This window comes from Neodiprion lecontei, chromosome 4, assembly GCF_021901455.1.
Source record: "Neodiprion lecontei isolate iyNeoLeco1 chromosome 4, iyNeoLeco1.1, whole genome shotgun sequence".
Lineage (NCBI taxonomy): Eukaryota > Metazoa > Arthropoda > Insecta > Hymenoptera > Diprionidae > Neodiprion > Neodiprion lecontei.
The window spans coordinates 20,906,662-21,135,757 of NC_060263.1; the positions used below are offsets into that span (position 1 = coordinate 20,906,662).

The 229,096-nt window shown below is 38.3% G+C and overlaps 16 protein-coding genes and 2 long non-coding RNA genes across 35 annotated transcripts; 9 read left to right on the forward strand and 9 right to left on the reverse strand.

Annotated features, from left to right (window-relative positions):
• Window positions 1-13,294: 13,294 nt before the first annotated feature.
• Window positions 13,295-31,018, reverse strand: LOC107216855 (tetratricopeptide repeat protein 17). 6 transcript variants are annotated; one of them, XM_046737082.1, is made up of 17 exons: window positions 23,896-24,386; window positions 23,252-23,523; window positions 23,003-23,114; window positions 21,666-21,892; window positions 21,288-21,575; window positions 20,517-20,869; window positions 20,108-20,351; window positions 19,785-20,028; window positions 19,476-19,700; window positions 19,208-19,379; window positions 18,942-19,112; window positions 18,711-18,844; window positions 18,404-18,633; window positions 17,579-17,801; window positions 16,827-17,090; window positions 16,426-16,623; window positions 13,300-14,567 (listed from the first exon to the last, which is right to left on the reverse strand). In XM_046737082.1, the coding sequence occupies exons 1-16, from the start codon at window positions 24,001-24,003 to the stop codon at window positions 16,471-16,473; spliced, it is 3,420 nt and encodes a 1,139-aa protein (XP_046593038.1). In that variant the 5' UTR covers window positions 24,004-24,386; the 3' UTR covers window positions 13,300-14,567; window positions 16,426-16,470. The 6 variants fall into 6 exon arrangements, with proteins under 6 accessions (XP_046593039.1, XP_046593041.1, XP_046593040.1 ...); XM_046737083.1 differs by having other exon boundaries at window positions 13,295-16,727; XM_046737084.1 differs by lacking the exon at window positions 23,896-24,386 and adding an exon at window positions 30,968-31,018 and having other exon boundaries at window positions 13,297-16,623.
• Window positions 24,556-29,413, forward strand: LOC107216841. The gene is made up of 11 exons (XM_015654140.2): window positions 24,556-24,784; window positions 25,076-25,197; window positions 25,286-27,137; window positions 27,222-27,292; window positions 27,371-27,563; window positions 27,638-27,804; window positions 27,894-28,111; window positions 28,222-28,350; window positions 28,432-28,544; window positions 28,649-28,756; window positions 28,835-29,413. Exons 2-11 carry the CDS (start codon window positions 25,137-25,139, stop codon window positions 29,127-29,129), a joined length of 3,207 nt encoding a protein of 1,068 aa, XP_015509626.1. The 5' UTR covers window positions 24,556-24,784; window positions 25,076-25,136; the 3' UTR covers window positions 29,130-29,413.
• LOC107216857 (ubinuclein-1) lies at window positions 29,659-41,605 on the forward strand. 2 transcript variants are annotated; one of them, XM_046737087.1, is made up of 12 exons: window positions 29,659-29,911; window positions 32,546-32,671; window positions 32,813-32,884; window positions 32,984-33,247; window positions 33,600-33,759; window positions 33,831-34,245; window positions 34,357-34,518; window positions 34,625-34,705; window positions 35,046-35,081; window positions 35,675-35,791; window positions 35,875-36,051; window positions 36,889-41,605. In XM_046737087.1, exons 1-12 carry the CDS (start codon window positions 29,747-29,749, stop codon window positions 38,198-38,200), a joined length of 3,087 nt encoding a protein of 1,028 aa, XP_046593043.1. In that variant the 5' UTR covers window positions 29,659-29,746; the 3' UTR covers window positions 38,201-41,605. The 2 variants fall into 2 exon arrangements, with proteins under 2 accessions (XP_046593043.1, XP_015509660.1); XM_015654174.2 differs by lacking the exon at window positions 35,046-35,081.
• A 187-nt stretch (window positions 41,606-41,792) lies between these two features.
• LOC107216858 (POC1 centriolar protein homolog A) lies at window positions 41,793-44,544 on the forward strand. Of its 2 annotated transcripts, none has more exons than XM_015654175.2 (6): window positions 41,793-41,930; window positions 42,075-42,440; window positions 42,525-42,735; window positions 42,932-43,131; window positions 43,241-43,561; window positions 43,662-44,544. In XM_015654175.2, the coding sequence occupies exons 1-6, from the start codon at window positions 41,808-41,810 to the stop codon at window positions 43,977-43,979; spliced, it is 1,539 nt and encodes a 512-aa protein (XP_015509661.2). In that variant the 5' UTR covers window positions 41,793-41,807; the 3' UTR covers window positions 43,980-44,544. The 2 variants fall into 2 exon arrangements, with proteins under 2 accessions (XP_015509661.2, XP_015509662.1); XM_015654176.2 differs by having other exon boundaries at window positions 41,866-41,930; window positions 42,080-42,440.
• LOC107216860 (copper transport protein ATOX1) lies at window positions 44,434-45,263 on the reverse strand. Its single transcript, XM_015654177.2, has 3 exons — window positions 45,003-45,263; window positions 44,833-44,908; window positions 44,434-44,737 (listed from the first exon to the last, which is right to left on the reverse strand). Exons 1-3 carry the CDS (start codon window positions 45,012-45,014, stop codon window positions 44,607-44,609), a joined length of 219 nt encoding a protein of 72 aa, XP_015509663.1. The 5' UTR covers window positions 45,015-45,263; the 3' UTR covers window positions 44,434-44,606.
• A 111-nt stretch (window positions 45,264-45,374) lies between these two features.
• LOC107216850 (platelet-derived growth factor subunit A) lies at window positions 45,375-57,580 on the forward strand. Of its 2 annotated transcripts, XM_015654165.2 has the most exons (6): window positions 45,375-45,449; window positions 45,749-46,300; window positions 49,848-49,959; window positions 55,111-55,430; window positions 55,515-55,699; window positions 56,800-57,580. In XM_015654165.2, the coding sequence occupies exons 2-6, from the start codon at window positions 46,124-46,126 to the stop codon at window positions 56,966-56,968; spliced, it is 963 nt and encodes a 320-aa protein (XP_015509651.1). In that variant the 5' UTR covers window positions 45,375-45,449; window positions 45,749-46,123; the 3' UTR covers window positions 56,969-57,580. The 2 variants fall into 2 exon arrangements, with proteins under 2 accessions (XP_015509651.1, XP_046593044.1); XM_046737088.1 differs by lacking the exon at window positions 56,800-57,580 and adding an exon at window positions 55,884-56,783 and having other exon boundaries at window positions 45,417-46,300.
• Window positions 50,016-58,573, reverse strand: LOC107216848. 2 transcript variants are annotated; one of them, XM_015654163.2, is made up of 6 exons: window positions 58,347-58,573; window positions 58,200-58,278; window positions 57,846-57,986; window positions 54,210-54,489; window positions 52,399-52,872; window positions 50,016-51,496 (listed from the first exon to the last, which is right to left on the reverse strand). In XM_015654163.2, the coding sequence occupies exons 4-6, from the start codon at window positions 54,449-54,451 to the stop codon at window positions 51,028-51,030; spliced, it is 1,185 nt and encodes a 394-aa protein (XP_015509649.1). In that variant the 5' UTR covers window positions 54,452-54,489; window positions 57,846-57,986; window positions 58,200-58,278; window positions 58,347-58,573; the 3' UTR covers window positions 50,016-51,027. The 2 variants fall into 2 exon arrangements, with proteins under 2 accessions (XP_015509649.1, XP_015509650.1); XM_015654164.2 differs by lacking the exon at window positions 58,200-58,278 and having other exon boundaries at window positions 58,347-58,559.
• A 1,927-nt stretch (window positions 58,574-60,500) lies between these two features.
• Window positions 60,501-66,741, reverse strand: LOC124293964. 2 transcript variants are annotated; one of them, XR_006903828.1, is made up of 4 exons: window positions 66,669-66,741; window positions 63,418-63,666; window positions 63,004-63,196; window positions 60,501-62,475 (listed from the first exon to the last, which is right to left on the reverse strand). It is a non-coding gene; the product is annotated as an uncharacterized LOC124293964 (long non-coding RNA). The 2 variants fall into 2 exon arrangements; XR_006903827.1 differs by having other exon boundaries at window positions 60,501-63,196.
• A 13,784-nt stretch (window positions 66,742-80,525) lies between these two features.
• Window positions 80,526-91,364, reverse strand: LOC107216851. The gene is made up of 2 exons (XM_015654166.2): window positions 88,544-91,364; window positions 80,526-80,777 (listed from the first exon to the last, which is right to left on the reverse strand). Exons 1-2 carry the CDS (start codon window positions 89,175-89,177, stop codon window positions 80,665-80,667), a joined length of 747 nt encoding a protein of 248 aa, XP_015509652.1. The 5' UTR covers window positions 89,178-91,364; the 3' UTR covers window positions 80,526-80,664.
• Window positions 91,365-96,958: 5,594 nt separating this feature from the next.
• LOC107216840 lies at window positions 96,959-106,558 on the reverse strand. The gene is made up of 3 exons (XM_015654139.2): window positions 106,409-106,558; window positions 97,665-97,848; window positions 96,959-97,547 (listed from the first exon to the last, which is right to left on the reverse strand). The coding sequence occupies exons 1-3, from the start codon at window positions 106,426-106,428 to the stop codon at window positions 97,362-97,364; spliced, it is 390 nt and encodes a 129-aa protein (XP_015509625.1). The 5' UTR covers window positions 106,429-106,558; the 3' UTR covers window positions 96,959-97,361.
• Window positions 106,559-119,202: 12,644 nt separating this feature from the next.
• On the reverse strand, window positions 119,203-124,709 carry LOC107216856. Its single transcript, XM_015654173.2, has 2 exons — window positions 124,098-124,709; window positions 119,203-119,354 (listed from the first exon to the last, which is right to left on the reverse strand). Exons 1-2 carry the CDS (start codon window positions 124,387-124,389, stop codon window positions 119,203-119,205), a joined length of 444 nt encoding a protein of 147 aa, XP_015509659.1. The 5' UTR covers window positions 124,390-124,709.
• Window positions 119,278-190,691, forward strand: LOC107216847 (homeodomain-interacting protein kinase 2). 6 transcript variants are annotated; one of them, XM_046737076.1, is made up of 20 exons: window positions 119,278-119,398; window positions 144,167-144,394; window positions 148,070-148,235; window positions 162,102-162,443; window positions 163,196-163,516; window positions 163,687-163,779; window positions 164,231-164,449; window positions 164,550-164,922; window positions 165,030-165,247; window positions 165,385-165,708; window positions 166,464-166,658; window positions 166,774-166,920; window positions 167,611-167,775; window positions 168,326-168,771; window positions 168,946-169,035; window positions 169,595-169,861; window positions 169,985-170,144; window positions 170,443-170,666; window positions 171,012-171,329; window positions 174,571-190,691. In XM_046737076.1, coding segments are annotated over exons 2-20 (4,269 nt in total). In that variant the 5' UTR covers window positions 119,278-119,398; window positions 144,167-144,392; the 3' UTR covers window positions 174,770-190,691. The 6 variants fall into 6 exon arrangements, with proteins under 6 accessions (XP_046593032.1, XP_046593033.1, XP_046593035.1 ...); XM_046737077.1 differs by having other exon boundaries at window positions 166,464-166,643; XM_046737079.1 differs by lacking the exons at window positions 119,278-119,398; window positions 144,167-144,394; window positions 148,070-148,235 and adding an exon at window positions 157,855-160,520 and having other exon boundaries at window positions 167,554-167,775.
• Window positions 133,400-143,594, reverse strand: LOC107216839 (mucin-2). Of its 2 annotated transcripts, none has more exons than XM_015654138.2 (5): window positions 143,322-143,594; window positions 134,724-138,754; window positions 134,372-134,576; window positions 134,106-134,285; window positions 133,400-134,030 (listed from the first exon to the last, which is right to left on the reverse strand). In XM_015654138.2, exons 1-5 carry the CDS (start codon window positions 143,368-143,370, stop codon window positions 133,888-133,890), a joined length of 4,608 nt encoding a protein of 1,535 aa, XP_015509624.2. In that variant the 5' UTR covers window positions 143,371-143,594; the 3' UTR covers window positions 133,400-133,887. The 2 variants fall into 2 exon arrangements, with proteins under 2 accessions (XP_015509624.2, XP_046593031.1); XM_046737075.1 differs by lacking the exon at window positions 143,322-143,594 and adding an exon at window positions 140,251-140,497.
• Window positions 190,692-191,067: 376 nt separating the features above from the next.
• LOC124293963 lies at window positions 191,068-192,829 on the forward strand. The gene is made up of 3 exons (XR_006903826.1): window positions 191,068-191,870; window positions 192,022-192,195; window positions 192,683-192,829. It is a non-coding gene; the product is annotated as an uncharacterized LOC124293963 (long non-coding RNA).
• Window positions 192,830-206,169: 13,340 nt separating this feature from the next.
• On the forward strand, window positions 206,170-211,655 carry LOC107221662 (F-box/LRR-repeat protein fbxl-1). 2 transcript variants are annotated; one of them, XM_015660730.2, is made up of 7 exons: window positions 206,170-206,527; window positions 206,609-206,703; window positions 207,197-207,324; window positions 207,842-208,131; window positions 209,047-209,564; window positions 209,935-210,211; window positions 210,307-211,655. In XM_015660730.2, exons 1-7 carry the CDS (start codon window positions 206,458-206,460, stop codon window positions 210,840-210,842), a joined length of 1,914 nt encoding a protein of 637 aa, XP_015516216.1. In that variant the 5' UTR covers window positions 206,170-206,457; the 3' UTR covers window positions 210,843-211,655. The 2 variants fall into 2 exon arrangements, with proteins under 2 accessions (XP_015516216.1, XP_046593964.1); XM_046738008.1 differs by lacking the exons at window positions 206,170-206,527; window positions 206,609-206,703 and adding an exon at window positions 206,748-206,919.
• Window positions 211,656-212,564: 909 nt separating this feature from the next.
• LOC107221664 (dual specificity mitogen-activated protein kinase kinase dSOR1) lies at window positions 212,565-225,504 on the reverse strand. Its single transcript, XM_015660734.2, has 8 exons — window positions 224,848-225,504; window positions 222,869-223,094; window positions 222,670-222,782; window positions 222,482-222,593; window positions 218,216-218,392; window positions 217,748-217,961; window positions 217,201-217,367; window positions 212,565-217,065 (listed from the first exon to the last, which is right to left on the reverse strand). The coding sequence occupies exons 1-8, from the start codon at window positions 224,970-224,972 to the stop codon at window positions 216,949-216,951; spliced, it is 1,251 nt and encodes a 416-aa protein (XP_015516220.1). The 5' UTR covers window positions 224,973-225,504; the 3' UTR covers window positions 212,565-216,948.
• LOC107221651 (sodium/potassium-transporting ATPase subunit alpha-like) lies at window positions 218,809-221,894 on the forward strand. Its single transcript, XM_015660719.2, has one exon. It carries the CDS (start codon window positions 218,809-218,811, stop codon window positions 221,884-221,886), a length of 3,078 nt encoding a protein of 1,025 aa, XP_015516205.1. The 3' UTR covers window positions 221,887-221,894.
• Window positions 225,505-225,651: 147 nt separating the features above from the next.
• On the forward strand, window positions 225,652-228,623 carry LOC107221665 (60S ribosomal protein L17). Its single transcript, XM_015660735.2, has 5 exons — window positions 225,652-225,721; window positions 225,964-226,050; window positions 226,514-226,673; window positions 227,925-228,095; window positions 228,398-228,623. Exons 2-5 carry the CDS (start codon window positions 225,970-225,972, stop codon window positions 228,541-228,543), a joined length of 558 nt encoding a protein of 185 aa, XP_015516221.1. The 5' UTR covers window positions 225,652-225,721; window positions 225,964-225,969; the 3' UTR covers window positions 228,544-228,623.
• Window positions 228,624-229,096: the final 473 nt, after the last annotated feature.

A 229,096-nucleotide genomic window follows, 5' to 3' on the forward strand; every position in this document is an offset into this window, starting at 1 on the left:
ATAGTTAAATATAACATTACGGCAGGCTGATTGCATTTCTAATTGATTCAACGGTGTAAATGATCCCCCCCCCCCCCCCCCTCTAATGATTGTGTTCAATAAGAAATATATATGTACTTTCGAAAAATAAGTTCTCTAGCTCAGCTGCAACAGGTCGCTTTGTTGTATTTCAAATTCCCATTCGTTTAACATGGGAAAATTTTACTTTTCGTCAAAAATTGACAGACTGATAAACTATTTAATATTTTTTAAACGAGTGATTTCGTTTTCGTTTTCGGTAAAATCCGTAGTTTTCAGATGACTGTAATACAAGTTCTAATTATGATAATTATACTTTGTTATAGAGGTTCGGAAAGCTTGAATAATCAGCTACAAGAATCTGTGCATGAATTTGAAAAATATGGAACAAATCACGAGTATTTCAACTTTCAAACGTAAAGTAAAAAGTTTCCCATGATACGCGAATGGGAAAGAATAATTACAAAAAGCGAACTCGCAGACTTGAGCAAAAGAGTCTATCTTTCGAGAGGATCTTCCTCTTTCTATCAAACACTAATGTTTGAGGGGGTGAGAGCGAAGAAAAAACTTTTTCCTTTGAACGAACCTCTTATAAATATCAACTTGAAAATCGTGTAAAAATATGGTACTCGCGTTGACTTGTAACTTTTGTTTAGTTGGCAGGCTCCTTCGTTTTTCTGTTATTTTTTTTTTTTTGGGGGGGGGGAGGCGGGAATAATCGAGACAAGGGGTGGGGGTGAGGGTGTTTTACTGAATGCAACCCTGGAGGAAGCTTCTATGGATGGCGCCCCATTGAGAAAGATGGCGACGAGGGTTCAAGCCGACTAACCCGGTGACCCAGTTCGCCGTTTGCGTCATTCACATTCTATCCCCACCCCGGCACACGTCAACCAACCAAGAATCGACACCACCATTACATCAAAATCACGGGTATATTATATTCCTGCCTAGTGCAATTAATTGTCATAATCACACCGTAATGTCATGAAACTGCATGCAGTATTGAAGAGAAATCGTATACGTACCCGACTCGAAAATTTAAATAAAAATATGACAAATTATTGCAACAAACGCAGTGTAATGTTTAAAGATGAATCATTTGATCAACTTATATATATATATATATATATAAGACAAATAATTAGATTTTCGAATACAAGTCGGTAAAAAAAAAACAAAAAAAAAATATATACATATGTATGTATATATCGATCGATGAAGATCGAGGATTTTACAAATATATTTTCACACTTTTCACCGATTTAGACTGTTATCCCCGCTACTCGTTCTATCATTACTGTATCGTATACTTTCTTGAAAATCGTTCTCGGAATAAGAAAGAAAAATAAGATTAAATACCAAAAGACACACGGAGGAATAAAAACATCCGTTCGTTCCTCAGTCTCGTTTCTCTCGTCCTCCTCCTTGACGTTCCTTCAACATTTTTCGAAAGATTAAGAGTCGTCATCGGATGTAGGCATTATCGATATATAAACATCATGTACCTGGAGTAGTTTAGTTTTCCGTGAAACTAATCGCCGAATGCCAAGAGCCAGGCAACCAAAACTGTCTTTTAAATCGGTTGCCTGTCTGCCGGAACCGAGCGGTGAGTTTCACGGTAAACCAAACTTCCGTTACAAGGGACACGTACCTACATGTATTACATGTGTTTTGTACGCGCGCGTGCATACGTAAATATATTTGGCACTGATTCGGTAAATCGGAATGAAAATCCCCCTCCCACCCTCCCTCTTTTTTCGCGAACGAAACACGGGCAGCAGCCTCGCTCCATTCTGTTCCACTCGAAAATGCAAGCAAGAAGGGGGGAGGATGATTTTATGGCGTCGACGACGACGACGACGTCGCTTAGCAACCCGCCCTGGGTCAATGGGGTACTGTGATATATCTCGCTACCATGTTCATGGGGGAAACTGGGTCAACCAACGTATACCTATACATATAAATACACATACACACACACACGCGTATATAAACCTACACCTTCTCCGTACAGCCCATCTATGCCCTCTCAGCCATCCCCCCTCAATTTTCCTCCCTAAACACCACCACCCCCCTTCCCACCTTTCGTTCTTCCTTCCTTCCTTCCTTCCTTTTGACGCGGATTCAGATCAATGAAAATTCCGGCACAACTTTTACTCAATTACATATATATATTGCAGGAATATACATGGTATACGCCTTATACACTGTATGCATTTTATACATACCTAACCGACATTTTTACATACGAGATAGTCGCGTATAATTTCACTAGGTACGTGTCGAACGGTGTACAATGATTAAACAAAAGTTTTGCCGATTTCGACAGATTTTTGTCGTAGATCGGAAACTCGTTCGTTCCCTTTCATTTTTTGTACCGTTTCTTTCTTCTCTCTTCCTTTTTCAAATTCGACTCGCTTGAACGGCAATTTTGCAATTTTTCATTTTTTTCTGCTTTGTTATTCACACATATTAACTTTTTATTTCTCTTCGTTGGTAGTGTTTTGCATACTTTGATTCTGCGAGAAAAAGAGTGAGTGTGAAAAAGAGACGAAGAAGCAGAAGGTGAATGAGGAGGAGAGAGAAAATTGTCGAGGGAAATTTTGAAAAATCGAATAATAACAGACGGAAAAGATATGGCGTGCGATGGAAATACGAGAAGGAAAAAAAACAAACAATTAAAGAACAAAAACCAGAGAATTTTACTGCGAACATATTATATATATGTATATATATGAGCGTCCTTGGGCCGGTCCTGAGTTTCTCTCCCTCTCTCTGTCTCTCTCTCTCTACTGACCTGAATATTCTATATATAGAGGCAGGGTTCTATTTATAGAACCACCCCCGTCAAACGAAACCTGCATCCGCCGTTCCGCGACCCCCTCGGTGAACTACCCCAATCGAAAACATCGGTGCGGGATTCGGAATAAAGGTTCATTTGTTACGAGCTTGAATCTCCGTGAGCTTGAATTTGGTTTAAATGAGAGTGAATTTTTTTTGTTTGTTTTTTTGTTATTTGTTATTTTTTTCTTTCAAACTTGTATGTGTATTTCAATATCTGTCAACCACACTGAAGAGAGAAAAGGAAAAAATTTAAGATAATTATTTCAAATGGTTATCTAGTTTAACCAAAATAAATTTTTTTTTTTTTTAAATAGCATGATTTTTATCGAAACAATCGAACAATTTTTTGATTATATAAATCATCTGTTCAGGAGAATTGAATTATATGTGCAAGTGGATCCAATTTTTTTTTTTTATTGTTTTTTCGTCATTTCTTAAAAATTATTTTTATTTTAGCGTTATTTTTCACGAATAGCGACACGAAGAATGGGGGGATAGTCGAGAGCTGGATATGGGGGTAAAATGATGACAGCGGAACAAAAAAAAAAAAAAAACCACATTACTGGCAAAATAAAGTAGGTACTCAACACTTATTGAAAACCTTTTATGCGATAAAATCCAATTGGTGAATAATTCGCACGCAGTTGGTTACTATTTATTAGTGAACAGGTGTTTGATTTTGATCAATGAAAAACTGAAAAATTGTATACATCGATCAATCACACTGATACAGAAATTGGAAACTTCCGCAATGCCGAATAATATCAAAAATTTATGTTATGAAAGGTTGGAAAAAAAAAAAAAACGATGTATATTTCAATTGTTCGTAGATGCAACAAGTTGGATTAATTTCAAAGGTGGGATGCCTCGAATTCAAGGGTTAAACTACAGTGAAGAGTCTTTTTGAACAATTAAGGACGTTTCCACAATGTGTATGAATTTACAAAATTTTAGAATAAATTCCACACCAATTGAAAAAAAAAATTTCGTATCTTTTCAATTTTGATTTTGTTTTCTTTTTGAATATTTTATATCGAAGGGCAAAAACCGTTCGGGGATGTTTCTGAGGCGGTTAGTAAAAGGATCGGCGAGGCTGCGAGAGTTCACTGTCCTCGCGCAAGCTTGGCCAACGGGCTCTGACGTCATTGCTACGTCATCGAGCCACCTTCCTCCCTCTTTCTCGCTCTCTCTTCTCTCTCCTTCACACCTGCGGAACGTGCACGACGCGATGTAGATATAAGAAGAAATTCATTTTGTCACGCATTTAGTAGAGAATAAAAGAACGATCGTTGGTTTCTCAGTGCCCAATTATATTGTCAATAATTTAATGATGATCGCCTGCGGCGGGTGGAAAACGAGATTTTTCAAAATTTACATAAAGTTACATCGAAAAATCGACGCGTCAGTTTACTCGGGAATTCTGCATTCATTCGAATCCTAATCATGGTTGTATTTTGAATGACTGACTGGACTAAAAATGTCAAGTCTAAATTAAAAAGTTGACCACGTCAAACTGTTTCGGTCGTTTTTTTTCTTTTTAGTTTGAAGATTACGTGCAACATTTCGGAAAATTTTACGGATCTGCGGAATGTCGAATCGCAAATGGCAATTACAGCACGATGAGAAAAAGCCATCCGATATGGCAACAAGTAAATTTGCCAAAACTATAAGTCGCATTTGCAAAGATTCGATACAGACAATGAGAGGTGATTTGAACTAGGAATTGCAAGCCCACAGGTAAAGACGTTAAATTTCTACAATGACGCGATAAATCTACTTCGCACGTGATTTTAAAATGTATAAAATCTAGATACAGAAGAGCCAAAATTTAGAGAGGCAAAAATATTACTGAAATAGCACGTAGAATCGTCGGAATTCTAAATTTACCTTCCCGCAATTTGGCTTTTCTATGCTTCAGCTGTCGATGTTTCAAAAATGTTTTAAAAAAATAAATAAGTAAATAATTTTCCGCATTTTTTAAATATGGACTTTGTCGCACCCGATTATTTTGCATTTTCACACCCCTAGCAAAGACATAATTGACTCCTGGACGGTAACTAGCGATCCAAAAAATCTTCAAGTATCAATTTTCACTCGAGTCCGTTTATCCATTGCAGATTTTATTATTTATAACTTTGTTATTTTAATAATTCGAAAAATGCTGAATCGATCAAAGCCAAAATCTAAGCAGTTTTAGGGTTGGAAAAGCCGCATCGATTGAGAGCAAAATCATTAAATTCCGGTAGCTCGTTCTCGAGATATCGTCGTGCAAAAAAATTGACCACATCGAATTTCTTTCTCGGGATGATTAGAATAACTTTCTTTTTTTTCTCTAAAAACAGGGAAACGGCGAGTTGAGGTATTCCTTGCACGAACCTGAATATTTTATAATTTACTGATTTTTTTATACAATAAAGTACAAACATATACCACTGAACTGGAAAAATTTCAAGCCAAGTCACCGAACAAGTATCCGAGTATTACGTCTTTAAATATCGTTTATACGGCACTTTACGGAGATGATATGCTGGCCACATTTCTATCTAATAATATATATACTGAATAATTCTAGATGTCTGACATAAGTAACCCTAGGCATCTGAGAAATTCTAAATCCAAAATGACGGATGTAAAATCGAAAAAAGTATCAAAATTCGATGATTCTGGCCGAAACTTGTTACTCGAGGTACTTTGGGGTTACACGAAGTAACAAGGATCGTACGAAATTGTAAATAAACTGTGATAAGTGACGAGGGTGGGACACGGAAATTTTTGAGGCGGGACGCTGAGCATCCCACTGCGACTGAAAGGGTCGAAAAGCTGCAAAGAAGCGAAAAAGCCGCGTTCAAAGTTGCAACGACAGGGTGGGACAGAGGACTGTCGTATCAAGGCAGGTCGATAAGGGTAAAGTTGCAGGTAAGGTGAAAATTTTCTAGGCGCGCCTAGGTATCCCTAGTGCAGCGTAGGTAAGAGTATGCACATGTCGGAGGGGAAATGGCGGAGGATGCATTATTGAGGGAGGCTTTTCAGCCTCGACGTCGCCGCCACTCGCCGTTGGCCACGCGATCCATCCAATTCGCGCAACTCGTCCGCTTGCATATTCATCATCGCACCCCACATGCGTGAATACGATGCACAACTGCGTACGGAGAAGATTCACGTAGGCATAGATACGGGTGTGTAAGTATGATTGCACAACTCGCAGTCGCATGCATTATTTTACGTCTACCATTTTTAAAAGCGACACATCCGTTTCAATTTTAATAATAACAATTATTGTTGCCGCACATCGTCACTATATTGATACTTCTCACCGTGCGGGAAATCGAATTCTAAACAACAAGATAACCATTGTCGTGTAATATCTGTACGTAATATTCTAAGAGAGAAGAAAAAAGAAAAACTTCATCTGAAAAGGAAATTTCTTATATTTAATTATGTGTACGTACAGGGATGATAGAAAAAAATATCAATTGTAAAAATATTTTACTCGTATTCGCTACGGATGAACAAAATATTTCTTGATCGTAATTTTTTTTTTTTTTCACACTCCGCGAAAGCAAATACAATAGAATATTTGAATAGAGCTAAGAAATAAATTGAATTTTTCAAACCTGACGTGATAAAAATTAACAACGAAACAAAAATAACTACGGTAATGAATTATTATGAATAATGTTGCAAATCGATGATTTGAACAGTAATAATGGAAATTGATGTATGTTCGATTAAAAAGATCGAAATATTGTACGGAAAAATAAATTCTTATGTTTGTTTTCTGTATTGCATTGTATGTTACATGAAAAAATGTCTGTGTGAAATAATGCAAAACGTTGATTCGTTTTTTTTTTTTTTTTTTTTTGTCATTTTATTTTTTAATGATGCAGTTTTTTGACAGAGCAGTACAAGTCCGATATTGAGAATGAAATTTTGAAAAAAAAAGAAAAAATTAAGAAACACGAAAAATTGTGTACAAAAATGAAATGTATGTGAGATATTGACGCCATTGTGGGACTAAAAGGGCTTCGCAGGGGTGGTTAGGATTAATCCAGTTTGTTGAGAGCACGGTTGAGGCTTCCCTAGGCAAGACTGTACAGGCCTAAGTGTGTGTGGAGAACGAGAGAGAGAGAGAGAGAGAGAGAGAGAGAGAGAGGAGAGAGAGAGAGAGAGAGAGAGAGAGAGAGAGAGAGAGAGAGGAGAGAGAGAGAGAGGAGAGAGAGAGAGAGAGAGAGAGAGAGAGAGAGAGAGAGAGAGAGAGAGAGAGAGAGAGAGAGAGAGAGAGAGAGAGAGAGAGAGAGAGAGAGAGAGAGAGAGAGAGAGAGAGAGAGAGAGAGAGAGAGAGAGAGAGAGAGAAATAAGCGACACGTCCCTGCAGCCGCGAGATGAGCGATTTGAACAGGTGTAAGATTCCTCGATTTGCGCAAAATCGTCACGATGCTGCCGGCACAGTTATAAAAAAATCGTTTTTCTTGCACAGTAATATTATGTTTAATACAATTATTTAATTCATCTGTATTTAATTATAACGTTGAGAAATTATTTTAAGGAGAAAAAACTAAATTACAAATTGATAAATAATTATCGTTGAAGGTTAATGTAGAAAAAATTTGAATTCTTAGTGCAAAAAGTAAGCGATGTGAGATGAAAAATCCCTGGTATAAATGTAAAAATCAATTTCTACCACTTGTTTTATCGCTCCTGGAGTATGACGGGAAAAAAAAAAAAAACTCACGAAATTCGGAGAGAATGACAGAGAGAGAATTTTTTTCGTTCTGTTCCCTCCTTTACCAGGATGCATTCTCGTTATTCAACACCAATCTGAGACGGTATTAGTCCCGATGTTGCTGTCGCGTGCATCGTATACATAGTTATATGTGTATAATACATATATAATTATATGTGTGTGTGTGTAAATACATGTATACACGAGCAGACTGTATCGGGTGACATTTCCATCGAGAATTACGGTCATTGGCGTACGTTATAGGTCGCAGAGTAAAAGGAAAGAGAATGATAGAAAATGGAATAAGAAAAATATATAGGTATATGTATAATAGAACAAAACTAAAGACAGAGTTTCGCTTATTCCGTCTAATTATACCCACTTACTTATAATTATAGAGTCATTTCGTTCATCGATTTAACGAACCATCATCCGGACTGTTAATTGTATGTGAATTAAGATTTTAATACAGGTGTATTAGTTGGTTATATTGACACGAACCATTGTCGTCTTCATCTTCGTCGTCGTCATCGTCGAGGATTCAATTCAACGTTCAAAATAAGATAGTCTAGCCGTCTTATGTTTCTGTCTTATTTCATTGTACATTTACTATATGAAATATGACATAAACTTAAGGTGGTTATCTATATAATCATCTATCAAGACTCAGGATCGGAATTCGTTGGGGACGCTCAACCGAACCGGAGGGAAAATAATCAAGAACAAAAAGAAAAGGAACAAGACGAGGAAGAAAAAGAAGAAGAAGAAGAAGAAGAAGGAGAATAACAACTGTTTTACTAAACCTGGTTGATAGATTAATTAATCGACTATCACGTTTTTTTGTCTACACACGAATTTTTAATATAATATTGTAATACTCACAGTTGAATTATTATTGTCATTACTCGCGATGAATGAATAAAAATTCTGTAACTAAAGACTAACCAATGATTTATTACGTAATAACGTTACTTTTTAGGTTCAGTATTGAAAAAATAATTTGATGCAACGCAAAATTGATGATTCAATTTTTCTATTTTTATGTTCCGTTGTTTCTTTAATCCATAAACGATTTATACTTGTATCTAATTATTCGTTCTCTCTGTTCCCCCAGACGCAAGCAATCGGTTGTTTCAATTTGAACAAACGAAATGTGACTAAAATATAATAGTATACAGTACACGATGAGGTGATGAAAAAAAAAATTTTCCCGAAGGTGAGAAATAAGGCGAACAATGATAATATAATAACATGTAATAATAAAGTAAAAGGAAGTAGTGACGGCAGGTATTGAGTCAGCCTGTGGAGCGGTGAGAGAGGAAAGAAGAAGGCCGATCGGATCAACGGCACTCTTTCCTCCGTTTCGCTTGTTAAATACACACCTTATAGTATATATACCAGATACCGAAGAGAAAGAAGCCCAATGCTCGGGGGGTGCTAAGCTGAAGACCTTCAAATACACGGAGAAAGCTTACTCGGCTAGAGTTACTCGCCCCTCCGACGATATAACTATATAACTATATAACTATGTGCCATAATAATACGTGTGCTATTCCCGCCTATCTATTTTCCAATTTTCCATTACACCCCCCCCCCCCCCCCCGCCCTCCACCTCGCATTTTCTTCCCGACTGTCGAATCCCGTTCAATGTACCAACCGCTTTTCGTGTTCTTTTTTTTTTTCGACTCACACCCCGCCGTATACAAATTTTCCCGTATTTCACAACGCAATTATTTTCAGTGTTTAGTATTAATATTATAACGTATCTGGTTTTTTTTTTTTCTTTTTCTTTTCAGCTGCACTTTCGTCATTTTTCGCTCTGATTGAAATCTTGTACGAAAATTGAAACTTCCGATGAGAAATATTATTCGTAATTTGTATATTTATTATATGAATTATAGCTGAAATTGCTGTAAGCTGATTGGAAAATTTTTTTAAACAATACCAATCGTTACAGCGGTGGAAAGTTGTAGAAAATGAATAAGCTTTGTACCGTACTTTCCACTTTAGCTGCGCAAAGATCAAGAAAAATAAAATGGGAGAAGAAATTTACTCTTAATTTGTTTTTTTTTTTTTTTTACTTGGCTTGAATAATGCTCAAAAAAAATGTTGAAAATATTATATATAATATTTTATATCATGCGATACGTACAAGGAAACGAACAAGTGAGAACGATGGTTCGTTATTTTTTTCACGAATTCATCGTCTAATATACGAAAGAAAAAACAGAGAAGAAAAACAAATACGAAACATCGATAACTTGTAAGAATTTCAGAACGAATCGAGAACAAACTGCTACGATACGTCGAAAAAGAAAATTTATTAAAACGTTGGAAATTCATGGCAGACCTAGATTATGTGTAGATAAATAGTGCACAATATATATGATTGCGGACATACGTATGTGGCGTGAAACATGATATCGAAGTGTGTGTACGTACATATAATTTATACACGTGCATGGATACATGTGTAGAAAGCTAGAAGTTTTGCCCTTATTTCCAACGTAATCACACGTGTCTTGGATCTTTAACCCCAATCCCTTATTGGCTCGTCCGTGACAAAGAAGCCGTCCTATTGGCCAATGGATTAGGTGACCCACGTGGGGGTTGAGTATATAAACAAGGGTAGTGTGATACGGGCACTTCAGTTGGTGCAGACGGAACGGTGCAGAGGATCAACGATAGTTTATATTTCCACACGTAATGATGATAATAATTATGATAATAATAACAACAATAACGAAAAATTACTTATAAAACGTCGCGATTTAAATTTGCGTAATAATTATAATGATGATAATAATAATAATAATAATAATAATAATACCGATAATGATGATTACCGGGAATGAAAAAAAGTAAAATAATTATATATCGCTAATCATTGATTTTGAGAATGAAAAAACGAAGAAGAAGACAGATCTGCGTTATTATACATTATATGTGATGTTTTGCGATATTTGTATTGTAGGTATGTTCTTATTGTTGTAAATAACAATTAGAATTATATGCGATTTCTAGTCAAGTGGAGTGTCGATGTTTATTCCTTGGCGTTTATTTCTGTTTTCTTTAAATATTTTTTTTCTTATTGAACAACGAAAAAAGGTAAAAAAAAATAAGCGAAAAAAGAAATAATTTAACTGCGAAAGATCGATTGATCTGAAAAATAGTCACCGAATTTATTGCAAATTAAATTCGCGTATTGCCAACGTTTGAAAAAACAAAGAACGAAGATAAAGAAGAATAACAAAAAGAACCAAAAGCAAATCGCGGTAAGTTTTATTTTTTCTCTTGAGTTTCATTCATTGCGTGTCTACATTGTTGAAAATCTACGGATAATATGGGATGTATTTTGTGAAGAAAAAGGAAGAAGAAAAAGAATGCAGGGGAGAAAGAAAAAACGAAAGTATACAGAATTGCAAATAAGCAATATATGGAATGGAATAAAACGAAATAAGAGGGTAGGATATGAATGACCGCATGATATATATGATAAGTATAAAAAAAGTAAAAACAGATAAATATTTGAAAGAGAAAGAAATAGATAAATAAATATACAAGAGGCAAGTAAAGGGATATGTTTTTAAGATAGGAAACGTGTGGATCTAATAAACGCACCGTTAGACGAGCGACGAGTCGCAAGGATCGAACGTTATAAATTTTGCATATAAAAGTGGGCAACTCAACTTGCGAGTTCTCTTCTACCGCGTAAATATGTATGCTACACGTCGTCGGTACACGTATAGATTATACTATTGCAGACGTAAAGCACCGTCCTCAAACTTGCAGAGAACTACGAGTAAGACGGAGTTTACAGGTATTATACTACGTATGTAGAACGTATCGCGTATCGTGGCTTCATTATTCATCGCGACCGAACGACGATTCCGTCGACTGGTAAGACACGTGATGCGAGTTTTGAATGTTTGAGAAGGAAGAAAGGAAATTATTAATAATAATAATAATGAAATGAAATGAAAGAAATAGCAAAAATTAACGATCCTAATTAAACACCTCCAACGTAGCTACATTTAATTACAATCGAGAATCGATTCTATTTCATTTCGTGATGTAAAACAGCAAAAAGAGTCGTAATTCGATTATTACAAATTCAATTCGTCAACGATCTAGTGCAATTATAAAACACATAACATGTATTATGTGTATATGCATTACGTACATGCGCAGTATTTTACGCCTACTTACGGATAAATAATGGATCGGAATGAATCGTTTTCTCGGAGATTTGAACGAGCAATGATCCGGTCAATTTATATTATTACTGATTACTTGGTCTTGTTTTTTCTTTCTTCTTCTTTTTCATGAAACCCCGAAATACGGATGCAACGATCAAACATGTACTAAGCACACATCGTACTGTAATGCATATGCATATAGGAATATATACCTTCGAATAAAAGCGGAATCTTATGCATAATTCGGAATTTCGGCAAACCATTAGCAGATATATGTATATAATATTCAGTCTGCATTGAATTGAAGCAGGCGTATAATTCTAGTATTTATATACCGCTATGTATGACTCGCCGTGTGGGTATAACTCAAATGATTAATCCGTCACGCACAAGAATATACATTCATACATACGCATGTCATTTTACTGTTACATACCAATGTATGTATATACATATTAACAGTGTGATTTTGATTGTTATTATACACTGGTTAATCATGGTGTATTGTTTCTTCTTCTTCTCCTTCTTCTTCTTCTTCTTCTTCTTCTTCTTCTTCTTCTTCTGCTTCTTCTTCTTCTTCCTCTTCTTCTTTCATTTCTTGATACATCTTGTTAGTTACTCACGAGTGAGAGAACTGAATTGAAAATTCGGTTCTAACACAAAAATACACTTTGTTACTGGTTCCCAGTGCAGCTGCTGGCCACTGCACAAGATTAGAGATGAGACTCTTGTGCGTGTGACAGCGGCTATAACGGGTTTCCACATATCGTCCCATCAATGATAACAACAATCTACAATAAATAAAACAGTTTTTTACACAAAATCCAGTGATTATACATATAATAAAAAGAATCATTTATATTTACAAAAAATCATGCTTCCCTTCTTTTTCTCCTCCAGTTCTTCCCTCTTTTTAATTCGTCTCTTTTCCTTTTCGTTGATAATAATTTGTTCCGTCATCATCGATTTGTTTCAACTTATATTGTATTATCATTATCATTATTACTATTATTGTAAACTTTTACCCAATGTTTTCAGACTTATTGTCAAATGAATAAAATTCAAATCGAAATTCCCGAAGTATTGCACGCGGTGACTTCGACGACCGCATGGGATGAATTATGTACGTATTGTACACACGTTCGTGCGTAAGGAAAGGTGGAAGGCAACTTTTGCTGGACGGATACATGTGATGTATACCTAAATATGTACATAATATACACTATGTACAGATATCACACATACACACACACACGCGCGCATATTCACAAGGGCACGCGGATACCGGATGTGAGTGGGACGAACGGTCATGTTCACCACCTGCCGATAATGAAGACCCACGTATGTATGCAATAGTATGTATATTCTCTTATGCACGCGGGTACCGAATTGTAAGTATCAATTACCTGCACCTATAGTGTATACATACATAAGTAACAAGATACGAGGAACGAATGAGTGAATTAAAAGGAGCAGGATTATATTGTGGTATACACGGGATTATCTACGTAGATTGAATCGGATTGCTCCAAGAAATGGTAGGAAGAAAAAAGTTTATCAATTTCGGCAAATGAATAAGCAAAAGAATTAAAATTCACTCCGACGATATTAAAAGAAAAAATAAGCAAACAAACTGAAACAACTGGAAAACAACGATATACGTAACTTATGATATACCATGTATTATATCACCAGGCATTACATCGTCGTAGTGAAATTTTATTCGTTCTATGACTTATTTTTATATTTCATATATATGTACATACAATGCACCCGCACATACATGTGTCTATATAGCATATAACGGAGATTCGTTGGGGCAATTTTTTTTTTTTTGGTACAGAGCAAACACAAGTATATAATAATAATATATTTAATAAACATACCGCTGACTCATTGTTATTGTATATTAATATTATATGTATAATAATATTGAATTAAATCACCAGCGTACTTCGTCATTCTTTCGACTTACGTGACAGGTACATAGGTGTATAATTGCATATATATATATATATAGAGTGATTATCTAACGGCCGAATGGTCCATCATCTGCTACAATGTAATGCGCATGCGCTATAATCCAAGAACAGTTGTTTGCCAGGGCGACCAACCGTCATGAACGTAAACTCAGAAATTTTAACAGTTGTCGCTGGCAGTTGTGCTCAACACAGACAGCTGGCAACATTCTTAAGGCTGTCATCTGAATTTGTGACGATTGGCCACCCTGGCAAAGAACTACTCTTGAATCTTATCGCATGCGTATTTCATTATAGCAGATAACAGACCATCCGGCCGTCACATAATCACTTGAGTATACATTGTATATTCATTAATGGGATCTCAGTGATTCGCTATATTTTTTGGAATCGAAACTGAAACGAGTTGTCTTTGTGTAGAAATTTTACGGGTTGTGATCAACGTATCATTAGTATCTGTTATCACTTACGTCTCTAGTCATTAGCACATGAAATTTGATTAGGAAGAAAACTCGTTCCCGCTTTGATGCAAGAAAGATATCACTGTGAGCCACTGGGAACATATTAATGAACATTACTCTACATACAGGTTATAATTTAATCATGATACGTTATTTGCACAGCCTTGATTCGCTTAGTCATGGTAACGAATCTCAAATAAGATTAAATTTCCGTTTCTATAACCACTGTCATCCCATTCCATTTTTTTAAAAACTTTTCTCCATTTCATTTGTTACTATCCTTATTGATTCCTTTTCTTCTTGCTTCCTAGTTTCAATCTTCACCCCCATTACCTATTTTTTCCTGTAGAGTAATTAAACTTGTAATGCGTGTCAAATTTTATCATGTTACCTGTGAGATGTGAGATGATTAGAAATGTGTTTTGCAAAAAAAATAAGAAATTTATAACCGTGCTTCATGCAGTGATATTTCTTTACTTTTTCTTCCAATTATTCATGGCTTTATTATTTATTCTTCTTCTTCTTCTTCTTCTTCTTCTTCTTCTTCTTCTTCTTCTTCTTCTTCTTCTTCTTCTTCTTCTTCTTCTTCTTCTTCTACTTTACATTCAAAAAACGTACTTTCACATTTAAACCCAAAGATTTGAAGCGATTTTTTTATATTCACGAAAATCGCTAATTTCTTTCAATTCAAGCATGCGGCCGCGTCTTTCTTTGTTTTTTTATATAATATAATAGAATTATTATGTACAGTGTGTATATATTCATACATATACATGTATATGTAAACCATAATATGACAGCCTCTAAATTGCTACGCGATGCCACACGACATCTACCCTGTTAAGTTCTGTTCCTCTCTTTTTTCATCCGCCATCTTTCTCAATAAAAAAAAACCTCATTCCAAACGAAAGAATAAAAACGGAAAACGGATATCACAACGTTTTACCTACCTATGCATATCGTATATGTAAAACTGTTTAGATTATGGTCTTAAAAAATTAAAACTATGTATAATTGAGTCCAAAACCTAGAAGTATAGGTGTAGTCAAAAATTAATTCGCAAGCAAAAAAGTTATGAAAAATGATAAATAACAAACTAATAAAAGAATCTAAAAACAAGCTGTTGAATTAGATTTTTTTCGGCTATCCCTAAACTCTGTCTTCCTTTTCATTACTCTTAATTCTGTCTATACCTATATGTATCTAGATTCGAATATACACTATGTAATGGATAATCATACACGTATATACTAGGTGTATTATACTTATATTTATTTTAATGTTGAATTCAGTTGATCGGTTGATTAATCAACATTATAATATAAATACTATTATTTTCGTTGAAAAAATATCATTCAAAAGTATTATTTCTCCCACTTATTGATCGAAACGAACATCGGAATCGTTAAGATTATTTACATTATGTGTGTATGCAAATATTCTAGTTGAATCCACCTGCGATTGCATTTGAAGTAACGATACCAAGAATGAAATAATCTAACTAAAAAAACCTGACAAGCTAGAATAACGAAAAACGAGGAAAAATCTAGTCCAATCATTGGAGACAAATTGCACATCATCTATTTTCTTCTACAACTCTATCGCCTGTCACCCATTGAAAGGAAATAAACGAAAAGAACCTAATGATATCTTCTTACGTAGTGAAATAAATAATTAGTTAAATGACTTCGAGAAATAGCTATGCATATTGACAAAAAAAAATTTCCTCTTACGTCCCATAAAGATCACATGGATTTTGGAATTATCATGCACACTGTGTTAGGTGTAATACCCGAAATAGAGGTACCGGTCTCATACCTTTCTATACCTACTATACTTTAGGTATTAGAATATCATGAAATAAATAGACTTTGTTTTCATAACGACAAAAATTTCAACGATTATAGAATGAAACTGAGTGAGTCTGATCGGAGAAAAAGCGACCTCAGAATCTATGTATTTCAATTATTTCAACATGGCACGCCTCACGTATAATATATATTGGTATATATGTGATATAAATATATGCATATATTTATAAATCCCTCTCTTTTCTAAGATTAAAAGTCAGTTCGTTACTTTCCGATCAAAGATTTGTTTACCGCATCTTATGAGTACTGTTCAAATATTGAAAAAATCAAGCGACGAATAAAAATGACATCCCACAAGTCACGGCAAATTATCATCAATGAACTATGTACTTTAAGATTTCGCGTAGTATATATAGGCATGTATAAAGTTTTTTCTCAGTTGTTGCCAGTCATCTCACGTAGAGTTTGCGTTGACTCATCAAACAAAAGGAGGCAAAGTATAGCCTGAAGTTTGCTGCGAGCCGGCTCAAAGTTTGGATCGAGAGCTAGCGACGATCGATAAAAACTTATAGCCTTTTCAAAATCACCCTGTTGAGAAGAAAATCAAAGTAGAAGTAACGCTGAGGGGAAACAAAATTGATCTTCACGTGAAAATCAATTTTTTTCGTTATTTTCTCATCTATTTCCTCTTGCTTCATTTGCATAAAAAAGAAACAAATGTTTCAAAACGTCTCGATAATGAGAAAACCTTATGAATAAATTGGTAATAATTTTGCAATCCTCTCACTCACCACGGCCGTGTGAAGATTCGCCATGGAGAAGTGATTTATCACAAATTCCGGTCCTTTCATCAGCGCCAGGTCAGCTATCCGCAAAGCGTCTTGATGAAAACCGCGTTTGCTTAGCAAAGATGCGAGCGTTATCAGTGGAACGTCCTGCATTCCGTCTGGCGCATTGACCAACGCTTGTCTGATGCAATCGACCGCTCTTCGACTGTGACCGTCGACTCGCCAGTACAAGGCAGCGGCCGTCGCTAAAGTCCATGATCGAGAATTCTGGAGGTTGATTGTGCACATTGGGTAATTGAAAATTTTTTAGATCCATATATGAGTTGTTCTGCGCCAACTCAGCCACGTTTTGTTTATCCTCTCAGATCTGTTCCATAATTAGTTATGTAGGCGTACTACTTAAAGGTACTCTCTGTGAATTTTTTCAGAGTTTTAGATTACTCATTTCGGAAATGGTGTTTTTTTTAAAACCCGTATATCATGAAAGATTGAAGCCGAACAAAAAGATTTTGATGCCATCAAAATATAACATAAATCGCATTAGTTCATTTAAACAAAGCAGACCATTTCCGAAACGAGTAAATTAAAAAATCTTAAAAAATGTCTATAAAGTACCTTTAACGAGTACTATTATAGATAAGATCCGAGAGGTTGAAAAAAAAAATTGCTGAGTTGGTGGACAACGCCTAATATACAAAGAGAAAAAAAAACAGATGGGTATTTGACACTAATTCTTCTCAAGTGATGAAACTAACTTTTCGCAAAGCAACGGCTATTCCGGCTCCCAGTTGCTCGACGGTGCTTTTTTGATCATTAGCCATGAGAGCGAGCCATTCAGCATTGTCCAATTCCGTCATATTCGGCAAGACTTCTGATAACGCGTCCAGATTCGCGACGTCATTGATGTCGGGATTTCCTCCTTCGCATATCGGCTGCTGATAAGGACCGTCTTTTAAGGGTTTTAGGTCGTGACTGATGCTGTCGAATAAGAAATTTATGAAGTAAAGATCCAATAATCGATAGAGCATGCGTTCGATCGTTTGTTTAAAATTCGTTAGCAAAAACTTCACTCAATTTGTTATCAATTATTTCCTGCAGTCGATGTAGACTCTGTAAATATCGCGAAAATGAAGTGTTTGACTGAATGTATTGCTCAAATTTTTTGCGATCAATGGATAGCTGCTAGCCCCAAGTCGATCCTACAACCGATCACAAAGTTTATGCAAAGAAGTCGAATTCTGTCTCCAGTGATCGATAATCACTTTGTTAGAATCGCGAAATCGTATGCATTCTGTGACATACTGTACAACTCAATTTTTTTATGATTGATGCACAACTCCTAATAAATTTTAGACTTTTAATCAAATTGATCACTAATTTTTGCAAAATAAATTCCGTTACATTTTCAGGCTGTTCAGGACCTAAAATTGGAGTTCTTCCATAACCGTTTTACCTGAATCTAGTATCTTAATTACTTCAGATACGTTTTTACAGCTATATCCGATTTGAATTTTTAGATAGTTCTCTTCGTTCCTTAGACTTTTTGAAAAGGAATCAATTCGTTAGATCACAGCACTCACTCAATATTTCTGGCAGTGATATGATGCCACATAGATTGGAAAGAGCGAGAAGGCGGATGCCGCATGTCCCTGCACCCCTTGGGACTGAGTGAAAACATTCCAGTTATATCGTGAATTTGTAAACCAGCGTCGTTAGAGCCGTCCTCAGTCATGGATACGTAAAAATCATCGAGTACATTGACCCCGGGCTCTTTGACATCGTCGCCGCAAGATATCCGCATGTGAAACGACTGTGCAGAAAATTTTCAAAAACTTTAATAGTCGCGATGCAATTCCTAAGCTCACGTTACCGGTTTAATATTCTTACGTTTTGCTCCATATTCACCATATTTTCCAGCTCAGATTCGTCTGCGCCGCCTTCGTTCCCAGTTGTCATCAGTGTGTCAATTAAACTCTGATGCTTGATAACTTTTTCCACTTTTCTTGTACACCTTGCACTGCCTGTTTTCGTAATATCAAATATCAGTGAGCAAAATCGAGCCAGAGAGAAAAAATATTTGTTGTGAGTTGGAAAAGAAAAATTTGTAGAAATGCCAACCGGTCGTATCTCCAGTCGTCCTCACTGCATCGCATTGCACGTGTTTGCAGTTTTTCCCATCGCTGTCGCACACCACCGCTTCACCTACACAAAGCTTGTGCCTAGTTATCATCTCTGGCGGCAGATGAGGCGCTCCGCAAGTTTCCGTGCCACTGGGGCTTCCTGCAGAATCTTAGTTTCCACGATAACACAATTTGAATGATAATAGATTGAGCCACGTATCAAAATCACCGACGCCAAAAAAAATCAGGAATTTACAAACTCACCGGGTCCTCCATTGTTCAACCATTCCTGACATGCCAATGTTCTGAGCATCGTTAAGGCCCGTCCATTTATGGCGTGTACGTCGACTCGCAGAGTTTGTTTCAGATGGTGTATAGCTCCTGAATTGTTACCTTTGACATGCAGGAGAGAGCCATATAGGAAATTGGTGATGGGCTGAAAGTGAGACAAAGAACAGAATTTGGGTTGTCAAAAATCCGAACTTTGTATTCATTTCTTGACAACTTTATATCTTACAATTAATCAAATTACCTCGACTGGGTTCACTTCTATTGCTTCCCTAGCCACTCTCAGCGCGTCCTCAATGAGACCAACTTTTTGACTTATGGAGGCTATACTAACTAGGGGAACGTCTCGGAATTTGTTTGGAACCGTCGACAGTGCCAACTGAAGACAGTCCAGAGCGTTTCTCGGCTTTCCGACGACTCGCCAGTGTAGTGAAGCCAGCATTGACAAAACCCAAGGTGCAGCGACTTTCTGAATTCACCATTAAAATCCGTAATTTTGACGAAGCAAAGAAATGTCTACACGATTTAATAGGCAAAATAATCATGTACTCACGCTTCTGGTAGCAGTAAGAATCCGCTGTCCGATTTCGGCGAGCTCAGAGTCTTTCACTAGACTTTTCAAAACCTGGGACAACGACGAGTCTGGCAAGTTGTTTCCTATTGTTGCTTTTAACAGCGTCGTAGAAATATACTTGGCATCGAAAGTTTTTGGTGCTTCACAGGCTGGTGGATACCACGGAAGCGAATGTTCCTTGCCAGGATCAATGCCTATCAGTTCGCTCACGAACAAATGAGTTCTGTAATTTGAAACAAAACATCGCTCAGACAAAACAATAGGGAAAAGACTTGAAACAAGCTGAAAAATGTCACACCTACGCGTAGCCTTTGTTTTCCGGCGGTAAGTATGCTGGAACGTATTGTTTCGAATCGGTCAACAGTGGCAACCGACCCTCGCAGTCTGAAGCTCTGGGCCATTTCTCGTTCTCAAATTCCTCGGTTCCCTCTTTGATCTTAAAATTGTGATACTTCGGTCTGCCCGTCGGTTCCATGAACACGGTGAAAAACTCGGGTCCCCTTTCCTTGGGAAACTCGGTCGACTTAATCGTGCGATCCTTACTTGCTGGAAAAATAGACTAAAATTTGAAGCAAGAAACTAATTTAATCAATTTGGTATATGAAATTCAGATAAAAGGTGTAGAAGGAAAGTAGGAACAAAGCACGAACAGATTTACAACGGTTTTCACAGAACGAAAGTATGAAAAAAAATATAGCAAAAACACGCTACCATGCCAACTTCTCGATTTAGCCATCTGTTCCTCGATCTTAGTGAGCTGATTCTCAACGTTTTTCAATAGCTGGAAACTGACGCTCAGATCTATCTGCAAGTTGTGTGCCAACATTTGACTCTCGCTTGTTACGTCGCAGGTCAGGATGGCATCGTTGCCACCTCGCTGCATGCAGGACTGACCCCTGGTCGTCAAAATGGTGCCTAGAGTCTCCTCCTGAATATTACCATTCTGCAATCTGATGAAGGCCGCTTTGGGCGCCTGCTCCCACAATACGCGTTCCTGGAGCTTAAGCCATTCTTCCTGCTGTCCATGATAGGCGTGAAGTTCAGCCAGGATATCTTGCAGTTGCCTACAAAATAAAACCATATAATTCTCGCTTTACAAGGAGAAATTCGACTATACCTCGCACCAGCTTTCCAATTAGAGAGAATATAATTTATAACAGCCACTAAAAATACTCAAACGGGCAAATAGTCTCGTCCTAAATTTTTCCTGACCAAATTATAACTTCTTTTCCCTCACTCAAATTCTATTGAATAGTAGCAAGTCGAGTACCTAATAAATAATGCTCGGAAAATACGGGTATGATCTATTCAATAGTCCCAGAACCAATTACAAGGGAAAAAATTGTTCTTAAAATTTTGCTTTTTGATGGGCAAAAAGCTCGATACTTTCTCTTTGCATGCCGCCACAAAATTTTCCAACTATATGAATAATTTCCCTGATCAATGGCTCCGTGTAATATCTGTTTAAAAAATTCTACGCACTGGAGAAGCGAGGTTAGAGCTATTTCCAGCTTTTGATGACACAGTATCGCATGCTTGGCATGTCTTGCTTGATCCATCGTCGGCGCTAGCCGGAGACAATTGTCGTAACAAGCCACCGATCGATTATAGTCGCCGAGGGCAGCGTAGACATGACCCAGTGCCAAGTGTTGGTGACTCTGAGTAGGGGCATAGCTTATCGCTGTGTGTAAGATTATTGCTGCTTCACCTGAGTGCTTTGCAGCGTGTAATATTCCTCCTGTCGTGAGCAGAGCAATGTCACGATACCTCCTGAACAGTTTTCAACGTCGTTTTATCAACTCTTCAAAAATTTTGTGCAAGAATAATTGATAATTGTTAACAACAAACTGTGTTTCGTACCGAGGAGCTGTGACGATGGCCCGGCGACCGCACTCGAGCGCGTTGTACGAGTCTCCTCTGACCCGCCAGTATATAGCAGCGAGGTTAAAGTGGAGCCAAGAGCTGCTGTTTCTTATGAGACCGTAAGCAACTTGGTGTCCAAACTTATTGAGATCCGTTCCAGGCGGCAGGTACTTTATCAGACCCTTTTCCTGCTGCTGGGTCAAGTTTTTCCTGTTCCGCATTGCCTAAAGAATAAAATTGCTTGTTGAAAATTAATGGTTGCACAGGGTGGCCACTCAATTCCGCTCACGGAATTCCCTGACATTTCCCGGTTTTCCTTGACTAAAATCATTATTTTTCCCTAACATTTTGATGCACAAATTGTGCAGAAATCAGTAAAAACTATAGTAACCTAGGTAAAGTATGGCCAAATATATTAAAGTTATAAAAGTTTTTATAAGTTGTTCATTCCGTTTATTATGATTTTTGAAAGTTGACAAAAAATGAAAATTTCCATTTGCTTGGTCTTGTTAAGTATATATTTAAGAAGGGGCTCCAACAAGCGAAATATTTTTAGAGCTATTATTTGAACATTTATGCTGTTTGCAATGAAAATCGAGGTTCGAAGAATTATGACTAATTAACGAATGTGTAACTTTTTGAAAAATAAACTTAAAAATTCTTTTCAATGGGACATTTTTCTTTTAAACGTTAAGAATACACCACAATTTATCCAAATTTTTAAATTGATATTTAATACAGCAAAACAATTATTTTATGCGGTGTACTGTCTAGACACGGCGCGTCTATGCCGTAACATTTGCGCAGAGCCCTATGTTCAGCGTTAAATTAAAATTACTAATACTGAAGATAGAATTCCGGGTGCTTGTGCTTTTTTATTGGAAATTCCCTCCTCTTTAAGAATCTTTCTAAAATTTTCGCTAGCGCTCTTACTTTTCGAGTTACTGCCAAAAACCTGAGGCTTCGTTTTTTCTAGACTATTAGGCGTCGGTGAACTTGCGTCCCCACACGCAGTGACGACCATAGATAAATCAAACCGATGTCTGCTCATACTACTGAATTCATATGACAATCAACAACTAAGCTTATAATCATCAATAAGAAGAGAAGAAAAATTGTGACGATGCGGTGATAGCATCTCAATTTTATGGACAAAGCTTTTGAAATCCGTGAGTTCTATAAAAAGTCCCTGACCAACCAAAAAATTCCCTGACATTTCCCTGACTTTTCCCTGACATTTCCCGGTTTTCCCGGTTTTCCAGACGGGTGGCCACCCTGTTGCACTGTCGAAATAGATGATAAAACACTCTCTCATATTCAAATCTTTGTCTTACACTCAAATGTTCGAAAGTGAACATGCTGAAATCCAAAGGAAATGTTTTTTTGCAGTCAGGAACTTTTTTCTTCCCGTCCTTAGGAACACCGTCTAGCAGATAATCCTTTTGTCTGAAAACAGTTAAGAACTAGACAACTCATTGTCAAGAGTAGAGACCAGTATGAATGATTTTGAGGATATTGGACAGAATTGAAGCAACAAATATTAAATAATTGTAAAATGAATAAAAAATGTAGTTCTATCTTACGTAACGCCATTTCTGTAGCTTCCATCAGTCGCGACGCTGGCATAGAGATCTACATCGGCGAGGGGTTTACCTGCCAACAGGCAATCAGGGTCTGTAGAGTACAATCGAGTTTCGACATCCATTGCAGAGTCCAGGCTAGCGCAGCGACTGTGAATAGCAGCCTTTCTGGCCACAAGTTGTCTGTACAAGGCGTCAACAGCATTCCGACGATCTTCTTGCTCGAGGAAGGCAACAAGGTCGTAAGGACGGCGCATTTGAAACACGGAATCCGGCTAAAAAGAAATGAAGGCTAATGAGGTGAAATTGGAAAAGAAAATCGCAGGCTGAGAAGTGGGTCAAATCGATGATAGGTTATCCTCAACATGGTCCAGCAAAAGCAGCGTTTTATCCCTGAGGAAAACATGGTTTCGAGGTTGTCATTGGCTCAGCAGTCGGAATTGGTGGTCGAATAGTTTCACACCAAGATAGAGATTCCTTGCAAGTGAAAACCGGGAAAGATAAGTCTGAGTCGAAGTTGGACGCGCAGATAACCGCGACCTCGTGGAAAATACTCTTGTGTGAGGTAGAACGCGAAATTAGCAAAGGATGAAAGGGAGAGTATCGCGATTCTTGCGTGTCGCAACTAAAATGATAACGAAACTTACCTGCGACTGAATTCTCCCATTTTCGGTAACGACCCAGTGAGTGGTAGCAGAGATGCCTAGAATTATTTCAAAGAAGGCTAGAAAGACTTTGGTCGATTTGAGCATCATCGTGCGTAGCACTACCGGTTCCGTCGATGTCGATAATCACAAACAATCACATCGCCAACAAAGACAAACAACATTTATTTGCACGTTGAGTATAATTGCGTGAGCGCGATCAGCAGCAGCGTAACGTCGAACACAAACAACGGCGAATCACTGTGCTGCTGTTCTCTGTCTCCAGCCTTGTCGTCGTCTGCTGTTTTCCCCCCCTTCGAAGCTACCGCGATGCCCATAGGATTAGAGTAGGAGAGGTATGACACGCTCGTACAAGTGAAATTATCTTGCTATTGAAAAGAGAAAGAGAATGTAAGACACTAGTTCCATGGTAAGGTATTACATTGCTTTCTTTAACAACGCATGCGCATTGCAATAACCGCCTGCAGCCATCGCAGCTGACTTACAGACTGGCGTATGTAAGACCGTGGGCTTGACGACATATGGGTTGGATTACTGCGCATGCGTCAGTAGAAATAGAAGGCTTGGTCTTACGTTCTCTCTCTCCTTCTACAAGCCGGACGCTTTCGATGCTCTTTCTTTCCCACTCTATCCCTCTGCCTCCATGGTGCTTCATGGCGCCGCAGCGTCTGGCAAGAACTCGCCTCTGATTGGCCGAGAGTCTATAGCCTCCTACCAGTTTCAACCAATCGGAAGGCGCAATCGCATCTCAACGGATTGCAGGAACGTTCAAAACAAGTTGACGATTGTTCCTGCATGATTATCGCTCCGCTTAACCGCAACCCGGGATATTTTTTCACCGCAAAGATATTTATACAACCATAATTGAAAGGTAAGATTGGCTGATTATCCTCGGTTGTAACGCACCACTCATCATTCAAAATTTAACCCGGTTAAGAATGCTCTCGGATCTTTCTACGAATCGATGACACTCTTTGTTTACTTGTATTTGACCTTTTTTCTGTATTAACTCTGTACTTGTAAACCCTGATCTACGACTCTTTTCACCTCACGGTCTTTACCATCATAAAAAAACCTTAGGTTTCTCTGTCTGTTTGTTCGCCTATTTTCATTTGAGCGTATAACCTTACAGTCCCGTTTATCCTTGTTTCTGTGCCTGCAGCTCTTAACGTATAATAGAGAAAAAGAGACGTCCTGCGAAACAGAGCGTCGACAAATGCAGCATGAATTTTTCCAGACAGCAGTTTAGTGCTCGCAATCAACAAAACAACCTGGCTCCAAAAAGTAAGCAAAAGTCTATTTTTTTTCACTAAAAAGAAGTAAGAGTAACTCTATTTCAATTTGACTTCGATTTATTCTTTTTATTTTTTAGCATTCCACCTCTCATTAAAGAAAAAACGAAATCTAAAGCAAGAGCAAGAATTTGCTAAAGAGAACAATCCAAGTGCAGCTAACACAAATGTGGGAATGTGCAACTATCGCAATGCAGAGATTTGCAGATCCGAAAGCTCAAGTTCACCGGATTCTCAGAACTACAATTTGCGACTTTCTGACAGCTTTACTGACACTATTGGCAAGAAAAAACCCTCGTATCCGAAAAGCAATGATTTGAGACATGCTACTTGTGAGAATCGTAGTATAGTATTAGTCAGTAACTCTAGCGCCAGCAGTATCAACAGCAATGAAAGTTCACCCTGTGCGGACAAAAGTAAAAAATCTACAGTTTATACCCCGTTGTATCGGAGCAAAGAAAAAAGTCGTGATAATCCTACAGACACAATTGTGCTAGACTCTTCGGACAGCGAAGAAAATTGTGGTACGAACAAAGACTGCAAAGGTGTAATTACCCTGGACAGCGACGACGATAGCGTCCTTAATACTCTGAGAATCGAAAAAGATGTCTTTAAAAAATCTAAGAAAAGCAATTCTAGGTACCTCGAAACTGACAACTTGTTGCTGGGCAGTACAGAAAGCGTGAGTAAAATACTGACTGGCTCTGATGAACGGGGTGATAAAAACTCTGGAAAAATTGGTAGAGCCGAATTTGCACAGTTCTTAAACCGTCGCAATAACTCTCACAACTGCACCAGTGGTTCGAGCAGCACAAATTTCACCCCAGATTCAAATATTGCACAAAACAATGGCTTACTGGTTGAGTATAAAGTGATTAGCGAGTCTTCTTCTTCGAATGATGAATCTAGCAGAGGATTGAGTGCAGATTTAAAACATAACGATAATTTCCGCACAGGTAAGAGAAGATCTAAACTGAACAAGTTGACCAGCAGTGAGAATCAGAAAGGAAATAAATCCCTTGCAAATATTAGTTCAAAATCTAATTCCAAGTCGCTGTTAGTGACAAAACCATACGATTCTGTGAAGCTGACAAAGAAGGATGCGCAGAGAATATTCAAAGGAGGGAATAACAGCACCAATTCTCACTGGACCCCGAATATAGATTCTCCTTATTTCAAAGAAACACGCAAATCTCTGTCCTGTTCTTCACTAGATGGGCCAGACGAGGTCAAAAGAGGAAATGTGATAAACGAAACAGAGTCTGATCTCCTGATGACAGAATCAAGTTCGGACAAGGAAATAATAGACAAATCGCCACAAAATTTGCGGCTGAGTAAAACTCACATCAGCAGATTCGTAGATCCGCCTAATCAGGAGCAGCAGTACGCCGGTTTGTCGGATAGAAAAAAAAATGAAATTTCGGAATGGCTGAGTAACAATTCACCGGGTTCGACCAACTCGTCCAGCATCATTTCAGAGAGCAACAGAAACAGCAGCTTTGGCAACAGTAGTCTTGAGCGATTTGAACTCAAACACGAGACTCCCAATAATCGAGGGAAATTATTGAAGCCTGATACGTCTGAAAAGGTAATGAGCATTCCGGGTCCCTTAGATCGTTTCATATACAAAGGCAAGACTAGCGTTTTGAAAAATCAAACTCCCCTCGGAGTTGGCAGTACAGAAAAGACGAACACCAGTCCGGATCAGCTCAAAATGCCAACGCCTCGCCCAAAACCAGCCGTAGATGAGAAGAAGAAAAATCAGCCTATAGTAACTGCTACTCAAGGCCTTCACATTGATGATTGTGCCAATATTTTAGACAAGCTTTATGGGGATTTATGGAGGAAAAAGGCTGACGCTGTGCTTACGCCACAAACCGATCTCCGAACACAGAAAAAGGTGATAAACAGGAAAGTGAGTCAGACTGAAAGGTACGTGATGGTTTCTAGTTGGATATAAAATCGTATGTTATTATCTGTTGTTTTCATAAATAATAACGACCGATTACTCTGCAGGAAACAGACCTCAAAGGCTGCTATAGAAAATGGAATATTATCTAGCTCTGAAGACGACGAGTTTGAAATTTGTAAGTTGTGACTGAATCTAAACAACATTTTAAATACAATTTGGAACTTTTTTGTGAAAAATTGCGATCGTGTTTCAGTCACCAAGGATATAAGGCCAAATTTTAATTCGACAAAGAAGAAACTTTCCAGAGACAGCTTTATTAATGATAAATCACCATCTGAAAACAGCAGCGAAAGTTTCTATTACACAGCTCTGACGAACCCTAGAGTATCAAAGGAGAATTTCCCACCAAAACCACAACCAACGTTAATTTCAGCCTCCACCAAAAAGTATGTCCGCAATAGGCAAACGACACATTTTTTTCTCTCCAAGTTTGATTGCATACATTTTTACCCTGTTGCAGAGCCATTGCAATTTGCGATTCAGATTCTGACGACGATAATTGCCACCTAAGATCAGACAAGGATTTGAACAGAAGAAGACTGTCGTTTAGCGAGGATGCGAGCAATTCTAGCACAAGTGAATTTGATCCAGGGGAAATCGTTCTTCCAAAACCAAATGCAAAAAAAGGTGAGACCTGTCTGAGGATGTAGGTTGAAAATTAGCAACGTTTTTTACTTACAATCAATAAAACAAACTGAGTAAATCTTGTATTTCAGTTCCAGCAAAAAAAATGCCACTAGCATCGAAGTTCAACGATATTATAAGTACTCAACAACAGATGACGAAAAGTTTTTTGGCTTCTTTATCTGCAACCATACCGATCCAATATTGTCATCCTGAAGCAAGGGCTTTCAGAGAGAATTACAAAAACAAAAAAGAGGAGCTGTGTAAATATCTGTTCAAATTATACAACAAAGAGATATTTGACGGAAAAGTAAGTCTGTTTTTGCAGTCTGGGCAGAGATGAAATTATTAGTAATGAATCGACTGTCAGTAAAAAAAATTAATCATCAAATAACGTCAATCTTCGTCGTGTATGTATAGCTGCCAGATGACATGGCTTTAGAATGGAATGTGAGAATGCGTGGAACAGCAGGTTTCTGTTACAACAAAAAGTCAATAAAGAGTATTGGCGGGATCGTCAGATCGTCACGAATAGTTTTGGCCACCAAAGTATGTGAGAAAATATCATTGCTGGCGTTTCTATGCTTCTAACACTTTTTATGAAGATTCTCTAAATTATTTTCGACACAGATTTTGGACACCCCGGATCGACTGCGGGACACTTTGGTCCACGAGATGTGCCACGCTGCTGCCTGGTTGATAAACCAAGTTTCCGACGGACACGGACCATACTGGAAAGGATGGTGAGTTGCCAACATCTCTCACTATTCTTTCTTTGCCCGACTAAAACGATTGATAATCTTTTCCATATCACCGTTTACTTCATTCTGTAAATTTCTATCCCAAGGGCAAGCAAAGCAGTGAAAAAATTCCCGGAACTACCACCGATAAAGCGTTGCCACGATTATAAAATCAAGACGAAGTATACGTACAGATGCACGAAATGTGGTTACAGGTAAGAGAAATGATCTCTGAATAAGTGGACATATTTTTTATCTGAAATCGCGGTTTTAACTTATTTTTATCTTCACAGCATAGGAAGGCATTCGAAATCGCTCAATGTGGAGAACAAGCGGTGTGGTCATTGCTATGGAAAGTTTGAACTTTTGATCAACCGAACAACAAGATCGGGAACAATGCAGACGGCGACTCCAGCACAAACCAGAACACCATCAAGCTTTGCTCTCTACGTTAAGGAGAATTATCACTCGGTTAAAAAAGACCGCAGGAGTATAAAGCATGCAGATGTAATGAAAATTCTTGGGCAACAGTTTTCCGCTGTTAAAATTGGAAGAAAACAAGGCGAGGACAACAAAACTTGTCGATGAAATATTGATTTTTTTTTGCCTAAGAATGTACGTATGTATAGTGGATGTAATACTTTGAGGACCATCAATGGTTTCCATTGCCGGCATTGGATTATTGCGTATATTATAACAATTATGACGAACGCCGACTCTGAAAGACTGACGACGGTAAATCTCCTGAGATTTATGAAATTTTTCTACAGCTTTAAACCAGATTTAAGTAGCGTTATTTACATTTAATATGTAGCTGATAAGCAAGCGATTTGTAATAATGTAATAATGCAATGTAAAAAGAGAATATATTTTATCTTCCTAATGAATACGAACATTATTTTCATCACGATAAGAACCCAAGTATGCAATTTTGAAATTTGATACATACATACGCATTGAATTAGGAAGAAGCAGCGCAACCTGTGGCGGTGTACGTGTAATATAGGTAGTTTTGAAAATATGTGGCCAATCCCGTGATGCACCGGGTGTTTATGATTGTTGGACTGCGCAGTCGCGGTGGACGGCAGCGCTCTCTAAAAACAGTAAAATGAAAGATGGCGACGTGCGAGTGGTGTATTTAAACATGTTGTTGCCAGTAGGTAAGAGTTTCGACGACCAGTGTTAATTTGTGCCTCAAATGTAGAATGTCAGAACAAAAACGTGTTCCTTTTCAATCCCTGGGCACAACGAAAAAGGAGAAAAAGGGCGAGGATTTCGTACAGTCGTACCGTTTTACGCTCACCTTACCAGAGTCGAACGAGCAGGCATGTCCCGAGTTCAACTACTGCGAGCTCCTCAGATCGGCGGAGGTAAGTTTATAACAGAAAATGGTTACGGCGAGCGTTGAGGCTGTTTACCAATTTTCGTTACCCATCAATCGACGCGAATATTTCTAAAACTAGCCAATAACGGACAATAAATAGTGGCGGTATCGCGCCGCTGACACGTTACTTCCCCATTGGGTGCCGGTCCAGATAGAATTTCGCCGTATTTCATTCCCAGCGGTAGATCGGGTACCAGGGTAGAGATAGTCTCCCTCGTTCGTAATTACGTGCCAGAAGGATTCAAGAGCCTGTCGCCATGTTTGAGAGGAAATTCCGATCACCTCGTCGGGTTAATCGGGGCGCTGTCAGGTTGGGGTAGGTTGACCCTCTAGGTACCCCCCAGACTCGACGGATTTTTCCATTTTCTACAAGCTTTCCTTGTTTTACTTGAAATACAATATTTTTTATCCTTCTAATTTTTTTTCCTTTTCTTTTTAATGCACGCACCGCGACCGTCGTCGGAAGTAGATTTAGGTGGCTTTTGTCATTGAGTGACAATGTTCGATTAGATGGGCAAACGCGTGTGTTTTGCCCAACAACGCGATTATCATCACGCGTCCTGCATCGTATGGTGCATGCTTACGTGTCGCGTTGTTCATACATTTCTTCTAGATCGATGTTCAAGAAAGTCACCTATACCCACCGCTCATCACGCTAGGTGCACACATACATATGCGCCGCATATTCGCGCTCGCCATAACACCATGTGCATACGCAGGCACACAGGCACGCGTACCCAACACATCGCGACGTGATATTATACCGAAGTATTCGTACATACATCTATATCCGCTGTTTGCAGCACTGCTAGCCTGCGTAAGGTTTTAACGCGTTGAGCAAAAATCTCCGAGTGAGCCGATCCTAGGCGGTTATAACGCGTGAACTGCGCTATATGTCATATCTCGAATCGTAGCGTAGGCAAAACATCTCTCAACTCTCATCTGTCAACCTGATGTGCTGCGCGCAAATACTTCCTCCTCCCTTCGGTCCCTCCGCCTATAACTCACACGTTATTATATTCTTTCAGATCCCATCCTGTACCTGTCTCTGCCTGCCTCGCTACCATCAGCGTCGCATCTCGCTCCTCTCCTCTCCTCTTCTCTCTTCCTCTCCTCCTCTCTCCACAACTCACCTTACTTCACGAAAAAAGAGATTGTCATATTCACCGCTGAGGTGACGTTGAGGAGATGGGAAGCGGTCCAGCGATCGAAATAAACTGTATGCAGCTGGCTTTGTGACCATTATAAAGACGCTTGTCAATTCTTCTCACTCACTATCGGGATAATCCGTCGCGCCGGTTCAGCCTGATCGATCATCACTCGTACTGTAGATCACGTATCCATCCCTGTTCCTCACCTCACACTTTTAATTCGATGCGTGCAAACGAAACGCGTAGCCTAGTAGCTCGTCTTTTTTTTTTGGTATCCCTACTTCATTATTCTAATCGGCTTTTGTTCTAAGATATTGCGAACAAAAGATAGGTGTAAGATTATTTTCTTTTTTCTGGTCTTTCATTTCTTTTTCTTATTTTTTATTTTTTATCTTTTTCATGAACTCGTCTACGACTATTATCGCAAATACGTAAACGCGTAACGGAAAATCCCTACTAGTTAATTTCCCTCGCACGATTTTCCTGTCTGCTTATACAACGAAATTGTGTCCTATTTAATCGCCTCTTTTATTATTTTTTCACCTATTGTCTAGTTGGCATACAAAATCGGCCCTCGCGCTGATTGGGAGATATGAGATCGCGACGGGTTCTCCCGTGATAGTGCAACACACTATATGCATACAAAATATACATACCTAATGCCCTCCCGCCACGCGCTCGAACATACTGAGAAATGGATGTGATTTTCCATTTTTTTCTTTCTGTATTGCATTCGAAAGGTCGCGTAAATCCACGTCCTTCTTTCGTTATGCCTCCTTGCAGTTCTCGCCATTAATGTTATCTTTCCCGTATTGTTTTATCCACGGAATTGGTCAGCGTTTTGCTTCTTCGTGTATCAGGAGAGTAGAATCAAATGTGAGAGAAGTGAACCGTCCTGAAATTTTGGCCAATCGTTCGACTGTGTTGCCACCGCAGCGGTTGCCCATTGCAATTATACTTAGGCGATCACGACAATACGGCACTCTACCTTGTCTCCAGTCGATAATGTTTCACCACACGCTGACCCCTGATACAAAAAATTGCTTTAAACAAAGCGTTCCGTGTCGAATTGAAGAACGAGCTTCATCACTGAAGTATACACCATGTGTATGTGAATATGAGAGTGAATGAATGAGGCTTGTCATTCCATACGACGAATTAAACGCTCTTTATTCTGCTTTCATACCGACGGTCAGTCTGTAAAAAAAGTATTATGGATTGTAGAGATAAAGCAGATTTCTGCACTGCGGCCAATAATACGTTGAAACTGTAGCTTGCTTTCTCAGCATGGTATCCTGATAGATTTCAACATTTTGCGCACCCTTTGCGTTCTCTTCCGCCTTTATTCTTCCTCTATTCTACGTGTTCACATTACTCTACGTAACGTATGTAGCGTCGTCTGCATATACGCAATAACTTTAACGCTGAACCTAACAGTCGGTTATTATCATGATTATAAATTTGTGCAGAAAAAACGGAAAAAAGAAAATACTAAAAAGGGCGATGAGAACAACACTGTCAATGGCCTGGACCCACACGATGACGATGACGATGAGAAACTTCAGGAGATGGCGAAGAGATTTGAAGCTAAATATGTAAGTTTTGATTTCGTATTTTTTCAACAGCCGTCGTTAATTCACTAATCTGCTATTCAGTATTTTATTTTCCTCTCTTTTTCCATCGAGGAAAAAAACGTTCATTATTAATCCCCAATTGACTTAAATTTTATGTATCAGGGAATCAACGATTATGTCGACCTTGGGGCAGGATATGACGAGTCAGATTCATTTATTGATAATACAGATGCGGTGAGTTTGACACTTTGCAGCTTGAGTAAATTGTAGCTGTAGAATGTGTATGCGCATATCTTTTTTGTTCTGAATCTACTAATTTTCTTTTTGTTATAGTATGATGAAATTGTACCCAAAGAGGTGACGACGGTGAGAGGAGGTTTCTACATAAATTCTGGTCTCCTCGAGTTCAAAACTTCGGAGAGAAACTCACTAATTGGTAATATTAATAACAACAACAACAACATCGAGGATGAGAGTAGTGCAAGTAGCGAAGAAGAAACTGAGGAACCGAGCAGCCCTAAACAGTCCAAGAAACGTGTCATAAGCAGCTCGGAAGAGGATGAAATTGAGGATGCTGGTAGCGACCATCAACCCAAGGTACAGGAAAAATCGTAAATTTCTTTGGGGATTGACTAAAGAATACATATCCTAATAAAATGAGCCAACGATTATTATCAATGTTGTTTATCGTGTAACTATTATTCTTGGATATGAAGGATAATTTTGTGATAACTAACTGTTGGACATTATAAAAAAAAAAAAAAATTTCTGCTAATGACAGATGTTCTGAAATAAATTGTTCTGAGGAGGGCCCCCATCCGGGCTGAAACGTTAACACAAAAAAAGTGTTTTTTGTTTATGACCTTCATATCCAAGAATAATATTTACACAACAAATCACCAAGGTCAAGAAAATCGTTTTCATCAATGTTGTTTATCGTTTGTTCCAGAAAGCCAAGCTCGATGATAATGTAGAAAAAAATTCTAGCAACGATGTAATATTGAAGAAAAAAAAGAAACAAGAACAATCGATATTAAATAGGCAAAAAAATCCAGTCGTCAGAGACCTACTTAAAGTTAAACGGGAAATTCGTGACGGCGAGCTGGCAGGTATGAATGAATTCTGATGAGACATAAAAGTTTTTTTCCGAATTATTTTGATCAATTTCCCCAATTTTTAGACGATCAAGATGGGGGTGACAAAAAAAGAGTCAATAAAATTGAACCTAGTAAAACGAAAAGTATATCGGAAAAAAAATTTGATATTAAAAGATTTGAAAAAAAAGCATCTAGCAATGGGTTGGATGTAAAAAAGCCTGAGATGAAAAAAATCGACGACACTATAGAAAGTGTTGTTAATGCAGCACGAGTCGAGGATCAGTCAAGCTCCGATACTATGGATTCCGGTAAATCTAGAAGTATTATTTGCTCGAACTCCGACTGCGACGAAGCGATGGACAAGGAAGAATCTCCCCTGCCAGATATGCTCACTGAAGACATGAAGGAAATAATAAACAGATTGAAACTTCATGCCGAGAACAGTAAAGAAGGAAAAACCAAATTCTTCAATAGTCTGATTAATGCTGATCTTTTTAGGTAACACGCAATCATTTATCTTTGTTTGAGAGTGCACGTGTCTTGTTTTTACCTGCTTTACCATGGAAAGCTGAATTATCTCTTCACTGCACATTTCGATTTTACTTTCAGCTTAGAAAGAAAGCTGCGTTTGAGGTACTCAGCTGGTGTAAGACTCCTAACTTATGCACATCTAGCCCATTTTTTACCGTGCAGTAAACCCACCCTCGTTAATCGAGCAAAAAAACTATATCTCCAAAACGTCGAAGACAAAGTAAAAGCTCCAATTGAGAGGTATGTGCTTTCATTTTAATGTACGTGAAAACGAAGTGTTTTAGCTTTGCATTGTTAAAAAATAGAGAGTATACTGTGTATAAAAATCATAACATTTTTTCCTTAGGTTAAAGGCAGCTATCGATAGAATAATGCCATCTGTGCTGGTCAAGTACACGAGGGACTGCCAGAGAGTTAGTGACGAAAAGTAAGCTCTCAAACTATACGTGTTATTAAGTCGATCCTTATGTTTGGGCTCATCCAGAAACTCTGATCTGATTAGTGATAATGGATAAAAAGAAAGTACTGTCTTTTCAAAAATTTGTATCAACCATCAGAATCAGTCTATTTTTCTGTTTTCAACTTCAAAAGATGATTTGATTTTTTTAAATATTATACATTGCGCCATTGTCATACGGATACTTAACCCAATCTGTTGATTGGTTTAATAGTCGAGCTATTAACTGTAATTAGTACATAGAAACAAATGATGAAATTTAAGTGAAAGAAGAAAGAAACAAACGATATTTTGTTTTTTCATTTCTTAGCCCACAATTGTACTGGGAGATATATCGGTACTGTTGGTAAGGCGCCCCTACAAGCTGCAACTTTCTTTTTTTGCCTTATACATTCTTCCTGCTGCTCACTAATCACGCTTGCTAGCGATCACATATATTTGTACAAGTGTCTTCATTTCATTCAAAGACATAAATGTTTTTCCAAAGTGATGAGAGTTTAGAATCACGAATCTACAATCTCGATAGTTTCTACATAAAACAATACATGCAGTCTCTCTTTTTTACCAATAAATTTCTTCTCACCAACATTGAGATGGTGTAAAGATTTTCCCAAGATTTTATCAGTGATATCAACACTTTGTGCCAATCATCATCAAACTTATGGTCGCATTAATATTATCGCACACACAGACCCAGTTTGCTGTTTTACCCTGGATAAAAATTAGTCGATATTCTACAAGTCTGAACAAAATCGTTACCTGATTACACATAGCATTGGGTACTTTAGGTAGATTCATTAGTCCCAGCAGCAAATGATGCGAGTCACTGTTTATTACAGAATACACATATTTTTCTCATATTCTATCATCTTAGTGTTTCAACAAGGCCTCAAAATTGAGTTCATACTTGTTCATGACAACAAAAATTTCACGTTACAGGGGCGTCGAAGGTTCTCCGTCAGATGTTGAAAGCAGCGACGGAGAAGACAGCGGTAATAAGTCTTCAGAGAAATCAAAAGTTCCTCAAAGAAGGTTTCCATGGAGTGATGAAACAAAGTAAAATCGTTTATGCATTTCGTTTTGAATCCAACCGTTTCGAATTCTAACTGATAACGTCAATCTATGTGTAATTTTTGCAGAAGATTAGTAGCCGAGATTGCTGCCGCACGAAAAGAGTATTTTGAAATATTAAGACCGAGGAAAGAAACCGTTGAAACTTTCGTCTCGTCGTTTATGGATGCCAGAGTACGATCGCTCTGGCCTCCGGGATGGGTTCGACTGCAAACCTTGCTCAAGTATTCCAATCCTCAACTACAGTGAGTATAAAAATACTTCTTTTCATTCCAATAGTGAAGAAATGGCATAAATGATACAAAAAAACATGATTTATGCAATATTGTTTGGCACTCGCTGCACGGCAACTGTACAACAGAAAATATCATTGACCGTCAATTGGAATTATGTCTTTGGAAAAACTCAATCAATCACCCAATAAAATTCAAAATTTACTTCCAACTCTGAACAATATTCTCTTGTGTACGCTATTCTTTATCGAAATACACGCGTCTAGAGCATTACCATTTGGCCGTTCTGTGTTTTCAGGGTGGTGATTGAGTTGGATTAGTGTTGGGATAGCCCTACTCCGGATTTTCCCCGCTAATCAATGGATTCTATCATAGTTATTACAATTGAATATTTAATTTTGTACATTCGAAAATGAAAAACGAAAGAAAGCAAAAAAAAACAAAGAAATGCTTATGTTTTACTGTTAAAAAGCAGAATCGAGGTGAACTTTCCTTATCTTCGTACATATTACTTTGCTACATGTTATATTTCTTGAACGCCTCATTCTCTATTGTAAATATGTAATGGCCTGAGATACACAGATGTATCATTAGACGCATAAACTGATGATCCTGGTACTCTGATATATTTATTAAAAAACGATTTTTTCGACAATTCAAATTTCTGATTACTGTTCTTCCTACTCTCTTCTCGTTTCCCCTCCCATAAACTAATATACTGAAATACGGTCAGCATGCCACAGTTCAGGAAACAAATCAACAAACAACTCACCAAGAAAATAAAGTGTTTCCTTCCTGCCTCAAAAAGTAACTAGCAAATTAGACATGCGGTAATTTTTCTGATTATAGGATAAAGAGGAAAGCAAAAAAGCTTAAAGACGGTTCTGCGCAGCCCGGCACAAATCCAGGACTTTTAACGTCTGTCTCAATTGGTATGACGTCGACCATGATGAAAGGAGATCGTTTAACAGCAAATAACGAAGTGGCAGTGATAAATCAAGTGGAAAGAGACAACAAAACGCCGACGAATTATTTGAAATCAGTCTCCATGAATTCATTGGACATCCAGATGAACTGCTTATCGTCTAATCAAGGTACGAAATTGAATGACACCACAAACGTTGCTCAAAGTTCACAGTCGGATAAAAAATCGTGTTCGAAATCGTCCAAGGATGCAAAACGCGAAACCCCAGCAACAAGTCAATACAGCTCGACTTCTTGCACAACAACGAATGTGGCGAACGTTGCGAAAATATCCGTAGTACCAACCGCGCAACTAATGCCGCCCAAATCTAAGTTGGACAAATTCAACCCGATGGATCTGACGAGCAGTTCGCTGTCAATAACGCCGGTAAACGACTATCACAAGTCAGGAAAAACCAGCGAGACGAAGGAGTTAAAAAAGGAACGTCAGCTCGACACCATTTCTATAACTCCCTGCCCTGATAGCGCAACAGATGATGGAGCGGCCACGGTTCCTCTTTCCGTCTCTTACCACTCGAGTGCCTCGACTCAAGCAGCTCCTCAGTCAAAGCCGTTGCCGTTAAAGCATCGGATATTGCATGAGAGTTTGGACACAAAGGAAGAGAAGGCGAGCGGAGATAAGGAAACAACAGATACGCTCAAGACTGAGAGGAAGGAGAAAAGGGAGAAACGGGGCTCAGAGAACAGGCATAGATCCCATGAGAGTAAAAAGGCCAAGAAGGAGCAGAAGGCGTACGAGGTTTCGGAAGCGCTGAAGCTTGATCCTGTGCCGCTGATGTCGCTGCTGTCGAAAGAGGAGCAGGAGCAAAGGCAGATCGAGGAAACTGTTGCAGCGACGAATTTCTTGAGCCAAATATACAACAATGACGATGCTCCCAGGACTGTGACGGAAAAGCGAAAACAGGCAACGAACTTGTTGGACGAGGCAACCGGCAATGTAATCGCGCCGCCCAGTGAGCAGGAGAACGACGTTCAGATGGTTATGCAGTCCCTGAAAGAACTCGAAGAGCTACAACAAATCCATTCGCCAGTAAGCGTCATTCAAAAGCCTAGTAAATCTTCAGCGAATGTACAATACGGTAACTACCCAGATGACTATCAAGAGGATCATCAGCATCTTTTTATCAAGAAGGAAGAAAAGGTGAGAACTCCAAAGAAAGAGGATACTCACTGGTAGGATAAAAGAAACTTAAATTCTGAATGTATATGTTTTATATGTATATATTTATATATATACATACAGACTTATCAACGCTGTGCTTTGATGCACCAGATGAATATAATGTAAACTGCAATGCAACAAGTTTAAGACGTTATTCATCGCACCAATCCCTTCGTTGTAACAAAAAAATAAAAATAAAGAAAACACTTAACATAATACTATTTGAAATAATACTGAACTTCCAAGGAATTGAAATACGTCCTGATTTTCCGTTGTGAAATTTTTTTTAAAAATGGGGAAAAAAAATATAAATAAACAAAGTGGATAAAACACGAGTAAATTCTATCGTTAAACAATTATAATAGGACACTGTTTTTATCACCATATAATAATAAAATTGTAATGTATGGTAAATTTTCGTAATATGACAATTATTGAATGGTTTTGTGCGGTAAAGGAAAATATGTTTGTACGCTAAAGTGCTGACAAAACGCAGGATTACATTTTTCCACTTCTCTGCAGCAAACTTTTACCCTATGATAATAATAACAATAGTTTCTCACAATAGAAGCAGCGTTATAATAATAGTACATAGAAGTAATTGTTGTTTCTACTGGAGAATGGACAAATCAGTTATTGAAGTAATAATAGTAACATTAATAATAAGAATATTAATAACAATAATAATAACATTAATTAAAACAACGTGATGCCACAATATCATTTCAGAAGAGGAAGAAAACAGTTGAAATCAAACTCTACTGAGTATTTGTTATTCAATATCGAGTATAATATTACTATGCATATGAAAATATGAAATACCAAATAAAATGGAGGACGTTGATGTATTATAAATAATAATAGATGAATGAGATAAAGTGTAAAACCAATGTGATTCAAAAGCATATTTATTGTGCTTACTTTCGTGATTGATCAATGGAATATTTTGTTATTACATACATGATTTGCAATATATATTCCAGATCTCAGGCTTCCCATGATCCACTGAGTTCTATGACTTTTTTTCGATACGTGTGTATATCTAATGAATCATCGTCTATCGTTTATTATGTGTCGTTGGTCCTTCAAATCTGAACATATTTCTCACAATGTTCTGCGATATGTTAATTCTGGTCAAAATATTCACCAATTGAGTGATACATTGGTAATTCTAGTTCACATCGTAAATTTTCTTTCTTTTTATTTTAAACACAGAGGTTGCGAAACTCGCCTATTCTAAGATTTTTAGGATTGATTTATTCCATGCTCCCTGCCCTTATTCTCTGCTGTATTATTAGCTTGTAATAGACGCGTTCCATGATTAAAAATTTAATCAGAAAAAAATTGTCAGTGCGGTTGCTGTTATTCCAAGTGCTAGGAGTACAGCGATAAATTTTTGTGATCTCTGCACTTGAATGTGCGAAAATGAGACTATTATTATTCGTGTATGACAGCGAGTCGTTGCGGTGTACAAGACAAATGAATATCATTCATTGTATCGTACATACAGTAATATGTACATGATTGCAAATGCATAAGCGTTGACTACATATGTGCAAGGAAAAATGATGAATCCTTATAGTTTACGAAAATTGAAAACTAATCTCGATTTATCTACCGTCAGTAGGTATTGAAAAGAAATAATCTTAAATTATATTGGCAAAAGGGAGGAAAAGAAAACAGAAAGTTTTGTTTCAGTGGTCAATATAAGCCACTGGTGCCTGATAATATTGTTGTTATTATTGTTATTATTATTATTATTGTGTTGTTGTTGTTTTTGAATTTTTAACGAGCCTCTGCTGTACTAATAATTTATTATTATCGTTATTATTATTACTATTATTGTCCTGCTGCTAAATATTATATTTTGTCTTGGGGAATTCTTCGTAATTTCTGAAGCATTTTAAAAATAACCAAAATTTATAATTTACACAATTTGATTATCAACCTGTAGAAGGCTGGCATTCTTACCTTGAAATTCAATATTTTTTAGAGGTACGAATTATGCATATAAATAATCTACACGTTCGATGGAGCTTCCTAGTTATCTACTGACTCCTAAAAGAGGCAGGCTGGTCTGCTAAAGGTTAAACCGTAATGATAGTAATGATGATGATGATGATGATGATGATGATGATGATGATGATGATTGATAATGACAATGATAATGATAATAATAACAATAGCATTACTAGTAATCTTAGTAGTTTTAATGATCGAGTGTGTACAGTGAAATTAAATTATAAACGATAACGATGATACAATTACGATATCTGAAGTAAACAACATGAAAGGTGAGAATGAAACTAATAGGCAAACAACATTTGTACATAAATTATGGTGACGTAATGTGCGATGGGGTGGCTCGAGTCATGAAATAGTCAGTATCTGAACTATGACATTGTCTATTTTTACTCTTATAAATATCTACAACAGACATTGCTAAACTGTCGATTTTATTTTTTTCATTGTAAAGCGTAAACATATTTTAACTGTAATGCTTCTTTTACTGTGCCCTAATATATGTTGGATGCAAACGGTTTCATTTTTAGATCGCAGGCACACCGAAGTATATCTTGTTTATTTATTTATTTTATATACGTTTCTGCTTTTAAAGTATAGTATCGATAAATCTTATGATTGACAGTTCTTTTTTGGGTCACCTCAACGCTGCGATGGGTCTCCTCAACGACCCAGTTTAATGAAAATATATCGACGATTGTTCCTAGCGATGTGTATAAGCCAAATTCATTTTTTTCTTCTTCTTTTAAATTATGTTATTAAACTAGAGAAAGAAATTTCTGTCATTATCAATTCTCTTTTTAATCTCACCTGTTCGTCTTACCACTGATTTGTTTTTCTACTATGCTGTATACTGTAATTAGCTGAAAAATATTGAAGCAAAAAAGAATATAACAGAAGTACTACCTTGGTAAAATAACTGAAAGGTAATTTAAGAGCAAAATTAAGGAAATAAAATAATATTAGGTAAAACACTCAAACTGTGCGATAAAAACATTTTGAGTATCTTGTAATTATGTACAATATGCTGAAATTATTTCAATAGACATACGTTGAACAATGTTTCCAAACTTTGCGTCCTGTTCGAATGGTTTGTATGCGTCTAAATAATCGCGCACATCTCGACTGTGAGGTAGAAAGAAAAAGAGAGAGAGAAAGAAAAGAAAGAAAAGAGAAACAAATTTAGCATATTTTTGGAATGCATAAAGCTGAATAATATTAGCAATTATTATTGATATAATGTAGAGTAAATATGTATCATATATAGAAGAACAATCTCAACAAATAACATTATAAATAATAGTAATGATAAAGACATATTGCGACGTTATAAAAATTGCCTAAAAGTATGGAAAATTTTAAAAGAAAATAACAAAAAAAAAAAAAAAAACCAAACAACTGTGTACTGTATCAAGAATATTTCGCTAAGATGACTTTTAAAATATAAGTTTTGAATATTTTTTACAATATCCCGAATATTATACCTCATCCATCCCCCCTAGACACGACATATTAAAAAATCAACACAGTTCGAAATCGATAAAATTTTGTACTCTCGCGCCGTTTTCAGCGCCGGTAGGTGCGCGACTAGTCAAACCGGATGCCTGCGACTCGCCTAGTCAGTCATTTAATCAGCGTAGTCCAAATTATTCGGTTTCAATTTTCAAATTGTGACAACCACAGGCGGGAATACGGACACACCGTACAACATTGCACAAGACAGGTATGCGAGTACTTTACCGGTAATCAACGGCCATCCATTTTGCCTGAAGCCATTGAGATTCCTACCGTCAAATGCCGATAAATATTTCCCGCATCTGTTCAGTGACATTATCGTAAACCGACTTTTAAACTCGCATAATTCAAGGTTAGGCCGAGCAACGCGATGGCGCAAAAAGCCTGCGACCCGACGGTGGAGCGGCATTTCAAAGGACACAAGAACGGAATCACTGGTCTTTGCTTCCATCCTGGTACTCACCAGATCGCGTCCAGCAGTTTGGACCACACGCTGATGGTTTGGAACTTCAACGAGAGGGTGCGAGCTTTCAGATTCCTGGCTCACAAAGACATCGTCCTGGACACGGCATACGCTCCTTCGGGAGAAATCGTTGTCAGTGCTTCCAGGGATCGCTCGGTCAGACTCTGGATACCAACTATCAGAGGCGAGTCTCTGGACTTCAGAGGGCACATGGGCGCCGTCAGATCAGCCAGATTTAGTCCAGATGGTGAGAAGGTGAGGGAAAGTAGACAAAAATTGCTTGATCTTTATAATTCTACTTTGAATTTGAATGTTTGGTATTTTATTCCGTTTCCATAGCTGGTCACTGCGTCAGACGATAAAAGTGTCAAACTGTGGATGGTCTGTAGAAGAAGGTTCCTGATGTCCTTTACAGAACATAAGAACTGGGTGAGATCTGCAAAATTTTCACCCGATGGAAGGCTTGTCGTTTCATGCAGCGATGATAAAACAATTAAGCTGTGGGATGTGGTCAGTGGAAAATGTGTAAAAACGTTTAATGAAGTAAAAGGTATGTGTACGTCTGTGTACTTGATATTTATTTTTAACCCTTCACGGTCGCACTGAGTCATTTTTATCCCCAGAAATCATAGATTTATTACGGAACAACAAATAAGTGCGACCGCGAAGGGTTAAGAAGTCTGATTAAGAATGGACAGTTGTGTATTCATAACGCTATTGCCTAAGAATACAATTCATCTTTCTAGGGCCAGCGCTTGATGTTGAATTTCATCCCAGTGGAGCTGCTTTAGGATCAGCAAACATTGGCGGCTGTGTTAAACTCTACGACTTACGAACAGCTTGTTTGCAGCAGCATTACGTAGCACACAGTGGCCAAGTGAACAAGGCAACATTTCATCCAAATGGAAATTTTATCCTCACAGCGTCAGATGACTCCACAATGAAGGTACAGTGATTTTGAAGCTAAGGATTAAAGATATTATACATTATCAATGGAGTTTCCCTTAGAACATGAACTTTCATTTCTCTTGGGTAATCGAGTTTTCATATTCCAGGTTCTAGACTTACTTGAGGGTCGGCCGATTTACACCCTCAAAGCACATAGCGGTGGCGTGACAACTGCAGCCTTTTCGCTGAATGGTGATTTCTTCGCATCAGGCGGATCTGACCGCCAACTTCTGGTATGGAAATCGAATTTCGACAGGGATGACAATGCCCGAAAAACTCCTCGACAACTGATATCGCCAGGGGCTAAATTGAAGCTGAATATGAAACAGGGCGAGAGCGATGTATCGAAGATAGAGGAGGACAAGAACAGAACGATAACAGACGATGAAAAGGAAAAATTAGAAGTAGATGAAGACAGGGATGAAGAGGTTTAATGTCTTGAGTCCAAAATTAGTCATCTGTCAGCAGCTTCCAAGGGACCAGCATCGTGATATAGACGTTAAAATCGAATTATCCGTAATTTTTCAGTATGGAACCGAATCTATGGCGGAATTTGACTCCGGGGATTCAGATGGCTGCTGCAAAGGACCCCTTCGCGATATTCCCGGGGGACGAGTCGACGTCGAAGTGATAAATATGCGAAATCAAAGACCGATGGAAAGAGGACACATCGCTAAATTTCCACCTTATCAGCATAGTACTTGTTCTGCAAGTGAATTGCCAAACCAGAGTCACACGGTTGTAGAAGCACTTAGCGGACAAGTTGAATCGCTGAGGAGTACGATTGTCCTAATGGAAGAGAGGCTTGGCATGGTCGAGAGAGAGCTTGAAAACTTGATTGTATGAATTTTTTAATATTAACGAGTAGTATTAAGTACCGATGAGTCTCATCTTCCTGAATTTCGAATTTGGAATGAATTCCGTATATGTTTAGTTTGACAGGCAGAACGCGACTTAAACGGGGTGTTGGGGCTTTAACAATTTGATTGAAATTTACTTATTTTATGTTTTGCTACCTTTTCACTCACAATACTAAATCTATTTTTATATCCAACTTTATTAATTATGATATGATAATGCTTAGGCGAACTTGGAGGCTTTTCTTTCAATCGTACCTTAAGGTTTTTATGAGGTGATAGGTGAGATTGTAGCGAGTGAATCCCAAATTGAAGTTATGCCATATAATGAAAACGCTAGTCTTCCGCTATTTATTTTTTGTGTTTACACACATGTGATGATATTTATTTTATTACCATTATTCTTAACATTAGAATATACACAATAAAAATATGCGCAAAAATGGAGAGAAAATCTTGTATTGTTAGTAAAAGGTACATGTATACGATTACAAAGTTACAAAACTGTTAGTTAATTGAAAGTGGCTATTCAAAAAGAACCAAAAAAGCATAAAGAAGAAAGAAAATTACGAACAAATATCAGGGATATCTGTTAAATGATCGATTTGTTTAACGCTCATTTTTTAGTACCGAGATAAGTACAGGATTTTCCGGTTTTCTTCAGGTAGCCCAATATCTCGTCTGATGAGAGCGGTGTCGTGACGAAAACCTTCTTCCCTGGCAGATCAATCTTCACGTTTTCGATGCCTGGAAAATTATATTTCCAGAGAACTTACCCAATGATAGTTATGTACGACGTCTATGCCGTTAAGGTACAAAAAGGTTATGTTTCACCAACGTACCAGCTTTGTTGCCAAGAACTCGTTCGACGGCACCAGAACAACCGGAACAGGTCATCTCGACGTTGAATTCGTGTACCTGACGAAAGGGGGGAAAAATGATTAACGTGGAAAGCAATGATGGAGCGAAACAGGGCTAACTTTAGGTAAATTTGACGTTTCTTGTGCCTCACCTGCGACCCCATTGCCACGTTCACGAATTTACAAATTTAAATACTGCGGGGAAAGATAGAGAGGTACTGAATAGAGGCGGGTATGCAGTGTTCGATAATTACATGCGCGAGATATTTTACACTGACTGGTGTCGATTATTGGAAAAAAGAATATCTAATTAGCCTCTTATCATCTCTTTTCTAAAGATGAGGGAGATTATTATAATATCCTTATCGTGCTGGTGTACAAAGTCAAATGTTACGCTGTTTCATTTTTATTCTATTTTTTTGTCACGTGTCAATCTGACGTTTGTGTACTAACCTTTATATTGTAGTTCAGTCATTTTTCGTACGGTGTCACTAGTAGTTTGCCAAAAAGCGTCACTTGACAACGATTTTGTGAACTATATTTGCCGTCAATCCCGTCCAGTCACGTCCAGCATTGATATTATTGATACACATTACACCGTAAAATACGTTCATTCGCCAATTCAAATTTATCGTAAAGTAATTCATAAAACGATCGTTGAATCGAAGCAAAAGCTGCCGCAGCTGTTCGATTTATTTTGAGAAACCGTTGCTTCCTTATCACGAATTCCGAAAATCCGTGTACATGTTTTAAAACAGCGAGACATAGATTTAACAATTTTTGAAAGGATATAATCACAATCATCAAATTCTTTCCAATCTATTGTATTGGTTAATTGTTTATTTTCGCCTTGTTCCAAGCCGAAACCCACTCTAATTACCCTAATTTATTTTTTAAGGGATACCTGCACGCGGCTTTCCGGCACTTCGTCATCAGCTTCAGAAATGGTCAGAATTGGATCGATGCCTCCGTGTTGCCGTAACGATTACGGAAAATCCGGGAGTCGGACACGGATTTGTGCGACAAAACACAAGTAAAAGAACGCGTGTAACGACTTACTCACTCATGGATCGTGAGTCGATCCTCCACTCTGTACCTGATTGCGAGTTAGTCGGGTCCGAGACTCGAACAAGTCGCAGACCCGTTTCGCGAGCTCTGGAAGAAGCTTCGGTTCCGCGAGGCGCAGCCTTATTTGAACAAGTTATTCGTCAACTGTCAATCGCCTTGCGAAAGAGTCAAGAGACGATAGAATTAGCGAAGAAAGTGGAACGCAATGTCGCGCCGACAAAATTTCATCGATAACTGGACGCTTCTGACGTTGGCAATGACTTTGGCCCTGAGCGGGAGAATTGCCGACGGCCAGGTAGACGATGCTAGGATTGTCTACCCCGACGGCTACAGGGATTCAACCGGGCTGGGATCCACCATCGGTGGAAACACTACTCTTGAGGTAATTATCACGCTGTTTGTCGACGTTATTATTTTAGTTCGACAGATGCGTTATTTTTCACTCTTATGGACATGGCAATGCGTTTGAAACTTATAGCTTCCACCGATGCCAATAATGCATTCATTTAATGTATTTACATGCACTTATCTGCACTGACGTATTCGAGAGCAAGGTAATATAAGCACGTCGCGCAGAATATTCAATATCCAGTAGTAGGTTCATGTATACATCCCTGCATCACAATTTTTGCAAAGATTATTATTATCGAGGCAATGTTATTGCGTAAAGATCGTCGCGAGACGATCAGGTTAAAAGATTTCAAACCGACTTACAATTAGTTTCATTGTCAGATTCTATAGAACTGTGTTCCAGTTCTGAACCAATTAATCTAAATTCATTCAATCTCATACTGTATCCAGATCAGCTTTTTCCACCTATATTTTTTCTAAGCAAACTTACGAATTCTTTCCCGCGTTTTAATCACCTGTTGCGCAAATATAAATAATCGCTGCAAAACCGAGGGGATATTCACTCTTGAAATCAGCTGTACACCCTAGTTTGAAATCAGTCAGAAGTCGCTTGAAACGAGAAAGAAATCACAGAATAGCGCTGAAATCAGATGAAATCGACTAAAAACTGGTGGAATGGGTATCAAAATCGCCTTAAAATCATAACGAAATCACTCAAGATCATCTGAAGTTATCCGGAATCATTTGAAATCGTTATGAGTCATGAAATCACTTACACACTAAAAGTCTGAGTAAACAGTTCCTCGGGGAAAACGAGCAGCACAGCCGAACAAGTGTGATATATTTCATTGGGAATTGGCAATAAAAAAATTGAAGACATATGTTGAACAAAGAGCAGGTGTTTTTCAATATTACAATTGACAGAAACTTATATGAACTTGAGATGAAGAATCTAACGAGACCTCGAGGTATCAGGTGGTTTGAATAATTCATGACTATATTGCTCGGCGGGTTACCCTGTAACAGTTTTCTTAAACTTTTATTTCTATTTTTATTTTCGTTCGTCGGAATCGATTTTGTAATCGTCACCTTCTGCCGCCTCCGTGTTCCGTACCTTTGATAGACCGTTGTTTATCGCTACTTATACGTACAGACAAGGTCGTGAAAGTTCGTATCGACTCAGAGAATCGATCATAATTCAGCTCTCCGAGTAGCTATAGAAACGTTTCTAAGATAGTCAACCTGACTTGCTAACGTGGCTCGAAAGTAACGTGAATTTTTGTACCGTCATAGGAAATAATCTATGATTCAAGAATTAATTAATAACATTCAAGAAAACTGTACGGGCAGTCCCGATCTGTAATTGATTGTTGCTTCAACTTGTTGTTACTCAACTTGGGTCCCTTATGCGGCGATAGAAAATTACGGCGGAATAACTTGACCTCAAATAATCTTACAAAAATTCTTATTCGTTTTCTGCTGATCCCAACTAACGTAGTTATTTGCACGCATACCGTATAAAATAGGTCAAGAAATCCTCCGACGTGTTTCTCTTTCCTTCGTGATTCACCAAGAGAATTTCCCGTTTCGTAAAGTGTGTGATGTGTGCATCATCATATGCACAAACGGTTGAGGGAATCTTGCGACCTCATAATATCGTCATCGTTATCGTCACCGTGAATACGTCAAGCTTGAATGCCAGATTTCTATAGGGTATGTAAAAGGTGTAATCTGCAATTTTGCGAATACCAATAAACAAGGCGATAATTTTTTTAACGAGGAAAACAAACCTGCTGCCAATATGCGAGTCACGACGGAATGCGGTCTTCGATCGTGCCGGACATTCCCTAATTGTTTTTTCCCCTTCTAGTGGCTTAGTTTTTGTTTAGAAATTTTTTGCCGTCTTTTTCAAATTACTTTCATTGTGCACGCTTATTTATAATGATTACAGATTCACACCGAGTGCAAAGAACGCAACGAATTCGTTTCGGCCTCGAGAATCCTAAAGCGGCTAATCATTCTCGTTTACATTCAATTTATATACACAATGCAGCACAATTGCTTTATTATACATTCCGTGCATTGCTTTTGTAATCGTTAATTCACGTCTCGCGGTTACCGATTTATTAAACTTATACGTCATATATACGCTGGGGAAACGTAACTTGAAGATTACAATCTACTTGGGATTTCCTCGAGCCAGACATTTCGTAATCATTTTTCGAGGCTCAAATCTGAGGATTGCCAGTTTTGTTTACAAGTTTTTGAAATCCTCTGCGTTTCATGCTTTTGATCGAATTCGCAGAATATTTTCTCTTCGTGCCAGAAACGATATATTAAAAATAATTATATTATAAGATGTAGTAAAATCATTGTCAGTACTATATAGGTATATGAAATTTTTTAATTAGTTACATAGCTAAATTTAAATATCGAGACAAACTGTGCAGAGCAAGTAAAAATAAAAGATACATTATTTATGGGATACTTTTCGAGAGTGCTTATAAAACTATTTCACGGAACCCAGAATTTGTCGATCGTTATGTAGCGGTATATAGTATTATATTTTGTCGAATCATCGATGAAACTAATAAAAAAATCGATGTCACATACTTCTGTAATATGAATAACGACAATAAACGGTGAAAGGAAACGAGTTTTCAAGAATATCACGCGGTATTTACAGCACGTTCAAAGGACGTAAATTTTTGCGGTTTACAAGTAGCGAACAAACACGCAGATATCTATACCCTCGATGATTCACACACCTCAGGTAAACGATGGCGAGAAAAGAATCATCTCACGCAAGTTCTCTACCAACAAGTGCAGTCGGCCGACGATGAATTTCAATTAAAGTTCAAGTTGCCGATTTACAGAATTTTTGTTGATTTTTCTCAACACTGACGAAAAAACATATCAATTGGTGACACAACGAGGTGGAAAAACTGGGTGCTTAAAAATTCATTGATGCAAATCGGAGAGGCGCTTCGTCGTGGTTTGACGACCTTTTCGTTTCACCCGCTCTTACTCATGCGAATGTAAAAAATTTATTCACGCACACGTCCTGCTGCATGCTGCAGGTAGAATTTCGTCCTCATCCATGATTCAGAATCAGAATGTCCGCTGCTGGGTTGTAATAAATATCGTTGAGTTTGCTTCTAACATACGTCGAAACCGGTGCGGAGCTATAAATATACCGTTTAGTAGCGCGATTTCCAGTTATTTACCGTTTTTTCTTCGTTTTTATCTCCCCCTATTCTAGTTTAATCTGTACAATTTATCTGAGATATCACGCAATCAATTTCCAGGTCTGAATCATTCCTCGGAATTTTTTACCTTCGATTTTTTCTTTCCTGTGACTCATTGGTTCAATTAATGTTCGGAAATTCTTGAGTAATTTACGAATATTGAATCACTTCGTAATTTGATTTTCACAAATAATATGGTAGAAATTTAAAATCGCCTCAAACACTCTTCTACCCCGCCTATAATGCACTTTTTTGTCATAGAATAATAACTAATGAATTAAAAAATATCAACAAATCTAATTTAACTTTCCTTATCTACTAATTTTTCAGACGGAGCTCAGACTGGCCCGAGAATTCAACGAGATTCAAACTTTAGAGGACTTTCTCAATAAAATTCAAGGCGTACCGGAAGGAGAGAATCTTGGCGTCCCATCGCTGTCAAGTGAGTATATTAACACGAATATCAATAATAATAATAACAACACACGTATAATATTGCATAAATCTTTATTTGAATATTTGTAAATTGCTTCGCGTTACAGCACATATCACAGAAACTTTATTCTCGTTATATAAGAATCATCGTAGGTATACTGTATAAGTAAATAATAATAAGTAATATAGATATTTAACATGGATATTAAGATAATAATAATAATAAACAAGATTATTGCAGGGTGTATATAGATATATTTATATTTATATGTATTTATGTATGTTGTATGCGTATACTTTGATATATTTCATTAGGATATATATTGGGTATATTAAAAATAATAATAGTTTATTGCCTCGCGGTAAAAAAATAAAATAGAAATTCATCCTAACAACTGTAACGAGATCATTTCACAGTATTGCATGGTATAAAACAAATACAGGGTATAAGTATAATTGCTGAATCGAACGGACAGCTAACTGATAAATAAAAATCCAACAGAAAATAAAGTATATTATTAAAAAAAAAATCGCTGACCCAGTCCGCGCATAGAATGAAACTCAATCAAGGGAACGTCGGACAAATATATTGTGAAATAGAAGCTCAATGTTTGTAACAAATAATAGAAAAGAAAGAGAACGCTCCCAGCGTTATTATATTGCTCCCAGCTCCATATAAATATTGCGATGTATTGCTCAAATTTAGCAACTTCCATATTGTGATTGTGATGAAAGCAGAATATAGATAAAGAACCGAAGATGAAATTCGCGCGATGATTAAATTATCTCCTTCATGATATGAACAAGAGAACACAAACATCGAGTATAAAATGTTCTAATTATTCTGCACCGATATTTCATATCGATAATCACCTCAGAGGTTTTGAATCTGCGAACGAACATTGACCGCATTTCGAGCAAACAATCGTAACAAAAGAAGAAAAAACAATAATAGCACAAAATATCTTTCAATCACGTTTTGACAAAGTATATGTGAAAAAGCGAAAGAAGATGAAGTAAAATCCATCCGCCGACGAACAGAATCGAAAATAGATCCCAGGATCGGGTTCGCCGTTCACACGAATTCCGAGCCGGTGTCGACGAATCCACAGGGCGCATTGAACTCCTGATTCAAGCTGCGCCTGCACCTCGAGCTGCCCTGATAAATGATTAGGTGAATGAGATAGTTGAATACGAATCGAGCGCCGCAGTTATGGGGAAGTTGTTCTTCGCGGAGCGGGCGGTCGTATAAATCGGCAAATACGAGTCTACCCTCGCGGTTGTACTGAGGAGTGCGAAGCGCGGCCTCCGCCCTCCGAACGGAAATCTCGGCGTTGAAATTCTCCAAGAAACGGTCGCGCTGCGCAACGAAGTCGTCCTCCTCGTTCTCCGCCGGAAAATAGCCGCCGAAGTTGCAGTTTATGTTCGGGACGAGCTTGCTGCTGATCTCTGTGATCTCGACGAGCGTTGGCAGCAGCGTTCGATCCTGGCCATCGGTCTCTATCGAATGAACAGCCTCTTGGTGCGCCAGATCACCGACCTCCCTGGTGAAAAAAGGCGAATTATTATCTGCGATTTTCTTTAAGTGTTTGTTAAGTGAGAAAACAGTTGCGGTTTTTTAAAAAAATTTTTTTTTCCCTCAGATTTCACGGTCTTTAATTGGATGACATTAGAATTGATTGCTTTTTGCGTACGTCAATCGTTGAGGAAATGGGTATCAGTTTTTGTAGAATATCTTAGATTTTATATCGTTTAGAGAAACAATTGACTAATATTTGTTTATTCTCTTTAAAAGGATCAATTATCGAGACAAGGCGAGTTCAAAAATATTTGACAGATTATTTAAATTCACAAAAATCGTACGGAAAAGATTAAGAAAAATCTTTGAACACAGACCTATTATCTGTTAGGTCAATTAAGGTAGATTCCAGAATAGTATTTCATACTTTCCCTCCAGACATTCGGAATCTTATACAGAGAATAATTCCAAAAACCTGATATTCATCTGCGTAATTCTATGAAAAAGAATTTCTCTGTCTTCGTAACTGTAGATTTTCATAAAAGTTGTAAGAAGTTGCAATGTGTTAGTCTACAATCGTCTATACGTGAAACTATAACTGTTCCTATTTCTCCATATATTTTCTTACAATAATACAAGATTTCACGGACTGTCATTGTCATTTATACGGCCTGCAGATTTGTTACTTTCTCTCAATATCTGTTGCAGAAAACTGTCGATTATCCTAATTTATTACTCTCCGTATATAAGGAGGAACTCATATTATACTCTTTTGCAAAAATTTACTGAGTTCGATTTCACTTTCTTTTTTTTTCTTTAAGTAGTTGATTTTATCTACATTCTGTTGTAGATGATTGGTAAATATTGTAATTCTTCGTAAATATTTCATCGAATTGTCAATTACTTCTGTATACGAATTATTTTTACCACGGTTCCTCCTCGTCTAGGATTTCATTGCTGACGAGTGAATATGCGATCTGCAGCTGGCTCTGCCTCCGCCACTTCTGGAGCCCGGCTCCCCGCTTAGCTGACTTCTTCGAGAACTCGATCTGACCACTGGCCTCGACGTACTTGACCCCGGATCGCGACTCGAGAACGTCGAAGGCCCATTCGTCGGCCGTTATCCTGCGCGACGAGGGTCGCTCTTCGGTCCGCATCCTCCGGATGCTCGCCTCGATTTCCTCCACTCTGGTTGGCGCCACATCCAAGGCGAAGAGCCTCGTCAGATCGTTTTCATTTAGCTCCCACGGCCCGTCACTCTCTTCGACTTTCTTCACCACGTTGTTGTTTTCCGGGTCCAAAACCAGCGGCTCACCATCGCTAATCGAAAGGCCCTCGAAATTCAGACGACAGTTCGATGTTATCGCGTAATTGTCCGCCGCGTTGTCACGGTGAAGTTTCCTGCAACAGTGAAAAACAGAATCGATCAACTTGTAAGCTTGCAACCTGAATTTCGTTAAATTCAGTCCCAAAATGGGTATTGCACACTGAGAAATCGCATATGGTACAGTGACGAATTTGCAGGATTTGCAAATGCTAACTACAACCATAGTACAGTACAATTTTCTGTATATCATACGGTACTTTATGAAAAATTGTGGTGTCAAAATTGACCAAAATTACCCACCGCGGACTATTACGAGAGTACAATTTTCATTGCAATAAATCCAAAAATTCCGTATCAGATGATGTTAGATTGACATCGAATTACAGTCTCTAAAAGTCCGTACAGCACTTTTCATACAGTGTACAAGACTGATCTTTATGCCATATGGCATTATACAAGACGTGAATTTTTAGTATATATACTATTATGTACCTTTTTCCCCGCGCCTGACTTTTCAGCATTACTGCAAAATGCTTTTTTTTTCAATTTTCAAACCCTCGTCCGAGGCGCTAGGTTCAATTTAAACCCGTCAAGAAGGTTTTCGCTGGTGTTAGTCAGTCATGGATGTGTGGATTTGTCCCCCGTTTGGTCATCTGCATATGCAGATTGGCACTTGGGCTCGGCCACAGAGAGAGAGAGAGAAAGAGAGAGAGCAAGATAGGAGGGGTCGGTGTTCTCAGTATAGCGTAAGATTGTACAACCAGACGTAGTAAAATAAAACTCGACAAACGGTATATCAAGACGGCGTATAATATGCCCGTCCATAGTATTAAGGTACAGTACGAGCGTTAGTTCGTAGTACGGGGATCCTTGGACCCGGAGTTTAAAGTCAAGGTCAAAAAAATCTAGCAAACTACCCAACGCTAATGTATACGTGTTATACATCACTATGCCATGGTGGAAAACACATTACAGACCAAGCCGATGGCCGGTGACCCCCTAGCTAGTTTAGCCTCCAGCTTCCTCTCCTGATTCTCCTTCTCCTCCCCCTCCTTGTTTAATCGAATGCCAAACTTGTCCGTGCAAGTAAACGCGAAATCGATCGAACCCGCGAGCGTCCAAATTGATCGTGACCACATTTTCAAATTGTACAGACAATATTTGCGCCCAGGAAATGGGTTTTATCACCAAAAATTCCCTCGGCATGATACTTGATTACAGGTAATCTAAATGCAAGCACAGTTCGAACTTGAGAAGAATATACCGTTCGGACTGCGCAGTCGTCGACGAAAACAACGTTTGGTTTCAACTACCGGGTTGCTACAAATATTCAAACACCAAACGATGTTGTATCGTTGACAGGCCGCGGAACACGGGCGAGAAAAATCGACCGTCACCACCATGAACTGACCTTGCGACCTGGGATTTCCTATAGCTGATGCCGGACGCCGATTCGATGGAGCTGAATATGTGTCTGGACGTGATTTTGTGGGCCTTCATGAAAGCCGCGACGTTTTCGCGGCCGCTAATCGTACGTCCGAACCAGTCGAGGACGACGTTGTGGGCTAGATGGTCCTCGAGGCCGGGGGCAAGTCCGTCAACCAGGGAGAAGTAGCTGTTGGCGAAGGAAATCGCCTGAGCTTGATCCTCCATCCTGACAATATCGGTCTATTGACCCCTCCTGGCCAGCTCTGCGGCGCGATTTAGACGAATGATTAGAATAACGGACTAGACTGCGACTCGATTTATTTGCTCCCAGAAACCGGCGACGATCACAAGACGGACAACGACGGTCAGCGTGCAGGGAAATTTTACAAGGGATGCGGAAAATCGAGGACCCGTTAACCACAAACCATCCCTCATCCACTTATCGTATAAGGGCGCTCTTCTCCTCCTCGTTTTTATATCGCGAACCAGTCCCAAATCCCTGCAACTATTGACTCCTACAGGATGAGGTAGAGTTCTCGTTAGGTAACAATCGCCGGTTGATATCCCTCCGTCTCTTCTCCTCCTCACGCACCGTACAAACCGACTACTCCACTCTCGGACGTACTATGACCACGGTTTTACTCCAGCTCCTCTCCCCCTCTCTACCTCCTCATCGCGGTTTCTTCTCCCTCTTCCTCCTTCCTCTCCGTGTCGTATATTATACTCGCAGCTTTTTGTACCACTCCGCAACGCGAAGCGGACCACGGTATATTTGCCCGTGAATGAAGAAGCGTCTGTCCTGCGAAATGAATGAGAGAGAGAGAGAGAGAAAGAAACAGAAATGATTACCCCAAATCACGTCTAATTCACAAACTTCTTCGCAGACCGGTTCAACGTCGGGGACGAACGAGCGAACGTCGAGATACCGAAGCAGGCGACTTGCACCCCGAAGGAGCAGCCCATACTCCTGAAGAGGTCCACCATAAACACCAAGTACTTTCCCTCCTGCACGTGGGTACCGAGGTGCTCCGGGTGCTGCGGACATCCCGAGTTCTCTTGCCAACCGACCGAAACTGTCGCGAGGAACTTTCAGGTAATTGCCGTCGAGTACGACATACAGAAACACATGAGGTACAAGAGCAAGGAGACCGTCGTCATCGAGGAGCACACGAAGTGCAGGTGTGGTTGCACCCGGAAGGCCAAGGTAAGGCAGTAGGTTTTCGAACACCCTTGTTGTTTTCCATCCCGGTAAGTTCATTGGTTAATCCATTCGATCCGCTTCTTGCAGGACTGCAACGAGAAGCAATCTTACATTGCTGCCGAGTGTCGCTGCGAGTGTACGAACACTGACGAGGAGTCCAAGTGCCTGAAGGAGAGCGCGATCAGGCGCTGGAACCCTGAAACGTGCACTTGCGCCTGCCTCGGAATCTACGAATGCACAAACGGAATGTACTACGATCACAATATATGCAGGTGCGTCAGAAGCCGCTGATGATTGTTCTCAGGGAAATTTCGGCACGCTGCTGCAACACAGAACTTTATTTTTCTGGCTATCCGTAACTCTTTCTATGCAGTATTTTTTTTTCTCATTTTTATGTTGCTCGTGGTGTGAATAAATCCGTTTCCTTATACGAACTGTGTGCTTGTGGACTTGTAGTGGCTTTGGCTAACGCGTTATGTGGTGAAGGAAAGTGCGGCAGTAAAGAATTGCTAACACATCTTGGGAAAAGGTTCTTTCTTCTAAACGTTATGCACCTTCTTCATCTACTTCTTGTCCCGATTGGTAATAAAAACTCCTTCTGACTCCACCTCCTTCTGAAGTAAGTATAATCTCTTCCTCTCATTATTACCATCACCATTAGCGTTGTTGTTATTATTATTATTATGAGGAGAGTAATAACTTCGGCGAAGCTTTTAGCGGCGATGTTGCGTCGCTGCGTTGTTTTGGTAATTGATTTTCTTCCCTTGTAAGTTGTTCCCATTAACACGGTCTGCGGATGACCTGCATTGTAGACGCTCCTCTGCAAGTTCGTAATACCGAGATTACCGCTCTACCTGCTCGCCTGCATCTGAGCACCGTAGTTAATGCTGAATGCACATTCATTGTCCAAAGAACGAGTAAAGCAAACTCGATTCCGAAGAGATTGCGCGACGACGGCCCGTGCGCGATTTACAACATGGATGGAGGCACCCTGGTATTCTCAGTGTTTTGCAACGTAGAAGGACTCGAGTTTGAACGTTCTCGCGGATTCCCCTCGGGTGCAACGTGCCCTTGATGACGGCGAAATCGTGACTCGTCACAATTGGCTGAGGATTAGAGGAGAAAAACCCGACGTTTTTACTCTTCGCGAAGAAAGGCAGTAAAAATGAACGGGAATAACATTGGCAATTAGTTGTTGGGGTTTGGGAATGGTATTATACGGAGTTGTGGCTAACAATAAGGTGCGAGTCCATCGGTCCGACGAGTGTCCTCATTTCCAATCGATGAAAATTCTTCCTTCACTAAGCAGAAAGAAGAATTGCAATCCATTCACGAAGAACATCATTACGTTTTTACCCTGACGTGATTTCAGCTGTAGAAGATTTCTCCTGAGGAATCACAATGACGACAACGGTCAGCAGAACAGGCGAACCTATCCTAGGTACGATTTACCAGATTCATCGGCTGTTGGACAGTCTCCTGTTATCTACACCATTGACGCTAATGATCCAAGACGCAGGCATAAAGAGGATCCTGAATAATGTTATACACCTGCTCACTTGGGAAGATGATCTGGCTTCCTCAGCACGACAGAGATGGAAAAGAAGAAATGACGAATAAAGACTGTTCTATTATCCCATGATCGTACTCTTCCCCTCACCAATGATGACCAACCTCAATAATTAGAGAAGGCGAGAAAAGCTGAGATAACCATTCCTGTCGATAATAAGTATCGTATTTATTATTATTAGTTGAAATGAATTGATATTTCTAGACCAAAATTTGTTCACATTTTAGTAGAAGAGACATATTTTTGCCTTATTTATGAAAAGTTTCTTTTTAAATCTGATAGTTTAGAACCAAACTTAATTGTAAGACCTAAACCTTCTTAAGGCACAAATTTCATGGTACTTTTTCGTCTATTCTTCTTTCGGGTCATATGATCCTGAATTTCATTACTAGACTCTAAGGGAGAAATGATAGGGTTTTGAGCAGCTGTAGTAAGGGAGTATCATTCCCTATGTGATAAAGATCGGATAAGAGATTTTGTTTTAAACAAATTGACAAAGAGATATGATATTTTTCTATACGCTTCTGAACGTAATATACATGTATTTAATAAACATATGTCCAGAATAGGGTACAAATCTCTATTTTACAGATAAAATTCATGTGGTCAATGCTACAATTCGTAAATTATTGCGCACAACATTGAGTTTGCTACTCATGAAACACCGAATACACATATTGGTCTATACGGATTATAAAACATTTGTAACGAATCATTAGTCAACAATAACATTTTACTACGCGAAATCGACATTTCTTGTTAGGACAAGAAATGACTAAACAAACACAAAGTATCTATAGAACAGGGTCCGACACCAATGCTAAGTGCCCAAGTATTTATCTAGTTACCCTCCGGGATACTAATCGATGTCTGTAGCTCCTCCTTCTGCTTCTCTTGCAGTTGCAAGTTCAGTTTTACGATCGACTTGTTTAGCCTCAAGAGTAGACTATGTGAATTGTTCACAGATTCGATTGTACTCGCTATAGATTCTGGAACAAAGAACAGGTTTTGCTGAAAAATTCAGGGTGGTTCAGTAGATTTTTTTTTGTTTCTTATATCATGAAGAAAGTAAAAATGCATGTTGAGGTTATGTCTGAAGAATTCACGATCGAATTTATGACAGTTGCATGCATGTCAGAGAGAATTAGTGATTAGATAAATTGGAGCCATTCGTGAATTTGATACAAGCGATATGCCCTCACCGATCGACGTCGCGATATCTTTGATCACAGACTCCGTAGATATCCTACTCTTTTTTGTTTCACTCATTTTTTGCACCGCCTAGATTGATACCTCTGACAATTACACATTGGCTAATTCGACAGTGACTAGATTCGAGAGGAACTTACAGGGAGCTGAGAAACAATTTTCACTCCGTTTTTCCGTTGACATCCATTAACACACGCAAGTTGCCATACGTATTCAAGTTTGAGGTTCTTTGAAATGGCGGGAAAATCTTCAGCGGCGGCCATTACCTGACTCTCTTGGTCATACTGCGTTCAGTTGCTACAATAATCAGTCGATCGAATCGACTTTTTTACGGGTAAAAAAAAATACTATCAAGTTTCAAGCTTCTTTTATTACCGCAAGATTTCATTCTATATCGATCTCTGTTTTGTACAAACGTATTAGATTAAATTCGCTTGGAATTCGACCTTCGTTTGACTAGCGACGTTACGTGAAAAAAAGTGAAGATCCAAAGACGAAGCTCCGAAGGCTACCGTAGTGTAGTCGAACTCCGATCAGATGGCGCCTTTTCCATCTATCCCGTTCTCATCAAGGCGTCGAGGCGTTCACATATATCAAGATTTTTTTTCTAAAAATAAATTATGAACGCTCAAGTTTACGTCTGGTGTGTAAATACGTAGAGGCAGAGCATCCTACTTCGTGTCTGCGATTTTTCAGTAGCGAATGACCTTCCAGAATAAGTTTTTCAACGCAAATCGTCGTACATCAGGCTGCGTGGAGATACTACAGATTAGTTGGTTTCCGAGTACTATAAATAAATGTTGAAGAATTGGGAGAATTCAAGCGATATTGAACATCGAAGGTATAAAATTAGCACTACTATGGATAGTTTGTACAGATATTGGTGCCAGGCTTGCACACCTAACCCGACAAGTGTTTATTATTCGTCTGTTGTTGACGTTCGGGAAGTTTACAGGCGTTCGAAGGCATTCGCGGGAGGAACGACGTGCGAGTACTTGGACCCAAGTTGAACAGAGACAGCGTTAGCATTCTATTAGCTGGTCAGTCTAATTCGGAACTTCAACACGAGTAGAAATCACGCAGTCTTTCGTCCCTGTTCCCGCAGTGTGGTGAAAATTATAAATCATAATTCGAGATAACTAAAAACGTTCTAAAATCCGTATTAGCTGCGGTCGAAAAGAGAGACAGAAGGGCATGTATCGTCCTGACGTCATTACAGAGGCCTGGGGAGTTACTAGGGAGTTTGACGAGAGCGCCACTAGCGATTAAAATGAGAACCGAAAGTCAAAGCGGTGATAAACAAAAGAGTGACAAATAAATTTATCCCGCCTAAAAGTGATCGATCGTCGATTGTTTTCTACGCGTTCTTCAATTTTTTCGTTGCTATTTTTCAGTCGGGATGCAGAGTTCGAATCGGAAGAATCAATCGTTAGCGCCGGTAAGTGCACGTTGACGATTATCAACGTTGTTATTGTTTTCGCGTTATTTCCAAGGGTCGATTATTCCATGCTTCCGAGTTTGTTTACAAAATAACCGTCGGATCTTAGTTTAGCTTCGAGAATTCATCAGGAACAAAGCGTTCCGATACTTCTAATCCGCGTCTTTTCTCCTTGCCTTCGTGCGTACTGTGTTTGTTTGTGCATTGGGTGTTGTGCGTGATTTTCACCGTAAAAAATAGCCGATTTGTATCTCAAAGCCTATTTCATGTGCGACGAGAAAAACGGTCGCCGGATCTCCAAATGTAAGTAATTCAATTAATTACACTAACATTGATTTGATTTGTATTTTCTTATGATCTTATATCATTACTGTTATACTTCTCTTAACCTTTTAACATCGGGACTGCTCGATATATCGACCAGCAGTCAGGTTGGGGACTTCGAATAAGAAATTCATTGAATTTATTTATAAATTTCCTGTCTAATACCAGGTCGATTTTAATGTAAAATTTCCCTTAAAATCACTTGAAACCGCTGATAATTGCTTGAAGTCTACGACTGTTGAAATTAGTATCGTTATAAACGCAACGAAGGAATGCGAAGAAAATTACTGTTTTGCAATGTGAGAATATCTTTGAAAGAGTTAAGTTTGGAAAATATGAATATATTTCGCTTCATTACGGTTAACCGAAAATATATACAATATTCCTAGACATCCATCGTCGTTATGATAACATTACCAACTTCATCCTTCATCTATCAAAACCCAATCATGAATTACTTAGAATTCGACTAGAAATCGTAGAAATTGCTCGAAATTACTGACAACATCGTGAGAATTAAAATCGTCTAAAAGGAGTATTGAAATTGTTTCCTAAAATTGCGTGAAATCATAAAAATCTTTTGTATTCGCGAGTCACTAAATCTGTAAGTGCAAATAGCACCTCGACTTTCGCGCAGTTTCGATTCTCCGCTTTTACTACGGGATTGAAGTTAAATAACGTTAAAGTAACGAAATATTGCAAAAAAATCATTAATTAGAAATTTGACAATGGCTTTTAAGATGTTAAGTTTATAGATTCCGAGATTTCTTTTGTTTAATTACGGTTTATTACAACAACTATTTTTCCTGAAAATACATTGTGTCACGTTATCGTGACCAACTTCAATCTCATTTTTTAGCCTAGGTATACGTATATCGTACGAAGCTTACGTGCGTCTTCTTCCCCCGAATATGATTTTTGTCCGCGGCTGTACCGCAGCTCGCGTAGCCCGGTAGTCGTTCCGCATCCACCCTGCAGCAGCTCAGAAGCAGAAGCAGAGCCGTTGTGCCGACACGAGAAACACGGTTATTGCCCAGGCAGTAAATAAGATCCCCGGCGAGTCAAGGATCAGCTCCTCCTTGCCTTCGGCGCGGTCCAGTTTTCCTCTCCTCTCTTCTCCTCGTCTCCTCGTCTTCTTGACCGTAAGGTGTAATCTTCTAAGACGGCCATCGCCTGCCTTATATTACTATACGTAATATGTACACATATACATAGGTATACCATCGTTAATCTTCTATTGTATAAATTACCGACGAAACTAGTTTCGGATATTTATCCTCCTTCTACAGCTTCTTCTTCTTATTCGAGTCCCTCGCGCTCCTTTCTCGTCCCGATTCTGATCCTGTGTTACAGAAATTATTAAACGCACTCGTGTCCAGTAGCTTCCGTCTTTCAATGCTTGATGTATATATTGTATGAGAGGCTCGAGCTTCGTTTTTTAGTATTTATATAATATAAATAAAAAGTTATATAATACCAGGAGACGGGAAGCAGAGATTAGAATTTGATTAATTATTCGGAGAAATCGATTAGGAATTATTACATATGTACATATGGTTTCTGTACGATCCACATGTAAGGAGAAATTCTATCAATTTATCGTTACAAGTATAAGTGTATACGATACACGCCTGAAACTTGACAACCTAACAATCACCGCTGTAACTTAACTATAGCAATGCGATTAGCATCAATCGAATGAAAGAACAAAAACGTCTATTACAAATAAAAATCAGGCGTAAATTTTATAGGCCTAGAAAATAAAATTCGCCCGAAAATTTTACATACGTTATTTTTACATCTCATCGTGTCGTATAATATAGGAGTAAGAAAAGAGAAAAAAAAGAAATAGCTAGCTTGAAGAAGCCGAAATTTATTCTTTTTCTATTTTGTGAATATAAACCGCTGCAAATTACGAAACGAGCAAATAACGACGAACCTGAAATCCTGATCTAATCTTTCACCACGTGATATGCAGCTAGTCACGCGTTCCTCGTTTCTTCTCTCGATTTCCTCTTTGCCTCGATTCAAGTACGCTACTCGGTAGCCTAAACTCCTGATCGTGGCGCCGCTTCTTCGTCTTCTTTAAATCGTTGTCGTCGCGGTTCGGGATATTTGCCCCGGATGTTGTTCTACTTATTTTCTTCGCCTTGTTTTCTCTCTTCATTTTCAGTTTGCTCGTTTCTTTATTTCATTTTTTCCCTTTCGTTGCGCCGTTTGTTGACAATCTATTATTTCTATCACCTTCGAGCTGCACGATCATCCGCACTTCCATTATTCCATATTGCGCCGGATCTTATCCGATCATTAATCTCGATTGGCGTCATCGGGTTCGCTTTTTTCTTTTCTCTTTTCTCTTGTTGCAGTTCTTCTCCTACAGCAGTGAAGCACGTTTCTGAATTTTACAATCCCGAACTCGTTTCGCAAGCTTCCTGATTACTCATTGAGCGTTCCTCCTTCATCTTATTCTTCTTCTTTTTCTTCTCCTTCTTCTTCTGCTTCCTTTTCTTCGTCGGAAATCCCCATTTTCATGAATGACCGCGTATGTCAACATACTTATATCAGCACAATAATTTTGCAGTTTTTTGTTTTTTTTTTTTGCACTAGCGTAATAAACGTAGAAAGTTTAATAATTTCTTATCCTCTTTTTCGTTTTCTACACTTGATCCTGGTGTCAAAAATTTCCATCGCACACGAAAAATGCACCAGATAGAGAGGTGAAAAATTATACAGAGAATACAAAATGACTCGCAGTATAAGCCTAGTCCTTTAGTTTAAAAAAAAAAAATTGTTTTGCCTTTTTTTTTTTGGTTTTTCTTCCTTGTTACGAAAACTCTAAAATCAACCAATAACTATATTATTACCTACAATATCTGGAAGATAAAAATTCGCGACGAATAATATGTACAAGAATAGATTATAAAACAAAAAAGTGAACAGAACTCCTCCCCAAAGTAACGAGAGAAATATGATGATGGCTTTTTGGTTTCTCAGCAATGGGCGCGGGCTCTATATACTTTAAGTATAGGGCTTACCTCCTCGAAGAATTCTGTAATAGCTCTCAGCCTGCTCCGTGTGCGTGTGTATATGTAGGCATCGGCATTATAGGGTACAAGTTTTCTTCAATGGTGACGTCATCGTTCGAACATGGCCAACATGGACCATCTCTCTCTCTCTCTCTCCAATATTGTACTTACACATGTGATAACTTACGGATACTTCGGGTTCCTATACACATCGTATACAATTCTATACATCTATATACGTATATATATACATATATATGTGGTGTGTAAATGACGCTCCGCTGCAACTGCAGCGTAGCATCGTATTACGCACATCCTATACATGTTTTCTATGGGCTGATGACCTTTACCTATTTAACTAGGCCAATGATATAAGCTTCGGGTGCGTGTATATATATAAAAATATACTAAAATATACTATACCTATTTATTTATATATTCATGAATTCACGCATCGTGCTGAATTGGATTAGAGAGGATGCGCAGGATGCGATGCTCTCTCTCTCTCCTCTTTCCTTCTTATTCATAGATGTAAGGTCGGTGTGATATTGTTTTTTGAGGCTTTTTTTGCTCTTTTCGTTGTCTTTATTCTCTCCATCTCTCCCTATTACTCTTTATGGGAATGCGCGTTTTCTCAACAGAGAAAACGAAATTTATCGCATCTTACTGATTCTGAAAAGGAGAAAAAGAATTCTTGAAAACCATTTTGAATGTATAATTCTTTTTATAAATTGTAGAATTAAAAATTCCACAGTACTTAAAGTATAAGGCTGTCTGCAGTGAATTTTCTTCTTTATCTTAATTTCTATCTCCGATCGCACCTTGAAACTTTCTAATTTGATATGAGAAGGAAAAAAAATTGGTAATTTTTTTTCTTTTCATCCCAGGCAGGTATATTACGACTGATTATCCCGGGACTTAAACTCGACAGATTCTCGGTCTGGTGGTATTACCAAAGGATTAACAACAAACATCGATGGTTGATGTAACGCGTATATATGTACCTACATGTATTGGAATGATACACGTATTCGGCGCAGGAGGCGAGTGGTGATTTGTGATTGTATTCGTATAGCTGTAGTGGAGAAGTGGATGATGGTATAAGCCGATTACGCCGCCTGCCTGCAGGTTATTTTATTCAAGCCAAACTTATAATAAAACGGCTGAACGCCGCCGCTCCGCGTCGTCTCCGTAATCTAATCGTTGCCTGCTTTGCTTCTTTCCAGGTATGCACAAGTTTCCAACCCGCGCGTACTAATGCGTGTGTGTGTGTGTGTATGTGTGTGTTACACTACCCGAGTCGCGAGGTTCGACTTATTTTTCCCTGAATTTATACCGGGTATAGTGTGTATACATAACATACTCGCAGCTTTTTATATTATACTCATATCGATCATACACCTATACACGGATACGGTTGAAATAGGAATTGTTGTCGATTTACGTAAACAGAAAATTAGAATCATCTAGTATAGCAAATTCATTGCTTATTTTCACTTCCTTTGGTTTAAATTATATTTAAACAAAAAAAAAAACAAAAAAAAAATCAAACAACAACAACAACAACAATAATAATAATAACAACAACATTGTTGTGTGATCGTACAACATCTGCAGAGAATATAATGAAATTCGAATTGTTCTAATATATTCTTATTTTATTTGTTTATTTTTTGCTTCTGATCCGCATATGAAGTGAGGGTATTTCTCCGGATAAAAAATTTGTGTAAAATTTATAACATCGAGGGTATTATTTTTCGTACGTATAAATCGTACACCCGCAGCTATATACGGCATACATTATATTTCCCACTGATCCCGAGTTACGTGCTGTGCAACAGCAGCTACATGTATTTCATATCCAAGCATACCGCGAACCCGGGTGTCGAACAGACAATGCACTACTAGACCTCAGCTCCCATTCTCTCTCCCTCTCTCTCTTTTCTATTTGCCCGCGGCTGCAGCGACGCGGCAATATGGCGGATGGATGCTGCTTGCTTGCCGCCGCCGCCGCTGCTGTAAAAATAATAAACGAACGACTCGAAGAGCGAGTCACTAGACCCATGCTGTTCTCCTGTATACCGAGAGAAGAACCGCCTCCAGCCAGACCCACGCAAGTTTTAGAAAATTGACAACGAGACAAAGAAAATTCCCCGTACAACTACACAATCCAAACAATAATTCATATCAATTGTGTTCTCGATTCTCTCTTCGTTTCTCTAATTCTCTGAATACGCAATAATATACCGCAGGTATAATAAATAAAATTGTGATAGAATTTTCAATATTATATACCTCGAGATGGCAGATTCAAAATTCTTTTTATAAATTTCGCAAATAATAATAATGATAATAATAATAATAATAATAATAATAATAATACGTATTGATGTGTGAAGAAGAAAAGTTGCATAGGATATTGTATTCATCGGAGAGGATCTAGTAGTTGGCCGCGAGTGGAAAGGGGGTTGGCGCGAGGGGGAGGAGGGGGAAAAATAACCTAGCGTTTCAATCGAAAGTTGAACGACCTCTATAGCATCATCGCAGCGCGCATCCCGCGGTATATACAGTAACACACACGACGCAGGGCTCGCTGTTGCTGTTGCTGTTGCTGTTCCTTTGCGATCTCTTCCTCTCTCGCTCACGAAGTAGCGGTAGGAGAAGAATTTTACGGGAGGAGGCTCTGCTTGCTCCTCTCCGAGAAATAGAGAGAGAGAGAGAGAGAGAGAGAGAGAGAGAGAGAGGAGAGTCGCATCGTCTCCTCGAACGACCGACCGTCCGAGTGTACGTCACTCACGCGATGCATGCGATACTGATGCTGATGCTCTCGACGCTCGTGGAATACTTCTTTCCGCTGTCGCCGAGTGCTTCCAATAAACAATGGATTCCGTGAAACCGCTCTTTCTCGCGGGTGAGAAGATAAGAGAATAGAAAAGTGAGATTGATGGATAGATGAACAGACGGATAATGATTTATTATGCCCCTGGCAATATCTTGGCCAACATGGACTGTAAACAAAAGCGCAGGCGAAGAGTAAAATGAATAAGTATGTAAGTGAAATGAAGAGTGGATCAACAGATGATAACTAAATAGGTAGATAATTAGACGAAATAACGAAGGGGGTGAGTAACAAATTAGGAGTAGAAAATTAATGAAGGAATATTTTTTTTTAATATTTATCTTGCGCAGTTGTTCGTGAAATAGTCAGGGAATGGTCGGGATAGTTTTTTCTTCTGAAGGGAAAAAATTAAGGGACCGTATGTTTGTTTGGAGTATCGAAATTTAATAGTTGTTTTCATTGTTCAAGAACGAATTAAGTCGGAAAATTTTTAGGGCAAAGCCGGCATTTTCCTTTTTATTTTTCTTTTGTCATCTTACAATTAGTTAGGGAATTGTTGGGGAACGGTCAGGGAAGTCGGAGAAAATTAGTTGTACGATAAATAATGAATCATACATGTATCATTAATTATAGCTTACTGAGAAAATGATTGAACATGGTATTTATACGTGTCGTTCATTGCTATGCGCTTGTTTTGGTGTGTCGTTTGGCTCTTTTTGATATTTCGAAAAAGTTAAAAGTACTGGACGAACCTTACGGACTATTCTCCATCGACCGTGATTATAGCCAACTGTTCGTCTTCTCGAAAATAGTATGACGAATATTGTAAGCTTACCCTGGTTCTTGAATCCCGTTTCCTCCTCCGTGCGGCATTATTCCCAGGTACACAAAACCAAGTCCGAATCATGACTCGACTGGACTGGACGTTACATACATTCGTAACCTGTAGGCCTGACGTTGAGAAAATAAAAATAAAAGGAAATAAAAACAATAATAATGTACATACGTACAACAGGTTGTCTGCAAGTCGTGTATAATTTATTTAATAAAACATGGCGGTACATAGGCGAGAAATTTATTTCTTCGCATGATCGGTATGTATACATATATAATGTGTACATATACGTAAATGCGTAGTGTTATTATAACGAATTATCTAATTATATACCCGTTGCCGTAGTAATTTTGTATTCGCTATTCTCCGCGGAGCTTCAGGCTGCTGCAGGCTGTAATGTTAAAACGTTACAAATTATAATTCTCAACGCAGAACTGGTCAACGGTCTTTCATTCCTTTTTCATTTTTTCTTCGTTCAGCAATGCGTACGGTATAATGTACCCATATTCTCATGGTATGTTGTACATGTTCTCTGGCCTGTATGAGCTATTATAATTATTTTTTTTTTCCTCTGATCCTTCTCTCGATTGTTGACATCTCTTCTTCGCCATTTTTGTGACGAAAGAAGACACGAAAATAAAGAATAGATGAGAAGAGGAGGAGGCCGTAGGAAAAAGTCACCGTTGCGAAAAATCACGCGAAAAGTTACCTTAAACGTAACCCGGCTGTTTCTCCTTTCATCTCCCTCTTCTTTGTGAGATGACGTTACTGCTGCTGCTGCTGCTGCACTGAGACGGCACTCAGTCACCAAGTTTTTCCTCCTCGTACGTACGCGACGCTTTCTTTTTGCCCGAGTTCCGGCTCAATGTTGTACATTATACACGTAGGTATAATACGCGCCCTTCTCTTCTTCTGATAGGCTTATAAGCTGTGGATAAACCGGGTTTCATCTTCTCCATACTATACCGTATGCACACGATAATTCTCCCAGTTTTATTATATCTACTAGGGGGATGCTCTGGTCGATTTCGACGTTGTCGTATATATCTGAATATATACAAGTCCACGTATCTCAAACGTGAAAAAGAGATCAACAGTTCCATTCTGTACGCAATTCTGAATAAATACATTCCAATACAATTTCATTTGACGTGAAAATAAAGAAATGGCATGAATTCTACTAATTTATTATTGCAATTTCGTAGAATCCCTGCCATTTCTTTATTTCTGCGTCAAATGAAAATGTGTTGGAGTGTGTTTGTTCAGAATTGAGTATAGAATGGGGCTGCTAAGGCGGCGGGTGAAAGTGAAAACACTTGGAGCAATTTGAGTTTTAGAACTTTATTATTTATAGTTCCAAGGAGATATTAGAATTTTTTCATTGAATTTAGTAATAAAATGAAGACATTTTTTCGAGCTTGACCAGTTTTACAGATTGTGTCGAAATTTCAAGTCGGTCGGATAAAAATTGACCGAGGAATCTACGCCACCAGATTGAAAACATAGTCGTTCGCTACTTATATGCGCTATACCGCCATTTCGTTATTAATTTTAATGAAAAAATTCTAGCATGTTCTTGAAACTGTAAATAACAATGCCCTCAAACTGAAATTGCTCTAAGTGGTTTTATTTTCTTTAAAAGAAATTCCAAAAAATAGGTATGTTTTTAGATCAGCCAAGCTGTACCCCCTAAGCTTCGATATTCGGGACATATACGTCGACATCGAAATCCACCAGGGCAACCCCTCAAATTGGGCAAGATAGCGTGTAGGTGAATACTTTCGAATTCATTCATTACACCGTTGCAGTGTTGTGGACGTGAAGTGTGCGAGGCGCTAACTCGGTGCTCCAAAGTCAGGGACAGAGGAAGAGAAAGACAAAGAGTGGAAAGATTTCTACCTTTCAAACTCGACTCGACTTGACTTGACTTGACTGGACTGGACTGGACTTGACTTTACTCGACCGATGACCGGACTTTGACCCTTGTACAGCCAAGTAGTACAACTGCGCCTCTTCCCATTCTCTTCTTCTTCTTCTTCTTCTTCTTCTTCTTCGACCATAGGTGCTTACTATTCTGCTGGGCAACTCTCGTTGGAAAGATATAGACGTATACATATGTATACACATATGTTTTATATATATATAACATATCACTTAAATACACAATATTATTGATTTTAAAATTAAAAATATAGATTTCCAATGAAATGTTAATTAATAAATTTCATTAATCAACGATATGAGTCAGTTTTGTAGCACTTATAAATTAATAACATCATTATTTCAAACGGTTCGATGTTTGAGGCCTGATACTCCGAAACGACTTACCTTACGCAAATCTTTATTCAGATCTTTTTTGTAGAGCGTAAAATTTCCTACAAGAATATGTTTTTTTTATATCTTCACACTGATTCGTCTTCGAGCAATAAAATTCTAAATTTTTAAAAAATTTTATTCCCATGTTATTTAAATGGGAAATAGAAAATTGAGAATCGCCACCTCTAAATATCAATATTAAGAGCTCATATTTTACCGAGGTCATTTTTGAGGGACACTCGGAAGATTTTTCAATGTTCTTCGAAAAAAAAAAAATAGTCGGTTTTTTTAAAACACTCTAATATATATATATAATATATATATATGTATTACACACTCTATGCAGCAACGTGGAAGTGTGCAATGCGTAGCATCATACACTCTATAATATATGATCCTTGCCTGGGCTATTCTTCAGTTCCTGAGAGTTGTTGAATCCTTCTACCGTTTTCAATTCTGTATTGGAATATATTACACATATACGCATCCTAACCGCGTATTCACCTTTTACCGACTACCGCGACTCGGCCAAGTCAGGCAACTTTTATACTCGGTTACGTTGGGTTAGGTCAGTTCGACAGAGACTGCGTTAGGTTTCGACCAGGTCCGTTTTCAAATTTCTCGGAAGTTACGAATTTCGCGATAAATATTACGGAAAAGAGGAGATTGTAATTTTCTTATTACCAAAATTTGACGAAAAAATTTACGAATTTATCATTACTGTGAAACTTGATAGTCATGCAGAGTGTTGATCGAAAAGCATCTCATCCTTTGTAGTGAGGAATCGAAGAAAATAATGCAAAACACTGTCCGAGACAGTGTGAATTATATACATACATATATAGATAGCAAAATTTATTGCTACACGAATCCAATAATTTATAACTGTACATACATATGTGTATGTATAATAGTCGTGTGTAAATGGCAAAGTTACCGTACGATCCGCTGAGAGTGGCTCCGTCACATGTTGCTTGCCAAAACGTGATGAAAAAAACCATGTAAATATACAACGAAGAAATAACGAAGAAACTCCTTTTTTGTACAGCAAAAACGAGAAACGAGAGAAGAAAAATTCTGAATAAAATAACCCGCAGCATAATGATACGTTATAAATAAAATACGTATTATTGCAATATCTTATCGTTCCTCTTACAACATGCACATAATACGTTACAGAGACATGTGTATCCCATGTACAAAATACATCACATGCGGTGATCTCATTGTCAGAACGAGAGAGAAAAAGAGATTTTTATCAAATATTATACATGTTACACACACACTGCGTGTGCGCTTTAACTGCACCACAAGACCCTCGGATCCAAACCGCGTATAACGCGATTATATGACATACGTATTCCTATAGATACGTGTATGAATGTATATCTCTGTGGTTCTCGGTTAAACTAAAATATCTTGGGCTATCGTCCGGCCCGTCACCGTGACCTATATGCATGTACGCAGGTGTACAGGGTGGGCCAAAAAAAAAAAAACGGGTCTAAATTAAAACGTGAATAAAATCCGAACGCGTCTACTGATTAAAAAAAAAAATTCTGCGCTAAATTAGAAGAACGAACATTTCGTTTCGTGCTTGAAAGTCTGGAAAATCTTTATTTCTTTCTGAGATGTATACATGCTATGGAATAACAGGTTCTAAAAAAGTCGCTGTGTGGACAAAAAAAAATCAATATTAAAGAATGTTCAACCTAATTGCCATGTTAAATTACGATTTGAAGACTGATTTATTTTGGTTCAACTCAATTAACAATGAGTTTCATCCTCTTTTCTTGTTATTTTTTATTATTTCAAATTTTCGAATAATTTTTGCGATCAAACGCTGTCGAAGAAAAGCAAATGCAAAGGGAAATTTATTGTTAGTGATAAAGTTTGGTATGTCCAGCATCTGCGGCTACTACTGCCGCAGAACTCTCCTTCGCTAGGATAAGAACAGGATATGCGACTTCAACTTCCACGGATCAATGAATAATTATTCTTCGCGACTGCAATTTTCATGCTCTAGGTAATTTGCGAATATTAAAAAAGTCAGCCTTAACGCCGTTTCAAAAAATTTCGAAAATGTTCGATTTATCTGCCTGGTTAGTCGTTCCTGATCGGATCGGATCGACATTGAACTCTGCTTAACAGTTAGCTAAATTAATTTTGGTTAAGTTCTCGGCATCATTTACAGCTGACTTTTTTGACAGTGATCTCTCTTCATAATGTCCTTAACGTCCAGAATTTCAATCACAAAGCGTGCGTTTTGACCCTAATATAAGGAGAAACGTTTTGCGTCACGTGGAAAGAGACAAAGGAGAATTGTTAAAATGCCAGGATGAAACATCGAATCACAATTTAAGATAAAAATTAAGTTAACCATTATGTAATATTAATTTTTTTCATCCTTCCAGCAACTTTTTGAAAACCCAATATTCAACGGCGTGTATCTGAGCAACGAATGAAGATGTTACGGTTTTTCAAACGCGAAACGAAAGATTTGTTCATCTAATTTCGAGCAAAAAACAGTTTCTGCAAATCGGTTGACGCGTTCGGTTCTTGTTCACGTTTTAATTCGATCCGTTTTTTTCTTTCTCGGTCCACCCTGTATATACATATATATACATACCTCCACGTGTACGGATGTATGTGTATGCGGACTGTACGCCGAGTCTAATCCGACTCAACTAAAACCCGGTTAGGCTAGGTCCGCGCATTCGCATGATTTTTGCCAATGGAAATCACCACCAATCGACAGTCGTCGTCGCCGTAGCCAGCCAGTCAGCATCGGCATCTCTTCTTGATCTCCGGTGATTCCGTGCTTGCGTAAGCAATTCATACGGATCTTCATACTCTATTCTTCCAGGGTCGTTATAAGTAAAACAAGTTAGCCGGAAGCCCAAAGCATTAATGAACATCGCTGCACATACTATTTTCTTAGAATATCGATCGTCTATTGTGAATTATCATTGGAAACCATTCCAATGGGGGGGGGGGGTTAAACTCGTGGTATGCATATTTGTTTGTTTTTTGATCGAACAATTAACATTATCCGTGACATTATTAACATATTTTCGATTATATAAGTGAATCACATCACGTTGGGAGGGGGGTAAAAAACTGCGCGATGTTGGGGGTGGGGGGAAAATGTCCGAAAACGATGTGAGACAATATTGGAATACCATAGCTTCTTACTTTCTTTGTACTGAGAAATATCGCCACCACGATCAATATTGTTGTATCGTCATCGTTTATCGTCGTGATGATCATTGCGACTGGCTATATTTCCGCTGGTAAAAAATGAAGAGAGTGTCGGAGGTGGAGCCGGAGGTTGTGTCGCCCAACGCGAGGGCCGTTGCAATGACCGGACTTTGAACCCGAGGCGTATCGTAAACAACAGCAGACCGTACGATGCACTCGCTTTTGCACTGTGCTGCGACCGTCGCGCCTCGCCTTGCCATTCGTGAATGCGGTACTGGTTACACATTATACCCATCCGGTACTCGTTCAGCTCCTGCTGCACTTCCTCTCCTGATGCGCCACCGGCTACTTTTTCTTTACTAGCTACCGCTCTATTTCACTGCGTAACAACATCAGTGCCAGGCCAAGAATTTCAAGTACGACACACCCTCCAAGTCGTAGGAAAAGTTTTGTGCTTGCTTTTGTGTGATTATGCAGCGTGGATCAAAGTTGTGTTGCACTCGCGGATGAAAGTAAAATATGATCTGTAATACCTAAATAAAGGGAAATTGAAGGCGTGCGGTTTGTGCGTTTGTTTTGGTTGTAAAGAACTACGAAAGGAGAGGGACGAGAGGAAATCGCAAAGCTCGGCTCCAATTTGTATTCACGACCCGTCGGCCTCCGATGCTCTACAGTTACTCGATCACCTCCGATGCCTCATTAAAACCTCGGGCACTGCTTCTCTGCTGCACATCTTTCGGGCCGTGACTACCGTTTTCAATCGCTCTGCTCCTCCTTCTTCTTTTCATCTATCTTTCTTTCGCCCCCTTTGGGTCGTAACGTAACAGGTTCGACCGACCCGTCATCGCCATGTGGATCAAGTCGGAGTGACATTGAATCCGGGTGATCGGGGATTTGTTGACAAACAAAGCATCTCGTGTACCTGCGCGTCTCTGTATAACGCAATTTCGTTCTTTGTCCGCTGTTCCACTCAGTGTCATGTACTTTACGTGAAACGCTTACACACAGCATCCGCAAAATCTCCGATGATTGGACTGTCCATGATTTTTTTTCTCTTTTCACCATTCTCTATCAGCAGCTAGTATATACGCTCTATAATTCGACGATGATGACAGTGGTGATGACGACGAAGATTCGATGTTGGAATCGGTTTTCTTCGACGATTCGATTATATTTTATGCCTGTGCGGTTTCACACCATCACCGTGCGTGATGGATCAACTTCAATCTCGTCGCTATAGGTGAATTGAAATTACATTCCGATCGAATTGTTGAGTTCGCGATGCCGATCGAAAACCCATAGGCAATTGTTTTCTGCCGTATTTCAATGTCTGCGGGTTAACGTTTTATCGGATGAGTTGATAAAGAGAGACGGAAAAAAGACTTTGAACTTTTGCGTCGTGATGCAGCGATAACAGTACAATCGTAGACCGGAAGCTAGCAAGTCACGAGCCGTCGGAACACCGACCTCAGAAGGAGGAAGAAAACCCGTTATCGTGGCTGTTGCGGTGTGTCGAAGTAAAAGAAGAGGAAGAAGAAGAAGAAGAAGGTAGTGGTTCACAAGCGCGGTCGCTCCTTCTTCTTCTCTCGGTTTGTTATTATCTTTTACCCACACGCGCAAGTGTCTGTTTCTAGGTACGTGCACAATGCACACGTACACATATAGAATAAACGGGCAGAAGCAAGCAAAAATACGGAGTACCGTTTCGCGGACACGCCATAACTCAAGCGGAAACGCGTTTAGGATTAAAAAAAGCGCGAACGCTTCTTCATCATATAACACACCATCGACCACACGTATACGATCCATGTTTTGCTTGTATTCGTGTCATGTCATGATACACACCGCGGAATCGTGATGTGAGTTCGAATTATCATCTTACAGTCTTCAGTTTTATTCACTTTTGGTTATTTATTACATAACTGAGAGTGTTTCGAATCGAAACGAATTACGTCTCGACCCCGATTCGAAAGACATGCGGGCCAATTTCTCAGCGAAATATTTCTGGGGAATATTTTTCCTAACGCGATAGACGAGGCGATCGGCACTTACCGTTTGCCGTTCGGAGGCTATGCGAACGAACGAGTGAATTGGCGCATGTTGGAGTACAGTTTCGACTTTCCAACACGACCTGCATCCATCGCGGTGAACAAACCCGACGGCAGAAATCAGATTCCTCGTTCTTCGTCGGTCGGTAAACGCGGGTCGTGCAGCAGGGTGATACGGTGCGATCAGAGGAGAAGAAAACCCACTCGGCCAAACGATGATCGTTGCTTCTGGCGGTGGCGCCTTTTATTATCTATCGAGCAAAACAGCACGGCGAGTGTCGTTCGATCCTTTTCGAATCACCTTAACGTCCTGCCCCAAATCGTCGGATACGTTTTACCATTTCTACGTCGAGGATGTGTTGCGTTTCACCGAAAACAAACACACCGCGTGAATGATTTCAGCGTAGATCAATGATCGGAAATCTTTCATCGTTCTCGTAATCCTACACTTATGTTATGTTGGTGTACGAGCTCTCCAACAGCTGTATCACGGATATGAATTCAGTTAGTAATAAACTTGTTCCGAAGTGAAAGCCGCCGTTGTTGTTGATTGCCGCTTTTGCTGTTCGCTTGCTGCGTCGGTTATAGCGGTTTAATAACGGCGCAGCCCGCCGGCGCTGTTCGCCAACCTCTATATACGAAAATACGCGTTCAAACGCGCGGTTTACTTTCAAAATAGTGATAGTTATACGATAATGAAACATACGGTGATACCGATATCACACCGGTGTCAGCCGCTGTACGCGATACGTCATAGATTTTCATTCGTCAAGTTGAAAACTATGCGTTAGTTTGTAAACCGAGGAACAAGATTGATAAACTAATCTCAGTTTCTCTCATAGAGGAAAAACTAGGTAGATGAAACGTAGATTAGAATTGAGGGAAAATATTAAAGCTTCGTTATTTTACCGATTCTCTTTACAATGTATAATCGTATAATTGCTGGCTTTTGGTCTCGAGAATCGTCGCAACAGGCTTCTCGGCATTTCCGTTTAAAGGGTTATTGTTGTTGTATTATGTAACTGAGAGGTGCAGCGGATTGAATTCAATGGGACAACGAAAAACGCGAGAGCATAGATGTTGCAGATGGAAAAATAGTCGTTGAAGAAAAACGCGTGAAATTTGAGAACGAGTCAAATAGTCTTTCTTCCGATAAACGTTCACGTCGTCGTTCGATAATATATTGCGACGACGTTTGCCACGCATAGTTCTTCGTATTCTTTGAAGACTCGGTTATATTACAACAATATTCACGACGTTTTCAGGCACCGGAAGTCGCGATTCACTTCAAGGCGAAAACAAGGCCAGGCTTTTAGACCGTTAACATCGGAGATTTTGCCCGCAGCTTGCCTCATTCCACGACCAGTTTTTGCGTAATGCATATAATAGGTACGATGGAATTGGATGTGAGAAATTATCCCACGCACCTGCGCTCGTTTCGAGAACAAGGAAAAAACAAAGAAAAAATAGGAGAACGTGCGAATAACGTTGAAAATTGATTTGCCAGAGATTTGACTTTGTTTCCTCTATTTTCCTTGTGCGTTACCTTGCCGAATTTCGAACGCGAATTATAATCGTGATATCAGTTTGTGTACGATTATTGTGACAGTTTATATTCGCGTTTCGATGATGGGAGGATGAGAAGAGAAAGAAATGGCACATTCCAAATCAAATATCCTCAATTCCTTTATCACTCCGTTAAAATTTTTTAACGCAAGATTCAGAGGTGAAGTGTATTTTTAACACCGCCAGCGTACAACAACAAGAGTATCGGCTTGGGCCGCCATGAGATGGATCGAAAATAGATCATCAATGTTGGAAGCGTATAAACTTCAGATCCATCATTGGATTATACGCCTGCGTGAATGACCTATCACGAGATTCGATTTTATTGCTTAAACGGCGTGTTTTTTTGCGCGGTCGTTGTCATTTTTATACTCGGTGATACGAATTCATCGGTCGATCTAGATCGCGTGCGAATAAAATTAGGAGATTTAATACGGAAGAATAAGAAGGCGAAGAATCGATCGATATATTGAGAATTCTCAAGAGTTCAGGGAGAAGGAGGAGGTGAAAAAAATTCATCGAAATAGATTTCACGATTTTTTTTTTTTTAAATAAACAATAGCACTGTATTTTGGGTATGTATAGGTTAGTGATTTCTTTCTTTATTTTTTTTGTTTTATCTTATTCCTCTTCTTCTTCTCTCAATAATAGTAATGTTATCGTTATTGATTATTCTTATTATTATTGATGTTGTTGTTACTATTATTGTTATTATCATTACTACCATTACTACTACTACTGCTATTACTACCGTTACTTTCTCCTTTAAATCTTTTTCAATTTGTAATTTTCATCATTGTAGGTACATGTATATACTATGTGATATGTATATGATAGGTGTAATGCTTGAGTATACATTAGAATGTTTCAAAAAAACCGTCTATTTTCTTTTTTTTCGAAGAACATTGAAAAATCTTCCGAGTGTCCCTCAAAAATGACCTCGGCAAAATATGAGCTCTTAATATTGATATTTAGAGGTGGCGATTCTCAATTTTCTATTTCCCATTTAAATAACATGGGAATAAAATTTTTTAAAAATTTAGAATTTTATTGCTCGAAGACGAATCAGTGTGAAGATATAAAAAAAACATATTCTTGTAGGAAATTTTACGCTCTACAAAAAAGATTTGAATAAAGATTTGCGTAAGGTAAGTCGTTTCGGAGTATCAGGCCTCAAACATCGAACCGTTTGAAATAATGATGTTATTAATTTATAAATGCTACAAAACTGACTCATATCGTTGATTAATGAAATTTATTAATTAACATTTCATTGGAAGTCTATATTTTTAATTTTAAAATCAATAATATTGTGTATTTAAGTGATTTAAGATTTTTCAATGTTCTTCGGAAAAAAAATAGTCGGGTTTTTTGAAACACTCTAGTATACATATACATACCTACATACCGCACATGCACGCGCATATATATATATATATATATATATATATATATATATATATATATATATATATATATATATATATATATCTACTGTTGTAATTATTATTATAATTATGTTACTCGAATTTATCTTCATTATGTATAATGTGTATGGTATATTCACCATAATACACATAGCGTGTACTTTTTAATCTGTGTACAATTATGACAGTGACAATGATGATGATGATGATGATGATAATAATCAACTTGTGTTTGAATTAGTCGACAATAATAATCACAACAGCAACAATAACGACATACATGTGTGTGCGCGTGCATGCGGGCGTGTGTATTAAATACTGTATCGAGGAGGAAAAGAAAGAAAAATGTTCACCTCTTCTTTCTCTTCTGTCCGTCTTGTTTTCTGTCTTGCTCGCTTCTTGACGCAAAATAAATTCATTACTTGCGAATTAATAGATTTTTCTTTACTTTATCTTTTTTCGTTTTCTTACGAGATTGTTATTATATTCATCATCATTATTATTGTTATTACCGATGCTTCATGTGTCTGTAATATTTGATGTAAAAAAAAAAAGACCCACCTTATTTTTCAACTTATGCGTATATAAATATGGATATTCTGAATCTGTTATTCGTAAATCTTTTCTTTCGCTATCTGTGTTATAAAAGCAGTAACGATGAAAACGATAATAATGATAATAACAACAATCGTCGCACAGTGTCATCTCTTCTTGCAGTCCGATCTTATAGTGCTTTTATTATTATTATTATTATTAATAACAATAGTAATGATAATAGTAGTAATAATCATTATACACACATGTATAAATATAGACACGATAAAATCTATAACATAATATTACATTTTACCACATAATTAAAAAGTACGCGCTAATTAGTTATGTTTACTGAGATCATACTAATACATCACAGGGTTACATCAATATATAATAATAATTATTATAAGTTTATGCATTTTGCTTATTTTTATTTAGGGGATTTTTTTTTTTTTTTTGCTGAATTTTGAACAACTTTGTTTCACTTGTAAAACTTTTTCAGTTTACTCAAATTTTCCCTGACCAACTCTGTTAATCGAAGTCTTTATAGGTCGGGAAGAAACTTTTGTAGGTATATACGAATCCATTTCACGAGGGATAGAGAAAAAAAAATAATTTCTTTTACTTTATTCTAGCAAGAGAAAGAAAGTTCTCTCGTTTTTTTACACTTCTCTCTTGGATGCTTGTGTCTTGTGTGTGTTGAACATATCATTATGTTGTTTGGGTAAAGGATTCGAAGTTCTGGTCTCTGTTTTTCCATGTTTCTCGTGTATTTTCAGAACTTGAAATGATTCTAATTCGTGTAATATATTCATTGTATTTACGTGTGTTTTTAGATTTTTTTGAAGAAGGAAGGAAGGATGAGGAGAGTGGAAATTCACAACTCGTTGAAACTTTCGGGGTATGTATTGTATAATTCACATACTTACAATTGTATTATTTGAATTAGAGAAGAATATGGGGAACCGAAGAAGAAGAAGAAGAGAGAGTTAGCAAAAATCTTGGTTTATGATATGTGACACAATTTTATAAATTTTCTTTTGAATTTTCATAGAATAACCATTTTACTCGTGTATATATCTTTCATCAAACAACTCAACAGTTGGGCATTGCGTTCATCTGTTTTTATTTTGCACCAGTTAAAAGACTGAAAAACTACTCTCGTTACACTTTGAACGATTCGAACAGAAACTACAATAATTTCTCTGTGAATATCAAAATTTGAATAAAAAATTCTCCTCACATTCCGGTATTTATAAAATAACATTCAAATCACACACAAATTCGAGATATGTTCTGATCTGTAAAATTTTTACTCTCGTTAAAATTTCGTTCCTCTAGTTTTCTGTACTTCAGTTAAATAAGTTAACTTTCGTTTCGTGGTAACGATGTTTGAGAACAGATCGAGATATTTCGGTTTCACGTCGATCCCGTCTCAAAATCGAATTTCAATTTACCGTGTCGTGAATAAATTTTCTGCACCGTTCGACTCTGACTTCTCTGAAATAATCTCTTTGTTAATTATCAACTAACCAAACAAAGAAAAAAAAATTACACAACGAATTTGAGAAGTTTTTGCCACCGATATTTTTCTTCTTCCTCTTCTTCTCTATTTTCCACTTTACGTATTTCTGTGAGTACGTGTGTATAAATATACATGAGTGGCATTGGAGTATAACAAACAAACGATTAATATATTACATTATATAAATTTTATCACTAGATCATTATTTTTATCTTTACTATTTTTTTTTTTTTTTCGTTTTCATTTTTCCCATCTTTCTTTTCTTGGCAATTACACAAATTGCCAATAATATTTGCCTATACCCTAGTCATATTATTGTTGTTTTTATTATTTATTGTTATTTCTTTTACATGTATATTTGTTTCGCAATTCCATCCAAGAAAAAAAAAAAACATAACCTACTACATGTAGTAGCGAGAAAAAAAAAATTTGAAAAAAAAAAAATGGAAAGCAAAACGACGACGTTAAACGGAAGAAGAAAATTTATACTGACAGTAACGGCAACAACGACAAGAACAATAGTAAAAGTAATAATAATAATAACAATGACGGTAATAATGATTAACGCATCGATTAACCGCAATAAATTTATTCATGTCACTCGTTTTATCCTCCATCTCTCAATTCTGGATTAATTATTCAGCTTGCGTCGATTTAAAAACAAAACGACCATTAATTAAATAGGTGTGGCATAACTTCACAAAGCTTTTAAGAAAATGAAAAACCAACGGAACTAATTTTAAATAAATAAATAAAAAGATACAGCTGCGGTAAAATGTTCGATATTTTTTTCCCGATTGTTACGATTGTTTTTACCCTCATTATTGTCATCATTATTATTCTCGTTATCGTGTTGCTGTTGTCGTTATTACTATTAATTATCATCACTACAGTTATAACTAGTACTTGTTACTAATGTTACATCATATTTCACCTACACGTATAATATACCATACGAAAAATATTGTTAACAACAAAAATTGTACGAACGAGACTCGTAATAATATAATATTTGTATAATTGTAATTAATGTTTAACGAATGAATCGTTCTCGGAGGTATGCGTATAATGGCCTTTTGCGTTTATTGTATTTTGGTAAATTTATACTTATCAATTATAATTTCATTATATATATATATACACATATATATATTTCCATCATTATCATCATCATCATCATCATCATCAAAATAATTTTTAAACGAAAAGGACCGCAGAAAAAAAGAACATTATTATTATAGACATATTATAAGAATAATAATCGGATTTAAATTCTGCATATGTATATATATACATATATACATATATATATATACACACATACATATATCGTATATAATATATATGTATATATACACGCGCGTAACTGCATTTCTCTCTTAGCTGCGTATTTGTCCCGCGTTACGGGATATTTTTTCCGGTGGTTCGATCACGATGCTGCCGCTCTTCGACGACGTGCCTTTCAACGAACGCTTGCGACTCTTCATAAAGTCTGAAACACACAATGAAAATAATAATTAATAACGAGCGAATTGTTTTTGGTTAGTTTTTATTTTCCATATACATATCAACGATGCGTCGTATTGTATAAAGATGAATTATCGAAACCGGTTATTCGCTTTTCGTTAATTCTGGTTTGCGTATTTTTTTATACATGTATGTATGTGTTTTAACATTATGGTTTACTAAATCCGTCGTTATACACAAGAATATGAAGTAATATATATATGTGTGTATATATATATATAATGTAATGTTAAGACACATGCATATGTTAAAAAAATATACGTGATCAGTGCAACGTAATGTTAATTCTTATATCAGATAGATAATTATCATTTGAACTTCTCTCCCGTTTCAAGGACACGGGTAAAAGGAGGGATCGCAATCCGGCCGTGTAATTAAAATGGGCAGACAGTGAAAACGACAAGAGTAAAGAAATTGCAAATTGCGAACGTATTGGTTTCTTATCACACGGTATAAAAAATATGTATGTACGAATTTTAGGGTAAAAAAGGAAGCCCGCAATCAAGATCAACGCGCCGTAACATGTCGAAAGAGAGGGCATCTCGCAATATATTACGTACATCGTATCGTATGACTCACAATCTGCGTAGCAGGGTAAACGTGAGCTTTCCTCTTTTTCGCCCCTGGATAATCTTCTCTCTTAATTACGCTGTATATCATACATGTCTAAAATACTAATCATGCGTGTATGTGGTGTTTTATTTTTGAACGTGTTTGTTTATTTATTGTAATCTTATCGGTCCAACGCGCTTATAATAACGTATCGAGAGTATACATGGATAAGTAACAACATAAAAGAGAGAATTATGGAGAGTATTTAATCGGTATCAAGTATGGATATGCATTATTACATATATGAGCATAATTATACGTCGAAGTGCCAGAGTCGATTTTTTTTCTATCCTTTTTCTTTGTTAGTTTTTTTTTTCCATTCATCTTAATTATACTTATTCAACTACCTTATCGTAAACGTAATTATCGCATATATTTAACGGCTAAACGCGACTCCCACGAACATTATAATACATGTGTGTGTGTATGTCTGTATGTTTGTATATCTACATATATATGTATTAGGTTTATATCGCACATTTTTTTCTTCATGTAATCGCAATCCGCGAGTTTGTACCTCGCGGTCAAACAGTGAAAACACATGTTTTGTACACTCAATTTAATTCGGGTAGCAAAATATAAATTTGAGATAAGGTGAGAGATAAGAAGAGAGAAAAAAAATTAATAAAATAAATCAAACCGAATGTACGTAAATAAAAGAAATAAAAAAATACCTATATGAGAGAAAATGAAACACACGCACACGCAGACAAGAGAGAAAACATTGCAAAGTGCAGAGCTAATTAGTCTAATCTGCCGATGCATTTTATGTATAAGTATATCATTATGATCGTACATTTATAATAATATTTTTTATTGGAACGGTACGTAATAAGTATAATGATATAGGTATAATAATCACGCTTTTTATGCAAATTGAGTAAATAACTTGCGAGAATAACTTTTATACAACGCGAGCATGTCTTTTGCGTTTTTTTATTCATGTTTTCCGTGCACAAAGTACCCGTTTCTACGACGGTCCATGAAAAGACCACTTTCAACACCTATGAGTCAAAAGTCGACTTTTCTGTACTGTGCGCATGCGCCGTCGCGAACAAATCCAACATCACGCGACCTTAGCCTCAATTTCGTGCTTTGTGAAAAAACGCGTAACATATTCTCGTTATATAAAGAATCGTGTGCAACAAGGAGGCAACGCTCTTTTCGCCTCGCTTATTTGCAATATTCGTCTTCGGCTCGGACGCGTGCTCACTTACGACTCGTATTGCAAACTTACGCTCGGCCCGACAAAAGACAGAGTTTGCCTCCTCGTTACACGATATTCTGTTCCACTCTGTAAGTTTTAACATTTCGTCTAATTTCTGATAATTTTACGGTTATAGATGTTTCCTTTCATTTTTGACCCTATCTATTATTCTTATTACAACTATCAAAGTCGCGGGGGAAATTTATTTGTCCAACCCGCGAGGAGGGTGAGCTTCACTCATCGCCACCCCTCTTCTTCAATGCATCGCAGTCGTCATTCAACGGTCGCGTGTCAGTCACACGGTTATAGTAGTGCGTCCGATTCTCTCTGCGTGCGTCCCATCATTCAGACACACGTTCATTCGAAATACACAAAGGGTCGAGCTCTTCTACATATATATTATACCGACGAATCACAGATGCGTGGTGTATATAAGCGAGGGTGAATCACGTGCAGAGAAATTTACCCCCTCGACATATGTGCAGCTTACGTATATTATACATACATACATACATACATACATATATATATACATATGTTACGGTGATTCAACAAAATCAACTATTTTTTCTTTTTCACAGTCACACGTTCAATAGTTAGGGTATTGTGAAATAACGTGTCTTTCCGTTAAAGTATGAGCCATCAACATTTAAAGGTTCCGCTTTCCAGTTTTTCATTTCCCTGCATTCATTTAACACGAGAAAAATTTTGTTCGTTACTTCTGAATTTTATAACTTGCCAACGGGTGAAAATACAGAAATACTCAAATCATATGTTTGTTGAGAATTGAAAGCTCTGTAGACAAAAAAACTAATGTCTCATTCGTTATATGATAAAGCTATAGTCGCCCAAAAGTTATTCAATGTCAAAATTGAATTTTGACACTTTTATTCTCATTTTACCACTATATCTTTTATCACGTGTAAAACAAAACACAACAGCTGATCTTTCGCGCGTAAATAATTGACAACGTTAAAGTTTATACTACAACCGTTCATATAATTTTTTTTTTTTTTTGTAAATCGTGGAACTTGGGGTGTTGAATGGTAGTTCTTCGACCTGAAATAAGTCGCTCGGTTTTAACACCAATGAATTCATTCGTGAGAAAAATTCTTTTACACAACAATATATACAACGACCAAAACTTTTCTGAAAATCGACTTTACAGTATCGTTTACGAGCCCATTAATGAATGCGCGCCATCTCTTCAGGTTTCGACCTTGTTTCAATTCGGGAAGAATGATGATTGTAGGCCGAACGGATTATTCCGGTTTTGCTCCAATGTAAAAACAGGCATCATCATTTTTGCAGACTATTCAACTATCCACTGCACGATTATTTCGGAGAAAAAACCCACGAAAAGAAATTGGAGAATAAGCGTATCTTTTTCTTTAAACGTTGAACGAGAAAAATCATATACACGCTGTAAGACTGTCGCACATTTTCGACTTGAGCTATGAAAACCCACCACTTCGGGAAGACTTTTTAATTACGGCAGTAAACTAATGTTTCAGCGTTTCGACCATGTTCCAGTAAAAAAATTGTACACATATATTTATATCCGTTGTCCCGTACATTTAAATTTGGTTATAGCCGGTATTCGATTCAATATTAATTCATACGACGTATAAAATACCATGTCTCATTTACAGACGGTAAAAGGGTGTGTGTACTTTTCCGTATACCTGTGTACGAATTGACGTGCGTACAGAATAAGAGAATGTTCAGAGTTAACCCCCCCGATCTCTAGTTCCATATTCGACACGCGATACCGGCAAGCAAGTAACAGCTGACCGCTTTCTAGCCCTCCTCCTCGCCCCATGCACACACCATCATCACCACCTCCGTTAACTGCCTCGGACACGCAGCAAAGAGAGAAAACCGTTACGCGAGTGAAAAATTCGAATTTCGAACGGTCGCTCACTGGGAGAACGGCGAACCAGCGAATCCGAGACGCGTTGTTCATGGCTTGTTATAAACTGACGCTGTAGTTTACGGCCTGCACACAACGTAACGTGTAACGTGACGTATTTAACCGAGCATCGTGTTTATTGTCTTTATAAACCGTCTGCACCCGCGGCATCGTCGCTCTCTTTTGCATTTGTTTATTATTTATGCCGTACGTCTGTGAAAATGGATCGGGATTGAAATTCCGAATGTGAAAAGTTCCGAAACCACCAAATTCCGAAAGGGCATAAATCCGAGAAGTCGAAGCTCCGCAAGTGCGAAAGTGAGAAAATTTAAGAATATGAAACATCGAAATTCCGAATGGTCATATATTTTGAGTTCTATGAATTTCTGGCTTGGAGAAATTTCACCACTTTGATTTTTCTTTCTTTTGGATTTTCGATATTTTTACGTTCGGAATTCTGGTAATTCTTCTGATTTTCGGGTTTTCCAATTCTTTACACCCGCTCGTTGAATAAACTAAGCTCTGTGAGTAATTTTACTTTTCGGAACTTTTCTCTATCCTAACTTGCAATTTTCGGAATATTGAGCCGTCGGCTTTCCGACCATTCGGAAGTTTGTTGTTTCGTAAAAGTTTGATTTCTTTACTTCAAGTTTCGCCACCAAATAATTCGGAATTAGGCCCTTTCGCATCCCCCTCCCGCAAGTATGCACTTTTGCGAATACAAGTTGCTGGTGACCCCTCCCCCCCTCTTTCATTGTCGTTAAATTCGTCGGGATACGACCAACAAATATTTTATACCGGATAGGTATAATTTACGTTTCGGAAATTACGTTGGTAGTATACGTAATCATGTAATTATAATTATTATCATCATCTTATAACGCGGGCCGAGGGAATAAAATAGATGTATGAAGATGAAAGCTCATCAGTATAAATTCGGTGTGAAAATGTTTCGTGTGATTATATACGTATGCAGTATTAAAAATCATGTGAATAGCAGGCGGTGTTTGTGTACAAGTAGCGTCATATGTAAACGTAAACAACGATTGAGAGAGAACAGGGGACTCTATTTTTCTCCATTATTTGTTTGTTTATTTATTTTTTACACGCCGGGAACAAACTACGTTGCTTTTTATCGTTAAAACCGCGTGTATGCATGCAAATCTCGTTTCTGTTATCTACAATCACCGTTTCTTTGCACCTATGTGTAAAATTGAGTGTACAGTGCACGGTACAACCACGGAATCAACATCAGCGTTATACACATACGAGTGAGTATACACAACGAATATTTCGTGTGCCAGAAGTTGTCCTCTCTCTTTCTTACTCCCTGTTCCCTCGTGTATTTTGCATCGGTACAACACTGTTTTACGTACACACATGGAACGTGCGCACAACACGATTCGGCATCATCCTAGAGACCGCAGCAAGCGAAGAGCAGCGGCAAACGCACGCGACAACGACGCGTCACAGGACAGAAATAGTTGCGACGTGTGGGATGGAATGGAGTATAGATATAATATACATAGGTATACGTACGCGGGTATGAATATAATGGGTGCAGCATTGTGTACATACGGTGGGATGTTTTACCGTTTCAATATTACGATTACAAGTTGGGGATGAGGGAGAGAAATTTTGATGGGAAAAGAAACTAAACTCATCAGAGACGGAAAGAAATAACCAGATGAAAGTACTCAAATGTAAAAAATAATTATGTATACATATAGTGAGAAGAAACGGAGAAACGCTCGCGGGAAACGTGTGAAAAAAATAATATCGGGCCATTGAAATTCACCCGATGGTACGAGTTGCTCAAACTTTTTACTTTATGAAACAAGGATATATGTATAATGTAAATATTGGAGGATATTTGACGAAACGATAAGATGATGAACGTTGGTTTACATCACATATTATATACAGTAAACATGAAAATGTATTCTAAAGTTTTGATCAAAAGATTGCTAATCGAATCGGAGTGAAGTACTTTTTTTCTTCAGAAATTCGATTGATTGTAATACAACTCGAAGTGGTCACAAGCTTGCTTTATTGATTGGCTGAAGATTTGATTAGTTTGCATATCTATAATAACTTGAAATTCACTTCCGGTATGAATTAATTATTATTGCGTATTACAGTATTACGTACAACAGTATATATAATAATAATAATAATAATTTAAAGAGCGAACAATGACGACGATGCGATACGAAACGGCGACAACGACAACGGAGCAACAGTGAGAGTTGGTCAGTACCTACGGAAACACGTATTATAGTTATCGTGTTGTTACTGTATACGTGCTGCATGTACAAAAATGTGTCTGTGTGTGTGTGTGTGTGTGTAAAATTGAGTTTATGATAGGTATTATCATATAAACACAAATATGTGTGTATTTGAGCGGCCGACGACAAGGTCGTTCCAATTTTGTTTGCCGATTGTTAAGATCAGACAGTGCAGTAGCTGCTTGCTGTTGTTATTCCGAAGGTGCTCGTAAATCGTCATATACACATACGTATTGCAGTGTCGCAGATAACACGATAATTTATGCGCAAATCGCGTTCTCGTTTATGTATGTGTGTTTAACCCTCAGATGCATTTATATAATACATATTGTCATTGCAATATATTAATTTAAGAGGCTGGAATTTATAACGTTAGAACGTAACGATGCATTTTTGGGAAAACTTGTTATTTCGCAACTTTGGGACTGCATCTATGAATAAAATTCAGTCAACTTTCACACGGTATTACGGAGCTGATATTTTTGCAAAGAGAACTTCTTTCAAGTCACTCTCAAGCTGCGAAATAGTGATTTTTCGTTAAGCGTTCAGTTTTGATACCGTTACAGTCGTTACTAACTTCAACCTTGTATTAATTTGACACTCTCGTTGGTTTGTGTTGCAGAAAACTACGTCGCAGACAAAAAAACTTTGTGTCACCACGGCGATGACGATGATGATCTTTGCACGAGGCATTCGGGAGAATGGTAGGTAAATTATTTTAAACCGGATGAAACGAGTATAAAAAACACATTACTACAGTTGTCTTCTTAAATATGTACATAAGGATTTTTCGGTTCACTACGTTTTTCAGGTAGTACAGCATATATTGTGTATGACATACATGTTATTCACGTGCAGGTTACAGAGGATTGTCAAGAGTGAGGAGGAACTTCTTTTTGTATGAATGAAGCACGGCACGTGCACGTCTTTTTTATATTATTTTTTTTATCCACGGGTATTAAAATTTACGACACAGGACAGTAGAGGTACATATAGGCTTTCGTTTGGTACATTATACACAAAATTGTAGAGGATAGAGTGAAAGAACAAATTAAGGGGGCAGAAGAAGAGACCGGATGAAAGATTCCATAACTGGAATTTTATAGATGAAAAATGTTACTATTCGTACAATTACTTGATATAAACAATTTTGCTTCAAGTATTAAAAAGAAGTTTTACTCTATCATCGGTATTCACTCATATGTACCTACTACTGATCGATGTGATAAAAACGATCGAGTCGTTGCTTGTTTCGAACACGAACTAAACATGCAAACCTGATATTCTCTACAACCATAAAGAATTTAGTAAAAAGTGATCATAATATATGACCCCGAAAAACTTCATGCAAATACCTCTACATGCGTATAATTATATGCTTTTTTTCGACGAATTTTTTGGCTCTAGTGCTGTCTGAGATATGCTGTACTAGATTGATGTACCGTTGGATTCGTCGTCTCAGTGCAAAAATTTGATATGATTTTTCCCCAAAACTTCTTTTCATTCATTTACACACATTATCACGATGAGTATCGTTCAAGCATATCATCTTTCTCATTCATGAACGATGAAGGAAATGCAATGTTCATTGGCCACAACCAGTTTCTGCGAGGAGTTCTAAATGTCCGAAGAACGAAAAGAGCAGTATGAGGGGGAGGATATCGTCTTCGGTCACGAATCGTGCAGTATTTAATAAAAAAAGAAGGGCTCACCGGTGATCGTTGACTGTTTCCTCGCGGCGTGTGGCAGAACGGGAGTGGTCGGATCGTCGGGGGACTGTTTGAGCCTGACCTCGTCGAGTTCGCGTTCTTCATCGTGAGGACGAGTGGCGTCGGGAGTGGTTTCGTCGTCCGACCGATCGTCGATGTCTGGAACGCGGTGTTCCTGGGGCGGCGTCATCTCGGCGTTTCTCGCGATTAGGGGGGTGGTCGTGACGGTGGAAGGCTTGGCCTCGCTGTTGGCGAGGGTGGCCGCCTTGACCTTAGCCGGTTTTCGGGGTGTGCTGGGAGCGTGTTTCCGCAAGTAGGGCATGCCCCGGAGGGCGTAGGGCTCGGGGACGACCTCCGTCGGCGCGATGACCTCCCAGGTGTACCTCGTCGAGGACCGCGGCACCCCGGACTGGAAGTCGAAGCCCCATCGCTCCGCGTCCAGACGCGATTGGGCCTGCAATTCACGCTCGGCAAGGGCGCGGGCTGCCGCGTGATCGATGGGCCCGAAAAGGTCCCGTCGGATCGGAGCCAGCTCAGCCTTCGTCGGCACGACACGGCCGCGGCCCTGCTGCAAGCCGCCCGCCGAACTCCGGCCCATTTCCGTCATTAGCATCGGGTTCAAAACTCGCGCGCTCATATCTCTCGCCCCTTGGATGCCTCTTGTCGCCGCGGCGCGGCGCTCCGCGAGTCTCTTGGTCAGCACACGCGAGTCGCCCGTCTCGGTCCACCGCCTAGTCTCGTCTCGATTCCTAGCCGCGCTGGGCACCGACAGGCAAACACACAGGAACTTGCGACTCACCGACACACAGGCGCGATTCTCGCCCCGCGCGCGCAGTTACGACGACACACAACGATTATTACACGCCTCCTCTATTGCCGGACTCGGCCAGAAGGTGGGAGAGAGACGGACGAACTATCGTCGTTCAAAATGTCCGCCTCTTTTATCGCTGCACCGACCTCTTCTTATTCACTCAAATATCCATTTCCCAAGAGTTTCAACCCCGATTTAGACCGTTTTCGCAACGATTATAGTAGACGATGTTGTACGGGAACGTTTAGAATACTTTGGAGGCCGGTATCGGGATACTTTCTCTCACGTACTTAAGGATATCTGTTTCTCGTGTGGATTTTCACAGGCGCTGAATCGCGTTGCTGTGGGGCGCACGCCGAATCGAATCGGTATTCGGTACTAACCGCACGGTCAAAAGTCGAGACTCTGTGCTTTTGAAACACCACTTTCCACTACTTTGAACACAAATTCCACCACTTGAATGCTAGCGTGAAATCACACGGGACTATTTATCACACGGCCCGCGTAAACACGTACGCACTTGACACCGATGCGCAAATACACTCGAAGTTTCCAAACGAGCTCCGTACACACGTACGCATATACACACGCACACAGTGCGAACCGAGTTGGAATGGACGAAAAAGAAAAATGCGCGGGCTTCCTCGACTTCGTTCACTTTTTGATCGGTTTGTGGAAAGATTACTGAACAGTACTCCGACGATTATTCCTAGGCTTATATCGCGCACTTCTCTTCTGTTACACTTTATCTCGGCACGTAAGAAAATTCCGATTCACGAAACGACGTCGACCACGGTGATGATGATCAAACTCTCTTCGATGCTTCTCTTTCTCGCGTGGTAGGAACCTCGAGGACTTGACGCGCCCGCGCAGTTAAGTGACCAGCTCACGGTTTAACTTCCGCTTCTGTATGCGTGCTCGTATATACACAGGCGGGTTTTTGTGTGTCTCTGGAAGCAGCGAGCGAGCGAGCAAGTCAACGCTGTCGACGACGAGAGAGAGCGCGGGTTGTGGAGAATATTGAAAATCTGGCAACGTTGCGGTCGGTGCGCGAGGCCTGAGGAACTTCTGAGCGCGGAGCTCGCAACAAACCTTAAACTACACCAACACAACCAACCAGCGACTTGAGGACTGTGGTGGAGAGACGGGCATCCGTGGAAGTTGTCGAGAAATAAGGACGGCGAGATATGCCAGAATGAGATTTTTATACTTTTTTTTTTTTTGCAACGCGTGTGACGTTTTTTTCTTTGACTTTATTCTTCTCGTGTTTTCTTACTTCACGACGTTATACTCAGGTTGTAATTATCAATGGTTGAATTATCATTACTGTTATTAATATTCTTCCGACGACAAAACTACTCCGTTATCATCGGCACCTTGGTGGTTGTGTTTTAAGTAGTATTTTAAAAAAGAGATTTCATTCAATAATCTCCTCCACTTTTTTGAGACAAGAAAATAATCTTAGCAGCAATAAAAAAAAAATTCTTTTCTCAAATCTACACGTGTAACAGACACTGTATACAGGTAATCATTGAACATCTCCTCGTGGGTGTTGCATGTATTCACTTAAGCCACACGATGTGGCAATACGTATAAGTCTGCATGGATATGCGTACACCACCCGTGTGCATATCACACTTCCCGCCAATAACAAAAATGACAGTTGCAGCAGTGGCAAGGCAGAACTCCACTACCACTGCGCGTTATCGCGTTCTATGTATAGATGTACAGGAATTCTTGCGTGTACGAGAAAATCGCGTTATTTTAATTTTTTTTCCTTATATCGTGAAATCTGGGATTAAAATCGCGCCGAGGTTGGTTTCCTGGTCGAGAATCAACGAAATGATCGACAACCGAACGCGGGACTTTCAACTAAAACTCTCCTTCTTTCTTCCTTTCTATTTCTCTCTTTCTCTCGAAGCTTTGTTTGCTTTTTTTTTTCTTTTTTTATTTCAAAACACTGCGCGCGCGCCTCCGTCGCGATCCTGACCGGGCGGTTGTGGAACGCCGTTTGAACGCGTAGAGTTTTTGATTCAGCGTCACACGGCAACTCCACACTCTCCCGATCCCGTCGGGGAGGGGCAAACCGGGTGTCACAGGGAAGGGGAGAGCCAATTGCGCCTCCGTCCCGCCCTCTCCACCCCAATTCTCGCCACGCACCCTCAATCTCTCTTTATCTTTCTCTCTCTCTCTCTGCTCTCTCTTTGTCTCCTGCTCGAACTCCCAATTTATCTGTCTCTCTTATTTCTTGGCCGTCGGTGGCGCCATCAGCCGGGTTTTTCTGCGCCAAAAATTCAACCGCACATTTTCTCGTCTAGGTTAACGTACGCGTCCCTTGGCCTGGCAACGCGTTGGCAGAGGTCGATCATTATCCATGTGATGCACGAAGTCGTCGACGGCGGTTTTTCCTAATTCCTCAATCGTCTGAAGGACTGCGGGCGGGACTCGCGGCCCCTCCATCGTTCTGCCGCATCTTTTCCACCCCCACCATCGCGCTTTTTGGTCAGACGTGGTGGGGCTTCGCGATATTAACCTGTAACCGTTGACCATGCGCACGCAGATCGAATGGGCATGATACGAGTTTCGTATGCGTGTATGCGTGTACGCATTTGTTACACACGCGTTTTCGTATATCACAACGCGACGCTGTACGGCGTGCACGTATCTCATCCTGTACATATAGGTATGTATAAATGTACGTACGCAGAAGCGTATATACGTGCGTGTACACTTTGCACTGCGAGAGTGCAGCTTGATAGCGGTAATTGAGGCGGAGAGATCGCGAACAGAAGAGCGGGATATTTGAATCAGGCTCGATAATTGCGGAAAGGATTGAAATTCTTCTATTTCTTATGTACAGCTTTTTGAGAATATTGTGTACGATTCAAGTCCCGATACAAAATTAAGGAAAAAATATCGTGAAAATAAGACAGAGTTGAATCGTTCATTTCACTCCAAGATTCCGATTCATTATGTATACAAGATTCACATATGTTCATATTGTAATACGTAAACCAAGATTGATGAGACATTTACGACGATCGGAATTCCCGTACCTCCTTTCGAATGTTGTAAACTGTATTAACCGTATTACATGTATGTAAAATAGATACAAGTTCTATCCGATAGATATAATTTTGATCGTTCGATGTGTAAAGCTTGAGTCCAAGATTTTCGGCGAAGAATAAAAAACAAATACGTATCGACGTGTATAGGGTTTTAAGGAGAAAAAATAGACGATTTTTTAACGGTTTTGGAGACCTCTTTAACCTATGCGACGCTCGGCAGAAAATCTCGCGATTCCAATCGCTGATTATATAGGTAACTTTGTTTGTGTATAATTTTATTAGGCAGCTGCTGCGACCCGCGATGTTAGAGAAATAGAAAAACAGATTATAAGGAAAGATCGCTGCCGTCAAACACCGGGTGTGTGCGTTAAATTCGAGATGAAATCGCAATCTGAGAATTGCGGGGGCTAAGTTTTGTTTTATTCATGCCTACCCGTCTATGTACAATCATATACCTATGTATAATATACATACTCAAAGTTTTCGGTTCGTTGATACTTGGTACATAAATAATATTACATAACATGGCTTCCAGTTTGCTGTATTTACATAACATGCAAGAATTTTGCCGCACATTTTGTTTGGTTTATAATTTTTTACATATGAGTAATTCAGCGTTAATTTGCTGTATTGAATTTTGCAGATACCTAATGTACATGCCGAAATGTAAATATGCGAAGACATTTCTCTTTTTGGAAAAGTCATTACAGAAATTTGCGAATCAAAGAAAAAATACCAATATCATTACGAAAATTGTTGTGAAAGTTTTTACTCCGCCAATGTCTTCACATCTTGCATTATATTTTGGTTCCTTCACTATCCACCTTTTTCAAAACCGCGTGTGCCGTGAATATAATTTTATTAACTGTGCGTAACCTCGTGACGATTCGGCGTAACACGGTATGTGTACACCCATATTTATACAATCACGCACAGGTTACATACGTGTAATATTTATCGTTTTGAAGAGGTACAAATATATATTTAAAAAAAATCGTGACTGAAATAACGCTCGCGTAATTTTCAATAATATCGGAACATTCCCCGGCAAGAATTTACGGTCTAACGTGTTCTGCGAATACTCCCTTTTCATTCATCAGCCTCGATTCGCGTTCGTTTCAAGGTCGCCTCGTTTCATTCCTAACGCGACTCTCGACGTAAACAAGTATCAGTGACGGAACGAGTGCCTTCTGCCGCGCAGCGCTGTCGTGTCGTCGTCTTTAACCTCGCGAGAGTCCAACGTAAGTTCTCTAATTATCTATTGCCAGCTCCAACAGCTCCAATCGACGATTCCCGCCTCGCCTTGCCCGCCTCGCTGCTACGCAACGAGATCCGATGGCGATGGCTGCGCTGCGATCGATGCGCCACCGCGCGGCATCGACGTTTAGTTCGAGTCGCGGCCGCCGTCGGCGCCTCTGTCGCCTCGCTTTTTGAGGCGCGAAGCGTTCGAACACCGTTATCGATACTGCGCCACGAGGCGAGGGAGAAGGAGAGAGAGAAAGATGGAGAATGGAAACTGATGAGCGCAATTATGACGGAATTAATGTGTTGTAAAACTTGTTTAATACTGAAACATGCCTGTCACAAATTGCACGAAACATTCAAACTACTATAATTAACGATATCTATCGGCTAATGAAAGACGGTAGAATACAAATTTTAATTTAGAATAACTTGGCGGTAAGAAAAGTCGTATAATTTACAAGTTGAACATGCGGGGGTTTGTTTTCTATTTTTTTACATTACCTACAACGTGATTTTCGTGGGAAACTTTGTAAAACTGCGGTAGATGGGGATACAATTATGCGTTATATTATGTCTTTTCTTCTCTTCCTCTGCACTGCTCTTCCTCATCAGGAATAAAAACTGATTATTTCCCTTACAATTGAATTGATCGATGAAGACGTATATACCTGTAATATTCTATTATTAAAGGTATGTACAATAAGCAATACATTAACGCCTGTGATACGTACGATATTGATTCGATGTCGTGTCACAATGAATTGATGCATCGATCGGTCGCACAGGTATCCAGTATACCTATTAAATTGCATTCTAGAGAGAGATAAAGCGAGAAAGAGAGAGAATGAGTTGAGAAGCGACTATATATATATGGGTCATTCCACCAATTATTGAGTGAAGTTGTGCCGGGGGGTCGGAACTTTACATAACAAAAAATTTTATTGAAAAGTACATAACAAAGAGAGCTTTCATGATACTTCGATACTTCGAAAGGGAAAAAAAATCACGAAAGCTCTCTTTGTTATGTACTTTTCAATAAAATTTTTTGTTATGTAAAGTTCAGACCCCCCGGCACAATTTCACTCAATAATTGGTGGAATGACCCATATATATACATACACACACACACACATACATGTATTGCTGCAAAACACTCACCGGACTGCATTATTCATTCATTTATATACATACGAACGGCAGACGCGTGTACAAGCATGTGTTCTGTAACGATCATTATTATCATCATCATCACCATTATCATTATCATCAGCTGCACGTGAGAACTGGGCCGCGCCTTTCGCATAACTCGCGTTTAGTCAACTGAATCGACGAACGAACAAATCGACGAACTACTACCAAAATTGAAAGATGTTAATAATAACCAGGAGATTGGTAAACAATAAAAAATAGTAATCATATAATAGTGATAATAATAATAATAATAGTAATAGTAATAACAATAATAATAATCGCAGGGTGAACGGAAGAAAGTGAACAGAAAATAGGAAATGAACGAAATTAATCGAGATGAACAAAAAATGTGATATTTTTTCTTGAAATATTCAAATTTGAAGATTGTTGTTCCTGATACATTTATTATACTTTTGTTTGAAATATCCTGTTATAATTTGAGACACTTCGTATACGTAACAGGATATTGGAGAATCTTTTCGTAATATCTATTTTAAATAACTATAATCGTACGTGTTAATACCTAGATTCGGAATAAGGGAAGGAAAGAAAGGGAAAGAGAAAACGAAAGGGGGAAAATGAGAAGAAAAAGAATAGAGAGGGTATCGAATCTCTTGGATCAACACTCTATCGCCGTGCGATGTTATCTGAAAGTGAGAACTTACGACCTTTATAGCCGCATGGTGTATGGTCGGCGCTCTCTCTCTCTCTCTCTGCATCGCTGAAGCCAGACAGCGTGTCGCCTGTACCTAGTATAACAGGGATAAATACACGTTTATAAACATATAATATTCATGATGCGCACGAATTTGTTGACTGGAATGAAATAACAATAATAACAATAGTTATACGTGCTTTGCAGGCCAAGTTTTTTTCATCGTTTTTCTATACAGAAAAACTCATTCTCGATAATCGGGTACCAAATTTTATATTTATACTTAACGTATTCCGACAAGTTTATTTATAGGGTGATAATAATAATAATAATATAATAATTATAACTGCGTGATTGAAAAATTGAGAACAAAAGCGGAAGGAGTTAAAAGTGTATCTAATTATTCTAAACAGTTTGAACGATTTATCGAATTACGGAATTTGCGAGGATCTGTCGTTCATTATTCGTATATTGAAAAAACCGCGTATAATTAATCGATGCAATTACACTTGCACGAATCGCAAATCCTGGTGAAAGTTGTTCGTGCACTTCAGCTCGATTACCAGCGTTTCTATATAACCTATAAAACAAGTTGATTGCACGTACATGATAATCTTGTAATAGTTGTCAGAGAAAAGTGTTAGGTTCCATGGTTATTTAGGAATGGAAATGTATAGCTTCGGTTTGGTTCGTTGAGTTTCGCAGGCTTAGAATAGGCGGTGAACGGAGGTGCGAAATTTAAATTTAAAAACCCGTACTTCGAGGATCTCTGTAAAGCCTCAGGTATACGTACCTGTCAGTAAATTTTTTGTGTCCGAGCATTAGAGGAAAGACACAGCTACCTGTTCACCGATGTGTACATAAGAAATTATTTATATACCCAGCCTGGTTTACTTTGGGTAATAAAAGGCGACCCTTGTTGTATGGCCAAACAGCTAACTTTGCACGAACCTTCGTTATGCGGGTATACGAGAGATTTTAAACAGCAGGATGCATTTGAGAAGGTAATAGAGATAACGCAGGATTAGGAGAATATTTGTGGGACAGTGTGTAAGAATCGTTGAGAGAGTAAATGATAGAGGCTAGATTTTTTTCCCTTAATGAGAATATCGTTAACACGGGAGGGGGGATTGGGGTGTAGAAAAAGCATTTAATAAATAATATGACAACAAGAATAACATATGTGTACTGAAATCTTTCAAAATGAAAAGATACGTGTATTATCACATTATTATTGTTATTGTTGCTGTACATATTTCGAGGCAATATCATTATCATCACAAATGCTATTTATAAAATCTTATCAAGTATGGTATATATTATGACAATAATTAAAATTTTTATACTATATGTATATATAAAATTATCAAAAGTCTCCTTATGCCGATCATGTATGACGTTATGCAATTTTTATTGGCGAACGACTGGAGGTTTCTTTTTTGTTTTTCATTATTTAAACAAGAAATAAATAAATATATAAATGACTAAAAAATCGTATCAATCAGATGAAAAAAAATAATAATAAAAATTAATAATATTACACGTATGATATAATGAATCGTGACTAATATCTCTACTGGCGTGAATTTTGCTTCGTAATTGCACGTTATGCGTAGTAGATTTTTGGTATAGAATGCATTTACAATTTTCTTCAACAAGCAGAATTTCCTCTGCATTTTCTCTTCTTCCCGTTTTATTCGAATTAATATTCGACCTGTCATACCCACAGGTATAAAATATTATCTAATAATTACTTATAACATAGCATTGCCTTTTCTCTCTCTTCTCTTCTTTTCTCCGTATAAGATTTAAATATATTTATGCACTTGGTAATGTACCTGAAGACTATAGCTAATTATCATCATTATCAACTCCCTCATTCCGCTCAGTCTCTGAATTATCTTTTAATTCTTCGGTCCCTTTCTCCGCCAGTGATTCAAAGTCCTTGTCCCCCTCACCCTCCCCGACCTTCACCCATGCGTATTTACCCTCCAACGGTCTTTCGTTGGTGAAATCAAAGTTCCACCTCTTCTCAGCCTGCGGCAGTCAATTTCAAATTATCGTTACTATACCTATCCTACACTCGAAATAACTGAACGAATTATAACGACGTAAAATAACGAAGATTAAACAGTGAATATATATGCAGCGCACCTCCGCCAAACTCTTTCGCCCTTCCTCGGACAGACGGTTCGTCAGGTTATCGTCGACGCCTGTCTTCCGACGATCCTGCGCATCCTGCCCCGAGCTTCCCTCGTCCTGAAAAAGTCGTCTCGCCACTCTTTTCGCTTCCGTTCGCCTGACTGCGAGATCTCCCTCCTGCATCGCAAGGCGGGCTCTGAAAAAAGTTCAAGTTTCCCTTCTCTTGTACTGTAAATTTTGATCACTTTTCTTGCAATTTTTTATTCATTTATTTATTTATTTATTGTTTTTTCCTTTTCTTTTTCTCTTTCCGTTCGTCAGAAACCGAAACTTGAAAATTATTACACAGTTTTCGGAAGAAGATTTATCGTAAGAGGATTCTTCCATCTTTTTATGCTTGTGCTGTCGTATTTTAATACAATTTGTACAGTTTGCCCTCTGGAATTATAGAAGCCAATACGATGCGCGCAGCGGATCCGTTTCAAAGCAAAGGTCCGACGTAATTTGAGCCATCGCGCTTTTCGGACGCGAGCTTGGCGTCTAAAATTATTAATCGACGAATCGAACAGCGCGTCTCGACGATTTTTGTAGAGGTGGAAGAAATTTTTTTTTTTTCCTGAAAACCAGATTTTCATGTTCAGGGATTTTTGTATACGTACAAGAAGTGTTTTTTCTTTCATTTTGTTTTGCAATTAATTTCCGCTTATTCGTTATACTCAAGCGGTAACAAATATCAAATTTACACAGACGCGTGTTTTTCTTGTGCTCATGCGCACATTTGTACAGACGCTGGGGAGAAAATGAGAGCAAAGAGAGAAAAAGAAAGGCATCCGCACCTGCTTCCGCAGAAAATACATTACAAAGCGTTTTGACGCGATCAATGCGGTTAGTTATTATTCGTACACATCCATGCACCATCAAAATTTTTGTATCTTTGCACACTCGTTATTTTTTTTTTTTATTTCACTGTCAGACAATAAAATTATAACAGTAATAAAGATTATGGCAATTTCTTTATCATAGTATAATACAGGCTTCGCTTTGTATAAATGAATTATATATATATAATGCTGTTTATAATATGGCAGATGCGTCTATTCGTCTTATCGTCCCGCTCTGCAGAGTTGCAGGTTTTCGTGTTTGTTCCGCATTTTCGAAAATTCTTATCTGCGGAAACTGAGACCCTCGTTGTGTATCAAACACACGTGTAACGGCTTTGTTTTCTTTCTACTTCACTACTTTTATCAGCGAAAAAAACTGCAGCTGTAACTAGTTTTGTACAAAAACTGTTAAATGTTTAGAAAAAGTTTTCCTTCGTGCTAAAAATTTTTGTTCACGATAAAATAAGTTAATTTAGAAAGAAAAAAATATCACCTCTTTGTACTGACTAACAATTGAGGGTTATCGGCCAGGTTAAATCATACCAGCTGCATCTTACCTCAATGGCCTGTGCTTGTGTGTAAATTTATCCAGAAATTGTAATAATTATTGCACAGCAATCGCGTTTACTTATTCATAAACTTTTTATTTCGATTTATTTTATCTTCAGCCTCCTTGTTCAACCGAAGAGGAATGTTTATTATTTATTCACTTCATCTCTTTCTCTCTCTCTTTCTCTCTCGCTCCTTCTCTTTTAAAAGTTCACCATCTCTTTCTCTCGATTATTTCTTTTTTTATTTTGTTCCCGAACACCGATTATCTTCGTTTCAAAAATTCTCGTCCATCGTGATTATTGATGAAAATCGCGTGCGAGGGCTGCGAATTCCCGACAAAACTCTCCGCTCTCTGCTTTTGATAATAGAAAGCAACTCTTTATTGCTACGCGATATTCGCGAGAAACGGACTGATTCGCCCTGTCGACTCTCCTCGAACATGGTTGCGAGCCTCTGTTACACCCCTGAAATCGATACAAACCATTTGTTTCCAAGGGTGCGCTACACGTACACGGGGGTGGATCATCCTGCGCGCGCACTGTCATTTTTCTTATACCTGTATTCATACTCATTCAGGTTATCACAGTACGGATGCGTGTAATAATGATACGAATCACGAATTGACGCATGTTTTAGGGACCACAGGTTGAGCTAGGTTGATTAAAAAAAAAAAAAAAAAAAAAAAAAAAAAAAAAGAAAGGCACCACAATGTCACAAATATCGGGATAAATAAGGATTGCTGTATATCGTAGGTATAACACAGCTGGAAGTCTCATATTAATACCTATCGTAAATAGCGTTGTAATCTGGAAAGAATTATTCTACGTACAGGTTTTTGTAAAAATCGTGCAAAAAACATCTTTGTCGTGCACTGCTGCATTTTGTTTTTTTTGTTCTTTCATTTTATCGGTAGGGTACATAAAAATACATCAAATTTCGAAATATTGTTGTAAGCTGACGTTCGTAATACAAGGTTGAGGATATTAAAATTGCAGTATAAGTGTTTTGCAGCAAGTTGAGTATAATTATGACTAAATTTATTCTGTATCCAATATAACGAAGTTTCAATTTACCCCAACACACTTTGCTCACCCATGCACTTACGGATCTCGTTAAAGTCCCCATATTTCTGTCGGAATTCTCGCAATGACATTGGCTGAGTTGTCATATTCTATGTCCTGTGTTTTACCGCAGGATTTCGAACGAGTCAAACACTTAAAAAAAATCTTGTTCCGATTTTCGTACAGGGAACAGTTTACGATTAAATTTAACTTACTTCCGGTACATCAAATTTTGACGCAACAACGCAATCAAGAGGGAAAAAAATGACCGAGGGGACGATTCTGCACGTTTCAATAATTGATCGGGGTCACTTTATTACTTACTTATTAGCTGTCCTGGAATCGAGAAACGGTTGTGCGGGTGTGCAGCTTATAAAGCTCAAATCCGTCAGGTGCACAGCGTCGCGGGGAATGAAATTCACGACTGGAGTTGTTTAACGGCTTACGCTTATCTACGGACTGCCTCTGCTGCACGCCGAACGTTCTCCTCATGCATGTATGGACATACATATAATTAACGCCGTGCACCGATATTACATAGGTATGACACACCGGAGCTCTGCGATTAATCGATTAATCGCAAAATCGCTTTTATCTATTACGCGAAACGCGAAGAAACGGCGGCTTGAAAAGCGTTTGTACCGAGACTTATACCAAAGTTTAATACCGTTTAACGATACGAATTGTGTCGTTGTAAATATACAGCACTGAAGGTCGGATGATTTATTTTCGTTTAGTTTCATCGAACGTTTTATAAAGTTAGAAGAAATTTGCTAATCTCGTCGTATTTTTACCATTGGAAAATAAATAAACTTAGAGAAATAATTTTTACAGTGGAAAATTGGCCGAAGCTTTTGCTCTATGCTTGCACATCGTTTTCAGGACGCTTGCTGGAGTAGCTTTTGTTTTTATTTTTCTGCTCCACTGTATCAATGAGTCAGATCCTCTTTTCTCCGCAATCACATGGACAGGATGAAACTCGCCACATCTTATCGCGAACTGATTATGCTGCTTAGGCGATTATGTAATGGTAAACTTATTTGCAAATATTTGTATTCGAATAACTCCTGACTGTGCGAGGAGTATAAAAATCGAAAAATACGAAACACGTATGGTATAAGAGAAAGAAACAAAGTCAACATGAAAATGTCTGTAATTTTTATTTTCTCAGTATTTTATCTGCAATTTTACGTTTATATTGTACGATACTTTGAAATTATTCTCCTTAACGAGAATTAATGCTCTAGATAGCGAATAAATAAACAAGTTGTAAACCATTATTTTATACATATGTATATTCGAGTCTGCTTATACCTTGTTTCGATTTTTCCGTTTAAAGTCATGTAGTACTCCCACTCTTACATACGGAGTAAATTCACCCTTTTTCTTCCTCTGTGAAATAAACAAACGAACAGAAAGGGTGTCAAATTTCGGCGGTTCATCGTTCGTTTGCAGCGGAATTCAGGAAAGTTACCGATATCCCGAAAATCGTAAAAAATTGTGTGATCTTCTGACACGTGTTGCTATTACAAATTTCCCGTATTTCAGGGGCCAAAAAGTGCGCAGCTGAGATACTTTGCGCAATTCCGGATAGAATGAGAAGTAGAATGAGGTCCCTAGACGAGAACTCACGCTCAGCTGGGCGCACGGCCATGCAAGGAACGCTCGGCTACATGACCTTAACGAGACAATATAATCGACGACGGTAATTAATTCGAGTAAATTAATTATAATAGGCGAATGGAGCGCACGTTTCGATCAATGCCCGTGATTGGTTTCTTTTTATTCTTTTTCACGGACGTAAATAGCGTTGTTAATCATATGTATAGTTACGTGCAACTGAACGTATCGACCATATGCTGAAAATCTTTCACCAACTGTTGCTTCCTGCAGCTCGTGCACTGTGTTCTCACCGTACCTTGAAATCACATTCAAAGACAAATCCGTCGCATGCTCGCTTCGGTGAATCGTTGCTGGTTATTCGGTGGGGATCGCCCCTATACTTATGGTAAAAAGAGAAGTAACGAAAAGATGGAGAAAAGGAGGAGGAGGAGGAGGAGGGAACGATGAAATACACTGAAATCTACACACGAGACGGTTATTTAACGGATATTCTTTGTACGATGTAAAAAACTGATTGGTAGGTGAATCCTTTTTTTTTGAACACGAGAAAACTCTTTGCTTTCCCCGATCGCTTACAACTGTATTCGTAATATTCCTTTCGAAATATTTTTCAACTATACTATATAGGTATATACCGCGGAATTTCATTTTGTTCGTTTCATTGTTCATTCTCAGAAAATTTTTCCTCTTCTTTTTCATCTTCTTCTTTTTCATCGCCGCACTTTGATCAATATCGATATAGAATCAGATAAAACCGCTTCAAGAATAGATCCTCGTATGTATACACAAGGCAGAAATAAATTATACCCTCCATAGAAATTTTATCTTCGCCGTGGAATTTTCATCGTTTGTCTTGGCCTCTCTTTTATTTTTTCAAATCGACAGTGGATTGTGAGAAATAGTTTTTCGAATACAGAGAACATAAAAAAAGATGCCAACGTTAATCGTGTATGTACGATGATTCTAATCTTGTCAACTGTGGAATTACCTTATAGTTTTCCATCGATTGCGGAAGAGGGTTGAAAGAGGAATAAAGATCGCAGAAGATAATCATTGATTGGAAAATGTTTTTTTTTTTTTTTTTTTTTGCAATGCAATCGATTCGTCATCAATTATAACTGCTATTCAATTCTCGGCAGGGATGAAATAAAGGAAGAAAGCCAGAGCCTCGATCTTATCTCTCCCCACTTTCTTTCTCTCTCTCACTCTCTGATTTTCTTTTTCTCTTTTTCTTCCCCTGCGGTTCCTCTATTTATATCTTATGCCGCACCCTTTATAATCCATCCATCTGTGAACACACCGCGCCACCCGATTTTGTACCCCTTTATGCATGTAGGAAGGAAGGTTAATAAACATGTTACTTTTTTTTCCTCTTTGTACTTCTAATACCACGCAGATGCGGTATTATTTCACTGAACTGATTTAAAAACTCAGTTCATATGATGATATTTTACGATTTCGTTATAAGTCTGCAGCAACGTCCTGTCGTATGCTGTTCTTCAAATTACTATACGCAAGGGGAAATCTGCAAGCAGCGAGGAGAAAATAACTCACTGAAATGATCTGTCAATAGGCTTGTGAATTAATTATAATTCACCCGAATTAACGAGAATCAACTGAATTAATGCAAAATAACTAAATCAATGAAAATTAACTGACAATGAGAAATATCTGAATTATGATAAATTAAGTCAAGTTGATTTGAATTAGTTTGGGCTTCGTGTCGGAATCATCTGTTAACGGAGAAAAAAAAACAATTGAATTGAAATGAAAAAGAATTGAGTTGAATTGAAAAAAAGCAATTTAAATGAACAAAAAATACAAAAGAATAAATTGAAATTTTTCGAACACACACTTGAATTAGAATCAATTACCAAGAAATGTCGAGTAAAAGATTGGTATTCATGAATTGACATGAATCGAATTGGATAAAAAAAATTAATTTGAACGAAAAAAATTAAGCTGAATGACATGAATTAATTAAAATTAATTGACCTTAAAAAATTATAGTGTCATTCAAATCTCGACTTATTTCCCCGTCGGAATGCAGCGCGGTCGGAAAAGACACGGCTGTTTTTCTCTCGTTCATCAATTTTCCGTATTCTTTTGTCGTCCAGATTTTAATTCTGGATGACGGGAATACGTAATTCGTCGTTAAAATTTATGTATACGTTTGAATATTAAACTCGTGTATAATTATCACGTGCCAAAAAGATATACAAATTTAGAGTCGATGATTCACTCGGGAATTTTTTTTCCTTGTACCTTGTTTACTTTCTTTCTTTTTGCCATACGTGTGCATGCAATTATAATTGTGAAGAATTTTTCATCAAGAGTGTCGAGTTTTTTCTCCCGTGAATTCTTGCACTGGTAATGACGAATTCAAATTGAAGATAAAAATATAGAGGAGGACGAGAACGATTCGCTGGACGTCATGCATCAGGGTACAAACCGCGATAACAATGGGACAATGCAAGCTGAGCTTGACTTCTGTGCCGCGGCTCTAATAATTCTTTGTTGTACAAATATACTCACGTACACAACTCGCGTGCCTCAGCGACAATAAGTGTAAACACAAAACATATACACGCACACGCACTCCGCGGGCTGTTTTAACAACTATAATATTATAATTTAATGCGTTTTGCGCCGACGCGCGAAAACAATGGCAATGCCTAGACGGTTGTATTATAATAGCACCCTACGAGGGGAAAATATATGTCAGGAGAGAAAATTCTTCAACTCAACGTCGAACTGCTTTTGTCGGTTATATTTACGCACATTTACTGAAATTTCTCGAACTTTTGCTTACGCCACTTGGCACGCTTCGATAATTAAAAAAAACGGAGCTATTATATTCTCGCGTGTTGACATACACGCGCAAGGCAAGGCAATTGACGCACGAGGACTTGGCGGATAAAAAAAAGAAAAAGAAAAAGTAAAGAAATTTCCTTTTTTCACCTGCGGAATCATATGTCCGGCCGTATAAGATTTGTCGCCCGTTTAGTTAGTTTCGCCGCCGCCGCCAGGCGTAGTTTTCTCGCAGTAGAAGAGACTTGAATATTCCGCGGCTTCCGAGGTTATTTCTATCTTCGCAGTAAGTTCATCGTACCACTACGATTTAGAATATTTGACGAATCAATCTTCGGAGGATAAAAAATGCATCTACAAAATGAGCGCAAGCATAATTGGCCGAGCCGATCATCGGCCAAGGAAGGTCTCGAAGAGAAAGAAAGGAGCGAAAGAGGGGTCAACGACTTTTCATCTTCTGCAGTCCACCAGAGTGGCGAGAAAGCAGTTGCAGGCTGCATGTGATGCAGAAGGAGGTAAAGAGAGAGGAAGAGTGAGAAAGACAGAGAGAGGGAGAGAGAGAGAGAGAGAGGTAACGAGGGATGGAGGGAAGTGGCGATGCAGAGAAGGGAACCAGGCAGCCGAATGAACCGGCGCCACCGAGATTAAGAGTGGATATTTTTAGACCTCTTCATGTTTTCTACCTATACGGTGTATTCGGTCTGCTTCGATATTTGCGATCCCGGGCCGATGAGCCGATAGAACCTCCGTTCACCATTCTTTGTTAGTTTGTTGTTTGTTTTTTGTTTTCCACTTTTTTTTCAAAAGCTGTAACGAAACATTGAAGAGGGTAAAAAAGAGATGTCATTATCTTGGAATTCGTTAGAACGACTTTGAAGTTGAGTATGATAAATGCAACGAGTTAGGGTTTATACATGTATACTAGATCTCATGACAAACCTGAAATTGTGAAACAACCCAAGATTTCTTCTATCACAGTTACAAATTCCCGTGATAAAATATCGGCCTGGGTATTTGTGTTAAAACGTCATCGCGAGGAACGAAAAATCGGTCACTGAGAAACTATTTGAGTCAGGTTAGGATCTCTGCCCACGCGAACAACTGACGGTTCTGTTATGCGTTCAAGTTCTGCTTCTCGAGCCAAGTAGGTATCGTCGCGGTGCGACGACAATTCGTTGTTTAGATGTTGACTCGAGCTTCTCGCACATTCGAATACCACGTACCGGTGTCAAAAGATGACGGTATTTTTATTTACCAATTCTACAATGAAACCTGCAACACCGAATCGTGCATCGAGATCCCGGGTGAATATTTCTTTTTCCTTTTTCTCATCACGGTAGATTCATGGGGCACCATAATAAAGGGTGCTGCAGGAAGGACCTGTCCGCGTAATTCAATCCGTTTAAATCCCGCATGAAACGCTAGTAGATGTGGAAAAGATATTCACGTAGGTATATTCTGGCAGGGCACTCTACTTCAAGTGGTCGGTTTAAAGTGGGTGCGGGTTTAGGTTGACACCGGATGAGGTAACCGTACCTCGACATGTTCTCCGTCCCAACCCAACGTAATGTAACATCGTGCACAACGTGCGGTATACATTGTTCCCATTTTCTATACAACACACACACTCACTCTCTCTCTCTCTCTCTCTCTCGGCGCGAGTATGAAATCTGCGCCTTTTGGCAATGTTCGAACCTCCGTGACCAGAGCACAAAAAGTCCTCGGAAGTTCTTCTACGTGATGAAACTGGTTCCACTGTCGAGTTTTCGTCGATGCATGAACGCGTAGTGCACGTTTATGAATGTAGTCAAGTCAGACCATCACTCACCTGTGTCTTGCCGCCAGCATTACTAGGTTGATGAAGTTTTTGGGGTGATCGGTATGATTCCGGAGCCGGGGACGAGGGGCGAGTTCAGACCTCTGAGGAAGGACTTCGCGGAGAGTCTTCGATGTGAGAACGCGATCTTCAAGAGCGTTGAGCGCACTGTTCGTCAAATGTAGGAATGGGTAGATAGTTTAAATGTGCAACCGGCTGCGTTTTGTTTTAACCTTTAACGGGGTCTATTCCTTCAAGTCAAGTCAAAGCGGCGCTTGCGCGTTTTCGAATTAGGAACGAGTGAATACAAGGGGCGCTGCAGCCGGGTTTTCTATACTTAGGTGTCGTCCTCTTCCTCCTCTTCATCTTCACCTCTGCATTTCACTTTGTTGTATAGGTATATAGTTACTCGCGCGTCGTGTACGCTATCAGCGTTACGTTGCACGTGTGTTTTCGGTGCCTCGTTCGTCTTCTCCGTCATGCGGTACCTAAACCCATGCATCGTATGATCGTCGATGTTTGAGCCCTTCTGTGTATACATACACACGTGTTGCAGGACTTACTAATAATAGTTTCTCGCCCGCGAGTCTCCCTCGGGAGAGAACCGGGTGAAACCAAGACAGAATTAGAACTCCGCTGTATTATAACGAACTGCAGTCAAAACTCCACCTCAAGGGCGACGACGTTAACCACGCTTCCGACTATCTTGCGTACCTACTATCCCTCCCCTAAGCCACAGCAGGGTGGATTCTAAACATAACTTACATCTACACGTCGAAATTATAAGACGAAATATTTCAACGCTGTAAGTCAGGAGCGACGAGAAACAAATTTTCTTTTTTTTATCAATGTGTATTATTTATGTGCTCAATGTGTGCAAGTCAATGATTCAATGGGTTTGTGCAAATCCTCAATCATAGATACCGGCATTTCTAAAACTCAGGTGTTTATTTTGTAGAAAGTGGTGGCGGCGGAAATCTTGAATCCAGAAGGCGATAGCTCGCGTCGAAAATAAACAAGCTGATGGAAAAATTCGAGAATCAATGAAGTTGGGTCACCCGTCAACTTTTACTGCGTCAATTTTTTAAAACTATTCGTGACTTTGTGCAAACGACAGAATTACTAAATTATACAAAATCGTGCGTTAAAAACATTCAATACTTTGAAAAATATAACACAATCATGTACTTGTAATTAGAAAGTTCAGGGAGGGGTTGTTGTGTCCTCAATTATTGTACAGTTGAGTAAAAGTATATAATGATGCAAAATTTATTGCATACTGTATAAAAGTCTCAGTTGCTTTAAATCACGATTAAAATAATGAGACGGGAAATTTGCGGAAAAAAGGATCTATCTCTCTACGTATCCATCTATCTATCTATCCGTCTATCTGTATGTCTATTCTGTTCCATTCACCAGCTGTAAAATCCACCTCGCATGCAATAACAAGATCGAATATGTAACACACGTTACGTACGGATCAAGTACCTCTTACCCTATATAGTGTACAGATAAGCTCTGTAGAGACGTCCTTGAAACACATGCGTCGTATAAAGCGACATTCGCAGTTTAACAAGATTCGTTCGATGTACGCGCGGGCTTCGTCATACGGCACGTACTCGTATTTATGTGCATACGAATCCATCTACATAACTACAGGTGTGAAACATGTTCGATACGTGTCCTAGGTCAAGATTACAGTAGCTTTCTCTGGGTGTTGCAAATTTTTAACGGTTGTTCGTTTTTTTTTTTTTTTTTTTAGATTTTACGCTTCTTGAAAACTGTCATAGAAAATAGACTTGTCACCAATTTGAACTATGAGCTTTAATTATGGAAGAGTGTATTAACGAAAGAGTTTAGTTAGGAGAAATATTATTCAAGCGCGACCATCTGTACCATAAATTGAACGGATGAAAAAAAATATACGAAAGAATTAAAAAATATCGTGGATAGAATTACAAGAAACGATGCATAATTAAGAAGTAGGTAGAGTAATATTCATTAATGGGACAGTGACTCCCGTTCTCTCCACGTCGGCTGCACCGCCAGTCATTAATTGTCACACAATTCGTGTAGAATTGAGACTCGCACTTTGTTTCCGATCGCAAATAAATTAACCGGCAGTCCATGGCACTAACGAACATTACTGTACGTACAGTTTTACATACTCCTTCTTCGTTCATTCTTCGTATTTTTCTTTCAAAGACCAAGGAACATGAGATCCGACCAAGCTCATTTCCCAGAGAGTTGCACTTGTGGTGCAGACTACATGCAGGCCACGGAGCGTGGGACACAAGGAGTTACAAATACGGTTACTCGCCTCGACTTGTTCGGTTGTGTGTAATGTTGTACGGATACCTATCCTATATACTTGCAGCGTTTCGCCCAACAACGGTCACTCCATCCCTCTACCAACACTGCATGATCCACGATCGATATTACGGTCAGTTCTGCGGTGTCTTGGTCCGCTGACCAGTGACCAGCGTCCAGGATGTTGCATTAAATCCCCCGTGGGACTTTTGCGATTCGATTTAACAAACTTGACACCTGCCGCTCTCTTGTTTCGTACTGCCAACTCTTTGTAATTTCAAAGCTGATAGTGGATAGGTATACCTATATTTTTCCTCTGAAACACTAATTTTTTCATACATTAGTGCCTTGAGTTGTTCACATTCAAATATTTTCGTACTTCCAAGGTTTCTCTTCCAAAATTCTCGACACATTTACAGGTAAAAAGAATTTTTCTCGCGATCCTTTCGAGGATTGGTTTTATTTTACGACATGGAACGATTTTTTCTTCCAATCGTATTCTACTTCTTGTTTTCTTATACGCATTTTGAAAACTTTTCATTTACGCTAAGTTTTGAAGTTTATCATCATTGTTATTCAATTTTCAATTATAACTGCGATAACGATGATACATCTGCAGTAAACGGAAATATATCCGTGAAAAATTTGATTAAATTTTTATATACATAAATCAGGGAATTGAGAGGATTCAAAAGTAAGTCTTTTCCGTGGAGCGGAAGTCACTGCCGTAGGGGATGAAAATTGGGGACGCGTGACGCGTACCAGACATGGCAGTGTAACAGACACGTGCGACTTGGACCACGTGTCGCGTAGGGAGGCGGGATGCTGCGGCAGCTGGGCACGTCAAAATATATATGTATAATACGAGAATCGAGAGGCAGTCTATGTAAGCTTCATCAGGAAGTTGAACATGCGGTTCGGTGAGGGTGATTTTTTATTTTTCCCCTTTTTACTTCACTGGAAGAAGATCATTTCTTCTAATTCAGCTCTTCACTTGTTTCGCGGTAAATTTTGATTATTTCTCGTACCGAGTTCTTGGTAATGACAAGACGGGGCATTTGTCACACATGGATTCGTGTATACTTATCAGCTTGTTATACGTATTGAACGAAAATTGCAAACTGATTCGCTCGTACTTTAATTACTGGAAATTAATTTATAGAGATTGTATACGCATAGGTACAGTTATAAACTATATCTATAACAAGATGGTCATAACTGTTTTCCTGACAGGTGGATCGAGCCTGAGATCATTACTCGGTATCAATTGAAATAGCGTATTAATTCCCAACATTGTGAGAATTTTTCATTTCACAACAAAGACGGCGATTAGCTTTACGTCCTCAATTTTCTGCCCTTCTGGAAATAGATACTCGACGTTTTTGTTTATTTTTTTCTTCACAATGTTTTTGTCGAATGTGTACTAAGTACAGTTTGCTAAATGCACGCCTATTAAGCTGACACCGTGGAACGAGAAGAACCACAAAAAAACAACTACAGTAATTTAGTACTCTTTTATTGCTAATTAGTTGCGTTATTGTCGATTTTGTTACTGTAAATATTTGTTAAAAATGGTGTTTATGCTGACTTAATATTCAAGCCAGCACAACCACTAAAATTTTTCTTTCATCAACGAACGAGCATTAAATTTTCCCACCCCTGAGTATGAAGTCAGCACCATTTTCCCAATCCATTTTCAAGAAAATGTATGCAGCAAGAAAATTAGCGATACCGTAACTACTTAGCAACAAAAGCACACTAAATTACCGCATACTGGTTTTCTGCGATTATGCTTATGCGGCTGTGTGATCTTAATAACCGTGCTAAATGCCTACAATATACATGTATGTATGTACAAATGTACGTGAAACGTGTTCGAAAATGTGCAACTAATATATATATATATTTATACACGGTCTATATTTGCATAATAATATTGAATGCCGTTGTAACCGACAATTCGCTTGACCGCTGCGGAGTTTTTCGGTTTCAAATGCGGACGAGAAAAGAGAGCGATTGGTCATCGTGAAAAAAAAAAAAAAAAAGGAAAAGAAGAGTGACACTAATGAAGGTTATAACGTAGCATTCACAAAACTCGTGCAGTCTTCTCTCCTCTCCAACCCTTTTTCGCCAGACCGTTTGAATTTCACCTAGCAGCCGTATGTGTAATATAATCAATGTATCGCATCGCGTTGGTATAAAAAAAAAAAAAGAAGAGGAAAGAGCAAACAAACAGTATCATTTGACGAGGAGCGGCGGGGAGGGGGATGGGAGGGGGGGCAAACGAAGTAAAAGAAGGAGAAAAAGGAGAAAAATAAGGGTTGGGGAGGTGGAGAGAGGGGAGACACGCACACACGCATAAATAAAATAACAACAAATGCGGTTTAACCGGGGCGACGACTTCTTCGTGCAGTTTCAAAGCGTCCCGTGATGCACGCGCCTCTCGGACCTTTTCAACATTATGTTACGATGGATCCGACAATAGGCGTCATAGAGCACCTTAATGAACTCGTCGAGCGACATTTACCGCGTTGGTAAAGAGCGAGGGAAAGAGAGATGGAAATAAACGCGGTTAAGGATACCCATGCAGCTCTCTGCACTCCGCAGGTATAATAAACGTAACGTTCATCAAGTACTTGTATCGGGCGAATGCCGAAAAAATTGAATACGGGCTGCTTGTCTTTTTTACAGATTTACGAAGCGCATCGACGTGGTCTTGAATTTTTGTGTTATTTTTATTACATCGGGGCTTAATGATTCGGCGAGTGTTTTTTACGCCGTATCATAGGTAAATAAATGGGTAAAATTCACTCGAACGCGCGTTGAAAGATCCCAAGCAATAGCGAGAATTCAAAACTTCGTATTACTTTATGGAATTAAAGTAAAAAACTCTTACTTCTCTTTTAGTTACGATTTAATATTGCAACAGGGGCGGAACGCCCAATGCAATTATTTTCTGACAACGATGATAATGTTATGTAAATCGCTGTGACTCTCTCGTTTCTTTCTCCCTCCCTCTCTCTTTCGAGTCTCGGTGTGATGCGCATAAAAATTTGAAATGTGTGTAGAGAGAGAGAGAGAGAGAAAGAAAGCGCCAGAGGGTGAGCAGGGCGAAGGGTGTAACCGACGCTTCAATTAGTCCTATTCATGCCGTTCATTTATTTATCCCTCTCTTCTTCTCTTTCTTTCTTCTCTTCCACTGCCATCGTCATATATATATATGTAGATATAAGGTACCGTTTACGTAGTTCAGCAGAAGCCATACGTTACTTTTAACATTATACATTACACGCGCGTGCAGTGGACATATATTATGTATCATTTATACCTATGTGTATTATTGTATACAATTATACATATATGTAGGTATAATCTACGATAACGAGTCGAATTATATAACTCACAATCAGCCATGGCACGGTGACATTATGTATAATTTATACAGCTACCGGAATTTTTTCGTAACATAAATTATTATCGCTTTCCTGACTGTTTTTACGATTATAGTAACATACCGTTGTCATTATTTATTACGAACGAACTTCTGTAACGTGCGTCATGCTTACTTTATTTTCATTTCATTGAATCTTCTTCGTTTTTTTTTTCTTTCTTCTTTCCTTCTTCTTTCTTTCCCTTTCTTCGTCGTCTCGAGAAAGGTTCGTCCTTTTTTTCTCTTCGCGAACTTTTAATCGGAATTTTTCTATAGGACGCTCCAAATGATTTCACGGTTTATTTTCACTCGATTCAAATCACCGCGAGTGCATGGATCATGCAACGGTCTTTCGAAGATTGATCGATTTCGGTTTGTACGATATTGGCAGTGTAGAAATGGAAGCGATAATATTAAAAGTTTCTTCTTTCCCCTTCATTCACCACATTTAACTTCACGCTCGATCGATCTTTTTTTTTTGCTTTTTATTTCCTTATTTGTCGTTTTTGTTTTCTTTTCATACAATTTTCAACATTTTTTTTAACAGTTGTTCAATTTTTAATTATGTAATACATCAATCGATTGTAGCGAGATCAATATTGAAACGCCTTTAGGGGATTATACTTTCGCACGTGTTTTTGCCGTGTGAAAAGTTCCGGATTTGCGGATGTGAATTATTTGCGATCGGATTTTCATGTGTACGCATAATGTAACATCGGATTCCAAATACAAATTCGATGTATAAAAATCAAGGAGCTCCACGTGTCAACAAATTCTTAACGTATGCGTACATTTATATGCATATATATATATATATGTATATATATATGTATATACATGCACGCACATACTTATATACACACGGTATTTTAGTATGTATCTACAGCTTATACATCATGCGTGCAGGTATATGTTTTGTTGGAATACGCGAAACAAGGTGTAATTTTATACACCGAGCTGTTATTCAGATCTGGTATATAGCTTTGCGGGAGCAAAAAACGAATAGGTACCTATAATATAAGAAAAATAAGAATTTACATAAGCTGAGGAGTGAGGAGGCCGACGAACGTGGAAACGGAGAAGATAAAAAAAAAAACACAACTACGCAGAGTTTGAAAAAATTATATACCCTGCATACGATCTCTAAAAATAATCTCTCGCGATACGAAATTTACAATTCTGAATTGTAAATATATATATATTTATATGAGTAAATATATATATATATATCAGAGTAGCAAAATTCCGCGCGATTTTGCCGCTTGTTTTTCATTATGATAAACTTTTGGCTATGTAGGTACGGGGCTAGATACAAACGTGATACATATATTACATATCTCGTTCGTTTCTCTTTTTCATTGCCAGTTATACATATATATTTATAGAGGTGAAAATAATATGCGAAAGCTGATGAAATCAATGACGACGACGATTTGTGGATTTCGTCGTTTCGAACGGTTATGCATTATATATTTATCGATTCACTGATATACACCTATACCCATTATATACGTACACCTCAAGTATCTCATTTCAATGTTAAATCAACATCGATTTGGATCACGTACAAAGTAACAAACTGACAACGAGCGATTTTTCACCATCTATCGGGGGGGGGGGGGAATAAGAAAGGAAAAACAGAGTACAAACGAAATTTCAACACGTCGATAAACATTCAACAAAGATTCGGAACTTGACACGAGATTTTATTTTTTTTCAAAAATATCAATAACAATTATAAAAAGAAAAGGAAACGAGAAAACGACACTGATATTATTTACGTTGTGTAGAAATTCTCTGGCGTAAATTTTGACCCGATAATGTTAGGCATTTTATTTCATTTTGATACGATGACGGGGTGAAAATGTTGACACGACCGAACGGACGAACTTAATTACATACCTGGCATACAAGTATACAGATACGCCTAATGCCGCACGTCATGTATGGAAGGTAATTCAACTTTCGAGGGTTGAACGACTCTAACCAACCCCCGTTTCCAGTACCTACGTATACGATATATACATCGAGGTACGTTTTAAACTGTCATCAGGCTAATCGTGAACCGGAGGCGCGTGACTCGTGTCGCGCGTGTTTAGCCAACGACAAACATCCGACTTCTGCCCTCTGCAATTGATGGTTGTTCGGCGTTTCCAAAAAACATAATAATAAGAAAAAGAAAAATCGAGAAAGTTATGTGCAAGTCGAATTTTCAATTTCGATTGGATTATTACTGCGAACATTTTCTACATTGAATAAAATTATTGAGCTTGAACTGACAGGTGATGAAAAAAAAATTATAGTATATAATAATAATAATTACAAAGGTATTCTAATAAAGTCTTGTGTAAATCCTATGAAAATTTTCCGAATATAATCCATATACCAGCTACATTATAAAAATAAAAATCTTCAAAAATGTCGTGAATTTTTGGAGAAACTTTTCCTTTTTCTTTCTTTTCTCTTATAACATGTTAATATTATTACTATATTCTACCACATATTTCTTACGCAGATAAATTTTATAATACATTTTTCATATCGATAGACGTATATATAAATGTTAACTTTCTCTTTATTTACGTATTTATTAACGACTTGCGTTTTCTTCTGTGTTGGGGGGGTGGGGGAGGTAGTATTGGTTACCCACGATCGATCAATAACACTGCCTGTCGTCAAAAATTTGCATCGATTCGTTTTATTCGTCGAACGGACGGAAGTGACATTCCGTAAGGAGAAAAAGAGGATGCTAAGCGATGAATGAATGAAGGGCGGAGGCGGGGGGCTGATTTTGACTTGAAGCGAATTAGGCAGCTGCACATCACTGCGTGCGGCAAACAACCCGCGGGGAAAAGAGTTTATCGTCCTGCTGCACGCCGCAGTTTTGCGCAGGGGACATGACGAATTTCCGCGGTCAGGTCCGCATGCGGGAAAAATTACGTCCCCCTGCACACATGTACGTACGTAAAGTCCTCCTCGTCGTCGTCGTCGTCGTCCTGGACAGTTTTCGTAACGTACCGATCCACCTGGAGGGGCTCGCGCGTGCCATGGGGGTCCTTCCTGGCCCCCATGGGGCCCGCTACCCCCTCCCCCCCACGATCCTTGGCGGGGGAGGAGAGGAGACCGCGTGCACTACACGGCTAATTATACACCCGGCCTCACACAGAAAGCAGCGCCGATGCGCCCCGACGGAACTTAAGCTATAATGTAACTATATATATGTATGTGCGGTAAGGTGCGCCATGGGTTTTACTTCAACGAATCCCATAATAACTCGACGTTGTTTCCGTGTATGGGACATTCCGTGCCAGTTCGGTCCGGTTTTTTACTCGCATCAATGATTTTCGTAGGCACACACATACGTGGTATAATAATCGTTGATGTCGAAATTTTTGGAAATGCGCATATTTTTTTTCCAATACAACCGTTTTTCAGTTTCTTAATTATTTGAACGTGTTTGCATCGAGTATCCCGATAAACATTATTCAGAATTCTTAAAAATTTCATTCAATTTCATTCAATTTCAGACTTCGTTTAGATGTACTTGGTTTTTTTTATTTTTTTTATTTTGAGACTGTATTTTAAAAGTTTTTACAAAAAATTATGTTTTAATACCAATCACTCTGTAACGAGCAGTTTGAAATTGTGTATGTACAGTGTAATGAAGGTCGATTTGACTTTCAAAACAATTGATGATGAACAAACCTGTGGGTAATGAAACAAAAATTCTCAATCAAACTGTAATCCGTGAGATGAAAGCCTGCCTGCAGTTGAGTTGGCACGGAATGCCCGTTACATATAACGCAGATCCTCCTCCTCCACGCCGCAGACACCCGGTGCAGCTGGGCTTTCCGAAGCTGCTTCTCGGTCGCCCTGACACAACCGGGGGGTTGATGATTAGGGGTTGGGGGTCGCATCGCGGCGGGTTAACGTTTGTTTGTCATCCTAGCTGGCTATTTTCATAATGGAAATCATTTTCATTCGCTTACACATGCCGTATAGTCGAGACATCTCGTATCCTTGTTCATCCGCTGACGCTCGTTGCAAATAATACTGTCAACAACGACAACTTCTAATATTATTACGACCATCGAGTTTTATATTCGTTTAATTCGTGTTCCCCCACCGTTTACGAAATAGTTTCTTTTTTCTAAATAATTAATCGTTATTTTTCCTCAGAATACTTCGCCGCATTGCATAACAATATTGTACAAGACAGGGTCGGTATATGACGTATAATACACGGTGTACTGTGGATGTTACATGTAATGAAATAAAATTGATAGTTTGACCGTTGCAGGGGTTGCCTAATGAGTTTGATTTTCTATTTAACGAAGTTTAACGCCCGAACGACGACGATCCGCTAGCATGTCATAACGTCGAACTCAATTTCGTATAATTCATACGTTATTAAATACATACCGATACCCGTACAGACTACAGTGGTACACATAAACGAATTCACTACAGGTACATACGTTTAAGCACCGGAAAATATCTTAACCGAATAGAGCGGCGCTGTACCGATGCGCACATATGGGTCTATATAAATTATAATTGAACTGCGAGACTTTCTCCCCTATCGATACTTTATACCGAAAGTTAATTGATTTCCGACCGTTGCAAAGCGCACACGTATGTATACATATATCCACAGTATATGTACGATACTTTTCGTGCACATGCCGGAAACTATCCAAGCCTGACGTTATTTCTCCGATTTTTGACTTTCAAACTTTATTTTCTAGTCAATAAAACCCATTCGAAGTTACAATATACTTTCTATTTCTCTATAATTCTTGTATATTTTTCATCCAAGTGAAAAAAAATGATTAAACGGAGCTTCGAAACATTTTTTTTTTTTTCGTTTTCTCGGTTTTGCTCATCGGGATTAACTCAATACGGTATTTCACGATTGACAATTTTGTCATACCCTGTACATAAAGACGAGGCGTTATATACCGCAATTATAGACGGTGTAGAATATAATATTGTTTACGTATTATAATCCATATCGGATTGAAATTTCATGATTCTTATCCCTCTCGACACCGTCTCGAGTTGACGTGATCGATCGACGAAGAATTTAATTACTGCAATAATGATAATAATGATGATGTATGATAAAAGTAATAATCATAATGATAAAGATTATACTGCAACGGATGCATTCGAATAATTTATGCACGTCAATTTATCAGTGACTATGTCACTCGCGATTTTATTGTTATCAATGAAAATATGTTTATCTTATTATAGGTATAGAAATCGTGCATATATCTGTCGTATGTAGGATATTCATTACCCTCGCCGATAATTCTTGTACAAGATATAATATATTTATTTTTAAGGAGAGGTTGATTCGATATGATTTTTTTCAGACAATGTCACTTTTATTTTTTTTAATTATTATAATTTACGCGATTATCGCTAACACCCTATTGTACATATTTCTATTTATTACATTTTTACGCCTTTAATGACTAGAGATTCGATTTTATTTATAGTATAGTTCGTATAGTGTATAAATCTAAACAGATATACATTAGACTGGGCCAAAAAAATGGAGAATTTATTTTTAATGGTACTGTAAAAACATTGTTCATGACGACAAATAAAAATTATCCTGAAAGTTTGAGCCCTTAATATTAATATTAAGGGGTGTATCGTTACAGCTATTGATTTTTTAACGGTTACCGCATTTTTTTACCCAAAATCCGTCAATTATCAATGCGAAAAATTTTATCAATCCATATTTTTGAAGGAAATTAAATTTCCTACAAAAAAGCTCTGTTACTAAATTGACGTAGATCGAGCCATTTCCTTGTAATCGTGCTTTAAACATTGACTTGTTTTTTCAAATTTTTGTGTGAATTTTTGATATTTGTAATCACCAAAAAAATCAATATTTTCATAGATCAAACCATTATTTTTGTGGGAAATTTGATGCTCTACAAAAAAGGTCTCTTAACATTTTTCATGAAATTCACTCCTTCAAAAGTTATTTGACATTGAAATTACTTTTGAATACAATTTCAATGTTAAGGGCTCAAATTTTCAGGATAATTTTTATTTGTCGTCATGAACAATGTTTTTACAGTACCATTAAAAAAAAAAATTCTTCGTTTTTTTGGCCCAGTCTAATACACATAGGAAAAAATGTTGTCATTTTGTTAAATCACTTTCACTCTCCTTCTCTCTCTCTCTCTTATTATCTCTCGCTCTTTCAGTCTCGCTAACATGAGTGTAAAATTAGCATTACGGACTCAAATATTCGCCCGTACATTATTTCTCACCGTTATTAAAATCCGATTGAAATCATTTTTTTTTTTTCTCTGTTTTTTCTTACAAAATTTTCTTCAAGAATAAATATTTATAGTCTTTGGAGGCGCTGCATATGTTGCCCAACGTACAAATATGTATATACATATCAAGGAACAACCGTTTCAGGCTTGTGGTGGATTTTCTCTCCGTTTTTTTTTTTTTTTTTTTTTCCTTTTCTGTGCAATTTCAATACGTCTGACACGATTATCGTAAAAATCTAAACGGATTGTGATAATTCACGACGATTTATCGTTAACATATCAATTGAACCTATTGTATTAGCGGGGAAAAAACAGAAACGAAAATGAATTGATTAATAAATAAAAAAAAAACTGCATTCAAATTAAAAATCCATCTAAACCTCCGTATTATGTTCTCTCGCGAATTATATTATAATGCGCATACACGCGGTTTTATATGTATACTGTATAGTATGATATTTACAATTGGAAGGTGAAAAAGAAGGAAGAACAAACATTTGTTGCCTGAAATAAAAAGAAATACTACAATCCAAGAGAAAACGAATTGTATGAAAAAAGTAAAAAATTCGAAAGTAAGCAGGATGAAAGAAAAATAAAAAAAAAAAGAGGAGAAAATAATAATATTAATAATACTAATAATAGTAATAAATATACAAGCTAATAATACAAGAATGTCGCAAGTGTGTTTAACCTCTAACTAAAATTTTCAATTTTTGTTTCTGCATATTTGCAGAACGGAATTGATGTATGGTACGTTCGGTTTACGAAGATGACGTCGAGGTGCATCCTGATATTTCTGCGTTGTTGCTGGTCTGTTTGGCGACTTCATCAGACGACGACGAGGAGGATGACGATGAAGTGGAGACAATTTTCTTGCTGCTAGAATCGTAAGCCTTTCGCGAACGCCAGAAGTCTGCAATAAAGAAGTCGGGACACGATTAAAGGGGTTAAACATTGGTGAGTCAGTAATTGGAATAAGTAAAACGGATCGCTAATTGATACGTAAGCGCGCACGATGCGCATAATGCGTTACGAAAGGAGTTCGCGTTTTTTTTTTTTTTTGAAAATAGACCAGAAGTGCAGTTACGTCGGGTGGTGATGGTAGAGCACAAGTGTTCAAACGGCGCGTAATCCGGGTGCACTGTAGCAAACATAACGCGACATGCGGGTCGTATCGCTACTCAGCACCCAGCATCTGTGTTATTCGGTTGGGCATTATGCATGCGGTATACCCGCCCATAATGGACACATGGAAAGCTTGAATGGATAGGTGCTCGAAGGCCCGTGAAATCCCTTCGAGGAATTCACTCGCGCGCGTATCGCACGTTCCTCTTTTAATCACGCCCAACGCGAATACGCAACTCGATACGTCCTGCATCCATCGATTCTCGCTATCGAGAGACCAGATCTGTTATTGGAGTGGTCATCAGAAAAAGAGGTATAAAAGAAGAGATACAAGGAGAAAACCTGGATGGATTAACCAATTTTTTTCCAAAATCTAATCAGTTTTAAGTCGGACCATGTCGAAGCACTTTAACAAGTTTCTTCTAAATCGGTCGATCTCTTTTCGAGTTATTATCGGACAAAGAAATTCAATTTTCCCGAATAGCTCAGAAATTGCTCTTCGCGTTTTGCTCAAAATCTGATCGCAGCTCTAACAAGTCAGGAAGAACCTTACCGATTGATTGTATTAAATTAGATTAGATAGTTTTTTATTCTTTAGCGAAGCTTTGGAACAGTAACGACATTAGCGTCGATGGTTATACATTTGAGTTAAGCATGTACCGATATTTGGTAAATACAAGTTTCGTAGGAAATTGAGAAAATAAACCGCCGATTCGCCGACGTGATATTTTCGGATAAAATATTGACGAGAGACTGAAAATGATCAGATGTGATTTCCTAGATCCTAATTGACAACTGATCTTCTCCCTTTCAGTAGTAATTATAAGAACCTAACTAGCCGAACGAAAATATGAAAAGAGACTCTCGTAGTCTGGTGTCCATCGCTGGTTTTGAAACGACCAAAGGCCAGCTTTGCACGCGGTGCGCAATAGCCCGAGGAAATCGTTCAGCCCTCTCTTTTACGTATAACTATGGTGGGTCCATCACTACCCTATTTTGGTCAGGTAGCACCTGAGGAGGATAAGGATGAGGTTGAAGAGTAGGGAGAAGAGGAGAGAAGGGGAGGGAAGAAAGAGAGTCCCGCCTCTGGGTCCGAGGCGAGTTTAAGGTACACGTGACAGCAGGTGCGCCCTTGTCCCAACTTGAAATAACCGGATTCGAGGTGCAGAGCTGCCTGGTGACCGAAAATTTGGCGGGAAATTTCCTCTCGACCAGCTATCTTGCGAGATAGCCTTGATTGCTGATTCGGTTATTTAAGGTTTAGCAGCATTGATCGTCGGCTCGAAGCGAGAAGCAAATACTTGACCGACGCGGCGTGGTCTAGGTTGTAGGTACAGGTATAGGTGCCCACTTCTGTTTGCGGAAACAAAGTGCATTCCTTTAAAATCTTTAATAGGCCGAGTGCCGTGGCTAACCTGGTTTTGGTTGCGTTTATAAAGAGAAAGAGAGTGTTTTTAGAGCAGCTCTCTCGATAGCGAAGGGAAGAAAGGAACGTTGAAAGTATGGGCTGCCCGACGTTCTTAGATAACTAATGCATACGAACTGACCTGAGCTGGATAGAAAAAGCAACCGCGAACTCAGTGACAGTAAAAACAAAAACACTCTAAACCAAGAACTTCTCTGAACTTGCCCAAAGATTATAGGTCCTTGATGCATTATACAACACATTTGCCGCTCGATTCTTCTCGAGTGAAATCGTACACTTCATTACACTCCGGATGATTGGATCAAAGAATAACAACGTCTTCTTGGATCGCCGGAGCGATTCAAGTGTTTAGGTTGATAATTGAAAAACCAATCCGTCGGAATCTTTTGTGCGCTACTTTTAACGATCGCGATGTCGGGCCATACGGCGGGGCATTTCGCGAGCGCGTTTATAAACTGACAGAATTTGGTGGATTCTTTAGATTTTTGGCGGGAGTCTAGCCGTAGTCTGGTTCTTCTGACCGCCACCGCCGTCACATCTGTTTCCTTACAACAACCAACGTCTCGAGGTTCTTTTAAGAAATATTGTGAAAAAGGTGGAAGCAGAGGGTAACCCCTGGCGGCCCACCTCCTTTTCTTTTCTTTTCTCTTCTCTTCTTTTCTCTTCTCGTCTTTTTTTCCTTTCCCTTACTTCTCTTTTCTATTCTTTCCTCGTCGCGTGGTTCTGCTCACTACCTTTTTCGTGACCGTGGAAGGAAATCGTGGGAGTCTTTCAACCGTTGTGTCTTTCACCGTAGCTCGGTGAAGTGACATTTTTACCCGCCAAAATTTCCCCTCTTCTTTGATCAGCGTGCAGTACTTCTTGTTCTTGAAATTCTCAAAACTTGTGCTCGACGACCAGTTTCTGGAGAAGTTTGCAACAGCCGTCATCGTTATCGTCGCCTTTCTCTTACCGTGTCAACCAATCGTATCGGTGGATTCTATCCCCGATTAACAAAGACCTTAAAACGCAGGCAGGCGTTTACCTAGGTATTCGAGTGTGAAGAGGGACCCATCGCGTTGCGACGCACGCCGCGCACGTTTTTCTATATTATGAAAATTCCATGCGCGTATGGTTAGTTGTAGGTTGAGGCAGATGGCGCACGACCTCTCCAAGGTCTTTCCTTATGGTGTTAGATCGCGTGTTTCCTTTTTCTTCTTCCCTTCCTTGCGCTCTCTACTCTTCTGCCTTTTTCTATCTTAGTCTCTCCTTTCTCTTCCTTCTTTCCTTCCTTCCTTCTTTTAAAGGCTGATTTTAATCGTGGGAAAAGACGTTTGAAACGTATACCGACCACAGCACAGTCTGCATCAGAGTGTCGTAGGTAAAGAGGAAAAAAATGGAAAAAGAAGTAGTAGTAGGAGGAGAGAGCAGGTGGTGCATTTAAAGCCACTGCACAATCCATCGGCGGTAGAGTATTTAATTTGTTTACAATACGATCTATACGCTTTTCCGGATCGAGAAGATGATTTTCCAGAGTACGGAAAGTTTTCCTGTTCGAGTTTTCACTTTCTTTATTCTCTACGCACTCTCAAAAAGTGTTCTCTTCCCGATTGAGAACGGTGTAGGAAACAAATAGGAAAAAGATAACGAAACCACTTGAATGACGTCCGTATAATTATAATACGCGGGTAAAAAAGAAAAGAATGATCTCCTATCTGTAACAAGCAGTAAAATTCTTGCTCTTTCTTCTGTACAGATATTGGTCTCTTTTTTGGTATACGTATCTATACATGTATCTATACGTATACAAGCCTAGGAACGAGTCGACCTATCAGGGCGAAAGAAACGGTGATACGAAGTAAAAAAGAATGGAAACTGTTTAGAAGAAAGAGAATTGTTTCGAGAAAAGAAAGGGGGGAGGGGAGTAGAAAAATACCACAGGAAATATCTTTCGATGCCGCGCATTCTTCTCGGGAAAGAATTAGGCCTGTATATAAAGGGCATTCCACCTTCACCGTTTTCGGTTACCAGAGATGAATCACGAAAATCGTTCGGCGTTGTTGGCTCATGACTCACCGAGCAATTCACTCCGAGAAGAGATATTTTTTTCTCTTATACCTTTTCTTCTTTTCTCTTCTTCCCTTTCGTCTTCCTCTCTTTACTTTTCCAATATCCGAGACCATATGGCGCTGGATCATGCAAACAGAGACGAGACTCTCTCGATAGCTGAACGTGTACTCCGGATAGTGATAATAACGAACGAACCGCCGCGTAGCTGCGTAGGTGTGAAAAAAGTGACGAAGATGCGAGGCGGTTGTGCTTCGTTGCTCGAATCGAGTCGAAACGGTAGCCCGAAACGCGCAGCATCACCTCAGCCGGAGGATCGTAGGTACATACCGATGTGTAAAACAAGGAGCTGAAACCGGGAAGAATCAAGTCCGATTCTACACACTTGGGGTATAGGTAGGAGGGCGAAACCTGTTTCGGCCTGAAAGAGCCACGCGACCATGGCTATACCGGCGACTACCAATACATGCCGGCTCTACCCCTGACCCGACGCAACCCGCGTCTCTCCTACGACCGTTGCACCGCGACTCGTTATTTCCCGCCAAAATCGAAGAGGCCGAGTACTCGATCGGCGATCGGCCTTGTTTTCGGGGTGCAGGACCACGTAAGCACGAATTGGTTGATTCGCGAATCGACGAGCCGATGGTCGGGATCATTGCTCAAATCTTCGACGCTGACTCGACACGTTACGCTGCATCGCAGTAACGAGAGTATAACCTAAATTAAGTCGTACGGTTTGATTGAGTTACGACTTTAACAATTACCGTGACCGAGGGAGAGAGCTGGTGATCTGTTTAAAACTGTGTCTGATCTGATTCTTTACGACACCGGGCCGTTTGTTGCCTCTTCACCACGATGAACAGTCACGTAATAATCGAGTCGTAAAATCAGTCGACATCGTCGAACAACGAGAGGAAACGAATGAGGGGAATATTCAGGACCCGTGCAGCAGCGTGAGAAAATCAGTGCATGCGTACAATCAGCTGAATATACGATAAATAATTCGAGTCGTTTCGTACGTGTCCGTAAGCTTGTGTGATTTTTTTTATTCAAACATACCGTGGATGTTCGTCTGCCGCGAATACGGGGTAGACCTCTTCCTCGGGGATTTGTTGCCGGTCCTAGGCTTGCTTTTTGCTGCTCCGCACTTGTTCTCCTTGTCCTCCGAGGACCGCGGATCGACGCCCCATCTTCTCGAAAATTTTGCCCTTTCCATCTCCAACGCCTCCTGAAGAAGATCGACCGTATCCTTGGCGTTCGGCTGGCCGAAAAGACATCGAGGTACCGTGGAAACAAGGGACGGCGGTAACACCGTGAAGTGCACCTCACGGCACATCGAGGCTGCGAGCATTGTTTCGAATCGCGAATTTTCCCCCTCCGGCGCCTCTCGTGGCTTTGATTTTCTTTGACTCGTCGTTGTTGCGAAATTTTCCGTTCGTTTTATCGTTCGAAAAGTTGGCAAGGAAGAGTATGGTAATATTTAGTCTTCACACCGACACTTGAAAATCTAGCTGCCTGTTCTGTTTACCGGATGAAATCCTCCAGTTTACTTTGAAAAATAAACTCGAAGAAGTGGTAAAATCTGAAGGGTAAAGAAAAAGACAACAAACTGAACTCTTAATATGTAGCGTCTAGTCCCTAAACCTCTGACGACCGGTGCGTTCGGTGGTCAGACTTATTCTGGCTTCCATGGGGTGCGTGCAGGCGCAGGCACCAAGTGAAAAGGTCTCGGCGATCAGCCACGAGGCTTCCCCACCATGTTCTTTAACTCGATTCAAATCTGATTGGTGCGCCGTTTTAAATGCGCGGTAAAAAGCGCGCGGACATCCATACACTCAACGGATTACGTGTCATTATATGTATAAATGCTGGGTAGGTGTACAGTTTGCATAAGCTGTTTACTATTTACGAGCAATTTTTAAAACCCGGAACAACGACACCTTTTCTATACATAGGTATATATATATGTAATACACGAAATATATACATAGGTATATATATGTAAAAAACAAACATGTGTGTATTCTATATGAGTATATGGTTATATAGAAACATGGCACGAACTACCTTTTCGATTATTATTATTACTGTTGTTGTTATTATTATCGCTGTCATTATTCTTTCTTATAAGCAGCTCCTCGCATACACCAGACACGAATTGAATTGTATGATGAAATCCTTACTGAATTGACTTGAACTTAGAATGGGTACGATTATTAAAGGCGTTCGTTTTAGAACGTGGGCAGAACAAGTAACTTCCAAAGACAAAATGAAACTTTTGAAATAGAAATGAATAAAAATATCGTTATGATATCTTTCCGTCGTGGAAGAAGAATCTTCAAGTTAGAGAACGCGTGAGGAAAAAAGAAATTTTTCTGCACCATGGAAGGCGAGATGAATTGACCAAACATAGAGGCTTTGAAAAGATTCTCAATAGGTGTTCAGATTGTTCAGGTATATTTTATTCTGAAAATCTGCAATTACTCGTCATTTTCGTTGGCAATAATTCGCCATTATGGACTTTGATTTTATCCATGCCTTCAGCGTGAATTGATTTTATCGCAACACGGTCACGGCTCGACTTGACCTCTGTGCAGAACAATTACAACGATCATAGACCGCGAATCGGGAATCCAAAAATTATAGATCATCGATATATCAACGCTGGGAAAAAATGTACGACTATCATGAATGGCGACGTTATAGGGTGTTTCACCCGTGCGTGATGCGGTCTGAGAATGCACCTTGCTTCCTGGTGCTGCAGAGTGTCTCTCAGTACCCACGTTTCATACCTGCAGCACCGTCTCGGACCGAGAGAGAGAAAGCGAGAGAGGGAGAGAGAGAGAGAGATACATATACGCTTGGTTATGGGGATTGTGGGTATCACGGTGGTGCTGGGGCAGGTCGTATGGGGGTAAATTTGACCGTTACGAAAGCCGATCCCGAGGGAGATCTACTCGCACTGCCATACGTGCCCTGCACCCTCCTCCGCACGTCGCTGTTCGTACCCACGCTCGCTTTCCTTCTCTCGCGATGTGCGACGATCTGTACCGTAGGCTGGATGGTCGGCTGGTTGGTACGCTCTCTGCGCATGCATGCGGGCCTGCGACAGGTGGACCAACACCATGAACGACCGTCACGGCCGCGATCTAACCATCCCGATGTACATACGTGCGTGTAACGCGTTCTACACTCGTGAACTAGGTGTCTGGTGCATAGGTGCCGGGGTGAACCGTGTCGGGATTTAATTGCGGAACCGAGAATATATTATCTCGAACGTATAAACGTGCGCTGCGAGGCTTTGAAAAGAATCCGTTTCAAACACCATGTAGTTCATGTTCCGAGATATCATTACGCGATATTGCAATTTTCAACGGTCAGGATTTGCACGTGAGGTTCTCGCAGCGTCGATGAAAATAATTCTTAATAAACAGTAAACGTTCTGCTTTGCAAATTTCTTTCTAAGAATAGACCGAGATTGTCCAGCTACACTCTATGGAGAATGTCTGTTCACTAGCTGTAAAAATAAAAAAAAGAATTATGAGATTTATTATTCAAGGAATATCTAAAGATTCTTGACAAGAATAATAATTTCATGACGTAACCACAAAATTTTCCACGCGGAGAAAGATTGAATCAGAGTCGATACACCGCATGAGCACCTTGCTTTAACTTTGCTACGAGGAACACGCAGGACTAACTCTCGGGGGTCTTTCTTACCGGGCGGGCATTGTTGGCACTGGGGGGTGTAATGACGTCACGTTCTCAGCACCGGCTTCCGTCATGGTCTGGAGACCGCGCGTAGGATATACCGGAAGTTGTATCAAGTGTGTAGGGGAGGTCCCGATTACCTCGGCTCGAAACCCGCAGGGACGAACTCTTGGTACGCGTCTTTTTACTCCCGTACACGTATGAACGAAGGCCTCAGCTGCTCTTCGGGAAGATTTGAACTATGGGCTTTTCATACAGTTCACATGTGCAGCGGGGGAGTAAAGTGCTTTAATCGACTAACGGTTTTTCGGTTAACCGCTTCGTCCGATGATGCGATTCTCGCTTAACTCAACCGTCGTTTCTGTAGGTTGATACTACACCCACTCCAGATGTCGAGGATGAACTTGCACTCTAATTGTGTAGCCAAGCTCGCCGAACATCGAGCTCGATTACGTTACGTCTGTAGGTATCGTGAGAGACCCTTCGGTGAGCTTCGTGAAAAAATATCGGAACGATAAAAACCCGATGAGCTGTTGAAGTTGAAAATAGAATTGACGCTAGGCCCGTCGATGACGATATTCCTGTCCGTTCGAGAGAGCGTTGCGAAGCGGCGCGGTGCTTCCAAAGGCGGTTGGATCGTTGAGCGGGTCAGTACTCGCGGGTAAAAAACTGAACCGCCTTGAATTATTTTCCTCTCCCAGCGCAACGCGGTACCGGGACCTGGATATTCCCGCGCCGGATACACCGAGCTAACGACGACGACGCTCTCAGTTGCCAGGGAAATCTCGGCTCAAATAGCATCCGTCAAAGGCGCCCACCTCCTCTCTGTTTACCTGTCCGTCCATCCGAGAACCCATTATGAGCCGCCTTTCGCGAAGCCAATTCCAACTTCCGCTCTGCCAATCGTCAGGTTGGAGCAATTTAACTTCTACGACGTCGAGATTCGTGCGTTCTCGGCTTTCCGACTCGCCACGGTGATTTGATCGGCTTCTTTTTCTTCTTTGTTACTAAATCTGAGAGAGGGTGAAGCGAATAGCGCAGTGTCAATAAGTTTGGGTCTTCGGTGTTCGTGTGGGATTAGTTATGCATCGTGTATGCTCTTTTCTCACTTTATCAGAAGAGTTGGAAACACTTTTATTTAAGATCAAGTACAGTGCCAACGACAGCTGATGAAGCATCGCGTTTGCCGTTCATTCGCCGAGTATCCCGAGCGACGAAAGTTTCAAGTCTACCCTTTTGGAAGGCGGTAGAGAGCGACAGAGAGAGAGAGAGAGAGAGAGAGAGAGAAAGAGAGCAAATCGTTTCACATCTGCCTGGCCGCAGGGTGTAGCTAACCTTTCTTCGTAATCGCTGCGAATGGTCAAGCGGCCTCGCATCTATGGCGTAGATTTTACGCAGTGAAGCTCCAAACAACAGCGGAGAAAAGTTACGAGGGCCGTGTATCTTTGAACAGATTTTACGCCATGAAATTTGCGGATTCCAGAGCTTCTTACCTACGGCTTGGGCACATACTCGCTGGTCGTTGACTCATCGGCTCACCGACTGCGCCCAGAGTGGACCCAGTGATGTAAATTCTTTGTCCCGCGTTAAAGAAGCCGAATGTTTGTGAAATTTGATACACGAGGTTCTTGAAGCAGAGGCTGCAGATCCTGAGCGATCATCCGCTGGCCACGATACATCGGGAAATCGTTTTTCATCTGCTTGTTCACCCACCCTACGTCGGTATTCAATGCTGGTGAGTGAAGGGTGAAGATTTGGTGAAAATGGTGAAAAGGGAGAGAGAGGTTGCAACTGGAGTCTGTGCAGCAGCGGGCATTAAATGTGAAAGGGGTTTTGTCAATGTGACAGCATGGCAGTTTCCGTTTTTCGGGAAATGAGAGAAGGGCCGTGCGTGCACATCCATGGCACAAATACGCGCGTACCTATACCCACATTTTAATAAACAGCTCTCTTGCGGCAGCTGTTGCCGTATGCAGATGCCATCGCCGAATTGAGTGCTGCAGTAGGAATTTGGCTCTCATCTTGAGAGCGAGGCTCCCTCATATTTTTTACCATATTAAACAGCCGAAAACAGCACGCGACCCTCCGAAGGAAACGGACGCGAAGACGAGGTACGAGAAAAAATGTATAAAGAAGAAAACCAAGAAGTAAAATAATAAAAAAAAGACAAAAAAAAAAAAAAAATTGAGTGGAACCGCGTATCCTCAGAGTGCTGCTGCCGTACTCCTGAAGAGCTCCGAGAGAACGACTGCTCGAGTGTATCTTAAATACTTTCAGCGCCTGGTCAATCGGCTACTCACGTTACGTCCGTAGCGTTTAACGCGCTTAGTTCAGGCGTCGACTCGCAAGTCCCGCGCGCTGTTTTAACACCATTTATGCAATGTATCCGGTAATAATTGGCACGAATTGTCATACACCGTGAAATTGTTCGGTAGGGTGAGTATGCCAAAGGGACACGCTTAACGCAGGATGTTCACGGTGGTTGCGTGCGGCTTCGGGATCCCTCGATTTCCATAAAAACTGCTCGTACCGCTCCACAACGTGAGAACAATTATCAAAGTTTTTTTTCCAGTTTCTTCGAGATCGTTCTTATCTACCGATCTGGCGTCAAGGGTTATTGATCATCGTTGGACATAATATTCGTCTCAATGATCAGCAGATTGCGACGAGTCAATATTTTAGTTTTTGTCGAAATCGTGTCGTAAATCATGATCGAGCATCTGTTTTGCCAACTCTTTGGGTTTAAGTATCGTTTTTACTGTTTTTGTCTATCGAAAAAGTCGGTTGCCGGCTCTTGTCCAGTTTGATTTTTTTCTTCCCGCAACCATCTGCCGGAGTGCGTTTCTCCGTTTCTCCTCTCCTCTCCTCTCCGTCTTCCTCTTCCTCTTCCTCTTCCTCTCTTCTCTTTGCCTTGCCCTCCTCCGTCCTCATCTCTCTATCTCCGACGCTCCTATCGCGATAAATAAGGACCGGGAGAAAAGACAGCTGGATGTGTGTATCCCAGTTGTCGGTTGGGCTCTCACTCTCTGGTTGCGGTCTGTTCGTGGGGGTGTGAGATCGCTATCCTGGGACGTCGTGCTCTCCTTCCCTCTCCCTTGGTGCAGAGGGTGCTCGGTCTGGTCTGGCCAGATGCTGGAAGTAATTAAACATCCTGTTCCTCCAGGCAGCTTCCTGCAATGCGCCACCCTCGGCTCTCAGCCCAGATTTTTCACGTACCTACGCTTACCGATCGCCGCGAGAAATCCGTTGATGCTGCCCGGGTCGTGACTCGCTGCACCAACGATCACTTTTTTCCCGCCTGTTTCTTCGAACGATAACGGTTGAACCGCGGCAGCCTTCCTTCCTTCCTCCCGCCACTCCTTGAGGTGCAGGCGGGATAAAAGCGGCAGGTGCACCGGGCTCATTAAACACGCCCTGCATCTGCGCCAAGCGTTCTCGATTTCTCGATCCTCGATTCTCGAGACGTCGCCTTCACGTCTGCATTCCTCAAACAAACACCCGCCGATTTTCTCAGACTTCTTCCCTGAAAAGGCGGGCTGAAAAAATAAACACCCAAGCACATTGTTTCCTTACCCGGGTCCGTCTCAGCTTCGACCATTCTGGATTCTGGCGCGTGGCTACCTTCCTTGACGCGCGTGCCGAGGCTGCTGCCCTCCAGATGCACGAGAGGATCGACGGATGCACTCTTTTTGCCTTCGTTCATCGCGCACTTATCTTATACGTTAGCGCCACCGCGTCCCAAACGCTGTTCATGAATCATTTGATTCGTACGGAAAATTTATTTTCAAATTTAAATGTCTGCAGGTCTTCCTGCACTCGATGACGCTCTCCTCAGAGACCTGCGACTGGCTGCATTTTTTCAGTCATTTTTCTTCCCCACCTCCCATGTAAATGCTTTTTTCCGCACCTTGCCGACGACGACACCGTTCTCGCTACGATAATCCCGCCGGTGATTCGAAGAAGGAATATAATGGACGAACGGACCTTTAAAATTTAAAGGGAGCCCCGCTTCTCCTTGGGCTCGGATCGAACAGCTGACGATCCCAACGCCACAAACCTCCGACACTTGACTATAGGTACAAATCTGAAAAACGACGGCCTTCCGGGAAAACGAAACGCCTTGTTCACCTTCGCAGTTGGTCGAAAACAGCCTGTAAGTATCTCTAATTTGCTTTTTTTCATCTCGGTTTTTTTACGCTGGGTTTAATTTTGCCGTAAACTGCATGGTAGATCCATAGCAGCATCGAAATAATACCTGGAGCGAAAAACGTAATGAACGGAAAATTCGTCGCGTGTTTAGAGTGGCTGCGGAGAGTTCACTGTGCATGTATGACGGCATATGGCGCTGCAACAAGCTTATATTATAGAATTTATTTTCATAGCGGGAGTTTGAAAGCTTACATGCGTTTACATGCAACGATGCCCTTAATATAAATAACGAGATGCGACCGCACGTTTTATTCCTTCCGTTTCTTTTTTTTTCATTCTTCACATCACATTCATGTTCGTGTAAAACTGACACCCCATATGGGGTGTCTATGTATTTATTACACAACATCTGATCTCCTGTATACTGTACGATATATCTCGTGTATATCATAAAGTTCACATCGTCAAGCCTGCTGTTTGCTTTCTGAATTGAACAATATATAATAATTAAACGGATAAAATGTGGAATAGGACGAAAGTAGAATAATCGCTGAGATAGAGTCATCACCGTCATCATATATATATTTACTTCCGTTTATACGGAGTAATTAAACCTAAATGACTAGCGCAATTATTGTCAGCCAACTGCAGACAACGAGCTTCCGATTAAAATCAAAACAAACATGCGTTCTGTGGGGTTTACCAACCTATAATCATCCCCCAATTGACGATGTGATGAATCGAGGGTGGTTGTTTCGGTTAATGCAAACAAAGTTCTTAATTGGCTCTCGAAATGTGTACAAAAAATTTTCAATACCGTAAAAAAATGTATATCTATCATACTTGCACAGGAATTTCGTAGTCTCCACTACTACAACACACTGTAACGATAAAAAATATCGTGGGAACGAAAAGTATTTGAGCATTGTGCAGATCGAGAATCAACCGTCCGTCGAGCTTGTTATACGATCGGCAATTACGGCTAATTGGTTTTCCAGGAGATGTATTAAATGTATCGGCGGGGGGTGGATATCGGATTAGTAAACGAGGCAGGACGACGATTAGTATAATCTACTGAAAATTAGGGTCGCAAATTAATCATTGTGTGAAAATCGCAGTACAGGTGATTAGCATTTATGGCTCAGCTAATTATAACCCAGATAGCTGTAACATTGTGTGTTTCAATTCGAAGTATCTTTTTCTCGGTATATCGAGTGTCGTTTTAAAGAGTTAGGTTTTCAACTTGCCGGAGTCGTCAATTTTATTGTGTTCTACCATGGACCGTTTATCCCCGAGCACGGGTTTGTTATGCACAAGCGAAACTTCGCGTGCAATGGTTCGTTGCTCACGGTACGCCGACCAAAAAACGAAAACGGCGCCCTTCTCGTTCGGGATCCTCGGGGATTCCCTCCTCGCGTGGCATCATCATCCCAGCAACGCCCCCCATTTAGCACCTGGATATCATATCCGAACATTTATGGTAACAGCTGCGGAACCTTCAACGATGAGAACCAACGATATTACCGCGCCTGATGCAAATCGACGATGATACACGCGTGAATTCGTTACCCCGGCTCTTCAATCAGAGATATCATGGATCTATATAACTGCAATGTATGGAGGAAGATAAAATTCTTCTCGTGTTTCAGTTACTCACTGTGGGAACATCCTGCGGCTACCTTTACGACACCACGCAATGTCGCAGTTCAATGTGAAAAACTTAATTATATCTTATTCACTTTGCAAAATAATTCCAGGTCAACGATTTACCTGCAGAGAGTGAGAGTCCGTTCGGTGCAGATACTGTATAATCCATTTCACATGGACTCGGTATTGGTTCACACGATCGAACAGATGACGCCACGTGTTAAATGGTGCAGTTTGAAAATTGCCTGTATCTATCCATGTATGTACAGTTTACCCCCAAGCAGCGTTTTAGGGTAGGTAAACTGAATTATTAACGGAGAAACGGAGAGGCGGGAATCGTAGGGGGATACGACTGGGTTTTCTAGTTGGGATAATGAGTACAATTATGAATCGGTGGTCCTTCGAATTGTGGTCGTTATACCGAGTAATTAAAGGGAGTTTTTCCCATCGCCATATGCATTCCCAACTTCCACCCCGCTTCCAGACTTTCCGGTGCTATGCACCCGTCGTCCCTAAGCCTGCATCCGAAATCTGTTGATCCCTTTCTTTCCGCGCCTTTGCAATACTCGTTTTTCAATTCATTTCAACGATTCATTATTGAGAATTAAAGATTCGAGAATGATAACTAATAATTGAATAGTGTTTTTCACATGTCTACGATTATTCATATTTCAATTGATAGTTGAGAAAATTTTTCGTAATATTATTTAATTATTAAGCGTATGACTATTTCGATTCGACACAATGAATTCTCTGCTCAAAATTTCTTTCCGTATACCTGAAAAAATTGAGATCTAGAAACATGACTAAGAAATCAATCGTTATCTTTTGCAGGTACACAATGATACAATGAATACAAATCACTGCGTATAATTCTTTCTTCGTTTCATAAAAACTATTTAGAAAAGTAGAAAAGAAATTAAATACAGGTATTCACGTTAAAGCTAGTTTACACACGTACGTATATAACTACATACTTGTTACAAATTGCAGTTATTATTACTAAATATGGTGATGTCTTACTCCTTCTCGTATGTACATCGTAGCGTAGTTAATATAACAAAGTTTGAATACCGACTCCAGCCGATGAGTCGGTAAAAAAACATTACTCATTAATCGCGCTCCATGAATGATGAAATATTTACAAAATTGGCAGTAAAGTATTTACAAGGGCAAATTCGTCTCTCCTGGCCCTCTCCACGAATCTTGGGCTGGCCTGCGACGATCGCGAAAACTGGTTGTATCGAAAGTTTTCAGCCTTTCGATTCGGGTACGCCGTCGTTTTCCTAGTCTTTTGCAGGCGCGATCCGTGCGGGAATAATCTTCCCTCATTTACACGAGTTCAGGGCAAATCTGAACGGGGTATGACCTCTCTTTGCGAATACCATATGCCAACGCCGAGAATTACGATTGCTATGCCAGCCCCAATTCCACCGCCAACGATGACGCCCACGTTCACACCTGCTGAGACGAGGCAGTTCTCCTCTGTTGGAATAAGACGAATAAGTAAAATCACGATCAATCATCCTCGATGTTGGAATTAGAGATTGAAATACTCGCCTGTTCGGCCGGACACGTCGGTATCTGTGTTGAAAGCAATTAATTTTACGTTATTGAACGTCGCGATTATTTCGGAGCTCAATTCCGCCGTCTGGGGAGTACTGCAGACGTATTTTCCAACTCCCAAGGTTGTTCGGAAGAGGCTCAGCCCGGAGTTTCCTTCGGCAGTTACCGCGCTTTCTGGATACAAATCATTTGATCTGTTATTTGGTGCCGGAGGATAGTTAAAATGTATAGACGATCAGCTATGGGGATTTTTTAATTACCTTCAGCGCTGGGGAACGTCGTATCGTTCAGATAAACCACGGCCTCGATGCTGTCCACCGTTGACGCCGTCCCGTCATTTGTGAACCAGAGTGTTATACTGCCCGCCGTTGTCTCTGACCAGGTTAACGTCAGGTATTGATCAGATTCGTTACAGCTACCGGAAGCCGTTGCTGTCGTTGGAATCATCATGATACCAGATGAAGTCTAGAGAAAAAGAAAATTAGTTATTATGGACAAAGAACAATGGTCATCGAATGTAGCGTCAATTAATTGAAATCTTTTCAAAATTACGAGTGACAAAAAAAACGATGTTAAGTAATCTTTAAAGAATTCGAAATTTTTTCATCTCACCTCTCCGTCAGTAGTCGTATAGGTGACCGTCAAAGTGATGTCCATACTCGCCAAGATGCAGGTTTCATTCGTCGACGAATCTGTGACAACCCAATCGAAATCAGACAGAATTATTGCTGCCGAATTGGTTGTGCCTTGCGCACTTATCGTCGTTGCCGTATCGGCAGATTGTGTTACACTAGTCGTTGAATCAGTAGTCGTTTTATATTCTACTGCAGTTGTCATTGATTCGGTAGACGTTACTTCGGTTGTTGTTAACTCTGTAGTTGTTTCATTCTCTGCTATTGTCGTTGACAAAATAGATGTATACGTTTCAGTCGTGATCGAATCAGTCGTTGTTTCAACCTCTAATACAGTTGTCGGTAAAATAGTTGTTCCCACTTCAGTTGTCGTAGAATCAGTAGTTGTTTCGCTCACTGATGTAGTTGTCGGTGATTCAGTTGATTCTGTTTGGACACTGCCTGTTATAGTTGTTGCCGATTCGCTTGTACCCGTTTCAGTGGTTGTTTCACTCGTTGATGGAGTTGTTGATAAAACAGTTGAACCCGTTTCAGTTGTCGTAAAATCAGTAGTTGTTTCGCTCACTGATGTAGTTGTCGGTGATTCAGTTGATTCTGTTTGGACACTGCCTGTTATAGTTGTTGCCGATTCGCTTGTACCCGTTTCAGTGGTTGTTTCACTCGTTGATGGAGTTGTTGATAAAACAGTTGAACCCGTTTCAGTTGTCGTAAAATCAGTAGTTGTTTCGCTCACTGATGTAGTTGTCGGTGATTCAGTTGATTCTGTTTGGACACTGCCTGTTATAGTTGTTGCCGATTCGCTTGTACCCGTTTCAGTGGTTGTTTCACTCGTTGATGGAGTTGTTGATGAAACAGTTGAACCCGTTTCAGTTGTCGTAAAATCAGTAGTTGTTTCGCTCACTGATGTAGTTGTCGGTGATTCAGTTGATTCTGTTTGGACACTGCCTGTTATAGTTGTTGCCGATTCGCTTGTACCCGTTTCAGTGGTTGTTTCACTCGTTGATGGAGTTGTTGATGAAACAGTTGAACCCGTTTCAGTTGTCGTAAAATCAGTAGTTGTTTCGCTCACTGATGTAGTTGTCGGTGATTCAGTTGATTCTGTTTGGACACTGCCTGTTATAGTTGTTGCCGATTCGCTTGTACCCGTTTCAGTGGTTGTTTCACTCGTTGATGGAGTTGTTGATAAAACAGTTGAACCCGTTTCAGTTGTCGTAAAATCAGTAGTTGTTTCGCTCACTGATGTAGTTGTCGGTGATTCAGTTGATTCTGTTTGGACACTGCCTGTTATAGTTGTTGCCGATTCGCTTGTACCCGTTTCAGTGGTTGTTTCACTCGTTGATGGAGTTGTTGATAAAACAGTTAAACCCGTTTCAGTTGTCGTAAAATCAGTAGTTGTTTCGCTCACTGATGTAGTTGTCGGTGATTCAGTTGATTCTGTTTGGACACTGCCTGTTATAGTTGTTGCCGATTCGCTTGTACTCGTTTCAGTGGTTGTTTCACTCGTTGATGGAGTTGTTGATAAAACAGTTGAACCCGTTTCAGTTGTGGTAAAATCAGTAGTTGTTTCGCTCACTGATGTAGTTGTCGGTGATTCAGTTGATTCTGTTTGGACACTGCCTGTTATAGTTGTTGCCGATTCGCTTGTACCCGTTTCAGTGGTTGTTTCACTCGTTGATGGAGTTGTTGATGAAACAGTTGAACCCGTTTCAGTTGTCGTAAAATCAGTAGTTGTTTCGCTCACTGATGTAGTTGTCGGTGATTCAGTTGATTCTGTTTGGACACTGCCTGTTATAGTTGTTGCCGATTCGCTTGTACCCGTTTCAGTGGTTGTTTCACTCGTTGATGGAGTTGTTGATAAAACAGTTGAACCCGTTTCAGTTGTCGTAAAATCAGTAGTTGTTTCGCTCACTGATGTAGTTGTCGGTGATTCAGTTGATTCTGTTTGGACACTGCCTGTTATAGTTGTTGCCGATTCGCTTGTACCCGTTTCAGTGGTTGTTTCACTCGTTGATGGAGTTGTTGATAAAACAGTTGAACCCGTTTCAGTTGTCGTAAAATCAGTAGTTGTTTCGCTCACTGATGTAGTTGTCGGTGATTCAGTTGATTCTGTTTGGATACTGCCTGTTATAGTTGTTGCCGATTCGCTTGTACCCGTTTCAGTGGTTGTTTCACTCGTTGATGGAGTTGTTGATAAAACAGTTGAACCTGTTTCAGTTGTCGTAAAATCAGTAGTTGTTTCGCTCACTGATGTAGTTGTCGGTGATTCAGTTGATTCTGTTTGGACACTGCCTGTTATAGTTGGTGCCGATTCGCTTGTACCCGTTTCAGTGGTTGTTTCACTCGTTGATGGAGTTGTTGATAAAACAGTTGAACCCGTTTCAGTTGTCGTAAAATCAGTAGTTGTTTCGCTCACTGATGTAGTTGTCGGTGATTCAGTTGATTCTGTTTGGACACTGCCTGTTATAGTTGTTGCCGATTCGCTTGTACCCGTTTCAGTGGTTGTTTCACTCGTTGATGGAGTTGTTGATAAAACAGTTGAACCCGTTTCAGTTGTCGTAAAATCAGTAGTTGTTTCGCTTACTGATGTAGTTGTCGGTGATTCAGTTGATTCTGTTTGGGCACTGCCTGTTATAGTTGTTGCCGATTCGCTTGTACTCGTTTCAGTGGTTGTTTCACTCGTTGATGGAGTTGTTGATAAAACAGTTGAACCCGTTTCAGTTGTCGTAAAATCAGTAGTTGTTTCGCTCACTGATGTAGTTGTCGGTGATTCAGTTGATTCTGTTTGGGCACTGCCTGTTATAGTTGGTGCCGATTCGCTTGTACCCGTTTCAGTGGTTGTTTCACTCGTTGATGGAGTTGTTGATAAAACAGTTGAACCCGTTTCAGTTGTCGTAAAATCAGTAGTTGTTTCGCTCACTGATGTAGTTGTCGGTGATTCAGTTGATTCTGTTTGGACACTGCCTGTTATAGTTGTTGCCGATTCGCTTGTACCCGTTTCAGTGGTTGTTTCACTCGTTGATGGAGTTGTTGATAAAACAGTTGAACCCGTTTCAGTTGTCGTAAAATCAGTAGTTGTTTCGCTTACTGATGTAGTTGTCGGTGATTCAGTTGATTCTGTTTGGGCACTGCCTGTTATAGTTGTTGCCGATTCGCTTGTACTCGTTTCAGTGGTTGTTTCACTCGTTGATGGAGTTGTTGATAAAACAGTTGAACCCGTTTCAGTTGTCGTAAAATCAGTAGTTGTTTCGCTCACTGATGTAGTTGTCGGTGATTCAGTTGATTCTGTTTGGGCACTGCCTGTTATAGTTGTTGCCGATTCGCTTGTACTCGTTTCAGTGGTTGTTTCACTCGTTGATGGAGTTGTTGATAAAACAGTTGAACCCGTTTCAGTTGTCGTAAAATCAGTAGTTGTTTCGCTCACTGATGTAGTTGTCGGTGATTCAGTTGATTCTGTTTGGATACTGCCTGTTACAGTTGTTGCCGATTCGCTTGTACCCGTTTCAGTGGTTGTTTCACTCGTTGATGGAGTTGTTGATAAAACAGTTGAACCCGTTTCAGTTGTCGTAAAATCAGTAGTTGTTTCGCTCACTGATGTAGTTGTCGGTGATTCAGTTGATTCTGTTTGGACACTGCCTGTTATAGTTGTTGCCGATTCGCTTGTACTCGTTTCAGTGGTTGTTTCACTCGTTGATGGAGTTGTTGATAAAACAGTTGAACCCGTTTCAGTTGTCGTAAAATCAGTAGTTGTTTCGCTCACTGATGTAGTTGTCGGTGATTCAGTTGATTCTGTTTGGACATTGGCTGTTATAGTTGTTGCCGATTCGCTTGTACCCGTTTCAGTGGTTGTTGTGGTTGTTGAAGTAGTAGGTGCCTCAAATCCCTGTACAGTCGTTGTAATAGTTGAATCCGATTCAGTTGTTGCTCCATTCCCCGTTGCAGAAGTCGATAGCTCAGTGGAATCTGTTAGAGATGTCGTAGATTCTGCAGTGGTCGCAGATTGAGCCGACAGTTCTATTGAAAATTTCAATGATTGTCAATGAAATTGAATCTCGCCTATCTCTAACTTCAACATTGAAAAGTAAAACAGTATTTTTGTATCAAAATCGCGCCTGTTGTTATAAACGGTCCAGCGTGAGCTGAGTTATAATTTTCGCACAGTGTGTAACGCGGTATTCACTATATTATTCGGTTATTTTCTCTGTCTAACAATAAGTATCAACCCGAATATACTTTTAATGAATTTTTCTCGTATAACATCGGTGCTCACGGTAACGTGGAGTGAACTCTGTTATGACGCATATCGTTAATAACAATTCCGATGATTTTATTCTTCACTTACTTACATGCCTGCAGGGCTCTTTTTACTAATCGACACGTTTCTCAAGTCATGAATAATGAAAAATTCTCTGCAACATGTCAAGTAAAGCCTATACTGCAGGTCTGCTGTTGCCAACCGGATGTTTCCGATAATTAAGAATATTTTATCACGTGTTTCTTTTTTTCCTCTGTTCCTTACAGTCTCACATATTCCTCAATTGTTATTAAAGCATATAAAAATGTCACCTCATTTTTCCCAAAGTAAATTATAGTTCAAATTTGTCAAATCAATTCACATCTGGGGTGTAACGAAAATGCGTGGATTCGACGTATCGTAATAGACACGCGTGTGCACAATTTCCAATATCCCTATCTCGAATTCCATCGATCATAAATATTCAACATTTGTAATACTATTTTCGCTAGAGGCAAAGGACTGACATGTACGTTCGAAGCATGCTGCTTCGTTTCCGAATATCGACAGGCGGCGTCGGTTATGAACGATCCTCTCACTCCACTAGCTGGGTTTATCCATAAAAGCATTGTCAATCACGAACTCCAAGCGTTGAAGATAGATAGGTAAAGGGTGACGTAATTTACGGATTATCGCCCCGGCTCACTGATTTTATCGCGCGAATTTGTCCAATTTTGCTCCTACGCTTATTGTATATTCTTTCAATGTATTTTACAATATTACGCTTATACCCAAATAAAATTTATCGCGATTTTGTGGCCAATATCTGCATCGAAAAATTCTTGATCATCAGCTCACGTGCAGCTCACGTCAGTTTCAAATCTACAATCTCGAGATACCACGATTTTCGTTGATAATACACAGGAAAGCACTTTGCGTCGAAGCGAATTAGCCTGCTACAGATAAGTTTAAACGTTTTTCAGTTATATTTATTTCGCAACGAGTCTCTTTGACTGACACATCAGCATTAGAATTAAATTCAATATCTATTTCAGCAATTGATATCGATCGAGAGTATCTGTTGCTTCAATCAGTCGCCAAATGGATTTCGATTCGTACCGTCTCATAATGTTTCGTAAAGGAATATAAAAAAAAAAACATCGAAAGTAAAATAAAAAATACCGTAAATTGTATCGACAAAATGGTAAAGAGAGAAGAAATTTATAACCTACTCTTGATACTCGGACTAAATATCTGTCGTTACATTTTAACTCACCCTGAGCAACTCCAGCGACGATGCAAAACAGGATGAATTTGAATTTCATATTTTAATGAATATTTCTCCTCGTATTGATTATAATTTTGTCGGTAAAAATAAACGAACGTTGACGAATATGTAAGTTAAAACTTGTTCATTGCACAGGTTGAGAATAACACACGAGGACTATTGAAATTTTCACCTCACTCGAACCAACTGGCGTTGCTTTTGTGGAACTGTCGACCGCGTTTGGCAATAACTGACCATTCGTACCGGTGATGAGTTTGAAAACTGAAAATTCGTCGGCCGTGCGCCAAGCTGATATATTAGGAGGTATAGGAAAATTTCAGGGTGAACCCCACCACCGACGCCAAAACGACTCAATTCTTCGTTATCTTTCCCCGTTGCCTCCAGATTTGACCAGATACGTTATTGCCGCTAGAGTAAAGGCCTGTCGATTGACCAATCACGGCAAAGGACGACATTTCCTTACTAATTGATTCTAATCCGCTCCGTGTTTCCTTGAAAGCAATTTTCACCCACATTGTAGTCACTGTGACGTCAACCCCGCAGGACTAAGCACCGATTCGCGGATCCCCTTTTCGCCTGACTCATTACCTCAGGTCAACAAAACTTTACGCAATTAGGCTTCTACCTGTCCCCAACGTCGCACATCCTCAGCCCTCCGTCTAAATTAGGCAACATTTCGACAATATTTCTCTTACTTTCAGCGCAAATCGCGATTTATTACGGTATCATGTGATTTATACACGGAACCTGATCGCAAATGTCTTACGGAGAAAGCATCTGGATCAGTTGATTGTATTGCTCGTACAGGAACCCCGATTATCCGAACCAATTGGAACCGAGCCTTGTTCGGATAATCGAAATGCAATTTTTATCTTAGAGTATAATAATATAAACAACACAAATTTAAATCAACAAACAGTCCGTATTAAACATCCAAATACATATTGAACCTCTTTCAAACACCGACCCATTATTTTATTACTTTGGTTTTATATAGTCGTCTATTGCCAATTGACGAACGGCTGCTCCGCATTTTTTAACCAGCAACAATGTATATTCCGCACCAAAAATCTATTTTTTAAGCCGGCGTTCGGATAATCCAGGTCCTACTGTAACTCTTACACTATTATTGTGTCTTGGCAAAAAAATCTGAATAACAGTGTATCGTTCTATATTTTTTTTTCTCTGCGGGGGGCTTCTACTTCCTCGTTGGTAGGACTTTACACATTTATTTTACATCACATTAATTTTTGGCAACACATGAAATCGTAGACCATAGCTTCCGGTTTTTATATGTAGGTACTTCTATCCCCATACAGTATACACATGTTAATTTCTCAGGCTGCAATTTTCATTTCTATGACAACGTTGTACATTACATTCCTACCTTATAAATGCAATACGATGCATCTCAGGCCTGCATTTGAAATCTCTCGGGTTTTTTCGAGTTCATTGTCTTTATTATAATTGTTGTTTCGTGAGAATCATGATTAGAATTATTGCTGGTAGGATTGTGCAAAGATGAGAAATTTGAGGAATGGCTTAGAGATTAAATGAGACAGTGATCTGAATAGTCTAGTTTTCTTCACTCTCATCACTCCTTATCTTTCCTTAATTAACGTTTATTGAACTGTTGTTTTCACTTATGTCATTTGACACAAACTGTTGTTGACAATGTTGTAAAATATTATTAAATATATCGTGGGTCGGCATAGTTTTCAGTTAAATCTAAATAAAACCCCATCCTATTATTCTCAATATTTTTATAAAATTAATAATTATGATAACAATTGTAAGATGCACTATAACGGTGAAAAAGTTATGACTAGATCTTAATCTAAAGACAGGATGCAATGATCAGTATTCAAAGTCTAGAATTACAACTATTTACAATATTCAGAAGTCATTCCGCACTAATTGTGCGTTGGGGTAGGATTGTTGAGCCATAGATTGTACATCTTGGTCGTTCCTCCTCGATCTATCATGCCAGAATCTTTGAAGAATATTCCCATAACTCGTGAATTACCCTATGCGCAATGATCAATTCTGTTCTTGAAGCACCACACCACGTTAACGGCTGGAAAAGTGGGTGTATTTTCGTTGTTTTTTTTAAGATATAAATATATTCAAAAACTAGACACCTTCGTCTACAGTACTACGTAAGGAAAAGTCAATATCTCAAGAATTAACACAATGGCCGAACATTGCATGTTTTTCAAATTATGCGGATCAATTGAATGGTTGGGAAGAAAAAAAATAAATAAATAGGGGTTTTAATGAAAAATTCTTACAACTTGGATGTATGGTTTTTTTTATTTGCTGTCGACCCGATCGAAAAATGACGTTTCGAGAAAAAAGGGTTCAAACTTTCAGTTATAGATTATATCATAGATAGAAATTCATACATAAAAACAAAATTTATCACTCACCAATTTTGACATTTAATACCTTCAATACATACAAGAGGCTTACATGAACGTCGTTGAAAACCATGCAGGCAATATTAACGGCAGTTTCCAAATAATGGAGTTTGAATACCCTAATCACGCGCTTGAAACAGTTTCACAGAAAATGCTTCGTCTCCGTCAATTTTACAAATTTCCTTATAAAATTTCCAGAGAGCATTCTTAAAGTATGCATCTGTCATAAAATTTGAAATAAATTTTTGCCCGCGGTGTGGTGTCTTAAACATAGTGCATATCAAGTCGAGATGTTGATGGTCGTCGAAAATACCATATGCTGAACCCAACGATTACGAAAAGGGCAGAAGCTCCAACAACGCTCTCAATAATTGTACTTGCACCAAGGTCATCAATAGAAGACGCTGGTTTTCAATACCCATAGTGGGAATTGTTTTTATTCCCGTCGTCAGCGACGTGGTGTCCGTCGACAAAGTAGTCGAACCCATTTCAGTATTGGTAGTAATTAGCAGCAAACGCTCAAACTTAGATTTGTCATTTCAAATCGCTTGGAAATGGTTCAAATTCTATTCCAAATTCATTTGTTTCACTCTACTTTTCTGCTCGCAAATTATATTTGCGATGATTTTTCTCACTCACCTCCAAAAACTCCTAGGACAGTCAGAAGCATGACGAGTTGCAGATTCATGTCACTTTTTTTCCGTCTACCGATTCATAAATAAAGTAATTCAAAACGCCAAGACTATCAAACACCTAAACCGATAGACGAAAAATTTCACTAAATCACCACCGCACGACTGAATTGCCAAAATAATCAAGTATCATCAAAATTTTGAGCACGTTGCGAGAAATAGTCTTACGCCTTCGAAAACTAGAGCATCAGTCACGCATTGCAATAGAGCAGACCAATCCTCTTGGTCACCGTTTTAAAACTGGAAATATTTCACCCCGGTTGTGAGCTGTTATATCGAAGGAGATGCAGGATGAATTCCGGGTAAACCCCCACCCATCCACGGTAACTGAATTTTTCCTTATCAGAGTCGCGGTTACTTCCAGACTCGCAACGCACGGCTATCTCGACCAACAATTAAAGCAATCCCGTACCGTTGAACAATCGTGCCTCTGCACAGCCTGGCGTTTCTCTCCTTCGTCAAAATAACGAATAAAAATTAATATTCATCCGAAAATGTAAGATTGGAAAAATTCCTAAGCTGTAGGTACTTTTCAAACATTCAATGATTCAATGATTGAATAATTGAATAGGCGTACGGTACAGCATCTATTGAATCAGCCTTCTTTCAATCATAACGATCAACCCACCGTCATTTAACTTTTCATCCTTTACCGTATTGTTACAAATTCTTCCCAAACACGTACATAATATTATAACGTTAAAAAAATCGATATGTTTAATTCAATTTTTTCAACATCTCTTTCCACTGTTAAATTCGCTTCACCGAGTACCATAAATCCTGTGTTTTCAGATGGTTGAATTCGATGTTTTACACGCGTGGAGCTCCCAATGTGTTCCCGCTTTTGTGAAAATTCCATTTCACCAATTTGCCGAGGCACTTTTCTCGTGCGGCCTATAATTTTAACGGACTTGGGAAGTCTGTAGGGTGATAAGGAACGCGACAAGTATCGAGACCGACACTTTCATCGAGAGATTAATTCGACTGCGACGCCGTAAATCAGAATTCTTCTCAATTAATGTGAGTACAAAAGGGAAGTGTTCGCGCAACTTTATTATTATTATGTTAGTTTGTAAATTTATAACAGCAAATACTTTAGTTTCGTTATATTCGTAGGTTGTACCTATTTACCACGTATAAGGTGAATAAAGGGTCGCAACGGTAGAATTACTTTCTTATTCCACATGACAACTAGTTCAACGTTACAGCGATTCAAATTACGTACTTATTGTCCGCGCCAGAAACTCGTGGGCCGATACTCGAATCGGCAGTTACGTACGTTCGCTTCGCCGGTGAAGGCGCAGCCCAAGTTAGTTTGTCTCGAGCGCTCGAATAGATAGGACGTGTTAGGTTTTCCTTTACCCACGCGCGTCGACTATTTCGTTTCGCGTAATTTTAAGATTTATTCGTTTAATTTGGTCGAGGGAGACGCGGTTCACCCTCCGGTTATACCGGAGGTGCCCGTCTCCCGGGCGAGCGTCATCGCGGCGACATACGTCGTCGCCCGAGCACTTCAGCGTTGGTTTCCCGAGACGTCGGGACCGCTGTTTGCACGGCATTAGGCTACCTTACACGCTCCCCCTTCCCCGCTTCCACGTTAGCGTTAGAAGTTGCGGATCACGGTTACTCATGGAGATTTAGATAAGTTGGCTTAAGATTATTGAATGATCATTCAATATAGTTGCCAAGGAACGCACCAGCGACTGTATTATCCTGTATTATGATAATCTGATTTGCAGTTGATAAACGTTTGTCTTGCTTCGGCTTTTCCCTCTGCACCGTGAGGGTTTTTATGCCGAAGCAAGCGTCTTGTCTCTCCCGCGAAATCGTGTTATTTATTTATTCACCCTCTCACTCGCTCATCCCATCCCGATTGAAGTTAGAGAAGAACTCTGGTCAATCGATCTAAACAGGAAGCTTGGGAAAATTCATGATAACTGTCCTATCTTTAGGATGACAAAATTTCGCGGAAGAATGACGAGGGTCAGAAATGACTTTATTAAAATTGAACAAGTGGAACTAAACCGTGTAATTACCGGTTTCAACTGGAATTTTTTTCCTCTTAAGATTTAATAGATGGTATTAGAATTTCTCGTCGTTAATTATGAAAAAACTGCGATTGCAATATGCGGTGCTATTTACGATAGCAAAAGTACGTGTAATGAGCTCAAGCCCGAGGACTTTTAAACGGACCTAATTAATTACAAGCCCTGCGCAAGCCACTAGAAAGTAGATAAAACTACAGGACGTTTGTTACACGTGAATTTTATAGTGTTCTTTCACGTAAATTAGCACTCTTTCCGATGATTAGTATATCCCACGAGCTGTAGAATATAATATTTCTGCCGAGAATCGCGACTTGCCGGTGCAAATAAATGACAAATATTTCATAAAAATTATGAATAGATGATCGTTGATTTTCATTGGATATGTATCATTATACGTTTGAATTGGCGTCTTTATAGTCGCTTCACGTAATTTCAGCAGTACGTAAAGTTGGTATCTTTATTGCGTAAAGTAAAGCAAGCGTGCCATTTCAACCGACCCACTTACAGCTTGATCAGTATAAACGTCTGTTGTACGTGTCATTAGCACAGTTCGAATTCGTGCTCATTTTTCAACTCGCGGACTATTAGAAATACGAAATACGTTTAGAAATAAATCTGCACGATATGACGAATATTGGAATATAAGGTTGAATAAACGTATAACTCGCTATCGCGTTTTCGTAAGCTTTTTTCCTCGATTTCTAACCACCGTGACCGTTTTCTTTCTTCGAATTAAATACGTGCTTCAACAATGTTTACCGTATACAAAAACGTGTGCGTATACAGTACCGATATGCATATCGTATTCAACTAATAAGGTTGCAGTGCGAACTGTTGTGAACCTTGATTAGTGCGAATTTCATAGGAGATCAACAAAGAAGTGACTTCGCAACTTTGCCACATCGGAAAAACCCACGCGAAAAAAAATGTAATACAGATTTTGGATCGGTCGTGATGAATATATGGACAGCACTCTTTTGGAGTCAAATTCACATCGATTGTCGCAGATATGCGTGAGCATATTGTAACATTTACTATTGGCATTGTAACTCTCATTATCGGATTTGTAAATCTGGCCACAACTGCCGTAGATTAAACTCCAAAAAAGTGCTGTCCGGTTAAAGTAAGCGTACCAGTTATTGAACCTGTCCCAAATATTTAGCTTTTTTAATATTACCAAAAAATAAATCTGCAGAGTTTAACCTTGTAGGAAATTGATTTTAGTCACCGAGAAATTCACAATTTGTGCCGTCAATTTATAATTTTGGAAAATGAAAGGGTCAATAACTGTTACACTTGCCTGTTATTCACCCCGGTAGATGTAAAATTTACAATATTTTTCTTTCCGTGCAGATGTTCCCGATTGTCTTCATACCTGAACGTTCGGTTTTTTACATCGATCTTCAGCTCTTAAGCCTCTTCCCCTTCTTCCTGATACGTGCCTCGAAAACTAACGAAAGCTGACGAAAATTCCCTCGAATCGGGAATTAACCAGCTGCATCGTCATCAATGGATAATACACGTGCGGTAGAGTCCGCAGTGTGCGAATGCGGCACACTGCATTTGTACAAAACGTATAATGAAACGCACGAGATAAAAACCACTTCCTACTCACCACGAATTCACGCACGTATAACCCTCCTTACACGCACACCCCTACTTATTACGTACCACTTTTACCTGTAACGCACAACCACCCACGTATACCTTCGTCAAAGTTCAAACCGCATAGAAATTTCCGTATTGCACGTTAGGCATGTCGTGAGTATATAATAACCCTCGATAACGGCAACTGCAACCCCCGCAGACAAAAAGGGGTTTTGATTCGATGTAAATAGTGAAATATCAAACCGCTGCTGTAATTGTGCACTCTGTAATTACAGTCCTGAAATCGGTCCGGCTAAACACCGCTTTGCTTTAACAGATGTACCGGGAAATCAAACTGTCATTGTCGTATGGGTATACAGGGCTCGTGTTCACCACTTCTTCTATAACAGTAGCGCAATACGTAGCAGAAGCATTCTACCTACCGTATTTTTTGTTTCTTCTCTCTCTTCTCGCTTCTGGGCTTACGGTCACAGAATGGGTCGATTTCCGGTCGAAAATTCGGCCTCGCGATCCCAAGTATTGATAAGCGGCGGTTAGTGCAGGTCGATTCGAGCCAAGCTTACCGAGAATCCCAACATTTCCTACAATCGGTATCCTGATTTGAATCACGTGCTTTTAACTTGTGCGTTTGAAAATTTACATCAGCGGGATGATACAAGTTTCCCCTTCCACTTTCTTATTTGAGAACTCATGACATTCTATTACCGCAGCAACGAAAACAAATGTTGAAATGGAAATTGACTGGTAAGAGTGGTAGCATTGATTATAATAATAATAATCGATGGAAATTTTTTTGATTTTCTATCTCGGGAGTGAGCTGCGAAAAAATTGTTTTACCAACAAACGTGGGGGAAAACTCAAAAGTTTTGCTAACCTTTGGTTATTTCATCACCCAGCGCGATTTGGGTGGTAATATTTTTCAGTAGGATGTCGAATAAGGGTCCTCTACTAATGCAATGAATGTTACCCCGCTAATTTATACCATTTGAATACTGATGCGGTCAAACTTGAAAAATCCGCGGTTTTTCTTGTGTTTTAGGTCTGACTCACGCGTCTTTGGTGGTCATCGCACCACACGATGTGGCAGATCGGCATGGAATGGCATTGAATTGAGAGTAAAATTTCCAATGAATCCAACTCGGCTAAATCTTCAACGGTTCCATGTATTTCATTACATCGGCGAATCGACGACACGGAGAAAAATTGTAGGTTTCCGAGAAAAAATGCTTCTATACGATCAGATAAATTCATATGAAATTTTATCTCCAATTTGACATGATAAAATTATATAAAATTATCATACCCATACAATTTTATATTATTCTTTATAAGTTTAAATAAATTTTAATAATTTTATCCAACTTTATGAATTTGCATGAAATCATACGGAACTTTGAAAGAAACTTAGGTTTGACATAACCTTAAATAATTTCATAAATTTGGATAAAATATTATAAAGTTATATGAAAAAATATAAAATTATACGCATATAATTTTTCAGAATTTTGTTAGGTTAAATTCGAGGTAACATTTCTTATAAATTTATCTTATCGTATAAAAATATTTTCTTACCGGGATACTGTGTTATTATATTTAGCGATTATAATACAAACCGCTGACCAGATATCATTAGTTAGATTATACAAGGAATCTACTTATCTCAGTTTTTTTTCTTTGAAGAAAGAAAAATTTAAAAAAAAAACCAATTTACATTACTCCGAGTCAAAACCACACTCACTTACTGATGTAATAAGCAAAATGGGCAATTTAGATGAGACTACTTTCACACCTTGTTCATTTATCATCCTGCGACTCTAACTGCGAACGCCAAAATTTCGTGGGCTGCAATGCCATTGAAAGAGTTCGCCAAATGGCAAGTATTTACGACCAACTAAGGGATAATGAAATCGAAGAGAAGAAAAAATTGTCCTATGCAGCCGGCCGTTGGGCTTGCTGCTTTGTCCAGCAGAAAAAGCACAGTCCGTTTCATACTGCAGCATGCAATTTGTCTCCTTCAGCCAAGGGGTATAATAGAAAACGTCGAAAGTCCCTTTTCGAATATCTATGATGAAATCGTCGACGCAATTCACACTGAAATTGGCGTTGCTGCCTTATTTTGCCGCGACTGATAATTTTCTCGGTTCTCAAACCGAAGAAGAACCTCAAAAAGTTGAGAAAATCTTTCATTCCTATTTCTCTTTATAACGCGAATACGATTTATTGTTTAATACATTATTTTGCCAGTCGCCGCAACGACCGAGCCGTTTGACTTTTCGCTCCGATGGTTAACCACAGTTGAAGTAGATTTCAATCAGGGGAACTTACAAGCGGGGAATTACAAATGTTGTTTATGGGGAACGTGAGATTCCCCGCATCGCCATTCGGCACGGAATGCTTCTCGACAGCTTATCAATATCTCTAATCCGATGCCCGCAGCTCCGTTATGCAATAGTTAGTACGAAGAATAAGCGTGCCAGAAATGATCCGTGACAATGTACGGTAAATGACCTTGTTTCATATCACCAGCTTCTTCTATTCATTTTTCTTGGATTTTCTCTCTTCTCCCTCACAGAATTACAACCGCAAGTGAATCAGCTGTGTTTATATCTATGGTAAACCTCAAAAGAGTAAACCAATGTGTCTTTTATTTGTCTTACGGTGAATCTGAGGTTGAATTTTATGTCGGGTAAAAAAAAAAAAAAATAAATCAATTACTCACGAATCATACGCATCCTAATAAATCTATATCTTGACAAAATGGTAGAGAAATTTCGTAAATCAATGCGTCGTAATTTTTTTCTTCTTCGCACTGACGATCTGTTTAATACATGAAATGCGTTATTGCAACAAAAACTTTGGGTATTCAATCCGTTGTTCGATTCACCGGAAAGATGGAACTTTTTACACGTGCGTGCGTCGGGTGAACAGCTACATATGGATATTGCACAAGTTGTTTTGCAGGGCTGCGAAACCATGCCGAGTGATTGCAGTGCAGCAAGAAAACGACTTGACCCTTCCGCATTTTTTCTCTATACATCAATTCAACCCCGACTCGTTTCACTCCGAGTTCCAATCTCCTTTGTAAGTCGATTTCAGGTTCGATTAGAGGTGAATTAAAGCGTGCACGTTGCACGCATGCACATATCGACGCGTGCCTGCACGCGGATCATGAATTTCGTCTGACTCAAAGCTGCAGGGAGCTTGCAATAGTTCGTATTGACCCTAAAACAGTTACGGTGTCGACAAATAGGCTGGTGACTGAAAAGTCGACGAGAATACCGGAGTTATGTGTGCAAAAGGCTGCACGTATGGGTGTAACAAACACCCAGCAGTGCCTGCGGGGTTGACGGGAATTCACGGTGAATTATTATACCTACTGTGTTTCAACGTCACCGTGAAACGACGACACGCGTGACGTGTAAATTCCTGTTTGTGCGGGGGTTTCTACTTTCCGGGATCGGGAACAGCTGAGCCGTGACTTCACGCATGCCGGACAGATGTTTTTACTCTCCATAAATCAATGCGACGTTGGTTCACGTATTACTATCATTATTATCACAACGCCACACACATTCTACGATCCGAGTGTGTGTTAACTCGACTCGCTAATTGCACCCCGTCATCGTTCTCCGCAGCGCTAAGTACCACGACAAACAACGATTAATAGACCGCTGCCCCGGAAGGTACTGTGCCTATGCCTACGTGTAAGACTAATGAGCTCTCATACTTCGACCCTATAATCGATCGGCTATGATCGTTACATCAGCAATAGAGTCAATTATGCGCTGTGCCGTGCCTTTGAAGAATTAATATAAGTTTATACTTGCGAATCCTCGACCTAGTTCAGTCGGTTATTTATCCTTATATGTATAACGCGAGCTTGTCCTATGCGTGTTTTCAGTGCACAAAGTACCCGTTTCTACGACGGTCCATGAAAAGACCACTTTCAACACCTATGAGTCAAAAGTGGTCTTTTCTGTACTGCGCGCATGCGCCGTCGCGAACAAATCCAACATCACGCGACCTTAGCATCAATTTCGTGCTTTGTGAAAAAACGCGTAACATACTCTCGTTATATAAAGAATCGTGTGCAACAAGGAGGCAACGCTCTTTTCGCCTCGCTTATTTGCAATATTCGTCTTCGGCTCGGACGCGTGCTCACTTACGACTCGTATTGCAAGCTTACGCTCGGCCCGACAAAAGACAGAGTTTGCCTCCTCGTTACACAACATACTATTTAATCAGCTCTTTCTCCGATTTACAATAACGAAAGATTTCGGCAACGTTTCTAATTCACCGTTAGTTATTTTTATTCCAAGCAGTATTACTCTCTGGATTCCTTTCGCGATTATTCAACGATTAATTATAGTGAACTTGGTTTTCCGTTGCGTTACAGTTCGCTGCTGCAGCTGACAATATGTGTATATAATACGGTATATGACAAGTCGGATATGCGTGTCTGGGTTATGTTATAATACACGCTGTATACTCGCATCCCGTACGAAATTGATCGTGTCAAGTTTCGAAAGTGTCATCTGCCCTGCATGGCTTGATGCATTATATACGTATACATACATACATATATATTGATAATTTGATCCATTACTATCGAGTTTCATCCATCCGAGCAGTACGTCGTCGCTTCGATCGTCGATGATAAAAAAAGAAAAAAACAGAATGGAAAAGAAAACGGAAAAGAAACAAATTTTTTGAAATATAATATTAAAGCAAATGCGTGGACAATGTCATTTTCCGTATTAGGTAAGTATTGTAATGACGAATAGTCTGCAAACATGGGAAAAACGGTCCGAAAACCTGTTATTAATGCAATTAGACATATTATGCGTACGTACAATGTACATGGTATAATACATTCACACGGAATTTCTTCGATTCCCACAAAAATCAGTTCACGTGGACCGGAAGTTGGTCACTTTTAGCCCCGAATTTCCCATCGGGCTGCCCCACGCATTTCACATGCATGTACCTATCGTATTATTATTCATACATGCAATATATGCACATGTTTCAATTTATTTTATTTTATTCTATTTTCATCACCATTTCACGTATCAACCCTTTGCGGCACAGCGTCTCATCTATGAGACAACATTTTTGAATCATTTATCCAAGATTTAAATTCAAGTTACCATTGCGCTGTAATGTTTTATGCATATTTTCACTTCGCGAATGACGATGTTTTAAGAGGGATTACGATGACTCCGCGAATACAGTGAGCGCTATAAATAAGCAGTCTTGAAAATTACTGTTTTTACAGAATAAATGTAATTGCGGGAAGATTATGCAGGGTACAAAAGTGGAACTCCGTAATCTTGGGTTTTTGGGATCGCTGAAATGAATTCGACGTAAAAATTTCAAAATTCAAGATCGCAGATCCAATATGGTGGATTCAAAGTATAAAAAAAAAAAATTCAGCCGGGCGGCCTCGAAGTCTTCTGGTGAAAACGCGTTTATTGTCTGCATTCATGAAGGGTTAAGGAAGTCGCTATTACGGTTTTAGATTCATTATCAACGACCCCGAAAAACCGTCAAGTAGCAAATTTCGAGCAAGTGCGATCAATTTTTTTTATTTTTTGACCTCCAAAATGAATCCGCTATATCGACTTTCGTCATTCTGAATTCAGATCCGTCATCTTTGATGCCGTAATTCTGACAACGGAATCGTATTCGAAGTCCCATAAAAAAACCTGAGTGTGCATTTCCGAGCGATTCCGATGGCTTTCACATTTTCAGTCCACCATATTAGAACCGCCATTTTGAATTTTGAGAATTTCCCAGACCTAACCCCATTTTTGAAATCAGCAATATCGAGAACCCTTATCTATCCAATTTCAAAGTATTTGACTGCAAGGAAAACTGTACGCTTCAAAGGGTCAACAACACTTCTGTAACGGGGGATGAAACATTTCGCAAGTTATTATCAAACTATCCTACTATGCAAAAACGTGAATCTCTTCTTTTTTTTTTCTCTTTCTGCCTGTTATTCGGAATGCGTGTACTTATGCGTCATTCATTCGGTACTTCGTTTCCGGGAGATTGTCGGAAGTGGGTGGAGATTTCTTAGATTCAAGATTAAAGACCGTGTAATAGCCGTCTGACCTCTAAAAGCCTGCGGAAGTGCGGCGAGGTAAAATGGAACGAGGGAAAGCGGAAACTTCTCGACCTATTTCTGCGCGTTATGTTTGCAATTGACCCTACAAGTTTGTGTTTAAGTGTAAAAAGTATTGTCGTTGCATTAGCAATATGTTCTCAAGTTTGTGGAGAATATACCAACAATGCACATTCACTCGGGTTTCGCCCACCAACATCCGTAGCTTTATCGTTTCCCCGTCGCAATGTAAGGACGTGTCGATAAAGTGTCGATAAGAAAAATGCGCTTGGAAAAAATACTTCAGTCCTGATCCAAGAAAACGCGCATGTTCTGTTCTACCTTCTAACTCATCAATGGGGTCGATAACGATCCCAAGCGTTTCTTGTTCGTAAAATCGTTCCAAAAGCAATTACGCGACTCAAAGGGAAACAAATATTTTCGTTTTTTAATAACGAAATGAATGCGGCGAGGAGCAAATTTAATTTGTAGTAAAGGAGTATTGGAGTGGAAAGGCAAAACGAGCTGTTCAAAAACTTCTACCAAGTACGTGTGTAATTTCGAGAATACTCGAATATTCACAGTTTAGAAAAAAAAAATAGACATAATGCTTGAAATACCAATTATATTATATACCTCGTCATAAATAATCCGTAGTGATCCATCAGACGAACTGTTTTCTCTTCTGCAGTAAATTTTTTGCGAAGCGTCTGCACGTTTTTACTTTCTTTCGTTTTCACGTTTGTTCTTCTGACTTACCAGTTCTTCAGCCAACGGTTATATTACCAGAATTTCCGTTATTTCCGGCCATACGAGGTATATTATACATGTAGAAGCTCGTGTTCTTGCATATATCGCATCCTCGATGAGAAACCCTTTAAGCGAACATCCGATATCTATAGATACTTCCGGATTGAACGGGAATGGGGTTGAGTATTATAAACCGTTCACTCACTCGAGGTACCGAACCGTTCGATCCGAAAGCGCGGGGCTTCTCTTCGGGACAACCGTAAACCGAAATGCATATACGGTATCCGTCCATATTGTATCTTAACAAAATTTATCAAGAACGCTTTATTTTCTTTTCACACGTACGCTTTTTCCCGGTAAAAATAAAATATCGGTTCTACCAATTTACTAGATTGTTCCATCCATTTGTCAGTATTATACAATTCCAACCATGTTGTACAAATAGATTTAACGGGTGTTATAATTTTCAAGTAAACGAACGACCTGGACGCATCACGTTTTTATTAATCGCCCCTTGTTCGATTGTCTAATTCGTGATCAACGGTCCTGCAGCGCCTGAACTGTATGGGCCATATTATAACGAGCTATTAATTCCATGCGGGGGACATACGCGCTGGTACATCGGCCATATGGCGAATATGGGAGAGAACCCCAGGTAATGCACGCCTCCTTGGTCCTGCAGGCGACGAAACTCACGACCGATTTTTGTAACTTAAACTTCGCTTGTATTATAAGGTTTCACATCGAGAGGATACTGAATTTTTAACCCCTCCTCTTCTATATTTGTGTACACCTCTTTCCTTCTGCTACAATAATGGCACGAATGTACCGAGAGGAATTCGCGCCCTTTGTGATTATTACAAAATCAGTAACTGCATGACGTCATTTATTTCAGCGGAATTTCTTTTTCCAAATCAGTTTTCCTGTGTATCGTATTTTTCGTTCTTCGACTGCAATTTCGCAAAATTTCTAGCAATCCTACAACAAACGCGAGAAGAAAATTTCGTTCAAGTTTTACTTTGGAAGGTTTTCATTTATAATCGATTGATTGAGTTTAAAAAAATGAATGAAAAAAAATCTCGACAAACTTCACAGTTTCCTTATGTTTTTTTTTTCTTTGCAATTTTGTTTTAGCGATAATTTATCATACCGTACAGGGTATGGGAATTAATATACACAGACCTGAGATGCAGTGACGGGATATTCGGCACCATACATTAAGCAGCGTGCGTGCCATGTGTCGCGCAACGGGGCATTAATTAATTATTATTTACACACGGCTAGGTAGCCGGTAACGCGCGTATATTGCGCGATGCATTGGAAAATTCGCGGATCGCATATCTGCACAACGTCCGGGACCACCCAGATGTCAGGTTATATAAATGGAGGGTTGAAAATTAGGTATATATTTATAGTTATAGGCATATAAAGACTTTTGATTTAAGAAATTTATTTCATAAATTTTAATTTATGCGACAGATCTTTTGAATTTTGTTTGAAACCAATTACAATATGATACCTCCATAAATATCACAGGGGAAATATGTATAGTATGGTTGGAAGGTAACGTTATGGAAGATAACTCTTTGCGGATTTTCCTCCCTGCGGATCGTTTGAACGTTTGTTTTTATCAGAGCACTTTATTATTAACTTTAATTTTATGACTTTTTCCCGTATGCTTTTGTAAAGCTACGTACCTACACGGTTATGTCATTCAAATTCTGCAAATCTCATTAAAAGAAATTCTCGTTCAGGTTTGAGGTGTATGATCAGACCAAGCGGGTATAATTTATATCCTCGTACAACAATGTATTTACCTAGAGAAACTTTTCAAACGGGGATTTACCGCGTTTCGATAGTCCCGGAACAAAACCCGGGACGCGCCAATAACTCTGTGCTGAGGTTTACGAAATTTTGCATGAGCGTGGTTTATTATTTCAACCCTGAATACACCGCAATTTCGTCTATTCATTTACATTGCTCAGGTAGATAAGCATTAATTTTATGCGTAGGTACGTGTTTCCTCGGCCTATTCAAATCTTTCAAGAAGTTCCTTGTCGGGAATTAGGGCCCTCTGTGAATGGAAATAAATAACTAATCGTCGATTCGATTAAATACTTACGAATGATAAGCTGCAAAATCTAAATCATTGTTTTACCATATTTTTTATTACCCTCCGTAAATGGTGAAACTTTCGATTTTATCTCCCGAGCGCGGAACTCACGGATTACATCAACGCGTGTTCAGTTGCCTGCGCCCAGGCGGACGTCATATTTTTTATTTATTTTTTATTGTTGCACGATCGAATAACTGACAATTTGAATTAATACGATGAATTCTTATTGGCTGAAAAAAATAATAAATACCTCGTGGGAGGTACGTTTGTGTCTGTTGAATACGAATTCTTCCACATCGTTAACAGACGTTGTAAGCCCACTTTGTGCGAAATTTGAAACGGAATTTGCTCCGGTTTGTCGCCACTCGTATACACAATATTCGATTCCTAGGGTATTTATAATCGCACGGTCAGAAATACGCAGGCGGATTCTCGAAAGAGTCTGTATAGCATTTATTTATGTGCATACAGATCACCGTGCATGGCGATTTTTATTTTCGCATGTAGAAATAGAGTAACAAAATTGAAGCTAAATAAATACACCAAAGTGAAGTATACAAAGAGAGAGTATATTTCGAGTGATCCGGGATGCATACGAGCATCAACTCGCTTACCTATATAATTTTAGATTTTCGTTGTATGTATGGTTGTATAGTATAGGTATAGTACGTATACAGCGTAGCTATACGTATAGCGGATTCTTTTATAATTTTGCGCACGGCACCCACGAAAGATGCGAATCAGCCAAAAGAAAGAAGAGAAGAAAATTTTTCGAGTTAATATTACCTGCAGTGCTGCACTAACAGAGAAGAAGGATGAGAAATGAATAAGTCAGACGAATATGCATACATACAGTCAAGATTATGTACTCTGGTTACACGTACACTGCTACGTACTGGTCAAGTAAGGTCGGTGGAAGAGGGGTGGAAATTCTTATAAATAGAAATTTTTCTTCGACAATTATATGTCAAATTCCACATTTTTCTTCACTTCAGTCGTTTTCTCCTTCTCTTTCTCCTTCACTTTCGAACCCTGAAACGCTTAATCATCCCTGTGTTTATTTCTCGTACACCTAATTCCTTGTCAATCTGACTGACAGTGAGAAAATGCTGCCCTTTATTGGCGGACGACGTCACGCGTCGAGAAACCTAGTAGCGAACGAAACGGGTGCTATAGATTATTGTGTATCTATAATGTGGTTAGAAATGATGAAACTGATCGAATTTCAGCAAGAAATAAAGGATTTTTTTACGCTCTTACATGTGTCGACACGCGGTCTATAATTGAGATTCGATCAATTTCTTATTAAAAATTCACGCATTCAATACGAGCAATCGAGAATCAAGTTCAGCGAGTTGTACGATACATTTTATGTACAGGCGCCCGCCGATAGTGTGGATTCCGGATTTTGCACGTATAATAAATACGTAGACGCACGTATCTCGGGGCGATAAACGGGTCAGCGATTGGACGAATAAAGAAAAAAAAAGAAAAAACAAAAAATTAAGTTAACAAATAAGAAGCGATGCAGCCATGGTTCAGTAGTCACTTGGTTCGTGTTAGATGCGATTACAATATGCTCAATATTATCATTGTTAGTTCTTCTTGTCATGCGATCCGCAATATTGGAGGATAATTAACGAAAGGCGGCGGGCTGCTGGTGAAATCGTCGAGCGGCCCCTCCAGCCAGTCGCTTCGTCATCACAACCGCCGGCGTCAGCGGCGTCGCGACGGACACAAACAGCCACGCACACACGAGCAAGTGAGCGGAAAGTGCGCGCACGTAAACAGCCGAGGCTAGCCGAGTTTTGGCGAAGTTTCACGAACGGCCACGGACTGGCAGCACTGGCAGCAGCAGTCGTCGCCAGCTAGCGAGCAGCGGGCAGGCGAATCGTTGCCGAGAGTAGAGTCGGCCGTTTCGTTCGTCGCGAGAGTTTCGCGATCGTGGAAAAAGCAAGAAGGAAAAAAGAAAAAGAACCGCCGGTGGGTGTAGTGTGTCTGGCGGTGCGCGGCGAGAAACGAAAGAGGCGAGAACACCGGAGAGAGTGTGAAATGAGTACTGCCGAAGCGATATCGAGGGTGAATGGAAGTTGGCTACTCGCCCCTCGGTAAAACATTATTATTTATTTAAAGGATTAACCACGAAACGCGTGTAACTAATCGGCAGTGATACGCAGCGCACGTAGGTGCGATAATATGGGTGAATATTGGTGCTCGCGCCGGTCGGTGGTGGTGCTGGTGACGATGATAATCTAAACTTGAAGAATATTAAACAGTGCGTAACGTTTCTCTCTCTCTCTCCATATGTGAATGTGTCTGTGAGCGAGAGAGCGCACGTTCGCGATTGTGGTGAAAATAAAGCACACATAATAACATGGAAAATAACAATCATTCGTTAATATCGAGGCAGCAGCAGCAACAGCAGCAGTGGTGCGTTTCGTATTCGATGTGAAAGGTGTGTGTGTGTGCGCCTGTGTGGGTGCAGTGTTTTGTGCGTAGGGAAAGGGATGACGTAGGCTTCTCGCCTCCAGTGACTTGTGTTTGTTTCTCCGTGTATGCGCGCGTGTACTGTTTTTTTTTTTTTTTCTTTACTTTTTAAATATCGGACAGCGTTCGCGAGCTGCGACTGAACACAACTTGTGGAAACCCGACTACAGAATCATACGTGTCTCTATATCGTGCCGTACAAAAACGAACGAGCCCGAACTCTGTACCAGGAACCAGCAGCTTGCTTGGATCATTTTTGGGGACACGACAAGATGGCTGAGAATATCGTCGTCGACTGTTACTGCTGGCGCTTCGCCGAAGGCTGACCCCGCCGCCGAGGAGGAGACCTCGGGCAGTATCGTTGCGGATAGAAAGAGAAGGAGAGAAAGAGTAACGCGAAAAAATCATAAAACAAAAACAAACGGGACGGAAAGTCAGAAGCGAACGATAAACGCCAACCCAGTGCGTTCTCCCTACCCTGTTGTTCTTTTTTTTTTTTCTTTGTTACGTGTTGGGTAGTTTCGTTTTTTTTTTTTTATTTTACTTCTAAAAAACCTTTTAATCTCGGTCAGTTATTGTCGCATCCATGAGACAATACTGCTACGACTGCTACTACTGCTACTACTACGACTACGATGATGTTGACGATGTCGTTATGAAACTACTACTTGTGGGCTCCTCGGAGAGAGACCGGCCGAATTGTGAGAGGTAATAATATAATAACCCTGGATTTGACAGCGAAACAACGCTAACTGTGTATTATTATCAGATCTTAATATACATGTATGATTCACGTTGAGTATCGAAGCGAAAGAAAAGAAAGAACGTCGTCGGAGCTATGCGCAAAAGTTGAGCAAGCTAACATAAGGCTCACCGTTTCGCGGTACATAAATACCTGTGTTTGAGTATACACGCACAGGTGTGATTTTATAACGTGTACGAAAAACAATACCATGAAAATGATCAATTGCCTAGCCGCATGCGAAGGAAAAAAACAAAACAAAACAAAAACGTTATACCGAAAGCTGTCGGAGAGGGCATGGAGAAATATGAAATGTTGAATGAATGGAGCGAGGAAGTTACGATATGAGAGATAGGAGTGAAAAAGGAGAAGGGAGAGAATAATTTCAAACAAGACGATATAATGTGTCCGGTAAAGAAGGAACGTTTTAAAGGCGAGAAAACACGTCCAGCTCGACGATATTTTCACCACGGGTCGAATAATACAACGGAATCGTCGTCCTGGTCGGCCATATTGGAGGGGGGTGGGGGGCTCGATTACCCTCCTCACGTCTGTTCCTCCTCGCAGGCAACGTAGAAGAATTCTCTGTCGCGCTCATTCTCATTTCATGTCCATGTATGCGTCTGTGTTCACACCTCGGCGTTGTTTCTTCGAATTTTTGACATCCGCTCGTATTGTAAAAATACGCGTACGTATACATACATGAGCATATAAAACACATGCACTACCGCTACCGTCCCTACCAACGCACTACGTATGGTTGTTGTTATTGTGATGTTTTCATTTCAATTTTCTTACTTTTTCGGTGTTTTTCGTCGACGCGTAGGAGCGGTTTGTTCCTGATCTTGTGTTTTCATTTCAATTGCTCGTTATTTATAAACTTCGTTTTTATTTTTTACCAATCGTTAATTTTACCGTAAATAAATACACCCCCAAGCTTCCATCGTGTCGACGTTGTCATCGTTAAGCAGCTATCACTCATCGTCATCTACTGGTGGATATTCTACAGAGCTGCGAAGCTACCAGGCTTCGCCTATCTCGTAATACAGATATCCTAAAGTTTAGTTTCTCCAATGATCGTGCAACCGATATTATTCAACAATTGAAAAAACAAATGTTACAAATAAATGGGAAGAAAAATACCGGTGGAGTAACAAAAAAAAAAATAAAAACACAAACAACGTCCTCCGCTGATGTTTATTAATTGAAATCTTACACGACAGAGAAAGAGGAAAGAAAGTCTAAAAAGAGATTCCGTCTGCACAGCTGCTGAGCTAATGGAAAATGTAAACAAATGATAGTAATGCCAAAGTTGTTATCATTGTTATTTCTTTTTAGTTTTGTTACAAATCGCACACCTTGTGAGACTTGTCTTTGCCTTCATCTAGTTACACTCGCTCTACTTGCACTGCCTCCTATGTTTTTTACTTGTGTCTTTGTCGATCACTGTTTTTTGTTTTTCCAACCCTCTGTGTGACGGGAATCACTTCATATCCAATTTCCCAATGATCACAATTTATGCACACTTTTTTTTAACGCGACTTATCTTTCATTGCCAATATGTTGGACTTCTTGCTCGGAACTCCCCGTCTTACCCTTTTTCTTCTACTTATACAATAAGGGCTCACTTTTACTCAGCGATTGTCTTTTTGTTTAAACTATTTATTTGGTAGTTTATAGTTTCATAGCATCATGCTTTGTTCCTTCCTCTTGACAATATTTCATTTGCCTTTGCATATATCTGATGAATGTAACGAATGCAGAGAAAATAATGTTGTAGCGTTACATACTTGCACTTCTTCGTCTCGATTGCATGAACATAGTTACAATAGAAGGAAGTGTTATGATAGTTGATTCGAAAGTGATTATTATAGTAACTTTGAAACAGTAGTATTTACACTCAGCTGGCCATGATATGTCGTTATTTACTGTTCAGTAATTGGAGTAATTGCGATATTTAAGGCGTGATTTGTTATTTTATATCATTTGATTAATTAGTCGATGAAAATGGTGCCACAAAATCAAAATGGATCTCCAACTCAGTTTTCCATAGCAGTCAAAGTCGTTGCTGTGTTCGTCAGTTCAATAATTTTTATTGGGATTATTGCCTTGGGTGTTTACCTTGTTAATCATGAAACATATTCGTCATTATCATAAATTTTACACATTTTCATTTGCTCTAAGATACAAGAAAATGGCTGATGGATGTTTGGTTCCAATATTGGGTATCACGGTGAAATCCCTTGACAAAAATGTATTCAAACTTAACGCGTCAGATTTTCAAATCAACCGAATTGTGGGCCCTGCTAAATTGGCATTATGCCAAGAAAAAATAACTCGCATAATTGGTATTCTTGCGCCTTCATATATATCTGCAAGCTTTCAATAATTTCTGATTTGAGATTTGCGATGTGGATGATACGCTCAGATGAAAATATCGTTTTAATCCACAATATCGGATGAAAGTGAAAGGAAATACGGGACTGTGTTTGAGACGGCTGGATAGTTTGTTGTAAGAGTCAGATTTTAGTATTCTGTCACCTTTCGTATTGGTTTTTGTTTTCCATATCCTCTGACGAGACACCGAACGTTACTTTTCGAACAGTTTGTACGATTGTCAGTAGTTGACGAGCATATAGTGTATTTTTAAACCTCAGCAACCACGACGAGTATCTAATTATTATTTTAATAGCCTGTTGAATGATATTTCTTTGTAGCTGGCTGTGTTTATTGCTAGTTGAAAATTTTATTTCATTTTATTTTTTTATCCAAACGCCGATGCCAGACTAGGCTTATTGTTAGCACGTTAGAATTATTTTTTGATAATAAAGAAGCTGTAAATGATAATGGAATATCAATTGTTTCAGGGAATGCGTGACATGTTCATCCAAGCTCAGCAGACGAGCAGCAGCGTCAACGGCAGCAGCAGCAACAGCAGCAGCAGCATCAACCCTGCTCACCAACATAGCAAGAAGCGAAAGTTGGACTACAACATTAGTCAACCAGTTATCCAGCAGCACGGGCAAGTCCAATCTGCCGACTACCAGTTGGACAACGCAACTAGCATCCAACAGTACGCTGTGAGCGGGGTCAACACTGTATTTGGTCCGTTGCACAATAATGCGCTGCAGAAAAGCCCCAACCAACAGACTCTAGTCCGCGCGTCGACTATTAAACTTTTAGACACGTACCAGCGCTGTGGTCAGAAGGTATTGAGATCAATTGGTAGTTTTACTTCATGTCATATTTTTCTCAACCCCCTGTTGTCTCAATTGCCTTACGAGCAGGCGATTCGAAACAACTTTGATGCTGTTGGAATCTTTCCACCTAATTTTTCCACCTGGTAGATAAATTCTCTATTTCTCAAGTCTAAAGAGGTATCAGAAGTTTACTAAAGATAACAGAGTCGATACAGTAATCAACTCGAGATAAAGTTATATTGTACCCTTGGAAGCCGTAATCCCCTATGCGTGTGTACGTATGCATACCGTTTGCTCACTACTTTGTTTTGATGAATGTAACAAGGGACGTAAGTTTTTAAATTTCGAAGTTTTGCGTTTGAAAAGTCAACATTATTGTGGGCAATGATTTTAAAATTCTGACTTTGCATCAGATACAATGATTTTAAAATTCTGACTTTGCATCAGATACAATGATTTTAAAATTCTGACTTTGCATCAGATACAATGATTTTCTATCAAAGTGAACAATTTATCTCTAACGATTTCATATTCTGGATAGCAAAATTAATTGTATGATTGAACAATTGTTCGGATTCACGTTTCTTGGACTAAAGATTATACAAGCTTGTTATTGGTATTTTGAAACCAACCTCAACACATTGAAACGAATTGTTTATTAGTCGCTGTTTGCTGATAATGGAAAACGAAAAGAAAAATGGTACTTTACCAGATTTTATTGACAACATAAAATTTTTTTATAAGGTGTATTCCTTCTACAGAGAAAGTCTTGGTCACGAGAAGGAGGTAATGGTGAAGGACTGGCGATCCAATCGACTAACACTAACGCGACAAACGCTACAGCTAGTACCGTGAGCTCGCAGCATCATTCTTCACAGCAGCAGCAGCAACAACAGCAGCTGAATAATAAACAATCCAGCATGACTTCGCACAGTAAACAAGTTGGCAATGGGGGCAACGGCGGTGGCGGTAGCAATCCGCAAGGAGATGGCGATTATCAGTTGGTTCAGCACGAAGTTCTTTACTCTATGACTAATCAGTACGAGGTTCTGGAATTTTTGGGCAGAGGAACGTTCGGACAGGTAAACATACCTTGTTTTTACTCTCTCTCTTTATCCAATGGAAAATATAGAAAAGAGGGGAAACGGTGCATGATCGACCTTCTCTCGCAAGTCATTTCTAGCATTGATCACTCACCTCCCGGCTATACAGCTTAGTAACATTCTCGTGGTCATTGTTGATGTGTTTTCAGGTCGTGAAATGCTGGAAAAAGGGTACAAACGAAATAGTAGCCATTAAAATATTGAAGAATCATCCATCGTACGCGCGCCAAGGCCAGATTGAGGTGAGCTACTTGATTGTCTTATATTCCAGTTCATTGTACTGTTGGGAATCAATCTCAGTCACAGTTAAAAAAAAATTGTTGCAAACGATTGTTGTATAATTTTTACTACCAGTGTCATTTACTCGTTTCATTAAATTCAATCTTTGGTACTAATGTTCAACGAGAGCACTGAGACAAGAGAGTATTGTGTTCAATTGGTGCCAAAGTGGTGGATGCTTAAATAGGTCAACAACTTTCATTTAACTTGGGGGGGGAAAAACTGCCCGCCCCTAAAAACGTACAACATTATGACCTCCATTTTACTTTCCCCAATTTTGTTATGCAAGCTTCTCTGTCAAAGGTGCTGAAATGGGTCAAAGAGTACCTAAAAACAATGTTTGATTGTCGGAACAAAATTTCTCCTCCGTTTCCTTGAACAAATCCGAAACTCGTAATATCGTTTTTTCTTCAGGTCTCCATCCTGTCACGTCTTAGCCAGGAAAACGCGGACGAGTTCAACTTTGTGCGTGCCTACGAATGTTTTCAGCACAAATCTCATACTTGTTTGGTGTTTGAAATGCTTGAGCAGAACCTGTATGATTTTTTAAAGCAAAATAAATTCTCACCACTTCCTTTAAAGTACATCAGGCCAATTCTTCAACAAGTGCTTACCGCTCTTCTCAAACTCAAGGTAAATATAAAAACTTTTTGTACAATTGTTTGCTCGTACAGTGTGTTGTGTTTCTTTTTTTATTTCTACAAATTTAACTATTCCGTCTTTATTTTTTCAGCAATTGGGTCTAATCCATGCCGATCTTAAACCTGAAAACATAATGCTGGTAGACCCTGTGCGACAGCCGTATCGAGTTAAAGTCATTGACTTTGGTTCTGCCTCTCACGTTTCAAAAGCCGTTTGCAATACCTACTTGCAATCCCGTTACTATCGTGCGCCCGAGATCATACTTGGACTTCCTTTCTGCGAGGCGATAGACATGTGGTCCCTAGGCTGCGTTGTGGCTGAATTGTTTCTCGGTTGGCCATTGTATCCAGGCAGTTCGGAATACGATCAGATACGCTACATCAGTCAAACTCAGGGACTTCCCACTGAACACATGCTGAATAACGCTAGTAAAACTACGAAATTCTTCTACAGAGATATGGACAGTAAGTTTACTCGATCAATTAGTTACCAGTACATAAAAATCCTGGTCGTTTCCTCGACATTTTTATTCAATTCGAAGTGTAATAGTAATATCTGTATCCATTTTCAGGCACGTATCCATTCTGGAGGCTAAAAACTCCAGAAGAACACGAGCAGGAGACTGGAATAAAGTCCAAGGAGGCTAGAAAATACATTTTCAACTGCTTGGACGATATTGGTCAGGTGAATGTTCCGACCGATTTGGAAGGGGGTCAGTTATGCGCGGAAAAAGCGGACAGACGAGAGTTTATCGATCTATTGAAGAGGATGCTCACAATGGACCAGGTAGTAATATCTAATTCACGTTTAAATTCGATCGGTGTCGATAAAACAGTCGACGAAAAATCATTTCAATGCCGGTCAGATTCGGCTAGAGCTTTTTGTCCAACGATAGAGTGAAACGTAAAATTCGTTTACTTTCTAAGGAGCGCCGAATCACACCAGGAGAAGCTTTGAACCATGCTTTCGTAACGCTGGCTCACCTCGTCGACTACGCTCATTGCAACAATGTCAAAGCCTCTGTACAAATGATGGAGGTCTGCAGACGAGCTGGCGACTTTACCGCCAGTCCAGCTCACCATCAAGCCCCACCTGCGCCTCAGCCAGCGCCACCGACTTCGCTGGTTGCCAATTTTGTGCCGACGACAAATGGAAGCGCAGTCACTCTCACCTTCAACAATCAACTGACGAATCAGGTGCAGAGACTCGTTAGGGAACACCGCACAGCACCATCGGGATACGACAATCTGGTGAATATCTATTTTTTTTCACACTTATTCGTTTGTTGCGTAATGTATCTCGGCTTGTGGGTGTTGCACATTAAAAAATTTTTAGATTTTTCTACGGATGCCTGCAAAAAATGCTTGCTTTTGCTCTAAAAAGAAGAGTAAATAAGACAGCACTTTAACACCAGTTTAGAGTGTGTGAAAACGATTTTTCTAAAATATTAAAAATTCATATTATAGCACCCCTTTAATACATATTATCTCTTTTACATTCTACAAAAAAAAATGCGTTATGCCCCAAAAAGACTAAAGCGTATTACAGAAAAATGCTGATATACAAGGATCGTAGAATTTCTTTATATTTTCATTTTTATAACATTATCTCATATTTTACACAGAATCACAATACAGAATTTTTTGGTAACCGATTCCACCATGAAAATCTGTACTCAACTCGTACACTAGTTCGACTTATATTCGTGATTTTTTAGGCAATCAGCTTTACAGATTGGGAAAAAATTACGTTATTGACCAATCGACCGTCGTAAAAATTTACTAATAAAATTATGAATCGTGAAAACTTGAGCTTGAACTTTTTCGAATACCGTCTGAAAGATAACCAAATTCTAAATAAGATATCCTGTGATAATGAGTAATATTCGGTTTATTGAAATAATACTCATTGAATCACAAAAAATTTGCGCCTTCAAAGTTGAACCTTTGTCTTTGTTATTACATACTGTGTCTTACCAGTCTGTTCTTTTTCTATTCGACAACAGTATCAAATATACACAAATACCAGTCGGAGAGCGACGCAGTACAGTGGTTCGTCCAACGGTTCGAACAGTGGTCGTGGCGCAGTGCATGATTTCCCACACCAATTGGTACCTGGGATTCTTTGCCCACCACCGGGCTACCAGCCGATGCCCAGTCCGGCAAAACATGTTGTTGTTGCACAGGTCAGTGTCGAAATGGTAAAGAAACACATTGACACCATGATTTCTCATAGGAATGCCAAGCAAATAGAATATATATTAGCAAAGTAAAGAAGAATCTGGTTAATAATTGTGAGAAACTGTTCTTGCACAGCCACCTCAAGCTCAGCAAGCTCCCCTACAAATCCAGCCGTCCATTATATCTCAACAAGCTGTCGCAGCTGCTGCTGCAGCAGCGCAACAACAATATGCTGCGGTTCCAGTCTCCATGGTGGAAAGTGGCAGACAAATGTTACTCACGGTGAGTTTCACAGAATTTATTATTCAATTATTTTCTTATTCTAGTGCCTATATATTGTCGCTTTTCTCAGCAAAGCTTTCTGAGCAGCGCTGGTCGCAGGTTATTTTGCCGGCTTTTAGGCACGTTTTTTTTACTCATACATTTTACTCTCAATGGTCGGTTTTTTCACTCTCATATTGAGAATAATATGTCCAGACACATCGAACAAAAAAAGAATAGTTATTAGTTTTTCTTTTTTTGTTGTCATTGAGCCGCAGTACATTGCACGAGTTGGTTTACTACCACTTCTTGTAAAACCATTTGCATGCTAAAAGCTCTGCACCGCCTGAATCCCATCTCAATCCTGTAGTTACCAATACTCAACGGAATAATAATATGTTTACTTTGCTTCTTTCTTCATGACTCGCACTCACAAAGTTTACAACAGTTAATATCTGGAACACGTAAATTGTTCTAAATAACTATTTTTCATATCGCTAACACTCTTATTTTCTTATGAATATCATAACATCCATAGCGACGCTTTGAAAATTTATGTTAATTTCTAAACGTTAGTATGCCGCTACTTCTTTATGTACAATTTTATTTATTTATTTTATTTTTTTTCAATCTTATCACCCAAAAATTTTCAAGAGAACTGAATTTAACATCTTCCCGTGTGTACATAAGTATCCCATGGTTGGGTTACAGAACGCGGTACAAACGTCGTGGCCAGGTGGTAGTCGACAAATGGCTGCCATTGTACCTTCCTGGCAACAATTACCACCTCAACATGCCGCCATACAACAACCCCTGCTTAGCGACGCGGGGGAGTGGGGCAGACCACTTATCGTCGACAGTTCAGCCATACTGCAGGTAGGATTCATTTTGGGCAATCCTTTTCATCGCACCATACTTTGAAAATACCAAATTTAATGCCTTGAATTTTCTTCCACTGGCTTATCTGCTCCCGAGAACATTGATTACACTTATACTTAATGTAATTATTGGGCAACTAGTCTTCGAAAATAAAAACAGTATATGTAAAACTTTATCAGTTCGATATATATTGTATAAAGGGATCTTTGAGACACGGCAGAGGCAAGAGACGAATGTTAGCCTGTGTGTTAGATGCCTTGGGAAGAGGATTTCGTTTAGAATGGAAGAAATTGTGAAATATCTACTGTCAAAACAGGAGTCGGGTAAATTTTGCGGTTAAAGAAACAATTCTCAGGTTCGATATACGATATTCATAGGCAAACGCTATAAATTGTCGTATTAATAATGTGCAAATATATCCCCAGAGGGATCAGGTAGCCAGAAAATCCTCATTCCTTTATCTTGTATTATCCTAATATCTCTGACGGATGAAAAACAACAAACAGAAAATCGAATTTCTGAACTAATATTCCTTGTTTCGGGCAAGGATCAGAGGCCCGTGTTCCCGGTAACTGAAGTTTACAACACGAGCGCACTTGTCGAACACCCGTCACAAAGCTGGGGTAAACGAAGCGTGACAAAACATCACCAGCACCACTTGACTGTGCCGCAACAGCCGCAGCACAGACATGAACACAAGAAGGAAACTCAGCAGTTGAGTCCCGTTAAGAAGAGAGTCAAAGAAAGTACGCCGCCTAGCAATATGAGGCGTCATTCTCCTGCGAATGGTCACTGGCAGCAACAGACCAATCAGTCTCATCATCACACCGGCAGCAACACCAGTAGCAATAAACACGGAAGTAACAATCATGCTGGTGAACATCAACAGGTTACAACTGTTAGGCAGCAGACTATAACCATACATGATACACCTTCACCAGCTGTTTCCGTCATCACCATAAGCGACAGCGAAGACGAAAGTCCCAGCAAATGGTGAGTGATGATAATGTCTTGTTTATAATATTACAAAAATAGGATATAAGTTTTACATATCACTAAGTAATGAATTTTTTGAACACAGGTTGCGTTTCTCATAAACGTTTTACACATTTAGTTAGGATGACATTTTTAGATAGTTGTAGAATTATGCATGAATATTATTGACAGCTGCGGAGACCGTCAATGTGGGGCTTGCCAAGGTTTGGCTCCTCGCTTGTCTGGCGATGGAAGGCCCGTTCGCGAGGATGTTATTCGAAGGTATATTTATACAACAGAATAAACAACCTGTTATGTGGGTACTTTTTTTCGGTTTTCAATCTGTAACAGATATAATACTTTGAGGCGAATGAATAACTGGTGTCATTATCAGAATTATTGCACTTGTAGTATCAGTCTAACCTTATAATTCATTGCAGGCCATCCACCAAATTTATTTCCATTACTTCTTTCTTTGTGAAGGAATCGCCAAAATTTGAATTAACCAAAAAATATCGAGTTTCCTTATAGTTTTCCTGATTTTGTATGGTTACTAAAAAAAGTGGTACTTAGATCATCATTGGTCAGTATATTTTAATTTCTGGCAGGTCTGCAATTGTAGCTTAATTGTAACAATTTCTTTTCTAAACACGATCGTGTTTCTCACGTTCACCCATTTCTACTGGTTGTGGAATTTGGAAAATAGCGGTATACTAACATGTGGTCTGATACTTTTAATAATTAACACAGATATATTTGACATTAACAATGAATTTGGTGACAAAAAAACCGAGTCCCGGGACAACTATTAAATTTACATTTCGAGATATTCTTTTTACAGCACGCAGTCTACGCCTCGTGTTGTACAGAGCTCGCACCAGACTCATTCGAGCAGTCAGACGCATACAAACGGTCACAGTGGTTCGCACAGCTCTTCTCAAAGGGCGCAGCGTAAGAATGTCATCAGCTGCGTTACGGTGGGTGACAGTGATGGGGAGGCAAGTCCAGGTCGAGTTCATGCTCACTTGTATCAGCAGGTCCCTCAACATCAGCATCAGCAGCCTGCTCAACACATAAAGCACGAACCACAGCCTCAGCATCATGTCAGGTAACAGAATCGCTCTTTCTTCACTGTTAATACTTGCGACAAACCGATAAAAATGCATGAACAAAGACGAATGAAATTCATTTTCCAATGAATTGTTTTAAATTTTCTCATCCCATAAAACAGTTCTGGCTACTCTTCGCAATCCCAGAAAAAACGACTACTGGCCAAAGTTCAGTCAGAATGCAACATGATCAACGTCGCCACCAAGCCCGAACCTGGCGTCGAATATCTAGCTCCACATCCGTGCCACGCGCCTGCCTGCAAAGAACCTCCAACTTATCAGGTTGGTCGATCATATTATTTAACATTCGATTGTTAGTCAATCTGTGATTTCTGATAGTCGGTACTTTGGTGTTGGTATTAATATTCATCAAATCTTTCCCCTACATCAATCTTTTATTTCGATGTATCGGACCGATGAAATTCTTGTTTTTGCTTGTTTTCTCCACGGGTGAATTGATTTCACCGTGTATAGAGTAGTAGAATTTCAGAGTCAGCAACATCCGAAGGACGAAATATCGGTCAAATAATAGAAAATTGTGATTTATTAACGTTTCTCTTTTTGGGAAATATTTTTCTAGGATGACGCCTATGACATGCATGACTACTTCTTGCAGTATGTGACTACTAGCAGCGCTCATCCCCACCTTCAGGAACAACATATAGTCTACACAACGGGTGCCGACAAGCGCGTATCTTGGCCTGGTAAACGAACCGAATACAAACACGAGTACGTTCAACCACCGGCTGCGCATTCGAGGGATCATCAAAAATGGGCGGTAGCAAATCCCGTTCATCAGTACAGGTAAAGGCTCAATTTTTCTCTTTATTTATTTCTATGACCTTTACTCTGATGTTTTCCTTTGTCTAAACATTCAAATGTTTTCAACGATTATTATTAAACCAAAGAACGTTGTTCGTGCGCTAATGGAATGGGATATTGTGGAAAATTTTATCCGCACGTACATATCATATACCAGCTCGACGTTTACTGGCAAACACAAGACGATACGAAACTATTCCTTCCCAAAACACAAACACATGTCACAGACTGGAAACTCGATGCAAGAGTATAACAATGATGTCGATTAGAAGAAGCATGAGAAATTGGCATTAAACGAAGGTATGGGTTTGTTTGTGGCTTTTGCAGGCAGACCCAAGTGGTGGGTTCGGCGGCTCATCACGGCCACCACGGTCATCCGGCTCATCTAAGCCCAGGAGGTGGAGGAGGTGGGGGTAGGAGCCCGGCTGCTGGCCCGATAGTTGGGGGTGCCCAACACCTGGGTCAGCCTCTGTACCAGGAATATGCCCACGTACGATCACGGGGACATCCTGTGGCGCCCCCACCTGCGGTTTATGTTACCGCAGCTCCTTCTCAGGCACCGAGCGCCATTCAGCAACAGCAAGTGCCCACCTACCAGGGATTCACACCCGGGTGGGTACCTAGACGTCTAGTAGATGCATGCATGTGTGTATCTTTCATTATATTATTATAGCTTTCTGATATTTATATCATGTTTGAAGTTTTTTTTTTTTTTTTTCAACAATGTAACAGTTCGTTCGCTTTGTGCGAATATGCTACGCGCAGATTCTGTTTGCGAATTGTCGCAGACTTGTACCTTACAGGATGTCTAGCATCAAGGGAACTTCTCGAAAATTGGGGAATTTCATTGTGAATTCTGGAAACAGTAAACAAATATAAGGGAATGTGACTACACGTTTCATTAATTCTATCAGAAATGCTCTAGCAGAACAAGCATGTCATAAATGCTGTAGAAGCTTTTTGAAGTTGGAGCAATATTTTTGCCACGAAGAGACAAAAGTTATCATCAAGTTTCAACCATGTATCTTTCCTAGTTAACCCTCATCCGTAAGAATTGTTAGATTGGGAAAATTTTGCGATGAAGATGTACGAAAATACATACTATGATGTATATATATTTTTTTTATTCTGGCTGGAACTCGGAATAGGGGATAATACTGATTGAGTTATATCTACCGTCGTTGGTTCTTAAAAAGTGCTTTTAAAAACTATACGACCTTATATTTTACTTTTACTGATGAAATCGGCTCGGGAATTCTCGTATACGTAGAAATCAAATGCCTCACCATCAAACTATCAAATCACGCATATAACTCAGAATAAACAATTACCCTGTGCAATTATATTTAATGTGATAATGAATAAAATTTGATGCAACTAATTCAAACTATGTGTTGACGTCTAATCGATTGTCCAATAAGTTCACATACTGGTAAAAACACTCGTGTGTTTCTACCATAATTAAAGCACCTTCACATGCAATGTAAATCAACATTTTTTTTTTAACAACAGCATGCTATTATCAAAACGTTTACAAAATAAGAATACCTGTACTTTTTAAAAAGAATGCTCATGAAAAAAAAATGGATGCAACGTGACTCGATCACAGAGAAAAATCGGCAACAAAAATGTTCCCACATTTAGAGTTCCCGCCAGGGTGAAAAAAAAGGTATCTTTGTTTTGTGTTTTAATAACGTTATTATGTAAAATTTCTCTGATATAATAGGGCCAATGAGATATGGTTAAATAAAAGTGGTAGGGGATTAAAACTTGATGAAAAATTTTATTCCTTGATGGCCAATATTATGCTCCGATTGCACGTCAAAAAGGTTCATTGAGAATCTTCAAAAGAGGCATTTTTAAAATGGTTTTCCGGTTAGACCTGCGAAAAATTTTTCCATTACCTAGGGACCAGAAGTAAATCACACTGCTTGATACATATTTGTAAATTAAACTAATGGCTAGGTACGGTTTTGTTTCATGTCAATACATGTGTTTTGAAACGTTAAAGTAATTGAGATTGGGCAAAATTAGATGAGGTTTGAGTCAGGTTGACCATTTCAACTTGTAAAAAAATATTGACCATACAATTGAGAAGAAAGAGAAACAGAAAACTGAGTTTGCTGGAAATGGTGATTGAAATGTGCCATGGAAAAGATTAATATTTTTGCCAGGAAAACCATGGAATCTGGGAATTTGATATACCATTGACGCCAGACATTCTGAGCAGACTTGAATTCGAATTTCGAACCTTAACTAGTAGTTCAATTGTATTATGAACTTTTATCATGCTACATTTCCCACATGATGAATTTTTTTTTTTCACACTGAATCTTGTGTCTATGGGGCTTTCAACAACGTTTGGCCCTTATAACTTTCGATTTCGACCTTAATTTTTCACCTTACACTATTACTTCAAATAAGAAGCCACGATTCTTTCATAGTTTCAAATCTACCCTGGAGCGAGAATGTACTTTTTCCTATTATCGTGCGCATAGTTCGGTTTTGCGCACACATTTGCGCTCGCAAAGTGCCTGTTTCTCATACGCTGAGAAGAGCGTGCGGGAATATATAAGAATGTACGTGCGATAACCTAGGCGTACTTATGTTATTACATTATGTATGTACATTCGCTCGTGCAAACGCTGCTGGCTCGAGCGCCGGTTTTTTTACATCCTGCCGTCTTTGTCTTCTTTGGAAGACGACCTGTCGAAACTTGCGTTCTACGTTCTGCATTTCTTTAATAACGGACAAAGAACGCGAAAGTTATCAGTTGCTTCGCATACGTTCTTTTGAAAGAACACTGTCAAGTGAGAGCTGATGAAAATGAATAGTGTACAAAGTTCGTGTAAATATATAACGTGTAAAAGTGAATTTTTTTTAAATATAATAAATTTATATTAGTTTTTTAATTTACTTTCTTGCGATCGCGGGGGGCTTTGCCGCCACCCCCCCCTTCCCAGTGGCTCTGTGCCGCCGCTCTATACATCACAACCTTTTATATAATAATGAAATATGGGACGAACTTTGCGCAACTTAATAGGAAAAATAGTATACGATACTCGTACGCTGCATAGGTGTATCCACACTTGCTCTTTTGTCGCTCTTGCTGCGTTCGGCGACGAACTCCGCTGGTGTAGATATCACCTATTTTGCACACTCGTATCGTAATGTACTAATTTTCCATTTTCACTTCTTAGGTTATAGCTTGTGATCTTTAGGCTGTATTGTAATGACTCGCATGGCAATAAAGTTGTGCATTTGAATTACCATTCTGATGAACATAACAAAAATTTTTTGAGCCATTGCAATGCACATCATTGCAAAATAACTATACAATTACTCTTTATTTTTAATAATACACTTTGTTTTATTTTTTTCAAATTAGGGAACGTTCTGCGGCTGAAACTTGACATAATCTATTGATTGACACGATTATTTAATCACTTGCAATCTACACTACAGATAGCTGGACAGATATATTCTTAATTTGGAAAATGAGCAGTCTTAGAAACGACAACCGGCAGAGAACTGTACTAAATTCGACTATTTGTGGAATAGCGGGAACCATTTTTCTCGGTCAGAGACGACTCGAAAAATGTGTAGAAAAAAGTATTGTGGTTTTTCATTTCGAGTAATAATATGACGTGAAGAATAAGGGTAAAGTCGAAAGGAGTGAGGGATCAAGATTGGGCAAAACTTTTTATTTCTGTGAAAAATTGATCGTGTAGTGCTAAACCTAAAGTAATCAGTCTGGCAACAATACGATGTAACATGATATTTTGGCAAGAGCAAAAAAACAGATTCCAGAAGTTTTAAACATTAATCAATATCGAGTTGAAGGTGGAACAATATTCTAAAGTGGTTATTATCCGGTTTTTTACAGCTCGTCACCATTAACGTTGTATGATTCTAGTCGAGCATTACCGCCACCTGCTCATCACAGTTCAGCCAGACCGCTACTGGCTAGTCATGCGGCGCATCCGCTTCCTGCTCATATGCAGCCGACGGCTGTTTACGGATTGGCGCCGCTATCGCCAGCTAAGCATCAATACCAGACTTCTGGCTTGTGGTTTACTGAATAATTGTTTATATCAATAAAAGCGACAGCTTTTCATTGGATTACTAAATATAAGTTATCACACGGCGGTGAGACGCTCCGAGACGTTAAGTCAACTCGTATGTTTTTCAAACGAAAATGAAAGGCAGGAAAATTGACAAACGAAAAAAAAAGTACACTATGAGAGAAAATAAACTCAAAATTCGTAACAATGTTACCATGTTTTGTAAAATTCTGCCTCATGTCTACAATGTATAATCGATATATCGATCATTTCGCAAGTAGGGTTTTTAAGTAAGCGTGCGTGTGTGTGTGGGTGTTGAAATAATAATAACAATTTAATTTATTATTATTATTATTATTATTATTGTCTGCAGTGTAGTATATGAAATAATAGGTTACGATACTAAAATAAAAGAAAGGTGGATAAACTACACTTTCGCGAAATGATCAGAATTAGTCAAACACAAACAGAGGGGAGTCTCGTTCGTTTATTTTTAATCGGTAGTCAAGTTAATGCATTAGTGCTAACTTAAGTGCAGATGATTTCTTATTAGCAGTTTAATTGTAAATAGTGTGAGAGACAATGAGAAAGAGAGAGCAAGAAAGTGAGCGTGAGAGTGAGCGTGAGAGTGAGAGTGAGAGTGAGAGTGAGAGTGAGAGTGAGAGTGAGAGTGAGATTGAAAGGGAGAGAGAATAAAATCAGGTGTTACTCCAAATGAGAGTAAATACGGTTTATTCAAAAATTATATAATAGTTCAAATTTAGAAGCGATGATGATGCTGATCATTAATGACGAAGGAAAACGATCGAATAAAGAAGTGAAAATAAACATCAAGAAGATAAGTCTGAAACTAAGTGTATGTGTAAACCAATATGTAAAAGGACCGGTATCGAGGGAGCAAAAATCCGTCGGGCAATCAAGACGTTACGGATTATCGAAAGAGCTAAAAAAAACATATATATAATATTGTTAGTCGTTTGAAAAAACTATGTAGGATTTAAGAAATGGCTGGGGTTAGTTTCATAAATAATAATTGTGGAAGAGGAGCTATGCAAATGTAAATATTTCTAACGATATATATGTGTATATATACACACATATAGTCCTCAATACCAAATTACGAACTGGAATTTATTTGTAGATATAGGCCACGTCAAAAAAACTATCAGGCTGCTTTTTTAAGGAACAAATGAACGGAAACTTAAACGCTGCTTGCTGTGAAAGCCGAACATTAATGGGACTTAATTTAGGGGAAGAAATGTTTTAAACTATTATCTAAGAAACGGAAAAAAAAATTGAAATAAAACTGCTTTGTATGTGAAGCAAAATAGAGTTAATGGATTGTAACCATTATCGTGGCCATTCTTTAATCAAATTTTTAAATTCCGTTTACACTAATTGGCGCATAAGCAAGGTTTCTGTCATTGCTGTTTTTTTTTTTTACCGTTACCTCCAAAAATTATTGGCAAGCGCAGTGTGTAATAGATATTTATTGGGTGGGTGGGATTGCATTTCTTATGGTATATATTTCGAGTATCATAAACACCTGAAAATATTTTAACAGTTGTTAGCAACAACAATAACTATAAGAAAAGACGTAAACTGAAAATTAGAAAAAAAAAATTGTGTTGCATTACACACGTGATTCAAAAATATATATGTATTCATAATATATATACATATATACTTTCACTATGATTTATAAATATTTAATCTTGCACCAGGCATGTTTCTATATTAATATTTTCACATGAATTATGAAATCCCATTATCACTTTTGTTGTCATTATCAAAGAAAGGTGTATTCTTTACTGATTACGTCGTGTATTAACGAGAAAAAAAGAGAAAAAAGAAAAGGTGAAAAAAAATATACCATTAAAATACATGTAATACACTTGAAAACTGTTATCGGAATTTGGTTTGGTGTTGAACGTTATAATGTAGGGTATTAGACGATTAGTTTTAAGTTTTATCAAATACGAATGGCGGCGCTGGTCCAACTTGTACAAAGTGTATACTGTAGAAGCGAAGCAAAAAAAACTAAATCATGTTACTACTCGTTAACTAATATCGTAACAATAATTACGAGGGAGCTATGAAAGAAAGATAGCAGAAAAAAAAAGAAAAAAATATTTAATAGCTCTACTGACAAGAGGTGTGTCGTATTAATACGTAAACTTCGCCTCACTATTTATTCTATATAAGCCACACACACACACACACACACACACACACACACACACACACACACACACACACGTATGTACACATTTATATATGCTTACGTATATACACATATAAACAAAAATCCATGCATATATATATGTGTGTCTTGTAAATATACATACATGTGTCAGGTATACACCTAATATTATTATCATTATTATGATTAACACTACGAGATCCGAGCATAATAGCTAAATAACAATTGTAGCGATAATCAGATCGTTATTTTAAATATAGGAAGACAGTATAATGGATATTGAAAGAATTAATGAGAATGAAAAAAGGAATATTCTAGTGACGGCCTTTTTTCTCTTTCCGTCTTTCTGTATCGTGTGTGTATATATATATTTTTCCTAGTTGCAGTAAATGCAGCTCGTTTAATTTAGTAAGAAAATTGAAGAATCAGACCTATGTATGTATGTACATAAAGTAATTATAATTTCAGAAAAATCATAAGAGTTAAAAAAAAAAAACGGGAAATGTTCGAACAATATTTGAATTTAACTAGAATAAGTTATGCAAAAATTGATTGTGAATTGACGATAAAAATCTATAAGTCTAAGTGGTAAATGAGGACTAAAAATTAAAAAAGTATTTAAAAAAAAAAATTGTTGTCTAAATCCAAGAGTTGATACTAAAGCACACGAGGCTAGCTTGATATTTGTTTTCAAAATACGAAATATAAGGCATGTTTAACAAAAGAAATTGATAAAGAGAACGATGATACTTGTGGGTTTTCGCGCTTTTATTACTTCGCATCCTCGTTTCGAAACGATCAATAATAATATTGACTGTATTAGCTAATTATTACACGTGAGTAGAATTCTTACACAAAGTATTCGAGGGATTTTCGCGCTTCTACACTGTACATGCAATGAAAATTGTACGCAAATACCAAAAGTGTTTTCTCGAAAGATGAAAATACGAAGAATTTTATCTATATGTTTGACGTTCTTTTTTAGCCAATTCATTTCGCGGCGTACTCATAACAATATTAATCGATCCACAACACACCATTTTATTGTATCTCTTAATAATCAGTGGTGTACAGTTGTCATTAATTTTATCATTCTTATTATTATTATTAGCATACAATAACGGGGTATTTATATTATTAGTAAATTTGTGGAAACGTGATGCAGCACACTGCATAATCGTTGTTATCGTTAATTATCACTATCTATTATTATTGATTAGGTATTTATTAATGAAGAAAAAAAGCGACAGCAACAATTGAAACACACAGACATTTCCAAATAATGGTAATTTTAAAATTGGAGTTACTTAGTGAACGATAACTATCGGAACAATATTAATTTTCTTTATTTTATTTCATTCCTCTCTGCGCTTGTGTATGTGTGCAACTCACTTGTTAATCGTATAGCGAGCCATTTTTTTGATTCGCCGCCATCTTCATTCAATTACCTAATATGTATTCTAACTTTCAGAGATAGACAATTTTTTTTCTTTCAAAAACTTAGATACCTGCTAAATAAAAGATACGGGAAAAACAAGAACAAGGAAAAAAGAACGACGAAAAAATAAATTTAAAAAACATGGAAAAGTATAAAAATTATTGTATCAAGCGCACGGAGGTTTTTCATTTATTACATATACATAAACGTGTTTATTCTGTACATATATATAATTTTGTTGGAGTGCGATTTCGACGAATATTGTCACATACGTATCAGAGATCATATTATTGTTTTCTCTCTTCCTGTAATGATGATATTTCGAATTTGGGCAGTTACTTTAGCTATTTAAACAATGAAAATTCAATGTGTGCGTGCGCGTGTGTATGTTCATTTTTTGCTACAGTGTTACATTTGATTTGAAAAATTTTCTTTTTGCACATAGGTAATAATATTAAAACAACTTGCGTTATGAGTTTATAACTAATTGACGTTCCTTCGCTCGACACGTGAAATTTTAAACTTGTAACATGAAATACGCCACTCAACTTGCCTGTTATTCCCCGTTTACTCTTTCAATATTCAGCGAACTGTTATTTGTACATATTCGAAATATTTTTTGTGTTTTAATCATGGATGTCCGTTTCGATTTTATCACTTAATTGAATTGATACTGACAGCAAATTTCAGCATGCATCGATCAAAGTTTTGTATAACAAATTTAAATGTAGACTAACAAAACTTGTCTATGGTATTATTATTATTAATACTATTAATATTATTATTATTATTATTAGTATCATTATCTACGACACCAGAAATTTTGAAACTTTAAACCATGATAATGAATCGTAATTGCCTCGATATCGGTAAATCATTAATTAATAAGAGTAATGTGTCAGGGATTTAGGAATTTGATCCAATTGAGGTAGACTTTTCTGTTAACCAACGCTTGAAAAGGCCTCGTAGTCGAACTCGTTTTAGCATAATAGTAGATTCCTAAAGTCATCTCGTCGCTTTGCCAAGTGTATTCGATGCTGTGCGATGTCGCTAATATCATCGATTGTGTAATACACAAGATGTGGAATTCCTGGCAAATGCAATTTACGAGTGTTATTACGAATTATCTTTAAATCACCCTATAGAAATGTTGTGTATATATTTATATCTACATTTACCCCGACTGTGAATACCTACCATGAATTACAATAATACACTATACATAAACATATATATATATATATATATATATACGGGGCATTCCATGCTATATCAGTAAACGGTTGCACCATGACATTTTTTAATTTCACCAAGTATTTTTCCTATGTTAGTACGACCCATGAAAACCTTTCAAAATGAAGTTTCAAATTTCTTTTTATTCGCTCGTCTCTAACTTATGAGTTTTTAAACCCATCTAAAAACACTCAAATTAATTATTATAATACATATCGCATCTCCGATTTGATGACGTGAGTTTTTCGATTCTTTCTCTAGTCCTAAAACACACTCGCTCAATAATTTGAAGAAATAGAACAAACTTATTAAAAAATAGACACAACGTCTTTACATTCTGGATCCTGCGTGGAAATATTTAATATCGAAAACGAATTTTTTTTTTTTATAACCTGTTGAAAATCAATTGTCATGTTTTGAGATGAGTTTAAAAATTCATATAGTAAAGACGAGTGATCAGAAAAATTTGAATTTTTTTTTTTTTTGGAGGCTCTTCTGGGATTTTACTAACATAAGGAAACTTCTTGTTGAAATAAAAAAATACCATGCTCGACCGTTTACTGAGCTGACGTGGAATGTCCCATATACACACGCACACAAACATATGTATATATATAACCAAGTCGATGTGCCTGTTCAAGAAAGAAAAAAAAAAAAAAAAATTAAATAGGAATAAATAAAAACTATTATAATCGTATGTACGTAGATACAATATTATCATTATTATTAATATTATGTATAATATACTACTAAATGTATAATGTACTAGATTATCCGTTAACGTTGAAAAACTGACTCAAACACAAAATAAACAAATTATGGTAGTCTTAATATTCATGGATGCAAAAGTACATATTATATAAATTGCAAAAAATTAATTGAATCAAATGGGTTTTACATGTTTGCCGACGGCGTTAATTATTACGCTTCAAAGTATAATAATATCTCTCATCATTTCGACACTGTATAATTGAATCAGTTTTCTTCTTTTTTCCTCAAACTTATTTTGCACTATTCTCACGTCTGGCAGAATTCGTATGACTACGTCCGTGTTACATTCAGCGATCATTCACTCGACACATGCTTGTTGACGCAATAATCTAAGTCGGTTTACTCATTTACTCGTTTAATATCAAATTGCTGCAATATAATTCTGGTTGTGTTGATTGGTTACTGGTAGTATTTATATATTTATGTATAGAACATGTATACAACTATTAGACAATACGTAAAAATCCTCTCAACGAACCATTCAATTTTTGTTTTTCCTTTGTTTTTCCACTAGCCGATAGAACACTCGATTTCTTTGTGTTTTTTTTTAATATAGATTTCAATGATTCAGATTTTCACTCTTTACATTCTTCGGTCCTAAAACACATTTGCTGATTTGAGATTGAATCAGCGTATTTCATACGTGTAACATTGCTTGAAATGGGTTGAAGTTTTCAAGTCAGTCGCGAATAAAACGATTATAATATAGTGGGATAGGTAACACGAATAACAGTAAGAATATTGATATTTCAACCGAATAACAAACTAAATAACATAAATAACGTGATATATATATATATATATATACACACACACATACATAAAATATACTTATATCGATGGTTCTAGTTGTGATATTTTATTAATATATTAATTAATTACTAATATACGTATATATTATAAAACAATATAACGTTAATTGTAACAAGAGAGATGGAATATTCTTTGATTGATAACAGATTAGTTTTTATATAGATTATTACAGTGTATTAATATATACATATTATACTGTAACGATGCCGAATGAAAAGTTGATAATTGTTCTCAATGTATGCAATACAAAGAATGTTCTTCTGTATTCGTTACCAGCTTGAAGAATTGGTATCCTTTAGTGCCGGTAGTAATAATTAATTCACAATGAAAAACAAAAAGATGGGGACAAAGGGAATGAGCACCGATAAAAAGTAATAAATCTGATTGAATCGTGCGTTAATTATTGCGTTTTATTCCGTTAGCCAACCGAGCAATATATAGATAATATACACATATTCTGCTTATCCTTAATTATCACGATTATAAAATTGAAAAATTTTCAGTCTGTTTTGAACAGATTGAATTCAAATGAAAAAGTAAATAAATATTTGACGGTAATTTTCATACACAAATATAGGTCTTTTCACACGCATAATAGTAAGAGTAAATAGAAAATGTGATAATTTTTCCTTTTTTTTTTTTTTTTTTTTCTATATCTCGTCTTTTCCTTTTTATGGAGAAACTTTGCGGAATGAAATCAAAAAAGTAAAGTCAGGGGAAGTTGACTGTGTTTGAATTTCATTAGGGTGGTGGATAATAATCTAGCTGATGTGGTTTATTGATATAAGGAAATATTAATTAATCATGAATTACGTATGTATAACTGTTATATGTAGCATACTGTGTAATGGCGTTCGATGTTCGTCGCGTTGTATTATATATAACATAGGAATAAATGATGATGATAATAACGATAATAATAATAATAATAATAATAATAATAATGATGATGATGATGATGATGATGATAATGATGGTGATGATGATGATGATGACCATATTATACGTGTATATATAGACGAAGAGATGAAAAGAATATTTTTAAAGTTAATCATAGGGTGACAGTTGTGAATTCTTATAATACGTAATGTTGGCTTGGGTTAATTTAGGACTGCTCTCCGTCGTTAGAACGTAAATGAGAAAAGGAAGGACAAGAAGGAAGAGAAAATACCACTAATTTTATCACTTTAACAATTTATTGAAGACTTTCTAAAGTTTACACAAACTAGCATAAAACGCGCATCTCTTTCTTCTCAATCTCAATTTCTACATAGTAGCAAGGGGAAAAACAGTTATTGTAACGATACTATGAAAATTGAAACAAAATTTGTTGCGAACGGAGAGCAGAAGAATATCTTAGGTCTCATAGGCAACGGACGCAGGATATAATTTAGCGGATAGAATAACTAGTTTAGGGTAATTCAACTGTCTTGACTGTTTCTCGATGTCTCCTTTTTAATGTTCATTGATGCTATTATCGCTACGATGAAAATACACAATAATGCTTGACATAGGTGTGTATATATATATATATATATACACGTGTGAGTGTGTATGTATTAACGCCAACGTATCCTATAATTATAATTACTATCAACGTACTACTACTACTAATAATACTACTACAATTACTATTACACATAAATAATATTATATCTGTACATTGTTATTCTGTATGTTAGAGAACATTAACATTCTCTTCTTATTATACAATTGTTCTGTCTTTTTTTTTTCTCTCATTCTATTCTACAACGATATTATTTATATGTATGTACAGGTCCGTCGTTGTTATTATTGCAATTATCTACGATAGTTAATTTTACCTGTCGCAACGTACGGTGGTTTAAATATTTACCTTTATCTAATACTATACACATAATGTGTTTCTTTGAATAATTAAATTATTACAAGTGGGACGGAAGGGATGTTAGGTTTTTCAATTATATTCGGTTGCAATCATCGATCGTTTATTTTTTTTCTATTTTTCTTCTCTTTTTTTGCTTTCTTTTTGTTAACGATTCTGGAAAAGCTAATCTTATACAAGCTCTTTATTAAAAAAACATAGAAATAAATGAAAACAATCTTGAACCGCTCAATTAAACGCGGCATTTGATCGCGACCACCAATCCCGTATAATATACGTAGAATTATTTTTTCACATACGCTTTTAAAACGCTTTATCACGCATACGTACATACATACATACGTGAATATAAAAAACTTTCGACTTTAATAATAATGATGATAGTGATGATGATGATGATGACGATGATGATGATGATGATGATGATGATGATGATGATGATGATGATGATGATGATGATAAAACAACAGTGTAACGGAGTACCTATTAGATTTTCACCGTTTAACCGCACCAAACATTATTATCATTATTATTTATTATTATTAACTGTCATTATAAATGTACGAAAAACTGCGCGGTTTGTAAATGAGGGAAAAATTATTAATTCAATTCTCCTAGCGATTGCACGAAAGAAGTAATTGATCCGAATATACATACTTATAAAATATATGCGCGTTAGTAATGATTATGAAATCAGTAAGAGAAAACAAAATAATGAGAAGGAAATTGTAATTCTACTATACATACATATAATAAATTATGCGTGTACAGTTGTAGAGAAATTCTTAAAATATAATTGACTGGTGTTTTATATATAATATAATATGTAGAATAATGTTAACGTTATGCCGTATACTGACGAATATATTAATAAGTGAAGAATGGACAGAGAGAACAAGCAAAACAAAAAGAACAAAAATATAAAAAATGTGGGGAAACAAAACTAAGAAACTAAATTAATACCGAATGTATGCATACAGTGACTTCGTACGACTGCATGGTCCGTCGACAGCTAAAATTTAATGCGCACCCGCTACAATACAAGAGCGGCTGACTAACGATCATAAATGCAACATCAAAAATATTGACAGTTGTCGAGGGCGGCTATGCTAAACACCGACAACTGGGGGCTCATTACGGGTTTTCACTTTTAACATTTCCCACCGTCCGAGCATTCTGATTGGTTGACCAAACTTTGCAAACTAATCAGACTGCTTGAATGGTCGGAAATTTGAAAAGTGAAAAAAACCGTAATAAGTCGACTGAAATTATTTTTGTGTCAGATACATCGCGGCGGATTGTCGTCTAAATTTATTACGGTTGGTTGCCCTGGGGAACAGCCGCTCTCGGATTGTAGCGCGTGCGCATTAAATTTTAGCAGACTACGGACCATGCAGTCGTTAGGAATTCACTCTGTACATATATATTATATATAATACGAATTATCTTATATACTTTAATACTTGTATTATAACTTGTATACGCTTTTTACTATTTTATTATTACTTTTATTACTACGTCATTTTTTTATTTCTCTAACAACGATATAATTTTGTGTTTGTGTGTAAAAATTTTTTTTCATTCTCCTTAAATGAGACTAGAAAGGTCGAAAAAATCAAGAAAATCAAGAAATCATAAATCCTTAATGCAATATTGAATAACAATAATCCGTACGGAATTCCGGGCTTAATTCGGCGATAAAAAATTAAAATTTTCAATCGCGAGTAAGTATAAAAACACTGGTGTTTCTTCATCTTTACTTCTTTTTCTTTCCTGTCGCAGACAGTCGCTTTCACACGGCATTTTTTTCATCTTGACGACGATTTTCAACTCATTGAACTGCATACAAAGATATAACTACGTACACACATACATTATATGTATAATTTTATGTTAATATATTGTATATAGATATGGTTTCAACTGGTCGGCTATACGCGTTATGGGGCTGCGGAGTTATTATTGTAATAATTGTATTATATATTATCGCGGATTATTAGTGGATTTAATTAATGCTGTTCAAATTAATGTTACACCATATTATACAACAAATATAAATGCATACAGACACTATAGGTATATAAAATAACTGCTGCTACTATAAAAAAATGAACAATAATTGTGAGAGAATTTTCCCAAACTAACGAATAAATACGATAGTAATAAAAAGAAATTTGAAACACAAAAATGTGAATAAATTGTCATCAACCCGCACGAAAGTATTATAATTATTATAATAAAACCATATAACTGTGTACAATTAGTAATATACGTGGAATTATGTATCCATACTTTATACACACATATGTCACGCGTGTATCGCAGATTATTCATACATTACAGTTTGACAATGGTAGAAACCTGAGAGGTAAATTTGAGAACTTGGAAACGCGTGAAAAGAGAAACAGAATGTCGAAAGAAGTTTAGAGTATTAGCTCTGCAGATTTATAGTTATCGTCATTCTTAGAGTCAATCAGTGAACGATGACAAATTAAAAATTGACATGCTTCTGAAATTGGGATTCTCTTCAGCAACTTGTTATTGTCGTTCAAAAGCAAAGCTACCAAGATAATGTCAAAATGAAAAAAAGAAGTGATGAAACGGATAAAAAGTAAATATATGTGTAAAAAGAGATTCGGACTGGATGTAGTTGAAATAAAATCAAGATTTACACCCTCGATGCCTCTGAAATATTATTTTTTACGTTAGATAGACGATTGAATTTTCAGCAAACAATAATCGGTCGTGTTCGTTTGTTAATCGGGTCAATTACACGCATATAATTACACAAATAAGTAATAACGATAATAATATTAATACTAATAATAAATAATAATCATAATACGCGTAAGTAAGAAGGAAAGTCGTTCCGCTTGATTGTTGATTGTTGAATATATAACGTTGTAGAGAAAATCTAACAAGTTCTTCTTTACTTAAACTCGGAAATATGCGTCGTAACAATTTATAAGACGGAAAAAGAAAGCTGCAGCATAAAATAAACAGATCTGCGGTTCACTCCTCGATTCGGGCATTTTGAACAGCAATTATTCAACGTATTACATTTTATCTTCAACAATATTATCTTCAATTCTTTTATGTCACGCCTTATATGTCCTTTTAATAATTCTTTTTTCATCTTCCTCCGTTATGTATAACGCACACTTACATTTTCTAATTTGATTCTGATTGATGCCAACTATAATTGTTAATAACGATGGTCAATGGATGAAATATTCGTTGTTACTATTATTTGATATTAAATTACATGCGGCAACTAAGTTAATGATAAAAGGATTAAAAAAAAAAAAAAAAGAGAGAGAAAAGTAAAGGAAACGAAACAGCATTATAATAACTTTTGTAGAGTTACCATTCTATGACGTGAGTGTTTGAAGAATCATTTGGTTCATCCGAATACAGAATAATACACGTATTGCATTTTACGTAAATGTAAATGTTAATCGAATTTAGCGTTGCGCGGTATTTATTATAACCGAATTCCTCATGCCTTTCGTGTATAAATATATATATACCTACATAACACTGGTCTACAGTGGTTTTGTTGCTCTTGATATTTGAGTCGTCTTAGAAAGATTCGATGTCAACGCACTTAGGAGTAAGCGTAGTTTTTCGAAATTGGCTCTAGTTATTTATTTTATCGACATTTTCATATATGACTCAAAAAAGCAATGTTTAGGTGAAAAATTCGATTTCTTTTTTTTAATATCTAAAGTTTATCAAAAAAATACTATCAATAACCTTAGTTATGCTTACTTTATTCGGGCAGAAGTATAAAAAATATAAGAAATATAATACTTTGTTGTTCTCGCCATGAAAAAGAGGGCACAACAAGTTTCTTCGAAAGGGGGGGTATTGGGGTGTTCCGAAAAAAAAAAAAATTAAAAAATTTCTCTCAAACACGCATCAAACTTTCGGTAGAGCATCTTATATAGAATATCTCAGCCAAATACGAGCTTTTAATATTGATTTTTTTCCATTTTCCATTTAAATAACAGGTAAAAAAATTTAGGAAAAAATATATCTCATAAACGTCTGACATATAAACCATCTAAACGTACATCTAATAAACTATCTGTATTAACAGGAAATTTCTTATAGGAAATTTCACGCTCTATAAAAAACTACTGATACAGAACTTTAACCGTTCAAGAGAAATTCGCCTTTAAACATTGAGTCATCTCGAATACAATACTACAATAACATAAAAACCAGAGCCAATCTAATATAATCATAATTATATTCGTAAGTTTTACGTTCTCAAACACCAGGATTCACAGAAAAAATCAGAGCAACAAAAAAAAGTATTTATTTTGTAGAGCTGTGTAATTATTACGACATGATCCGTCTCCTTGGTATATGTATACATATATATATATATATATATATATATGTATGTATGTTTGTAAATATACTTACCTAGTCGTCGTATAGAATGTACAATTGTTAAAAAAAAAAAATAATCATAACTCTTTAGTATGTAAAATGTCTCTTTTTCTCTAACTCTTTCTCTTTATACATACTCTGACCCTTTATCCGAACGGATATAATTGCGGGATTTGTTGCCGAATATTTCCGAAATAATGGATATAGCGTTTCAATTCAATTACCTTTTTTTTGCATATTAGTATATTACAATTACTGTCGTTATTATACTTCAGGAAAATTCAATTTGGCAACCAAATTGATACGTTTTCCATATTCATAAACTTTAATTATATATATTCAAATTGCGCTAGATTTTTTATGTAGCTCGTTCGTTCGTTGTTCTTTGATTGGAGTAATTTTTGCAAAGATTCGTCAAGATTCAGATAGATTTTTTTTATTCTATCGAAACAAACCCGATGACAAAAATTGATTTTCAGATTTTCGAGCATTAGTCAGTGAATATTTATTAATTGGTTTTCTTTTTGTACTAACTCAAATTAACTTTGATTTGTTGTATATTTCAATTTACCTACCAAGGCTCTCGAGTGCGTTTAAATTCGTTCAATTAATATGATCTAGTTGCAATATTGAAGCCCTTTCAAATAAGCCGATAGTATTTTCCCCTCATTCCTGTCATTTTTTTTTTTTTTTTCTATCTACGAAACATATTCTGTACGGGATCGATCTTGTGTATCAAGTCAAGTTTAATGATACAACAAGAATATCATTAACTGCATGCCGTATGTTTTCCTCAGGCGATGGTCGACGCCCAAACTTCACGAATAATTTCAGAACATCATTCTTACCGTCGTTTTCTTTTGCTTCAAATAACGCTTATTGATTAATTACTCCCGAAATAATACTACACTCGAAATGAAAATCGAATTCCATTATTTCACCGGCAATCCTGGAGTCTCTCAGTAAATATAAAATAATCTATCAATTAATTAAAATGATAATAAAACACGTGTAAAGTATAAACATATCAAGTTCCAAAATACTTGTGATTAAAAATAATTCAGACATCTATCGAAATACTTTAAATGTAGGTATGTATATACATACACGTTACGTATTTAGCATGATATTATTACTGCACTTATTATTATAAGGCAAACCCGCGTGATGAATTGATATGGTATAACAAACAAACAAACAAATGAATAAATAAGTATATGAATAATAACTAAAGAAACCAAAAATTTGGCGAACGCTCACAAGGGAAATTAATTAAATTTATATCTGGAAAGGTTGAAACATTATAGGCTTACATGGCATAATATTAACAACAACAACAACAACAACAATAATAATAATAATGATAATGCGACTGAATAATCAACCCACACTATTATACCTATTATATTATAATATTGTACTACTAATACAGTTACGTATAAAATAACTTATGCTGGTATGTATATTATATACACATATACATATATTATCAAATTAGAAGTTCGATTGTAAGTTATAAACTATTACAATATATCGTTATTTTACCATATTTAATATTGATAAAAAGCAGGGTAATGTGTTGAATATAATTTAGTAATGTATTTCTAGCGGCACAACTCGTGCATGCATTACGCTTATGCGTACGTATAAACGTATACACTGAATACGAATGCGAAAACTAACTATCAAAATTAATGCAACTGTAGGTCATTGTACGAATAATTATTATTGTTATAATAATAATAATAATAAGAATAAGAAGAAGAAGAAGAAGAATACACGCAAATTGTATACACATGCATATGTAATAACAAAGTGTAGAGTCTTAACCTGGATCGATAGATGTTATTAGAATAAAACATCGTTGCATAAATACTAAATAAAATTAATGTTTATGTACGATAATTTTAGTGAAACGTAGTAAAGTTAACAGTACTGTTGCGTTCCTGCCTCTCTTTAATCTTGACTGTATTATCTTAGTGTTAACAACACCAGTAACTAAAACACAACAACAATAATAATATTAGTAATATATAGTATAACACGTCGGACCAAGTCGTTGTGAGCACTTGCCAAACTAATTGTCATGTATGTATGTATGTAATAATTTTTCAAACCTTTTTCAATACACTTCAATATGTGTATAGTATAGGTATATACACACATATAAAATTGGATGTGGTGATATTTATTCGATGAACCATCTCAACGTAATTATAGTTTTGCTTTCGTTTCCCGTTTCTGTTTTAATACACGACTGCAAAAAGATATTGCGTATTTTTTTTACGGACGCAGGAATAATTTACAGGAGAATTACACTCAATATAAATTTACAGAGTTTGTCAGCTTGCAATTTTCTCATCATAATTAACATACGTGTAGATGAAATTTCAGCGTAACAATCAAAGGGTCGCTCGCTTTGAATATATTAGTGTATAATTAAGTACCTGAATAATCTACAGCCATATACATACCTATATACATATAACGCATACCTATTTATTGTACTGTGTGTATAATGAAATTTTTAAACAATAGACACATAGTGTATACGGAAATTCGCGGTTATTATATAGAGCTATGTAATACTATGTAATCTTTTATTATATCCAATCGGTGGACCCTCGTTTTCAGTATTTACAAAAAATATGGGTATGCCGGGATAATAGATATTTGCGTATATCACTTTCTAATCGTTTTGTGTGTAAAATAATAAAATTAAACATATTTAAATAGGCGAATAAAGTTATTGAGAAAATGTCAGTTATAAATGGACGCTAATTAAATAATGTTATAACGTCCTTAAGTAACGATATACCGTCTAGAACGAGGCTATCATTATTCTACAATATAATATAAATCTGTGAAGGCTTTTGGGCGCGTAAACGTGCATACGTACATAGAATTTTCGTATTTTATCGTATTTTTTATTATAAAAACACACAAAAATGAAAACATATACTTACCAATTACAATTTTTCAAAGAGAACAATTCTCCGTTAATAACACGTATCTTTCAGCCATTTTACTTTCTTAGCTCACTAATGATATTTAATCAGTTTTTTCTTTTGCTTTGCGGTTTCATTCTTCGTGTGAACGGGGAATTGGTCACTATCTTGTGCGAGAGAAAAAACTTTAGTTAACAAAAAAAAATCAAACAAGAAATGAATATTATTCAACTGTTACTTTATCTATACATATTATATTCGCCCATGAAATACAATAGGTACTTCTTACGGATAACAAATATTGTTCACAAATAAATTTAAAGAAAAAGAAATTAAAGCAAAACACGAAGAAACGTAAAATATTATTAAATAAAGAATCACTATATTATTGCAATTATTACAATTATATAAATTGATAATAATTATATAACGATACCTAAACTACCTATTATACATACATACCTATAACAATTGTATATTACTACAAAATAAATGTTGCCTTTTGTCACAATATTGGTTATTGGAATGAACAATACATATTTGAACTATGTATTATAATAACAACAACAACAACAACAACAATAATAATAATAATTACTCACAAATAATTTATTGTACGAATATGATAATATAAAATGTAACGACAGATTCATGTTATCAATTTTTGTGATGTGTTGCATTTCAGCCTTCCTCCTTCTTTTTCTTCATTCCAGTATCTTGAGATATATAAGCGTTGCGTTGCGATTTCATTTGGTTTCCTTTTATTCTTATTGTTAGTTTATCTCGCGCTTGAAATTACCAAAATTTTTACATTGAGATTTTAGGTGACGGCGTAATTGTTAGAATATCGTATTCGAATTTCTCATTCCCACTCCCTGCAATGTAATTCATCTATTATGTCCGCCTTTTCTTTCACCTAACCGCGCTTATGCACTTATTCCACTTATTCCAACTGCTCTCGTCATCTCAAGTTCTTCCTGTTTTCGGTATTCGATCTAGTTTTTACGGAGCGAGTAGCGATGCAGATACCAGCCTGCAAGCCAGTCTGTCTCACCGTTCGTAGAGATTGCAAGTTCGCGTTGTCCAGCCTTAGTTTTCCTTGGCCGCACATGCTAGATTGCGAAAGAATTCCCGACGGTATAACTACACTCTGTTAATATTTTAATCTATGAAATATCGTCACAGAAATATGCGCTAGGAATATTTGACAACTTCCGTCAACCCTTGCTGATCTACGCTCTGCGTGCAGTCAATTACGGACGAGATTTTAACGTCGGCTGATCAAGTATCGGCATCGATACCGTCTCTCTAGCCATTGATCCAAGATTCCCCAGCAGTGGACCGCGTTGCAGCTGGTGCAAGCACCTTAGCCGATAATACCAGTTCGAGGGAACAACCTGCACCATCATCAGTACCCATCTCACTTCGTTCAAACGTCTGACGTCAAAATGGTAATTTATTTTACTACCAGTTGAAGTGATGTCACAATGATGAATAGTATTACCACGGATGACATTTGGAAACCACGCAACGACTGTAAAGCTTGAAGTGATTGACTAATTAATTAATTATTCATCTTGTCTTAATTTAAAATAATTTCAGATAACCTGCTAACGTTCTGGATCGAACCGTCTAGATTTCGCTACCTGGAACAGCCAATAGTGTTTTTGGCTCTCTGCTTACAACCTGTTTTTGATCGCTTGCACGATTCGGGGCGCGGTTGGACCGGAAAATTTGAGCTGCGCCACTCAAGAGACCGGACCCAGCTACGTTCCGGTATTTTACCACATTTATTTATTTATCTTGATTCTTTTGCAAACGAAAGAAAAAATGAATCCTGCAATACTGTAAAAGGCCCCAATGCTTTTGAAATTTCTCTAATAATTATCATCGTTTACCAATGGGATGTTGCAAACAATGATTCTTGCCATTCAAGCATTTCTTGGCCCTCGCGAGCAGTGCCTGGTGGGCTGTTTTGTGCGGATGCTGATGGTTACTCAGCGCGAAAAACAACAAGAAACGCGATAAACGACTCTTGACGATTCTCGCTGACATTCAATTATCTTATTATAGTTTGCTATCGCGAAGCGTAAAGATTAACCCACTTTTTAAACAATCTAAAGTGAATTCTTTTCCCAAGAAGAATGAATTTTTTTTTTTTTGCGGAAAATTGTTAAATTTTTCACTTTTTGTGGAATTTTCTTGATTTAACTAGAAGCTATACTATTGAGAAGTAAAAATTTTTTTGGTTTCTTTGTTTCAGATGGAAATTGCGACCTGCACCTTTCCCGCCGCACGACAAATGCATACTCGAGACGCCTCGGTGAAATGCTTGTACCAGGCATAATATGACATGTATCCTAATGAAAAAATTCGAGAAGACTGTTGAAATACATAACAATAAACCCTGGAAGTTTCGTTTTAATCGGATATTTCTTTCCTTCCCCAAAAAATCCTCGAAAATACCGATTTTTTGAAGCCTCTAAAGAAGGCTCCCCCCTGAAGCTCACTGTTTTTTTGTGCAAAACATTTTTCGTCTGAGATTCGATTTGTATGATCGTTATCCGACTGAGTAGACCCCCAGGAACTCAAAAAATGCACGAAAAGAGCCTGGGATCAACAGCGAAGAAGTTACAAAGGAAGGAGCACAAGCTGAAAAATATCAAAAACACAGGTTCTGGTTTTTCACTGTGACTTCTGATCCGTTGCTCGCATCGCATTGGGACTGCGCCCGATCGATTCCTCAAAATTACGTCAATATAGTGCATGAACGAATTTATTCCAGCACTTTTCAAAATCGCCAAATTTTTCGCAAAAAATAATAAGGGGTTAGCCTTGCTGTTTTTTTGAGCGAAAAACTTTTAGTCTCCGATTCGATTTGTATGACCCTTTCCTGATTGAACGGACCCCCAGGAACTCAGAAAACGCAGCGAAAAGAGCGTCGGATCAACGGGAGAGAAAATATGAAGGAAAAAAAAGCACCTGCTAAAATATGTCGAAAACAATGGTTCTCATTTTTTGGCTGTAACTTTTTATCCGCTGCTCGCAGCGTATCGGGACTGCGCTTAATCGATTTGTCTCGCAAAATTGCGTCCGAATAGTGCCAGAAAAAATTTATTCCAGCACTTTTCAAATATTAATCCTCACGTAATATTTTTGATGTGTTCTGATAATGAAAATATTTATTGCTATTCCAGGTACAACCCGAGGTGGTTATCGGTGGTTGTTCGAGGTGGTTGGCGATTGTTGGAGGTGGTCGGAGGTGGACGAGGAGGAGGAGGAACTGAACTGAGTCTCAAAGCCCTGTTGACATAAAAGCAGCTATTCGATAGAAATTATAGTTTATAGTTTACACAGCCCATTGCATGATATTTCATTATAAGTACATATGTTTCAATGTATTTAGGAATAATTTATCAAATATACAGAGGTCATGTGCAAATAATAAATGAATTGATTCGACCGCAGTTTGATGTATTCATTAGAGCTTTAACAATAAATTTAAGCTTTGTTACTTCTTTTATTTTATTATGGATAATCGAAAACATTTCCGACTAATCGTGCTGTGGAAGCATGGGGATTAAACCAAATGTAGCAAAAGATTAGAAACAGTGTATGTAGAGTACGGGTATTTTTCTAATAATGCAAATAGAATAGAATACCACGCCTTGCGAATTAGCTTTCCAGTCAGAGATGAATGATGAATTTTAAGGACTGCATTATCGTTGTTGAATACTCTATGCCTCATGGGAAAAGAAAATCTGTAACGACAAACTTGATGCACCGGATCATCGTCGACTTAAACTTTTGAAATGTCCTACCATTTCCGAACACCTCCAACCATTCTATTTACCTATATTACCAGATTAGCTATGATATGAAAAGAGAAGAATTATTCATTTCGAAATGGGATTCTATTCGACGCGCGCTCGATGTATTCCATGACATTAGTATTCATAATTATTCCAACAACTTTTCATTTGCTCTCTCGATCTCGAATTTTCATAGGCATAGAATCGAAACGTTGTTTTAGCTGGTCGCAAGTGAAGTATCTGCGTTGGGTGGAGGAGCAGAATTGTTTTTCGAAAAGTATTCGGATGGAAAAAAATTCAGAGTAACTGTAATACATCACGAATGCGTTAATTTTGAACGAGATGAAACGGATGCTTCGTATATGAGACAGTATTTAACGCTGCGTAGTGATTTAAAGACCTAAAAAGTTGATAGGGAGAGAAAGAACGAAGCTTCTTAACACTTCGAGTGTATTTCAACACACATTTGAAAGGTACGAGCAAAATTTTTCATCGTCCAACTGTCGCAGAACGACAGCGTTATTAGCCGAGCCGTTCACTGAAGAATATATCCTCAGTCAACGGCTGACCATCGAAGGGCCTGGCCGCTTGAGTCTGGAATCGGCAGGAGAGATGAAGTGCGTATTTCTTGTATGAAACGTGAAAACTAAAAGCATTATACATCATATCATATCATCATACATCATACATCATACATCGTACATCATACATCATCATACATAGTATCAAAGTTCGAAACCATAGTTTGGATGTCGGACGTTCAGAAAGTGACGTCACCAATTCAAAATCAGCTAGCCGAATTTCTCAGTCGGGAAACAACCGCGCAGTAGAGCGGACGTATGAGAGTCGCGCTCCGCAAATTTCGAGTATCGGGTTCTCAACCTCCCGGATTCCGCGCTTCGGCTCCGCTACGTATTTCGAGTACCGGGTTCTCAACCTCCCGGATCCCGCGCTTCGGGTCCGCTACGCGGTGAAACTCGACTTCCAGGATAAGCGCTCCGTGGTTCCTGGTTCATGTTTACAATAAATTATTTCAATTCGTTTTTCGCGCAACCCCAAATTCGGTAGCTGTCAGTCCGGTAATAAAATTTCTCGACTTCCACGATAAGCGCTCCGTGGTTCCTGGTTCATGTTTACAATAAATTATTTCAATTCCTTTTTCGCGCAACCCCAAATTCGGTAGCTGTCAGTCCGTTAATAAAATTTCTCGACTTCCAGGATAAGCGCTCCGTGGTTCCTGGTTCATGTTTACAATAAATTATTTCAATTCGTTTTTCGCGCAACCCCAAATTCGGTAGCTGTCAGTCCGCTAATAAAATTTCTCGACTTCCAGGATAAGCGCTCCGTGGTTCCTGGTTCATGTTTACAATAAATTATTTCAATTCGTTTTTCGCGCAACCCCAAATTCGGTAGCTGTCAGTCCGGTAATAAAATTTCTCGACTTCCACGATAAGCGCTCCGTGGTTCCTGGTTCATGTTTACAATAAATTATTTCAATTCCTTTTTCGCGCAACCCCAAATTCGGTAGCTGTCAGTCCGTTAATAAAATTTCTCGACTTCCAGGATAAGCGCTCCGTGGTTCCTGGTTCATGTTTACAATAAATTATTTCAATTCGTTTTTCGCGCAACCCCAAATTCGGTAGCTGTCAGTCCGGTAATAAAATTTCTCGACTTCCAGGATAAGCGCTCCGTGGTTCCTGGTTCATGTTTACAATAAATTATTTCAATTCGTTTTTCGCGCAAGCCCAAATTCGGTAGCTGTCAGTCCGCTAATAAAATTTCTCGACTTCCAGGATAAGCGCTCCGTGGTTCCTGGTTCATGTTTACAATAAATTATTTCAATTCGTTTTTCGCGCAACCCCAAATTCGGTAGCTGTCAGTCCGCTAATAAAATTTCTCGACTTCCAGGATAAGCGCTCCGTGGTTCCTGGTTCATGTTTACAATAAATTATTTCAATTCGTTTTTCGCGCAACCCCAAATTCGGTAGCTGTCAGTCCGCCAATAAAATTTCTCGACTTCCAGGATAAGCGCTCCGTGGTTCCTGGTTCATGTTTACAATAAATTATTTCAATTCGTTTTTCGCGCAACCTCAAATTCGGTAGCTGTCAGTCCGGTAATAAAATTTCTCGACTTCCAGGATAAGCGCTCCGTGGTTCCTGGTTCATGTTTACAATAAATTATTTCAATTCGTTTTTCGCGCAACCCCAAATTCGGTAGCTGTCAGTCCGCTAATAAAATTTCTCGACTTCCAGGATAAGCGCTCCGTGGTTCCTGGTTCATGTTTACAATAAATTATTTCAATTCGTTTTTCGCGCAACCCCAAATTCGGTAGCTGTCAGTCCGCTAATAAAATTTCTATAACTTTATATTCTTCTCGTAATCTTTTTGGTCAAATATGTCGATAAAAAAATTATATTGAACCTTACACATTATTTTTGATTTGTTCTCATGCTGAAAATATTTATTAGTATTCGGGGTATAACTCGAGGTGGTTGGCGGTGGTTGAAGATGGTCGGCGGTGGACGAGGAGGAGGACAAGGAGGACGAGGATTTGTGCTCGGTGAGTAAAACACTTTTATAATATTTCATGGCAATTGTAATTATATTTTATTTGAAATATTTCAAACTAGTAATGTTTACAATAAATTATTTCAATTCATTTTTCGTGCAAGCACATATTCAGTAGCTATGAATAATCTTATACAATTTGTTATATTATTAATTAATTAATTAATATTCTTATAATATTTGATGGCAATTGTAATTATATTTCATCTGAAATATTACAAACTTGTCACGTTTACAATAAATTATTTCAATTCATTTTTCGTGCAAGCACATATTCAGTAGCTATGAATAATCTTGTACAATTTATTATATTATTAAATAATTAATTAATATTCTTATAACATTTAATGGCAATTGTAATTATATTTCATCTGAAATATTACAAACTTGTCACGTTTACAATAAATTATTTCAATTCATTTTTCGTGCAAGCACATATTCAGTAGCTACGAATAATCTTGTACAATTTATTATATAAAAATTATTATATTATATATATATATATATTATATATATTATAAAATATTATACTAAAAACATTCATTACTATTCCAGGTATTACCCGAGGTGGTCGGAGGTGGACGAGGAGGAGGACGAGCTGGACGAGGAGGAGGACCAGGTGGACGAGGAGGAGGACGAGGTGGACGAGGAGGAGACGGGGTGGGTCGTGGGAGAGGACCTCTCCTCTCCTCAGAGGAGGGGAGGGGGAGGGGCAGGGAAGGGGGAGAGGTGGGCGGGTAGGGGTGCGGGAAGGGAAGGGGAGAGGTGGGTGGCGGGGAGGGGGAGGGGGAGGGGGAGGGGGAGGGGGAGGGGCGGGGGGAGGGGGAGGGAGGGAGGGAGGGCGGGAGGGAGGGAGGGCGGGAGGGAGGGAGGGAGGGAGGGAGGGCGGGCGGGGGGGAGGGAGGGAGAGAGTGGAGGACGGATGTCGATGCGAGCCTGTTAGAGTTAATAGAGCAGTACACCCCCCCCCACCTCTCGCGCCCTCCCTCCCTCCCTCCCTCCCTCCCTCCCTCCCTCCCTCCCTCCCTCCCGCCCTCCCTCCCTCCCACCCTCCCTCCCTCCCTCCCTCCCTCCCACTCCCCCCCCCCTCCCCCTCCCCCTCCCCCCTCCCCCTCCCCCTCCCCCCTCCCCCTCCCCCTCCCCCCTCCCCCTCCCCCTCCCCCTCCCCCTCCCCCTCCCCCTCCCCCTCCCCCTCCCCGCCACCCACCTCTCCCCTTCCCTTCCCTTCCCGCACCCCTCCCCGCCCACCTCTCCCCCTTCCCTGCCCCTCCCCCTCCCCTCCTCGGAGGAGAGGAGAGGTCCTCTCCCACGACCCACCCCGTCTCCTCCTCGTCCACCTCGTCCTCCTCCTCGTCCACCTGGTCCTCCTCCTCGTCCAGCTCGTCCTCCTCCTCGTCCACCTCCGACCACCTCGGGTAATACCTGGAATAGTAATGGATATTTTTAGTATAATATTTTATAATATATATAATATATATATATATAATATAATAATTTTTATATAATAAATTGTACAAGATTATTCGTAGCTACTGAATATGTGCTTGCACGAAAAATGAATTGAAATAATTTATTGTAAACGTGACAAGTTTGTAATATTTCAGATGAAATATAATTACAATTGCCATTAAATGTTATAAGAATATTAATTAATCAATTAATAATATAATAAATTGTATAAGATTATTCATAGCTACTGAATATGTGCTTGCACGAAAAATGAATTGAAATAATTTATTGTAAACATTACTAGTTTGAAATATTTCAAATAAAATATAATTACAATTGCCATGAAATATTATAAAAGTGTTTTACTCACCGAGCACAAATCCTCGTCCTCCTTGTCCTCCTCCTCGTTCACCGCCGACCATCTTCAACCACCCCCAACGACCACCGCCAACCACCTCGAGTTATACCTCGAATACTAATAAATATTTTCAGCATGAGAACAAATCAAAAATAATGTGTAAGGTTCAATATAATTTTTTTATCGACATATTTGACCAAAAAGATTACGAGAAGAATATAAAGTTATAGAAATTTTATTAGCGTACTGACAGCTACCGAATTTGGGCTTGCGCGAAAAACGAATTGAAATAATTTATTGTAAACATGAACCAGGAACCACGGAGCGCTTATCCTGGAAGTCGAGAAATTTTATTAGCGGACTGACAGCTACCGAATTTGGGGTTGCGCGAAAAACGAATTGAAATAATTTATTGTAAACATGAACCAGGAACCACGGAGCGCTTATCCTGGAAGTCGAGAAATTTTATTAGCGGACTGACAACTACCGAATTTGGGGTTGCGCGAAAAACGAATTGAAATAATTTATTGTAAACATGAACCAGGAACCACGGAGCGCTTATCCTGGAAGTCGAGAAATTTTATTACCGGACTGACAGCTACCGAATTTGGGGTTGCGCGAAAAACGAATTGAAATAATTTATTGTAAACATGAACCAGGAACCACGGAGCGCTTATCCTGGAAGTCGAGAAATTTTATTACCGGACTGACAGCTACCGAATTTGAGGTTGCGCGAAAAACGAATTGAAATAATTTATTGTAAACATGAACCAGGAACCACGGAGCGCTTATCCTGGAAGTCGAGAAATTTTATTGGCGGACTGACAGCTACCGAATTTGGGGTTGCGCGAAAAACGAATTGAAATAATTTATTGTAAACATGAACCAGGAACCACGGAGCGCTTATCCTGGAAGTCGAGAAATTTTATTAGCGGACTGACAGCTACCGAATTTGGGGTTGCGCGAAAAACGAATTGAAATAATTTATTGTAAACATGAACCAGGAACCACGGAGCGCTTATCCTGGAAGTCGAGAAATTTTATTAGCGGACTGACAGCTACCGAATTTGGGCTTGCGCGAAAAACGAATTGAAATAATTTATTGTAAACATGAACCAGGAACCACGGAGCGCTTATCCTGGAAGTCGAGAAATTTTATTACCGGACTGACAGCTACCGAATTTGGGGTTGCGCGAAAAACGAATTGAAATAATTTATTGTAAACATGAACCAGGAACCACGGAGCGCTTATCCTGGAAGTCGAGAAATTTTATTAACGGACTGACAGCTACCGAATTTGGGGTTGCGCGAAAAAGGAATTGAAATAATTTATTGTAAACATGAACCAGGAACCACGGAGCGCTTATCGTGGAAGTCGAGAAATTTTATTACCGGACTGACAGCTACCGAATTTGGGGTTGCGCGAAAAACGAATTGAAATAATTTATTGTAAACATGAACCAGGAACCACGGAGCGCTTATCCTGGAAGTCGAGAAATTTTATTAGCGGACTGACAGCTACCGAATTTGGGGTTGCGCGAAAAACGAATTGAAATAATTTATTGTAAACATGAACCAGGAACCACGGAGCGCTTATCCTGGAAGTCGAGAAATTTTATTAACGGACTGACAGCTACCGAATTTGGGGTTGCGCGAAAAAGGAATTGAAATAATTTATTGTAAACATGAACCAGGAACCACGGAGCGCTTATCGTGGAAGTCGAGAAATTTTATTACCGGACTGACAGCTACCGAATTTGGGGTTGCGCGAAAAACGAATTGAAATAATTTATTGTAAACATGAACCAGGAACCACGGAGCGCTTATCCTGGAAGTCGAGTTTCACCGCGTAGCGGACCCGAAGCGCGGGATCCGGGAGGTTGAGAACCCGGTACTCGAAATACGTAGCGGAGCCGAAGCGCGGAATCCGGGAGGTTGAGAACCCGATACTCGAAATTTGCGGAGCGCGACTCTCATACGTCCGCTCTACTGCGCGGTTGTTTCCCGACTGAGAAATTCGGCTAGCTGATTTTGAATTGGTGACGTCACTTTCTGAACGTCCGACATCCAAACTATGGTTTCGAACTTTGATACTATGTATGATGATGTATGATGTACGATGTATGATGTATGATGTATGATGATATGATATGATGTATAATGCTTTTAGTTTTCACGTTTCATACAAGAAATACGCACTTCATCTCTCCTGCCGATTCCAGACTCAAGCGCCCTTCGATGGTCAGCCGTTGACTGAGGATATATTCTTCAGTGAACGGCTCGGCTAATAACGCTGTCGTTCTGCGACAGTTGGACGATGAAAAATTTTGCTCGTACCTTTCAAATGTGTGTTGAAATACACTCGAAGTGTTAAGAAGCTTCGTTCTTTCTCTCCCTATCAACTTTTTAGGTCTTTAAATCACTACGCAGCGTTAAATACTGTCTCATATACGAAGCATCCGTTTCATCTCGTTCAAAATTAACGCATTCGTGATGTATTACAGTTACTCTGAATTTTTTTCCATCCGAATACTTTTCGAAAAACAATTCTGCTCCTCCACCCAACGCAGATACTTCACTTGCGACCAGCTAAAACAACGTTTCGATTCTATGCCTATGAAAATTCGAGATCGAGAGAGCAAATGAAAAGTTGTTGGAATAATTATGAATACTAATGTCATGGAATACATCGAGCGCGCGTCGAATAGAATCCCATTTCGAAATGAATAATTCTTCTCTTTTCATATCATAGCTAATCTGGTAATATAGGTAAATAGAATGGTTGGAGGTGTTCGGAAATGGTAGGACATTTCAAAAGTTTAAGTCGACGATGATCCGGTGCATCAAGTTTGTCGTTACAGATTTTCTTTTCCCATGAGGCATAGAGTATTCAACAACGATAATGCAGTCCTTAAAATTCATCATTCATCTCTGACTGGAAAGCTAATTCGCAAGGCGTGGTATTCTATTCTATTTGCATTATTAGAAAAATACCCGTACTCTACATACACTGTTTCTAATCTTTTGCTACATTTGGTTTAATCCCCATGCTTCCACAGCACGATTAGTCGGAAATGTTTTCGATTATCCATAATAAAATAAAAGAAGTAACAAAGCTTAAATTTATTGTTAAAGCTCTAATGAATACATCAAACTGCGGTCGAATCAATTCATTTATTATTTGCACATGACTTCTGTATATTTGATAAATTATTCCTAAATACATTGCAACATATGTATTTATAATGAAATATCATGCAATGGGCTGTGTAAACTATAATCTATAATTTCTATCGAATAGCTGCTTTTATGTCAACAGGGCTTTGAGACTCAGTTCAGTTCCTCTTCTTCCTTGTCCACCTCCGACCACCTCCATCAATCGCCAACCACCTCGAACAACCACCGATAACCACCTCGGGTTGTACCTGGAATAGCAATAAATATTTTCAGTATCAGAACACATCAAAAATATTACGTGAGGATTAATATTTGAAAAGTGCTGGAATAAATTTTTTCTCGCACTATTCGGACGCAATTTTGCGAGACAAATCGATTAAGCGCAGTTCCGATACGCTGCGAGCAGCGGATAAAAAGTTACAACCAAAAAACCAGAACCTCAGATTTTGACATTTTTCAGCAGGCGCATTTTCCTTCGTAACTTCTTTCCTGTTGATCCCACGCTCTTTTCGCTGCGTTCTCTGAGTTCCTGGGGATCCAATAAGTCAGGAAAGGGTCATACAAATCGAATCTGAGACCAAAAATTTTCGGTCGAAAAATCAAGAAAAAGCAAGGCTAACCCCTTTGCATTTTTGGCGAAAATTTTCGCGATTTTCAAAAGTGCTGGAATAAATTAATTGTGGCACTATTTCGACGTAATTTTGCGAGAGAAATCGATTGGGCACAGTCCCAATACGCTGCGATCGACGCATCGAAAGTTACAGCCAAAAAACGATGACCTGTGTTTTCGACATTTTTCAGCATGTGCTTCTTTCCTCGTATCTTCTCTCCCGTTGATCTCTCCCGTATAAGAACACATCAAAAACATTACGTAAGGATTCATATAATCACAGGTTTTGTTTTTTGGCTGTAACTTTTGATTCGCTGCTCGCAGCGTATCGGGACTGCGCTTAATTGATTCGTCGCGCAAAATTACGTCTGATTAGTGGCAGAAAGAATTCATTTCAGCACTTTTCAAAATTGCGAAAATTTTCGCCAAAAATGGAAAGGGGTTAGCCTTACTTCTTTCTTCATTTTTGGAGCCAAAAATTTGTGGTCTCAGATTCGACTTGTGACCCTTTCCTGACTAATTGGATCCCCAGGAACTCAGAGAATGCAGCGAAAAGAGCGTGAAATCAACAGGAAAGAAGTTACGAAGGAAAAAGCACCTGCTGAAAAATGTCGAAAACACAGGTTCTGGTTTTTTGGCTGTAATTTCTGATCAGCTGCTCGCAGCGTATCGGGACTGCGCTTAAATGATTTGTCTCGCAAAATTACGTCGGAATAATACCAGAACGAATTTATTCCAGCTTCTTTCAAAATCGCGAAAAATGTCGCCAAAAATGCAAATCACCCCACTACCTCATGACCCCATCACCCCACCACCCCATCACCCCACTACGCCATCACCCCATCACCTCACCATGCGACTACCTTTCATCACCTCGGACTACCTCCAACCACCGCCAACCACCTCCAACAACCACCCATAACCACCTCAAGTTATACCTTGAATAGTTATTAATATTTTCAGCATAAGAACACATCAAAAATATTGTGTAAGGATTGGTATAATCAATTAATTAATTAATAATATAACAAATTTTATCAGCGCATTTATAGCTACTGAATTTGCGCTTGCGCGAAAAATGAATTGAAATAATTTATTGTAAACAGGACAAGTTTGAAAAATTTTAGATGAAATATAATTACAATTGCCATTGAATAATATAAAAACGTTTAACTCATTGAGCACAAATCCTCGTCCTCCTCGTCCTCTCCTTGAAGTCGAGTTTCGCTAGGTAGCGGACCTGGAGTGCAGGAACGATGGAGCGCTTGTCCCGAAAGTCGAGTTTCTTCAGGTAGTGAACCTTGAGCGCAGAAACTACGCAGCGCTTGTACTGAAAGTCGAGTTTCACCAGGTAGTGGACCTGTAGCGTAGAAACTACAGAGCGCTTGTCCTGGAACTCGAGTTGCACCAGGAAGCGGACCCGGAGCGCAGGATCCAGAACCCCGTACTCGAAATTTCCGGAGCGCGATTTTCATACGTCCGCTCTACTGCGCGGTTGTTTCCAGACTGAGGAATTCGGTTAGCTGATTTCCGTCTATATGTATAGATCGATGGCGTTAGGAGAAAAAAAATGTTGAGTGACGTCACTTTCCGAACATCCGAACATTCAAACTTTCGTTTCGAATTTTAATACTATGCACGATGTATGATCTATGCTGTATGATATGATGTATAATGATTTTAGTTTTTACATTTCAGACACGAAATACGCACTTTATCTTTCCTGCCTGATTTTAGACTCAAGCGTCTAGGCCCTTCGATGGTCAGCCATTGACTAAAGATATATCCTTCCGTTAACGGGTTAGCTAATAACGCTGCCGTTCTGCAACAGTTGGATGATAAAAATTTTTGGTCCCACCTTTCAAATGTGCGTTAAAATACACTCGAAGTTTTAAGAAGCTTCGTTCTATCTCTCCCTATCAAAAAAAAATAAATAAAAATCACCGGTAATCACCTGTTTAGGTCTTCAAATCAGGACACTGCGTTAAATACTGTCTCATATACGGAGCATCCATTTCATTTCGATCAAAATTAGCGCATTCGTGATGTATTACAGTTACTCTGAATTTTTTTCCATACGAACACTTCTCGAAAAACAACTTTGCTTCTCTACCCAACGTAGAGTGTTCACTTGCGACTAGCTAAAATAGCGTTTCGGTTCTATGCCTACGAAAATTCAAGATCGAGAGAGCAAATGAAAAGTTGTTGGAATAATTATGAATATTAATGTTATGGAATACATCTAGCGCGTGTCAAATAGAATTCCATTTCGAAATGAATAATTCTTCTGTTTTCGTATTATAGCCGATTATTGTAGATAATCTAGTTTGTCTCCTGGAAAATTATGTAATTTATGGTATGCATCATGTATTAATCGTAAATGGATCATATATATTAATATCGTACTAGGACAGCATATACATGTGTACTGTTTGGTCTCTGCATCATTATTACATCAGATATAAATATGTATACATTCTTCTCTCAGGTACCTATACTTTATTAAATCACTGTTTTGCTACGAATTTAGGAAGAAATTTATTCTCATTAATAATTTCTTGTATCGCTGACAAGTCGGTAAGTCCACAGAGGCTAAGTACTGGCTTGGGGTTACCGTTGCGAAGACTGTGTTACTCGGAAGGTGAATGCAGCCAACATCGTGTCGAGATCGGTAATTCTCTGATGTTCTGCAATAAGTTCTCAACTCTACCATTGGAATATCTCAGGGAGCGCAAGCGCATGACGATTTTCGGTTGTCACACCAAAGCCCATTAGGGGCAACTGTCCTTATATTTTTCAGTCAACGTAGGTGTTTGGAGGTGGTTGGCGGCGATCGGCGAAGGTCGAGGAGGGCAAGGAGGACGAAGGTGGCCGGAGGTGGTTGGAGGTACTGAGAAATCGTAGGAGGTGGTAGACGCTAGTAGGAGGTGGTAGAGGGTGGTAGAAGGTGACCGGAGATGGTAGGAGGTGTTCGGAAATGGTAGGCGGTGGTAGGAGGTGGTAGAAACTGGTAGGAGGAGTTAGAGGGTGTTTGGAGGTGATAAGAGGTCGTAGGAGGTGGTTGGTGGTGGCAAGAGGTGGTAGGAGGTGTTTGGAAATGGTAGGCGATGATAGGAGGTGTTCGGTGGTGGTAGGAGGTTGTAGAAGCTGGTAGGAGCTGTTAGAGGGTGGTTGGAGGTGGTAAGAGGTCGTAGGAGGTGGTTGGGGGTGGTTGGCGGTGAACGTGGTTACACTTCTTCCCACGGGAATGATCGAGCTGATCGACATTTCTACATCGCAGTCGACAAGTAGTCTTACGTACTTATTTTATACCGACTCAATCTCAAGCTTCCATACCGACACTACTTTGTCTGCTACGAATGTCGGTGCGAGTCCGTTCGGTAGAGTCGACGGAGCAGAACCCTCCTACGCTCCCAGGCCCACCTGCGCCAAGTTGCCCGCCGAAAACTGGTCACAAAGATTTACTCAGGGGTATCCGTCTTTATGTTCTTCAGTCAACATGATAGACGAGCGGGCTGGCCTATCTGTATTAGCCTATGGATGCACTACTGACACATTTTCACGGGCCGTTGTTCGCTGTCGCATGGTCACGCTGCTTGGTCTCGCGGTATTTTACTGCCCGTGAAAATCCAGCCGATGTGCTTGCCAATATAATGGTTCTTCCGAAAGTCACCGATTAGAGTGAGAACGCAGGCCCGAGCTGCTGCTCTCTGTCTCTTATTACGGTTTCATCTTGGTGCACAGCGCGCAGCCTATCTCTTCAAATCTATGGTACTTATATACCATAGTACAATTCGTTTGTGAACATTGACTTAAGTAACTGCTGTCACCATGACCTCAGTGTACAATTAGTGTACAATTCGCTTGTGAACACTGACTGAAGTAACCGCAGTTACCGTAGCCTAAGACCGGTTCAACTGTACAAAGATTCAAGATGGGAATTGTGTGTTGCCAAAATCTTCTGGTGATATCCACTGTTGAGAAGATATCTGATAAATATTGATAAAGTGACACAAAATCAGCTGGGTTATTAGCATAACATTCTAAATAATTAACTGTGATCATGGATAGAGACGAAATATTGCGTCACGTTTGCGAAGTAATGACAAGGGTTTACGTATATTCGTATAAAGGTGTGTTTCGTAACCTTCTAAAAATTTATGTTTGACGTTGCTCTGATATGACGTTAGCTTTCAATCTTACATCAATTCTAGACGAACTTAATGATTCCGAAGACGAGTGTTACCTTTCGGCGACGGAGGACGGGGTGCCAATCCGAAAACTCTTCATCGGCAATTTGGCACAAAGAGTTAGTACACGTTTTAGCATTTTTAATTCCATTGTATGTATGCACATGCTATGTAACGTTGCATACATGCATATATTTATATCAAAGGTCGCTTGTAGGGTAAGTAGCATATTGTTCCAAATATAAGCCGAGGATTTTTGTTGTGGTTAGTGATTGATAGCATCGGTTAAAGGTACCGTCTAATACGCGGAGTCCTCCTACAGTCTGAACAATACGGTAAACTGTACATTGAATTCAAGAATTTTGAAATAATATACAAAGGGAAAGAGCAAATTGATTTCATTGCCTTAAGATTTTTAATTTTCAATTAATCTTAGTAACATAATCTCCAATAATATATTTGATCCGATGAAAAGAACGCATAGTATTTTTCTAAGTGTGGAGGTTGCATCTAAATGCACGATTAAGCGACTTCACAAACGTCAAGCAGTACATAGGAGTTAGTCAGCTAATAGAATGTTATACTGACAATATTTTATACATTACTTTACAGACTACTGTAAAAGATCTGCAGAATGTCTTTTCAAAATATGGCAAAGTTGACAGCTGCTACCTCAAACGAAACAGTGGAAAAAGTAATTACGCTTTCGTTACATTCAGCACCGTTGACGATGCCATGAAGTAAGTTTCTCAAGTCTTTTTTTATTCTAAATTTTAAGAAATTATTATGTATCATTTTAGTAAGTTAATTCTAATATGTATTGTAAGGGACCATCATTTTCAAAGCTGAGATTACCGCCAATGAGGTGGTGAGTGGTTATATCAGAAACTTCTGCAAATGAGTCAATGATCTACAAAAGTTCTATTGATTTTTATGAAGAATCTACTTGAATGAACCGTTATTTAACATTTCTGACAGATCTTTGCAGATTAAACTAGTTTGATCGTAAAAATTTATGTCTGCTAGAACTACTATCTATGATAGTAGGAAGTGGAATTTTATCATCAGCAATTTTTGATGATAATCTGAATTTGAAAAAAAAAACGAATGGTTTTGTTAACCCCAAAAATTCTACTTTTTAGAAAATAATTATCATGTAACGATATTTACAATTTTCCTTACCCATACAAAGTTAATCCACACTGATTTCTTCAGCACAGCATAATGTTTATGAAAGTTTTTTGTTGCACCTTTCAGAGCCAGACGAGATGGCAGTCGGAAAGAAATTCATTTACACAATCGAGATCTAAGAGTCATGCCAGCTGACTCATGGCATCAGCCAGATAGTGTCGAAAACCAACGAAAAGTTGCAGCTAGAAAAGATAAAACACAGCAACACACAGAAACCAATGACTGTCTCTTCCAACCATACATACCAACTAAAGATTCATTAGAAGATGATGCTCCAATACATAAATTAAACGATGACTGCCTAATCCATGTGTTTCTTCACCTGCCAATTACTGATAGAGTAAGAATTGAGAGAGGTATTTCTTCACATTTCTCACCACTTTTTGACTTAATGTACTGTATTATTCCAAATATAAGTCGAAGTTCTTCGTCGTTGACAGTACCCGCTGAAATCATCCTCATCTTATACGCAGACCTGTATTATTTGTGTGTTACTAAAAAACAACACCCTCAAATACTGTCTCAGAATTGAAGGATGTTTTATATGCAGGGTTGGCTTATACTTGGAACAATACAGTATATACCTATTTAGTATCGTAACAATGACAGCACACATTCCTATCATATCGTGTGTCCCAAATTCACTGTAACATGTTTAGAGCATTTAAAACTTGCAAAAATTTACTGTAAAAGTTATCTATAAAATCTATTGCAACTTGTAATTCAAATATACGGGATCATCATACGCTCTTCTTGAATAACAGGCTAGATTGAAAACAAGTATGCCGTAAATTAGCATCAATTTTGCAGAACCTTATCATAGCGTCCATCATTTATATAAGTTTAGGGAAAAAACAAAGACAAAATACATTTTTCCCTGTCGGACATCATAATTCTTAGACTTTCCTTGAATTATGAAAATCCTTGACTATTCCTGCTTTTCCCAGTCAGCCGCCTCCCTGGCTTTTCTGTATTTCACAGACGCATCTTTTTATTTCTGGTAACATATTGTACATTCTTCAAGGAAATGATGATCAAAGAATATTCAGGTATCTCACTAGTTGAAATTATGCTTCGAGATACAATATTTAGAGGTTGATCAGGCGTTTCAGTAACTTTTGGAATCCAAAAAAATAATAACTTTTGGAATGAAAATCTATATTCCAATCTCATTATATCACATAGTGGTTCTGGAGTGAACATTTCTATTCGGTATCATATCGGTATCACATCTGAGTTGCATTCCTTATTCCTTGATTTTTTCATTGTAGTTTGCAAGCGGTGGCATGCTGTGAGCCTAGAATCTTGGCGGGCAGTGAAAAGATTAGATTTATCACTATCTGCTTGGGGGTATATTCCGGGTAAAAAGGATCCCAGCATCGATACTCCAACTTTACGCAAAGTGCTATTACGATGTGGTCATTTCTTGAATCACATTGATTTGTCCCAAATATCGCACAGACTACGTCAAAGTACACTGACTATCATTGGCAAGTTCTGCCCTAATCTACAAACTATAGATACTACGTCACTGAATGTTTCATCAGCAGGCATCGACTCGTTGACTCAAAATTGTGGAGATATAAGAAAACTGGTTCTAGGATCGTGCACAAGTTCGTGCGACAATGATTTGATCAAATTGTTTTCTAAAAATAAAAAATTAAAGTCTCTCAAAATAGTCCAAAATTCTTTACTCACCGGCAAATGCTTGGTGCACCTACCGGCTGATGGAATTGAAGAAATTTCTTTGGCTCAGTGCAATGCTGTCTCATCATGTAGTTTTTCCAACGTAAGTTCTTTAATTTTTACTTAATAGTTAAAAGGGCGGTTGAAAGTTCGTTAATAGTATCAATGATTTCTCAAGTACAAATTTTAACAAGATGATTAAATAGGTATAATCTATAAAGCCACATACACCCAATATTCATCTTTTTACATAACATTTTTTTCAAAACAGTATTACTATGTGAGGAAATATTACTTTGTCCTGAATGTCATTTGATCGGATTCACATTTGGTAAAGATTTTTAAAATATTAAGACATAAAAGCAAAAATTATTGAGTTTTATTCACCCCTGGATGGAATATAACTCGTTCTCAAATACATATAATAAACCATACCTTTAATGATGGAATTATTTTTGTCCTCTTGTTATCAGGCCATTGCCAAGTTCTCCAACCTGAGTTCGTTGTCGCTCAACAGATGTGTAAGTCTTTGCGATTATGCAATTTGGGCAATTGCTTCTCGTGTGGACAGCTTAAAGGACCTCGAACTGTGGGGGTACTTTCCGTTACTGACTACAAATGCAATGTCACACGTGGCTAACCTGGTTAATCTGGAAAGGTTGAATGTTGGATGGAATCCTGTAGTAACAAATAACTTCCTCCTAGCTGTTGCTGCTCAGTGCGTGTTACTCAAACGCATTGACTTAACTGGTAAGATGAGTGAACGATTTGTTGAAAATTCTCTTTTAGGTTTGTTTCATCATCAATTAAGAACCTTCCAACTGAATATTGTTATGTTGACACAGGCTGTAACACTGTAACGGATGAAGGTATTGCTGCAATCGCATCGTTACCCAAGTTAAATGAATTGTTGATAAGCTATATGGGGCACGTGTCTGATGATGCCCTACCTCACATGCAACAGTTGAAACATCTTGAATGTCGAGGGTGTCCTCGTCTTACCGATTCTGGCACATCGGCTCTGATTCAAGTCTGCCCACAACTTGAACTGCTTGACTTATCGGGATGTGATTGCATTACAAACTCAACTTTAGAAGTAGCTGTTAAAGCTACTAAGGTGCGAACAAACAACTCGATACTCAAAATTATAGTCGGAGGCACTGGCACCAATCTTGATGAGTTGATTGAGATATCTCCATTGTTACAAATCGTAAATGTTGATCTGTCTCATACTCATATGAGGCCCGACTTTGATCATGGTCGCTACTTTCCTTCGGAGGATGATGATAGCGACAAAGACGATTTTTTTTTTGATTTAGCAGACGATAGAAATGCTTGGGATGATCAGAACGATGAGTTCTTTGATGACTGCGATATCTGAGGAGAAGAGAAAATTAGTTAAAACTGTTGAGTATAGCAAGTTTCTAAACATGTTCTACTTACGTAAAGTGTAGATGCAAAATGTAGACAGCTGAATAGTTCGAACATTCTGCACTACGCAAAATTATTCAATTAATTTCGCTAGTGTTATAATTAACCGTTTTTTGTAGCAAAATTTACTACTATAACGGTGAAATAGACGAGCGCGAATACGATTTGTGTCTTCAAGTGTGCTTAAGTTACGTGCATTATTCCCATTTACATAGTTATATTATTTCAAACACAATTATAGCAAATTGTACTAAAAGAAGTGTACTACCTGGCCGTCTATACAATCAATATTCCAATCTTGACAACTTTAAATTTCTTCATGTACAGGAATACCTATTCAATGGAATTTTTACAACAATGTTGATACAAATTTTGAAAACTATTTCTTCAGTTGCATTACCTGTTTGTCACATGTCAGTGATTACATAAATGAAAATTGTCCAAAATTTTATATACCTCATTTTCTTTCTCATACACTGTAAAGTGACATTCTAATATATTACACTCCGATAAACAAGTTGATTTCTTAATAGTCTTCAACAACATTCTAGAAATTCTATATGTAAAGCCAATTTGATTCATAACTTAAGTTTGTATTATACTCGACTCTGACAGTTGTTTATTTGAGTTCACAAACTTGGTGGTAATAACAGAAGATTCATAATTAATATTGTCATTTTTCTTACATGTATATTTCTGAGTGCGACTTATTTTTATTACTACGAGAAAAAAAATTTATGAATAAAAGAGATTCACTATACTAGATGTGGGTTATTTTATTTCTAAAATTAAAATCTATTACATAAATATTTTCATTTCGTTTTGTGCATTAGTAATGCATTAAAATCGGTGTTTCGGAATATCGTGTAAATAACGAGTAACAATTGTGTGTAACACTTACTAATTTTTATTATTTAATGCATACAGAATATCACGAACGTAAAATTAATATAATTTATTTTCTTCCGACTGACATCAATAAAAATATACACCTATTTCAACTTCTCATAAATATCTTCACCTCCTCTCTTTTCTTTTCTTAAATCCTTAAATAATGACTGATTTTTGGGCCGAATTGACAGTTGGTTTATGTATCAAAAGCTGTAACTCTACTAAACTTGGGCTACAAAAAAAAACGTTTGACGTCAACCCAGTCAAACTGGAAGAATCTTAAATATGGTGTGTTAATATTCGTACATGAGACAGTCCAATAATAATAGTCAGTGAAAAGTGTGATTCTGAAAATCCAAAGGATAGCTAAATAGGAAACACTGATAGAAAATGGTTAAGGTTGTTACCAATTTACAGTGCCAATAAATGTTTACTATTCAATAACTTAAGGTGACTTAATCACGAGTACAAATTTCATTTTTTCACAATAAACACATCTAATTAATAATAATGTGTTTATTATGTAGAAAGCATTAGAAATGGGACCATTGGAGCTTGAAATTTCCCCATTTATTTAACACGTAAATTTCAATTTTTTTCAGTTATCTATAGCAACGCGGCATTTTACGATATTCAATTGGCAATAGGTGGAAATTACAGAGGAATCTGCTCTTTAAAAGCACCTATAGCCAATCTATGTTTTATGAACCGCTTCGCCAGTAAAAAATCTTAGCCAATAAAGCTCTACGGCTTTGGCTTAGATGACCTTTTTTGTAGATAATTGAATTTCATACAAAGAAATTCAATACAATTTTGCTGTGAAGTTAGTGGTTTAAGAGAAAAATGAAAAAAAGCATGAAATTAGAGAAAAAATCGGCTTTAAAATTTTTTACTGGCGAGGCGGTTCATAAAACGGTGCTTTTAAAGAGCAAAGATTTCTTTGTAATTTCCACCTATTGCCAATTGAATATCGTAAAATGCCGCGTTGCTATAGATAATTGAAAAAAAATATTAAAATATACGTGTTAAATAAATGGGGAAATTTCAAATTCATTTAACGAGTACTTAGAATTAAAATTAAGAGCTCATCTTTGGTGAGAATTCTTTTTTGGATGTTTAGAGTGATATTCCGTGAATGGATCGTAAAAAAAAAAATAGTTGTCTCAAACGAAGCACCCTAGTATACATATAAACTCGGGTATTCGAGTCAAGAGATTTGGAGTGAACACCTTGGATGCAATGCAGCTATCAAATAAATGATTTGAACTGGTGTTCAGAATGTACAAAATAATGGGTATATGCCCATAATAGGGGACATAGTGTCATATATTTGTTACAAGTCACTAAAATCAAGTTTTATTTTCCAGAAAATTCACAAGTTATCAATATAGTAATTCGTAGCATTGTCCTTAATGAACTTATGCCTTTGTTACGAATATTTACTTAGGTTGATTCGATGGCAGGAGAATATGATACATGATATTTATTGTGTTTGTGTGGTAAGTTTTGTATATTCCAATAATCAACATACTATCGTTGGAAATTTAATCAACTTCTACATAGTTGTGGACATTGCATTGAAGAAATCCAAAGGTGAATCTACACAAAAGGTTCGGTTTGATGCCAAGAACTTAACTACCGTAACACTAAGTACATTAAAAAAAAAAAAAATAATTTTCGTCATTCATAATTAAGTGAAACAAAAAGTATTCGTTATGGCCGAAAAACGACTGTTATTATTTGGATATATATTAGCGTTTCGTAATTTACATGAACCAAAACAAAAAAAAGAATTTAGCATAATGTCGGTCCGTCGTACTGTTCGTCAGACACTTGATTATCTTCAGGGTATAGTAGGTTAAGATAAGAACTTGTCAAGTTTGGTCCGATCTGACTTTTGGTTAATCTAAGAATGAGTCACTTGTGGTGACACCATGTGCTGAATTAGATCCAAAATGGATGGTTGCCATCTCGGTCAGTATCCTAATACACTTTGAAAAATTTTTATCTCTATTCTCAACCGTTTTGGAGACCATTGAGAAACTATTATTGAATTCACGATAAGTAATGACTTATTTGATGATATTAAATTGCGTTTTCGAATATTATTTCTGAAATCGATTTCTCACAGATGAGTTTCATTGTCCTGTACATGGAACGTAACATGGTGCAAATCTCACGCTAGATAGTTTTTATTGATATAACAAGTTTCATTCAATTTAATATTAAACGTCCTATCAATATTGTATATTTCTTTAATTTTCGATAGAAAAATTTTAGTAACTAAGTGATGTAAAAGCCATGGGCAAGCGTGTTTACTATTTACTTAATTCTACTTTCTATCAAAAAAGTTTTACAATAACTTGATAACAAAACTTTAATAATTTTTGCATTAATTCCCAGAATCATGTGAATGTCTGAATTGACAAGTGAGCACACTAATCACACTAATTTTAGGCAAAATAGAGGCAAGTGTAACTGTTATACCAATCCCACCCCATCACTGGTTTGAATCACGTGCTTGAGCACGAGACCGCATCAATTTCAATGTGTTATCAGTATTCTCGAAACGTGCTCTTTCTTCTTATTTTCCTGAATCCCAGCATCGCGTCACCACTTCTTTCATTTCATAATATCGTCGGGTTAGTGGAATACAGAGACACGTCGTTTTCATATTAGAAAAAGAGACACACAGATTTTGAAGTTCAAGAAAGTGACACGTCAGTTTTGAGTTTCAAAAATGTGACACCTCGGCGGGTTTGAAGTAAAAAACAGGACAACTCGCTTTTAAACTTGTAAAAGGGGACAGGTCGTTTCGATTTTCACCTTCAAAACCAAGGTGGCTCTTTACTCCACCATCCCGACGATATGCTATGATATATTCAGTGGTAAGAAAGGCACACCACAACCTCTGAGATATAAACAGTTTTCTGATAGTTGAGTAAGTGATAAAAATTTGATTTACACGTAACAATATATTGTTGACTGTATTTTGTTAACACAAAATATTATATTTGTTATAAGTACCACTGGTATTATAGTTTTTAATATGTATACGAAGGAATAAACAATTAATTTACAATAATTATCTAAACATGTCGCGTATACATTGCACATGATTTATAGTCTTAAGCTAAGCAAAGCGAGACAACTGGGAATACTTTTTTTACAAATATAAAACACATTGCGACTGTAAGAATGATTTAAATCCAGTTTAATTATACGAATCGTTTCAAAAACAGTTGCATGCAATTTTCAAAATTGGATCTATCTATGAATTGGCGTCATAATGTCCCAACTGCAGGGGTAGGCTTTTCGGGGTTGCTTTTAGTTGCGATTATTAAACATACTTTGTCGCATAATAATTAATAGTAATTTGACGAAGATGTAACTTTTGTAATTCTGCAATCATGAATATATGTATGTGAAGTTGCTTATTTCAGACTTTCAATTTATTAAAAAAGATACTTATACCTTCATAATCATCGAACTTTCGTAAAAATTCTTCGAGTTTTATTAGATCTTGCTTAGTGTATAATTTCTCTAGTCCGAACTTGAGTTCACATTTAATAAATGTTATCGATTTTTATACAATACATAGCTTAATAATTAGGCTATACTATATCACTTCGTGGCAATATTAATTATGCACAATATCATACTCCGGAATGTGCATGTATCGTTAACAAGTATCAGGACCGACGAATTCGACGAATTCATTTGACTGACATATTAGGCAATCAAACTTATCTTCATTATCTGGCATAAAAAAGTATTGGTTGAAAACTCCGGTAAGTTTTAAGCCAAACCAGAAGTGGCTGAACCTAGCTATATCAAATGATTGTTCTCTAGAAGGAATTATTTTGAAACTAAATTTCAACCAATGTCAAAAGAAAATAACATTTTATTTTCTTCAAATGTAGTAATTACTGGCCTATTGACATATACGATGAAGTTCTAAACCAAAAAGTCACCAGAGCTCCATCATGTTTCAAAAATTCGCTTATTCATATATTAATTAACGATTGCAAATATGGAATAGTAATAATATGTTGGGGCACAAATAAGAAAGCAATATATTTCTAAGTCAATATAAGCATACATAGGTATACATTTTCATAAGCATACCTGTGATACTTTGAATTTTTCTATATTCAGTAAAAGACTTTTCAATTACATTTACAATGGTAAAACTAATCGCTAAAAGCAGTATTGTCTTAAATGACTGGCTGTGCTCTGTGACTTTTCAGTACAGATATATACACACTTATAGTTCATATAGCTCATCTTTGTCAATGAATTACTTGCTTAGTTCGATTTTGCATTTTGTGATATATCACTTTCGATACAGAGAATATACATTTCATTTGCGTGTACAACGTCACTAAAACTATGCTACAATTTTTTTATCTTACATACTTTTTGACAAAACTAAGTGAACTCAATGAAACATAAATAATGTTAATTGCAGTACAGTGGCGTATGATTTCTGGATTGTAACAACTTATTTTTTGAATTAGGTTAAACTATGCTGGATACGAATACACGTACGTCCGTTTATCCAAATTTCATATCGAAGTTTAATTCATCAAAATTTCCTCGACAATTTTGAAATATAGACAGTAAATAAACATTTAATCAATGCTACTTATTTTTACAACACTTTTTAAAATTTCTAGCTTACTTAAGCACTTATTATTTATTCCCATTTAATAAAAATTTCACTTCAAGTTCAACTAACATTTTAAATGCATCCCACTTTGCTATTAACATCAACTATGTGACTTATATACTTCTAGGATTCTGTTGTTAAAATGATGGGGAGTTCCATAACTCATATGACATCATGACCAATCATGATGTGAATACATTAAAAACCAAGACGAGTGTGTATTTCATGTAAATTTGATGTTACGTCAATTTTAATCTTTTTTAGCATGTGATAATGAAGATAATGAAATTCTATACATAGTTTGAGTGAATGGCTGATGTCCATACGTTACTGTCTATTCTCAAAATTGTTTACGTGGGAATGAGCATATACAGAGAAACGTCAAACGAGAAAATGCCACTGCTTATAATTGATTAAAATGAAAGAAACTCAGAATTACTTAAGAGTACTGAACACGAATGTATGTGGTCAAGTATGTAAGAGTGACATTTATTCAGGACTGTACGTTCGCTAGGCGCGTTGGAGTGGTCGGTTGAAGATCCATAGTGCGACATACCCATCCCGCGATATCCACATTCTCTAATTCCGCTTTTCGTATCCATTCGTGGTTCTACAAGTTATTCTTCAAAGTAATATTTGCTCTATGTTTATAGTAAATAACGTATGATTGTCACGGTGACAACTTTTATATAGATTCTCGTCAATATGAAAATACGAAGTCTTTCAATAAATAATTAGGACATACCATTAACGTTTTCAAATCTGCCCTTTCAGCAGGATTTTTCTTCAAACAACGGTCAACGAAATCCGTAAATGAGTTGGTGAAAATGCCGGGTGGAAGCTTTGGAGGTGGTTCATTTACAATATAGTCCAATAACTCAAAAATCGCCATTGGTCTCGGGCTACTAGCATCTTTCATACAACAGGAAATCATTCATTAATGCCGTCCACTTTTAATATTAGTTTTCTTAACTTCTATGCTTTTTGGGATAATATGAAAGAAACCGTTCAAACTGAACACATGCAAACACAAGTACCGAAGATAAAATATTTCGTATGACCTATATTGCAATTCGTTTATATAAGTTAATAGTTTCAGAAGTTAGTATTTTTCAATTTTGAATAAATTCGAAACGTTTCGAGACGAGCTTTCCAAATGTTTTTGGATTTAATTGGGTATACAGCTTAGTAGCTGATGGGAAGGGTAAGATATGTACTCCCTGCAGTGTGTCCAGTGTATATCGTGTAAAGAGGATCTCGTAAAATTCTATATGAATACAGTGAATACTTACTATGAGCAGGCGACTGTGACGTTGGCGTAGAAACGTTATTAGCAGGGGCATTTTCGGCAGGTGATTGATTTTGCTGCGGGCCAAATATTGAAGCTAAAGTTCTTGCATCTGGAGATGGAATCGGATACATTCCAATAGCCATTTCAACTAATGACAAGCCGAGAGACCAAATGTCACTTTGGACCGAGTAGTGTGTACCCTGAAGTCTTTCTGGCTGAAAGTTTGGGTTATTTTTTATGTTATGGAGTATAATTGTACTGCTTTGAAACCATACTTAAATTTATTTAACTTTAGGTGAAAAAATTTCTGTTCCAGTGAATTATAAAATGTCTAATGTTTCTGTAATACAGGATGTCAATCTATTATAAAGCTTATGATGTTGAAGTACGAATTAGGGTTATTAGTGAAATTTGAATCTTACTAACAATCTTTTTGTAATGAGTGAAACTTCTCTACGCATATACTTACAGACATGTAACTTCTGGTACCGACAAAGGAATTAGCCATTGAGTCAATGAGTTGACCCGAAACACCGAAATCACAAATTTTTATTTCTCCAGCACTGTTAACTAAAATGTTGCTCGGTTTTACATCACGATGCATAATAGCATGCTTGTCTCTCAAGTAGCTCAATCCCTTGAGAACCTGTAAAAGACAAAGTTAGGTCACCATAGCTATATTAAGTTCACCAAGAGTTAATATCAATTCAAATTATGAACAATTATATTTCCTGCTAAATCGTGTCTAAAATTTTATAGAGGCATTTTTTGATAATCACTATTCCTGTGAGGAAGTAACAAAATAAAAAGTGCAGCAACAACAGTCTGAAAAATAATACAATGACACATGAATGCTAAGATAATGCCAATTCTGTCATATGTGTCCAGACATGCATTAAATTTGAAACAAATAAGTACATTTTTCTTGTAAAATAATAAATATTAGCATGATCTGAGATTGCTATGGAACAATGAGTCTTCATATCACTCAGAAAAAACATAACCAATATTGTTATACAAGAAAATTCACTTTGTAGTAATACTAATTTAGATATTGTAAAAATGGCTCGGCGAGCTAATAATTTCTCAATTACCAATTTAGCAAGTGGGAGTACAAAGTCTGCCTTGCACATACAAAGGAAGAGATTAACGGAACATGAAATTGAAAATTTACACCACGAACTGGAGACTGTTGATCACACGATAGACTTACAAAGGCTTTGCGAGAAATACAATACAAACATAGAGTTTGGTTTAAATAACGAAAGAGCTAAAAATGTGTTAGAAAGAGATGGTCCTAATGCTATCTCCCCACCAAAAATAACGCCCGAATATATTAAATTCTTAAAATGCATGTGCGGCGGTTTTGCTACTTTATTATGGACATGTGCAGCCCTGTGTTTCGTATTATACGCGCTTGATACAGATGATGATGGCATACAATGGTTCGGAGTGATCATTGTTGCTATTTGCATTATATCAGGTTTATTCGCTTACTATCAAGAGAGTAAGAATTCGAAGATTATGGATTCTTTTTCAAAGATGGTTCCAACCTGTGCCCTGGTTATCAGAGAAGGAGTGATGCTTGAAGTACCTACAGAAGAAGTTGTTGTAGGTGATTTGGTGAAAATAAAACTTGGAGATAAAGTTCCAGCTGATATTAGAATTATAGATTGCGTAGGACTTAGAGTGGAAAACTCTAGCATAACAGGAGAAAGCGAACCTCAGTCACGATCTGACAAGCCAACTGACCGCAACCCTCTGGAATCACAAAACGTAGCCTTCTTCTCATCTTATGCCGTCGCCGGTGAAGCAAGAGGTATCGTTATTGCTACTGGGGACCGTACAATGATTGGACGGTTGGCTGGCCTTACAACAAACCTCAAGAAGGTAGAAACACCTATAGCCAAGGAAATCAGACATTTTGTACACATAATTACTGTTGTAGCTATTATTTCTGGTTTCTTATTTTTTATATTAGCTTTACTTTTGGGTTATAATCTTGTAAAGTCGTTTACCTATTTGTTAGGCATCGTCATTGCTAATGTACCAGAAGTGTTACTTGTAACAGTAACGACAAGTCTGACGCTAACAGCTAAAAAAATGGCAACAAAAAATTGTTTGGTCAAAAATTTGGAAGCAGTAGAAACTCTGGGATCAACATCAACCATTTGCTCGGATAAAACAGGAACTTTGACACAAAATAAAATGACTGTATCCCATTTGTGGTTTGCAAATGAGACCCATCAGATTGTTGCCAATCCAAATTTAGGGGCGGAAAGAGATCTTCTGCTCGAAAAACCAGCATTCAACATGCTCGTTAAGGCTGCTACTCTTTGTCTGCGCGCAGAGTTTAAAATGAGGTTGACTCCAGATGCTATTGTGCTGCCGATCGACGACTGGGAAGTTATAGGTGATGCCTCAGAGACAGGCATTCTCAAATTTTGCGAGCACATTCATCACACTACAAAGTTTCGTACCCAATTCCCTAAAGTAGCTGAAGTCCCGTTTGACTCGTCAACAAAATTCCAAATGTCTATACATAGAGAGGAGAAAGGTGGGTACATAATGATACTGAAGGGAGCTCCAGAGATAATAATAGAATTATGCAGTACGATATTGGAAATTGGTGGAAGCTCTGGTGCAATGAGTGGTACAGTCAAGTCAACTGTACGAAAAGCCTGCACTGATCTAGGATATTTAGGAGAACGAGTTTTAGCCTACTGTGATTTACATCTACCAGAGAGCCAGTATGGGCTTGACTTTGTATTCAACACAAATGATTCAAAGCAACAAAATTATCCGCACGATGGTTACAGATTTCTCGGATTGATCAGCTTGATCGATCCGCCTAGACCAACAGTTCCAGATGCTGTAAGAAAATGCCGAAGCGCTGGAATTAAGGTAATAATGGTTACAGGTGATCATCCAGTCACGGCTATGGCTATTGCTAAAAAAGTTGGCATAATAGGAGAAGGTCATGAAACGAAGTATGAAGCTGCTATGATTCGCAATATATCCATCTCGCAGTTTGAGGGCGCAGAAAGTGTTGCCATCGTGGTTACCGGTAATGAACTCAGAAACATGGAGACGCATCAATTGGACTTGCTCATAAGAGACTATGAGGAAATTGTATTTGCCCGTACATCTCCTCAACAAAAATTACTTATCGTAGAAAGCTGTCAACGTTTGGGAGAGATTGTTGCTGTCACTGGAGATGGAGTAAACGATTCGCCGGCTCTAAGAAAGGCTGATATTGGGATTGCTATGGGTATCACTGGATCGGATGTGGCAAAGAACGCTGCTGACATGATACTAATGGATGATAACTTTGCCTCTATTGTGATTGGAATCGAAGAAGGCCGATTAATATTTGACAATTTGAAAAAATCAATTGCTTATACATTGACATCGAGTGTTCCCGAAATGCTGCCCCTGTTGAGTACAATAGTATTCGACATACCACTTCCATTTGTCATTGAAATGGTACTGTGTGTTGACATAGGAACGGACTTATTACCAGCGATTGCACTAGCTTACGAAAAAGCCGAATCTGATATAATGCGTCGCGCACCGAGGAATCCCCAGCGTGACAAACTGGTAAACAAGCGTTTGATTTCCATGACTTATGGTCAAATTGGTATGATACAATCACTGGCGGGATTTTACACTTATTTTACTATCCTTAGTTTTTACGGATTTTTCCCCCGTGACTTAATTGGATTGCGATCGCAATGGGAATCTCAGACTATCAATAATTTGACAGATTCATTTGGCCAACAATGGAATTACCAAGACAGAATGTCTCTACTACACACAGCACGAACTGGCTATTTTATTTCTATAGTATTAACTCAGATGGTAGACTTAGTAATATGTAAAACACGTCGAAATTCAATTTTTCAACAAGGTATGGGTAACTGGTTTTTGAACTTTTCATTTTTCTTCGAGATGGCTCTAACGGCAATACTGTTATATGTACCTGGGACGGAGATTATATTTCAGACAGTTAGTTTAGATCCAATTTGGTTCCTGCCATGTTTACCTTTTGCGATTTTGCTTTGGATATATGACGAATTACGAAGACTGTGTATTCGTACGTGGCCAGGAGGTTTTGTTGAAACTGAAACGTACTATTAACATTGCGCGTGCTTTCTTTCTATAGAGCAATTGATAACAAAGCTTTCCTACAGTATGATGTATTATCTGTAGTGTAATTTGAGATGAACTATTCAAGCTGTGTAATGTTTCTTTAGACTAAGAATTAATAGGATCCCTGCTTTGGGAGTAGTATTTTTAATCTATGAATTACTCAAAAATGTGAATATCAGAGTGCTGAGCATCAATAAATTTGTTTTTATAGAAAACCCTTGTTTTATAGAATTCTTTCCACAACTGAAAATATTAATAATGTACGTGACTAGATATCTACGTAAATAATAAAATGGTTAATAATAAGATTTCAAAATAAGCAAAACTACACAATGTTGATGAACGTGTAGTTATCAGTCAAAGGCGTTGAACTTCTTTCAAATAAGAAAATGACGGATATAAGCTTATAGAATATACGTGTTTAAAGGTGTCAGCTTTCAAATAATATTGCGATCATTTAGATAGTAGGGCTTTAATTGGAAAGTTTGCCCTTCAAGTCGCAATTCATTTTTCATAAAACGATGTAAGAGTCCACAATAATATACCTTTAGGAAGCAAATAAGTTTAGATAAATATTGCTTACCGCAGCTGTGATGGTACCCAATATCGATTCAGGTATTCTGCCAGCTTTTTTTAAAATCAGATCCAGCGATCCGCCGTCCATGTATTCCATGCATATGCTAATTTCGCCATCGCTAAAACAGCAATAACCATTGAAAAAAGCTGAAGTTTTACACAACAAGCAAATTGACGACATTAGCAAAATTATACCTGTAAAATGCTCCGTAGAAGCCTACGATGTGTGCGAAATTACACTCGTGGAGAACTTTGAGTTCCCTTATTATTTGTTTTTTGATGGCTGGTTTTACCTCCAGGTGGATCAGCTGAAATTACAACGAAAGAAATACAAGTTGATATATAAATATTCTGAATTATAGTTTACATTCAGCAGTGATAAATTCCAACATACCTTTCTAGCCATGATGAGACCGTACTTTTTGTGCCTGACTTTCATAACAACGCCACCATTTCCTGCACCCAGCTCTCCTAATTTTTCAAAATCCTCATCACATAATTCACCAACTTTTTCTTTTTGACCAAGAAAACTTTCCAATCTTTTGCGTTGTTCTTCATCCATTTCTAGTTCTTCTAATCGCTCTTGGAGAGCGTCGATACTCATTTTTCCCATCACACCACTGCATCATTTTATTAAATTAATAAATGTAAACACACCCACAGATTTCGTGGCAACTGTATTGAGGCTGCTAGTTACGCAGAAACAATTTGAAACAATTTAAACATCTATGTCGTTATTTCACAGGAATAAATCCACCGACATTTCAATACATGAACGTCTCCACAAAATTAATAGTGACAATAAAACGGAAGGTGGAAATATATCGATATTACGCAATTCTTGGAATGTGTATGTTGTGATATCAGTCAATAATAAATTTCATAGAGTACATTCCTTGACGAATTGGAAGTATATTTACAGTAATGGAAACAACAATTGATCAAATTTGCTGTAAATAATAAATGATACTTGCTTATTCGGGGTAAACAATATGTTTCGAAATTCAATATTTATCAATATGTACCAGTATTTTGGAGAAAATGTTGAATATTGTATCTGAAACTTCGGTTGATCAAGCTTATCTTGTAAACTCTATTAAATTCTTGAGGAGTAAATGAAACTTGGTGAGCTATCGGGAAGCACGACTTGATGAACTTAGGGCTAAATATCGCATCCATTTATCATTCAAATTCAGTATTAGTGACAACTATAGTTTTGACAGCTAAAGTAATGAACTGTACAATTATAAGTGGGTTACATAAGTGACAAACATAAGTGACTCCAATTTTCAGGTTCAAGTTTGCAAGTAAAGGCAACATAAGAAATATGAGTATAGAAGGTTCACCGGATTGCAGTGAAAAACTATACTTAAGGTTTGCTATGTGTATATGATTTTCCTTCATTTGCGATTTCCTGAATTGTAAATTGGTAAATTGATTGAATTACTTATGTTGGTATTTTGTTATTGTGAGGTTCGAACTTCAATCACATTTCAAATTGCAGTTTTATAAGTTATGATTGACAAAATAGATTAGATATCAATCAACACACTTTTAATTAGACATGATATGCAGACTAGTATCTCATACATTTGTATAACAGGTTTTAAAATTGAACCAGATTGTCTAAATTAACTAGTAATCAATGAAACTGTAAGCATATCTAGTAGTTGCATCTGTAAAGCATATTCAAAAAAATTTACTACAAAGTTCAGATTCAAAAATCAATTTAGGTTAACAATTTCCATAGAAAGAATATAGACTAGTTAAATAAAAATATCCAGAATTGGAATCTCAAGCTTTTCGAATTTGTTCACATAACTCATGCAGACTATTAAGGAAACAGAAAAATGTATTTTGCTTAGAAACAGTACTATTTCTTCTACTGATAACTATTCACACTGGAATGTAAAGTGGAAAACCATTTATTGTAAAAACTGAATTTTTCTCATGGAATAAACTTTTACTATCATCAGTATCAAAATCGCTCTTCATATTTGCACGGTAACAATGACTGTAAGACAATGTCAAGTTTCTTACTTTTCTTAATCCTCCGGGGATAACATTCACTGGCAGCGCAGTTATCATCTCACATGTGTGTTGCGGTTGTAGATAATAACAAAATACAGTAATTCGCAAAACTTCTAATGACAGTATAACGGAGACCGAACTTATTCCATCATTTACTATGTGACTAGCGTACAAATTGCATCCAAATAGAGACGCTGTGGCGCGACTAAGCACGGTATATAGGATAGTGAATTTAAAAAACATTGAAGTGTAAACAATGATGGTTGAACGATTAATTACAGCCTAATCAACTCTTCCAAAAGGTATTACATACGAGGTATTATTATAAAAGAGTAAACTTACTCTGGAATCGGTACTGCAGGTTCGGTGTAAACAGGCAACGGCGGAACCGGTGGCGAAGGTGAAACTGCTGCTACAGGTTCTATAGAACCTGGAGGTAGAGTCAGGTTCAATTTGTTCTTTGACATTTGTTACGGTGTGTTGAAAGCCTTTGAAAATCAAGAAGTCTTCTTTGAAAGGTAAGAATGAAAGTCAGGAACACTGCAGAGCGTTGAGTATCTCCCGTTAGTTGGTGGCACTTTATTATCTACTCGAAATCTCGATTTATTGGAGTATCAGTTAGTCGCGCATTATCATCAATATTCAATAGCTAAAAGCTCAAAGCCATCAAATAGCTGTGCACACATATGTGTATTCAACGTGATGACGAGGCTAAGCTGTCAAACGTCGAACTGTCAAATATGTTTCAACTCCCTTTCCGTGCGGTATAACCGGATTGGGACAACAAAAGTTCCGGAATTACGTGAATAAGGGTTCGGAGGTGAGCCGGAGAACTGTAAAAAAACTTTCGACGGGGTTATGATCGAGAAAACGTATGAAGGGAGTGAAAGAAGGTTATATCGGTTATACGGATCCTCTTGCAAGTTGCAGGGCACTGTTACACGGAAATCGGCTTGGGGTGAACATACGTACTTCCCGCGTCCCAAGTTCTCGACTTACTGGGAACCGTTTACGATATATGTACGCTGACGATTGCCGGGAGCCGAGTTTAGCACAAATGCCCCTAGGCTGAGCCGAGTATAGTAGTTGTGTAGAAATTGGTGGAAATTTGCTGTGAGATGGTAAAGCAGCGCCACCAACGGGAATCGTGTTGCGGACATGTGGCGAAGCTTCAACCATTGTGACGTCTTTTCCTGTAATATCGTTCCGCGAAGAGGTATGAGCCGAGCCTTGTTATTTTACGAATCTGTGTGCATCTGAAATATAATTCAAGTTATCGAGTATTGAACCTATCAATTACGTACGCTAAACTCTGATCTACAATTCAAGTGGCGAAGTTTTGTGATTTTGTGTTTCAAGTTACAATTATTGTCTGTAAAACATACGTGCCAGCTTCATGGCGCCGCCTGATGTTTTCCACATTTCGGAATAATTTAAACTGTATTCGTTTTATTTCAGGGCAAAATGGGACGGTATTCTCGTGAGCCTGATAATGCGACCAAATCGTGCAAAGCACGCGGTTCGAACCTTCGGGTGCACTTCAAGGTAAACAATTTCACGCTTCTTTCATTATTTGAGAATAACCTAGAAATTTACAATCTGCGGATGCTTCTGCTCGTGGTGTAAATTTTGCCAAGATTCTGACAATCGTATTTTTATTACAATTGAGCGTTCGATCGTATTGCACATTCCATGCATTAGGTAATTTTCAAGAGTTTGTGTGGTGTCTTATGGAAATCGTGTGCAATGTGTATTTTATACGTATTGAAATTTCAAATTTCCAACTTGCCAAGATCTGAAAGAATATAGTATTTCAAACTGCTATTATTTGTTTCTGAAAATGCGTGTAAGCTCGCCTGATGTATAAGTGAAATATTAGTAAAGTTGCATTTTCTTATGCTTTTTCTTTACCTTTCCTCGTATTTCTGGCACTTTACTTATAGACCTTTGAAAGAATATTATGTACTCGAAATATACTTCGTTAATAGAGTTGTTAAAATTCTTTCAGAACACTCATGAAACTGCTCGTGCTATCAAGGGTATGGCTCTGCGTCGTGCCCAGAGGTATCTGAAGAGTGTCATTGAACACAAAGAATGCGTACCATTCCGCAGATTCAACGGTGGTGTTGGAAGGTGTGCTCAGGCTAAACAGTTTGGCACCACTCAAGGTTTGTATGTTTGCAAACACGCATGTTTTTCAACTCCTTTTAATTTCGAAGTAGTGTGAAAATTTATTTTAACAAAACTCATTAGTTGGCAATAACAGCACTATCTGAAATTTAACGAACTGCAATGGAGTAACACATACATATGTATACTGCAAATTCAACTCCTTCAAACTCATTAAAAGCTGCAAAATGATGAACTTTAGTAAATGGTCTGTTACATTATTACTAATTTAAATCTCAATTTTTCTCACTGCCATTGTAATTCAATCATAGAAGCAAGGTATGTAATGTCGAAGAAGTTAGAAAGAAAAATGTATAGTTTGGGTTTTTTTTGTGAAGTTCCAGGAATTACGCACGATTTCTAGAATTCTAAGACTTTCTAATTGACGTAAGAAAATTATGTACTCTTATTGTGTCGGTATCAAGCACGCAAAGTTTATAATTCATTGAGCATTAATTTATTTAGGAACTACAGCATATTTATTCTTGAAAATTGATTGCATTATAAAACAAAGCAGCCTGTGTATATGCTGTGCAAGCTTTACTTATTCATCAATGTTAAACTATCTGTATGCTCAGGAGTTTGAAGAATCATATTCATTAACAGTAAAATTAATTGAATCCTAGAAACTGGAATTTACACGGAATTTTAACTATTATTGACAGTAGATACCATTTAAGAGATTGAAACTATGGAATAAAATCTTATTATCAATTAAATCAAGGGTAATTTGTGAAATTGCACAGCTTTGGGAGCGTTAAGCTCTGCTATTGTTTTTTCATCACAATATAAATATCACTGTATTGAAACACAAAAATTCAAATCGAAATTTCAGAACTTCATTGTATGTCCATAATTGGCGGAGTTGTGCATTATATTATTTAACATTAGTAGTGTGGTACTTAACAGCTGGTACTGACACTGACATGGGTTACAAAAATAAACGTATGTTTTGCACTCCTACTAAACAGTAGTTGCGCTTATGCATTTGGTTGAAATTAGTAGTCAACATAACGAAACATTTTTCACAAAATCATTATTTAACTTTAGAGTGACTCGATCAGTTGAGTTGGAAAAATATAATTATGATATGCTTCACTACGGCTTACTGAATTTTTTGACAAAGCTATTATTACGAAATAACTAATTTTCTGTTGAAAATGTATCCGCACTATAATGTTACTGGATTTAAACACGTGTTTATACATAGTATTGAAAGCAGATTATATATGATTTACCTTTTTACTTAGGTCGTTGGCCGAAAAAGTCAGCAGAATTTTTGCTACAACTCTTGAAGAATGCCGAGAGTAACGCTGATTTCAAAGGTGTTGATGTAGATCGATTGGTTGTTGAACACATTCAGGTGAATCGAGCCCCATGCCTTCGCAGAAGAACTTACAGAGCGCATGGTCGTATCAATCGTAAGTATCCCATGTTTTACTTGAATTCTATCTGTACGACGTATCAAGTTCCATTCATTTCAGTGTATCATCATCTAAAAACTTCTTTAAAGCTATTACATTCCATTTGAAAATTGAACGCAGTACCATACATAAAGTACAGGACATTAACGTTATATTGAGGAAGTATCTGAGAATCACAAATATCGACTCAGCATGTAATTAGGAAAATATTATGTAAAAAAAATATGAGTAAGACTGTACCGGACGAATAAACACCCAAGTTGCAGCATAACACGTGAAAAATAAATTGTTTTTTCCAGCTTACATGAGCTCTCCTTGCCACATAGAGGTCGTGCTCACTGAAAAAGAAGACGTGGTTGCGAAAGCCACCGAGGAGGAACCATCCAAGAAGAAGTTGAGCAAGAAGAAGCTTGCCCGTCAAAAAGAGAAGATGATGAGGGAATAAATAAAATAGCATTATCGACTTTACAATACGAGATCAAATGTACACTACCTTTGGTACAATAAAATCTTACTTTGTTCTCATTTTTGATTACATTTGGATGTATACTTGTCATTTCAGAATCTACAGCAATGCATCAAATTCTACTGTTTTAATGCCTTTTCGTAAGTTGAGACACTTGAGGAATAATCGCATAAACATAATAGACCCCATATTAACGCAAAGATTATTCGTATGTGACTATATTCGCGCAAGTAATCTTTCATAGATAAAAGTCAAGTGAAATGTTTGTAGGAATGCCCATGTTGTTTAAAGTAAAGATAAAACGGATTTTAGATATTTTACTGCTGAATTCAAACACTGCTATGCGCATAGTTAAAAAGACTGCTGTTATAAGTTTTCAGCTTTTCATACGCAGAGTGGTATGAATTGTTTTACATCCTCAAAACTACACCGTATAGTAGTTTTGAAGGTCAACATTAGTTTGTGAAAATTTTTGAATACTATTATTGGTTTCGTAATTAGCGAATGTTTTTCAATTTCATTCATGCTTTGA

Coding starts and splice junctions, on each gene's coding strand:
- LOC107216855 (XM_015654172.2), bottom strand. CDS start 24,003: ATGATGCTCAAATCGACCAAAGTCTTTCTAGCCTTCTTTGAAATAATT. Junction 21,893..23,002: donor TCACTTTCGAACATTTGAGT/GTAAGACAAAGA, acceptor TTTATTCTTTAG/GCAATGCGGAACAGGAAAAA. Junction 17,091..17,578: donor TAGCCGTTGCTTTGCGAAAA/GTTAGTTTCATC, acceptor ATCAACCTCCAG/AATTCTCGATCATGGACTTT.
- LOC107216841 (XM_015654140.2), top strand. CDS start 25,137: ATGAATTTTTCCAGACAGCAGTTTAGTGCTCGCAATCAACAAAACAAC. Junction 25,198..25,285: donor AAACAACCTGGCTCCAAAAA/GTAAGCAAAAGT, acceptor TTTATTTTTTAG/CATTCCACCTCTCATTAAAG. Junction 28,545..28,648: donor GGACCATACTGGAAAGGATG/GTGAGTTGCCAA, acceptor TTCTATCCCAAG/GGCAAGCAAAGCAGTGAAAA.
- LOC107216857 (XM_046737087.1), top strand. CDS start 29,747: ATGTCAGAACAAAAACGTGTTCCTTTTCAATCCCTGGGCACAACGAAA. Junction 32,885..32,983: donor TTATTGATAATACAGATGCG/GTGAGTTTGACA, acceptor TTTTTGTTATAG/TATGATGAAATTGTACCCAA. Junction 33,248..33,599: donor GTAGCGACCATCAACCCAAG/GTACAGGAAAAA, acceptor CGTTTGTTCCAG/AAAGCCAAGCTCGATGATAA.
- LOC107216858 (XM_015654175.2), top strand. CDS start 41,808: ATGCCTGCGACTCGCCTAGTCAGTCATTTAATCAGCGTAGTCCAAATT. Junction 42,441..42,524: donor TTAGTCCAGATGGTGAGAAG/GTGAGGGAAAGT, acceptor CCGTTTCCATAG/CTGGTCACTGCGTCAGACGA. Junction 43,562..43,661: donor ATGAAGACAGGGATGAAGAG/GTTTAATGTCTT, acceptor GTAATTTTTCAG/TATGGAACCGAATCTATGGC.
- LOC107216860 (XM_015654177.2), bottom strand. Junction 44,738..44,832: donor AGTTCTTGGCAACAAAGCTG/GTACGTTGGTGA, acceptor ATAATTTTCCAG/GCATCGAAAACGTGAAGATT.
- LOC107216850 (XM_015654165.2), top strand. CDS start 46,124: ATGTCGCGCCGACAAAATTTCATCGATAACTGGACGCTTCTGACGTTG. Junction 55,431..55,514: donor GTTGCACCCGGAAGGCCAAG/GTAAGGCAGTAG, acceptor CGCTTCTTGCAG/GACTGCAACGAGAAGCAATC. Junction 55,700..56,799: donor TACGATCACAATATATGCAG/GTGCGTCAGAAG, acceptor ACGTGATTTCAG/CTGTAGAAGATTTCTCCTGA.
- LOC107216848 (XM_015654163.2), bottom strand. CDS start 54,451: ATGGAGGATCAAGCTCAGGCGATTTCCTTCGCCAACAGCTACTTCTCC. Junction 52,873..54,209: donor AGGAAATCCCAGGTCGCAAG/GTCAGTTCATGG, acceptor TCACTGTTGCAG/GAAACTTCACCGTGACAACG. Junction 51,497..52,398: donor CTAGACGAGGAGGAACCGTG/GTAAAAATAATT, acceptor TTTTTTCACCAG/GGAGGTCGGTGATCTGGCGC.
- LOC107216851 (XM_015654166.2), bottom strand. CDS start 89,177: ATGAGCGCGCGAGTTTTGAACCCGATGCTAATGACGGAAATGGGCCGG. Junction 80,778..88,543: donor GAAACAGTCAACGATCACCG/GTGAGCCCTTCT, acceptor TGTGTGTTTCAG/ACTTTATGAAGAGTCGCAAG.
- LOC107216840 (XM_015654139.2), bottom strand. CDS start 106,428: ATGCTGGCGGCAAGACACAG. Junction 97,849..106,408: donor ATGCTGGCGGCAAGACACAG/GTGAGTGATGGT, acceptor AACTTTTTTCAG/AGCCCGCCTTGCGATGCAGG. Junction 97,548..97,664: donor GGCGAAAGAGTTTGGCGGAG/GTGCGCTGCATA, acceptor TGACTGCCGCAG/GCTGAGAAGAGGTGGAACTT.
- LOC107216856 (XM_015654173.2), bottom strand. CDS start 124,389: ATGCTCGCAGCCTCGATGTGCCGTGAGGTGCACTTCACGGTGTTACCG. Junction 119,355..124,097: donor GCGGCAGACGAACATCCACG/GTATGTTTGAAT, acceptor TCTTTATTGCAG/ACTTCTGGCGTTCGCGAAAG.
- LOC107216839 (XM_015654138.2), bottom strand. CDS start 143,370: ATGAATCTGCAACTCGTCATGCTTCTGACTGTCCTAGGAGTTTTTGGA. Junction 138,755..143,321: donor TGTCCTAGGAGTTTTTGGAG/GTGAGTGAGAAA, acceptor AATTTTCAATAG/AACTGTCGGCTCAATCTGCG. Junction 134,031..134,105: donor CGACGTGTCCGGCCGAACAG/GCGAGTATTTCA, acceptor TTATTCCAACAG/AGGAGAACTGCCTCGTCTCA.
- LOC107216847 (XM_046737076.1), top strand. Junction 162,444..163,195: donor ACCAGCGCTGTGGTCAGAAG/GTATTGAGATCA, acceptor TTCCTTCTACAG/AGAAAGTCTTGGTCACGAGA. Junction 166,659..166,773: donor CACAGGTCAGTGTCGAAATG/GTAAAGAAACAC, acceptor GTTCTTGCACAG/CCACCTCAAGCTCAGCAAGC.
- LOC107221662 (XM_015660730.2), top strand. CDS start 206,458: ATGGATAGAGACGAAATATTGCGTCACGTTTGCGAAGTAATGACAAGG. Junction 208,132..209,046: donor TAGAGTAAGAATTGAGAGAG/GTATTTCTTCAC, acceptor TTTTCATTGTAG/TTTGCAAGCGGTGGCATGCT. Junction 209,565..209,934: donor CATCATGTAGTTTTTCCAAC/GTAAGTTCTTTA, acceptor TCTTGTTATCAG/GCCATTGCCAAGTTCTCCAA.
- LOC107221651 (XM_015660719.2), top strand. CDS start 218,809: ATGGCTCGGCGAGCTAATAATTTCTCAATTACCAATTTAGCAAGTGGG.
- LOC107221664 (XM_015660734.2), bottom strand. CDS start 224,972: ATGTCAAAGAACAAATTGAACCTGACTCTACCTCCAGGTTCTATAGAA. Junction 222,783..222,868: donor GTCTCATCATGGCTAGAAAG/GTATGTTGGAAT, acceptor TTGTAATTTCAG/CTGATCCACCTGGAGGTAAA. Junction 217,066..217,200: donor CAGATTTGAAAACGTTAATG/GTATGTCCTAAT, acceptor AATAACTTGTAG/AACCACGAATGGATACGAAA.
- LOC107221665 (XM_015660735.2), top strand. CDS start 225,970: ATGGGACGGTATTCTCGTGAGCCTGATAATGCGACCAAATCGTGCAAA. Junction 226,674..227,924: donor ACAGTTTGGCACCACTCAAG/GTTTGTATGTTT, acceptor CTTTTTACTTAG/GTCGTTGGCCGAAAAAGTCA. Junction 228,096..228,397: donor AGCGCATGGTCGTATCAATC/GTAAGTATCCCA, acceptor TGTTTTTTCCAG/CTTACATGAGCTCTCCTTGC.